This window comes from Danio rerio, chromosome 2, assembly GCF_049306965.1.
Source record: "Danio rerio strain Tuebingen ecotype United States chromosome 2, GRCz12tu, whole genome shotgun sequence".
NCBI lineage: Eukaryota > Metazoa > Chordata > Actinopteri > Cypriniformes > Danionidae > Danio > Danio rerio.
This window is the reverse complement of record NC_133177.1, coordinates 46086478-46374835: the sequence shown is the minus strand read 5'-3', so window position 1 is coordinate 46374835 and position 288358 is coordinate 46086478. Positions and strand designations below refer to the sequence as shown.

At 36.1% G+C, this 288358-nt stretch overlaps 9 protein-coding genes and 1 long non-coding RNA gene across 33 annotated transcripts in view; 8 read left to right on the top strand and 2 right to left on the bottom strand.

Annotated features, from left to right (window-relative positions):
* pard3ab (par-3 family cell polarity regulator alpha, b) overlaps positions 1 to 23150 on the bottom strand; it is a gene marked incomplete at its 3' end in the record, with an annotated part of 183199 nt that extends 160049 nt beyond the window's left edge. For both annotated transcript variants that reach the window (NM_001423693.1, NM_205735.2), the window contains 1 exon segment: positions 22813 to 23150. In NM_001423693.1, coding sequence (NP_001410622.1) covers positions 22813 to 22932 — 120 coding nt within the window. In that variant the 5' untranslated portion in view covers positions 22933 to 23150.
* An 8362-nt stretch (positions 23151 to 31512) lies between these two features.
* Positions 31513 to 72689, top strand: crema (cAMP responsive element modulator a). Of its 10 annotated transcripts, none has more exons than XM_068214533.2 (9): positions 31513 to 31596; positions 35479 to 35560; positions 36667 to 36736; positions 41216 to 41332; positions 45497 to 45582; positions 46554 to 46702; positions 48252 to 48440; positions 64164 to 64320; positions 68309 to 72689. In XM_068214533.2, the coding sequence occupies exons 3-9, from the start codon at positions 36677 to 36679 to the stop codon at positions 68451 to 68453; spliced, it is 903 nt and encodes a 300-aa protein (XP_068070634.1). In that variant the 5' UTR covers positions 31513 to 31596; positions 35479 to 35560; positions 36667 to 36676; the 3' UTR covers positions 68454 to 72689. The 10 variants fall into 10 exon arrangements, with proteins under 10 accessions (XP_068070634.1, XP_073785349.1, XP_683024.3 ...); XM_073929248.1 differs by having other exon boundaries at positions 36535 to 36736; XM_677932.11 differs by lacking the exon at positions 35479 to 35560.
* Positions 72690 to 76132: 3443 nt separating this feature from the next.
* Positions 76133 to 83788, top strand: ftr15 (finTRIM family, member 15). Of its 3 annotated transcripts, XM_073929239.1 has the most exons (8): positions 76133 to 76217; positions 76517 to 76607; positions 76843 to 77433; positions 77527 to 77622; positions 77837 to 78070; positions 78180 to 78333; positions 82459 to 82518; positions 82969 to 83788. In XM_073929239.1, exons 3-8 carry the CDS (start codon positions 76846 to 76848, stop codon positions 83520 to 83522), a joined length of 1686 nt encoding a protein of 561 aa, XP_073785340.1. In that variant the 5' UTR covers positions 76133 to 76217; positions 76517 to 76607; positions 76843 to 76845; the 3' UTR covers positions 83523 to 83788. The 3 variants fall into 3 exon arrangements, with proteins under 3 accessions (XP_073785340.1, XP_073785334.1, XP_017207658.1); XM_073929233.1 differs by lacking the exon at positions 76133 to 76217 and having other exon boundaries at positions 76337 to 76607; XM_017352169.3 differs by lacking the exons at positions 76133 to 76217; positions 76517 to 76607 and having other exon boundaries at positions 76836 to 77433.
* Positions 83789 to 87543: 3755 nt separating this feature from the next.
* Positions 87544 to 89841, bottom strand: LOC137487483 (uncharacterized). The gene is made up of 6 exons (XR_011006088.2): positions 89803 to 89841; positions 89610 to 89657; positions 88772 to 88886; positions 88315 to 88447; positions 87983 to 88209; positions 87544 to 87760 (listed from the first exon to the last, which is right to left on the bottom strand). It is a non-coding gene; the product is annotated as an uncharacterized lncRNA (long non-coding RNA).
* A 2661-nt stretch (positions 89842 to 92502) lies between these two features.
* Positions 92503 to 97056, top strand: ftr14 (finTRIM family, member 14). 2 transcript variants are annotated; one of them, NM_001045270.2, is made up of 6 exons: positions 92503 to 93211; positions 93305 to 93400; positions 93832 to 94065; positions 94179 to 94338; positions 94869 to 94928; positions 95826 to 97056. In NM_001045270.2, the coding sequence occupies exons 1-6, from the start codon at positions 92621 to 92623 to the stop codon at positions 96380 to 96382; spliced, it is 1698 nt and encodes a 565-aa protein (NP_001038735.2). In that variant the 5' UTR covers positions 92503 to 92620; the 3' UTR covers positions 96383 to 97056. The 2 variants fall into 2 exon arrangements, with proteins under 2 accessions (NP_001038735.2, XP_068081043.1); XM_068224942.1 differs by having other exon boundaries at positions 92551 to 93211; positions 94179 to 94332.
* Positions 97057 to 97302: 246 nt separating this feature from the next.
* On the top strand, positions 97303 to 101864 carry ftr13 (finTRIM family, member 13). The gene is made up of 6 exons (XM_695031.10): positions 97303 to 97981; positions 98080 to 98175; positions 98381 to 98614; positions 98724 to 98883; positions 98999 to 99061; positions 99366 to 101864. Exons 1-6 carry the CDS (start codon positions 97391 to 97393, stop codon positions 99893 to 99895), a joined length of 1674 nt encoding a protein of 557 aa, XP_700123.5. The 5' UTR covers positions 97303 to 97390; the 3' UTR covers positions 99896 to 101864.
* Positions 101865 to 104167: 2303 nt separating this feature from the next.
* On the top strand, positions 104168 to 131213 carry dnaaf11 (dynein axonemal assembly factor 11). 4 transcript variants are annotated; one of them, XR_012386722.1, is made up of 14 exons: positions 104168 to 104296; positions 104367 to 104434; positions 104579 to 104746; positions 104833 to 104910; positions 107617 to 107789; positions 108496 to 108650; positions 110612 to 110791; positions 111740 to 111814; positions 114205 to 114267; positions 114400 to 114469; positions 114770 to 114865; positions 116396 to 116478; positions 129524 to 130417; positions 130809 to 131213. XR_012386722.1 is itself a non-coding variant. In NM_001002311.1 (14 exon segments), coding segments are annotated over 12 exon segments (1323 nt in total). In that variant the 5' UTR covers positions 104254 to 104296; positions 104367 to 104424; the 3' UTR covers positions 129696 to 129706; positions 129745 to 130059.
* A 13361-nt stretch (positions 131214 to 144574) lies between these two features.
* On the top strand, positions 144575 to 230357 carry kcnq3 (potassium voltage-gated channel, KQT-like subfamily, member 3). Of its 6 annotated transcripts, none has more exons than XR_012393706.1 (17): positions 144575 to 144624; positions 145716 to 146164; positions 196408 to 196498; positions 196573 to 196699; positions 200285 to 200457; positions 200751 to 200927; positions 204437 to 204547; positions 210119 to 210214; positions 210954 to 211048; positions 211296 to 211335; positions 212804 to 212830; positions 218005 to 218240; positions 220620 to 220725; positions 222407 to 222538; positions 223075 to 223170; positions 224063 to 224147; positions 226449 to 230357. XR_012393706.1 is itself a non-coding variant. In XM_021467847.3 (16 exons), exons 2-16 carry the CDS (start codon positions 145860 to 145862, stop codon positions 226977 to 226979), a joined length of 2388 nt encoding a protein of 795 aa, XP_021323522.1. In that variant the 5' UTR covers positions 144575 to 144624; positions 145716 to 145859; the 3' UTR covers positions 226980 to 230357. The 6 variants fall into 6 exon arrangements, 2 of the variants coding, with proteins under 2 accessions (XP_021323522.1, XP_021323530.1); XR_012393707.1 differs by having other exon boundaries at positions 211296 to 211347; positions 226449 to 227547; XR_012393708.1 differs by having other exon boundaries at positions 211296 to 211411; positions 226449 to 227547.
* Positions 230358 to 237183: 6826 nt separating this feature from the next.
* Positions 237184 to 265453, top strand: hhla1 (HHLA1 neighbor of OC90). Of its 2 annotated transcripts, none has more exons than XM_009298742.5 (15): positions 237184 to 237544; positions 241554 to 241701; positions 241788 to 241844; positions 245564 to 245644; positions 247093 to 247176; positions 247307 to 247390; positions 247955 to 248038; positions 248160 to 248216; positions 249961 to 250041; positions 250123 to 250152; positions 250286 to 250384; positions 251093 to 251419; positions 258184 to 258379; positions 260493 to 260575; positions 265248 to 265453. In XM_009298742.5, the coding sequence occupies exons 2-15, from the start codon at positions 241608 to 241610 to the stop codon at positions 265289 to 265291; spliced, it is 1401 nt and encodes a 466-aa protein (XP_009297017.1). In that variant the 5' UTR covers positions 237184 to 237544; positions 241554 to 241607; the 3' UTR covers positions 265292 to 265453. The 2 variants fall into 2 exon arrangements, 1 of the variants encoding a protein (XP_009297017.1); XR_012393702.1 differs by having other exon boundaries at positions 237190 to 237544; positions 249965 to 250041.
* A 2729-nt stretch (positions 265454 to 268182) lies between these two features.
* oc90 (otoconin 90) lies at positions 268183 to 286035 on the top strand. Of its 2 annotated transcripts, NM_001080192.2 has the most exon segments (15): positions 268183 to 268348; positions 269804 to 269866; positions 270001 to 270190; positions 271331 to 271437; positions 272271 to 272393; positions 272530 to 272595; positions 272794 to 272844; positions 275159 to 275275; positions 275413 to 275529; positions 278652 to 278750; positions 278837 to 279916; positions 282517 to 282615; positions 283616 to 283787; positions 285151 to 285257; positions 285344 to 286035. In NM_001080192.2, coding segments are annotated over 15 exon segments (2820 nt in total). In that variant the 5' UTR covers positions 268183 to 268305; the 3' UTR covers positions 285730 to 286035.
* The last annotated feature ends 2323 nt before the right edge of the window (positions 286036 to 288358 follow it).

Sequence of the window (288358 nt, the reverse complement as noted above, 5' to 3'; positions counted from 1 at the left end):
GCCTTTTACAAATCCAGCATATTACCCCAGATTTAGGAATGAATAACAGCATGAGCTGCTTCATGTTGTTTACTTCACTATAAGCAGTCTAAAAACAAAAAAAGAACATCCCAGTGGTTCTTTTTTTTTCTTGATAATTTGAAACTGAAACTCTTGATTCCCTCAGGCTCTTGCACACCAGAAGTCTTTTTTTTTTTTTTTAAACGTGGCGTACGCACAAAACAGGGCTACAAATATGTGAAATTCATGTGATAAAAGATCACATTTTGTTTTTTATGTAAAATACCTTTTTTTTTTCAAAAGAGTATATAAGAATAGTTTTTTAATGAGAATAGTTTAATGTGAATAGCTTTTTTTTTTGCAAAAATAATCAAATATTTCATTGCCAAAAGTGGGGAAAAAAAAAAATCGGCATCTCTTGCAAGCAAAACTAAAGCATCAGTGGATTAAATATTTTTTTTATTATTGAGGCATTATTGACGTATTATTGAAGCAGATTGGTTCGCTCTACTTGCAACGCGCTTGGGGCATTTGGAAAAGTTTATATGTTTTCAACTAGGTGCGGCTGGAAAATGCGAACGCGTCATGTGTATTTGTGCGCTGCTTGCACAACATCTGCATGTTACTCCAATGTGCGTGTCTTGCAAGTCACGCACCTCCATTGGAAATGACAAACTTACACCCTAAGCTTATTGGCATTGCTTCCAAGGCGTGCGCTCAGCAGGCACATTTTCATAAAACTGTAGCTTTCATACCAAAACTTCATACCGAACCTTATTTTCAATTGATATTGACAATGGTGTTTGGTCAATAAATATCAATACTAGGGATGCTCATTTCGGTTAATTTTGCTAACCGACAACCGCCGCTCATTAATCGGTTATTAACGGTTAACTGGTCAGATTACTATTAATTTTATATTAAACAAATTGACGTGTCTATTTTGTGTCTGACACATTAAATATTGCATTTTAAAATACTGATTTATTTTTTATATGCTAGCATATTAATAATAGAACAATACAACAGAGCATTTTCACGCACCTGCAGTGTTTAGCACAGAAGAACAGAATAAAATAAATAAAATGAATAAAATAAATAGGACTGTCCTAAATTATTTTCACCTTAATAATTAATTTATTTTACAAAACGAAAATACTGACTGATTCTTTTTAATAACTGAATGTTTTGAATGGGTATTGTAGCTGTGAAGGGATGCATTTTTGTTTCCGCCATGGAAGAATGAATGTAGCGGAAACCAAGCTCTTTAAAAGTTCTCTGTAGTTGTCTTGACAACACAAACAGCTGCTCTGGGATGAGCCGCGTGCAAAAGATGCCCCTCTTAACGCAAACGCGCATTCAATCGGCCCCTTATGCAGTCAAACTAAAAATATATAAAATAATAATTTTAATCGTTTAACTAATAGCATTAATCGGTCACAAACGCACCCTTTCGGTTAGCGGTTAATCGATTATTTTGAGCAACCCTAATCGATACAGATTTTATCGCCCAGCCCTAATTTAAATTCATGCAAAATATTGAAAAAAAAAAAAAACATACAACGTTTTAACAAATTTGTATATATTTTTTGTTTATCTTGATTTTTGCTATTTTTGAAAACTCTATTTAATATTATTCCTTAACATATAAATTTAAGCTACTCATTTTTCAACCATTCTCTTAAGTTATTTTGTAAGATTAGCTCCAGATTTGGCTTCAGTACTGACTAAACTAATGTATATGCAAAAATACAATATTGTACAGCATCCTATAAAATATTAATTTAAATGAGAGATTTATGTGGGGTGCACTCGTATATGTTGAACACTTTAGATAAAAACCAAAGACACAACAATGGCGGAGTACATAGTAAAATTGTTGTTGCTCAAATTTTTTAAACGCTGCAACCAACACATCCTTAACACCACTAATTCTACATACAAACCAGCAGCAAAATTGCTTTGAAAATACTGTTGTGTAAATGTAAAACTGCTTTAAATTCTATAATAAATTAAAACAATAAACCCTTATTTAGGTGCTTTCCTCAACAAATTAATCAAGCTCTTCAAATAATTATTTAAATTAATTTGCTAAACGAGTAATTAACTTCCCACCAAGGCTTAAATCATCCTGAAAATCTCTCCACTAAAATTTCCTGCACCTTTGGCCCACTCTCCCTTTCATAAGCATATCTGTACACAAGCACAGAAGAGCAAATCCCAAAGCACAGCTGCACCCTTACATAACACACACAATGCTGTGTGACGTTTTCAGATATCTGTATTTTACTCTTTCATTCTGTCTGTCTTTGTCCAGTGATTCAGAGCAGACCACACTGAACCCGTAAACTCACTCTCAGTCTCCATCCGAGTGGCTCTTCCCCAAACGCACAGTCAAAGTCATTTCAGCGAGACTCAATTAAGATACATCCATTAATGCCTGGTGTAAGAGTTAAAAATAGAACGGCCATTAAAACTCATCTGTCATCAACTGGATCTGCAGGCAGAAAGGACAGAGTCCCGAAACGACTGCAAACCTCAAAGAACCAGTCACAGGTTCAACACAGAAACACTAGTCTAGCGTAAATGCAATGCATTTAAGGGTTCCCCAAAACTGTGAATCATTAACATCAGTGAACAATAAAAAAAGATAAAAACATCTAACGAGTATAATTTTAGGAACAACAAATAACAACTTGACTTCTAGTTGATCATTTGGCATCAGAAGTGGCTTATATGAAAGGTAAAGGACTTAGACTTAGACTTAGACTTAGAAAACTTTATTTATCCCGCAGGAAATTGCTTATGTAATGACTGCCATAACACACAGAACACAGAAACACAAAACCACAAGACAAAATAAATAAATTAAGTAAGTGAAATAAGTCACATAAATCCAACCAATCTATAAAAGGAAACAGCCACAATACATAAGTATACAAACTATTATATAAGATATTACACTTAAAAGAATCAGTGGTAACTAATACTAATAAGTATTAGGGCTAAGTATTAAAATATAAGTATTAAAGTATAAGTATTAAAGTATAAGTATTAAAATAAGGGCTCTAGATTACGCTTATTTTACCAAAATAAAATATGATCATGCCTTGATTTTTTAATTATTTAATTAGGACAGTAAGGCCTGACTTTGCTTAGACAAAAGTCTTGTCACTTAACAGAAATAATGTACAGTATTGAATATAAAGTCATTGTGCAGTGGAAAAAGATTTAATATAGTGTATGACTTCCATGAGCTTGGAGGACTGCATTCATACATCTCTGCAATGACTTAAATCACTTATTAATAAAGTCATCTGGAATGGCAAAGAAAGTGTTCTTGCCAGACTCCCAGAGTTCATCAAGAATCTTTGAATTCATCGTCAATGCCTCCACCTCCATCTTTCCTCAGACATGCTCAATAATGTTCATGTCTGGTGACTGGGCTGTTCAATCCTAGAACACCTTGAACTTCTTTGCTTTCAGTAACTTTGATGTGGAGGCAGAAGTATGAGAAGGAGCGCTATCCTGCTGAAGAATGTACCCTCTACTGTGGTTTATAATGTAATGGGCAGCACAAATGTCAGGCTAGAGATCTGTGCGGGACTAAATTTTGAATCCCACTCCCGCCCGCACCCGCCAGGTCCAAACCCAACCGCTCCCACTTATGATCAGCATTTGGTGTCCCGCTGCCCGACCTGCTCTGTTTTCTACCCACCGCGCCCATTCTCGCTAATGGGCAAAGGAGGAGAATAAAACTGAAAACCACCCAGCAATACAGAGTCCAGACAGCCTATAACACACTGTCTGTATAAACAAGCAAGTGACACACACACACAGAGACAGCAACATCGAGCTTTCTCTCACTCATACACACACACACACACACACACACACACACACACACACACACACACACACACACACACACACACACACACACACACACACACACACACACCACAAAGCAACAAACAAGCTAAAAGCAACCTCACGCTGTCTCATTCACACACATACATACGCGTGCTCGCTCGCTCACTCGGGAGCGATATTGTTATTGATATTGCCGCGGAAATGCAGACCTCTATCTCAGGCTGTTGATGTTGCCATCATCTGCAGATCTCTTGCATGTCCCCATACTGAATGCAACACTAAACCATGATATTTCTTTCACCAAACTTGACTGATTTCTGTGAAAATCTTGAGTCCATGCAGGTTCCAATAGGTCTTCTGCAGTATTTGTGATGATTGGAATGCAGTTCAGTAGGTGATTTATCAGAAAAATCTACATTCTGCCACTTTTCCAAATGATCAACTAGAACTAAAGTTATTATTTGTTGCTCTTACAACTGGGATTGACGACAAGACTTTTGTCAGATAGAGTATGGGAGCCTGGACTACCAAACCAAATAGATTTTTTTTTAAATGTTTCTTTTTGCACCATACAAAAGCTGAACAAGATCACTTGCAGCGTTATGGATGTAACATTTGCAGTAAAATATCAAAATATAAATTCATATTAAAAAGTATGTTAACATTATATTTAAACATTTGCTTATATTTTCCAAAACAACAAACTACAAAGCTATGGGATCAGAAAAACATCAATCTGTAAACATTTTTTAGATTTTAATGAGGAAATAAACATGTCATGAAAGTGAACAAAAAGGTTATTGAGTATACTTTGTATACAATATACTATGTAGAAATTCTATGAATTAAACTACACAACCCAAAAGAAACGATGCTAATCAAACGAATAAACTTTGCCTCTATAGAACAAAAATATGTGATTTTATTTTATTAGATTTTTTTGCATTTATGAGGAAAAGCTTGGTTATGGATGTGACATCTCTCTGTTGTGGATGTGACAGATGTGAAATTAGCACTTGTGTGACTTTGGAAAATCAAGTATAATAGTTTGAAAACAATAACATAGACGTTTTGAGTATTTTTAATATACTGTAAATTACTTGCTGACACGAAGTATTTTCGCTATTTTTAAATTTGCTATTAAAACTTTTTTTATGGCAAGGCTGACTTTTGCATGAAATTGCTTATAAATAAGCTGTCTATATGGTTTGTTATAATATAATAATATTTTGGCAAAGATATGGCCATTTCAAAATGTTTTTGCATAAAAGAAAAACTTCCTGGTTTTGTGATTTAGGCAGGGACACATTTGGCCATCGTGTAAATATTTAGACTTTTGTGTGTGTGTGTGTGTGTGTGTGTGTGTGTGTGTGTGTGTGTGTGTGTGTGCGCGTGTGTGTGTAATGCATAAAAAAGATATTTTCAATAATATACAATACATAATTTATATATAAATACATTATTAAAAATAAATAAAGTGCTCTACATATTAGTAAAAATGGAGTGGAAAATAACAAATAAAAGGCAGAAAGCAAATAAGACTTTCACTGAAAGATTCACTTTCAAATTGTACTTTTTGTTCAGATTATATTTTTTACTATAAATTTTAACATCTGAAATAAAAGAAAAAGACTGCACTGAAAATACAATTCTGGTAAAAAATCTATAAAATAATAAAATAAAATAAATCAATTGCCGGCAGCTAGCTGTCTGCAGCTAACACATGGTCGACCACTGAAACGAAGCAGGACTGTGCCTGGTCAGTACCTGGATGGGAGACCACATGGGAAAGCTAGGTTGCTGCCCGCAGTGGTGTAAAGCCTGATTTATACTTCTGCGTCAGGTGACCGGCGTAACCCACGGCGCAGGCAACGCGTGTAGCTGTGCATTTATACTTCTGCGCGCTGTCTCTGTCGGTCTGCATTAACACTTCCGAAATGCTAGTTGGCAGTGAGGTGTAAATGTTTCTCTGTGTCGAGTTTCTTCTCTGCTTTTTTGCTTTACCTGAACACTTCCGGGAAGTACAAGTGGCTCAAACTCACTCATTTTGAGGCAGGAACCGGCGGACGTGCAACAACTTTAACTATGAGGTACTATGAGGTAACCCTAACCCTAACGCCATTCGCGCGGCTCTCGGTCCCGCCCAGACTCGTCAGCGCTACCAAGCCGACCAATCACAGAGCTTGCGCTACGAGTCGTTGCGACGTGTAGTTACATTTTTTGAGAGGTGCACGTCAGTGACGGCGACGGCCACGGCGAAGGGCTATGCGTCAGCGACGTAGCATACGCCGGCGTTTGACGCAGAAGTATAAATCAGCCTTTAGTGAGACCAGCAGGGAGCACTCAAACTGCACTCTGTGTGGGTCCTAATGCCCCAGTAGTGATAGGGACTCTATACTGCTCAGTGAGCGCCGTCTTTTGGATGGACATTAAAGCCAGGTTCTGTGGTCTTTAAAAAATCCCAGGATGCCTAAGAAAAAGAATAGGGGTTTAGCCCTGGTATCTTCCCCAAGTTTGCCCACTGGCCTCTGTCCATCTTGGCCTGGTGTGTGGTCTGGCGCAATATGGCTCCCGTTGCATCATCCAGGTGGATGCTGCATACTGGTGGTAGATGAGGAGATTCCACTCCACACCCAAATGTGTAAAATAGCTTTTTAAAATGGATTGTCTAGAAAAGGGCTATATAAATGTAAGGAATTATTATAATATTATTATTATTAAAAACTAAAACTGAACTAAATAAAAAAATAAATGACTTAAAAAACATTTTACTGTAAAATGAGAAATTGTATTAGAATTTACAGCTACATTTACCACTGTTGTATAAATTGTCTGTGCTGAATAACTTCAAGTAAGAAGTAAATGTCAGAAAAGGTCATCAAAACGTCAAAGGAAATTTATGCACCTTTTTAAAATCTACAATTACCAACTGCACAAATACAGTGGAAATAAATGAAGTCAAGGCAAACGTTTTCATCTGACCTTCATATAACAAAAAGACAAAAGTTAAAATCTGACAAAAACTCTTGAGACATAAAAGCGCCTCCAGCTAAAGAAACAGTGTTATATAGACTGAATCCTGTATGTTTATACACACACACACTCACAGCTGCCTGTAGCAGAAAGCTGCCGTCTTTGACTATTGCGCTGACATTAATGCTGATGTTTTAAACATTGCGACAAAGATCTTACAGACACGACCATATAAAGACACAATCCCTGCATCTCTCCATCACACACACATCAAGAGATTCACACAAATGCAAAAAGCATGCAGCTAAAAGCAGTCGCTGGAGAAATAAGTCCTTCATGCTGCCTGAAATACCCCTCTGTGGATCTCATGCTATTCAGAATAGCTTGGCAGCCAGATAAACAACGTGCACAAACACTGCACTGACTGACCCACAGACAAACACTCACACACTGTGTTCACTTGTATGGGCAGGTTTGCTACCCTTTTGGGGAAAATGTTTTCCAACATGTACCAAAAATATAGCAAAACCTGTTTATACTAGAAATACGACACTCGTAAAAGCATTACATTTACATAATGGATTTTTAGTCTATACCCCTAAAGATGTGATTAATACCATATAATATTTGGTATAAACGGTTCTGGTAGGCTATATAATCAATTTTAATATGATTCTAGAATGATTATCATATTGGTAGCATGAATTAGCATGTTAAGTTAAGTTTACTCTGCTAGCATTACTAAACACATTTATAGCATTAGCAGCATATTAGTAGCATATTGCTAATATGTTTCTATTACATGAATTAACCCAATACTAGCATTTTGTTAGCATGAAACCCTCAGTTTATATATATAATGAGAGAGATATTTTTGTATATTTTTATATTTATCAGATTATTATGCCTCTGAAAAAGCTCAGATGATGGTGTCAGGGTTTTGGAAGTTTCTGATTGGCTAATTGACAGCATTTGAGTTAATAGGAGGAACAACTGTAGAATAGTATTTAAGGAAAACCTCAAACACACTGCTTCCCCTTGTGTGACAACAGGGGAAAATCAACAAGCCAGAATCAACAAAAAAGCCAGATTACAATTTGCTAAATTACACTGGGAAAAAGACACATTTTTGGAGACATGTCCTGTGTGTCTGATGGAACTAAGATTGAGTTGTTTGGCCACAATGACCAGTGTTACATTTGGAGAAGAAAGGGGAAACCTTACAAGCCTAGGAACACCATCCCAAGTGTAAAGTATGGATGGCAGCATCATGTTGTGAGACAGTTTTATTGCAGGAGGGACTGGTCCACTTCACAGCATAGATGGCATCATGAAGAAAGAACATTATGTAGAAATACTGAAGCAACATCTCAAGACATCAGCCAGGAAATTAAAACTTGGTTGCAAATGGTTCTTCCAAACAGACCATGACCCTAAGCATACTGCCAAATTAGTTAAAATGTGCTTTAAGGACTACAGAGTGAATGTTTTGTAATGGCCATCACAAAGCCCTGACCTCAATCCTATAAAATATTTGTGGGCAGAGTTGAAAAAGCTTGTGCGAGCAAAACAGCCAACAAACTGACTAGTTATACCAATTCTGTCAGAAGAAATGGGCCAAAATTCCCTCAAACTATTGTGAGAAGCTTGTGGAAGGATACCCAAAACATTTTACCAAAGTTATACAGTTTATAAGCAAAGCTAAAAAAAATAGCAAGAAAATGTATTTTCTTTTGAACTTTTGACTGTCTAGAAATCAATAAAAATTCTAAAAAAAAATAAATAAATAAATCTCTCCTTATTTTGGCATTTAGCCAATGTAAATAATTTAGGTAATCCTAACGGACCTAAAATAGTAAACATTTAGTATGATTTACTGTCAGACATTTTTTTAAAAATGGTTATGTTCCTTTTTTTAGTTTATGTAAACTTTTGGTTTCAACTGTAGCACAGAAAGTTGGCATTTTGAAGGTCTGACCAGAGTTTTGGTTGCAGTATACCTTTAAGAGGACAGAAATCTTATAAAAACTTTAAAGGGTAAGTTCACTCAAAACATGAAAATTACCTCAGAATTGATTTTCCCTCATGCGATTTTAAATGTTTATGAGTTTCTTTCTTCTGTTGAAAACAAAATATGTTTTAAGAATACTGGTTGCTGGCAGTCATCGACTTCCATAGTATTTTATTCCAACTATAGAAGTCAATGTGTGTCAGACGTTTCTTCAAAATATTTTCTTTTGTTCAACAGAATAAACTCAAATTGGTTTTGAATAAGTGAAGGATAAGCAAATGATGGCAGAATTTTCACTTTTTAGGCAAAACAATACTTTAAACAGGACTTCAGTAGGCCATCAAGACTGATGTAAATGGAAAGTACCAACAAGAACAAACAAATGTGTGAGCCTTAAACAGAAAGTGCCGGGGCATTCTGACATTCACACTCAAGCTCGCACTTAATGATGACATGTTTGGTAACAGTAAATCGCGTGGGTCTATATGGCTATCTAAATGAGATACTGTCGCTTTAAGAAGTTCTGAACCAATGAACTCAGACGTGTACATGACCCACAGTACTAAGAACTTTCCAAACAACTGTGTCCACACTGCTGTCTTACACACATTACTGTGTTTATGACATACAGTAGAGTTTCCCTTTGAGTCATATAAGGATTAAAGCTAGGCCTGTCAAAATATCTATTTTTTGTTGTACAATATATTGCACCAAAATATATTGCGATAATCGATATTACTGTCATTTTAAGGCCATTTTATGCCACTCATTATATAATGTCGGAATGACAATATAACATCACCACAAAGCAGGTACACTCTTCCAAAGAACACATAATATTTTATTTATGAGAATATTTAATTTAATCATAGTCATTTAATAATGAGGCATTGGAACACAGGGTTTGACATCTGCTAATTTAAGAAATGTATAGAAAATACTATATTATTTTTAACCATAATGACACTCCCAATAGAGGTAAATATGTTGCACAATCAGCTGAAATGTTGCTAGAATTGTTTTTTTTATATATAAGCAATATATATTGCATCAACAAAAATAACTGGGGTCAGGTCAATGTGTGGTGCGATAAGTCTAATAATTCCGACAGGCCAAATAAAAGCCCATACATTGGTGTCAGTGGAGTTTTGTGTAGTAACTACTTTCTACTGCAACAACGGGGCTAACTTGCAATATCAAAAATGTCCTCAAGTACAGAAGCCGCACTGATGGCCTCAAACATTATACAGTTTAAGTCAGAATTATTAGCCCCCTTTTGATTTTTTTTTCTTTTTTAAATATTTCCCAAATGATTTTTAACAGAGCAAGGAAATTTTCACAGTATGTCTGATAATATTTTTTCTTCTGGAGAAAGTCTTATTTGTTTTATTTCGTCTAGAATAAAAGCAGTTATTAATATTTTTAAAAACATTTTTGGGACAAAATTATTAGCCCCTTTAAGCTATATTTTTTCGATAGTCTACAGAACAAACCATTGATATATAATAACTTGCCTAATTACCCTAACCTGCCTAGTTCACCTTATTAACCTAGTTAAGCCTTTAAATGTCACTTTAAGCTGTATAGAAGTGTCTTGAAAAATATCTAGTAAAATATTATTTACTGTCATCATGGCAAAGATAAAATAAATCAGTTATTAGAAATGAGTTATTAAAACTATTATGCTTAGAAATATGCTGAAACAATCTGCCCTCCATTAAACAGAAATTGGGGGAAAAAATAAACAGGGGTGCTAATAATTAAGGGGGGCTAATAATTCTGACTTTAACTGTACATAAGAAAAATGCAAAAAAGAACTAAATAAGTCAAACCCAAAACAAATAGGCACAATAATGTTTAAGAATACATCAGTTAAAAATGCACAAACATGTCTATCTACAAATTCTCTCAATTATCGATATCAGAGTTGACGCCAGTGGTGTAGTGGTTAGTGCATCGATACATGCACACTGATGCTCACAGCGACCCAAGTTCGATTCCGCCTCACGCTTCTTTGCCTATCCTTCCCTACTCTCTGCTCCCAATGCTTTCCTGTCAATTCGCTATAATTTTCTAATCATAAAAAGTTGAAAGCCCCGAAAAAAAATTTATAAATAAATAAATAAATTAACCATATCAGATATATTCATAAAATATATTTACGTTAACTAATTTATCTTAAGATAAAAAATACACTTTTCTTACTTGTTTGCAAAACTTCATAAACATAGATAGCTAGCTACTTGAGCTTTCATCTTTTTTACTACTCAACTGTTGTTGCTGAAATAATTAATGAAAAATATATAATGATTGCTCCTTTAATCATGCAAATGAATATTAATTCACTTTATTATTTTGAACAATGAGTCACAGATGCATACAAGATTAAGAATTACACTCAACAGTGGAAGCTAAAATGCTGTTTTTAGCTTAGCATGGAGACATGGAAACAATGTCTAATCATTTATGAAAATGAAAACACAAAGCTACTGTGTCAACTGAGGTTTGGTCTGAAATAATGTCCTTCTGTGAACTGGTGCAGCTTCTAGTCACAGAATAAGACAGAAATGATATTGTTTTACAGTATTTTATGTAGTGATAAAGAATGATGATTAGCACAGCGTTAAAGGGTCACGAAACACCAAAACACATTTTTTGAGCTGTTGACAGTCGTATATGTGTCCCACACTGCTAAAAACACTATTAGGACACCTATATTTCACTATAAAGTGTAAATTGGTTGTTTTTGCGTTATTTCAAGCAAATTCGTACTTCCGGTTTGAAACTAATTTTTGAAGCTGCGTCACGGTCATGACATAATAGTGTTGTATTCCAGCGTGCAGACTGGGCGTCTGTGCCAGAGTGTGTCTTATTACGTCTTACAGTGTGTTGCATTAATGCATGAGTAAAGCTTGGTTCAAACCAATCAGCGCGCTCTATTGTGCAACTTCATTAATTTTCATTACTGTCAGAGTGTAGACGGCAGAGACGCCACGTTGTATTGGCAAAACAAGCGTGAAGTGTTGCTGCAGTTAAGTTTTGTTTTCATTTTCTCTCTGTGAGAGCGCAGCTGGCGTCACGTGTGGATTAACAGTGTACGCGACACGCGACAACAATAACTTACGTGTCTAAGGAGGAACATTGTTTACCTGAGAGCTGTTCTCATCTGCAAACGCTGAGATCTGGATTCGCTTGTAGTCTCCTCTAAATAAAGACGCGGCTCTAGTTGCTGTGGATTGTCCTGTCTCTACAGATTTGGTAAGTGAGCGACCATTGCTCTTTGTTTATTCAGTTCGTATTTTATTCATATCAAACAAACTATTGCACCGAGTGTAAACAAGTTAGCACTAACAGTTACAACCAAACTATAACCTCGTGTTGGATTTTGTGACCGGAATAACACACGCGGCTTTCTGACACTACCTGCCGTGTGCATCTAAGTTTACGGGAAATGCTGAGTTTTTTTTCTCTCATTCGCCGTGCAGTATCAAACATTGCATGAAAAATAAACGCTTAGAGCAGTTCCTCGAATCAAATATCACGTTTGTCGGGAGGGACATGAATGAATTCCCTGAATGAAAGAGCCAAACTGCAGTTAAAGTCCACCATTTAATAATTTGGCAAATAATTCGACTACAGATGTCCATGTAAACAGTCACATTGTCCGCTGTGGTTTTGTGTTTTGACTCTGAAATTCAGCGTGCCCAAATAGACACTCCCACACCAAACCTCTTTACTTTCTCCGACACTCCCCCTTAAACAGAGCTGGACACGCCCACTTTTATGACTTTTTCCCAAAGTAGAGGTGTGAAAACACCCTGCTGAAACGAGGGGGTTTCATGGCCCTTTAAGGTACAATGGGGCTAAGGTCACACTTTAAAGAGAACCCTGGGTGCTGAGACTTTTATGTCTTAATCCGCTTGTTAAGTGTGAGGTCACACGAAACTGCTTCTGCATCCAAGCGCTCTATCAAACTGTATGGGGAGACTTATCAAATGGTAATAATAAACGTTTACAAAGCGATGTCATACATTATGTATATATGTATGTATGTATGTATGTATGTATGTGTGTATGTATGTATGTATATATCCATGCCTAATATCCGATGGTCAGAAAGTGATTAATCTTTTAGAAATTGTTACAATTTTGGTATTTGTGATGAAGCAAGTCCAGAGACTGTTGTGTACACCATAACTTTATATAAAATTTACTTAAATGTTTGATATGACTAAAAAGTGGCCATAATTGAATATTTTTTTCAATTCAAATGAGTAGCAGCTTAGACCCGAAAACAATATTCCATACATCATTCCATTAACAAGTGGACACAATGTAAATATGCCTCTTTGTGAAATATGTAGAAAAAAAATCATGACATGTTTACATTATTCCTAAAAATCCACATTTACATTGAATCATGGGTGACGCCATTGTTTTAGATGGCGTATTTAGGGAGCTCCATCCACTCCTATTGTAAAAGCAGTACAAATGTCAAAACAAAATAAGGATATCGTCACATTGTGCAGCTTTTGATGTCATTTACAGACGAACAACACTTAAAAAAGACATGATATATGTATTCACTGCTTTCCCAGAGAAATCTGCACTAAAAGTGACTGGATTTGACCATGCCAGGTACAGCATTTGTCAGTCACACAAGTCGAAGTTCAGCTCATTGACAGAGAGAGCCGTTGATTAACTAGTTTTACAGCGATCAGTAAGTGAAGTGTTTAATATGAACAAATGCACGGTGACTTCAGCATCTGACAGGAATAAACCCCAGTTAAACAAATTGAATTAGCTTTTTTTCTCGACATTTGTGCTGCATTTACAGTAGAAGTGGATGAAACTCTGGAGGAGGCCATCGAAAACAATGGTGCTGAAAAAACAAACATGTATTATTTTTTATACATATTTCCAAGAACAGTAGAAAGAACTGAGTGAAATTAATACGTTCTTCATCAATAAAATGTCCCTGTATTTATTAGTAGTGAACAAAAAAACAAAAGTTGTCGTCAAACTGTCGTCAAAAAAGCATTCATTTGACCTAAAAACTGCAGTCAAACGTATGATGAAGAATGTTTTTGCAGCTTCATGAAAATGTACACTGAAGCACATATTTCCAAAGAGCCCATGTTTTATAAAAATAAAATACATATTCTGTCATTAGAAAACTATTATATTATGAGATTTGAATCATGCTTTTTGCCACTCACTGGACAAAAGTGTTGTGAAATGTAAAAGTGGTATTACGGAGAAAAAGAAGATGTATTATTTGATGACGTAGAAGGTGTATTATTAAGTATTATGTTGTATTATTTTACAGAAAAGTCACTAAAGGAATGTTTTTAATTATGCTCGAGTATCTAAACCGGAGTGTTTCTCCAATGAAAGTTCAGCAGGAGGCTGTGTCTCCACAGGGAATGTACTAACACTGTTTTTCAAAATATCTAGTACACCAACATACTGTGTTTTCCAATATAATCTAGTCCACTAACAGATTCATTCCCTGTGGAGGAATCTAAGATTCAGTAGAAATTGAGGGAATTTGAAATGATTAAAGTAGAAGCAGAGCACAATTCAATATCAAGACTACCTATAGCACAAAACATCACACATATTACTAATACAACACACACTGAAATGCTTTCAAAGCACGCTTAATTCTACAGTGAATTATACAGCTGTACGGCAAGACAAAATCTCTGGTGGCCTGGCTGGAGCACATGTTGTCAAGACTGGGAATTACCCAGAATCCCATGATAATAGTACTTGGGCTGCCTACCTGATATAAAGATATACCAATTATAGAGATTTATTGTGATGTATTGTTGTTGGCTATAGTTATTTATTTGTCGTTATAAAGACTGAACAACAAAAAAAATAATTATTCCACAGCAAATTCACTTATAACTTTAAATATACCAGTATTTAATAAATACTTAAGACATGTTACAGTGTGCTCAGCCTGCTGGTTTGTCCATTTACACACATTTTCATTATCATATGATCATGATCTTTTTTAATGTACATACTGTAATTTGTTCAGTAAAAGTGTTTCCATAGTAGTTTATGCGCACATTTTCTATCGAATAAAAGTTTATCCTACTCAGTTATGCGCGTTTTTTATGCATATTTTAAAAAGTTATGTGCATCATGACGTTTCTATCAATCATTTTTATGCACGTATCCAAAATGAGCATTAAAATAGGTGGGTGGAAACGTAAGGCTAAGGTGAGAAATACCGCTTCATCTTTAAAAAAGGGGAGGAGACCGACAGAAACTCTGAGTTTAGAGAATAAAACCTGCTTTTGACCAGGTTAGATTCACAGAGTAAGTTTCCACAGTAACTGACTCTGAGTTAAAGTTACCTTTCTTTCAGAAACATGCTTGACTTACCCTGCTTTCTAGAGTTTAACAAACCTGCCATTTTGAAACGGAAAACCCAGAGTTTCTCTCATTTCAGGGTAAAAATACTCTAAGTTTTCAGTTAACCTCCTTTCTGAAACAGGCCCCAGGTCTTTCACCAGACTTTTTCAAAACAGGCATGTCTGACAGCTTTCTGTTTTTTGAATGCAGTTCCTTATTGGATCCGTATCGGACACAATGCTTCATTTTAAGGCTTCTGCTTTCGAAACAATTCAATGGCTTGTGTAACTATTTATCCGTGTCAGTGTGACAGCTGAGCCCTTCACCTATTCAATCACATCACACTGAGAGATTACAGGCGCGCGCACGCACACACACACCCACCCTCAGTGAAAGAGTCAAGTTCATTTACAGATTATAAAGTCATCTGATCAAAGAAAACATACTCCGTCAGCTCAGCAGTGATTATAACAATCACTGGGTGTTTTCCTACACTAACATGAACTCGTTTATGAATCACAGAATGAGGAAAATATCAACTCTTCCTTTTTTCTTAATGAACAGAATTTTCATATCTGTAATGTTTAATCATTTAAACTTTCTACGGGTTTCTAACATTCTTCAAACTGTCTTAAATTGTGTGCACTAGAAAAAGGAAATCCAAAATTATGATAGAATTCTAATTTTTTCGGTGAATATTCTGAAAACAACTAGTTTTATTTTTTTATCAGTGATGGACCATTATAGTTTTTAAAGGGGACTGATACTGATTTCACAAAAAAAATTTCATGTTTCATTCAATTCTAATATCGATATTACACTGTATTAATTTTCCGTAGACAAGCAGTTTTGCATATTTTGTGATTTATGTTTTTATTATTTACCCCGTTTATCTATGCTTTTGAATTGCATTATGGGATCTTGATCTTTCTTCCAAAACTTTTAACCTTGAAAAGTTTGAGAAAGTGACTTTTATTAACTTTTTTATTAGTGTGAAGTGATATATTGTCTGGATCGGTGTTGTATATTACAGTACAAAAACCTAAATAAACTGGCAGTACATTTTCTGTTATTTTACAGACTTAATTCTCAATATGTTATTTGTTATACATTATATTATTTCAAACTACTGAAACGTCAAAAAAGTCCCTTTGTTAAACTGTAGTTGAATTTTCAACATCAAAAGTCGACAGAACAGAGATCAAGATCATAATACATTTCACAACCGTAAATAAATAAAAAGCACTTGTGAATCAAAAAATACAGAAATTCTTAATTTACAGTTTTTTTTTTTTTTTTACAGTGTAGTAAATTGCAATTTTTTTACAACTATATTTTTCTCTATTAAATTATTTTAATGAATATATAATATATCAAGAAAGGTACATGTTAAACACTCAAACTGCGATTTTTGCTATTCAATATTTCTTTTACAACACTAACTATTATTTGATGTATAATAGAACATATTTAATAAACTTAACAGATAACACCAGTGCTATCACTATTTGTTAAAAATTATACATTTTCCTCCTCTAGAAAAATATTAATTTACTAAAGTGCTATGCTGACAGTTTATTTTATGGTCCAAGATGTATAAGACTGAACTAATCAATGGTATTTTTGCAATGGGTTTGCTCAGAGAACAAAACTGAGGTAAATCAAAACGTGAATCTCATTACCTCCATGTAATTAATCTTTAGTATCTAATTTATCACATTATTGCTGATAGCTTTAAATATATATTGGTTAATAAATATGGGTGGTCAATATATCGGTGCATCCCTTATTGTCGTAATCTAAAAAAGCCACTGTTTAAAACATACAGCTTCTATAGCTTAAAGGCACATTTTATATTTTTAAGATTTTTGCAGATTGCTTTAAATGAATCCAATATCAGCTGATAAATATCGGTGGCCAATATATCGGTGCATCCCTTTTTGTTGTTATCAAAAAAAAACAGTTTAAAAGCTACAGTTTCTACAGCTTAAAAAGGTTTCAGATTTTTGCCGATAGCTTTAAATGAATGCAATATCGGCTGATAAATATCAACAGCCAGTATATTGGTGCATACCTATTTGTCATTATCTGAGAAAAACACTGTTGAAAACCTACAGCTTCTACAGCTTAAAGGTAGTTTGAAGATTTGAAATTATTGCAATGGCTTTAAAAAAATCTAATATCGGCTGATAAATATCAGTGGCCAATATATCGGTGCATCCCTATTTGTCATTATGTAAAAAAAAAAAACACTGTTTAAAAACCTACAGTTTCTACGACCTAAAGGTCGTTTAAAAGTTTTAAATTATTGTGATAGCTTTAAATAAATCCAATATTAGCTGATGAATATCGCTGGCCAATATATCAGTGCATCCCTATTTGTCATTACCTGACAAAAAAAAAACACTATCCTTAAAACTTCAATATCTGCATATAAAATTCAAAGAAATAAAAATGACATTTATTGCGACGACACTCAGTGTTCAGCGATATGAAGTCGTTGACCTTCTCTGTTATAATGCATTTATTTCTCTCATTTTAAAATAAATTGTCATGCAAAAACAAAGCAAACAGCACAACTACTAAAAACATGCAAGCACCATGACACAAAATAGTCAGTCAGAATCCAGTTCTAGGCGCAGCATTGTTGTGCAACAGGCTACAGAGGAGCGATCAGCTGAGATAGCTCAATTTCACATCGAAGATCACATTAAACATCAGTATTTCAGTTTAATGCCTTTCCATATGTTTTTGTCAATCTGTTGTCATATTTCTCTTCACTGTGATCCAACAAGGATTATAGGAGCCCTTCAATATAACGAACACACACACATACATGGACTAATAACCCATAAAACTCGCAGAGATTACACACTCGGACAGGAATAATGTATGCCGGTGCTCTGATGGATAATAATCTCAGCACTAAAAACCTGAAGTCCAGAGTCTCACACAGAACACCTCTGTTTGTGTGTTTGGTTTGTAAAGCAGTTGAAAGCCTAGAGCACAGACAGGGACATGAAAGAAAGAAAGAAGCCAAAGCTGAATGCAGTTAAAGAGTAGCGGAGGCATTTGGGGACAGAGAGGAGAGCAAACTGAATGGGTGACAATGTAGCAAACCCAAGGACACTGCAGATCACACATTTGCAAGCACTTTCTCTCCCAGAGCACAGTCAATGTGCTTTATTGTTCACATGACTCTATTTCCTGAGATACAAACTACTGCTGGACATCAGCATATCAGCTACATCACACAAACACGCCACTTCTGTGTTATAAAAGCAACGTCACAACAGAAACATAGTCTCGTTGATACTCCAAACCATCAGTATATCTACTAAACCATCATCAACATCATCAAAACGAGCTAACTCTCACTGAGCTTAACAACTCAGTTCCAGAAACAACATATAAAAGGTGCTGTGTGAAGTTTTTGACTCTTCTAAAGCATAAAAATACCATAATATGTTTGCAGATATTTAAGAAACATGCTAGGAGAAAAAAAATATCTGAAAAACAGTGCTGAATTCAGATATTCTGCTTTAATAATGTCTGTTACGTGCCGGAACGCTGTCTTTGGTTTATATTTCAGCAACCCGGGTTGCCTCATTGGAAAACGCATTTCATTCGATCTTTCATTCAGAAAGCTCTCAAAGCATGCACCCATGACCGAAATGCGACCTCCAGTGAGCGGTAGCAGACTCCAAAATGAGATGCAGATTCAGAGTTCCACATGAGATTATTAATTAGCAAACAATATAAATATTAAAAACATAAACATTGGGTGAGAAGGTTATGGCCCGTTTCCACTGAGAGGTACGGTACGGCTCAGTATATTTTATGACCGTTTCCACTGTCAAAATGTACCAAAAAATTAACCGTTCCGTACCACTTTTTGGGTAGCCTTTCAAACGGGTACTAAAAGTCGGAGCTAGATGCACAGCTGAATGCTATTGGTTTACATAGATACGTCACTAGCTCGCACACAGGCCAGGGGAATGAAAACAAAGGACACGGCAATTTTAAATACACAGCCGAGACATTACAGCGTAATAATATATACATATAATAACGAGCCATGGTGAACCCAAACTTTAACATACCCTGTCGACGTCTTGATGAACAGCCACAAAGCAGAGCAGAATCTACCCAGTGCCCTGTTGTTGTTTACAAGGTCGTCTAAAGTGTGAGTGATTTCACTTTCTCGAGAGAGCTCACCGCGCAACTATATTTGAAAAACAAACTTCTTGAGCTGAAGATAATAACATTTAATCCTTTCAGAAACAGAACGTGAGAATGAAGTGTAAAAAAACAAAGAAGCCAGAAAAAAACTAAGGAGCAAATGTTCTTTCAGCAACCTAAAACATGCGATGTTTAACTATTATCCAAAAGTATCAAGTTCAGTGCCAATCGTTACTGAAACTTTTAAAACATCCATTTCTATACACATGCAGTGATTTTTCATTTTCAGCTTTCACTGACAGAACTGATGCCATTTCAACAAATAATTGAATACATCCTGCCAGTAAACTAAAGTTGGTGACAATTAACTCCACAACAATATTCAATACAGACCTGAAAAGCTATTGTTTATGTTTGCAAGGCATAATAATTTACAGCTGGCTCAAAACTTTCACACGTCAGGCTATCCTTAATTGTCGTAAAATTAAATTTGCCATAACAAGAACCCTAGATGAGAATATAATAACTGCTCAGCCAAAATGAAACTATATATTCTCATGATAAACCTCTACAACTTCATAATAACAACTGTCATCACAGCCATATACAACAGCAGCTGTTCTGTTTAAGAGAAAGCAAAGTGGCAATAAGCTTTTTATTTAACACTGGCTCACCACACACGCACCACACACTCACAGGTGGCCAGCACTGAAACACACATAAACAATTATCCGCATGCACTACTAAAAGACAAAATAATTTATTCATGTGAACAAACAAGCTTTTGTCATGCTCGCTCCAGCTCGTCCTTCATATTGCTCTGAAATCTCTGGGCCGCAGATCATTTAACTGTAAAAGCCGTGTATTGAACGCTATTACTCTAAGTGCTGATCATGAAGGCTGATTTCTCAGGCGCAAACCAGACGTTAAGCTATTCTGGGAGATCTGTTGGTGCAAACAGTGGTCAAAACACAAGCCCAAATTGTTTCTCCATCTCACACAACAAACATCCATGGGCATTTTGGATTTAGTTGTATTGACTTTTATTTTTTTGATCTGATTTGATTATGCTGGTACACTTACACTCACCGGCCAATTTATTAGGTACACCTGTCCAACTGCTCTTTAATGCAAATTTCTAATTAGCCAATCACATGGCAGCAACTGAATGCATTTAGGCATGTTGACATGGCCAAGACAATCTGCAGCAGTTCAAACTGAGCATCAGAATGGGTAAGAAAAGTGATTTAAGTGACTTTGAACGTGGCATGGTTGTTGGTGCCATTTCACAAGAGAAATGGATGTTTTTACAAATTTCAGTACTGATTGGTATCGAATCCTAGTACCGTGACAACACTAGTCTTCGATAAATATTGCGATATGAATAAAATTTCACCAGATGACTCTATTTGGAAAGAATTTATCATTTTAGATTGATTGGGATGATTCTGTTGGGGAGGGCATCTGCATAAAAAAATCTAATAATCAAATTAAAAGCATACATAAATACAAAAAAGAAAAAACATACAATTGAAATAATGATGTATCGTTTTTTTCATGTCTAATAGTATTCAAGTACAGTAATTATTAACAAAAATAATTCAATAAAATTAATCATTATTAAAGTTACTGATGGTATAACTTCTTATGCCTGAATGCTTTTATAATTCTCATACAGTCACAGGCCTCAAAAACACTAGCAAATGATAAATTACAAACTCCTCAACAAATCGTGCAACGTGACTATTGCGAATGATCACATTACAATATCGATGCTGAAACGACATGTTGCAAAGCCCTACTTTGGTCTTGGTAAAGCGTTCAATTTAATAATCAAAAGATGGAGAAAAAAATGCTGACAATACTGGAAACATAAAGATAAAATACTAAAAGCCAGGTTTCAAAATTATGTTTAAAAAAATAGAATTACCAATGTATTTGACTAAAACAGTATTACAAACATTCATTAATCGGCAGTACACTCACATTCCAGTTGGGCGAATGTTTGTATGTTTGCCAATGAATAGCATGTACATTTAATTCTTTCTGACAGCAAAACATTTTAAATTAAACTTGTAATCATAATTTCCTCAGTGTAAATTCAATTTTTGACAGCATGCTGCAGAATAGACAATAAATAATGCTGAAGCAACGAGTTAGTCATTACTTTCTATTGAATTATCTGTCATAAATAATTTTTACAATCCTCTAAGCTTTTATTTACAGTAAAAACAAGCTTAGGGTGGGGATGCTTGCGTTTTGTGTGTCATCTGCACACCATGTCCTGAAGCAACTGAAGTAAACACATGTTGGATGTTGGAGGTTAACGATTAATTGATAAATTAATCATTTATTCAAACAATGACTGATCGTGGGAATTTGTGAAAACTCGCATTCCTCGCCGATACCAATAGACAAATGAAATCAAATGAGTCGCGTGAGGCGGAGTTTGCTCTTGGAAAAAAAGAAAAATCAAACGATGACAACATGGTAGCCCCCGTGAGAGGTCGACCCGCTATGAACAACAATAAGGGCATTTTCTATTAGTATGACATGTTTAAAGTTTTGTAATGATATTTAAGCCCTAATCTGTTTTTATCGTATAAAAATGTTCAAATTATCACAATAACACTAGGCTGATGTTAATTACATCCTCAGCGCCCCATAACTGCTAACGACGCGTCGAGCTGAGCGTCTGCTGGAGTTCTCGCGCTCAACCGACCGCTTGTTGATTCCTGACCGACAGCGTCCCTGTTTTGGCGCCTCGCTCTCTTGAAGTATATCTGCGTTTTAACTTCCAAACAACGGGTTACATGTATAAACCGTGTAAAAGACATCTGAGTTATGACTGTTAGCCTAGCAGCAGCCTCATTGAAACAAAGCCTAGGACTCACTCTCTCACACACACGCACGCACGCACGCACACACACACAAATACAAGACAAAAGTTCAAGACATTTTGTTCATCAAACAGCATAACGTTAATGATGCGTCAGCTGTAGCAACCAGCCGTGCACACCAAAACTCAATATACATAATATTGCCTTCTATTAAATGCTGTCATTTCTAAATAGAGATAATAATAACATGGAGAAAACTTCGTCCTTTACAACATTACTTCGTATTGCCCTACTTCCCAGTGGATTTCAGAGCACCATTGTGGACATAAAGAACAAAGAAGGCGGATTGGAACACTGTAGCAGGATAAAAACACACAGCGCTTTATTTAATGGGGAATAAAGGCGTTCTTTGAAGTGTTGAGCAGAGTTAAAGTGTCCGGACGGTCCTGATCCCTTCCCCCGCTCACTCACTCCGTCTCCACACCGCCATATTTGCAGCCCTCACCGGCGCAACTATGTTTCCAAAGCACAATCAGATGATACAGTGAAACAGCATCTCACCTTGGCGATCGCTCTCCGGTACCGCATCGCGGCCTGCTGGACGAGCGACTGCACTTTAATGTTTCCGTCTCCGCACGGAACCACGACCCGAGTTCTCCCAAAACACACCGTCACTTTCATAGTTCCAACACTCCTTCCCGAATCCAAGGGAAACTCGGGATCAAAGGCTCCCGTGCTCTGGTGTCAAGATCATCAATAATCTTTGGTTCAGCACCTTGGCGGATCGGTGTGACTTTACGGTCGGTACCCGTTCCGTTTCATCGCGGCGGACGCTGTGCCGCGGTGTATGACCACCTGTTTAGTGTTTGGGGTCTGTGTACGGGAACCGCGCCGTGTTCAATCGGTTTGGGAGCAACGACAATGGGTTTTGTGCGCCCTCTGGCGGTGAAGCCGAACTGCCGTATCGGTAATGCTTGAAATTGGCACATATTATGAAATATATATGTGACACTATTTGTTCAAAAATTAACGCCTTAACTTTTTTTTTAAATAATAGTAAAATGTGTGTTTATTAACATTCGAAGGATTTATTATCTTTAGGAGTCTTATGGATGAATTAATGAAATCTCAGTGTCTTAAAGGGCCAGCTACCTAAAATAAACATTGTGTTAAAGGGATAGTTCTTCCAAACGACCTTCACTTGTCACCAGGGGCAGATTGTGGGATTTTGGGGACATAAGCAATTCCAACCAAAGGGCCCAAAATTTATTTTGCTGTTTTTTTTTTTTTTTTTTTTTGTAAAATATATTTCCATCTCGTTTTCTACATTTTATTTTTATGCAAATTAATAATGACATGTAAAGCACCTTGTAAAACTTTTGAAACTATTTGTTTTCTTAAGTTGAATTCACAACTAAACATAATAATTGAACGATTTCGTTTTTAAAACTAAATCTTTACTGATTTGACTGCTGGACTGGTCCATGATTGAAGGTGGGGAACACATTTGCACAGATGTAATAATTACCTTAAAATTAACATTTTTAGACCCTCACTGTATACAAAATATAATAGAAAACAATGTTATGTATAATTTATAGTATCATTTAGACTTCTAGGTATTTATTTGGGGTCCCTCAGATTTCATGGGGCCCTAAGTGGCCGCTTACCTTGCTTATTGGTTAAATCTGCCCCTGCTTGTCACAAACCTGTTTGAGTGTGTTTGTTTAATTTAACATAAAATGAGTTATTTTGGAAAATGTTTTGGAAATCTGTAATTATTGTTTACCACAGTACAGCAGTCAACATTTGAAGTGGATCCAAGTTTTGTTGAAAAGTTTCACAATTGTCTTAAGACAAGAGTGGCTTTTGTTGAATAGTTTTATGACAACTTTGATGAAAGGTTTCCAAACACTCCAAATGTTGACTTCTATATTTGTTTTTCCCATATGATAGTCAATATTTACATGTTTTTTAGTATATCATCTTTAGTGAACAGAAAAAAGAAAATTTTGGAACCACTTGGGAAAAAGTATATTTCATTTTTGTGTGAGCTATCTCTTTAATTTACTCACTCTCCCAAGATGCAGATGAATTTTATTTTTTGTATAATATTTATGATGACTTTAAGCCATAACCGTGAATAAAAACGTAATAAAATCCAAGTCAATGGACTAAAGGAATAGTTCACCCAACAATGAAAATTTCCTCACTGTTTACTCACACTCAAAGTGTTATAAACTTTTATGAAATTCCTTTTTTTTCTGTTGAACACAATATACGTATACAAATTCAACACATGTGACACTCTGTCCAAGTAGAGATCGTGTCAGACATCCACTCTGATCAAGGAATCACACTAACCTTCCCCCGTTAGAATGCATCAGCAAAAGAAAGGATTATCCAACCATTTTGCCATTATGGATTAAAGTTAACGAATATTTAAGATATTCTGATAGAGTTATAACGTGAAAAATAAACCACCAAAATAAAAGGGTTATATAAAAATAGCCTTTATGGTTCAATAAACCAGCTTTACTTTAACCCTTATGTACTGTTGGGGATGTTTTCATCCACTCATGGGGTGATTTTGTGTCTTGAATTGGCTATGACTTTTTCTTTGTTTCTGCTAGCAGAATGATTTTCAGTGACAAATCTTATTTGACGCATATTTTGACAAAATGCTTTGAAAATTAAACTGCTGTAAAATGCATTAGATAAATAATGTTTTCTTTTTTTTCTTGCATAAGTCTGTTAATCAACCTCAGTGCGGATTAAAACTACTACTTTGGTGGAAAAAACACACACAAAATGACGTATTTTCAATCTAAAAATAATAGGACTGGAATTTTTCAAAATCTTTTATCAAAATCTTGGACACGTGAAACAACATTGCCATTGATGCATTGTTTTTGATTTGTTTAATCCCTAATTTACTGTTGGTGGCTGTTTTTGCCTCACTGACTTCCATCATAACCACATTTTTCTGATTACAGCACCATGATACCATATAATCATGCATTTTTAATTGTTGGGGGTTCTCCCAGTTGGGAAGAGATAAAATTGGTCCTTTTTACTGTTGATCATCAGTTGGCACCAATAAAACTTTAGATAGGCCTGAGAAAAAAAAAAGAAAAAAGCTTAGTTTCTGGTTTTTACATGGAGTATAACAGCAAATTAAAGTGTGTGTATGTGTGTCTGTGAGTGTGAGAGTGACCTGTGCACACTTACCTTGATGTGTCTGAGAAAATCAAAATATGAATCTTGGAACTGGAGTAAGCAAAAACAAAGACTGTGTATTTGTACACCATCATATGTAGTGATAATGGAAGTCAATGGGGCAAAACAGCCACCAACAGTAAATTAGGGAGAAAAAAATTAAGTCTAGCAATGGGTTAAAGCCAATGTTGTTTCTAATCATTCACATGTCCAAAAAAAAAAAAAAACAGTCCACAACTACTTTTTATATTGAAGATACACCATTCTTTGTGATTTTTTTTCACCAAATCAGTGACATGTTTTGTAAATTTTATATACAATTTAGTAGTTTTCATGAATCAGTGACATGTTTTGTAAATTTACTGTACAATTTAGTAGTTTTAATCACGACTGAGGTTGAGTAACAGATTTATGCAAAAAAAAATTTGAAAAAATATTTATCTGATGCATTTTTACAGCAGTTTAATTCAGTGGATGTTTTTATCCCTAACATATCAAAAGAGTAGTCAATCTGAACAGTGCACATTTTTGTTGCATAAAATGTTAATTTAAATTCATAAACAAATCATGTTTTAAAAGGACAAATGAGATGAACAATATAAGATAACAAGTTGCCAATTACTTTCATTTTACACATTCCATCTCAATTTTTAATCTCAAACCCAGGGGTGTAGTGGACATTTTAAAAGTGACTTTAAAAGTGATCCTAACCCTAACCCTAACCCTAACAGCTGTATGAAATCCAAAAGTTTACATTCTTAATCACCTGTTTCTAAATAGTCTGTTTCTAAAACTAAGGAGGATGTATTCCACCCCCAATCTCCCGGGTTGCTAGGCCCCTTCTCAAACCCCATAACATAAATTAAATATATCTATTCATCTTTACGTTTTTTTTTTTTTTTTATTTATTTCATAAATTGCTAACTTATTACTTCTTCAAAAGAATGTTTTTAAATGTCACCTCCACACATCAAGGTGTGAATAATTCAGCTTTGGTTTCCAGGCATGTGGGCAATTGTGTGTGCATTTATGTATATACGTGTGTCACATTTAACTTTCTGCTAGTAGGGCAGAGCTGTACTAAAATAGAAACAGTGGGCAGGTGGTATTGGACAGTGATACGGTGCACACACGCCCAGGGCCTGATACAGATTAGTTCTGCAAGCCCAGTTGAGTGAAGCTTTAGTGGAACAGCTGTAGGATTACAGGAGCACACTTTGATCTACGTGAGGTACAATGACCAGATGCTCAAGAAGATCCATTGCTCATAAAGTCCAGCAGCAAACTTTACTACTAGCACCTCATGTCATGCTATAGTTAGATATCGGATCTGCGCCGTCTGTGTGTTAAAGGGACAGCTCATCCAAAAATACAAATTCTGCCATTATATTATGGAGTTCCATTTGTGCCAAAATTCCCATGCCTGCTTTCTGCTTTCTACTTCCCATTTGTCTTCGTCTACTCTCATTGCCCGCATGTTTAGGAAAATCAGCATAGTTGACGTACATGTTGTCTGTTGATGTTGTCTTACAGTTTTTTACAATAGCTATGACAGTTTTTCCAATACATTTAACAAGTTTGCTAAACTCTTAACGCAGCAACACACCTAAAACAAACAATTGACAAAACAGTTAATTTCATGCTCAAAATCACACATTGTAAACTAAACTTCTAAACTTCTTTTCAAAATACAATAATAAACACACTACACCATGTCTAACAAAACACTGCGAACATGTTTCAAAATGACATAATTGTTCAAAACACAAACACATGTTCTCTTCCAACAGAAACATTCAGTCAATCAGAAAACACTGACAATAAAAACACTATCATCAGCTAAAATTACAGAAACTGCATTAGTTTATGTGTCAGCTCTGCCCTTATATTTAAAGCCTCTTTACATTTTCATTTTGTTGGTTTAGAAAATGCAGGCATTTTCGTTCTTTTACTGCAAAGATTCAATACAAAAATAAAGAAAATAATTGCTTTATAAAATTTATAGTTGATTTTAAAAAATACAGACACAGAATTGCTGCAGTACAGACTTTATTTGCAAAAGGACATCACTGCTAGATATACAAACAGAAAAACCATCGCAATTATAATAAAAAAAACAAAGTAATTTTCTATTCTGCCTGGTCTTCTGCATTTGCCCGATTTCTTCTCTGGCCCGGCATGGTAACGATGGCCCTTTGGCCTATTATGTTTCTCCTACGGCGATGCCTTTTCGCCAAGTTGAAGCCAGTCTCGTCAACATAGATAATTTCATGTGGGACTTGATTGACCTCCAACTTCATGACTCTCTAAAATTAATTAGACACAGTGTAAATGGTTCACTGTACTATAGCTAATGTATGTACTAATGAATGCCAGGTTTATTGAGTCATTTACTGCAAAACAGACTGTGCATAAAGTAATCACTGTATTGCATAACCTTATCTGGACGTATTGGTGACGGAGTTTTGCAATGTGCTTACTGTTCCTTTCAAAAACCTTATGAGTCCTTTTTTAGAACATACATATGATCATGTGATTTGAAAAATCTCAACACATGAGTGTGCTTTCTAGATGGGAATCATGTTCATATGGGAGATGGGAGCTGTCATATACAGTATACACACGCACACACACACACACACACACACACACACACACACATACATGCATACATACATACATATATGCAGGGAGTATATTTGTGTTTCAATTGACACTATGAACAGCTGTTTACTTTGGCTTTAGCCTATATAGGTTCTGTTAAGAACATATCTGTTCTGACATACTGTGTGAAAGCATTGGTAAATTGGACTGTAAAATTACATTGTTTTGGTTTTGGTTGAGTTTGTGTGTAAAAGAAGTTCAAGCATTTTAAATTTGTGTTAACTGAATGCATTTTGTGTCAAAGCAACAAGAAATGTGTTAATTGTATAGCCCACGAAGATGGATGCTGTGCTAACCGTGTTAAGAGTTTAGGAAACTTGTTAAATGTATTGAAAAAAAGTGTCATAGCAATTGTAAAAAACTGTAATCCGTTGTCCTGTCGGTTTTAGGTTAACTTAATCGTTTTTACAATTTTAAGTGGATTGAACATTAAATAATTACGTTGCCCTCAAAAAACTAAATAATTGTGTTGTTTCAACACATTTTAAACAATTGAATTATGTTATTTAATTAATACATTTTATAAGTGCAAAAAGTTTTATTCTTCTGTTGAACACAAAAGAAGATGTTTTGAAGAATGCTGGAAACCTGTAAACTTTGACTTTAATAGTATTTGCTTTTCCTACTAAGTCAATGATTACAGGTTTCCAACATTATTTAGAATATTTCTTTTTGCATTCAACGAAAGAAAAAACAATGATTTGGAACAAGTCAAGGGAATAAATTATGACAGAATTCTCGCCTCACAGCAAGAAGGTCCCTGGTTCAAGTCCCGGCTGGGTCAGTTATCGTATCTGTGTGGAGCTTGCTTGTCCCGTGTTGGTATGGGTTTCCTCCGGGTGCTCCGGTTTCCCCCACAGTCCAAAGACATGCGCTATAGGTGAATTGGGTAAACTAAAATTTTCTGTAGTGTATGTGTGTGAATAAGTGTGTGTGGAAGGTTCCCACTTAAGGGTTGCAGCTGGAAGGGCATCCGCTGCTTGAAACATATGCTGGATAAGTTGGCGATTCATTCCACTGTGGCGAACCCTGATTAACAAAGGGACTAAGCCGAAAAGAAAATGAATGAATGAATAAATGAAATTGTCCGTAGTGTTTATTTGTGAATGAGTGTGTATGGATGTTTTCCTATACTGGGTTGCAGCTGGCAGGGCATCCACTGTGTAAAACATGTGCTGGTAAAGTTGGTGGTTTCAGATCTGCTGGCAGTGCATGTATTTATCTTCTCATAACCAGCCCAAATGGTGGGCTGAATCTGAATCCCATGCTGGAGTGAGTCTGCAGTGACTCATCATTTATAGATGAGCATCTGTTTTTGCTGACAGAGGCACTGAGCCCCTCCTGTTTTTCAGTTCATTCCACTACAACAAATCTGGCACATAGTTTCCAACCAAAGCAATCAACACTGACTTGAGAGTTCTTTGCACAATTATGTCATAAATGCTGCTGTAGCCTCAATGTTTTACAGTAGCAAGCTACAAAAACTCAGAATAGACCAGTGGTTCTCAAACTGTGGTACGTGTAACACTAGTGGTATGCTGAAGAATTGATAAATATTTAAAGTAAAAAACAAACACACTTTCAACCTTTTGACACACAACACCGATGTGATCAGTAAATTGATTTGAATAGGGTGAACCTTTTATTTTGTTTTTAATTTTGTAAAGTTTGTTATGTAATCAATCATTTGTAGCTATCTCATCCCCATATTGTAGATTGTTGGGGGCGTATACCATATTTTTATATGCCAGGTGGTTTAATTATAGTTTAATCAAAGGCTTTTCCGACACACAAAGCCTACTCCAATGCACAGTAAGCAGATCTAATATCTAATTAAAATATATGATCAAACTCATATATTTAGTATACAAGCTAATATTTAGATTTCATTACTTTTTTTTCATTGCTTAATTAGGCCTGCTACTCTATGTATTTTAATACTGGTCAATATGGTGGTACTTGGAGAGACCATTTTTTTCTGAGGTGGTACAGTACTTGTTGAAAAAAGTTTGAGAACCGCTGTTATAGACAGCTTTATATTCTTTCTTTCCTTTCTTCCTTCTTTTTTATTTTCTTGCTTCTTTCTTTATTTTATTCCAGTCTTTCTTTCTTTCTTTCTTTCTTTCTTTCTTTCCTTCTTTCTTTCCTTCCTTCTTTCCTTCTTTCTTTCCTTTCTTGCTTCTTTCTTTCTTTCCTTCCTTCTTTCTTTCCTTCTTTCTTTCCTTTCTTGCTTCTTTCTTTCTTTCTTTCTTTCTTTCTTTCTTTCTTTATTCCTTCCTTCCTTCCTTCCTTCCTTCCTTCCTCCCTTCTTTCTTTCTTTCTTTCTTTCTTTCTTTCTTTCTTTCTTTCTTTCTTTCTTTCTTTCTTTCTTTCTTTCTTTATTCCTTCCTTCCTTCCTCCCTTCTTTCTTTCTTTCTTTCTTTCTTCTTTCTTTCTTTCTTCCTTCCTTCTTTCTTTCTTTCGTTCTTTCTTCCTTCCTTCCTTCCTTCTTCCTTTCTTTCTTTCTTTCTTTCTTTCTTTCTTTTTTCCTTCCTTCCTTCCTTCTTTCTTTCTTTTCTTTCTTTCTTCCTTCTTTCTTTCTTTTTTCTTTTCTTTTCTTTTCTTTTTCTTTCTTTCTTTCTTACTTTCTTTCTTTCTTTCTTTCTTTTATTCCTTTCTTTTTTCTTTCTTTCTTTCTTTTATTTTTTTTCTTTCTTTGCTCCTTTCTTTCTTTCCTTCTTTCTTTATTTTCTTCCTTCCTTCCTTCCTTCCTTCCTTCATTCCTTCCTTCCTTCCTTCTTTCTTTCTTTCTTTCTTTCTTTATTTTCTTCCTTCTTTTTTTCTTTTCTTTTCTTTTCTTTTCTTTTCTTTCTTTCTTTCTTTCTTTCTTTCTTTCTTTCTTTCTTTCTTTCCTTATTTCAAAAATGTGGATTTGCATAAATGGGTTTGCAATCAAGCTATGACATCATCATTAATAGTGAGAACTGAGAAAGTATGTGAGAACTGAGAAAGTATGTTACTCTTTTGTCACTAGATGGCGCTGTTTCATCAAACTTCTTTTTATTAAACGTATTAAAACAAACTAAAATTTTAATATTTGTTTACTTGCTTGTATTTTTTATTTATTTATTTTGAGTAAAAGTTGTTTCTAAGCTAGTGTTTTTGTTACGTTTGTTTAAGGTCTGTTACACTTTTTATTATCAAATGCTTCTTCTTCTTCTTCTTCTTCTTCTTATTATTATTATTAAGTCTCAAATGTAGACATTGTTTTGAACTTTTTCAACCGGTATAGTTTAGGGCGAGTGACAGCCTATGCTCCACCCAGTGTGTTCTTGTGTATGTGTGTGTGCGTTGTCGGGGCCTCTGGCTGCATAGTCCACATCTCCCAGACGCATCATCAGAGCTGACGTGGGCTCTACGTGTGCAGCGAGTCGGGCTTCCACTCCACCCGTAACGAGTGACGAGACTCTACGTAAAACTCGGGTAAGTTATTGCTGGCACGATCCGCCACCAGACAGACAGAAAGGATCTGGAGATGAACGCAGGAAGATGAACATGTCGCCACTGTTCAGTTTGTTTTTACAAAATAAAGCGAAGCTGTCATGGACGCTGTTCCTGGTTCAACTAATGTTAGCGCCAAACTACCGTTGACAGGAAAATAAACCCGCGAATAACTGAAAGCGATAGATATATTAACTTAAAAGTTTGGAGTTGGTTATAATCAGACTAAAACGCGCACAAAAATAGTCTATACAATAAAGCGAAATGGTCAACTTACATTCATGCTTGGCGTTATTAAAAATGTATTGCATTTGTGGAGAATGACGTAACGGTTCGGGGACGTGCAGAAAATAGTGGGCTAACCTAAAAAATGTAAAACTTTCTAGTGTTGAAAAGCTTTCCTATATTTATTTGTGAGCTTGAATGTTACAATTGTGTACCCATGCATGTCAGATCCGCGTGCCACTGTTGCTGTTACATAAGCTCGAGCTGTTCAAAGTTTGCGCGCGCTTGTTCTGTCAGTCAGAAAACATTAAGTAAACTGAGTTCAGATAGAAGTCTGGAAAGAAGATCTATATGCTGAAAGTAACTGAGAAACGAAATATTTCGTCATGAGTAGTTTGAGTCTGCTGGAATGGTTTAGAAGTGTGTGCAGACTGTGCGCTGGTCTAGTAAACGAGGAAGTGCACGCGCCTGCAGCTTGCTCTTTCTCCCCCTCTCTCTCTGTGTGCGTGTGTGTGTGTGTGTGTGTGTGTGTTTGTGTGCCGTTTTAATCACCAAACTGCTGTTATTGCATTCATTCTGAACACCAGTCAGTCTGTTTGTTTTTCTGTTGCAGTCATGTAACATATGGGTCAGTCAAGAAAGAAATAATTTTCCTATTGTACAGTAAATCAGAATATGACCTTAGATTTTTTACCTAAAAAAAAAAACTCAAAATGTACATTTTGCTGTGATTAAAGAACACCTAAAGTCATTCAGTTTAGCAATGTTTAAATTTATTTCACTATTTAAAACAGTAATCATTTGATCCCACATTTAAAAAAATACTACAGTAATTTATAAAAACTATAGTGTTATATTACAGCATTTACTTTTGTTTAAACTATTTAGTATTAACTATAACAAACTGATGGACTGTAACAATACGATATGATACTTTCATTTTTATCACAGTATACTGGTGTAATTTAGTATATACAGTTGAAGTCAGAATGATTAAATCCCCTGAATTATTAGCTTCCCCGTTTATGTTTTCCTCAATTTCTGTTTAACGGAGAGAAGATTTCTTCAACACATTTCTAAACATAATAGTCTCATCTCTAAAAAATGATTTTTTTTATCTTTGCCATGATGACAGTAAATAATATTTGACTAGATATTTTTCAAGACACTTCTATACAGCTTAGTGACATTTAAAGGCTTAACAAGGCTAATTACGTTCTCCTGGGTTTTCTCCGGTTTCCCCCACAGTCCAAAAACATGTGGTACAGGTGAATTGGGTAGGATAAATTGTCTATTGTGTATGTGTGTGAATGGGAGTGTATGGGTGTTTCCCAGTGAAGGGTTGCAGCTGGAAGGGCATCCGCTGCATAAAACATATGCTGGATAAGTTGGTGGTTCATTTTGCTGTGGCGACCCCAGAGTAATAAAAGGACTAAGCCGAAAAGAAAATAAATGAATGAATGAATATGTTGCAATGCATAGTAGAACATTATTTCATCCATATTTGGAGCATTTTAAGCTGAAACATCATGTATATGATTCATATATAAAAGCACTTCTGTATATTTAATATCATGCAAACAACACTTTTGGACATCTCGTCTTTAACTTTTTTTTATGTCTGATGCATGGAGTAAAGTACAGCACAGAAATTAATTTGTTTGGTTTTTCTCATTGAGTTCTTCTGATTAGATACTGAAGCAGTGACTCGCTGTTTTGTCATAAATTCGTCAAGCACGTTTAATTTCTCATAAGATTACGAAATGTTTTGTTTCTGCCTTATAGTTTTATGTTAGGTACAGTATCTAAGACCCACACAAAGGCAAAACATCCACTAATCTCCTTACATTTTTACACTGTAAGGAGATTAGGCTTATTGACGGTATCAAATTTTCTTGTTGCCATTAATTGCTGAAGCTTATTTCACTGTATACAGTATTGTTACGATATTGACATAAACTGAAAAAAGTTTAATAGGTACAAAATGTATAACATAACAGAAAATGTTTATTTGCTTAATTGTTAAAGTCAGAATTATTAGCCCCCCTTTAAGTTATTATTTTTTTAAATATTTCCCAAAAAATGTTTAACAAAGCAAGAACATTTTCACAGTGTGTCTGATAATATTTTCTCTTCTGGAGAAAGTCTTATTTGTTTTATTTTGGCTAGAATAAAAGCAGTTTTTAATTTTTTAAACACCATTTTAAGGACAAAATTATTAGCCCCTTTAAGCTAGTTTCTTTTTCAATAATCTACAGAACAAACCATTTTTATACAATAACTTGCCTAATTACCCTAACCTGCCTAGTTAATCTATTTACCCTAGTTAAGCCTTTAAATGTCACTTTAAGCTGTATAGAAGTGTCTTGAAAAATATCTAGTCAAATATTATTTACTGTCATCATGGCAAAGATAAAATAAATCAGTTATTAGAAATTAGTTATTAGAACTATTATGTTTAGAAATGTGCTGAAAAATCTTCTGCTCCGGTTTCCCCCGCAGTCCAAAAACATAGGGTACAGGTGAATTGGGTGGGCTAAATTGTCCGTAGTGTATGAGTGTGTATGGATGTTTCCCAGAGATTGGGGTTGAGGGTTGCAGCTGGAAGGGCGTCCGCTGCGTAAAACATATGCTGGATAAGTTGGCGGTTCATTCCACTGTGGCGACCCCAGATTAATAAAAGGACTAAGCCGAAAAGAAAATGAATGAAAAACATATTTTTCAAGTCATAATTAATGGAGGAAGCACATTTTCACAGTAATTCCTATATTTTTATTCTAGAGAAAGTCTTATTTATTTGATTTATTTATTTCTATTTTTCATGTCTGTTTCTTTTTTAAACAATTTTAAGGTCAATATTGTTAGCCTCCTTGAGATTTCTTTTTTTCAATTGGTGAAAGAACAAACCACTGTTGTACATTTGATTGCTTAATTTTTTCCCCAAATATGATTATTGATTTTTTCCCCTCTCCCCTTATTAACTAGGCATACAATAACAATATAGCCTACAAAACAGCACACAGAATACACACCCTTTTTATATATGTACAGTATATTTACATATACATTAGTGGTGTAATGGATCTCACGGTTCAGATCACATTATGTTTTTTTAGTCATGGATCAGACCATGTTTTGGATCAGCCAAAAAGAGGAGGAGACAAATAAAATTTGCAGTCCTTTTATTACAAAAACAGTACTGCAAGACACTTTTGGTTTTACCAAACAGCACCTCCAATTTAATTAAAAACTAAACGAAGAAATAATCAGCTGCATAAAAATAAATAGTAAAATATTAAGTACTGTGAAAAATGCACTATTACTACTGTTGCTGATAATGCTAAATGTAAAAATCTAACATTATATTTTGTTCAACCCATATTTATTTTTAGGCTAATTTTCAATAAATGATTTCATTATTCACTTATAAAACGCCATGTTTCATTGCTAGATGGATCATTTTTTAAGGATTATTTAGTATATTTTTAATGTTCGACTTTCATTTTTGAGCATCTAGGTCAGGGGTCACCAAACTTGTTCCTGGGGGGGGCGGTGTCCTACAGATCTTAACTCCAACAATAATCAAACACAACTGAACAAGCTAATCAAGGTCTTACCAGGTATACTTGAAACATCCAGGCAGGTGTGTTGAAGCAAGTTGGAGCTAAACCCTGCATGGACACCGGCCCTCCAGGACCGAGATTGGTGACCCCTGACCTAGGTAAATGCATATGACTGTGATTATAATCTTTACCATAAACATCAGTGGTTATATTCAAACTCTAAACTGTTATTCCAGGACTTCTGTGTTATTTATTGCGTTTTTTCAAACACAGATTTGAATGCAGAGATTCAAAGGATTAATAAACGTAGGCAAATTACCATCATTTATAATTTATGTTGCGTGGGTGTTGAGATCCCGATCTTTATATGATTAATCGTGCAGCTTACACTGAATGCATTAATGCAGGCTAAACAAGTAAAGACAGAAAAGACCTAACAAACCCACTACATCCTGAATAACCTACCACAAGCCTAAATGCTTTCATCAATCACCCATCAACTTTGATCTGTTACACCCCAAATATACATACAATTCACACATTTAAATGACATAAAAAAAACTAAATAATAGTTAAATAAAAATAAGTAAATAATAATAATGAATGAAAATAATGAATTGAAACATTGAAAATAGGTAATGAAAAAATAACAAAAACAATACTGTAGAAAATAAAAATACATGTTTACAAACACTCAGTTTTCATAATATTCATATCTGGTTCCCAAAGATAGTCATAGTCCTTTTGTTTGTCTTTGATGATATAATTTAGTCTATCCAGTTCAATATATTATACAATAGCCCTTCTAGCTTGAAGAAAACCAATTAATCGCCTAATTAACCAAACTTGCCTAGTTAACCTGATTGACCTAGTTAAGGCTCTAAATTGCACTTTAAGCTGAACACTAGTATCTTGCAAAATAACTAGGAAAAAAGATGTACTGTCATCATGGCTAAGACAAAATAAATGAGTTATTAAAACTGTTATGTTTATCAGTGTGTTGAAAAAAATATTGTCTCTCATAAACAGCACTCTGGAAATATCTGAAAAAGAATGGACTTCAACTGTACGTTTCTCTAATCCATGAACATTTCACCACCAATTCAAACCTGTATTATTGCATGTCATGTAGGATCACCAGATTGGCAAGCGGTGTGCTTAAATGAAGGGTTATTGCATCAAATTCAGCAGGCTGCTAAAAAATCGGATGACGTTTGACTCCGCAGAGCGCTGAGTGTGCATTTCCTCTCTACTCTGTTGCTAGGCCGTTCGCCATGGAAACTGCAACCGTAGCGCAACAGGAAGCCAGTGCAACTGAGAAAGCAACAAGTCAGGTACAGTCTCACTCTGACTCACTCACACGCATATAAGACTTACACAAATGGATGACGCTGGTTTCGTTTTCTGTATAAAGCCCATGCTTTAAAACGTTATTTGTAGCTGAACATATGATGTAATGCACATTTGTGTGCCAAGACAGGGATTGTTTTAGATAATAACATTGGATGGTTGGATTATTGTATTTAGATACTGCTGTATTTAGGTGAATCTCTTTTTTGTCAAATAAGTTTTATTTGGTCATTGAATAGATACTATACTGTAGTATTACTTACTTACTCCCAGGGCTGTTTATACCGAAGTTGATATTTAGCCACTCCATGTTGGTGTTTCGTAACATCTAATTTTTAAAGAGAGGAAAGAGACTAAGCTGAAGGAAAATAAATTAATTCATGTCTGATATACAGTTAAAATTAGAATTATTTGCCAACCTTTAAATTTTTTTATGTTTTTCCAAATATTTCCCAAATGATGTTTAGCAGAGGAAGGAATTTTTTTTATTTAAGTTTTAATTTTTTTTGCCTCCTCGCATGGGATCAAAATACCATTCAAGGAGTTTTAAAAAATTTTATCTGGCAGACTGGCACAAATAAGTAGACACCTCCTTTCTCACAACGAGTTTCTGAGTTTTCTCACCTTTCCAACCGAGTTTGTTCTTTTGAGGTAATCTGCAAACACTTTAGTGCTGCTGCGAATAGCCTACCTTGTAAACGCCTTTGCTGCTTATTCAAAGTACCTGATTGATTAAATGAATTAAATTGTAATTTACCGAAGCAATGTATGATTTTGTTAATAACCATGTATACAGATAAATATACAGGCTTCTCTGAAACTTTGATTATTTCACTTTAATTTTATTTAGGCAAGATTATTATTTTATTTAACATACCAATTTGCATTTTGGCACTGAAGCATATAGCGGACTGGTTTTGAAGCACTTCACCTCAGATGGTATTCGTTATTCTTGTTTATCTAGTAGATAACTGACCAACAACAAATATATATTAAAATTAAGATAAGAATGATGCATTTTCATTTTCTCAGTCTCACTTGCAGCAAGTTCAGTTGAGGGAGTGTTCAAGCAAATCATACATTTAGATTTATATGTATATAGTTGAAGTTAGAATTATTAGCCCCCCTTTGAAATGTCACTTTAAGCTGTATAGAAGTGTCTTGAAAAATATCTAGTCAAATATTATTTCCTGTCATCATGGCAAAGATAAAATAAATCTGTAATTAAAAATTAGTTTTTAAAACTATTATGTTTAGAAATGTGTTGAAGAAATCTCTCCGTTAAACAGAAATTGGGAAAAAAATAAACGGGGGCTAATAATTCTGATTTTAACTGTACATAAACAGCCCAGCCTGTAAGTATACAATGCAGTGATAATTAAAACAAACTCAGAGCAAAGGGTCAACAACCTTTTTTTTTTAGAAGAGCCATTTAGGTTTTTTTGTTTTTGCCAAATGCATTTTTTTGCAGAGTCATCGGGGTGTGTATATTACTTTAAATAATACAGGTTTTACAGGCGCAACTCAAAAATAAACAAATATGAAGCATTACAAGTTGAGCAAGTCCATAAATGAAATAGCCACAATTTATTTAAATTCTTTTAAATAAACTCTTGTTTTTTTCTGAGTAGCAGCAGAATTTAAAATAAACAAACATTTTACTATTATTATAAAAAAAGTTACTTGAAACAAAAACGTTTTAATTTTGGCTTGTTTTAAATAACAAAAATCGTACTTTACTATTATTTTGAAAATAAAGGGCAAATTAACTGCACGCTTGGTGCCATATAAACGCAGGTTGTTTGCCCTTTATTGGTGTGGTGATTCTAGTTTATCCACAGCGCCACACCTTTGCACAACACAACAATTTTACGTTTTTTCAAACACAGATTTGAATGCAGAGATTCGAAGGATTAATAAACATATGCAAATCACCATCATTTATAATTTATGTTGTGTGGGTGTTGAGATCCTTATCTTTATATATATGATTAATCGTGCAGCTTACACTGAATGCATTAATGCAGGCTAAATAAGTAAAGACAGAAAATACCTAAGAAACCCACCACATCCTGAATAATCTACCACAACTTCTTCCGTCATCATTATATTTTACAGGAAAGCCTAAATGCTTTTATGCATGTGATTTTAATGAAGCGAGAGACAATCTATCTGATGATCATTACAAATTTATCATTATTCTACAAAAAGGTGTATTAATCTGCTGATCATGTGTGTTTCGAAACGTGGGTTGTGATTTGCACGAAACATCGTTCAACTGTGATCTGTTACACCCCTAATATACATACACATACACACATTCAAATTACATAAAAAACTAAACAAGTAAATAATAATAATAATTAATGAAAATAATGAATTGAAACATTCAACATACAAAATAACAAAAACAACAATACTGTAAAAAAAAAATACATTTTTACAAACACTCAATTAAACGCAGGTTGTTTGCTCTTTATTGGTGTCGCGATTCTAGTTTATCCACAGCCCCACACACATGCACTGATGTCCTTTTATTGTTAACTAAGTTTTTATTCATTTCTGTATTGAAAACTGACATTAAAACAGGAATTGTAATTATTTTTTCAATAGGAAACTGATTTCTAGTGACGGATATACATTTTTTAACTGTAAAGTATTATTAAAGGGAGACAACTATAGAGCCACATATTTTGTTCAAAGAGCCACATGTACATATATATATATATATATATATATATATATATATATATATATATATATATATATATATATATATATATTAGGTATGAAACAATACAGCTAGCCTACAGTTCAATAAATACATCGTTTTTTTAACACAGTGTTTGGTTTGATTCTCATGGCTTGACATGTGCTTTTTTTTATTCTATAGGCAATAGGAACAGTAAACGGTTAAGGAGAAAAAAATTTAAAAAATGTTTTTACTCAAAAGCCAAGAGAAGTACACTAGTTCCTAGTGTATTGTATAAAAAAAAAATAACAATGAAATCTCACAGCTGCTGGTAGCCCATGTACAAACTGGGGAACACATAAATTCCTACATTTTGAAAATAAACATACATGTGAAGTTAATAAAAATCAATTGGCCATATCAAATCAACATATTTATACTTAAGTAAACATAAATAAACCATCTTAATTATCTCGGTGCTGAAATAATGCGAGACTGTAGTTTGTAACGCGGATCGAGTGCTTTTATAAAAGCCCACATCTCTAATCATCGAAAACGGCTGCAAATCTTTAGCAGGAAACACCCTCACTGCCTTTGTTAGTTTTATGTGTCTCTCGGAACCAGTTGGGTAGATTCAGTGAGGGATTGTTTCTATTTGGAGGACTGTATTACCTTCTCTGCTATCCTGCCTTCAGACAGTGATATTGCTGGGTGATGGTGCTGCAGATGTGCAGTCATGGTTATACGTGTAAAACGTTATTTTTTGTTCACCGTTTTTTCTTTTATTGGCATTATACTTACCGGCAAAACAGAAATGTCCTCACACCGCAGATTAGAAAGACTTTCTCGTACTGTTGCCTCACTTCGCCGGCGCTTCCTTGTACTGTTGCCTCACTTCGCCGGCACTTCCTTGTAGTGTTGCCTCACTTCGCCGGCGCTTCCTCGTACTGTTGCCTCAGCCTCACTTAAAGTGTGGAATGATGGTCAAGCGCCCCCTAACTTTAGAGCATAGTGATTGGATATTTACTCCTCATCTCAGCTCATGGATTTAGAGGCACACACAGTCAATTCATGGAGATATAAAATGCACATAAATATTTAAACGCAAAACCGAGAAAACCGCAATTCACAAGCGCGTATTGAACCGTGTACGCTTCAATAATATATTGAGAACAGTGGCATCCCTGATATATATATATATATATATATATATATATATATATATATATATATATATATATATATATATATATATATATATATATATATATATATATATATATATATCAAATCTTGTGAATTTGTCCAATGTTGCCTCCAATGTTGTAGATATCAATGTTCACCACATGTGCGGATTTATTAGGCATTCACGCATTAAGCATCTTTGCACCTAAAAACACCAAACGCAGCGCTCAGGATTGGTTTAAAACAGTTGACATGTCAACTTGCTGCAGCATACAAAGCCTGCAATGCTTGTCCCGCATTCAAGCTTTTCCCATTGGCCCACTGCGCTAGAACAGAATGCGAATGGATTGGTTAATATCAGTGGTCAATCACTCAGCTCAATTTCAGTCAGTTTTGAGCCCTGCGTTGGGTTAAAAGTTTATTTTAAAATCTTTTAAAAATGAAACCCATTGAATGGATTCGTCCATTTTGGGCCCAAGATTGTATTATTAAAACTAGCCTTTTAAAGTGTAAATGATTAGTTAATAAAGTGTTGGTTAACATTTTAAGTAAACAAAAACAGTGTTTGTCTCTGTGCCTCTCGTAGGTAAATGAGGGAGTGTCTGTGGTTTCATTACCTAATGGACAGACACTACAGCTGCAAGGGGTCATTCAGACGACACAGCCCTCCGTCATACAATCGCCTCAAATACAAACTGTACAGGTAAACACATTTAGTTTTTCATACACTCGATACAGTTGAAGTAAGAATTATTAGCCCTCCAGACTTATCAGTCCCCCTGTTTATTTTTTACCCCAATTTCTGTTTAAAGGAAAAAAGACTTTTTTTTCAACACCTTTCTAAACCTAATAGTTTTAATAACTCATTTCTAATAACTGATTTCTTTGATCTTTGTCATGATGACTGTCACAACCAGCGATCGCTCTCCAGAGGATCGCTGGTTCTCACACGAACTCAGGACTTCATTTCCGCATTCCCCAGGACTACACATTCATACTTGCACTGCTCCCAAACACGCACGCCTGCTCACTCATGTATCCTGATTGCAAGCACCAGCTGAGCCTTGTTCACAGACTGATTACATCCCATTCATAAGCCACTCTTTCACGCTACCAGGGTGCCGAGTCTTGTTTCCCTGTATACATTACAACGCGTTTCCCTGTCTTGTTTCTCCGTGTATCGATCCTAGCCTAGTACCTTGTCTTCCTGTTTAGCTGCCTGCCTTTTGACCATTTGCCTGTTTAAACGTTTACGATTCTGGACTACCTTCATATACCTGTTTGCACCTGATGACCATTGCTTGCCTGACTGTTGAATAAACTGCATAGTGGATCTTACCTCCTGTGGTCTCCTGTCACTCCACCCCAGTCGTGGTAACAGAAGACTCGGCCAGAACATGGATCCAGCAGGTATTCAGTTCATGCGCCTCCGTCAGGATGCCCGGTCTATTGAAGAGTATGTGGAGGACTTTATTAATCTGGCCCACCGTACCACCCTGGATGAAGGATGTCTCAGAATATTTTTTCATGGAGGACTTTCTGAGCCATTGTACTCCATGATGCCACAACACAATCCCCGCTGGACACTGGTACAATTTATTGATTTGGCACTTCAAATGAGTGGATCCTCCCTCACCATAGGAGAGGCGGACGAAAGTCCAAATAATCTTTTGGGGGGGCGGCTGTAGAGAGCAAGACCCGCTGGCAACGGGGCTTGCGACCCAGTTTCCACAACCAGCTCACAAGATGGCTGCTCCCAGTCAGCCAGCTCACAAGATGGCTTCCAGTCCCAAGTCTGTTCCTGCCCCTGAAAGGCCATCTCCAGAGCTGCCAGAACGTCCAGTGCTGCCAGACCCTCCAGTGCTGCCAGACCGTCCAGTGCTGCCAGACCCTCCAGTGCTGCCAGACCGTCCAGTGTTGCCAGATCCTCCGGAGCTACCACCGCCAGAGCTGGCAACACCGCTGCAAGAACCGACGCCGAAGCCAGCGCCTCAGCCAGAGCCGACGCCGCAGGCAGAGCCGACGCAGCAGTCAGCGCCAGAGCCGACGTCGCAGCCAGCGCCTCGGCCAGAGCCGCCGCCGCCTGAGCTTCCAGAGTGGTCGCCGCCGCCGCCTGAGCTTCCCGAGTGGTCGCCACCGCCGCCTGAGCTTCCCGAGTGGTCGCCGCCGCCGCCTGAGCTTCCCGAGTGGTCGCCGCCGCCGCCTGAGCTTCCCGAGTGGTCGCCGCCGCCTGAGCTTCCCGAGTGTTCGCCACCTGGGCTTCCCGAACGACTACAGCTCCTCGCCCTGTCGGCGCCATCCAGACTCCTCGTCCTGTCGGCGCCATCCAGACAGCTCACCCAGCCGGCGTCATCCAGACTCCTCGCCCTGCCGGCTCCCTTCAAGCCTCCAGCCCTGCCGGTTCCTCGCAGGACTCCAGGTCCTTCGCTGCCACGTGATCCAGGACCACTGCAGCTCCACTCTCCGGGTCTTCCGCAGCTCCAGTCTCCAGGCCCTCCGCAGCTCCACGCCCCAGGTACGCCCCAGCTGCATGGTCCTGGCCCTCCATCCCTCCCCCTGTTCTGCCTCCGCTCCGCCTCCCGCCTGAACAGTAAGTGGAGTGTCTGGAATCCACTCCTAGAGGGGGGGCTATGTCACAACCAGCGATCGCTCTCCAGAGGATCGCTGGTTCTCACACGAACTCAGGACTTCATTTCCGCATTCCCCAGGACTACACATTCATACATGCACTGCTCCCAAACACGCACGCCTGCTCACTCATGTATCCTGATTGCAAGCACCAGCTGAGCCTTGTTCACAGACTGATTACATCCCATTCATAAGCCACTCTTTCACGCTACCAGGGTGCAGAGTCTTGTTTCCCTGTATACATTACAACGCGTTTCCATGTCTTGTTTCTCCGTGTATCGATCCTAGCCTAGTACCTTGTCTTCCTGTTTAGCTGCCTGCCTTTTGACCATTTGCCTGTTTAAACGTTTACGATTCTGGACTACCTTCATATACCTGTTTGCATGACCATTGCTTGCCTGACTGTTGAATAAACTGCATAGTGGATCTTACCTCCTGTGGTCTCCTGTCACTCCACCCCAGTCGTGGTAACAAAGACAGTACATTTTAATAGATATATTTTACAAGATACTAGTATTTAGCTTTAAGGGCAATTTAAAGGCTTAACTAGGCTAATTAGGCAAGTTATGGTAATTAGGCGAATAATTGTATAATGATAGTTTGTTCTGTAGAAAATAAAAAATATATATAGCTTAATGGGGCTAATAATGTTGACCTTAAAATGGTTTTAAAAAAATTTAAAACTGCTTTTATTTTAGCCAAAATAAAACAAATAAGACTCTCCAGAAGAAAAAAACATATAGGAAATACTGTGAACAATTCCTTGCTCTGTTAATTATTCATTTTCTTTGTGGCTCTGTTCCTTTATTAATCTGGGGTCGCCACAGCGGAATGAACCACCAACTTATCCAGCATATGTTTAATGCAGCGGATGCCCTTCCAGCGGCAACCCATCTCTGGGAAACATCCATACACACTCATTCACACTCCTACATTACAGACAACTTAGCCTACCCAATTCACCTGTACCACATATCTTTGGACTGTGGGGGAAACCGTAGCACCCGGAGGAAACCCACGCAAACACAGGGAGAACATGCAAACTCCACACAGAAATGCCAATTGACCCAGCCAAGGCTTGAACCAGTGACCTTCTTGCTGTGAGCCGACAGCACTACCTACTGCGCCACTGTGTAAACATTACCATAAGTTATCTACAGTCCACACATATTAAACCAAAACATGAACTCATCTGTTAGCCTCTTTTAAACAACAATCCTGTTATTCATTTACCTGTCCTTTCACCTGGAGAACTGACCAATTGCATTGCAGCCAGTTAAGGCTTCAGCCAATCACAGGGCACAGTTTGCTCATCCTGGGATCAGTGGGATGAAGGAGAAGCAGAATGACATAGTAACAAGAAGAGCGAGAGTGGCTTTGTGGAGCAGTAATGAGATTGGGGTTGTGTGAGAGTCTATACATCTGATCTTTTCCGTCACACACGCACACAAATCCCAAGTCGGACAAAATAAATCTGCTCAGGAGAAGAAAGAAAGTACTTATGGTCACATAGCATGGTTGTTTTTTTTATGAGCATTACTTATTTAAAGTAATGGTACAATCAAAAATAATAAAGTCATTATTGTGTTTTTTTCCAAATGGATTTGGCCTTTTTTGTTATCAAGCTCAAATTATTAATTTTTTACTCACTTTTTTATGTTTTTAAAGGTCCCATGAAGTAAAAAAGTAAAAAAAAGAAAGTCCCACAATAAAGTCCCACAATAATGTTTTTAAATGTTAGTATCATTATGTTAGTAATAGGGCTGGGCGATATTGCAAAAAAAATTGTTACTACATCATGTTTCAAATCATTTGATCTAGATAATTATTGAATATTTTTTAAACTATACATTTAGGTATATTAGGATTTTTGTTGTTTAACCACTTTATTTTAATTTACCAACAGTACAAAGTCAAATATTTTTAATAGTCAAAGACAAAAATATTCAAACAAAATATCTGATCTGATAAAATAAACATAAGTGTTAAAGAGGCTCTTAAATTTGATAAATAAAATGTTACAAAGTGTGTGCAATAGTACAGGTAGATCAACATCTGAACAATTTCAAAAGCACTTCACGGGACCTAAAATCTGTTTACAGTATATAGGCTATATGGTGGTAGTTACTAAAGCTTTGTTATTCACTGATGATAATGTTCCCTTGAAGAAATGTTTATTTTAAAGGTTCATTTGGCATTGAAATGTGTTTTTATGCGTATTATCTTTGTATGTTTTCAGGTAGCTGCTGATACTGCTGGTGCAGGAACAACACCATCAGATCCTCAAAAGAGGAGAGAGATTCTGTCCAGACGACCGTCGTATAGGTAAGATCCATTCTTGAGCAACGCAGTATTATACTAGCATTATTTATAAACTATTTTATTTTTTGCAAATATTAGGAGTAAGATTTTCTTTTAAAGGTGCTGTATGTACATTTTTGACTCTTCTAAAGCATAAAAATACTATAATATGTTTGCAGATATTTAAGAAACATGCCCTGTGAACATCTTGTTTATCTGAAAAACAATGCTGAAGTCAGATATTCTGCTTTTAAAATAGGCATTCCATGCTAGAACGTCTGTCTTTGTTTTGGTTCTTTTAACCTGCTCACTGCCAGTTTGGCCAATTATATTTCAGCTCCCCGGGTTGCCTTGGTGGAAAACCGCGTATTTCATTCATTAATTCAGAAAGGCTCTCAAAGCAAGCACCCATGAGCAAAATGTGACCTTCGGTGGACATAGCATACTATAAATAAGACACAGATTTAGAGTTCCACATGAGGTTAATTTGCAAATAATATAAATGTTACAAGCGTAAACATTGGGTGAGCAGGTTACACTGTAACCCCGCGTCTTAACACGCTACTTCATGAGATTTGCAGTGATAAGGAATTTTGCTGTTTGCACCAGACAAAACATGACAGAAATTTAAATACAGCCATTCAGAAGCACAGAATATGCACTCATTCACAAAATGGTAAGATTTATAATCTAATTAATACATATTAAACCTTTAAACAATATTAGATGCTGAATCACTGAGATATGTTGGTTTATAGTCACAGTTCTAAAGTTCAATTTGTTTTTTAACGTTTTATTTTATTTTCAAGATGAACTCTGAGGTGAACTATCTGCTGCTGCTTTCAGTAGTATGGCAATAAATGTCATGTAAAATGCCATTCAAACTCACACTGTTAGCATTTAACACTGAATAAAGCACATGAGGTGTACCTAAGGTGATCATTGTCAGTTTTCTGTTGTTTTTAGCTGAGGTTTGTTTTCATCCACATTTTTAGGAAAATCTTTAATGAGCTGTCGTCAGATGCACGGGTCGTGCCAAAGATTGACGAAGAGGAGAAAGTGGAGGAAGAAGCTCCGCCCACCTCCAGTGTTGCTATGGTGACGACTCCATCTTCAATCTACCAGACCAGCTCAGGACAGTACAGTACGTCCCACGCCTGAGATATTCATTGAAAACCAATGATGCTAATATGCAGTTGTTATTATGGTGTTAAGGGCAGAGCCAAACTCTGTGGCTCCAATGTGTCATCAAGTCAAACCTTAGCCGCGCCCCCAAAAATTTCTTAACGCAGAATTGGTGAAAAACACAGTTCTGTATTACATACTTTACCATGATTGTCCACAAGCCAACAGCAGAGAGCTTCTGTTTTTCACTTGTTGAGTTGATTAAAACAGCTGTTTCCAATCAATCAGGGTAATTAGGATGCTTTAGAACAGCTTGGACTATTTGGAATGGTATAAAACTTTAAATTTCCTATAGACTGTGACATAAATATGAACATGAGTACACACTAAAAAATGCTGGGTTCCTCACAATTCCTTCATGTTGTCCAAACAGAAATCGATAAGGTTAACAAATTTAAGTTGATTAAATATAAAATAATTAAGCTGTCCCAAAAAATCCTAAAGAATTGTGTTAACTTAAAGGAATTAAGTTAACTTATTAGGTTTTACAAATTTGAGTGGATTAAACATGAAAGAATTAAGTTGTCTCCACAAAAAATAACTGTGTTGTTTCAACTCATTTTAAATAAGAAGTTTGAGCAATTTTGGATAGGACATTTTTTTGTTCAAATGTAAATAAGAGCAAAAAAAAAAATTATTTCCACTATGATGCCTTTGTACATCGTCTTATTTTCTGAAGCCTGTGTTATTTCTGGAAAAAAAAAACCTGGCTGAGTAAAAGAAAGTAACATAGGCTCATTCTGAAAACATAGCCCTATATACGTTTCTGGAGATCGCAAATTATGTAGCCAGAGGTACGTATGGCTGCATTTCGTCTTTAAAATGAATGCTACGGGGTGGTCTGGCGGCGTTCCTTTTTTCACTTCCAAGCTGGCTGCTTACTTCCGTATGGACGGCTTACCCCTTGTTTCCAGATGGCCAGTAGCTCACCATGTACGTTGTCTGACTTGAAAGGCAGAAAGGAGTTGATCACGACGACAGGGTGCAAGTCCGGCAAAGTAGGGTTTCAGAAAGCGGGTAAGACTAAAACAGAAACCAAAAAAATAAAATAAACAAGTAAATAACAGCATAAGGATGTGATAAAATCTGAAAATATGGTAAAATATGGTATAATCAGAAGAGGGCTTGTTTTTCTGGATTGCTTTTTAAAACTGTCGGTTGGGTTTAGGTAAAGAGAAGGGTCGATCAGTCAATCAGTCAGTGAGTCAACAGCAGCTTCTGGTGGTTTTACGCAAATGGCACTTGCGAGAGAATTTTGAGATCTTAAAAAGCATACACAGCGGCCTCTGGTGGATTTGCGAAAACAAAAACTGCAAAAAAAGTAGCTTCTGGGATGTATTTGGTGCTCTCCAGAAATGTATATAGTGGTAAGTTTTTAGAATGAGCCTGGGTTGGTGACCTTACATCCAAATTTGTCAGGGGTATGAATAATTTCGGGCTTGACTTTATATTGTCATATTGCACAGCCCTAGGTTCAACACTGTACATCTTCTTGTTTGTCTGTGTAGTTGCAATCACTCAGGGTGGAGCAATCCAGCTGGCCGGCCCTGGAGGAGAGGCTTTACAAGGGGTTCAGGCTCTGACTCTCCCCAGCCCCGCCACACCTCAGCCCGGGGCCACCATCCTGCAATATGGAGCACAGCCTGGAGACCACGGCCAACAGCTGCTGCTCACAGCTGGACAGGTGCTTGTTCAGGGTAAGACATGGGAATACAACTACTCCAATAGAAAACCCCTTACTGTGTTTTGTACCACATTCCTCCTTTTTTATTTGAGAGAATAAGCTTACATGCACTGTAAAAATATGCATAAATTTGCATAAATTTTGTGATTCGTGTTTTTTTTTCACTTATTTATGCCATTGAATTGAGATCTTGGTCTTTCCTCTAAAAGTGTTTTTTGTTGAAAAGTTACTTTTTTTAATAGTTTGAAGTGATATATTGTCTGTGTTTGTGTTGTAAATGACAGTACAAAGACCTGGTAATGAGCTGCCAGTGCTTTTTTTTGTTATTTTACAAACTCTAAATTACTTCTTAAACAATATCTTCTCTCAAACTACAAAAATGCCTATATGAGTCACTTTGTTAATCTGCAATGTTAAATTTCAACATCAAAAGTCGACAGAGCAGAATTCAAAACTATGGAGACGGATTAGTATCTAAAGTAATTGACACAAAAGACACGGTGTACACATGCAAACATTTTTTTTTGTTTCTTGTTTAATAAAAAAGAAATAAATTTATTATAAGAGTCATTTTAAAATGCTTATATTTATATATTTATTACTGAATGATAGGGTCTATTTAACAACAGCCTGTTTACGTTCATCAGATATGATGGAAATGAAGGATCCTATTATACACCCGGTGCAATAAGGCGCAAGACGTGTTTGGGCGATTTGTTGATACTTTCAGACCAGCGCATTTTTAGGTTGTTTAAATAGCAAATCCATTTGAGCCACTTTGTGAACTCATGGATGTTCCGGTCTAGAAAGGAGGTGTGTTAGGGCGCATTGTTGGAGCGTTGTTATTTTGAGGAACTGAAATAGACTGCGCCAGTGACCAAGTAAAAGCTGGTCTTAAGTCCAGTACAGAGTGCGTTAGTTATGCGTCTATGCATGTTCAAACACTTATTGCACATAGGATCTACAGCAATACACAACTATCTTTAAAAATGGAAAAAAAAATAAAGGATTAAAATGTAAAAAAAAAGATTATTTTCTACATAAATTAAAAAACACTACCTCCATGCCTTCTTCATGTTGGCGGCTTTTTTCATTGTATTCTTGACAATTTGCATTTGTATAATGTTATTATTATTAGCACTATTATTAATTATATGCACATTTATATTTGTTTTAATAAAAACATGTTTAGATTTGTCCACCCGTTTTGGAGACGTCTGCATCACCATATGGGGCCTAAGAAAAGGATGTGAGTTTGGATATAACTTCGTTTTTTGACCACACTATGTTATTATTGTTCTTTTATTCGTTTGCTGGAAATTAGAACTGAATTTAGAAAGAGTTTTAAAGCAAATCTTTGCGTCTAACAAATGAAATGAAATATGTAGACTACATATGGATGTCTTCAGTGCAGTTCGTACAACACCGTTTCCCTATCCCTCAAAAGTAAAGCAGTAAAGTAAAGAAGAGGTTCGTTCTTTATCCTCGCGCTGCAGATGCTCTGTTTAACTGTTTTCTCATAGTGAGGCTTTCAGTTTTTCCACTTACAAAGTCCGCCATGTAAATAGCAAATGCACCATGACTCTTAAAGGGAATGGGAGACGAGACTCTGGTTTGATGCACATTATACTCAAAACACACCCATTACTCATTAAGAGAATAAGAACAACCCTGTTAGACCATGCGCAGCGGCACAAAACATATTTTTTCATCCCTAAAATAGCAAAAGTGGATGCGGACACGCCCTTAATGCTTTTGCGCTATGCGCTTTAGACTTTGCGCCTAGATCATCAAAATAGAGCCTTAAGTGTTTCGTCAGTGCAATTCAGCAAAAATAATAGTTATGGCTTGAAGCCTGGTTTGCCATGCTGGAGAGGATCAGACTGCATAAAAGCTGTGCAGAGTGAGTCACATCGAATACAGCTCTCATCTAATTGGCTGAAAGGTACAAATTACCGCATTTTCATTCAGGATGAACTCGCAAATTTTAAACATTAAAAAAATGTTCTACACTGTTATACATTTGCAAATGTGGTTTTACTGAAAATTACTGGACACACTGCTCACGTGTTGTCGTGCTGTGGATGTATTACCTGGGTTGAAAATTCGTAAACTAACACTTGCGATTGGTTCATGAAGATCAGCGAGTAGCGATCGAGTCGCGAAATGCAATGATCGGCAGAGACTGATCTTTGGCCCATCGATGGGAGCATCTATATATTTTATGAAATTATGTCAGTAATTTGTGCAAGTAAATTGTTTTTGTGAATACATATAGATATTTTGTGCACATGAATTTGGTTTCATGCATGTGAATTTGACTACACATGGGTACATTGTGTCTTTTGCATGAATCACTTTAGATTCTAATCTGGCTCCATAAAAACTCCCAACATTCAATTGACAACTGTGAATAAACAGAAAACACCATGCGAACCACAAAATACAGAACCTGTTCATTAACCAACATGTTTTACAGTGTGTCTTTTACAATATGTTGTATTTGTTGTCTTTTTAACAAAGTGGAAATTTAATAGTGTGAAAATGTTTGGGAATGAGCTTTGTTAGTGATATGAGGCCCTGATCTTGAAAGGACACTAAATATGTTGCATTGTGGGAAACTTGTTAGACTTGTTTTTATGTGCTGAACTTCCACATTTTGCAAGAGTAGGTTGTGCAGGAACCCAGAAAAAAAACAGGCTAAATATGTTGTGACATAATATTGGCAAACTATGGTGGAAGATTTTGATTTTGATGTATTGCAAACATACAGGCTTCAGCGTGTTTACTTTGTTGGCTGGGAATCTGACTTTGAATGGAAACTTTAATATCGCAAGAATATCGAATGTTCTCTGATAAGCTGGGTAGTTAGAAGTCTTTGTGCTGAACAATGCAAACAAGATTCGTAATCAGTATTTTGGTCTTGTTCTACAGTGAATTACGTAAAAGGTCCTTGAGATATTACAGAGGACTAAATCAATTTTATAAGGGTTTAAACAGTTGTGTGGCAACAGTCTGTCAATATAACCAGCTTCTACTGGTAAAAATGTTTTAATTAATTTTTTTATAATCACACTTCAGGCAACGTAGTGGCGCAGTAGGTAGTGCTGCCGCCTCACAACAAGAAGGTCGCTGGTTCGAGCCTTGGTTCAGTTGACGTTTCTGTGTGGAGTTTTCATGTTTTCCCTGCGTTCGCGTAGGTTTCCTCCGGGTGGTCCGGTTTCCCCCACAGTCCAAAGACATGCGGTACAGGTGAATTGAGTAGGCTAAATTGTCCATAGTGTATGAGTGTGTGTGTGTGAATGAGTGTGTGTGGATGGGTTGCAGCTGGAAGGGCATCCGCTGTGTAAAAACGTGCTGGATAAGTTGGCGGTTCATTCTGCTGTGGTGACCATGGATTAATAAACGGACTAAGCCGACAAGAAAACGAATGAATGAATAATCACACTTCATAAAAACAGTCTGCAGAAACACTTTGATTGACATTCTCCCTTTGTACATCTCATCAGAGGAGGAAAGCCCCACTCATTAGTGACATTCTCTCCCTCGTTAGCATAGAATGTTAGACTTGTTTTTAAATCTGCCACTATGCTGACACATAGGCATTTGTAGCTCTGCCCTCTTTTGAAAAGAGCACAATCTCATTTGAATTTAAAGCGACAGTTACCAAAATGACACAATTAGAATCAAAGTCTTAAAGGGGCAGTTTTAAAGAGTTATAAAGAATTATTTGTCCGCATGGGTTGAAACTCATACACATGTCTAGGGACTTATTTTACATCCTTACATCAGGGGCAGAAAAGGTCCCCTATAACTTTCTGAAAAATATATAAAATATTTGCTCACTTTTTTAAAGGTAAAATTCTTGCTTTAAACAAACAGTTTAGTAAACAACAAACTGTTTATAGGCCTATAAAATAATGTTTATTTTTTTATTGTATGATATATTGCACTAAAATATATTGCAATAAACAATATTATTGTCAATTTAGAACCATTTTTATGCCATATATTATATAATGCCAGAATGACAATATAATAGCAAGTACACTCATCCAATGAACACATCATAGTTTATTCTTAAGAATATAACAATAAGACGCGGTGGCGCAGTGGGTAGCACGTTTGCCTCACAGCAAGAAGGTGACTGGTTCGAGCCTCGGCTGGGTTAGTTGGCGTTTCTGTGTGGAGTTTGCATTTTCTCCCCGCGTTCACTTGGGTTTTCCCCGGGTGCTCTGGTTTCCCCCACAAGTTCAAGTTAATAAAGGGACTAAGCCGAAAAGAAAACAAATGAATAAATGTTAACAATTTAATTAGTAGACATTGAAATCAGAACATGAAAACTTATATACTACATTAATCAATAATAACAATGATAAATGTTAACAAAAAGTGCAAGGTAATAAAAAAAACTAGAAAAAAGTAACAGATCCCACATTCAAATATACCATAGTAATTTTTAGTAAATGCTATAGTGTTTTTGAACGATATTTTATCAGACATACTGTGAAAATTTCTTGCTCTGTTAAGCATCATTTTGGAAATATTTAAAAAAAGAAAAAACAAAAACAAAGGGGGGCTAATAATTCTGACTCCAACAGTATGTGTGTGTAGATATTGTTTAAATATCTTTTCACATGTTTACATAAGTACTGTCACCGACTCGGTCCCAGTCATTCCCCTCGCTGACCAGCAGAGGTCACCATCTCCGGACTTCTAACCATTACGTCATCCTTCTCACTCAGATCCCAGCACACCTGTTCTCCATCTCACTAATGACCCACGTACCACATATAAGCAGCTCACACACACACTTCATTGCGAAGTCTTGTTTAGCCCCGGCCAGCATTTCTGAGCGTTCTATCCTGCCTGATCTCCCGTTTACCACTTCAGCCCGTTCCTCGACTCTGCTCTGTCTTCTGCCTGCCCTTGACCTAAAGCCTGATTACACGGACTCTGATTCTCGCTGCCTGCCCCTGACTAAAGCCTGTATTACGGACTCTGAACCACGCTGCCTGCCCTTGACTCAAGCTTGGTAATCACTCTGCCTCTGTTATCTGCTAATCATCATTGAGTTGTATGTTGTATGTTCGCACAACAGTGCGAGGTGTTGATGTTTAAGTGTGACTTAATAAATACTGCAAAATGGATCCCTCCGTGTCAGTCTCCCCGTTACAGAAGACTTCGCCCAACACGGATCCCGCAGCCATCCAGGTTGTGTCTCACGAAGTCACCACACAAGCTCAGGTATTGTCAACACACCAACAACAACTAACACACCTAACTCAGTTAACAGATGAACTGGTGAAATCCCTCCAAAACCTGCAAGCTGCTGCCACTGCGCAACCCACCGCCAACTACCCTCCAAGTCCACTTGTTGTTGCACAACCCCCGATGACTTCCGGAGTTCGATTGGCTTTTCCTGACAAGTTCTCAGGTAACCCAGCAAAATGTAAAGGCTTTCTATTGCAATGCAAACTGTTTATCGCCCAACAACCCCATCTGTTTAAGGACGAGAACGGGAAAATTGCTTTTGTGTGCTCACTGCTCACTGGGAAAGCGCTAGACTGGGCTACTGCAGTTTGGCCAGACAGTACCCCGATATTTCCCTCGTTTAATGACTTTCTCAAACGTTTCTGCACTGTGTTCGATCATCTGGAGGGTGGTCGTAACGCTGGCGAGGAGCTATTGTGTATCCAACAGGGAGATCGCTCCGCAGCTGAGTTCGCCCTGCAGTTCCGCACCTTGGCAGCGCAAACTGGCTGGGCTGATGATCCGCTTGTCACGCTCTACAGAAGGGCTCTAAAGCCAGAATTGCAGCGAGAGATGGCATGTCGTGACGATGGGAAAACTCTGGATCAACTAATCGAGCTTTCCATAAGGTTAGACACTCTCCTCCGCACTCGCAATCCGCTCTGCTCAATTGCTTCCAGTCCTGTATCCCCTGAAACCTCCGCTGAACCCATGCAATTGGGTAGAACCCGTCTGAACCCAGAAGAGCGAGAACGACGGAGAAGAAATCACTTGTGCATTTACTGCGGACTTCCAGGTCATACGAAGGTTTTATGTCCCAACAAGCCTCTCCCTAAAACCCTCTTGGTGAGTGCAACCACTATGTTCACTACCACTAATAATGTTGTGAATCTGCCTGTCACTTTGAGAAATGATGGAAACGAGATTGAGACTATGGCCATGATCGATTCAGGAGCCGCTGGTAACTTTATCGATTACACGTTTGCCACCACTCACTCCATTCCTCTAACCTCCTGTGATTCCTCCATAGCCATCACTGCTGTAGATGGACGCCCTTTGGGAGAAGGACGTATAAAATTCCAAACCCTGCCAGTCTTGCTTCAAACAGGCTCTCTTCATGAAGAAGAAATTTCCCTTCTTGCCATCAACTCCCCTAAACACCCTGTGATTCTCGGGTTACCATGGCTACAACAGCATGACCCTCAAGTCTCTTGGAGAACTGGTGAGATCATGAAATGGAGCAAGCAATGCTTTACCCAATGTCTGCATCCTGTTTCCCCTATCCAGGTCAACACAATCAACAAGACCGAAGACTCTGAACTCCATCATGTTCCTGATGCTTATCACGATCTAATTGAAGCATTCAATAAGCAGAAGGCAACTAAGCTCCCTCCTCATCGTGATAATGACTGTGCCATTGAGCTGCTACCCGGCACCACGCCCCCTCGTGGTCGCATATTCCCTCTCTCACAACCTGAAACTGAGGCTATGAAGAAGTACATCTCTGAGGAGCTAGAAAAATAATTTATTCGACCATCTACTTCTCCCGCTTCAGCAGGGTTCTTCTTCGTCAAGAAGAAGGATGGCAGCTTACGCCCTTGCATCGATTACCGAGGCTTGAATGAGATCACGGTCAAATACCGCTACCCATTGCCATTGGTTCCTGCCGCCCTGGAACAACTCCGATCCGCCCAGTATTTCACTAAGTTGGACCTCCGTAGTGCATATAACCTCATCCGCATACGACAGGGAGACGAGTGGAAAACCGGGTTCTCTACAATTGACGGCCACTACGAATATCTCGTTATGCCCTTCGGCCTAGCAAACAGTCCTTCCGTGTTCCAGGCATTCGTAAATGAGATATTTAGAGACATGCTCAACAAATGGGTAATAGTATATATTGACGACATCTTGATCTATTCCAATTCGCTATCTGAGCATATCCAGCACGTTCGGGCAGTGCTCAAACGTCTCATTGAAAACCAGTTGTATGCGAAGAGCTCCAAGTGCGAATTCCACCAGACCTGCATCTCATTCCTTGGCTATATTATCAGTCCAGAAGGCGTGGCCATGGACCAACAAAAGGTTGACTCTGTGACACAATGGCCACAACCCGAAACCATCAGGCAACTACAACGATTCCTGGGCTTTGCTAACTTCTACAGACGCTTCATAAGGAATTTCAGTTCAGTCGCTGCCCCACTCACCGCCATGGTCAAAGCTAATAATGCTCGCCTTAAATGGAACCCCGACGCTGTCCGAGCATTTACCCAGTTAAAGACTCGATTCTCCAGTGCACCTATTCTGCGTCATCCTGATCCCGAACAACCCTTTGTCGTCGAAATTGACGCGTCAAACACTGGAATTGGAGCCATCCTGTCCCAGCGATCCCTAGTGAATAAGAAGCTCCATCCCTGTGCCTTCTATTCTCGCAAGCTTAACTCCGCTGAACGGAACTACGATGTGGGAAACCGAGAACTCCTCGCCATGAAAGCTGCGCTAGAGGAGTGGAGACACTGGCTTGAGGGCGCAAAACACCCTTTCATCGTCATCACGGATCACAAGAACCTAGAATACATCCGGTCTTGTAAACGTCTGAATCCTAGACAGGCAAGATGGGCGCTGTTTTTCACCCGATTTGACTTCCAAGTCACCTATATCCCTGGTTCGAAAAACATCAAAGCAGATGCTCTGTCCCGCCTCTCAGACGATGAGACCTCTGAAATCCCTGACGAGCCCATAATCAAAAGTCCTCTAATTGTCGCTCCCATCCAGTGGGATATAGATCAGGAGATCCTCCAAGCCGCCGAAAATAATCCTTCTCAGCAGCCCTGTCCGGAGAATAAAATCTTTGTTCCCCCGTCACTTCGAGAAAGACTCATCTCCGAGGTACATGACCACCCCAGTTCCGGTCACCCAGGCAGCACAGCCACTGTGCAAATGATTCAATCCCGCTACTGGTGGTCATCCATACACAAGGATGTAATCAACTTCATTAACAAATGCTCACCCTGTCAGATGTCCAAACACTCCCGTCACCGTCCAGCTGGATTACTCCAACCCCTGGAGGTGCCACATCGTCCTTGGTCACACATCGCTATAGATTTCATCACCGATTTACCCATATCTCAGGGCAAAACCACCATCCTCACAGTAGTGGACCGATTTTCGAAATCCTGCCGCCTTATTCCCATTTCCAAACTGCCCACAGCCATGGAAACGGCTGAGTTACTCTGCGAGTGTGTGTTTCGGTACTATGGTCTCCCCGAAGACATCGTATCGGATAGAGGTCCCCAGTTTACATCCCGACTCTGGTCAGCATTCTTCAAAAATCTCCAAATCAACGTTAGCCTAACATCCGGCTATCATCCCCAATCCAACAGGCAGACAGAGCGCTTGAACCAAGAGATCGGTCGATTCCTCCGCACGTATTGTCACTCGACCCAGAACGAATGGGCCAAATTTTTGATGTGGGCAGAATATGCTCAGAACTCCCTCAGAAAGGCATCTACTGGATTAACCCCATTTCAATGCGTGCTGGGCTTCCAACCTCCGCTCTTTCCCTGGTCCGGCGAGACCTCTGAACTCCCTGCGGTGGATACCTGGTTTAAAAACTGCGAAGAGGTCTGGAACGCAGCTCATACTCACCTCTCTCACGCCATAAGGCGTTTCAAGGAACAAGCCGATCGACACCGACGTCCTGGTCCCATGTATTCCCCAGGACAATGGGTATGGCTTTCCACCCGCGACTTACGCCTCAAGCTGCCCTGCAAGAAACTCAGTCCCAGGTACGTGGGTCCTTTCCAGATAGAAAGACAAATATCTCCTGTTTCGTTCAGACTGACACTCCCTAATCATTTTCGTATTTCCCCAACTTTCCATGTCTCTCTGCTCAAGCCTGCTGCTGGTCCAGCCGAGACGGATAGGGAGGTGGCAGCCGGTGAACAGGGTCCCCCGCCTCTCATGATCGATGGCGAAGAGGCTTACCAGATCCACGAGATCCTGAGATCCAGACGCCGGGGCGGTCAACTCCAATATCTCGTTGATTGGGAGGGGTACGGTCCGGAGGAGAGATCTTGGATTAACCGCAAGGACATCCTCGACACCACACTACTGGAAGAGTTCCACTCACAACATCCGGAGATGCCGGCCCCTCGCCCCCGTGGAAGACCCCGGCGTCGAGAATTGCCTCACTTCAGGAGCCGTTCGTTGGGGGGGGGGGCTCTGTCACCGACTCGGTCCCAGTCATTCCCCTCGCTGACCAGCAGAGGTCACCATCTCCGGACTTCTAACCATTACGTCATCCTTCTCACTCAGATCCCAGCACACCTGTTCTCCATCTCACTAATGACCCACGTACCACATATAAGCAGCTCACACACACACTTCATTGCGAAGTCTTGTTTAGCCCCGGCCAGCATTTCTGAGCGTTCTATCCTGCCTGATCTCCCGTTTACCACTTCAGCCCGTTCCTCGACTCTGCTCTGTCTTCTGCCTGCCCTTGACCTAAAGCCTGATTACACGGACTCTGATTCTCGCTGCCTGCCCCTGACTAAAGCCTGTATTACGGACTCTGAACCACGCTGCCTGCCCTTGACTCAAGCTTGGTAATCACTCTGCCTCTGTTATCTGCTAATCATCATTGAGTTGTATGTTGTATGTTCGCACAACCGTGCGAGGTGTTGATGTTTAAGTGTGACTTAATAAATACTGCAAAATGGATCCCTCCGTGTCAGTCTCCCCGTTACAAGTACTGTTGTTAACACTTTAGAATTATTCATTTACAAATTCATATAAAATTTTAATATACTAACTATATACATGTACACTACAGATCAAAAGGTTAGGGTCAGTAGGATTTTTAAATCTCATCAAGGCTGCATTTATTTCATCAAAATTACAAATTGTAAAAATGTCATTGTTAAATGTGATTGCACTATAAAATAACTGTTCAAATATAGTTTATAATTTAATTATTTATTCCAGTGATTTATAAGATGAATTTTCAGCTTCATTACAGAATCACATGATCTTTCAGAATTTACTCTTATATTAATTATTATTATCAATATTTATATTGTTAATGTAACAGTAATAGCAGCAATAATTACTGGATTAATCATTTCATTTGAAACTACATACAATAAGAAAGAAGTTATTTAAAATTTTAATAAATATTTAGCAACTTAATAGTTTTTTTTACATTTATTAATTGACACTTTGATGAACAATAATTTTCTTAAAAAAAACATGAAAAAAAAACTGATCACAAACTATTGAATGGTAGTGAATATAATATAGAGTATAATAATATATATGTAATATACTATACTATTACTACATTATATACTATATGATATAATGACCACATATATTCTCCATTTTTTACAGTACATTACTGAACAATTTTTTATAAACATATTATTTTAAATTTAATTTTCTACAAACAAACTGATAAAGACAATTCTATGATGTGTATATTTATTTACAATAACATCAAATATTAATTTATTACAAATTGCATAGACTTTGATGTGAATTGACTATTCTAATTTTGTGTGTTTTGGTTGAAGTTTGAGGTAAGGTAGCAAAAAAGATAGGTTTTCTACTTTTGTTTTGCGTACTGAGTAAAGGCTGGAAGAGTCAAACTACTCCAGCACTGAGCAGAACAGAAATTTGCCTGATTTCAGACCTGTTGAAGCAGATGTGATTAACAGATACAGCATGTTTGAAGATATTTGTCTATATAAACACTGTGATAAGACTGACGTGAGTGTGTGTATGAGTGTGTGTGTGTGTGTGAGTGTTATGGTGTTAAATGGACACAGTATCCTTTTGTTTGTGCTGAAATGCTTTTGCGTCATCATGATCTAAAAATACATCAAACTCAACAACTTTTTTTCTCTTCTCTTCTCTTCTCTTCTCTTCTCTTCTCTTCTCTTCTCTTCTCTTCTCTTCTCTTCTCTTCTCTTCTCTTCTGAGCTTAAATAAATAAATATGCAACTGCACTATTTTTTTAAGCAATGAATATAAGCTTGTATGTTAATATAAAATGAGTCCTGTTTCTCTCTCTCTTTCACACACACACACACACACACACACACACACATACATTCTCCAGAGACAGTGTGTTATTTCCCTGTGAGGCTGCTGTGATGTCATAGTGATGTCAATGCCCTTAATAGTAATCTGACTGAGCGAGAGAGAGAGGGAGGGAGGGAGGGAGAAAGAGAGATAGGGAAGGAGAGAGAGGGTTAAAGGGAAACAGTAAGTGTCACAACTCTAACAGAGAGTCAGTAGGAGCGCGTGAGAGAGAAACTCAGCCAGCGAAGAGCTGAAGGGAAGACAGAGCTTTAATAGGAAATCAAGAGGAAACACTATCCCAACTGGATTACTACAGTATAGAGATGGCAGTGACCGGGGAAGAAACCGAGTCAGGTCTGAGACACTGCCTGTGTGTGTGTGTGTGTGTGTGTGTGTGTGGCTGTAGAGCCTGTATATTGTGTGGAGTTTTGTGTTTTGATGTTTGATGAGCTAGAAACTGCTGAAAATGTTATTTTATAATGTTTATTGAGTAAATATGTGTTATTGACTTTGCATTTTGCTAGTCAAATTGTAATTTCAGATAATAGCAATAATAATAATAATAATAATAATTAAAAAACAAATACATACAGATAATAAAGATAATAATGATAATAATAAGTAATTAGTCTAATAATTAAGTATAGTATTTATTATTGTAGGTGGTCAAATAATAATTGTGCAGGGCCGTTTGTTTGTTTGTTTGTTTGTTTGTTTGTTTGTTTGTTTGTTTGTTTGTTTATGGTTAAGTATAAGCTTTTAGACTGCAAAAATTGTAAACAAGGTCAAAAAATTATTTATTAGAAGTATGATGATGGCAATAATAATATTTGTCAAAATAATTAAATGTTTTTAAAAATTATTATTAATTATTATTAATTATTTAATTATTATATATTATAGCTTCATGAAGACAGTTAATATCGATTCACGTAGTAATACCAATCATAATAACAACATTATTGCATCTTTTATAATTAATTAATTAATTTAAAATAAATAAATTATCCGTTAAAAATATGGTATAATCCTAAATGTAGTATTTATTATTAAAATTATTATTTATTTATTAAAGTAAAATAATACAATTATAATGAAATACTTATTTAAGTACAAGCAAAAACGATTTTGCTGCTTGTTAACTACGTAGTTAAAATGAGCTGAATCAACACAATTCTTAATTGTTTTACGTTCAAGCCACTTAAAAAAGTTCAATTGTGTTGGGACTACTTGAAGGAATTGTGTGGAACCCAGCATATTTGTTTACAGTCTATATGCTTATATAACTTAACACTCTTTTAAGTATTGTTGTGATTAATATAATAATAATCAGTATAATAATAAATGTGTTATTAATAGTGATAAGATAGTGAATACCACAATTAGTAAACACTATTAAACATCTGAAAGAAGTAAAAGTTTGCATACACTCTTTAAAAATCAACAAACACATTTACATGCACTCAAAAACATGTTTGTGTTTGTTCAAACTATTTTAAATAAGCTGAATAAACAATTTTGAAAGTTTTTTTGGGGGACAACTTAATTGTTTTATGTTCAATCAAAGTAAATGTGCACACAAACAATTAAGTTAATCGCTTTGTGTTTGGACAACATGAAGGAATTGTGTGCAACCCAGCATTTTTGTTTACTGTCTATAGGCTTAAACAACATATCAACCTGCTTATAATTGTTTTTGTTATTAATATAATAATAAACAGTAGTAATAATAAATAAATAAGGGTTATTAATAGTGATAATATAGTGAATAACACAATTAGTAAACACTATCAAGCATCTGAAAGAAGTAAAAGTTTGTAAACACTCAACAAACACATTTACATGCACTCAAAAACATGATGTTTGCTGTTTGTTGAAACTGCTTATTTAAAATTAGCTAAATCAATACAATTCGTGAAGTTTTTTTGGGGGGACAACTTCATTGTTTTATTTTAAATCCACCTAAATTTGCATAAAAACAACTAAATTAAATTGTGTTGGGACAACATGAAGGAATTGTGTGGAACCCAGCATTTTTGTTTACAGTCTATAGGCTTATATAACATAAACACTCTTACAAGCATTGTTTTTAATAATATACTAATAAACAGCATAATAATAAGTAAATAACTGTTATTAATCGTGATAATATAGTGAATATCACAATTAGTAAACTTTATCAAACATCTGAAAGAAGTAAATGTTTGTAAACACTCTTTGAAACTCAACAAACACATTTACATGCACTCAAAAACATGATGTTTGCTGTTTGTTCAAACTGCTTTTTTAAATTGAGCTGAAACAACATGATTCTTGAAGGGTTTGTTTGGACAACTTAATTGTTTTTTGTCCAATCCACTTAAATTTGTAAAAACAAATAAGCTAACTTAATTATTTCATGTTGTGTCAACACAAATATTTTTTAAAATATTTATTATTTATTAAAATATTTATTATTTTTTATTGTGTGGAAAGCAGCTTTTTTGTTTTTCTTTCTCGCTGTTTCCATTCATGCGGTTTTGAAATTTGTTACTCAGTCAAAAAAAAAAGCTCATTGACATGTTTCTGTTTCACGAAAATCAGCCTGCGGAATCAGCCCGTGTATTGACACACACACACACACACACACACACACACACATGAATCATTGAGAAAGAGAGCGAGACAAAAGCAGAGGGAGAATGAAGGGGGAGGAGGATCTTTTCTGTTTGACGTCAGTCTGTTTCCTGGAAGAGAGAGAGAGAGGGAGAGACGGGGAATCAGGGGGGGGTTTGGGCAACGACGCACACACTGACGTCAGCATTTTGTCACATTGTCTGATAGCAAACGCACACACACACACACACACACACACACACACACAACGTTGATTTTGCTGTGTTAAATCTGTCTGTGCTGTTCCTCTGACCTTGTGTAGCATTTGTTAGCATTTTGTTTGTGTAATATTGAGTATGTTTTTAATGCTGTTTGGGTAGATGTGAAGTTTTATTTTTTTATGTAACTCCTCATTGTTGTCCTTTTGGATTTATTACATAAGCTGAGGAGTTCAGTTTGACCTAGGCAGAGTTGTTTGGTTGGAGCCATTGTTCTGTGGCTTTTTATTGGTCAGATGAATTGGATCATTTTCAGGAAGTGTTCAAATCAGTTGCAGAAAATAATAGTTATTATTGCATTCTGTTTCTCAACTTCATTTATTTGCACAATTAGCTTTTTATGTTGGAAATAAGAAAATAAAAAGTAAAATAAGTTCATTTATTCTTAATTAAAATTATGTCAAATTAAAAGTAAAATTACAATAAAATAAATACTTCTGTTTTATTTTATCACAGAATATTATTGTTGTTGTTGTTGTTATTTTTAATAACAAAAGCAATATATACAGTAATATATTATATGAATACAATTAAGTATCTAATTATATGATTATAGTTATGTATTATACACTTCTTAAACATTTACCACAATTATGCACATTTATTTATTTCTGAGTCTTAGATCAAGTATATACAAGACTAAAAAATTATATATATATATATATATATATATATATATATATATATATATATACACACACACACACACACACACACACATATATATATATATAATTTAAATATAAGCATATAATTAAACACATAAATGTGTTCATATAATATATTATTGTATATGTTATTCTTATTATTATAATTAATAATAATAGTAAAAACAGTCATTATTATAAAAAAATCTGCGATAAAACATGAATATTTATTTTATTGAGACTTTTACATAATTTTAGTTTAAATTTTATAATTTCAGACAGACAGACAGACAGACAGACAGACTGACAGACAGACAGACAGACAGACAGACAGACAGACAGATAGATAGATAGATAGATAGATAGATAGATAGATAGATAGATAGATAGATAGATAGATAGATATGTGTTTCGACTAAGCCGAAAAAAAAATGAATGAATGAAATTGATTGTTTTATTATTCACATTATGTGAGATAATAAATGATAAACATTATTGTTATGTATACAATGCATATGAGTTTTAGATAGATTAAACCATACAAAATTTTAAAGCCATTATTTATTTATAATCTTTAACAACATTCCCACAGATGTCAACATAAATTAGCCATGGATAATCATTTACAGTTATAATTAGTTTTATTTCCCAATCTTCATTTATCAACATTATTCTTCTTAGTTTCTACACAAGTCATAAAAGTAGAAATCAATAATATCCACGATTAATATGCTGTAAAGTTCATATCAACATCCGCATGACATCGCCTGACTATACGTGTACCCAATCAAATGTAAAAAATGTGAACACCTTTTTATCTGTCAATTTATCATGTGTGTTTGTGTGTGTGTGTGTTTGCCTGTGTGTTTGTGCATGCAGCTGCCACAGGAGACATGCCAGCATATCAGATCCGCTCGCCGTCGTCAGGGCTGCCTCCAGGTGTTGTCATGGCATCGTCACCAGGGGCGATGCACAGCCCGCAACCCAACGCAGAGGAGGCCACGCGCAAGAGAGAAGTCCGTCTGATGAAGAACAGGTAAAACACACCTGAGCCTCAGTCATTCAGTCATGCACCAGTCTCCATTTATCATCACTGACTTTGTACAAGCCAATAGGTCCAAGTAAATAATGTAAAAAACATAATCACGCAACTTTTGGTTTGTGAAATTATGGTACAAAAGAACAGATCTGTACAATAATATACATAAATATCATGAATAAAACATTGTATTCACATTCTGCTTTAGGTTGAACTTTAAAAAATGCAGAAATTACAACATTTATTTATGTAAACCAAACAACTGTGCTTATATTTAATGTTAAACAGAGAAAGTAATACACTACTAGCTAAACTTTTCTGAAGACAGTGTGAATGTTACTCTGTGTGTAGTTCCAAATCCACAGCCAGATGTACCGTCAAGGTTTTCTGTGTATGAGGGAGAATATGCATTCTGCAGTTATTAAGGCAGGAATAGTTGCTATGGCTGTTTAAATAATAGTATATAATATAGTACTGTTTTTATTTTGTCATGTGAAAAAGGTTCTCTCCATCTTGTTTTCCACACATGCTCACGTCATCAACATATATAGCATAGTGATTAGCAAAGGCACAGGTTGATGTGGGAAATACAAGAATATCAGAAATTCAGGCTGTGAATAAAATATATGTGAGAAAAAATCTGAGGTGTAATTAGGCAAGTTTTATTTTTGTGAGAATTATATTATGCCTTACTGTTTGTTTGATGGACAGTTTGGACATTAACTACCAGCAAAAAAGCAGAGATGGAAAAATACAGTGATCAAAGCACACTTCTTGCTTAGACTCATCATCTTCTACAGGCTCCTTTGAAAAAGAAATTCAGTTAGAAGACATGCGGTTGAAGTCAGAATTATTAGCTCTCCTGAATTATTAGCCACCCTGTATATTTTTCCCCCAATTTCTGTTTTCAACTGAAAAAAATTTCAACACATTTCGAAACATTACAGTTTTAATAACTCATTTCTAATAATTGATTTATATTATCTTTGTCATGATGACAGTAAATAATATTTGACTAAATATGTTTAATATGTACTAGCATTCAGCTTAAAGTGCTTTTTAAAGGCTTAACTGGGTTAATTAGGCAAGTTAGGGTAATTAGGCAAGTCATTTTATAACAGTGGTTTGTTCTTTAGACAATCGAAAAAATATGTTGCTTAAAGGGGCTCATAATATTGACCTTAAATTGGTTTTACAAAATTAAAAAACTGCTTTTATTCTAAACGAAATAAAACAAAAAAGACTTTCTCTAAAAGACAAAATATTATAGAAAATACTGTGAAAATTGAAAACACCAATGTTAAAAACCTTGGAAAATATTTTAAAAATAAAACAAAAAAATTATTCAACAGATGCACAAGTTTAATCCATGTATGCCATATTAAGTAAAGTGTTTTTCTAGCTTTAGTTTGCTGTTTTTATATATGCAATGAACAAATCCTGCTATTTTTATTCAGATTTTATGAAATGTATAAAGCTACAAGCGAATTTAACCGCTCAAACATAAAAGTCTTATCCATACAATCTTTTAAATGAATGTTGAAAACATCATTCAATTTTGCAAGGATGAAGTAACCCAAGGTACATATTTGAAGAGTTCAGATGCAAATGTCTCTAAGCGTCATCTGAAAATCACTTTTAAAGGGCCATGAAACCCCCTCGTTTCAGCAGGGTGTTTTCACACCTCTACTTTGGAAAAAGTCAGAAAAGTGGGCGTGTCCAGCTCTGTTTAGGGGGGAGTGTTGTAGGAACTAAAGTGGGAGGGTGTGGGAGTGTCTATTTGGGCACGCGTGAGTTTCAGAGTCAAAATACTCACACACAGGAGAAAGTGATGGTGTTTAACCTACATGGACATCTGTAGTCGAATTATTTGCCAAATTATTAAATGGTGGACTTTAACTGCAGTTTGGCTCTTTCATTCAGGGAATTCATTCATGCCCCTCGCGACACACAAGATATTTGATTCGAGGAGCTGCTCTAAGTGTGTATTTTTCATGCAATGTTTGATACCGCACGGCGAAGGAGAGAAAAAAACCCTCCGCATTTCCCGGAAACTTAGATGCACACGGCAGGTAGTGTCAGAAAGCCGTGCGTGTTATTCCGGTCACAAAATGCGGTAAAAACCCTACACGAGGTTAAAGTTTGGTTGTGGTGCTAACATGTTTACAGTTGGTGCAATAGTTTGTTCGATACGAACAAACGGAATAAACAAAGAGCACTGGTCGCTCACTTACCAAATCTGTAGAGACAGGACAATCACCAGCAACTAGAGGCGCGTCTTTATAAAGAGAAGACTACAAACGAATCCAGATCTCAGCGTTTGCAGATGAGAACAGCTCTCAGGTAAACAATAATCCTCCTTAGACACATAAGTTATTGTTGTCGCGCGTCGCGTACACTGTTAATCCACACGTGAGTCTGAGCTCTCACAGAGAGAAAATGAAAACGAAACTTAACTGCAGCAAACTATAAAAGCAACACTTCACGCTTGTTTTGCCAACACAACGTGGCGTCTCTGTCCTGAAAACACGGTGATAGTAATGAATATTAATGAAGTTGCACAATAGAGCGCGCTGAATGGTTTGAACCAAGCTTTACTCATGCATTAATGCAGCAGCCTGTAAGACGTAATAAGACTCACTCTGGCACAGACGCCCAGTCTGCACGCTGGAATACACGCTATTATGTCATGACCGTGACGCAGCTTCAAAAATTAGTTTCAAACCGGAAGTACGAATTTGCTTGAAATAACGCAAAAACAACCATTTTACACTTTTTAGAGAAATATAGGTGTCCTAATTAAATTTTAGCAGTGTGGGACACATATACGACTGTCAACAGCTCAAAAAATGTGTTTTGGTGTTTCGTGACCCTTTAAAAAGGAATTTTTTCTTCAGTCATTTTATTTTTACTGGCCTATTATGCAAAATCAATTTTTTAAATGGTTTAAACACAGTCTGAGAATATAACCAGCTTCGAACATAAAAAAATTTGTGTTTTATTTTTTATAATCACACTTCATAAAAAGTGCAGAAACACTTTGATTAACATTCTCCATTTGTTCATGTCATCAGAGAGGGAAAGCCCCACCCGTTAGTGACAGTCTCTCTCTCTCTCTTTAGCATAAGACATTAGTCTTGTTTTCGAATCTGCCACTATGCTGACACAGACTGCATCCAAAACCGCATACTTCCATACTATATAGTACGCTAATATCAGTATGCAAGCCGAGTAGTATGTCCGAATTTATAGAATTTTAAAAACAGTATGCGAGAAGTACCTGGATGACCTACTACTTCCGGCGAGATTCTGAAGTGCGCATCCCATGCTTGCTGCACTATCCCATGATGCCCCGCGAGAGAGTAGTAGGCGGTTTCGGACGCAGCCATTGGCATTTGTAGCTCTGCCCTCTTTTTAAAAGAACACAATCTTATTTGAATTTAAAGTGACAGTCACCAAAACTACACAATTAGGATCAAAGCCTAAGAGAGGCAGTGTCAAATAATTATTTTGAAAACATCAATTGTATTAAACATTATTTGTAGGGTATTTTGAGTTGAAACTTCACTTGCACACTTTAGGGACATCAGAGACTTATTTTACATCTTGTAGGGTCATATTATGTCCCCTCTAAATTTGCTTGGAGCATTATATGTTTCAGAAAGTCTAAAATAAAACATGCAGGATATGTTCATTTCAGGCGGTTCATTCCCCTGTGGTAAGCCTTGATTAATAAAGGGACTAAGCCGAAAAGAAAATGAATGAATGTTAATTTTATTTAAGAACCCTTCTTTTATTAAATGTGCAGATTATCTTGATTTGTCATGGGTGTCTGTGCAGTATTTTAGTCTGCATCTATGCTCATCCTCCAGTAGACACCAGTTTGTGTTTTTATAGCCAGCAATATACAATATATAGTATAGACAGCAATATGCATCTCTATGTTTGTGCTAATTTCTGTTTCTCCTTTTTTCTTTTCGTATAGGGAGGCAGCGCGCGAGTGTCGCAGAAAAAAGAAAGAATACGTGAAGTGTTTGGAGAATCGGGTTGCCGTGCTGGAAAACCAGAACAAGACTCTCATAGAGGAGCTGAAAGCCCTTAAAGACATCTACTGCCACAAGCCTGAATAACCCTCACAAACACTGCTCAAGGACTGTGTGATTCACACAATACCCGTCTCCTCACTTCTACTGCTGCACCGCCTGGATTTTATCGCTTCGTTCGTTCGTTTGTTTGGCCAAATGTTTTTATAAGAAGATGCAAACGTTGCTTTGAGGATGCAGAGGTCTACTGCTACCTGCAATGTATCCTCACACACACAGAAATATGCATTTTAGGTTCATGTGTTCACAAAAGCGTTTCTCGCCAGCTAAAAATGCTCAGATTTGAGTGCTTGAATATGATTATAATATGAATATTAATTTTTACAATTTTTGACCGATACTGCAGCCAGCCACCAGAGGGTGCTTAAAATGATTTGATTTAACACTTAAATTTAACCCAGGCTCATTCTGATTACGTACCCCTATACACATTTCTGGAGAGCACAAAATACATCCCAGGAGCTACGTTTTTTTATAGTTTTTGCTTTCGCAAATTCACCAGAGGGCGCTGTGTACACTTTTTCAGATCTCAAATTTGCCTTTCGCACCTGCTGTCCTCAAGTAAATCCACCAGAGGTCGCTGTCAACTGATTGACCAACCGACTGATAACCCCACCCGCCCCCTTCACTAAAACCCACCGATAGTGTTTTAAAAAGCATCGATTGATCCACCTACTTCCCAAACCCAACCGAGAGTGTTTTCAAAAGCAATCCAGAAAAAGAAAAGCTCTTTCAGCCTGATTTTTACCACGTTTTCAGATTTTACCACATTCCCACCCTGTTATTTACTTGTTTATTTTATTTTTTGGATTTTGTTTTTGTCTTACCTGCTTTCTAAAACTGTCCTTCATCAGACTCGAACCCCATTGTTGCGGTCAACTCTGCTCTGTCTCAAGTCCGCCGACGTACATGTCAAGCTACCGTACAAAGTTACCGGTAAGCGAGAAAAGGATCAGCGTCATACCACTCCATAGCGTTCGTTTTAAAGACAAAATGCTGCCATACGTACTTCTGGCTACATAATTCGCAGTCACCAGAAATGTATATAGGGCTACGGTTTCAGAATGAGCCTTGCTTAGATTGGGCAGATAAACATTGGCTGGATGAATATTTTTAACTCTCAATGACCAGAAAAAAAATGTAAATAAACAAAGAAAGAAATCAGAAATCAAGCATTTATTTTAAAACATATGCCAGCATTGGAGGTAATAACGATTTGGTGGACGTATTTACGTATTATCGGCGTATATTATTGCTGTTGTCTGTCTGGTTTGTTTTTGTTAACTGGAACTCTATTAGTATTTGTGAAAGCAAGTCTGTTTTTCTATTTTAAACTGAAATCAGGAAAGGATAAAGTTATAATGACATAACTGGCCATGTTAACAGTACACTGCATGCATAAGCAGCATATCATTTCTGGCGTTCACAGAATTTCCTAATAAATATGGGGGAAAATATTATGTCAGTCCATTTAAAGCAGCTTAAAATAATGTAATGATATGCTCATCGATTGTTTGATGCAACTTGTATTTACAATGACCGTTTCTATTTAGCTACACATTCTATTTTGAATATGAAATAATGAATCCTCGAGTGCATTCAGTTTGAATCTAGTTGTAAATATAATGATCTGTTTAATGTACACCCAGAAACCGCTATATGTTTTCTGTATTGAGCTGCAGCTTCAGGTCGTGCAGCTTATGTATGCAGTGTGAAAGACCTAATTATTAAAACACAATATTTTTGTATAGTTGAGATAATGTGTTTGGATTAGATGGATTGAACTGTTTTAAGTTTATTAGCAGTCATAAAAGCTGAATGTATTTGTGACCCATAGCTTCATGAATCGTAATGTAAATTCTTAAAAGGCTAGCATTGGTATTTTGTACACTGTATGCATTTTTATTCCTGGCATTTAAAACAAAATTGTGATTTATTTTGGACCCCATTGACTTTAAGTATAAGAAACAAAACTGGTTCTTTAAATACAGTGCTCAGCATATATAAGTACACTTCTCATAAACCCATCTTTTAAATTTATATTGTTAATACGAAGCTATAGAATTTTATATTTGTGCATGCCATGTACATTAGATTAGTCAGTACTGAAGTCAAATCTAAAGCGTATCTAACAAAATAACTTACGATAACAGTCTTAAAACTAGTACACCCAAATTTAAATGTTATAGAAAAATATTAAATACAAATTTTAAAAAGAGAAAAAATTGAGAGAAGTAATAATCAAGTGAAATGTTGTCGGTTGTTATTTTATTTTTGCAATATTTTACTCAAATTTAATTTCATTATCTTTCTAAATATGTTTGGTGGCTAAAATTTTATTTTAATAAATATATCTGTTTAATAAATCTATTTTGTTTAAATGCACCAAAATACATTGCCTTTATTCACTGAGAAATGGGGTGTACTCCATTATGCCGAGCACTATACATATATATATATATATATATATAATTCCTCAGGAAGAATGTTATAGATTTAAAATGACTTAAAGCTGATTAATTGATGACAGAATGTTAATTTTTTAGGAACTATCCCCTAAGAACTGCTTTAAATTACTATTATATCACACAGACGTCCCTAAATTCACTCAGCATGCTTTTAAAAATGTACAAGTGAAAAAAATGCAAGCATTAGCACATCTTTTTGAATCACTTCCTGTCAAAGTTCCACGATAAGGTGTAATATTTGATTTTAAACGCTTTTTACTATGCTATCTTAATATGCATACCGCATTACTTGTAAAGCAACCCATTATGCAACATTAGTGCAACCCAATAGGCTGAGCTTGGGGCAGAGTCATCAGTTAATATCAATTCATAAAACTAAATTAATGATAATAATAATAATACAAATCAATTAACTAATTTAGACTTTAGTGCATACATGCAGAACACAGGAAATATATACTAAATATAATATAGCACACAATACACAGTCCAAACCTGAAAATATGTGCAGAAATATTTAACATTTTAAATTTAGTTGCAATCAGAATCATTAGCCCCAGTTTGAATTTATGTTCAAATATTTCCCAAAAGATGATTACCAGAGCAAGGAAATTTTCACAGTATTTCTGATAATATTTTTTCTTCTGGAGAAAGTCTTATTTGTTTTATTTCGGCTAGAATAAAAGCAGTTTTAAATTTTTTTTTAAAAACATTCTAAGCTCAAGATTACAGTATTATCCCCTTTAAGCTATATTTTTTCGATATTCTACAGGACAAACCATCGTTATTCAATAACTTGCCTAATTACCCTAACCTTTCTAGTTAACCTAAGTAACCTAGTTAAGCCTTTAAATGTCACTTTAAGCTGTATAGAAGTGTCCTGAAAAATATCAAGTCAAATATTACTTACTGTCATCATGGCAAAGATCAAATAAATCAGTTTTTAGAAATGAGTTATTAAAACTATTATGTTTAGAAATGTGCTGAGCAAATCTTCTCTCCGGAGGGCTAATAGTTCAGGGGGGCTAATAATTCTGACTTCAACTGTATAATGTATGAATGGGAACATATTTATTCTGGAGGCCCTAGTAATATTTTGCCCCAAGTTTAAAATAAATAGTTTGCATAAAAACACCCACAATTATCAAAATATTAACATGAAAAAGACAAAAATGCATGAACTCGTTTAACAAACTAGCACTTCTTTGGCGTTCAGCAGGATGTTGTCAAATAGTGCAAGTTAAAATATTCAAACTACTTCTTAACCAATGACAAGTCATTATTTTCATAGCGCTAATGGCAGACAAAACACACTTCAGCTTCGTCTGTGCTCAGATTAATCGAATGTGATGAGCAGTACACCGTCACAAACACTGCTTTTGATTTAATGTTGTATATTATTTCAAATCACTGTTATGAATTTGTCTTTAATCGTTAATTATAATACAAGAAGTGAAGTTTTAAAGTAAACAAGCCATTTGTGAGTAAAACGAATGCAGGTTCCTGAACTCAGGTGGCATTATCTTTTAACTGGTGTGTGTGTGTGATGTGTGTATCTTTTGTTTCTCAAGACTATGTTAGTCAGCTTCATCTTCACATAGAGCCAGTGACTTTCGATGATGTATTATTCTGTGTAGTTTGGGCAGAGGATTGACTTGGTTTAATATTTAAATAGCTTCTGTTTTCGAGTAATCTTCATGATTGATGTTAATGTAACTGATTGTACGCCCAGCCCTTCTTTCACACTGTACAGAGCGCTGACATCTATTTTTAATAAAATATTTTTGTAAATGTGTTTGATGTAGTTTGAGGAGCTGTATTAATCGCATGTGTGTGCCTTCACTGTAAAAAGTTAATTAAATTAATTACTTAAGTCATTTTACTTCAGCTTACTCCATAGGTCTCAAACTCAATTCCTGGAGGGCCGCGGCTCTCGCAGTTTTACTCCAACCATAATTAAACACAGCTGATCCAAATAATCGAGGTGTTCAAAAGAGTAAAGCTGCGGTCATACTGGACTTTTCTCCTTATAGACTTCCATTCATACACATGCGAATGCATCAGACTGGGAACGCATGCTCATCAACAAGTTTTGCCGTTCGCTGTGTTGGAAAGTTCAAGCTCGGTGAACTCTGACCAGCGAAATTGCATCATGTGATTGCGTGAGACCGATCAAAGATCAAGACATGACTTCTCTGGTTGAAATTTTAAATATAGCGCAATAGCTAGCTTTTTAAAAATGTCTTATTATCGTTCAATCCTGCTCCTTTTTGCAGTGCTGTACGATAGAATTTCGCAAGCACAAACTAATGTGACCGTGGCATTGTGAACACCTTGATTAGTTGGATCGGCTGTGTTTGAGCAAGGTTGGAGCAAAACTGCGGCCCTCCAGGAATTAAGTTTGAGACATATGGCTTACTCCCTTATTTATCAGCGGTCAACACAAATGAATGAACTGCCAATTATTCTGGCATATGTTTTACGCAAGGCGTGGCAGTGGTGCAGTAGGTAGTGCTGTCACCTCACAGCAAGAAGGTCACTGGGTCGCTGGTTCGAACCTCGGCTCAGTTGGTGTTTCTGTGTGGAGTTTGCATGTTCTCCCTGCCTTCGCGTGGGTTTCCTCCGGGTTTCCCCCACAGTCCAAAGACATGCAGTACCGGTGAATTGGGTAGGCTAAATTGTCCGTAGTTTGTGTGTGAATGTAAGTGTGGATGTTTCCCAGAGATGGGTTGCGGCTGGAAGGGCATCCACTGCATAAAAACTTGCTGAATAAGTTGGCGGTTCATTCCACTGTGGCGACCCCGGATTTATAAAGGGACTAAGCTGACAAGAAAATGAATGAATGAATGAATGTTTTATGCAGCGAATGCCCTTCTAGCCAAAACCCAGTATTGGGAAAGCAATTAATTACATTACTTTTTTTTAAGTTAGCAAAATCAATGCCTTAGAAGCAACAAGTTGACTAATTCATATTGTAACTTGGAATTAAGCTAATTTGACAACTTCATTTTTATAATTATGCACATATACTTCATTTGAAGGCAATGGGTTTACTTACTATTTTAACGTTGAGTCAACTTATCTCTTTAAACTACTCTAAAGTTGTACCCAAAAATGAGTTAACCTGACAAAATTTTCTTTTTAGCTTAGTCGCTTTAGTAGTCTCGGGTCGCCACAGCGGAATGAACCGCCAACTTATCCAGCATATGTTTTACACATTTGTTTTACACATTACACATTTTGCCCTTCCAGCTGCAACTCATCACTGGGAAACACCCACACACACTCATTCACACACATACACTACGGACAATTTAGCTCACCCAACTCACAGCGTATTTCTTTGGATGGTCAAAATTCTGTGGAAAAAAAGTATATATTATTGTTTTAGCTGCGTCTCAAATGGCACACTATGCACTCATGCACTATGTACCTATGCACTTACACACTCAACAGGATAGTATATGCATGTAGTGTCGTCCCAAATGGCACACTGTTTTTTTACTAAGCGATAATTCAAACTGTAAATGCCCAAACTATCTAATAATACCTGCCGTGAGTATAACTGCATTCACCATCGGGAGGCGCTATAATCACTCTCTTAGGAGAATTTTGCTTTTACCAACTAAAACAGGTAAAGTTATTCAACATGTGCGCCTGATAGCTCCGCCCCCTACCGCTGCCTGAGCAAAACTGCGGTCGTGGAGTGCGTGAAGTGTCCATCATTACACACTTCATTTTAGCGGCTGAATGAGTGCATTATCCGGGTAATTAAAGTGCGCTTATTATTTTTAGAGTTTTCAGTGTGAACGCACTATTTACACTATTTTACTACAAAATGGCGTAGAATAGTGCATAAGTATGTGATTTGGGACGCAGCTGTTGTTTTGTCAAAGATTTCTTTATCAGCATAATTATTTTTAAAAGTGGGTAAAAAGCTAGCTCTCTGCAACTCTCTCATGGTCGCCCACTGAAGCTAGCAGGGTTGTGCCTGGTCAGTACCTGGATGGAACACCACATGGGAAATTTAGGTTGCTCCCGGAGATGGTGTAAATGAGACCAGCAGGGGGTGCTTAACCTGCAGTCTGTGTGGGTCTTAATGCCCAAGTATAGTGAAGAGGAGTCTATACTGCTCAGTGAGTGTCATCTTTCGGATGAAACAAACTGAGGTCCCGACTCTCTGTGGTCATTAAAAATCCCAGGATGTCCTTCAAAAAAGAGCAGGGGTTTAAGCCTGGCATCCTGGCCAAATTTGCCCAATGGCTTCTGTCTGTCATGGCCTCCTAACCATCCCTATATCATAATTGGCTTCTTCACTCCTCTCCACCAATCAGCTGGTGTGTGTTCTGGGTCAATATGTCCTCACGTCATCCAGGTTGATGCTGCTCACTGGTGGTGGATGAGGAGATCCTGCCCCAAAATGTGTAAAGTGCTTTGAGTGTCCAAAAATGCGCTACATAAATGAATGGAATTTTTATTATTATTATTATTAAAAATTCAATCATGTTAAGAATTTGTACTTTTTAAAACAGTCTGATTTTGTTTTAAATAAAACTTGAATGTTTTCCATACTAAAGTTTATGCTGTTTATTATTATAATAACAGTCTCATGATAATATTAATGGTTGGAACCATTTTTTAAAGCAGTAAAATTGGTGAGGTTTCACAATAAAAAAAACTAATTTCTCTGTTACATAAAAACTAATTTTGAAATTAATCATTCATTCATTTTCTTTTCAGCTTAGTCCCTTTATTTATCTGGGGTTGCCACAGCGGAATGAACCCCAACTTACCCAGCATATATTTTACGCGGTGAATGCCATTCCAGCCGCAACCCATCACTGGGAAACATCCACACACACTCATTCACACACACACACACACACACACACACACACACACACACACACACACACACACACACACACACACACACACTACAGACAATTTAGCTTACCCAATTCACCTATACTGCATGTTTTTGGACTTGTGGTGGAAACTGGAGCACTCGGAGGAAAACCACGCAAACACAGGGAGAACATGCAAGCTCCACACAGAAATCCCAACTGACCCAGCCGGGGCTCAAACCAGCGACCTTCTTGCTGTGAGGCGGTTGTACTACCCAGCCATAATTATCAAAATATTTAACATGAAAAAGACAAAAATGCCCATAAAGGTAAAAAAAAAGTCTCATTTTTGGGTGAAAAACTGTCCCTTTAAGTAAACATTAATAGTTTCAATCAGGTCTGAATGAGTAACCAGCTTGAACTAATTTAGCAAACTAGCACTTAGTTGGTTTTCAGCAGGATGTTGCCACAATAATGCAAGTAAAAATACTACTTCTACTACTTCTAACTACTTCTTCCAATCCTTCAGTGTTACTGTAATGTAAATAAATGACTTAACATGTGCATGCCCATCTGTGTTTAGCTGTATCTAAGTGTTGAGTAGCATATATTGTAACATAAAGGGTGCTTTCAAGATGTTTTGAATTCTGTAATCAAAATGAAGTGTTATTTTGTGTAATGATCTTGCATGAGCCTGTTGAACAGCTCTGGTCTAGAATGTGCTGCATCATGTGTTTGGCACAAACTAAACAGACATGGAAAATTCCATAGCTAGTGAGAGGGCCCCCTGCCGGAGCACCGCGCCTTCACACCCCCGCGGACTGTGTTTCTGACCGACACCGCCATCTTGTGGACGCTGAACGACAGTAATAAAAAATGATGTTTTTGTCAATGCTTTTTATACTCTTTTTAAATCCTTAAAATATATCTAAATTGTTATCAACTTTTGTAGATTTTTTTTCTCTTGCACTATTATTTGCACGTATACAGCCTGCTGTTCAATAGTCACTGTTTGTATTTTTCTTACATGCAAAATCAGGAAAAACCAGTTTAGCTAAAATGAAAGTTAGCTAAGCTTTTGTTTTTTTCTCTTTGTGCAAGAAAATGGCAGAAGCTGGTATTTCGTGGTCTCAGAATCAGTTCAGCTGTTCAATCTGTCTGGATCTACTGAAGGGTCCAGTAACTATTCCCTGTGGACACAGTTACTGTATGCGCTGTATTTCCGGCTATTGGGATCAGGATAAGCAGAGGGGAGTCTACATCTGCCCTCAGTGCAGACAGACCTTCACTCCAAGACCTGCTTTAGGGAAAAACACCATGCTGGCTGAAGTGGTGGAGCAACTCAAGAAGACCAAACTACAAGCTGCTCGTCCTGCTCACTGTTACTCTGAATCTGCAGATGTGGAGTGTGATGTTTGTACCGGAGACAAAAACAAAGCCGTCAAATCCTGTCTGGTGTGTCTGAACTCTTACTGCCAAAATCATCTTGAACAACACGAGAGTTTCTTCAGAGGTAAAAGACACAATCTGATGGACGCCACTGGACGACTGCAGGAGATGATCTGCCCTCAACATGACAAACTACTGGAGGTTTTCTGCCGCACTGATCAGTGCTGTATTTGTTTGCTGTGTGTGGATGAACACAAAAACCATGAGATCGTATCAGCTACAGCAGAGAGGACTGACAAACAGGTATGATCCATATTACACTATACAAACTATTAAATAAATTTGTGACAAGTGTAGTAAATGTAATGTATTTACTGTATTCTATGATTTCTGCAGAGGCAGTTGGAGGAAACCCAGAGTAAACATAATCAGAGAATCCAGAGGAAACAGGAGGAGTGTGTGGAGCTGAGAGTGGCTATAGAGTCTCAGAAGGTGAGTTTTGAGCAGAAGATCAACTGCTGACTGCTGGAAGAGCTAATTGAGACTCAGTTAGCACTGTTCTGCAGTCAGTCAGTGAGGAGCCCAGTGCTGGAGCACTTTGAGTGCCACTGAAGCCCCTGTGGGGAACATGCTGTCTGTGTGAAGCAGCAGTAAGAGCTGAGTGAATGACTGATTCTGCTGCTTCTCTCTCGGTGTGTCCTAACAGTGCTCTGCACAGGCAGCAGTGGAGGACACTGAGAGGATCTTTACTGACCTCATCCGCTCCATTGAGAGAAGACGCTCTGAGGTGACGCAGCTGATCAGAGATCAGGAAAAGGCACAAGTGAGTGCAGCTGAAGGACGACTGGAGCGACTGAAGCAGGAGATTGATGATCTAAGGAGGAGAGACGCTGAGCTGGAGCAGCTTTCACACACAGACCATCACATCCATTTCCTCCAGGTAACACAGATCTGACAAACAGCACAGTGGAAGAGCATGTTGTGCAGAGATTGTGTTTCTGTCAGATGTGTGTGTGTCTTTAGCTGCTGTTTGTGTTGTGTCTGTATAGAGTTTCCAGTCTCTCTCTACTCCTCCTGGATCTACAGACTCATCCAGCATCACTGTCAGCTCTTCTCTCTCTTTTGATGATGTTGGTAAATCTGTGTCTCGTCTGAGAGAGAAACTGGAGGATTTCTGCAGAGAGGAGATAGAAAAGATATCAGGTATAAATTTACTTATTTGTGTAATTTACTGTAACATTAAAATGATTGTAGCTGTATCTAAAATCACATACTATTAGAGTTGGTACTACATTTGAATTAGAATTTACATCCCAACGGTTACAATTCTTTAGGGTCAGGAACTCCAACATTTTGTTGAACAATATCATGGGGAATTTTCAGGTGACTAATCATTCCGAAGAGTAAAGCTGCGGTCACACTGCACTTTTCCCCCATAGACTTCCATTCATACATACGCGAATGTGACAGACTTAAATGCAAGCTCGTGTGGTAAGTTTCGCAATTCGCTTAGTTCAAGCTTATTGAACTTTGGCCTGCGAAATCGCAGTTCCTGTCAGACTTTTGCTTCAGAGCCAACTTGCATTGAAGAAAGACACATTGCTATTGCTGAGACCGTTTTGAGAGCTCCAGTTTTGCATCCAGTGGGGTGACAGCACATTCAGTGGCAGTCGAGCTGCGCACTTCATGCCCTCAATATGAGGGTATGTTTGTTGCGCAGCTGAGATCGCGGCTCGTACTTGTAAATGTGCGAGCCACTCTTGTTGCTTCCCTGCAGCGCATAGCTGCTCCCACCCTCTGGGGTGCTTGCAGTACAGGACATAGAATTCGATATGATGTTTGTGCTTTCCCAGGCTACTTCTATAGTTGGGCTGGAGGTGTGATCACCCACCCTACTGCCAGATCGACTAGAGGGATGCTATGTAGGGTCCAAAAAGTAAGAAGGCAAACCCCCCAGGCCTTCATTCCCTTCTTCCCGAAAAAACATGGAGAGCTCACATAGGTATGGAGGGCGCCTTTCTCACCTCTCAAGCTTTCAGGTATCCACATTCTCAATTATCTTAATGATTGGCTTATTTTAGCTCAGTCTTGGGATCAATTGATTATGTACAGGGACAAGTTGCTTCGGCACCTCAACCATTTGGAGCTTCGAGTCTACTGAGATAAGAGCAAGCTCTCCCCTGTGATGAGTTGCCACATCTTCAGTCCCTGGACGAACTTTGCATTTCCATGAGCAGGGGTGCACCTTAGAACAGGTGTCCAGGCATGTTCCTTAGAACAGGTTTCCAGGCATGTTGTCATCTTGACAGATGCTTCCAGTACAGGCAAGGGACTGTGTGCACTGAACATGCAGCTGCAGGTTTGTGGAATGACACCATCAATTAATCTACGCCCTGAAGTGGAATCTATTCAGTGAGTGTTGCGTTTCTCATTGAGAAGACCCCTAAACATTCCAGATCAGCTTTGTGCTTTCCTTAAGCTTTCCTTGAGAAAAATCTGGAGCAGAGATTGTTACCCTTCACACTGTACAAATCCTAAACTGTGCCTAAATCCATTCTGTCGACCTCTTATGCCCTTTATGGATCTTTTTGTAGCGCTTTCGGGACTACAGAGAGATCCATTTAAACCACTTGAGTATCCCTGAATTCTGTCAATTGAGACAGCTCTGGTGGTCATGTTGGCTTCTATCAAAAGTGTTGGGAACCTGGGCAGCTCTTCATCTGTTATGGTGGTCGTTCTGTTATGTATGCTCTCACATACGCATGCCAAGGTGTCCCCTCAGGAGTGAGAGCACATTTATCTTGGAGTGATCCCTCCTCCTGGGCATTAGCACATGGCGCCTCACTAACAGACATCTGTAGTGCTGCTGGTTGGGCAACACCTAACACATTTGCAAGACTTTACAGATTTTTCCTCCCAATTGCTGGGTAATGTCAGCAAGTCAGGAGAAAGCCAGGCTAGTTGATAAAAACTCTTACTGTGCCATTCTCCCTAACCCAGAGATGTGTGCACTTATTCTTCTCTGCTAGTTAGTTGCCTATCAGGTGAACACTAGGAAGTTTCACCTGAGGCCCCCAACATCCGACTCAGTGGAGGATCTGTATGGCCCATTATGTTCACTGGTATGGTCAGCCTGCATTTTGGGGATCGATGCCTGCTATGTGCATCCTTGCTCGGTGATGCTATATGCTTAGTCAGCCACAGTGAAGTCACCTTAGAGGCTGGACCCGTGTCTTCCCCACCAGCTAAACATCTTGCTCATATGTAGTGCTCTTCCTAGGATAGGGCTAGCCCATATTTGCGTATTGTCACAATGTCTTCCCATTTGGACAGCACCCTCCCACTTAGGGACTGGGATGATGTCCTAATGTACTGTCATAATTAAAAAATCCTAACCTACAGTAGCTAGGTTAAAAACTCTTATGACCTCCCCCTTGAAATATTGTAGGATTCCCAGATTCTGGTAATAAAAGGGCCCGGGAACTTTGAAATGTTATGGTTTTGATGACGCTGTGTGCTCATGCATTTCGTTTGGCAAGCTCCTCACCAAATGCGAACCACATTTGGCCACTATGGTGCTTTCCATACATTTTCCCATAGTATTTTTCAATATAATGTAGGAGTTCCTGACCTGAAAGGAAACATCTTGGTTACTGATGTAACCCTCCTTCCCTGAAGTAGGGAAAGGAAACATTATAATCCATTGCCACAGTTGCTCAATCACCAGCAGGGCCGGCGCGTCCATAGAGGCGACCTAGGCGGCCGCCTAGGGCGGCAGAATAGAGAGGGCGGCATCCCCGAAACTAACCTCACTACCCGCGCCCTCATTCGCATCTAGGGTGGCAGAATAGAGAGAGCGGCGTCCCCGAAACTACCCTCGCCACCCGCACCCACAGTTATATCCGCGTCTAGGGCGGCAGAATTGTGAGGGCGGTGTCCCCTAAACTACCCTCGCCACCCGCGCCTCAGTTATATTCACGTCAAGGGCAGCAGAATAGAGAACCCCCCCATTTTCAATTTAGGTTTAAGGGCGGCGTGACCGTCCTTTGCCTAGAGCGGCAGTTCAGCTTGCTCCGGCCCTGATCACCAGCCAAATGCTAGTGTTTGGCTCCTCAGTGGTTAATGCCATCACACTAGAGTTTGATCATGCGAAATTCTGTCGTACAGCACTGCGAATAGGGGCGGGATTAAACAAGATGATTAGACATTTTAAATAGTCAGCGATTGCTCCATATTTTAAATTATAGACCAGAGAGATCATGTTTTGATTTACGATTGGTCTCATGCAATTACATGATGTGATTTCGCAGGTCAGAGTTCACTAAGCTTGAATTTTGCAAAGCAGCGAACTGCGAAACTTGTCGCATGAGCTTGCTTTTCCGGTCTGCCGCAACCGCATGCGTATGACTGGAAGTCTATTGGGAGAAAAGTCCAGTATAACCGCGGCTTTACTCTTCAGAGTTATTGGTCATCTGGTTGTTCATTATTGATTGTTCAACATAATGTGTCCACTCCCTCTTTCATGTCAATAATGGATGCGTTCTATATAGCATTATGAATTTAATTCAGATGTACTACATCTGCCATTTATCACATTACCGCCACCAATTCACTTCACTCCTAATTATACTTTCTCCTATGACTATATGGGAGAGTATAATGTCATTTGGATGTGCTCTTCAGAATCTCACCTGAAGTAGTACTGCAGGTCATCTGGGTCCTTCTTGCCTACTTTTTTCTATTTCTATAAATTTGGACAGGCGACACGGTGGCGCAGTAGGTAGTGCTGTCGCCTCACAGCAAGAAGGTCGCTGATTCGAACCTCAGCTCGGTCAATTGGCATTTTTGTGTGGAGTTTGTATGTTCTCCCCATGTTCGCATGGGTTTTCTCCGGGTGCTCCTGTTTCCCCCACAAGCCCAAAGACATGCGGTACAGGTGAATTGGGTAAGCTAAAATTGTCCGTAGTGTTTCTGTGTGAATGAGTGTTTATAGATGTTTCCCAGTGATGGGTTGCAGCTGGAAGGGCATCCGCTGCGTGAAACATATGCTGGATAAGTTGGCGGTTCATTCCGCTGTGGTGACCCTAGATTATTAAAGGGACTAAGCCGAAAAGAAAATAAATGAATGAATGAATGAAAGAATTTGGACATACTCTTGAGCTCACATACTGTTTTTCACATACTTTTTATTAGAACAAGTATACAATTTCAGACACATCAAATATAAATGGTTTTTAAAATATGTTTTTGTATTTTTGTAATTACTGTTAAAGTGTATGTTATATAATTGTGCAATATTTATTATCAAGTATCTGTTGATTTCCATAGTGAGAGGCATAACCAGCATTCAAAAACCTGAACTAAAGACCCGTGAGGACTTCCTCCAATGTAAGTCTCTATGATCATCATACTGTATATGCAGAGACAGACTTTAGTCCTTATTACACATCGTGGTAAAAACACTTTAATAATACTAACAAAATAATGAATAAATAAATAAATAGAAAAAAATTATAAAAAAGCTATAATATAAATTATATTTATATTTCTAATTTATATTATTATATATAAATTACATATAATATATATATATATATATATATATATATATATATATATATATATATATATATATATATATATATATATATACACATATAGCAGCTATATACCCCCCCCCCCCCCCCCCCCATCCACACACACACACACTAATTTGATGATGCTGTAATGTTGACAAGGGGAAGATGCTGAAATAATTTATCCTAAAATATCTTAATATAACTATAAATGTGTATATTTATTTTTCTAAACAGAAGTCATGTGTTTTATCTTTATCAGATTACCGTCCGCTCACTTTGGATCCAAACACAGTGAATAATTGCCTGGTGCTGTCTGAAGGGAACAGAGTGTTTGAACACACTTCTACAAACCAGCAGTATCCTGATCATCCAGACAGATTTGATTGTTTTCTTCAGGTGTTGTGTAGAGAGAATGTGTATGGACGCTGTTACTGGGAGGTGGAGTGGAGTGGTGATGTGGAAATATTAGTGGCTTATAAAAGCATCAGCAGGAAGGGACTGGGAGATGAGTGCGGGTTTGGACGTAATGATCAGTCCTGGGGTTTGTCCTGCTCTAGATCAAGATGTTCATTCTGCCACAATAAAAAACAGACCAAACTGCCAGTAATGTCCAACTCGTCTAGAATAGGAGTGTATGTGGATCACAGTGCAGGTACTCTGTCCTTCTACAGCATCTCTAACACAATGAGCCTCATTCACAGAGTCCACACCACATTCACTCAGCCACTCTACCCTGGGTTTGGGATTGATTCATTATATTCACTGTTTTCAGAAACCAAGCAAAAAATAAAACTGAGTGATCTGAAGATCTGATCTGATCTGAAGATCTGAAGACATTTTATAAGCAAATAAGAGTTTGTTAATTGACTTTGTTGACCAATATACAATGGCTGGACAAATGCTCTAATTTCTACAGCAACTCATATTTTCTTGATCAGCTTCAGTAAGAATATAGTCCTGTGTATTTTGTGTATTTTCACATTGTGAGTTTGTTTTTCTCCTTATGAATCCTGTTTTACCACAGAAAAAAGTGCAACATTGAGTTCAGTTCCTCAATAAACATCACTGACAGAACACGACTCTCAAGTCAACTGCATTATTTGTTTATTTATTTTTAATTGAATGTACTTTATTGCCATGAATGTCTTTAATTCTACTATCAGCAAAGCACAAAAACACAAATTATGAACAGAAGGTGTAAATAAATATAACACAAAAATAATTTAATGATAAACATGTATCATAATATGAACAGAATATTGTATTTGTGTAATCTTTGTTGAGAGATAAGTTTTGAAGCTGTGCAGCTGAGAAATTAAATTTGCTACATTTCATAAGTGACTACTTTATTAGTTAATACAGTATCTGTTTGTTTGATTTCTGTAAAACTAAAAAAAAGTGTGGCATAGGGTTTGAGAGTTTGTCGAAGGGACTTTATCTCACCTCTTTATAATTACCACAGTAAAATGTCTCTAGACTTTATCAGTGTCACATTAAACACAGACTGCTTCTTTCGGCAGCCAGACATCTGTCACATCTCTAATTCTTCACTTGAAGTTGAACTTTGGGTGATTTCTTTAGTCTTTTTAAAGCTGCTGGACCATGAAACAAATGTAATTATAACTTTAACTTCTCATGTAAATGTGACATTTTCATGTAGTGAGAGAGACACTTGACTTAATAAAGGCTTCATAACTGTGTCTAACAATTCCTATTTAGAATAAAGCAGTAAAACCAAGAGTCAGAATCAGTTCAAGTAAGTCAATGTTTCCACCAATCTTTAATTAAGACAAAAAAAAAACATCTTGCTGTTTTCAGACTCTCATTAATGCAACCCAAACCAGCAATATTATAAAGAAATATTTTATTTTGTCTTTAAAAGTAACTAAAGAAAGTGACTTGAATCATATAAGGACGATTAAAAGTGCACTGGCCCATTCCTCTTTATATTTAATTTTATTATTAGTAGTAGTACTACTTATTCATCTCAAGAATAGCAATATTCCATGTATATTCCAGTGTCAACTAATTATACAACTTATAGTAAAACTGCTTCGAAAAGATTGATGCACTGAGAACAGTTCTATACAACTAAATAACTTGTCTTGAATGAAGTGCAAGATGATTTACCATCAGAGCAGAGGAGTATAAAAAATAAAAAGGAAATTACTCAAATGTTCAGAAACAGTCCCGATTTGTTCTTCTATTTGTAGTGTGAGCACTTGCAATTCAATTACTCAAAGTATCTCTCCATCATACACAAACACAGTCAGGTCGTGTCACAGAAATTGGACTGAGACCAGAAAGGAGTAAATGTAACCGTTTATTGCAGACTGATGAATAACAGGATATGTGGCAAACATGTTAAGTCTTTTCTCTTGTAGATGATGAGCAGTGGACCAGGATGAAATGGACTGAGAGTGACAATAAACACATGATTTCAGGAAACGCACAACCAGGAGGGAACCGCATAGGTGGAGAGACGAAGACAATAGGTACACTGGAGCAGATGAGGTAAGTAATAGAATCATACTTGGTATGCCTGACCGTGAGAGTTTGTCCCTCTCGATGGGCCGGACCCTGAGCGAAGCGGCATGCAAGTAAGTTGTGAGGTGATGAGAGGAGAATGACGTACAGCAGGTACGCTGGTGATGATTAGTATTCGGATGGCAGGGACCTTGCTGATTGGAATGACTGTGAACACTGCACAGGGTGAATCTTGTGATTGGGAGTGGGAAGAACCTGGCCTGGCTGTGACAGGTTGTACTTTCAATTTCACTTGATGTCTAGTGTCTGTTGCTTTCACTTAAGAAATCAGAAAAAACTGGCGGTGAAAATGGCAATTGATGATACAGCAAGTGTTTACTACTTCATTCATTAAGTTTTCTTCGGCTTAGTCCCTTATTTTATCAGGGGTTGCCACAGCGGAATAAACCACCAACTATTTCAGCATATGTTTTATGCAGCAGATGCCCTTCCAGCTGCAACCCAGTACTGGGAAACACCAGTGTACTCTCACATTAAAGCACACACACTCGTACACTGTGGTCAATTTAGTTTATCCAATTCACCTATACCACATGTCTTTGGACTGTGGGAGCACCCAGAGGAAGCCCATACAAACACTAGGAGAACATGCAAACTCCACACAGAAAAGCCAACTGGCCCAGCCCAGCCGGCAATTGAATCAGCAATCTTTTTGCTATGAGGCGACAGTGCTAACCACTGAGCCACTGTGCCAGAAAATGGCAATGGCAAAATTTTGTAGATTCCACATTCAACAAAGCATTTTTTAGATGCCATAACAAGTTCTCATTCTGTAGTCTTTCGTTCTCTTAATGTACATTTGTATAAGGGACCCAGCCAGCAATGACATGTGGGGCCCAGACGGGTTAACTACGGGTTCCATGCTAACTGTGTGGGCATGGGCTTTGGCTGGGTGAAATCAGCAGGTCCCATGTAGGTTTTGTAGTATGAGTCCCACAAAAGAAGCCCATTTGAGCTGATTACATGGGCCCCATAAGGGACAGGCATGGGTTTGATCTGGGAACACATATATGAATCCTGCATGGCATATTTATGGGCCAGGTGGGCATGGGTTTGAATTGGGAATGCACATATGGGTCCTGCATAGAATTATTATGGGCCAAATGAGCATGGGTTTGAACTGGGAATGCATATATGGTCTGCTCTTGGGCCCGTAAGGCCCTGGGCTCCATGCCCTGCTTGTCCCAGGCGGCTGGCTGTGTGGCTGGCTGCGTGGCACGGTCGACAGTTACCAATCTCAGCCCGATGGGGCTTGTCCTCCGCAGCTGTGGGAGGCTTTATCTGCCAAGTGTTTTGTTTTATTTTTGAACTTCCTTTGCATTTCCACTTGCAACACTGAGACTGATAAGGATTGTGCTGTGGGCTCCATATTCCTGCTTTTGGCTATTTTATTCCATCCCATTTCCTAGGCAAAGATGCTGATGAATTGTACACTATACTGCCATTATATATTGCTGGTCTTAGCATTGTACAGTATATTATTTTCAATGATTGTGGACTTGCTCCCAAAAATACTGCTATAATTTGTCTGTTATTTATTTATTTATTTGTGTTGCATAATTTCCATCCATTTTGACTCCCTTCTTTAATATTAGTAAATTTTCTGGTCTGCTCTTAAGCTTAGGCAAATAACTGAGAAAGCAGCAATCGAAGGCCACATTTTTTACGATGTCATCATGTGGACTTTTTATAAAGTATTTTACAGCATTTTAAACAAAAAAATACAAGACACTAAAGTATTTTGATACAAAATATTAGGCCATTTTCATAAACCCCATCAAATACAAATTAGAATATACTATTTTGTATTTGAAATATGTATTTTAAATACTTGTATCATAAATACTGCCCATCCCTGCTTATAGTCCTAAATTATATATGAAACAGTTGTGTAAATGTGGATTATTGATTTTGTTTATGTTGCACGTGTTTATTTTTAGCAATAGCCGAAATATATTGCATGGGTCAAAATGTATTTTATGCCAACATTTTTTGTAAAGTTTCTATAAATAAAAGTGCAAATTTTCATAAGTAATGTGCATTACTGTGCGTTTTCATCAACTTTATTGGTTTAATTAGCTTTTTATTGGATTTACTTATCTTAGATTTCAGATTCCAGGCAAAAATTGTCTTATTCCAACAATACATCCATCAATGCAAAACTCATTTATTCAGCTTTAAATCTCAGTTAATTGTTTTTTTAAACTTAAATAAGTTTTGTGATCAGGTGTTACAAATATAAATGTAATTTAAGTTTAAGCACATCACCAATTAATGAGACAAACTTCACATTCATTGCTTGCTCTTAGGTTTAATATCTTTAAGAAGAAGAAACAATAAAATGTTACAAAAAATGTTAAGCTGCTACACCAACAACAACATCTTCAAGCTGCAGGTGCATGCTGATACATGAATTTGCTTCCTTTCAAGGAGCGCTTTCTTTTTTTTCCATTCACGATGGGAAGTATTACTTGACATACTAAACTTCCAAACAGGGTGCCATGCTAAAAAACATGAATAGTAGTATTAGAACAAAACATATACCAATAAATATTCTGATCATTTCTTTTATTCATACATTCATTCATCAATTATAATCCCCCTTAAAAAGCTACATCTATAGTTATGCCTTTAACCTAACCAGCTCCCTTATGGCCTACAGAGAGAGATTAACTTAATGTCTGATAACAACCCATTGTAAAGATCATACATTCTTTATAACTTACCTGATTGCACTGTTTAGAAGCTGCGCCATATCGTATATGTGTGGCAACATGTTCACAGGTGTTTGACCAAGACCATGTTCCACAGTTTCTATTCAGCTCATTAATAGTATTGATGATGGTTTGCTGATCATTGACCTGCTGGCGGTGGTCATCCAAGTAATTGTCCACTGTGAATGTTACTCTGTGTGTAGTTCCAAATCCACAGCCAGATGTGCCGTCAAGGTTTTCTGTGTATGGGGGAGAATATGCATTTTGCAGTTATTAATGCAGGAAAAGTGGCTATGGCTGTTTAAATAATAGTGCATAATATAGTTTTGTTTTGATTTTATTACTTGTCATGTGAAAAAGGTTCTCTCCGTCTTTTTTATCAGGCATTGTCACGTCATCAACATATATAGCGTAGTGACTAGCAAAAGCTACTCCACAGGTTGATGTGGGAAATACAAGAATATCTCCAAATTCAGGCTGTGAACAAAAAATATATGTGGGAAAATTCACTTATATGAGGTAATTCACTTATACTAATAATATGAGTTTATTCGTCTGAGAATTATAGTTAACGCTTTATTTTGCGTAAGACTGTCTGCTTAATATCTGTTGATACTTCTGCTAAACAGAAATTTAACTGACTATATGAAACTTTGCAAGTACATGTCAGCTTACATTAACTTCAACCTAATAGTCAACTTATAATCTAATGAGATTTAGTTGGCATGTAGATGCAATGTAACTTACATTCAACAAATGGACAATCAAAATAAAGTGTGACCGAATTGTATTATGCCTTACTGTGTTTGTTTGATGGGCAGTTTGAACATTAACTACCAGCAAAGAGAAGCAGAGATGGAAAAATAAGGTGATCAAAGAACACTTCTTGCTTAGACTCATTATCTTCTACAGGCTCCTTTGAAAAAAGAAATTCAGTTAGAAGACATTCAGTTAAAGTCAGAATTATTAGCCCTCCTGAATTAATAGCCCCCCTGTATAATTTCCCCCTAATTTCTGTTTAACGTTTTCTGTTTTTTTTTTTTTACACATTTATAAACATAATAGATTTAATAACTAATCTCTAATAACTGATTTCTTTAGTATTTACTAAAAGTACATAATATTTTACTAGATATTTTTCTAGATCAGCTTAAAGTGCAATTTAAAGGCTAAACTAGGTTAATTAAGCATGTTAGGGTAATTATGCAAGTCATGTATAAATGGTTTGTAGACAAAAAAAAATATTGCTAAAGGGTAGGCCCCTAAAATAATATTGACCTTAAAATGGCTTTTAAAAAGTTAAAAACTGCTTTTTATTCTAGCCGAAATAAAACAAAATAAATATTATATAAATTTAAAAAAATTATATATATTATAAATATATAAAAAATATTATAGGAAATACTGTGAAAAAGTCCTTGATTTGTTAAACATTGTTTCAGAATTATTTTAAAGAGAAAAGAATTTCAAAGGCTAATAATTTTGACTGTATGCCAGATTAGAAATTTACAGCACATCATGCATAGCTATAAGCACAAACCAAAGGTATGAAACATTACAGACATTCTGATTCACACTACTTTTTTAGTGATTTAAAAAAAAGATTAGCCTACAGCACAGCAGGGCACCGAATACATACCTTTCTGAGACCTCTGAAACTGGATTGTTCTTCCACACTGTTATACAACTGTAGTTATAATATAAAATGGTAATTAATAATTTTAACAAACAATAAAAAAGCTGAGTAGAGCAAGCCATTCTGAATCTAACTCATACAATTATAGACACATTGCTAAAGCATTAAAAAACATAATCTGCAATACTCTTCTTACCTGCAGGGGATGATGGTTGGGTAGCAAGGCTTGTACAGCAGAGACCCTTTGCTCATCTCCAGGTATTTAAATCATTCGGTTTGCATAGGATTTTCTTATGTGTATATGTGCAAAACGTTAGCAATAAGTAAGTGAGATAACCAACGAGATGCGGTCTCTTGCTTTGCAAGATCTCCTCCAATGTTTTAAAACCCTTTCTTGTTTTTTGTAAAACATAATAACTTTTAAACCAAGCATGTTACAGCTAGCCACAGTTTAGGTTGTTCCCATTCAATTTCTTCCCTTCTTTTTGCATGATGTGTCTTGTTTATTCATTTTTGTTTAATTTAATAAAGGCAAAAAATAAATAAAGTTATTACTAAAAACACTTAAATATATATACAGTTGAAGGCCCTCCTGAATTATTAGGCCCCCGTTTATTTTTCCCCAATTTCTGTTTAACGGAGAGAAGATTTTTTTAAAGCACATTACTAAACATAATAACTCATTTCTAATAACTGATTTGTTTTATCTTTGCCATGATGACAGTAAATAATATTAGACTAGATATTTTTCAAGGCACTTATACAGCTTAAAGTGACATTTAAAGGCTTAACTAGGTTAATTAGGTTAACTAGGCAAGTTAGGGTAATTAGGCAAGTTTTTTGTTCTGCAGACTATCGAAAAAAATAGATTAAAGGCGCTAATAATATTTACCTTAAATATTGCACATGGAAGGAGTCTGTTATGGAGTTATTGATGATTTTGCTAAGTTTTACAATATGGCAACCATTTCTTGATCACCTGGACCAATATAACGCAGATTCTGAGCAGCAGTGTAATGCTTAAAATGCTCACTACCTATTGACTGCTTCTTTGTGTTTTTATTTTCTTTATTGCGTATTCAGTTGAAGTCAGAATTATTAGCCCCCCTTTGAATTTCTTTTTCTTTTTAAAATATTTCCCAAATAATGTTGAATAGAGCAAGGACATTTTCACAGTATGTCTGATAATATTTTTTTCTTCTGGAGAAAGTCTTATTTGTTTTATTTCGGCAGGAATAAAAGCAGTTTAAAAAAAAAAAAAAAAAAAAAACATTTTGAGTGAGTAGTTAACCATGTCTTAAATCAAGGAATAGAATTTGATTTCCACAGTTTTAGAATAACACTCTTAATCATTCTAGAAGTGATGGTGCTTTGTATGGACACATTATAATCAATCACTAAATGAGAGTACCCAAATATAACAATTTCTGGGTGGGGTGTGAAGGTAACACCATGCATATTAGAAAACCAATTAAATATGTCACACTAGAAATCATAAAATTTTGGACTCATCCAAAAGAGATGGTTCAGGAAGCCTTCAGCAGACTTACACCGGTCACTTGTAGGGCAAATGGTAGAAAGAAATTCTGTGTAATTTTAGATTTTGAGTAGTGCAGTCTAGCTGGTAAAGTAGAAAGCTTTTTTGTTGAACACAAGAGAAGTTATTTTAAAGAAAACTGGAAACCTGTAACCACTGACTTCCATAGTAGAAAAAAAAACTACATATGTCAATAGTGACAGGTTTCAGGCTTTATTCAAAATATTGTCTTTTGTGTTGAACAGAACACAGATTTTCTATCTTTATGAGTTAATATCTGGTAAGGGAATGTTTACAGTTAAATAATTATTTCTGTAGTACTTTTTTATGTTGAGTGTATTTAGCAAATATCTAATCATTTCAGATGATTCAGACACCACTTAACTCAGCCTTCCAGTAAGACTATCCACACACACTTTTTTAATGTCTGGAGCCAGCTATCTAAACTGTCTGATCAGGATACAGCTAGACTGTTCTCTCGGCAGTTAACTGGAGTTGCAAAGCACTGCAATAACATTTTCATATCCATTATGTTTCTGAATAGATTAAACTCTTTCAAGTCCATCAGCATTTACGATTAAGCTCTTCGGTACAGGTGAATTGGGTAAGCTAAATTGTCCGTGAGTTAATAAAGGAACTAAGCCGAAAAGAAAATGAACTAATAATATCAAGTATCTGTTGATTTCCATAGTGAAGAGTTCCTCCAGTGTAAGTCTCTGGGCTCTATTTTGTACCAAATCATACAACCACTTGTTGACCTGTTGAACTCATTATTTAACCAATTTACTTGATTACTAGCCCTAAACTGCTCCTGTCCCAGCTTTTTTTGGTGTGTCGGAATGACAGGAAAAGATTTACAAATGAAATTAAGTTGACCAGACAAAACATGAAATATTTTGTGTTCATATTGTCTGCAATGAAATACAAGTCAAAGTCAATTCACTACTTTTTTATTTTGCGTTTTACATACTGTCCCAACTTATTCTGATTTAAGGTTGTAGTATTTATGTAGTACCATAGTCCTGTGTATTTTGTGTATTTTCACATTGTGAGTTTGTGTTTCTCCTGATGAATTCTGTTTTACCACAGACAAAAGTGTAACATTGAGTGCAGTTCCTCAATAAACATCACTGACAGAACACAACTCTCAGTTCAGTTATTATTATTTATTTGTTTTGTTTTGTTTTTAATTTAAAGTATTTTTTCCCATTTATTGTCAAAGTATCACACACACAAAAGTATTAAAATAAGGTGCTAACTAGTGATAAAGTAAATAACAGGGCAAATAAGCACAGATTTTAAGATAGTCTCTAATAATGAATATCTTCTGTACAACACTGTCATCTAGTGGTGTTTTTTATATGACTGGCTGATTCGTTTTTCACAAACAGGAAGTGATTCCTCTAAGAAAAATCGAAACTTAAGCTGTTGTCGAAATGTTGAGTATTCTCTTCTGTCTGTGAGTTTGTGCTGTAAAATGGCAGAATCCAGTATTTCAGTGGCTCAGGATCAGTTCAGCTGTTCAATCTGTCTGGATCTACTGAAGGGTCCAGTAACTATTCCCTGTGGACACAGTTACTGTATGAGCTGTATTTTAGACTGCTGGGATCAGGATGAGCAGAAGGGAGTCTACAGCTGCCCTCAGTGCAGACAGACCTTCACTCCAAGACCTGCTTTAGGGAAAAACACCATGCTGGCTGAAGTGGTGGAGAAACTCAAGAAGACCAAACTACAAGCTGCTCGTCCTGCTCAGTGTTACTCTGAATCTGCAGATGTGGAATGTGATGTTTGTACTGGAGACAAAAACAAAGCTATCAAATCCTGTCTGGTGTGTCTGAACTCTTACTGCCAAAATCATCTTGAACAACACGAGAGTTTCTTCAGAGGTAAAAAACACAATCTGATGGACGCCACTGGACGACTGCAGGAGATGATCTGCTCTCAACATGACAAACTACTGGAGATTTTCTGTCGTACTGATCAGTGCTGTATTTGTTATCTGTGTACAATGGATAAACACAAAAGCCACGACACTGTATCAGCTGCAGCAGAAAGGACTGACAAACAGGTATAAACTATTTGCTATTTAAAACCACTCTGTTGAATTCTCAAGTGTAATAAGTTTATTAATATGTTGCCTGCAATATTATAAATCCTATAGAGGCAGTTGGAGGAAACCCAGAGTAAACTCCATCAGAGAATCCAGAGGAAACTGAAGGAGTGTGAGGAGCTGAGAGCAGCTGTAGAGTCTCACAAGGTGAGTTTTAGCAGATGATCAACTGCTGACTGCTGGAAGAGCTGTTTGAGACTCAGTTAGGACTGTCCTGAAGTCAGTCAGTGAGGATCCCACTATGGGAAGGAAAGGGAAGAGTGGATGGTGGGGAGAATTTTGAGTCACGAGTATCGGTGCTGGGAGTTAGGGATCGGTGGGGCTTGGTTGGGGTGGGTGGGGGTTTAGGAGTGGTGTAATAGTAACTCTGGTGGTGTATTAGTAACTCTGGGGGCCCCAAAATGGCATGGGTCCTTAGAAACGTCCTAACTTCTCTGCCCCCTAGCTGCGCCCCTGGAGCCCAGTGCTGGAGCACTTTGAGTCCCACTGAAGCCCCTGTGGGGAACAGGCTATGAGGCAGCAGTAAGAGCTGAGTGAATGACTGATTCTGCTGCTTCTCTCTCGGTGTGTCCTAACAGCGCTCTGCACAGGCAGTAGTGGAGGACACTGAGAGGATCTTTACTGAGCTCATCTGCTCCATTGAGAAGAGCCGCTCTGAGGTGATGCAGTTGATCAGAGATCAGGAAAAGGCTGCAGTGAGTGGGGCTGAAGGACGACTGGAGCGACTGAAGCAGGAGATTGATGATCTGAGGAGGAGAGACGCTGAGCTGGAGCAGCTTTCACACACAGACCATCACATCCATTTCCTACAGGTAACACAGATCTGACAAACAGCACAGTGGAAGAGCATGTTGTGCAGAGATTGTGTTTCTGTCAGATGTGTGTGTGTGTGTCTTTAGCTGCTGTTTGTGTTGTGTCTGTGTAGAGTTTCCAGTCTCTCTCTACTCCTCCTGGATCCACAGACTCATCCAGCATCACTGTCAGCTCTCCTCTCTCTTTTGATGATGTTGGTAAATCTGTGTCTCGTCTGAGAGAGAAACTGGAGCATTTCTGCAGAGAGGAGATAAAAAAGATATCTGGTAAAGGTAAGCTTTATATTTATATATGTGTCATGTACTGTAACACAGAAATAATTATAGCTGTGTCCAAAATCACTATAGTTGGTACTACATTTGAATTTGAATTGATTTCACAACAATTAGAAAAGGTTGTTCAATATGGTATGAATTTGAGTATTATCAAGTGAATTCAGATGTACTACATCTGCCATTTGTCATCATCACATGACCACATCAGTTATGACGCTTCACTCTCATTAATATTTTCTCTCATGGCTTAATGGGATAGTACAGTGTCCATCGGATGTGCTCTTCAGAGCCTCACCTGAAGTAGTAGGTCATCTGGGTGCTTCATTTTTTTCAGTACTATAAATTCAGACTTACTACTCAGCTTGCAAACTTTTTCACATACTATATAGTATGGAATTATGCGATTTTGGATGCATCATATATTTAAATAAAATATCAATTATTTTATTATGATTTATAATTACAGCTACAGTGCATTCTGCATAATTGTGTAATATTTACTAACAAGTTTCTTTTGATTTCCACAGTGAGAGAGATAACCAGGATATCCAAACCTGAACCAAAGACCCGTGAGGACTTCCTCCAGTGTAAGTCTCTAATAAGATCATCATACTGTGCATACAGAGATAGACTTTAGTCCTTATCACACATCAAAACATATTATAGATCAGACTGAACTGTGCTGAACATTCATGTTCATGTCATAGTTAATATTCAAAAGATTCACTACTGAAACACCTGTGAATTGAAGGAAATAAACTATAACTACTCATGAATAATCAAATGATAACTGGCTTATGTTGGTGTTGTTCTGCTCAGAGACCTGTTGCATGAAGTTTAGATTTTACTTAGGCAAGTTCTCAAGAAAATAAGTTTAATGGTAATTTACACTAAAGCTAACCTGCTCTTTCTGGAGAGAGTTTTATTCTAGGGTTAGAGATCACAAACTAACACAGACTGATCAACTGAATAAAAAGTGGCACAAATATGATCCAGTAAAGCTTCTTTTGTTGCCAAATTACATTTTTATAAACTCATAGAATTAATTTTTAAGACAAAATTGGCTGTATATTGCCGCTATATGTGTTGTATTTGTATTATAACAGTTATGAGTATTTATACTTTGTTACATATTCATATAATTATTATATGAACTGGCAATTAATTTCTATCTATCTATCTATGTATCTATCTATCTATCTATCTATCTATCTATCTATCTATCTATATCTATCTATCTATCTATCTATCTATCTATCTATCTATCTATCTATCTATCTATTTATCTCTTTACAAATGACTAAGCATATGTCCTATTTGTGTTCTCGTTCTCTTGTTTTACTCTATGTGCCCATGTTAATGATTAAATTTAGCTTATTCATATGCATTGATAATCAAACCCAGAGATGACAAACTGTAAAAGAAATAAATAAATGTGGATTTTTATTTTTGTAAACAAAAGTCATGTGTTTTGTCTTCATCAGATTACGGTCCGCTTACTTTGGATCCAAACACAGTGAATAATTACCTGTTGCTGTCTGAAGGGAACAGAGTGTTTGAATACACTTCTAAAGACAATCAGTATCCTGATCATCCAGACAGGTTTGATTGTTGGCTTCAGGTGTTGTGTAGAGAGAGTGTGTGTGGACGCTGTTACTGGGAGGTGGAGTGGAGCGGCAGAGGAGTGTCCATATCAGTGGCGTATAAGAGCATCAACAGGAAAGGAGAGGGAACTGAGTGTGTAATTGGACGTAATGATCAGTCCTGGAGTTTGTCCTGCTCTGACTCCAGTTGTTCATTTTGGCACAATAACAAACACACCAAACTGCCAGTAATGTCCATCTCATCTAGAATAGGAGTGTATGTGGATCACAGTGCAGGAACTCTTTCCTTCTACAGCATCTCTGACACAATGAACCTCATTCACAGCATTCACACCACATTCACTCAGCCACTCTACCCTGGGTTTAGGATCAATTCTTTATATTTTCTATTATCAAAAAGCAAGCCAAAAATAAAACTAAGTGATGTGAAGATGTAGATGGTGATAAATCAGTAACTGTGAAACATTTTTGTTTTATTATCAATAAATCAAGACTAAATTCTCCACCAAATTAAGAAACAGAAATGCCAGCAAAGATATGAAATGTCAAATGATGAACGTTGTGCTTTTGTCACTTTGAACAGAATCATATCCTGCTGACTCTCACTGCATGTTTCTAGATTTCACACAGGCATGTTCTTGTTTATATGTGCTCTGATAAAAAAATTAAACTTTAATCTTAAAAGAATAGCAGAAATATATAATTATTCTCTCAGTGCTTTTATATCACAGCCATTGTGATCTTGCATTTATATTATTGTATTAATTTTTGATCTATTGGAACAGATTTATTTGTACTGAAAATTTGCTATTATTGCATCAGTTTTGAAAGACACATATATTGTCATTTATTAAGGCAAAAAAAATAGATCATTAGTTTATATTATTGACCAATATAAAATGCCAGAAGAATCCTTAGTAGTACTGCAAGATAAATGTATTTCTGTAGAATTTGTATTTTACTTTATCAGCCTCAGTAAGAATATAGTCCTCTGTATTTTGTGTATTTTCACATTGTGAGTTTGTTTCTCTCCTGATGAATTCTGTTTTACCACAGACAAAAGTGTAACCCCGAGTTCAGCTTCTAAATAAACATCACTGTCAAAACACGACTCTCTATTCAGTTATTATTTATTCATATTTTAAATTTAAAGTATTTTTCCCCATGATTGTCTTTAAATACAATTTATTGTCAACACTTCGCACACAAAAGTATTAAAATAAGGTGTTAAGTGACGAAAAAAAGACTAAATAAACATCACAGATTTTAAGATTGTCTCTAATAATGAATATCTTCTGTACAACACTGTCATCTAGTGGTGTTTTATATATGACTGGCTGATTCGTTTTTCACAAACAGGAAGTGATTCTTCTCAGAAAAATTGAAACTTAAGCTGTTGTCGAAGTGTTGAGTATTCTCTTCTGTCTGTGAGTTTGTGCTGTAAAATGGCAGAATGTAGTATTTCAGTGGCTCAGGATCAGTTTAGCTGTTCAATCTGTCTGGATCTACTGAAGGATCCAGTGGCCATTCCCTGTGGTCACAGTTACTGCATGAGCTGTATTTCAGACTGCTGGGATCAGGATGAGCAGAGGGGAGTCTACAGCTGCCCTCAGTGCAGACAGACCTTCACTCCAAGACCTGCTTTAGGGAAAAACACCATGCTGGCTGAAGTGGTGGGGAAACTCAAGAAGACCAAACTACAAGCTGCTCGTCCTGCTCAGTGTTACTCTGAGTCTGCAGATGTGGAGTGTGATGTTTGTACTGGAGACAAAAACAAAGCCGTCAAATCCTGTCTGATGTGTCTGAACTCTTACTGCCAAAATCATCTTGAGCAACACGCGAGTTTCTTCAGAAGTAAAAAACACAATCTCATGGACGCCACTGGACGACTGCAGGAGATGATCTGCCCTCAACATGACAAACTACTGGAGGTTTTCTGTCGTACTGATCAGTGCTGTATATGTTATCTGTGTACAATGGATGGACACAAAAACCACAACACTGTATCAGCTGCAGCAGAAAGGACTGACAAACATGTATGAACTATTTGCTATTCTTTGGAAACATTCTTTGTTGAATTCTCAAGTGTAATAAGTTTATTAATATGTTGCATGTAATATTATAAATCCTATAGAGGCAGTTGGAGGAAACCCAGAGTAAACTCCATCAAAGAATCCAGAGGAAACAGGTGGAGTTTGAGGAGCTGAGAGCAGCTGTAGAGTCTCACAAGGTGAGTTTTAGCAGAAGATCAACTGCTGACTGCTGGAAGAGCTATATGAGATTCAGGACTGTCCTGCAGTCTGTCAGTGAGGAGCCCAGTGCTGGAGCACTTTGAGTCCCACTGAAGCCCCTGTGGGGAAAAGGCTGTGTGAGGCAGCAGTAAGAGCTGAGTGAATGACTGATTCTGCTGCTTCTCTCTCTGTGTGTCCTAACAGTGCTCTGCACAGGCAGCAGTGGAAGACACTGAGAGGATCTTTACTGACCTCATCCGCTCCATTGAGAGAAGCCGCTCTGAGGTGACGCAGCTGATCAGAGATCAGGAAAAGGCTGCAGTAAGTGAAGCTGAAGGACGACTGGAGCGACTGGAGCAGGAGATTGATGATCTGAGGAGGAGAGACGCTGAGCTGGAGCAGCTTTCACACACAGACCATCACATCCATTTCCTCCAGGTAACACAGATCTGACAAACAGCACAGTGGAAGAGCATGTTGTGCAGAGATTGTGTTTCTGTCAGATGTGTGTGTGTCTTTAGCTGCTGTTTGTGTTGTGTCTGTGTAGAGTTTCCAGTCTCTCTCTACTCCTCCTGGATCTACAGACTCATCCAGCATCACTGTCAGCTCTTCTCTCTCTTTTGATGATGTTGGTAAATCTGTGTCTCGACTGAGAGAGAAACTGGAGCATTTCTGCAGAGAGGAGATAGAAAAGATAACTTGGAGAAGTGAGTTTTTATTACTGATATTCATTATGTATGAGGACGAAGCATATTTCAATAATTCCCACCAAAATTTCATAATTACAGTTTTTACTAAAAAACTATTTGTTGGTTTGCATAGTGAGAGACTATAAAGGCACCACTCCCACTCCTGAACCAAAGACTCATCAGGAGTTCCTTCAATGTAAGTTTCTATAAACATGTATGTACAGTAAACATAAAGAGACAGACTTTAGTTCTCATTAAATCAGACTGAATATATATGTAACACTTTTAGTCTTTAATATTTAAAGATCAGTATTAAAACAATGCATGCAAATTTATTATGTACAGTTAACGTTTTTACAGAAAAAATACATGACAACTATTTGATCTTACTAGATGTTTTCTTACTGGATGTTATTTATCTGATTAGTAAAATTTTTTGATGAAAACATTTGATAACAGTGAAACGTTGTGAATATTTAACATTGCGTTGTTTTCATCAGATACCTGTTGGCTCTTCTTGGATCTAAACACAATGAATAAAAATCTGGTGCTGTCTAAAGGGAACAGAGTGATTGAACTCAGTTCTACAGTCCAGCAGTATCCTGATCATCCAGACAGATTTGATTGTTGGCATCAGGTGTTGTGTAGAGAGAGTGTGTGTGGACGCTGTTACTGGGAAGTTGAGTGGAGTGGTTCGGTCGGTATATCAGTGGCGTATAAGAGCATAGGCTGGAAGGGACAGGGAACTGAGTTTGGATATAGTAATCAGTCTTGGTGTTTGTTCTGCTCTGGCTCCATTTGCACTTTTGTGCATAAATCAAAACACACCGTACTGCCATTAGTGTCCAGCTCATCTAGAATAGGAGTGTATGTGGATCACAGTGCAGGAACTCTGTCCTTCTACAGCGTCTCTGACACAATGAGTCTCATTCACAGAGTTCACACCACATTCACTCAGCCGCTCTACCCTGGGTTTGAGTTAGTTTCATACAATCCTTGTGGATCAAAATTGAAATTGTGTGAATTATAAATATGATCCGAAATATGATTTAAAAAAAATATTTTTAGAAATTCAAGCTTCTTGATAATTCAGCAGTTGACACATTTAATCCTTATATTTTTTTAATAAGTCCAAAGTAATGAAATAGCGATTTATTAGTATCTAAATTTAACTCTAGGCATTAATTTAAAATTTGATAGTCATGTTAAAAATTAAAGTAAGAAAGTTAAGCCAAGTCTAAACTGTTTTCGTTTTATAAGAAGGTTTTTAACATATCGCACTGCAAAATTATACATGCACACAATGATATTCTCTCACTTGACGTTTTGCATTACATCTTGGTCACAAGCTTTTTTAACTACATTGAAGCCTATTGACTCAATCTAAAAACAAGCAGTTAAAATTATGGACTTAAAGCCTATGCGATGGCATCATTGTGATGTTTTATTTAAACATAACCTGTTTAATTTTGATAGTTTTATTCAATTTAGTTATCTTAAATTGTTTTTTAAATGTTTAAATAATCATGTTCCAATCCTGTTTTCTAAGCTAATCAATCGGCATCAAACCTCCCACAGAGTTACACGGGCAACTGCTAACGGTGACTGTCTAGTGCCAAAGTGTAAGACCTCATTTGGTCAATCTGTCTTCTCTGTAAAGGGAGCCAAACTGTGGAATGATTTACCGGTTAGCTTAAAATCAGAAAGTAATCTAAATATTTTTAGTAGTGCTCTTAAAAAGTGGCTAAAAACAAAACAGCAGTGTTTGCACAAATAGTCTACTGTTAGTTGGTTGGATCATGTCGCCTTTGCTTTTGCCTGCAGTAATTTTATGTAAAGAATTGTAATGTTTTGTATGTTTTATTATGTTTCTATTTTGTCAATTTTAAGCCTCCTGTGGACTGGTGTTAAGAGTTAGCAAGTTTGCTAAAACACTTAAACAAATGCATTTGGTTGTCCAGTGTAATTGTGATGTCCATGTCAAATAAATAAATAAATAAAATAAAATAAAGCTCAAACAAAACTAAAGCTTACTGTTATACATAATTTGATCAATCAAAATAAGTAAAAAAATGCAGGAAACAAGAACACTGCACCAGTGTACAGTTAATGTTACAGTCTATGTAACAGTTAATATTTCTGTACCACAAAAACAGATATGTAATGCCAGTTTAGTTCAGGTTTATGTTTCATTAAGATAGCTGAGCTTTAATTGCTTTCTGAGACCATGGTAACTTATGCTGCACTAACCTCCTACAGGGCATGTAGGTTAAGTTCTGGATTAGAGATCACAATCCAAGATTCAGCCAATCAAAATTGTGTGATTTTAATGAAGATTATTTATTATAGTTAATTAAAATGTATAGTACTGTGTCCGTAACCCATTAAACATAAGCAGTAATCTGGTTTAATTGCCATTGTTTAGTTTAATTATATTTAAACTTACAGATATAAAACTGTAAGTTTAAAATTAAAATAAAATTAATATCTAAGACCTATGGGCTTAGATTTTTGAGTCTCTGTATATATACACATTGTACACTATACAAATTAATGTCGATTTCGCTTGCACTTAAAAAAGATGATTTCTTGTAGCTGTCATAAAAGAGGATCTTCTCTTTGATGTCGCTGCTTTAAATGTTTTAAAATTCCTCCTATTCGTTCAGTACAAAGTCAATAGCAGTGTCTTTATGTTTGATGGCATTTGTTTGGCTGTTTGCTACTTATGTCCCACCTTCATTTATAGTTAAAGTCTGAGTTAACTGAGTTTATGATCATCAACAAAGCCTGATTACACTGGTTTGGTAGTTTTACTCTAATTATGTAATCCTGAGTTTGTTCTGCCATTATTCAGTGTTTTACACATTTTGTTTTCCCTTGCTGTTTTTCAGTTGTCGAATATGTGTTTGGTTTGTGTTTCCAGCCCTATTTTTCCTGGTCTTGGTAATGACTTTGTTCTAGTTTTTCGAAATATAAACTAGTCTGATTTTGTGAGTAAATGTTTTTCCTGATGTGTTCCCTTTTTTCACTATGGTGCGTGTAAAGTACATTGCAAAATGCGAAATGTAAGCGTCCAAACAAAGTAATCAACTAATTGTTTACACATTTATTTATTTTTTGACTTTATATTACCAATAGAAAACAACAGAGCAATGACCACAGATTTTATAACCAAGAAATTTCTCAACATCACAGCATTATCACAGCACATAATAAAGATCATGTTTCTAATGAGATTATTAAACTAATAGTCATGATTCTCCTGTGTTTTGAATAAATTATTTTATTGCTTCATGCTTTAGTTTTGTACAAGTAAATTTGAACAGTGCACGAGTTATATTATTTGAACAAGTCATTTTGTACTTCGTTTGTTCATTGAACAGACTGAAGTGTGATGTAAAAATCCTTATTGAATTAGCTGTAGAAAATGACCTGTTCAAAAAAAATTTACCCCTTGTGCACTGTTCAAATTTACCACCGTGCATAAATACACAGTCTTTGTTTTTGTTTACTCTATGTAGTTCTGAGAGCTGATGTTCACATTTTGAAGGTAAGTGCGCAAAGGTCACTATCACACTCGCACACACTCACAGACACAAATACAAACACGTTATTTTCTGGTATACTCCAAATAACTCCATATAAAACCTAAAATGAATCTTTTTTTGCAAAGGCCTATCTAAAGTGTTAATGGTGCAAACTGATGATCAACAGTAAAAATTACGAATTTGATCTCTTTCCAACAGAAAAAAAACACCAACAATCAAAAATGCATGATCATATGCTGTCATGGTTTTGCAATCAAAAAATTTGGTTATAATGGAAGTCAATGGGGACTTAAAATATTAAATGAAAATATTATGCTGCACAAAAACTAACAATACATCAAAGGCAATGTTGTTACAAATCTTTCACGTTTAAGACTGTGACAAAAGGTTAAAACAGTACCAGTTCATAATTACATTTTGTATTGAAAATAAGTAATTTTGTGTTTTTTTCACAAAATCAGTGACGTCATTTATGAATTTGGCAAGTAAAGAGTTAAAATCCTGTAACTTCCTAAACTTGATTAAGATAGATGTATTGATTGACATATTTATGAAAAACAAAAATAGAAAAAAAATTTATCTGATGCATTTTTACAGCAGCTTCATTTAGTGGATGTTTTCATCCCGAACATAATGAAAGGGAACATTTGCTGAGTGTATTGTTGAGTTTATCTTTTTAAACTTTCAAAGCATTTACCCAAAATATGTGTGAAAATAAGATTTGTCACCAAAAATCATTCTGCTAGCTGAAAAAAAGAAAACGTTACGGCCAAATTAGGACTTAAAATCACCTCTAGAGTAGATGAAAACATCCCCAACAGCACATAAGGGTTAAAATCAGTCAAATAATATGAGACTTCTAACCTTGATTGTGATACTTGATGTTAATCTATATAGCATGACTTCTACATCTCTAGGTGCTTATAATAAAACAAAGAAAATAAAAAAATTCTGAAAAGATCTAGATGATAAAATAACATGCATCTGATCTACCAATTCGTTGGTTGATTTTACTTTCACATTAGTTGTAAGGTGAGATAACCATCAATATTAAAATTATGTAAGATAATTCATATAGAATGTCCTGTTTATTTAATTTAATCAAATTGAATGTGGATCTGCCATGTGAAATAATAAATCAAAGTATATATATACAGTTGAAGTCAGAGTTATCAGCCCACCTTTTAATTTTTTCTTAAATCTTAAATATTTCCAAATGATGTTGAACAGAGCAAAGAAATTTTCACAGTATGTCTGATAATATTTTTTTCTTTTGGAGAAAGCCTTATTTGTTTTATTTCGGCTAGAATAAAAGCAGTTATTAATTTTTTTAAGCACCATTTTAAGGACAAAATTGTTAGCCCTTTTAAGCTAATGTTTTTTTCTGACTATCTGCAGAACAAACCATCGTTATACAATAACTTGCCTAATCATTCTAACCTGCCTAGTTAAACTAATTAACCTAGTTAAGCCATTAAATGTCACTTTAAGCTCAATAGAAGTGTCTTGAAAAATATCTATAAAATATTCTGTACTGTCATCATGACAAAGATAAAATAAATCAGTTATTAGAGTTAAAACTATTATGTTTAGAAATGTGCAGAAAAAAATCTTCTCTCCATTAAACAGAAATTGGGGAAAAAATAAACGGGGAGTTTAATAATTCAGGTGGGCTAATAATTCTGACCTCAACTGTAAATATATATTTATGGTTGTATATCTATTGACTGCAGTTGTAATCTCTGACCGCTAAGGGGCGGGATTGCTACTTGAATGTAAACCGAACAACCACAATAAAACTTGCCTCTTTCCTTCATTAAAAGCGGTTAAAGTTGTTTTACAGATAGTTGCCAGGAATACATGACATTGGATGCGATTTTAAGGTAATTCCTGATGAAATTTATTCTAAGTGAATATTTCTTGTGTTTATTGCACCGCTGAAATTTTCAACAGGAGCGTCTGAAGTGAGTCTGTTTCTGTAGCAACGTCTAACAAACTAGACCAGCAAGTCATGGTCCGCAGTAAGTGCTTCATGTATTTTAAACATTATTTGCTTTAAGCTAAATGTTATTTTACAACATTGATCGTATTTTCCTCACCCGTAAACATTTGACCTTTCGCGGTTAAGCTGTTTGTAAACGAATCGCCCCTCTTCCTCCGTTCAGTCAGTGAGGATCTGATCCGCCGCAGAGCAGAGCACAATAACGGAGAGATCTTCTCCCTTGAGGAGCTTTCCCTTCATCAGCAGGACATCCAGAGAATCGAGCACATCCACAAGTGGTGCAGAGACCTCAAAATCCTTTATTTACAAAACAACCTCATCCCTAAAATAGGTAAATACTGGACAGTGGTATTGTGGTATTGCAGCAACTCAAACGCATGGCTGTTTATGTAAACTCTTGTAACTTTGTTTTTGCAGAAAATGTCGGCAGGCTAAAGAAGCTGGAATATTTAAATCTGGCACTGAACAACATTGAGGTCATTGAGAATTTGGAAGGTGACTTCATACAGTGTGTGTGTGTGTGTGTGTAACTGGGTCAAAAATAGATTGGTTTCTGCATCAAATTAAATGTAAAAAAAATAAATTAAATGCAAGTGTATGCTTTAGTGCTTTAAATGCAAAAACAAAATATCATAATATGGGTGAAATGATCCTCCAATCATTATTTAGCATAACAGATTTATTTATAAAAAAATGAAACTATATATATATATATATATATATATATATATATATATATATATATATATATATATATATATATATATATATATATATATAATAGGGATGCTCCGATCAGGATTTTTGCAGCCGATACCAAGTCATGGTGATCGGTCGATATCGATTCTGATGCTTCAAGCTTTATATTGCACATTAAGTAAAATACTTAAGTGGAGCTCTCTCCTTACCTAAGTGAATAAATGAAGGATGCTGCATGTAATCCCTTAAACATGTCTCTTATAACCATTTAGAGTGGACAGGTCATGGTCACACGCACCTTAATACAGTAAATAATAGAGAAAACAGATTTTAAAAATTGGTAAGAAAAACAATTAACAATGCGGAATAAGAAACATTGGAAATTATGGAAGAAGAACTCAACATGTCTCAATGATGAAAAAGTTTGGAGCACATATTTGATGCATAAGAAGTTAAAATGTAAACCTGTAAATACTTATTTGTTTATTGCAGTAAGTATATTACAGAAAGGTATATTTTTAAATATTCAAGTAAAAATTTTTTTTAATGTTTTTTATTTGCATAAAACATTTAGCCAGGTTTTAGTAAACTTGCAACATTGTTAACAACACAGAACTTTCAGTTTTTATATATGTAAAAAGGCCTGAACACATGCACAGCCATTCCAATATTTTTCTCTCCAACTAGCACGTCTGGTTCCTCTGTGTGTAAACTCCTAAACAAGTCCTGCGATCAGTTCATAGATTGGAGAGTACCGATCGAGTCATAAAATTTGATTATCTTTAGTCGATCGATCGGAGAATCCCTTATATATATATATATATATATATATATATATATATATATATATATATATATATATATATATATATATATATATATATATATATATCTCAGTATATATGCTACGTAAAAAAAATATATATTGCCGTTAATCTAATCTCAAAGTTAGGTTGGGAGCTGGGTCTACTCTACTGAAGCTATGATGACATTCACCTTGATATTTTATCTTAGATGTGTACCTAACCGGTGAGCCGTCAGACAAAAAAAATGCCCTTCTGAATCAAATCAGCTGGATGCCTGACTATTTAACTGCAGTTCGGCAGTTTCACTTTAACTCATGATCGTTTCATTCATGCCGTCGTGACAAACTGAAGTATTAGACGCACATACAGTAAGGAGTAAGCAATGGTGAGATTGTCATGGAATTTAATAACGCACGACAAATGGAAAGAAAAACATGTCAGCATTCTACGATGTGTGTGTATTTGTGAGTGTGTGCGTGTGTTAAGCAGGTCGCACACCAGAAGTGGCGTGCGCAGCGCCATGCATTTTAGAATTGTAAACAAAGGTTTCTATCAGGATACACACACTGGCCCGGCAAGTCGGCGGCTGTCGGCGGCGCCCAGCCACGGCTCAGGATGCAGTTCATTTTTCAACCGCGCCACAGAGCGCCATCTGATTAGTTTCATGTTAAATATCATTCGAATGTGCGCGTCTGGTGTGTAATACTTCAAACTGTCATGTGCGCGCCGTGTCGTGGCGCCGAGCGGCGCTTCTGGTGTGCGACCTGCTTTACTGACCTTACTGTTTGTGTGGATCTTGTCGGATAATATGGCGACATACCTACATGGCGGTAATAGTTTAATTGCGGTGTTTACTTCAATAATGCCACTAATATCTGCATACTCCACGTCCTAATTCCATTTCTGTTTGGTTCAGTTGTGACTTTAGTCAGATTAAGGTAATCAATAATCGCTGTTTCAAGCTTATGTAGGCCTACAGTTCAACATTCATGTTTAACTGAATAAACAGTTAGTAAACACAAGTACATCTTATTGAACATCATTTATTTTCATCACTAATTATCATAGTAGAACAGTTTCTCAAACAGTTTGTGATGCATTTTGGAAACAGGAGATGAGCCCCTGGTCTAATGCGCCACCTAGCTTGACAAACCCGTTCTCAAAGACTTATTATTTGGGTAGCACGCATATTCTGAATGCCTTTGGCAGAATTCAAATGACACATTTTAATCTAGATTAATCTAGTTTATTTCCAAGATTAATCTAGATAAAAAAAATAATGCCTACCTATAAAATATTTTAATATATATAGTAGAATAGAATGTTTTGGAATTTTTTGTTTGTTGCTTATGTTGTTATGATGTAAGAGATGTTAAAAGATGTGTAAAATCAGTGTTAATTTAGATTATTGAGTTATTAATCTCTTCATTAACATTTAGAATTTTGATATTTTTTATTTTCACTTAATAAGTAAAGTCTTAGCAATTTTGTTGTGATTTTTCATTTGAGTTTACATACCTTTATACCTAATATACCAACACACAATTTGGTTTTGTTACATTTTTATATAATTTTAAATATTAACAAAATCTTTTTTAAATGTTTTGCTTGAAAAGTGTGATGTGAAAGTCTATGTTTATTTATTTTTTACAATGACTGTAATTACAAACTCTAATATACGTTTGGTTGTGCGTAGGTTGCGAGAGCTTACAGAAACTAGACCTGACAGTGAATTTTGTGGGTAGGCTGAGCAGTGTGGAGACGCTGAAGCACAACCTTCATCTCAAAGAGCTCTATCTGGTGGGAAACCCCTGTGCTGAATACCACGGGTACAGACAGTATGTGGTGGCAACAGTGCCTCAACTACAGGTACAGCACTGATACACACACTCACTGAAGAGACACATTTAAGACCTGTTTATACCAAGAATAATAATTATAAAGATAACCATGATGATAACTACATTAGCATCCTCACCACACGTGGTATGTTTATTTATTATAAGCACTCTCTTCAGTTTTGTCATCTACTAGTTTAAATACTCACTTTTTTACCAGGATTTATTCTAACTGCATGTCAATGTTTTCATAGTTCATCAGCTGGAAAATAAATGTAGTTTGTTTTTCTGTTTATAATTTGTGGGCCGACACAGTGGCTCAGTGGTTAGCATTGTCGCCTGACAGCAAGTAGGTCACTGGTTTGAGCCCCGGCTGGGCCAGTTTGTGTGAAGTTTGCATGTTCTCCCCGTATTGGCGTGGGTTTCTTCCAGGTGCTCTGGTTTCCCCCAGACATGTGGTATAGGTGAATTAAATAAACTAAATTGGCCATAGTGAGTGCGTGTGTATGGATATTTCCCAGTACTGGGTTGCAGCTGGAAGGGCATCAGCTGTGGCGACCCCTGATGAATAAAGGCACCAAGCCAAAGGAAAATGAATGAATGAATGAATGTTTATAATTTGGCATAGTATGGATGATTTCTAAAGCTGTAATTTAATTGTTAGTGTTATAGGTATCATCCTTGATGTTTACTGTAGGTTTGCCCTATTTATGAATGATGCTTTTTGTTGTTTGCAGTCGTTGGATGGGAAAGAAATTAGCCGAGCTGAGCGTATCCAGGCCCTGCAGGAACTGGATGCAGTGAGGACACGTGTCTTACAGCAGGAAACAGAGTATTTAGAGGAAAGAGAGAAGCAGAAGAGCAATGCGAATGAGCATCCTGAAATAAACCAGTGAGTGTCTAAAGATAACTACAGTTTAGATGACTGTTTGTTTGGATAGGTGCACTAAAATATCATTTGGGCTGCATAAAGTGAATTTATAAGACAGAGAATTTTGGGCAAATTGAAATCACTATAATGATTTCTGCAGTTTCAATCAAATTTATTCAACTTCCAAAGACTGAGATTAGCTAAACTAACCACACATTTACAGTTATTCATTTAGTGGACGCTTTTAACCTAAGACTTACAAATGAGGATAAAAGAAGCACCTCGAATCACATAGAGGAGCAATATATTGATGCCATGACAAGTTTAAGATACACAGTCTAAGTTAGTTTATCAATTTTTATATACATTCATATGAATATACACACATAATTATGTACATATAAATGTACACTTAAACACATGCAAACAGAAAGGAAAGAGTATACTGTAGGTGCGTCCCCAAATCGCATACTTATGCACTGTTCGACGCCATTTTGTAGAATAAATAGACTAAGTAGTGCATTATAGTTGGCCCCGATAATTGCTGCTTGCAGCTATATTTTATTTTGGATTGTGAAAGCAAAATTATCCTCCCAAAGAGATTATGCCGCCTCCTGATATACTCATGGCAGGGATTATTTGGTAGTTTGGTCATTTATTTTACTAATTTGGTAACTGTCAAATGTCCTCAGGGAAATTGTTTGAATTTCAGCTTAGTAAAAAACCTATTAGTGTTCCATTTGGCACGACACTACATACATATAGTATACTGTAGGCTTGTCACGATACTGGAAATCGATACCAATTGGTTCTGAAATTTTAAAAACGTCCATTTCCCGTGAACATTTAAGCGATGTTGAGCACGTTCTTGAACACCGCTGATTTGCTAGTCAACAGAAATGACTGATTGGTCCTAAAAGTCATCTGGTTACCAAACTTTCTGAGTGTAACTACTGATACAGTGACACTGGAGCGCTTTACAGCTGCGATTTATCGCTTGTCAGTTTATAGACAAACCAGCTGATTGAGGTGACTTTGAAACGCTCCAGTGTCCCTATATATGCGGTTACACCCAGTAAACAGTGATTGATACCGAATTCCAGTATCGTAAAAACCCTAGTATGCTGTTAAGTCTGTAAGTGTACAGTGTATAGTGTGCCATTTGGGATGCGTATAATGACTTATGACTTCTACAGGTGGTTAGTCAAGCCCACTCATTTGCATGAAATACACTCAAAATTGTACAAAGTTTTTCAGAAAAATGGAGTGTTTATAAGGTGTCTGGTGCACATGGAGAGGAAAGTAATGTGTTTCCTACAGATGGTTTGTCAAGCCCACAAATGCTTGAAGTACCCTCAAAATTGCAGAATTTCCAGAAACATGTTTAAAACTAGAGACAACATAGGCTTTTTATACTGATTTGTCATTATGGATGGGCAGTATTTATGATACATGTATTTCAAATACGGATTTCAAATACAAAAATACTATTTTGTAATTTGTATATGATAGGGTGGATGTACTTTAGTGTCTTGTATTTTTGTAGTTTCCAATTACTGTAAAATACTTTGCAAGAAGTTTACTATTGGGTTACAATTCCAACTCACTAACCATTAGGCCACAACTTCCCCTATAGGTGAACAAAGTGGCAGAGAAAAGCTGTTGCTGTCAAACATTGTTTACTTAGTCAGCTTAATGGTGAAGGGATTGATCTAATGGACCTATAGATGGAGAGTTTGCAAATAAATTTTTTGGTCCCTTTAAAAAGTATTTTGCAGTATTTAAAAAAAGTAGTTTATTTTGATAAACTTAAAGTTAATGTATTTGTTATTTTACTTTAAAATACATTTCAATGTATTTTTGCCCATCCCTGTTTGTCATAAAGGAAACAGCTGAATTTCATTTTAGAGTATTTTCAGAGAACTTGTACCTGTGTTTTGGATGAACAAGTGAAGTTTATCTGCAGTAATGATTTCACACAGATCGCTCTCTGAGAGCCAAAATGGAACCCAACAGTATCCAGAATCAAGCTCCAAGACTCACACAGAGGCAGAGGACGAGGAGAGGGAATTCTGGGAGAAGCCGTGCCCATTCACACCAGAGTCCAGACTAGAGGCCCATCGCCATCTGGAGGAGAAGAGGAGAGCCAATGAGAAAGAGAAGTTTGTGCAAAATTGTAATGTTATCTGCAGTTTGCAATCTGTATTTAACCCTCTAAGACTGAACCAATCCACAAATGATGGAAGATTCAGACTTTCTTTTTGTTTTGTTTCTTTAATAGTTCGATGACATATTTTTGTCCCTAGTACTGTTCTACACTATAAAAAAGAGAGTAAACTTATTGCCTTATATTTATTATTACAAACTATGTGTGTAATTATAAAAGTTTAGTCAAGTCAATGGGTTCACTGCCTTTTTAAAGTAAAATCAACTTGTGGCTTTTAAGGCAACTGGTAAATTAACGAATCAGGGTTTTACAGTGTAGGGATTGTTACTAGTGCCGAAAAAAGAAATCATTACCAAATGAATAACTTTATGGATTCTTCATCTAAAGCCCATGTTGGCAACATGGACTCAAGTTTGAACTTGAGGATTTTTTTGACTTTACAGAAGGACAGTTAGCCAGATAATACAGGGAGTACTTCCTGAACATTATACCAACATAAAATACAAAAAAAAGAAGAAAAAAAAAGAAAAATTATTGGTATAATCTTGAAATTTATTTTTAAAGTCACAAACATTGACATTAAATAGTAAGTGCAATCCCTCTTTTTTACAAACAATCTATGAAATATTGGCAAACAAATCAATACGTATGTGTCTGGAGTGAAGTGATGCCATGCTGCTTTTTTAGTGTAGTGGATTTTCTTTTCAAATTACAACATGCCAAAGCTTACTGCCATTTAATTGGATGACAAACTTCCACTCACATGGACTGCAGCCTTTAAATTAGATGAAATGCTCAGAAACCACAAAAAAAAAAAAAAACTTGAGCTAACATGTGATGTCCATTGTAATGGACACAGGGTCCCTCCGAAGGGGTTAAGATTAAACTTTTGAATGTTTGTTAAACACCTTGACCGACAGCAATTAATTTTGTGTTTTTACAGAGAGAAGCCAAAAACCAAAACTCCAAGAACACTGATCACTCCAGACGGACGTGTGCTGAATGTCAACGAGCCTAAGTAGTACACACATAAAACTTCATGCACAGACAAAACCTTTCTGTAGCCATACATTTGATTGTGAGCCTTTTTAGTCTGGTTTACTTAGCGGATTATTCTGGCCATGTACTGACACTTTCACACAGTGCTTGCTTACATATGGGCAGTTTAGTTTAAATCAGGATGCGGTTATGTGCAGCCCACACTTCACATCATAGATTCCTGACAGCTTTCCACATTCATGAATAAATGATGTGTCGGATGCAAAACTCATAATGAATCCAATATAAAATGTCAAAAAGTTATGTGAAATACGAGATTAAGAATCAGTTCTAGGAGACAAAAGTCTAGTTATGTGAGCCCGGGGCTTGTAGGTTGTAAAAGCACAGGTGAAAACAGGAGTCTATTTATAGTGAGAAACTGGAAATACACAAGGGATATGGTATAGATCATAAATCTATATCAGCAACGCCCCAGTCCAGCTATAGATATGAATGAGGTCACACACTAACTCAAACATAAGGAAACCCACAGGATATTATATAACACCATTTTTTTGTGTAGTTCACAGTTTAGGCTTTTTATACTTACGGTTCAATGAAAAAAAGAATGTTGAAATATACATTAAGAAACAAAATATATCTTCTTAAAAAAAGAGACATAAACAGAAGCGCAAATTGGATAGAATTTTTTGTTTACATTTCACAACAATTTTGTTTATATCTCGCAACAATTCTGACTTTTTTTTCGCTCAGAAATCTTCTACATCTCAGAGTTCTAACCTTTTAAATTTGTTTGCACCTCACAATTTAGATTTTTGGTAAGATTTAGATTTTACATTTAATTTGTTTCATCTTTATTTCTAAAGCGCTTTTACAATGTAGATTGTGTCAAAGCAGCTTAACAAAGAAGCTCTAGCAAACGAAAACTACTTCAGTCCAGTTTTCAGAGTTGAAGTTCAGTTTAGTTCAGTGCAGTGGAATATGATTGTCACTGCTGAAGGCCAAAACACTGAAGAGAAAATCCAACAATGCGCAGCTCCGCAAATCCCAAACTAAGCAAACTAGTGGCGAGGAACAAACTTCACCAATTGACAAGTGAAGGATTATAAGAATTATGAGTTCACAGCACACAGTTCTGAATTATTTCTAAAAAATGTGTTTACACCTAACAATCTTGAATTATTTTTATAAGTTTATATCACACAATTCTAACATTTTGTCTAAGAAATTTGAGTTTACATCTTACATTTAGTTTTTTATAAGATTTATGAGTTTACTTTATTCAGTTCTGAATTGTTCCTAAGAAATTTGAGTTTACATCTTACAATTTTGACTTTTTTTATGAGAGTTATGAGTTTACCACACACAGGTCTAAAATATTTTGAAGAAATTTGAGTTGACACCTCAAAGTTTGGATTTTTAAAATAAGATTTATGAATTAACATCACACATTAGGGTATTTTTATTGAAGAAATTTGAGTTTGCATCCTACAATTTAGATTTTTCATATGAATTATGAGTTTACATCAGTTTTTTTAAAGAAATTTGAGTTTACGTTTCATAACTTTTACAATCTTTTTTATGAGATGTTTAAGTTTACATCACACAGTTTTAAAATATGTCTAAGAAATTTTGAGTTGAAATCTCATAATTCTGACTTTTTATAAGAATTATGAATTTACATCACACAGTTATGATTTTTTCTAAAAAATTTGAGTTTATATATCACAATTCTGAATTCTTTAAAAGAATTATGAGTTTATTTCACTCAGTTCTGAATGTTTCTAAGAATTTTCAGTTTACATCTCACATTTTTGACATTCTTTTCCTAAGAATTATGAGTTTACATCGCACAGTTCTGACTTTTTTATAAGAATTATGAATTTACATCACACAGTAGTGCATTTTTCTTAGAAATTTAAGCTAATTTATCACAATTCTGAATTCTTTCTAAGAATTATGACTTTACATCACACAGTTCTGAATATTTTCTAAGAAATTTCAGTTTACATCTCACAATTTTGACATTTTTTATAAGAATTATGACTTTGTATCACACAGTTCAGTTTACATCTTAATTTTCCTTTTTTATAATAATTATGAGGTTACATCAGACAGTTCTGAATTGTTTCTAAGAAATCTGAGTTTAAATCTCACAATTCAGGTTTTATTATAAGAATTATGAGGTTACATCACACAGTTCTGAATTTGTTCTTTGAAATTTAAGTTTTTCTTTTCTCAGACTTGAAATGAGACGTGAAAGGTCAAAGTCACAGGATATTGTGTCAGAATTGCATCTGTAGAGGCTAATTTATAATTACAAGTTTATTTACTACAATTAAAAAATATAAAAACACCTAAACAACTAGCACAAGTTTGAAAATATATATTTTTCCTGATCACATCAAGGTTGGACTTTAGTCTTTCTGAAGATGAAAACAACTGCCTGCTTCTGGATTTAAATGTTTACAGGTACACACTCACCACAAAACAATCCAACCATGACTCAGCAGTTCTACTTCTTTCTTTGAGTGCATTTCTCTGTCATTTAGTAACTCTCTCCTAACAGCATTGGCTCTCACATCGCTCTCTTCTGTGCTGTAGGCATATGGACTCTTCGCTGCTGGATGTGGATGTTCAGCCAATGTATGTGAGAGTGACCGTCAAAGGAAAGGTAGGCTATCCATCTCTCCTCTCCCTCTCTCTCTCTCTCTCTTTTTCCATCCTTCTCTCTCTCACTCTTCGTCTCATCTGATGAGTTTGACCTTTAAAGCTGATTACCCGGCGGTAAATCTACACTCTTTATTCTACCTCATTTCCTCACAAATCTGCCGCAGACCAGCACACCTCACATGTGTGCGCATCTCAGTATTGATGGATATGAGTTTATGACTAGTGATACTGTAGATCACTTTTACAGTGGCAAGTGCTTGAAACCTCGCATTAATAAAAGCGTGTGTATGTGTGTGTTGAGGTGTTCCAGTTAGTTTTGCCTGCAGAAGTGAAACCTGACAGCAGCTCAGCACAGAGATCCCAAACCACCGGCCACCTGCTCCTCATCCTGCCTCTGGTACACTTCACTACACCTCAAACACAGCTCCAGAAACTCTTAGATTATGTCTTTCAACATCATTTCAATTCAAAGGTTACAGTTTATTCCCACAGTGACCACACATTTATCATTAAAAAAATCATTCATCAATAATCCCAGAACTGCCATAATATTGTTAACAGTTATGAAATGCTTGTTGAAAGTAGACTTGCTTCATCTGAATCTATTTTATTCAGCATTTTCTTATTTGATTTATTTAAATTGACCATTTTTTATTGCATTAAGATTTTATGATGCGATGTTAATGATAAGGAAATGCGTGTATTTAAAATTTACCATCATGCTGTCAGACCATTAAGATACAATAAAGAATTAAAATAATAAAAAAATAATAAATAATAAAAAATTTAGTGAAAAATTATGCAAAATGTAAGATATATTTTTAATTCTATATTATAGAATTACAGGTTATTTAAGTAATATTAGGCGGTTCATTCCAATGTGGCAACCCCTGAAAAATCAGGGACTAAGCCGAAGGAAAATTAATAAATGAGGAAATAATATTAAAAATGCAAAAAAAACTAATCTATGAAAAAGAAATTGTTTATTCCTTTACTGGCAATTTTCAGCAGTCATCACACTAGTTTTCAGTGTCACACAATACTTGATAAATCAGTATCTTGATTTGAAGCTAATATATTTGTCTATTCTGGAAAATGTTGTCTGTACTGACAACTGTTGGGCTGCTAAATATTTGTGTAAATATTCATTTTTATGGATTTATTGATGGACAAAAAATCCTCTGCTCATGGACATCGACTACTCACTTGAACAATTTATCTACTTCACAGTTGAAACTGTGTAAAACTAGACTTTGTCTGCAGACCTATATATATATATATATATATATATATATATATATATATATATATATATATATATATATTCCCCCTGAATTATTCGCACCCCTGTTTAATTTTTTCTCCAATTTCAGTTTAACAGAGAGAAGATTTTTCAACACATTTCTAAACATTATAGTTTTAAAAACGCATTCCTAATAACTGATTTATTTTATCTTTGCCATGATGACAGTAAATAATATTTGACTAGATATTTTCAAGACACTTCTATACAGCTTAAAGTGACATTTAAAGGCTTAACTACGTTAATTAGGTTAACTAGGCAGGTTAGGGTAATTAGGCAAGTTATTGTATAATGATGGTTTGTTCTGTAGACAATTGAAAAAAAATAGCTTAAAGGGGCTAATAATTTTGTCCTTAAAATGGTGTTTAAAAAATTAATAACTGCTTTTATTCTAGACAAAATATAAAACATAAGACTTTCTCCAGAAGAAAAAATATTATCAGACATACTGTAAATGTCCTTGCTCTGTTAAACATAATTTGGGAAATATTTAAAAAAGAAAAAAATCAAAGAGGGGCTAATAATTCAGACTTCAACTGAGTATATATAAATAATATATAATAGAAAATAATAAATATATATTATATAATAAATATATATATATTTTTTTTTTCGTTTTTTAAGGCAAATGAAGATGTAAAACCAAAGAAACGCTCCATAAGGCCGACCAGTGTTACCAGTAACCAGAATAACAAGAAGGACACCAGGTAAACTCTGCTGCAGTACGGTCTATGTGAATGACTGCTCATACAAAATATAAAATAAGCTTTGTCATCTTCGTAACAAGAAATTTGTCTTGGAATTTGTTATTGCATTTGCATTAGTTTTTATTTTAATACTATTTAAAAATTTGCTTTACATTCATTTTATCAATAGTTTTGTGAACTTTAGTTTTTATTTTGCAAATACATTTCTAGTTTCTTTTTATTAAATGTTTAGTTTTAGTTTTAATACAACACCTCTATTGTTAACCAGAGCAAAGCTTATTTAAAATAAGATTGCATGTCCACCAAAACATTTTTTTGTCAAGCTGAGCGTTTGTTTTCTGTTGTTGTCAATGGTTGTGTTGTGCTTTTTGAGTGCCTACAGCATAGTGAGGCATTGAGTCTGTGTTTTATAGTCAGTGCTTAGAGTTTACCGTTTTTTCAGCCATTGCAAATTGAGTGTCACTTTTGAGCTGTCCAATCACAGTGGAGGACGGGCGGGGCAATAGTAACTTGGCAGTGGGAATACCCTCATAGCAGCCAACTGAAAACAACACTGTGCTTCAAAAATGTGAGCGTTGTAAGATCAGTGCTCGCGTTTCTGCAGCGTAAAAACGTTTCATTGGACACACAGCCTAAAATTATTGTTTGAGTCCAAAACCATACAAATGGTCATAATGTACATGGATATGTAGTAAACATGCCTAGTTTTTACTTTTATAAAAAGCAGAAAATATAGAACGGATTTCATGTTTATGAGCATTTTTTGTATGTAATTATGTGCTTGTTTGTCTGTTAAAGCGCAGCTACAGGTATTTTTTTAAACAGTCACAGATCACATTTTTCCACTACAATGTGAGTTCTTATGAATTCTGAAATTTTTATTTATTTTTTTGCTTATTTTTATTTTATAACAGTTTTTTTTTTTTCAGTGACTCTTGTTAGTTTTGTTTTAGTTTTTTGTTTGTTGTGAATTTTTTTAGTGGGTCACACTTTATTTTGATGGTCCATATGTTGAATTTAGTTACATTGCATCCAGATGCCAGCTACTTCTCATTAGATTAAAAGTATACTGTTAGGTTGGGGTTAGGGTTAGGCTTAGTGTAAGTTGACATGCATTTACAAAGTTTCTTATAGTCAGTTAAATGTATGTTGAAGGAGCAGTATCAACAGATATTAAACAGACAGTCTACTAATACTCACCATCAAAATAAAGTGTTACCTTTTATTGTATTTCAGTTTACAAAAAGGTGTTTTGGCTAATAGTTTTAGTTTGTCTTATTTTTAATTTTCGTTTACTAAAATAACCTTGGATTCAAGGTCTATTTACATCGACAACACTTCGGACCCATGAACAATAAACATACCAATACATAACACTACAAAAAAAAATTATACCCTATGTATTATTAATGTAATTTTAATTTGTTATTTACTATTTTATAAATATGTATATAACTATAAAGGATTCTCACCAAAAATTATGAACATCTTCCATATTTACATGCAGTGGGTCAGCTAAAATGTTGTGTGCTTCCTTAAGAATCGACTGTTAACTCAATAACTCATATTACTAAGAACTGATATTCTGTTTTTTGTGTAGTCTGCAATTTTTCCAAGGCATGCAGGCTCAGACTTTGATAAAACTGCCAGGTTACCAAACCATACCATAATTCCATATCTAATTATCCTTTCAATAACCAACTGACAAAATAAATGGGTAATTTTCTGGTCCACTCCATAAATCCTATACCTGCACTGGAAATACAATGCTGTGCACACAAACAAATCATGCCAATATATCTTTTTTTTTACTCTAGATCACGTACAATAAATATAAACTTGGTCCATGTATGTTTTTATGTATTTTTTTTATTATTTATTTATTTTTACAATATAACAACCATCACAATTGACAAAAGAATATTCAGCATTAATTAGCATCTGAGCATACAAATATAAAAACATGCATATCAACTTATACAGGTTATGTTACTAGAATATAACTGGAATCAGATTACAGCGTCAGAGTGATAACAATAGGTATTATGTAGGCACAGGTCAAAGGGTTCATAAAAATATTTCAGGTTTCTAAAAATATGCATGTTTTGTTTTTTGAGCTAAATGTTAAATATTCCAAATGCAGGGTCTCATTTATATTTTTAAATAATTCAAAAGCTGGAGGGAGTTTGTATTTCCAATTTAACAGAATACGTTTCCTAGATACAAAAGAAATTAGACCTAGAAAAATATATATTAAAGGTGTCTTGTGATATTTCTTTCCCAGGACCATCACAGAAAACTCATGTATAAATCCCAAAACTCTTTTAGTTTTTTACAGTTCCATAAAAAATGCATAATGGTAACCTAATGTTTATTACATTGGCAGTGATGGGGAGGTTACTTTGGAAATGTAATAGATTACAGATTACAAATTACCCATTAAAAAGGTAATAAGTATTGTACCTTTTCAATTACTTTATAAAAGTAAAGTAGCTGATTACATCTGATTACTTTTTGATTATTTTTTAAGTTTCTAATGGATAATCATTTTCAAGCATCCACGCGCTGTTTACTGTTAGAATTTCAAAATCTTTCATCACTTGAAATAAGTTTATATTAATTTAATTTTAAACTGTAGCCACCAGAAAACCAGACCTTTATAACCTTTATAATTAAAGTTTACTGTTGTTACAAAATCAAAATTTTAGTTAGTTGTGCAGGGCAATTTTTGTGGCACTTGCAATAAAAATACAATAAAAAAAAGAATTTTTGCCATTTTAATTTTTAAATCAAAGCAACTTAAATCCAAGTCAATCATATCTTAGAGATCAATAAACCTGTCAATGAAACATACTGTATGAGGCATGATTGTTCAGTTCAGTTATTTACTGTAAATAATATGCTGTACAAAACAGAAACAAGTTAGTATATAACAGCAGAAACAAAAAATCCAATAAAACCAAGTGTTACACATTTAAAATACTATAGTCATTTGTATTTAAGGGAAATATTTAGGAACAAGCATTATATTGTATTTATATTTACAACTCTTCATTAATGAATTACACTACATAATGTAATAACATTAGTAACTATCATGAACGAATAGTAATTATCATAGTATACTTTAGCCATATATATATATATATATATATATATATATATATATATATATATATATATATATATATATATATATAGTAGACCTCCTCTCCCTCAGTCATCTTTCCATCAAGGAAATTTCTCATGTTAGCCTAATTGGTTGGTGACGTTACCGACCAGAGCAAGAGGTGGCAGTAACGCACTAAAAGTTTGTTGTTGACCACCGAAAAACAGAAAGTAGAAATCAAAATTCTCGCCATTATAAGGATTTACTTTCATTGGCTAGACACTGGCCTCAAAGCTCTGTGAATGTCGATGGCATCACTTATTGATCTGCGATCGGTAAATGTAGCTTGTGTTGGCGCTACTGCGCTACTTGACTAATAAAATAGCTTTGCTGAAAAGCTTTTTGGTTTATAAAGTAGCAACGCTACCGCCATGCTACTGAGAAATGCTAAGCTAGTAGCGTCACTACTTGAAGTGTCACTACTTGCAGCTCTCAGACTGGTTGTAGCAGCCTAGTGCTTTCAGTGGCAGAGAGGATTAACGTAACTGGTAGACGTGGTGCGCCGCAATTAAATCGGAAAACCAATTAAAAGCATCAGAAAAGCACCGCTTTAATAAATGTCCTTAGTAGAGAGCATTGTGCATATCAAAAACAGGCAAAGCAACAGATTAATATTATTCAACATATTTAGATGTAACCCCATTTGTAATCTTTAACATTTTTATAAGCAACTGTAATTTAATTACACATTTTTTCTCAGTAACTGTAACGAATTACTGTTACGTTTATATTGTGATTAAATTACGTAATGGTGTTACATGTAACTAGTTACTCCCCAACACTGTACATCGGTTACATAAAGGCGATGCAACAGGATATCCATGTATGTTTTTAATTGCGTTTCATCATTCTTGAAACAAAAAAATGTTGTATAACACCTACTAAAGAAAAATCTGCCATTCATATTTCATAAGGCTGAGAAGCATGGTGACAGTATTTTAATTTCTGCATGAACTCGATGAAGAATCGAAGTTGTGTCCTTGAGCAAAACACTCAAGCGCAGGTCACAGCAAGGTCGCCGAGCTTGTTATTAGGCAAGTGGCTTTAAAGCTAAGTTTGCTAAAAGACTCAATTGCGATTTATACACACATGCAAGCTTATAGCTGATCTCTCTTTGTAGACCTTTCTTTAGCTTTCCCTCTGCAGTTCACAGAAGGAGGTCTTGCGCGGTCACTTTCACCCTGAACAATATCCCTTGTGTGTGTAAACGCACGTCTAATGGGTCTTAATGCATGTTTGCATTAACCCCCGTGACTGCAGAATTAGCTGGTTGACTTTAAGGTTTTGTTCCATCGTTCGATCGTGTGTGTCCTTGATTCGGTTTACCAGCACAGTAAGTGAACATCAGAGTCGGCCATTAAAGACCTCATAAAAATGCAAACAAGATGCAAATAATCCAGTTACTGCCATGCTGCTGGCAAACACACATTCTTCTGCTGTGACTCGGTCCTGATGGATGACATCATCTGAACCTGATTACTTCTGACCTCCTAACACACTTTGAGGTCAGATGCTCTCGCTGTCACACACACACACACACACACACACACACACACACACACACACACACACACACACACACACACACACACACACACACAAACACGCATGCTTGTGTTATTATTTACTGTGGCCCTCAGGTCAAACACACACACACACACACACACACACACACACACACACATACAAGTGCACCTGTGTTTGTGTACCTGTCCCTAAGGAAATCAAAGCACTTTCCGTAAATCATCTGTATGTGTGTGTGCATGTGTGTGTGCGTGTGTGCGTGTGCGTGTGTGTGTGTGTGTGTGTGTGTGTGTGTGTGTGTGTGTGTGTGTGTGTGTGTGTGTGTGTGTGTGTGTGTGTGTGTGTGTGTGATAATGTACCCGCTCTGGCACTGATTGGCTCGGAAAGTAAACCATAATTGCACACTATCAGTAATTCAGAGTCCAATCAGGTTTCAGCTGCAGCACTAATTACATTTTTAGTGATTCATTTCTAAAGGATGAGAGAGAGATGGAAGCGGAGATAAAAAAGGAGGAACTGTAATACTGTACTATAAATAATACACTGTTTTTTTTTTTTTTGTAGGAGGTGTGTACAATATTGACAAAGAAAATCATTTTTTTGTAATTGTTATTTAATAAGATTTTCATTTATTAATTTTTCCTTCAGCTTTTTCCGTTATTTATCAAGGGTTCCCACAGCGGAATGAACCGTCAACTATTCCAGCATATGCTTCACGCAGCGGAAGCCCTTTCAAGTGCAACCTAGTATTGGGAAACACCCATACACTCTTACATTCACACACACACTCAAATCCAGTTCCTGGAGGGCCGCAGCTCTGCACAGTTTAGTTCCAACTCTGCTTCAACACACTTACCTATAGGCTCAAACAAGCCTGAAGGACTTAATTAGTTTGATCAGGTGTGTTTAATTATGGTTAAAGCTAAACTGTGCAGAGCTGCAGCCCTCCAGGAACTGGATTTGACACCTGTGCACTACGACCAATTTAGTTTATTTAATCCCAGCTGGGACTCAAACCAGCAACCTTGCTGTGAGGTGACATTCCTAACCACTAAGCCACTGTGCCGCCTAAATTAAATTTTGTAAAGTGAATTCTTTGGCTGAATGACTTATTTAATTATTCATTCAATTGATTCAAACAAAATACTGATTTACAGACAAACCAAGTTACTGTCTTTGAATCAGTGGCACACTTGATTCATTCAAAAACAGATTCGTCCATTCATTCTTTTTCTTTTCGGCTTCGGTCTCTTTATTAATCTGGGGTTGCCACAGCAGAATGAACCTCCAACTTATCCAGCATATGCTTTTTTACGCATTGGATACCCTTCCAGCCGCATATGCTATGGTCAATTTAGCTTACCCAATTCACCTATAGTGCATGTCTTTGGAATACCCACGTGAACACGGGGAGAACATGCAACAAAGGGTGAACATGCAACGCAGGGAGAATATGCAAACTCCACACAGAAATGCCAACTGACCCAGCTGTGGCAGGAACCACCAACCATCTTGCTGTGAGGCGATTGTGCTACCCACTACGCCACCGTAATGCCCAAAACAGATTCATTCAGGAACAATACACCATAGTGTTGTCAGAGATGCGCACATTTTTTTGCAACTTTGTTTCGAATCATTTTCATTGAGGAAACAATAAAAAACACACACAGGGGGGAAGTTTATTGCTTTCATAACTTGAAACAACTGAAAACAATCTGCAGACTCTCAAAAGACACAACCAAATAAAATTACAAGCAATTTACTGTGAAAAAAATAGCCAAGCGTTTCGGTCAAAGCTTGACTATGGTCATTGCCAAGCTAATAGTGTTATAACTGGGAACCGTATTTATTTTAAAGATTCCTTCGGCTCAGTCTCTGATTTATCAAAGGTCACCACAGCGGATTGAACCACCAATTCAAGCCCTTCCAGCTGCAACCCAGTACCGGAAACATCCCTACACTCTGACTTGCACACACATACACTACAGACATTTTAGTTTATTTAATTCACAAAATCAGATTTTGTAGAGTAAATTCTTTGGCTGAGCGACTCATTTGATCATTCATTCAAATGATTTTTACAAAATTCTGTTTCATTTACAAACAAACCAAGTTAGTGCCTTTGAATCAGTGGAACGCTTGATTCATTCATAAACAGATCTGAAATAATACACCACAGGGTTACTACATATGCACAATTTTTTGCAACTTTTTTCAAATCATTTTGATTGAGGAAACAATAAAACACACACACACAAACAGCTGAAAACATTCTGCTCACTCTCAAAAGACACAATCAGACGAAATTTACTGGAAAAAAAAAATAGGCAAGTGTTTTGGTCATAGCTTGACCATTGTCAATGCCAAGGTAACAGTGTTAGAACTGGGAGCCATCTTTATTTAAAGCCTGCGTAAATTTAAAACTCATTAATTTTCCTTCAGCTTAGTCTCGGATTAAGTCTTAGTCTTCTTGCTGTGACAAGAAGTGCTACACAGTGCTAACAATTGAGCCACTGCGCTACCCTGAAATCAAGATTGGCAATGTTTATTTTTCTAGCAAACATTATTACTCTAAAGGTGGATAACTAATCTGTGCAAGTTAATTCACTGAAAACAACTGTTTGTTTCGGTAATCTTAAATGACTGTTTACTATGAGGGAATAATGCAAAGAGAAAATAAATGTATAGTGTATAAATTAAACACTGTAACAATCTTTTGCTAGAATCACCACATCTTCTTGAACAAGTTAATATCGAAATATCCAAAAATAGCACTAAGTTTATGGTCAGCATTAACAAAATGTCAGGCCACAGGAGAATAAATGGTCATCCTTCGTTGACACATGCCTTCAGCTGTCGATTGGATTTGCCAATATATTGCAGATCTCATGGGCATAAAATAAGATAAATGCTAATGTATTGTAAACTACATGGGCATGAAATAACTTGAATTATACTGGGTTATTCTATCTGATTAGCTCAAAAACTAAATACTAAATAATTGCACCCTATCAGCTGTCCAATCAGGGTTCAGCTGACGCAGTAATTGCATATATGGTGATTGATTCTCATGAGATAGAAACGCAATCGGAGAATAAAAGTGACTAATAATAAAATGTGTGTTATTATTATTATGTTGTAGGAGGAGTGTGTAATATAGACAAAACAATATATAGCTTGATATTTTTTGGGAGTGTTGACAAGGATTAATAACTTAAATTTTGCTAAGTGTATTTTTGTGCTTTCAGCTTGGCAGGTTTGGGTCTCGTCACTGTCATTGGCCTTTTATCAAACTCTAGTTTTTGACATACTTGAAAATATTTCACACCCCTATTGTGTAGATTCAGTCAAAAATAGTCAGAAATCCTCCCAACAAACAGTCCTGCTGTGTATTGAAGTCTTTCAGTTTGAGTCTACAAGATGCCAGGCTTGATTTATCTGCTATATCTTGATGGGATTTGTGTTTCTTTGCAAGAAGCAGAAAGCTTTTCTGTTGGTAAGAGCTGCAGTACAACATGATGTTGTCATGCTGGACAGCAGGAGTGGATTAATGGACATTTATTAGCTCACCTCGCTGCTTCCTAAGCAATGGCTGAACATCGTTTCTGTTAGCTTTTTTTTAACCTTCTAAATCCATAATGATCCACTAAATTAGTTCATTATTTTTAGCTGAGTACAGTTAGACGTTTGGGATTACGGGACATATGCTCTGTCAAGTAATTTCCACTGTCCACTGCAATCTTCAGAGGCCACGTATTTAATAATTACAAAAACTATTACTAAACGATATATATATATATATATATATATATATATATATATATATATATATATATATATATATATATATATATATATATATATATATATATATATATATATCAGTTAAAGTCAGAATTATTAGCCCTCCTTAGAGCAAGGAAATTTTCAAAATATTGTTTATTTGGGAAGGTATTCAGACAACTAAATATTTGGCTAAAAAGGAGAAACTGCTGCTTAAATTTAAGGGGAAACACATTTATCATTTGGGTAAGATTAGCAAATGAATATATTCTATTTATTCCACAGAAAGAGCTTTTTTGGTCATAAATTTAGATGATAAATTTAGACGCTGTGTTCTAAGGAAAAATTATGCAATAATAACCTCTAAACTAGTTGACTATTGTTTTATTTTTTATTGCTTTTTTAGTATGTCATCTGTAACACTCTGCCATGTATTTCTTCTTAAATAATCAATTAATTTACAATCAAATCAATATTTCATACCCTCTTTATTAATTTATTCGGCACTCTCATAAATAAAGGTACAAAATCGTGTCACTGGGGCATATCTTTATTTAGGTACATTTTTGTTCCTAAAATGTATATATTAGCAGCATGTTGGTGCAGTGGGTAGCACAATTGCCTCACAGCAGGATGATCACTGAACCCTAGCTGGGTCAGTTGGCAATTCTGTATGGAGTTAGCAAGTTCTCCCATGTTCTCTTTGGGCACAAAATTGTACCCTAAATGGACTAATGTTCACCTGTATGGTACAAAAGTGTACCACCCCAATGGCAGATGTAGTACCTTTATTTCTGAGAGTGTGAGGACAAAATATTTGCACTGGGGTCCTGGTCACATTCTGCATGCTACATTTTGTGATAATGAACAGCTGACTGTAAAATACCCATATATTATTATTAATTTGTCCAAGCCTAGAACTAGAACATTTAATCAAAAAGTAAGTGGGTCAAATGTAGGATCTGAGCTTGTGGCAAAAATTATGCCAAAATGAACAAAAGTGTCTCAAAATCAAGATAAAGTGAAAAAAAAGATAATTGACTGAATGACAGAACATTCATTGCATTACAGTCTGTTCAAGATGCATCAGATTTCCTTTAATTCTTTTTTTTTTTTTGCAGTAATGAACCTTATAATTAATCATGTTTCTGAGTTTATGAATGCAATAGCCAAAGCATTGTGATTAGTCACTGATGAAAAACAGGTTTTGTTGAGGGATTTTTGGTTTGACTGAATTCTTTGTGTTAATTTTTAGAAACAATAAAGTATATAATGAAAGTAGTAGACTAATTACAAATAAAAAAGGCACATTTCAAGGCATTTCATGGGACCATTAAAGTCCATGGAAATTCAACATTTACAATGTTTATTTTGCTAGGTCACATTATTATTTAATCTGTGCAGGTTAATTCACTTGAAAAAAACATTTGTTTTTAAATTTTAAATCAAAATCTGACCATTTGATCTGCATTTGGAGTGACTGTCCTTCTCTGTTAATGTCAGTTTGATGTCTTCAGCCACAATATTCTTAACCACGCCCCTCTTACCATTTGCTAAGAGGGAATAATGCACAAAAAGAAAGCCCCGCCCCCTACTCAATACTCTATTTTCATCAACACACTGAAATAAAAGCCTCAGCAAGTTCTAATTTACGCAGACTTTAAGGAGAGTTTTCTTGCAATAATTGGCAAAAATATTAGCAGCCCTGCCCTGAGTTCCTTTTTTGAAAATATCAGATACAGTTTTAAACAGTTTGTTGTAATTGATAACAATTTATATGGTCACACTTTACAATAAGGTTCATTAGTTAATACAATAAGGTTCATTAGTTAATGTTACTTAATGCATTTACTAACATGAACAAACAATGAACAATACATTTACCTACAGTATTTGTTCATGTTAGTTAACATTAGTTAATGAAAATACAGTTGTTCATTGCGAGTTCGTTAACTCACGGTGCATTAACTAATGTTAACAAGCATGAGTTTGGATGTTAATAATGCATTAGTAAATGTTCAATTATGATTAATAAATGCTGAACAAGTGTTGTTCATGATTAGTTCATGTTAGAAAATGCATTACCTAATGAACCTTATTGTAAAGTGTTACCATTTATATTAAGTGGTTAATTGTAAGTATTTGACATAAAAGAAAACAGAAATACAATTAATGAAGTGATTATATATTACAAGTGGTTTTGACTGGAATAATTTATTTTCTTCTTTTAGATCCATTAAGACATTTAGGGCTCTATTTTAACAATCTAGGCGCAAAGTCTAAAGCTCATGGTGCAAAAGAATTAAGGGTGTGTTCGAATCCACTTTTGCTATTTTAAGGATGGAAAATACATTCTGCGTCCTGGCACATGGCCTAATGGTTGTGCTTATTCTCTTAATGAGTTATGGGTGTTTTTTGAGCATAACGTGCATTAAACCAATCAGAGTCTCATCGCCCATTCCCTTTAAGTGTCAGGTGTGTCACGCCATGGCACATTTGCTGTTTACATGGCGGACTTTGTAAGTGGAAAAACTGAACGCTTGACTAGAGAGAAAACAGCTAAATAGACCATCTGCAGCAAGGATAAAGAACGAGCCTCCTTCATTCGGCTGCTTTACTTTTTCTTTAAGTAAGAAAACGGTGTTGTACACACTCCACTGAAGACATCCATTAGCCTACATATTTAATTTCGTTTAAGCACAAAGACTTGTTTCAAATACACAAATAAATGAACAATAATAACAAAGTGTGGTCAAAAATATAAATATGTTTATCCAAACACACGTCCTATACCCATATGCTGACGCATACCAAAACCCAACAGGTGGAAAAATCTAAAGTTGTTTTTATTAAAACAAATATAAATATGCATATAATAAATAATACTGATAATAATAATAACATACTAATGCAAATTGTCATAAATAAACTGAAAAAAAGCAACAATATGAAGAAGGCATGGAGGCAGTGGTTTTTATATGTATGTAGAAAATTATAATTTTTTAAACTTTTTAATCCTTTTCATATTTAAAGATATTTGTGTATTGCTGTACATTCTGTGTGTATAAAGTAAAGTGTACGTGTTTTGGACCTGCATATGCGCATAACTAACGCAGACTTTAGACCAGCTTTTTAGTTGGTCAATGGCGCAATCTATTTCAGTTCCTCAAAATAGCAACGCAACAATGCGCCTCAATACACCTCCTTTTTAGACCAGCATAGAGTCCACAAAAAGGTGCAAATGGATTTTCTATTTAAACAATGTTGCGCAAACTGTGAAAATTTGAGTTTTGCTGGTCTGAAAATAACAACACAACACACCAAACACGTCTTGCTCCTTATTGCTCTGTGTGTATGATAGGGCCCATTGTCTTTTCAGGACTAATTTATTTTCTTTTTTGGAAACCCCTTTTTGGTTAAATGTTTAAAGTACAAACATATAAATTGTTTGTACTTTTGGACTATATGTTTTTGTTTGCTTAAGCTATAGATTGTTGGAGGTGGTTCAGGTGAAGTTTGCTTGTATGTTTTGTTTAGCCGTCTGTTTGTTTAGATTTGTTGTACTATGTTTTGATTTATGTACTAATGCCCCGTTTAGACTGCATGATTTTCAAAGTAGTTGCATCACAATTGTTTACACGCTGCATGACTATCTAGGGTAGCGTTTCGTCGCTGCTGTGTTTACAGGGGGTTTCACATTGTATGACTTTACAATAGGGGAATCGCTGACAACTACTTCTCATAACCAAACATACGCGAGAAGTTACATGGTACAACGTGAGGTAACATAGTATATTTAATGTAAAAGAAGCCTTTGGTGTGTTATAAAATGTATTTATTTTGCTCACCTCGGTTTTTGAAGGGAATTAGCAACTTCTCCTCTACTTTTTTCTTTTCGAGCCGGTTGTGGTCTTGTTCAGATGACACGTCAAACAGACATGGATGCTCCTGCCACATTTCCACTAGTCTTTCCTCCATTTCTTGGGTCTAAATAGACTGAAAAGAAGCCTTCAACCTCCCGCTGACTTGCAGATAGCCATTCTAGTGGATGCTGCTTCTCTCATTTGCTGTAGGTAATCGCTGATGTTATTTTGAATCAGAACTCATTTCACACGGCATGATGTTGAATCGCAGACAACTCCAGATGTTTAGCATGCCAAATATCTCTTGGGTGTTGGCGACACCCAATAATAGTTCACTTACTCACATGACATGCACTATTTTGCCTGTGATTTCAGGCATTTATCTGCGATTTCTCAAAACCTGTCGCTGAGTCAAAATAATGGCTAAAATCATGTAGTCTGAACTCGGCATTAGGAACACCCTCAAAAAGGGGCTATCCCATTTTATAAATTCAAATTCATAAAAAAAATTCCTTATGAAAGAGCACACTTTTTTTTTTTTGAGTGTGTATTTGTGATTAATGTGTTTTAGCATAGAGCAGGTGGTGGAAATGGAGTTTGATTTCACAGGGATTGTGCTGACTGAACAGTTTGACAAGAGTCATTGGCTAATAAATTCTTAAAATGCAACAAAACGGCAATCTCACTCCGATCCGTCTCTTCGCAGGGCAGCGCCGAGGCGTGAATTATTGGAGGTGGATCCTGGTTTGGCTGGGAGTCTGGCCAACATTGTTCCCAAAGGACAGGAGTCTTCCCACAATCCCCAGCGCTGTGGCTTGGAGGAAAGGCCTGTGTCGAAGGACTTTGTGGACGATCCAGAAGTGCCTCCACTTGTGTGAGCGAAACACACAGAGAAAGAGAGAGAGAGAGAGAGAGAGAGAGAGAGAGAGAGAGAGAGAGAGAGAGAGAGAGAGAGAATATGCTTGATATGACACAGCAAGAGAGCATAAGCATAATCACACTCTCTGCTGAGCTTGTGGAAGTGTGTGTGTGTGCGCAATGAAATAATGCAAGATATATTTAGCTGTCTTGGTTAGACGTATAGTTGAGCTGATGAGTAATTGAAAGGCTCATTAAAGCTGGCTGATGAATATTTCACCGCTGTAGATCCTTCACTTTCAATGTTCTCTGTCACACACACAGACATTCATTTATTGATAAACAGTCATGTCTGTTTGTTTTAATGGTTTAATGTCAGATGTTGGCGTTAAACTAAAATGTTAATATTGTAATCAGTGAAGCTTTTTGGAATGGAAATGCCAGTTTTGTGTTTTGTTTCTGACAGATTTCCTTTTATTTTTGATGTGCTCTATGAATAAACACCAAAACCATGATAAAACACAAATAAATGACATACATTTTTATTTCTTTTAACTGGCTAAGAAAAAAAAACCTCATGTTAATTTTTTATCATTTTAACCTAAGGTATTAAAATAATTTCAACTAAATAAATAAATAAAAAACAACATTTTCAGCCATATTTGAATATTTTAAAACTTATTATGGTGGCACGGTTGCACAGCTGGTAGCGATGTCACCTCACAGCAAGAAGGAAGCCTCAGCTGGGTCAGTTGGCATTTCTGTGTGGAGTTTGCAATGTTCTCCCCATGTTAGTGTGGGTTTTCTCTCGGTTTCCCCTATAAGTCCAAAGACATGTGCTATAGGTGAAATGGGTAAGCTAAATTGTCTGTATGTGTGTAGTACATAGGAGTATATGGGTGTTTCCCAGTGACGGGTTGTGGCTGGAAAGGCATCTGCTGCGTAAAACATATGCTGGATAAGTTGGCGGTTCATTACATTGTGGTGACCCCAGATTAATAAAGAGACTAAGCCGAAAAGAAAATAAATGAATGACAATTCACCTATAGTACATGTCTTTGGACTGTGGGGGAAACCGGTGCATTTAGAGAAAACCCACATCAACACGGGGAGAACATGCAAACTCCAGACAGAAACGCCAACTGACCAGCCGGTACTCGAACCAGGCACCTTCCTGCTGTGAGGTGACAGTGCTAACCATTGAGCCAGCGTTAATAAATTATAAAAAAAAATATTATTATTAGAGCAGTGTGATTAGTCACTGATGAAAGCATCTTTACTTGCATTTAATATGCTTTTTATGTACATGAAATCACTTCTTTCTTTTTTTTACTTTTTTTATGGGAACACCACAATGGGACATATTTGTTGCATTTATTTGATCTTTGATCTACAGGCATAAAAAAAAAAAACTCCTAAAACTAATAAAAATGACAAAAGATCAAAATTAAAAAATATTTAATTCAAATTAAAGTGAAAAAGTACAATTTAAAATATTAACAAAAACTATAGCAGTAAAGTACTAGTAATACTAAAATATACTATCAGAAAAGAACCTATAAAAAAACTAATAAAAATGACAAAACCACAAAATTACAAAATATTTTATTATAATTAAAGTAAATTCTTTTAGCAAAAAAATGAACAAAAACTAAATCAGTAATGCTAAAATATTACAGCACTATCAGAAAATATCTTATGAAAATATTGTGTGAATCATGCTGATTATTGCTGTTTATTACATTTGTTATATATTCTAATTTTGAGGCAGTTTTTGATGTTTCTAACCTTCAACCTATGCATTTAAATATTCATTTCTTTTCAACTACAAATAGTCATAGAAACAGTAGAACTATGAGTAAAATGCTTTCTCTTTTTTAAAACCGGTCCTGCAAAGTGAACTTTTCTACCAATGTATTTCCATCTGAAAATAAACTGCTGGCGAGGATTGTACTGTGGCTTGTAATCTTTTAAAATAGAGCTTCAACAACTCTACTGTGAACAAGCTCACATTAGCCCCTTTCACACATACAGACTTTTCCAAAAAATTAACGGCAATTTTCCGGAAAGGTCTGTATGTGTGAAGGGGCCCTTTTTGATAATACCGGTAAATTCGTTATGGCAATTTCCCGGAAAGAGTTGTAACGTTACCGGTAATTTGCCAGAATGCTGCGCTTTGAGAACGCAGAAGGAAGATTGCTGGAAAGAGCACGGTCACTCTTAGAACACGCTGACATGAGGCGTGTACTCCAGCCAATCAGAACATTCAGACACATTCACATCCGCGCTGTTTATGAAGATAAACATGAGAACATGAGTGGAGAACATGAGACTGATTCCAGTGATGCTCCAGGGACAAACGAGTCTTCGCTGAGGCCAGCATCCAGCCTCAGCCACTGAGACTGCAGCTCTGCACAAGACGTTTGGCCAGCTGAGAAATTAAAATGGTCGTGCCCAACTGAGTCTGGTTTCTCTCAAGGTTTTTTTTCTTCACTCGCCAATCGGTGAAGTTTTTTTTCCCTCTCCGCTGTCGCCTCTAGCTTGCATTGCATTGGGATCGGTAGAGCTACCCATCGATGAATTTGCTCTTCAGTGTTTGGACTCTCAGTAATGATTTTAAATCACACTGAACTAAGCTGAACTGAACTGAACTTAAACACTAAAAACTGAACTACTCTGTTCCAATTTACTATGACCGTTTATGTGAAGCTGCTTTGACACAATCTACATTGTAAAAGCGCTATACAAATAAAGCTGAATTGAATTGAAGATAAAACCCTTTGAATATTTTTCCAGACACATTTAGCTGCTAGATGATAGTCAGATAATGTTTCTATGTTCCTTCTTAATGTCAACTGTGTAAAAATTATCAATAAAATGCTTATGATAAGCTGTTGTTTGTTTAACTTCAAGCTCTGCTTGCTTCAGTTGCTTGACGCATGTGCACGCGAAGCAGCCGGTGAGGGCCAGCACACACATAAATTATGTATCTCTACATGCAAAGGTGTTCCCCCATATGTTTTTTTTTTTATCAAAGTTGTTCATAATACTTATCCATTCACAGAGTTTGTAGTGTAGTCAAATGTTTACAAATAAAAGTGCAGCCTTTTAGAGGTCAATTCTGATTAATGATGTCAGAATTTACTGGTATTTTGGAATGGATGTGTAAATGGTCTTTTCCGGAAAAATTCCATAGCATCCTTGCCTCTGTGAATGGTACTTTTTTAATATACCGGTAAAGTCGTTCTGGTAATTTTCAGGGTATTTACCGGTATCACTGTGTGAAAGGGGCTATTGTGTTGTTGTGGTTTGTCTGGTTGACTCCTTTAGACTTTGTGGGTGGATGACATAGTTACACTTTTTTTTTTAGAAAATAAAAATTATAATAAAATCGAGACAGCCACAAACTGCTTTTAAATATTTAATATCAGTCATTGCATCCTCCAGCTTTAGAGTGAGTAGATACATTATTTATTCAGCTTATTTCGTTAACTCAGGTGAATGGCTCAAAAGTTGATTACCAATGAGATCTTTATCTGTGTTACATACAGTACATTAGGGTCTCTGCCAGGTGCTAAAAAAAAGGTATTAAAAGTTGATAAATCAATGTAGAATAAATTCAAGGCCCTAAATAGTATTAAATGCTATTTTACAAGATATTAAATTTTGTATAATTTTGATAATATAGTGTTTAGCTGTATGCTAAAATTATCTGGAATTTAATCTGCCAATATTAGAATGCTGTATATTTTATGACATCCATAAATTTCTGCTAGATTTGACATCATGCTGGTTTGTTTACTGCAGTAACCTAAGCATCATCATCATTCCTGCTGTACTAGCAAACTCCCTTTAAGGCTAGTCATTTCACTCGGTGGCCATCTTTGAAGCGCCTCTCGGGCCGTATGCTTGGGCGCCCTTTATGTAATTTCTAATCCTAAGCTTAGACTCAGATGCTTTGTTCAGGTGTTTAAATTGTTTTTCTGTTTTTCTTCTATGTTTCTTTATGTGTTGGAGGAATATGTGGAAATGTGTTGGAGATTTTAGTGCATGAAGGTAAATACTCTGTATTGTGTCTGTGTGTGTGTGTGTGTGTGTGTGTGTGTGTGTGTGTGTGTGTGTGTGTGTGTGTGTGTGTGTGTGTGTGTGTGTGTGTGTGTGTGTGTGTGTGTGTGCAGAAGAGGTCAGATGTGCACATAACTGCCAACAGATGAGCTCATTTCTCTGCGGTATTTCTATTTTCAGGGAACTAAGAAGAAATACTCACCCTATAGTTTACACTCCTTACAGCTCTCTCTCTCTCTCTCTCTCTCTCTCTCTCTCACACACACACACACACACACTCACACCACAGGTCAAACACACATCGCAGAACACACACACACACACACACACACACACACACACACACACAATGGTCAAACAAACATCACAGTATACACACATACACAAACATCTTTACAGCTCAGGGTCAGCAGGTACTGCAGCTTTCCTCAGTATTTCAGTGTTATTCTTCAGCGTTGTGTTTGTGTCCTTTGCCTGGTGTTTTATGTGTGCACCGGTGAATTATCGATATGTGCAGATGGGCTATGCTGGTTTAATTTCCACTTTTATTAAAACACCTGTCAGAACATGAGTAATTTACCTTGATGCTGACATTTAAACAGCCCCATGCTGCACTGGACTAAATCTTATGAAAGGCATATTAGGGATGCTCTAGAAAGGAGTAACATTATTACATCTAAAAGAGCATCACTTAGAGATGATTTGAATTACTTTCAGGCTAAAAAGTTTTTAAAAATTATCAGGTGGTTTCAACATTTTCTAAAATATGTAGTACATTATTGTATAATGAAAAACTGTACGAAAACACGCACATCCCTCTTAACTGGATGCTCAGCCAAAAAACTCAAAAAGTGCTAATTACATATTCAGAAAAGGTGGCAACACCAAAGCGAAAAATGCTAATTTATTGAATTAAAAAGGCTGACATAAAGCGTGTAACATTTCGAGCCAGTATTGTATAATAATATTTAATTCATTTGCAAATTCAATTGTAAGTATAGCAATTCTAAAAGTTAATAAATGTCTCGTTAAAGTAAATTACAAGAATGTCTAGTGATTATTTTCCTCCTTACACTGGCTGCCTGTTAAGTTCTGTATTGATTATAAAGTATTGCTTCTTACCTACAAAGTTTTAAATAATCTAACTCCTGTTTATCTAACCAGCCTTCTGTCTCACTACAATCCAACCCGCTCTTTAAGATTTCAAAACTCAGGGCCCCTGGTGGTACCTAGAATAAAAGTCGATTAAATGAGGTTGAGCCTTCTCATTTATGGCTCCTTTGGAAACTTTGAAATAGCCTTCCTAATAATTTTCGAGGCTCAGACACACTCTGTACATAATATATATATATTTTATACATAATATATATATATAAATTGTTAGTTCCACTGTGGCCATTCTTCATAAATCAGACAGGCCCTAAGCCAAATCTAATTGAGTGATTGAGTATTTTTGTAATATATTAATACAACTAAAGACAGTATTTAAGAAAAAATTTACAATTTTAACAGTACTTTCTCATAATATTACAATAATTTTAGTATTTAATGATTTCTAGCTTCTAGTTATGGCTACTGAATATTCTGCTAAGCAATCACATAAATAAACAAAAAAAAAAGTGTCTCCCTGTTTTTTTCAACCCAGGCTTATTCTAATTACGTACCCCTATATACATTTTTGGAGAGAGCAAAATACATCCTAGGAGCTATGTTTTTGTTTTTCGCGAATCCACACGAATCACTGTGTATGCTTTTTCAGATTTCAAATTTCTCTTGCAGGTGCCATTCAGACCCGCTCTTCTTATGTAAATCCACCAGAGGCTTGCTTTAGACTGACTGTCTACAGACTGAATGACCTGCCCACCCTCTTCCCTAAACCTAACCAATAGTGTTGGATTGCCCCCCTCCCCCCTCCCCATTTCCCTAAACCCAATGGCAGTGTTTTCAAATGCAATCCAGAAAAGAAAAGCTCCCTTTTACCACATTTTCAGATTTTTCCACATTCTCACCCAGTTGTTTACTTGTTGTTTAGCTTTAGTTTTTGTCTTACTCGCTACCTGGAACCATTCTTCACTGGACTTGAACCCCGTTGTCACGGTCAACTCCTCACTGTGTCTCAAGTCCGCAGATGTACATGTCGAGCTACTGGTAACAGCAGAAAAGGTGTCCATATGAAAAAAAGCAGTCAGCTGGTAAGCAAGAAAAGGAACGACGTTCATTTAATAGATGAAATACAGCCATACGTACTTCTGGCTACATAATTCATGATCTCAAGAAATATAAAAGGGGCTGCATGTTCCGAATGAGCCTATGTTGGTTTTTTGGCTTTCCCTCTATTTTGTTTATTTCTCAGCCCAAACTTTTTAAAAAGCACTGTAACATTTTAGTCAGTGATTTAAAATGTACCGTTCACATTACCAGTTGCGAACCAAAAGGGAATTCTGCTCCAGATGTGTGTTCACATTACATTCCAATGTATCCAGTCAGAATTTTAGCTTTTGTGAATGAATTAAACATGGCTATTTAACCCAGCAGCTGGACAGAAACTGAATAATTCAACCCCTGTCACCCTGACAAAGATGCTCTCTCTTTTTCTTTCCCTCCTTGCTGTCTCTCCAACTCCCCCGGCTCTGCTGTTCCTCCAATCTCTGACAAGGAGAAGAAGACGCTGTCGGCTCTGCCTTTTCGAGCGCCTAACTCCACAGGCAGGTCATTTCTGATGTAACTTCACTTTTATTGATCGGTTTGTCTTTTTCATCTTTGCTTTGCTCGGCCGCACTCTCTCTCTCTCTCTCTCTCTCTCTCTCTCTCTTCTACATTTTTTTCTATAGCCGTAGGATCCTGCTGTCCCGAGGGATGCGTATGTCAGGATCTCGGAGCTGAACTACGGCCGCTCTGTTCCCTTCTGAGGTTAACGGCATCTTGACGTCATAAGCACTTGAATTTATGGCTTATGAATCATAAAGATTGATAGCTGTAATTTAAGCCTAGAGTTCATAGAAAGAGGAATTAAGGAGGCCTGCATGTACTTTAGGCGCTTCATCTCGAAAGAGAACTGGGACTGGATTCGAACCCTGACACGGTTGACTGGATAAGCAGAGCAGATAAAGAGATTCATGATTGCACTTTGATTTACAGGTATGTTCCCATAAGGCATTGCGGTACTGAGGTCACCTTATGGTGTTCCATAAAGCATCGTATTTAAACAGTGCCTTTCAGTTTGTTGGGTTTAACAATGTGAATTTACGCCTTAGCAGATGGAAGCATTTTAGAGCTCTGGTGTGTGTGTGTGTGTGTGTGTGTGTGTGTGTGTGTGTGTGTGTGTGTGTGTGTGTGTGTCACTGGTTTTGTTGGTATAACGTATTATGACATGGGTATGACCTAGGTATTACAATGTTGAGGTGGTTTATGAGGACATGCCTTGTGTCCTCATAATTCAAAACTGTTAAAAATCATACTAAATGTGGTCTTTTTACATTCAATATTTATCACAGGTTTCCTCTGAGGGCTTGATTTACGGGTAGGGATAGGGTAAGGCTATAATAAGTGTTCTTATAGTGTACAATACATCACGCCTATGGAATGTCCTCGTATTTGCTCAGTTTGACCATGTTTGTGCAGAAACAAGCAGAATGACCACTGAAATTGCCAATTATGTATACGTACCCTTATATACATTTTTGGAGAGTGCGAAATACATCACAGGAGGTATGTTTTTTGCAGTTTTTGTTTTCTTGAATCCACCAGAGGCCGCTGTGTAGGCTTTTTCAGATGTCACATTTCTTCCGCGATTGCCATTCGTGCCTGCTCTTTTCACATACATCCACCAGAGCCCGCTGTCGACTGACAGACAGACCGATACCTCCAAACATTTTTTGCCTTTTGTTTTACCTGCTTTCTGGAACCATTATTCGCCATCGTTGTCGTGGTCAACTTTGCTCTGTAGCCCCTTTCACACAGTGACACCGGTAAATATCCGGAAAATTTCCGGAACGACTTTACCGGTATATTCAAAAAAGCGCTGTTCACACAGGCGAGGACGTTACGGAAATTTTCCGGAAAAGAGCATTCACACATCCATTCCAAAATACCGGTAAATTCTGACATCATTAACCACAAATGAGCTTTAAACGGCTGCGCTTGTATTTGTAAACATTTGACTAAATTACAAACTCTGTGGATGATCAATATTGTGAACAACTTTCGCAGGATCACTTTCTCATGTCGAGATGTTCATCTCATCGATGATTATTTACACAGTTGGCATTAAGAAGAACATATAAATGTGATCTGACTAACTTCTAGCAGCTTAATGTGTCTGGAAAAATATTCAAAGGTTTTTATTCTCACAAACCGCGCGGACGTAAATGCGTCTGACCGTTGTGATTGGCTAAAGCAGACGTCTCACGTCAGCACGTTCTAGACGTGCACACGCTTATTACGGTAATCTTCCTTCTGCATTCACATAGCGCAGCATTCCGGCAAATTGCCGGTAATGTTACAACTTCTCTTTCCGGAAAATAGCCAGAACGAATTTACCGGTATTTTCAAAAAGGACCTGTTCACACATACAACCTTTCCGGAAAATTGAAAGGTCTGTATGTGTGAAAGGGGCTTGTGTCTCAAGTCCCGCGACGTATGCGGCGAGCTACTGGGCAAACTGGTAACAGCAGAAAAGCCGTCCACGCAGAGGTAAGCGGTCAGAAGCGCAAAAAAAAACAGAAGCCTTCAGCGGTGTCATACCACCCCGTAGCGTTTGTTTTAAAGCCAAAATGCTGTCATACATGGCTCTGGCTACATAATTCACGCTGTCCAGAAATGTATACGGGTGTACATAATCACAATGAGCCTGTATTGGAAATCACAATTGCATATATTGTATTGAAATATGATTGTTAGAGGCTGTATTTGTATTGGTGTGTTAGAATATACATATATAAACATCAGATATCATGTTTATTTGTGAGGGATATTGTAGATTTTAATGGCATGTAATATCAGCTTCCACAAAAATTTCCACCTCAACACCTCAAGAAGTATTCAAAGTTACCATTTAACTGTCATATTTGGATGTTTTTTTTCTTTATAGTCTTTTGATCTCAATCACCTTCCATATTTTTTAGTTTCTTTAACCATGTGTACAATGTAGGCCTACCCACAACTCATGAAAGGCCATTGTAATGTTTTGCACTACTTAGTTTGTCCACAATTATCAACACGAAACAAGAGTAATGTTGTTTTATAGTCGGAAAAGAAATGGAGGGGAGAAAACAAAAAACTACAACAAACTACTGAAGAAGACAAAAACAAGAAAGCATTTGTGACTGAATTTAATGATAGCCAAAAATCTATTGTAAATAAGTGCAAATACATTTTTATCTCTCATAACTTTTGGAGCAAAAAAGCACAGACATTTGATGGAGTGCACATTTTTCTTGTGTGCATGTGTTCATTATTAAACTGAGTATTATCTACTATTATTATGTTCCCTTTAAATATGAAAACACAACGTGTGATATAGTTGAATAGCCATTTTCACTTGCCCTGAAATCTAGCCCTAGCATCTGTATCCAGCAGAGTATTCAGATACTCCCACTGCAGTAGAGAGATTCAAAACACCAACAAAGAGATAAAAAAGTCTGGCCTAAAAAATCTCACAGCCATCCTCATACATGCATGCATAGGAAAACAGTCAACCTTAGATAAGACAGCACTGTACTGTAAAAACCCTTGTGTCTGCAGAATGTTGTCATCCGCTCTGATGTGAGATTTGAAACCCAAGAAACTTTATTCTCCGAGAGAGTGTAAATCTCATTAATGATAAATGAAATCCTGAGAACTGCTTCACTGTGGGATTCTCGGTTTCAGTTTCACTTTAGAGTGCTTTATTGCAGTGTTTCCCAACCCTCTTGCTCTTTTGTACCTACACATCTATCTATCTATCTGTCTGTCTGTCTGTCTGTCTGTCTGTCTGTGTCTATATATTTGTTTTTCTGTCTGTTTATGGTTTTTTCGGTGTATGTCTGTTTATATATATTTGTATGTTTGTCTTTCCAAATATTTGTGTCTCTTTCTGCTATTTTTTGTCTGTGTTGTGTCTGTCTATATATCTGTCTGTCTGTCTGTCTGTCTGTCTTTCTGTCTGTCTATATATTTGTCTTTCTCTATACCTGTTTATATATTTGTCTGCCTGCATGTCTGTCCGTCTTTCTATATATTTGCCTATGTATGTATGTCTATATATTTTTGTCTGTCTCTGTCTATATATTTTTGTCTGTGTGTCTGTCTATATATTTTTCTCTCTGTATGTCTATTTATTTGTCTGTATGTCTATCTATATATTTGTCTGTCTATATACAGACAATGTGTGTGTGTGTGTATTTATGTGTTTGTATGTGTGTCTCTATATATTTGTCTTGTCTGTCTATGCATTTGTCTGTTTGTCTGTCTGTCTGTCTGTTTTTATATTTGTTTGTCTGTCTGTCTATATATTTGTCTGTCTGGCTATTTATATATTTGTCTGTATGTCTTTCTGTGTATTTATCTTTTTGTCAGTCTATATTTTTGTCTGTTTGGGTGTCTATTTGTCTGTCTGTCTGTCTATTTGTCTATATTACTATCTGTCTATATGTTTTTCTGTCTATATATTTGTCTGTCTGTATATTTGTCTGTCTTTCTGTCTGTCTATATATTTGTCTGTTCGTCTGTCTGTCTGTATATTTGTCTGTTTGTCTATCTACACTGTATAATTGTCTGTTTGTCTGTCTGTATATTTGTCTGTTTGTTTGTCTATATGTCTGTATATTTGTCTGTCTATATATTTGTCTGTCTGTATATTTGTTTGTCTATATATTTGTCTGTTTGGGTGTCTATTTGTCTGTCTGTCTGTCTATATGTCTGTCTGTCTGTATATTTGTCTGTCAGTCTGTCTATATATTTGTTTGTCTGTCTGTCTGTCTGTCTGTCTGTAAATTTGTCTGTTTGTCTATCTACACAGTAAAATTTGTTTGTTTGTCTGTCTATATATGTGTCCGTTTGTCTGTCTGTCTGTATATTTGTCTGTATGTGTTTGTCTTTCTGTCCATCCGTCCATAAAAAGATAAAAAGACACAAGAGCAAGCAGATTATCTCTTTTTTACATAGTGTGCTGGCAGGTAATCAAGTGAAGACATGTTTCTTTTGTAAATTTGAACTAATTAATTTCTCCCTATTATTCTTCATGCACACAAATAGAAGGCGACTGCTGATTCTGGTCTGTCAGTATGAAACAGATTGAGCAGAAATTAGAGAGGTGCATCTGGGACAGGAGATGCAGCGTGAGAGAAGCATTTTAAACAGCAAAGCAAAGAGAATAACAGGAGGAAGAGATACGTTTAACTGTAGCCTCCTATGCTTGTACTTGTGTTCAGTTCTCGATTACTGTAGTTAGTCTATGTCATTTCATACCAACTAGACCTACAGCAGATGCTATTTTGTAATAACAGATAAACCTTTAAAGCAGGTCACTTTTATTCTTATTTTAACATTTTGTTTTGGTATATTTTATAGCATTATGTATTTGGTATATGTGTTTATACTAAATTTAAAATGCATCTTTCAACACTGACAGTGCAATAAAACAAAGATTGTTAGTTTATTTTCTTCTTTATATGTGGTTTAACTTTGCAACTCATTTGTGTCATTTGAAATGTGATCTCAGTTGTTTTTTTTAATTTGTTTGCTTTCAGGTTATTTAAAAAGATTTGAATAAAAACAGCTCTCAGATGAGAGGACATAAAGGCATAAGGTGTAACAATTTGTTATATCTGATGGCTTTTCGGGTCTCATATGATATACTGAAGCACAGTGTCTGCCGGTGAGTCTCAGCGGATGCAGTAAGTCATCTGGGTATTGTTTGCCTGCTGTTTCATGAATAATGCATATTCGTACACTCTTTGGACGTTCTGCTTTTTCACCCTATAATACTGTATAGAAAAATCCATATTTGATTTTGGGAAATACCCCAAAACTGTGATTAGTTGTATTTTGTCTCTTATGTAACTGACCTTATTTACATCTTTTGTTTAGAAATCTGATATATTGCAATATATGCAAATTGCATAAATGACATACAAGTCCAATTATGTTTATAAATGGCAAAAATGGCCGCTTTAATTGTTAGCAATTGGATTTACAAATATGTGCATATATGTTCAAATATATTAGCTATTTGAGCAATATTACACGAGTAGCAGTGCGATATGGCTGTATATCAGCACTGGTTGGAGGAGTGCATTGTGTGTCCCACCAGGGATGATATACAGCTACATCGCACTGCTACGAGTGTGATACTGCGTTTATATAACAGTTCGACGGCATATTTGTGTGTAGGGAAAAGAAAATCAAACACAGAGACTCTAAAAACCCTTTTGTTAGAGGAACTACTTTCTTCCGCAGTTCCCTCACATTTGCAGCCGACGTCAGAACAGCAGAAACTGTTGCTACTTCACCAATGTCACTTTCAAGAGTTCACACTTAGCTGATGATTTACAAAGCTTATTTGGCATGCTGTCCCGGGAGAGAGCCCCGAGCTCAAGGGCTCCTCGAGCCCGGGGCTTCCTCCCGTTGGCAGAGCAAGAAGGGAGCCTGAGCTCGGTTGATCTCAGAACTCCCCTGCCGCTGTAGCTAAGGGAACGTAAGGAATTAGACCAGCTTGATTGTTAAGTATGTTGAATGTCTTTGGATGGTGGGAGGAAACCGGAGAGCCCGGGGAAAACCCACGCGGACACGGGAAGGACATACAAACTCCCCACAGAAACACTCACCGGTCCTATCGAACTAGGACCGGCAGTATTCTTGCTGTGTGGTTCACAGTGCTAACCACTGGACCGCCGTGCCGCCCAATTACAGGTAAAGGAGGAGAATAGGGGAGGAGGGGGGTTTCTTCCAAACGAAGATAAAGTGAACTGAAAACTTAGACTATTTATGGTGCCTTAGGGCTCATATGATTGGAAGATTAGTGATTAGCAAATGCGAGACTGGACGTGATAAATCATAAGCACGTGATCCTCTCGAAATTAGTTTATGAATAAACTTCACTTAGAGCTAGCATTTGAGTGATTCTCTAGCATAATGTCTAAAGTGATTACAAAAGAGGTGATTTTGCTGACATTTTAAGATTATTTGATTAAACACTTCCAGAGTACTGTTGTGTTTGTAAAAACGCTAAATACATGCGCGCATTTCTTCATTCTCTCTTTTTACAGATCTAGTAGTCTGCAGTAACGAAAACAGGAGACTCATTAGAAACAAACAGATGGACAACTAAAAAGTCTCAGTGAGTCCCATCTCACACTCAACACACTACAGTTCTATGTTATAAATACAGCACTACAACATACAAAACAGAGAGATCGACTAGAATGTCACTTACCTGTTTAATAATGATTTGATCAGCTGTAGTTAAAATTACACTGTTTTTCTCCTCTAAGCACTTATTATGCAGTCTCTGTCGCCATTTTGTTGATGGACGACGTCAAGTGTTCATGCTCTGCTTAGTGACAAGCTAATGGCTGCCGATGTACTGTCTCTCAGAAATTACACAAATTTACAATTGACACTGTCCTTATAAATAAACTGCATAAATGAAAACTAAACAACTACATTCTCACCTAAAAAAGCCTCAGAAGTACATTATGTCGTCCAACAGCTGCAATATTTGTCAAACTATAGAGTGTCCTCTGCTTGTTGCTGTATTTGGGCAGAGTAATACACAAGGAGACTGAACGAGTGCTGTTATTTACAGAATATCGCTCGGCTATCAGCTTCAAAAACCAGACAGAACTGTTGTATAAAATGTTAAATATGTGTTCATATACAGTGTATTAGTCAGCATTTAAAGTGGATAATTGTTCTAAAGCTATTGAACAACATCTATTTCTGTCTTGGAATAATTCTAAATATTTTTTGGATCACCTTAAATTTTGTCTATATATAGTACACACATATATCGTAATACAGTATATATAGTAACACTTTAGTTTAAGAAATACCATTTAGTGACTGATTTACACCATTTACTACTAGCTTATTACTTGCCAATTATTAAAATATGAATTGTTTATTAACAATTATAAAGTATTTTTATTTTACATTCCTACCTTAGTATCTAACAAATAACTATATTTATTGAGCTAAAAGTCTTAGTTTGTTAAGTTTTTATTAGTGCGAAATTTATATTAAAATAAAGTGTGAACATATATATATATATATATATATATATATATATATATATATATATATATATATATATATATATATATATATATATATATATATATATATATAATTAAATTAACGTGTTTGAAATTCTAATGGTTGAAACACAATATATAAAAATCATACTTTTTTTTGCAATATTTTAAAATACATATTTCATAAATGACATTTTATATCGCATATGTAAAATTCAAATATGAACTTCTATGTCATATTTGTTGTTTGCATATTTCCATGTATCAGATTTCTAAATGATGCTTCAAGACCTGACCTGGCAGTACCAAATAAGATGGCCATCCAAAACATGGATCTCCAGGGTTGAAAGTCTGATTCTTTGATGTGCACTTTTGTGACTCTGTTTACGACCAGCAATCCACCTGGGAGGAACGCGGTGCGTAATTTTCCGCTTTGTGATTCATATGAAAGCATTTTTGTGGTTTTGGATTGCGATGGCATGCACAATATTGCGTTGACCAGGCGCAGAGATGCCATGTCAGTAGTGTGTGTCACGTGAACAAGCTCTCTGTCTCGCGCCTCCGTCTGAACCTCCTCCCTCATCATCACAACCAGCGACGGCAGACCGAGTACGATCCGCATCAGCAATCATGCGGTCGCGCGGAGAACACGGTAAGGCAGATCTGCTTGCGCGTGTGAGTGTTTGTGTGTGTGTGTGTGTGTGTTTATGCGTGTCTACGGCTGACAGCAGAAGCGCGGTTGTATTTATGCTTTTAGACATCGTGTGCGTTGCTCATCTCGGTGGAGGCTGAAGGCGCAAGGCGATGCAATTGTTGCTCGGCGTTGTTGCGGATGAAGGTACCAGAAGCTCTTTGTCAGCAGCGCTGCTGAGCTCATCGACATCTCTCTGACCGCACATCATTTCCATTTAATCAGGCATTTGCGATAATGGGATTCGTGATTACTAATTCAGCGATTCCTGTTAAGACTCCACGAACGTTCGTTTTAGTGGGTTTGTATTCAAATATGTAGAAAAGTGAATTGTTATTGGAATATTACTGTCTTAAATTGGAAAAAATATTTAAAACAGAAAATATTATAGCCTAACAAATTATAAATGTTGACGATTAAGTGACTTTTTCACTTTTCAGACTTTGTTTTCTCAGTATTAGACTAAATAAAATAGGCAAATGATGCTGTCTGATGTTATGTGATTCATTCACTAGCCGCTTTATATCTATTTCTTAAGTGGCGTTTATAGCATATCCATGTGTGAGTCGCTTATGAAGTCCGTGTGTAATTGTTGGGAGGAGTAAAGCATGTTAAAATAAGTTACAACCATTAATAAACAGTTACATACTTTTATTAAAGTTTTAAATTATTAAATAAGATTTTAAAAAGATAAATAAATGTGCAAAGTAGCCTAGTGTTCAGCAAATGAGTCTTATTCGGCAATCATCAATATGTATTTTGTATTCACTAAAAAGAATCGACTCAAAAGAGTCATACGTTGGGGAATCGAATAGCACTCTTCGCGCTTAATCCCATAGGTTCACAGAAAAGAACTGGTTCGAGAATCAGACTTCACTCGTAGCATGTTTTCACTAGTGGTGGTGTTGCGTTGGTCAGTTGTAGAGGAAACATAATGGGGAGTTGTAGGATGCTGCTCCGTTCACATCGTCGGAACCCGAACATTCGAGCGTAATGTTTGAGAGCGTGCGTGCGTTTGACAGACTTGAGTGTGTTTTTTTTCCAATCTACAGCCCTTCCTCGCGCCTCCCTCTCTGAACGAGGTCCTTAAATGACCCACGACCACTAAGAAGCTCGTGCTTTCCCTGTCCGGATCATGGCATGCGCCCCATCCCGGACTTCCACACGCGCGGCGCCGAGGCTCGAGAGCAGTGAACATGGGGATCAGGTCCAGAAATGCCGCTAACAGCGCCGAGGACTCGCGCGAGCGTAAAAGCGCGCTGGCCGGAGACCTGGAGCAGTGCGCGGGGCAGGAACGGGACGGCGCGCTGCTGCTCGTCGGCTCGGGGAGGGAAGTGGACTTCAAAAGGGGCTCGCAGAACATCGGGCTGCTCGCCAAGACGCCCCTGGGATACACGCGCCCCGTGAAGAGGAATAATATCAGGAAGCGACGGATCCAGAACCTCATTTACGACGCGCTCGAGAGACCACGAGGATGGGCGCTGCTCTACCACGCGTTTGTGTAAGTGGACCAGATGCATTTCACACCCAAGCGCGCCCACACACAGAGGGAACAGCCCCTTTAATTATAAATTACAACAATTCAGTTCAATCCAATTTGTTTGCGCGGCCCTTTTCATTGTTCCATGGCAGCAACCTGACAGAGAATGTAATCCATAAGGGCAGGAGGAACTGGATAAGATTAATTGTAAAAGATAAATGAAGTGGAGTGAGATTAGAAGTAATGAAATGCAGATACATGCAAATCTTGGTATCTGTTGTGCACAAAGATGTTTACTCTAGGGGAGCAAACTGTAAACATTTAAAGAGAAACCTACAGCAATCTGAATAGTGAGCTTATTCTTTGTTATGATTATTTTGCCTCTGATTATTCATATTTACAGTGATGTATTGTGATATGACTTGATTTATTAAAGGGAATGTTCACCCTGAAGCAAGCATTTGCTGTTAATTTTCTCATTCAGTACCATCCAAGATGTAGGTGTCATTGACAGTCCAAAAACAACATGTATTCATTCAAAATTAAAGCCCATGGCTCCTAACGAATTGAAGTCTGTGGAAGCAAAACAATCAGCCAGTGCAAGAAACTGAACATGATGTATAACCTTTAATTCACAGCCTCTTTAACTGGTATTAAGCATTCACTTTGTTTTACTTCATTAGACCCCAGAAGCAACAAAATAAATGAGTTTTACCTGTGTATATGTACAAGTGCTAGTCTGACCTGCATTTTTTCATAAATCACAAACGAAGCACCACAGTTTCAGCAAAAGAAAAAAAATCTTTTATATCCTACTGAATAAAAAGCATCTTGCATGGCCTGAGGATGAGTAAATTAGCAGCGAATTTTCTATTTCGGGTGAACTATTCCTTTTAATTAGCAGCAAAGCTGTTGTTTTGTGCTTTTGCTGTGAGCACTTTGAATTGTATAATGTGTGCCCATTTGCGCTGGAGCTCTCCATGGTGCTGAAACAGAGCACAACCTCCAGCTGCTAGTGACCAGAAATCAAAGCACTTATAGCTGTCGAGCTGCCGTCTGTTCTAGTATAACAGCAGCGTACGCTCGCAGAAGAGCCTGAGATACTGTCTGTGATCATACCACTATGAGATAAGGACTTTGTGCTGCTGTGACACTGAAGTAAAGAGCTCCAGCCTTAACGAAGTGCACTGGAGCTTTCCGTGGTGCTGATATCAGTGTTGGGTGTAGCGATTATACAGCGGTAACAATGCATAAGTGACCCTTGTCTTTGAGAGACACGGATATATGTTAATGCTGGTTAAGTGGGAATTGTTCTTTGTCAGGCATTAGAGTGCAGATGAACAACTTCCCTGAAGCCCCAAGCCGACCTCTATAGCTCTCACACACACAGACACACACTCTTACTTGTATATGTGATTTACGAGGACTTTTCATAGGCGTAATGCAGCGTTGAGCAAGCTTCTTGAAAAATGTAGTGAGCTAAGTTATTAGTAGGGCTAGACAGAATCTGCGGACATTTTTAGCTATTTCTGCAGGTAATTTTGTAAGAGATCTCCGGATTCATGCAGAATTATTTTGGGAGTATCTTAACTAGAAAAAAGAATTAATACCTTTTTAACTTTTATTTATTGTTTACAATGCAAATACTTCTATATCCACGTATTTGGTAAACAAAGCAAATCTATTATGTAATATACCTGCTAAAATAATATATTACTTTACAAACAGTTTTTAAAAAATCAAATGAACACTTTCATATTTGTCAATAATATTACTAAAATTACTGTAAAAACTGAATAAATTTAAACACATTTACACAAGTAAATATATAGACTCTATAATGGGCACAGATTCTGTGTGGGCTTAGCTATACTCTACTTAAAATGTAGCTTAACTACGCTAAATATTACCCTTTGGGAAATGTTGCAAGCTGAGCTAAAAGCTACTTGGCAAAAGTACCTTAGCTACATGTAAGCTATTTTTGCCATTTTAATTTCTAATTGAATCAACTTAAATTCAAATCAATCATATCTTCAATAATAAAAAAAAACTGTCAATGAAACATACAAGGCATACTTGCTCAGTTCAATTATTTACTGTTAATAATATGCTGTACTAAACAGAAACAAATTACATTTACATTTACATTCAGTCATTTAGCAGACGCTTTTATCCAAAGCGACTTACAAATGAGGACAAGGAAGCAATTTACACAACTATAAGACGACAATGAATTAGTGCTATAGGCAAGTTTCAGGTCTGTAAAGTCTAACAAGGAAAGTATTTGTAAATTTCTTTTTTTTTTTTTTTTTTTGGGTACAGTTAGTGGTATATCCAGAGAGGCAATGGCAGATTAGGAAGTGAAGTGGAGACTAAATAGTTGAGTTTTTAATCGTTTCTTGAAAACAGCGAGTGACTCTGCCGTTATGATGCAGTTAGGGAGTTCATTCCACCAACTGGGCAGATTCGAGCGTTCGGGAAAGTGATTTCTTCCCTCTTTGGGATGGAACCACGAGGCGACGTTCATTCACAGAACGCAAGTTTCTGGAGGGCACATAGATCTGCAGAAGTGAGAGCAGATAAGAAAGAGCAAAGCCAGAAGTCGCTTTGTAGCGATATAATATATAACAAGAAATTTGATTATAATATATAACAGCAAAAACTAAAAATCCAATAAAACCAGGCCACACATTTAAAATGTTTAGGAATAAGTATTATATTGTACTGTATATTTACAACTCTTTATTAATGAATTACACTACATAAAGTAGTATCATTAGTAACTATCGTGACCTAATAGTAATTACCATAGTATACTTTAGCCTTTACTACAGTAAACTATGTATATATACCTCCTCTCCCTCAGTCATCTTTACATCAAGGAAATTTCTTGTTAGCCTAATCAGTTCGCGATGTCACCCACTGGAGCGAGAGGTGGCAGTAACGCATCAAAAAGTTTGTTGTCGACCACTGTAAAACAGAAAAAAGAAAAAATCGTCATTCTCGACAGCATATGGATTTACTTTCATCGGCTAGGCACCGTCCTCCCAGATGCGTGAATGCCAGTGCTGTCACTTATTGATCAGCAATCAGTAAATGTAGCTTGTGTAGATGCTACTGTGCTTTTTGACCAAAAAAAGAAATTTGCTACTGAAAAGGTATTTGATTTAGAAAGTAGCGATGCTACCGCCACGCTACTGGGAAATGTAGTTATGCTATAGCGTCAAAACTTGTAGCGACTGGGGATAAAACTGGTAGAATGTATTTTGTACTGTAAAACATTTATTTTATGGCATTACCAAGCCTCTACCCCTAAACCCAACCCTTACAGGAAACTATGGAACATTGTAATTGTTAAACGACCTTGTTAAGTATGATTTTTAAGTGTATTGAATTACAAGGAAATGATACATGTCCTCATAAACCACCTTAATAATGTAATACCTAGGTCATAGCCATGTTGTTATACAAATCTGTGTCCTCATACTTGTATATCTGATTTACGACGACTCTCCATAGGCAAAATGTATTTTGTACTGTAAAAACATTTATTATATGGCATTACCATGCCTCTACCCCTATACTCAACCTTGCATTTTGGCAATTTTATTGTCAAATGACCCTGTTAATAATTTTTACGCATTTTGAATTACGAGGACACAACACATGTCCTTGTAAACCACCTTAAAGTAATACCTAGGTCATACTTATGTCATTATACACATCTGTGACCTCATAAATCACACACACACACACGCACACGCACACGCACACACACACACACATGTTTTGTTTTTGTGAAAAGTGGGGACATTACATAGGTTTCCATTCATTTTATACTGTCCAAACCGTATATTGTATTGCCCTCACCACACCCTACCTCAAAACCCAACCATCACAGGAGACAGTGTGCAGCTTTACTCTTTGATTAAACTCATCCTGTAGGATTTATTTGCATTTTGAGAAATGAGGATGTCACCAATGTCCTCATATTTCACCTCCTTTTTGTAATACCTGTGTCATACCCATGTCATTATACAGATTTGTGTCCTGATACGTCACAAAAACACGTACACAGTTATCTTTATAGGGACTTCCCATAGACATATTGAATTTTGTACTGTACATGCTGTATATTTTATCCCCTACCTTTAAATTCAGCCTTTACATTTTCAAAATACTTAATTCTCTAATATTTTCAAGGTATTTTCCTCATGGGGACCAAAAAATGTCCCCACAAGGTCAGAATTTACTGATATTGCTATACTTATGGGGACATTTGGTATGTACAAGGTACACACACACACATGCAGACACACACACATTCATTCATGGCCCATTTTCTGTGCACTACCCTTAATACCTTATGCAGGATATGGATCATACAGGATCTGCAACTCAGCACAGCATTCCCAAGTGTGTGTGTGTGTGTGTGTATGTGTGTGTGGTTTCTTCAATTGCATGAAGGCTTTTAACCAGGCCCTTTGTATCATGTGGGGTTAGTCCCACCATATTAATGTGAATAATTAATTTTAAAAACTCTCTGTGCCGAAATGTGTTGTGTCATGTAAGTGTGGTTTGTGCAAATGGAATTGTGTGTGCGGGAATGATTTGCAGAGTTAAATAATTCAGCTGGCCTCCACCCTAGCCTTCCAGTGTATCCAGAGGAAGGGATTAAATTAAGATGTTAAAAAGGGTGGGGCTTTTTTTCTTCTCCTTTTGTTTAGCCGATGCCTTTTTTTTTTGTTGGTTCCAGTATTGGTGATGTAGTCTACATAAAACATCTGCAGTAACAATAAAACCAATATATTGCAAAATAGGACTATATCAATGTAAATAGACAAAACATTTATAATAACACATATGTAAAAAGATGTATATGTAATAATAAAATAGAAAGAATTGTCAAAAAAAATCAGTCCAAGGCATTTGGACTGATTTTTGTTGTTGTTTTATTGAATCCCTTACACAAAGAGCAACAACAAAACATTTGAGCAACCGCTGAGCGCTTTTTGTTGCTTTTAGAAAAAAATAGTTATTTAAGCCCTTCAGAGCCAAATTATGTTTCAAGTTTCTGAAAAATGTAAAAGTATGTTTTTACAGTTCTTGAGGCTCCTATAAATGTGACCAAATAATAATAATTAAAAAAAAATAATAATAAAAAAAAAAAATATATATATAATCAGGTCAGAACGGTTGTACTTCCTTACATTTATACCAACATAAAATACAAAAAACATACACAATTACTGGCATAATCTTGAAGTTTATTTTCAAAATCACAAACATTAACATTGTAAGATTTTTACTTTAAATTTGAGGGTTTTTTGTTTCTTGTTTATAACAAACTTTCTCTTCATCTTCCTCATCACTCCACATATTGTGCACATCTGAGATGATTCCATCTGCTATATGCTCAGGAACTTCAAGGTCTGTATATTCTGCATATAAAATTGTTTGAGCTATGGATTAGTACATCGATATAGTTTTTTTAAAATATAAATCAGGCTAATCAGCATAACTGGAGATTTAATTTTAGTGACCGATTTTGAACCCGTTGTACATTGTACTGACATATTTGAAAAAATCCTGATCTGATCTTGACAAAAGACTTTAAACTTTAATTAGTAGTAATCTTTTATTTTTTACATATTATTTATGAATCAATAGACATATCAATTTGGTCACACTTTACAATAAAATTCCATTAAGTTTATTTTTTAGTTATTTTTGTATTTCTTTTCGTATTTCTTTTCATTCAACAAAAACAACAACAAATGTATCTACCTGTATATATGTATGTATATACCTGCTTTGCACATACAGTACACAAGACACAAGTATGCCCATACATATAAAAGCTATACAATCAAATAAATTAAATAGAATACAAAAGAAAGAAAATAAGTAGAGGCAATTCGAGTGTTATTTTCGTCCTCTAAAAATACATAAAAGGGTTTCAAGCCTCTTCAAAAACCTTACATCTGTCTTTCAGTTGATGTATTTATTTACCAACATGAACTAACAATGATCAACTTATTTTCATTTACTAATGTTAACAAAAATGTGTAAATACTGTAAAAACTGAATTGTTTGTTGTTTAGTCATGTTAATAAATACATCTAAAATAATCTAAAATCAAAAGATCTATATTTAAACAATAACTCCTTACATTTATATATCACTTTTCTGGACACTCAAATCGCTTTACAAATATTTTGTACAAATACTCTTTTTGTTCGAAGGACATCCTGGGATTTTTAATGACCACAGAGAGGCGGGATCTCAGTTTAATGTCTCATTCAAAAGACGGAGTTCACTGAGCAATATAGAGTCCTCATCAATATACTGGGGCGTCAGGGTGTTAGCTAGTAACCTAGCTTTCCTATGTGGTCTCCTATCTAGTTACTGACCGGGCACAGCCCTGCTTAGCTTCAGTGGGCAACCACATGAGAGTTGCAGAGAGCTAGCTGCCGGCAACTTTCTTTCTGTTACTTTATACATATGAAATGACAGCAATATCTATATTTTTCTATTTCTTTTTACATTTACATCTTTACTGTGTACATGTACATGTTTACTTTTTTATAAGTGGATGTTTAGATAATTAAACTCAGGCTGCTCCTCCAGAGACGTAATTAGCTAGATTGCAGGGTGGGTGAGCCAACTATTGGTAACTTTCCCTAGTCGATTGCCTCAGATAATCCCATAGCAATGAGTGCTTGTGCATTATAGGCTGATTTAAGGGGAAAAAAGAAAGATCAGTACAATTTTGACATCCCTGTGTCACATCTGTAAATTGTAAACATCTTAGGCGAGTTACCTCAAGCTGGATTTAAACAAAAAAGAATAAATAAAGGAATAAAGGGAATGGGATAGGAGCTCCTTGTCAATAGATGGAAATATGGTGGTGGTTGTGTGGGATGATGCCTGCTTAGCTCAGTAAAAAAGAGAGGGTTTGTGTTTCATACATCCATTATACTTGCTCTTTAAAATTTGACAGGAAGCGTCTGACTATGAGCATCGAGTTCTCACTCTGCCTTTGGCTATCGATTAGTGACCACCACACACTATGGGGAATCGCAGAGCATTTCTCAGAACGCAGGATTTCTTTGCTCTGTATCTCAAGAAGCCACGTCCAGTATTTCTTGAACGCAGATGCTCCTGCGTCAGGCTGAAGCTGATTTACCCTGAAGATTAAGAAGGTGACGTTAGCGTTGTGAAGAGCTGCTCTCTTAATTAAACTTTCCATGTGCTTCATTAAATGAGTTGTGGAAAGGTGTCAGGCCATGTATGAATAATGGTTGAAGCAGACTACACAGGTCAGGGTGGTGATGATTAAATTAAACCCCGTGCACTCTGATGTTACCTTGGATGTATGAGGGCTGATCAGTGCCTGTGGGAAACTGAGGCCAAGGCCATTGGCTGCGCTCCTGGACAGAAACTCCAAGTGGAATCTGATACTGGGCAGCTGAATCACACTAACACGGAGATAACAGCAAATACATAATGTGAGAATTTATGGAGGTTGAATATGACAAGCAGCTGCGTGCGGGAATGGGGTGGTGGTGGAAGCCGTATAGTTAAAGATCGGAGCTAGTAATCTGAAGGTTAAGCCAGTGATTCATGAAGTGGAGAGATACCGCAATTTCGCCCTTGAGCGAAGCACTTAACTGCGGGTTCCTCTGTGCGGGCTGTCCCAGCCATAAATATACTTTTAAGAGGTCATGAAATGAGAAATCAAAATTCGCTTGATCTTTTGACATATGAGAGGGTGTTGTATTATAAAAAAATTCTGTAAGTTTGGAGTTAGTGTAAGAGCAGCTTATGTTGATTGAATGTGACACTTTATTATGTAATGGTGTGGCTAAACTCCGCCTTCGAAAAAGATGATCAATGGCTGCTACGACATCACTGCTTGGTTAGCTCCACCCACCAATTTGTGCATTCAGTAGGTAAAAAATGAAGTAGGCAATGACAACAATGACACTGTGCATTGCCACAATCATTGCATTGCCTTACTAATTTCAACAAAAAAGGCTCATTCTGAAAACGTAGCCCTATATACATTTCTGGAGATTGCAAATTATGTAGCCAGAAGTACTGCGAAGTACTATGAAGTACAGAAGTACTATGGCTGCATTTCGTCTTTAAAACGAACACTACGGGGCGGTATGACACCATTTCTTTTCGCGCTTACCAACTGACCACTTTATCTCCATATGGACGGCTTTCCCGCTGTTACCAGTTTGTTTAGTAGCTTACCATGTACATTGGCGGACTTGAGAAGCAGAGAGGAGTTCAACAGGGTTCGAGCCCAGCGAAAAACAGCTTTAGAAAGGGGGTAAGACAAAAACAGAAGCCAAAAAATAAAATAAAGACGTGAATAACAGGGTGAGAAGGTGGTAAAATCTAAAAAAAACTTGGTAAAAAATCAGGCTAGGGCTTTTCTTTTTCTGGATTGCTTTTTAAAATTGTCGGTTGGATTTAGGGTAGTGGGTGGGCGGTCAACCGATGCTTATGAAAAGACTATTGGTTGGGTTTAGACAGGGCTTAATTTGTGCCGGCACACGCCGGATCTGGCACCTCTGAAATCTGATCTGGCACCTCATTTCAGCAATCCCCCTCCTCAACTGCCCTAATCCCCCGTTCACAGTTTACTTTCACTTTCTTCCGCTACTCCCCAACCCTCTTCAGTTTTATCCACAACACCCTGTACCCATACAACAAACCGCTCGGGTCACATGCCGGATTCGTTTCCCCGATCTGTTCCGGGACCTCGCAGTTCACAAATTAAGCATTGGGTTTAGGCAAGGAGGAGGTGGGTCAGTCGATTGATCAGTCAGTCAGTCATTCAGTTAGTTAGTCAGTCAGTTGATGGTGGCCTCTGGTGGATTCACGCAAGAAGAGCAGGCGTGAATAGCACTCACGAGAGTGTACACAGCAGCCTCTAGTGGATTTGCAAAAACAAAAACTGCATAAAAAAACATATCTCCTGGGACACATTCGGCACTCTCCAGACATCTTTATAGTGGTACGTTTTCAGAATGAGCCTATTTCAACATTAGGAAAGAGTGGATGTTTATTTCTAATGTTAAAACAAAATTTCAGACCATGTCATTATTAACTTGGTCTTTTAAGGCCCAGTATACTTCAACAGAGTTCTTTTTTTCTTCTTCATTTGAAGGCAAAAATAAGAAATTGCACATCATAGAAGGTGAAATTTCAGAACACACCCACCTATTAGCTCAAAGTTGTTTAGGAACCAAAACAAACTACAAAAAGTTTGCTTTGTTGAGCTGTTTTGAACTGCCAAAATAAACATTTGTTTAAAATGTTTTCAAAATGACGTTATTTCAATTTCTTCTTTGATTTATATTAGAAATATTTTCCACTTCACCACCACACAAGTGTAACTGTTTTTATGATGTACTACTAATACTACTGCTTTGTCTTTTAGATTGTTTCATTTGTATGGTGTATTTTTGCATTTTAGTTCATCTGTGTAGGATGTAGGCTGTCAAACACACATGCCGAAGTTCACATCAGTGTCCTGTCAAATATCTAATCAAGCAAAGCATTGAAATTTTGTAAATATGCAAAACTGTCAATCATGATAGTAGGTATTTAGAAGCCGTTCATACAGAACTCGTTTTTCCTTTTTCAATGCACTACTTTTGTATCGTAAACATGCACTTGATGGATGTGTGTGACCGTTATGCTCACGTCTCGCATCTTTTGAAGTGTCACGCGTGTGAGCACCATGTTTCTTAGACAGTGTGTCAAGCTAAAAAGATTAAAAAACCCTAAATTTTAACTTAAATTATAAGGAGTTTAAAAGAATTTTTTTCATCATTGTCAGTTCCACAGCAGTGGACCAACCAAAAGAGCTCAGGGGCGGGGCAACCATTACAAGTTTCTCTTTGCGTTTGTACCCTATTTGTGTCCAGATATCCTCATACTTTATGCTGCGCTTTTTTTTAAACATTCCGATTTGTTTGCGTTTCTCTTATTTTTAGAACCAAAAACAAGTTTGGTGTGAATGAGCCCATATTCAAAAAATGTTTTTTTTTGTTTTTTCATTACGATGATCAAAACAGAACAGAAAACTGTCTGTTACTCCAAAATTTTAATGTTTTTGATCTAAAAATATTGATACCATTATAAGTACACCTCATAGAATGGTACAAAACAAAAGAGCCAATGAGGAGCAAGTTGCAGTAAACCAATCCTAGTTGAAGTAAGTCTGTAGGAGTGGGTTTTTGCCGCAATGATATAATATCTGAAGGTCAGATGGACGTCTAGGACGGTGCCCAGGGATTGTGCTCACCTGGTAGTGGTGACTGTGTGACCTTCATGTGGGGGAGGTTGGGACGGGTTCATAGTGTCTTTTCAGCTTCACCGCTGATTAATTACGATTCACAGCTCCTAACTGCGAACAGAACATTCTCTCCTATTCCACACAAAGGTGATCCCACCTAATCCATTCTCTCCATTGATCCAGCTATTATCCATAATTAGAACAAATGTGTGCTTAAAGGAATAGCCTCCACATTAATATTAATACAACGAACCCTAATGTCTGAATGTGTCATTTCATTAGATATGTGGGTCAAATCTAAAACGCTTTCAAACACATATGAAAACACACTGCACTTTAAATCTTCTATAAAGGCTATCATACATTTTTACATTTACACTGGAACATTTTTAGAGTAACTTTATCAAACCATTAGCTCAAGTTCAGTCCTAATGTTTCTTTGGTATTTTTGCTGGTTAGGCTTTATTATGGTCTTTTTCACTGCATGTGAGTTGTTTGTTGGGTATGTTGGTTGCTAACGTGTACTAACTAGTTGTTGTTGTTACTATAGGTTATTATTTTACTGGCTAATAGATTTTGGAGTCGTTATATTGTACATAGTTGATTAGGCATTATTATAGAATTATTACTGGCTACTAGTTGTTTCATGGGTATTTTGGGTGGTTGTTAGTGTGTTCTAGCTAGTTGCTTCAGACATTACTGTGTCTTTTTTATGGCTAGATGTTTCTTGGGTATGCCACAGTAGCTGGTTGTTAGCAAGTTTTAGGTATTTACTAGACAATATTAGGGTATTTTTACTGACTACTAGATGTTCATAAGCAGCTGGTTTTAGCATGCTTTAGTTAGTTGCAAGACATTGCTAGAGTATTTTACTGACTACTAGATTTTGTTTGAGTATGCTGGCTGGTTGTTAACAAGTTTTAGTTCATTGTTAAACATTGTTAGGGTATTTTTAACAAGCTACTAGATGTGTCTTGGCTATTCTAGCTGGTTGTTAGAGTTTGTTAGTTAGATTCTAGACATTGCTAGTGTATTTGTACTGACTCCTAGATGTTTCATGGGTATTTGGGTGGGTTGATAGTTCTAGTCAGTTGCTGGACATAACTAGGGTGTTTTTGCTGGCTATATGTTTTATTGGATATGCTAGCTGGTTGTTAGCATGTTGTAGTTAGTTGCTAGACATTGCCAGAGTGTTTTTACTTACTACTAGATGTTCTAGGGTATGCAAGCTGGTTGTTAACATGTTTTAGTTAGTTGTAAAACATTGCTTGGGTATTTTACTGACTACTAGATGTTTCTTGGGAATGCTAGCTGGTTGTTAACATGTTTTAGTTAATTGTTAGACATTGCTAGGGTAGTTTTACGGACTGCTAGATGTTTCATGGTTATTTTTGTCCTGGTTGTTAGAGTGTTCTAATTAGTAGACACCACAATGGTCTTTTTGATGGCTATATTTCTTGGCAATGCTAGCTGGTTGTTAGCATGTCGTAGTTAGACATGTAGTGTGCTAGACATTGCTGGGTTATTTTTACTGACTACTAGATGTTTTTGGGGTATGCTAGCTGGTTTTAACATGTTTTAGTTAGGTGCTAGAAATTGTTAGACATTAAGCCCAGCCAAAACCAGCTATGACCGGGCTGGTCAAGTTGGTTTTAGCTGGTCATTTTCCTGCCTGACCAGCTAAGACCAGGCTGTAAATGGCTAGAAATCAGCCTGGAAATGGTATTTTTACTGACTACTAGATGTTTTTTGGATACGCTAGCTGGTTTTAGCATGTTTTATATAGCTGTTAGACATTGTTAGAGTATTTTTACTGACTACTATGTATTTTAGGTATGCTAGCTGGTTGTTGGAGTGTGTTAGTTAAATGCTAGACATTGCTAGTGTATTTGTACTGACTGCTAAATGATTCTTGGGTATTTTGGCTGGTTGTTAACATGTTTTGTTTAGTTGCTAGACATTAGCCTACCAGTGTATATTTACTGACTACTAGATGTTTCATGGTTATTTTTTTTTCTGGTTGTTAAAGTGTTTTAGTTAGTTGCAAGACATCTCTAGGCTCTTTTTGCTGGGTATGCTTGCTCATTGTTAGCAGGTTTTAGTTCATTGCTAGTCATTGCTAGGGTATTTTACGGACAACTATGTTTCTTGGGTATGCAAGCTGGTTGTTAGAGTTTTACTTGGTTATTGCTAAGGTATTTTTTTTACTGACTTCAAGATGTTTCTTGGCTATTTTAGCTGGTGGTTAACGTGTGTTAGTTAGTTGATAGACTTTACTATAGTCTTTTTACTCACGACTAGATATTTCTTGGCTATTTTAGCTGGTTGTTAAAGTGTGTTAGCTAGTTGCTAGACTTTACTATAGTCTTTTTACTAACTACTAGATGTTTCTTGGGTATTCTAGCTGGTTGATAAATTGCTTTAGTAAGTTGGTTGATGTTATTAGAAATGTTTGTCTGAATGTTTGTTGGTATCTTGGTTGCCTGTTAAAGTGTTCTAGCTAGTCGCCAGGCATTATTAGGGTCTTTTTCTTTCCATTGCTTTCCTTTCGCTTAAGCAGCAGTTTAGCAGTAGGCCAAAATAAGAGACACTGCTGTATCACCTCACACATTTGCAGTAGGTGCAAAGTCTCCTCATCCCAAAACTGCATTACCCAGCATTCTGAGGCCACATGGTGATTCCTCACCTCTAGCTGGCCTCCTCTGCAAATGTGTGTGTGCTTCTGTGTGTGCGTGTGACCTTCTCAGTCAGATAAAAGGTTAAAAGATTTGTTTTTTCAGAGTGAGAAGAAAATCCATTTATGTCATGTATGTACAGCTCTAGGCCAGGGTACATTGTGTCTATCTCAAATGCACACAAACACATACGCACACACATTTTGAATGGTGGGGGTGCAAAAAATGTTAGTGTGAGTGTGCGTGTGGTGTGTGTGTGCGTGCTCTCTGCGGTTCTGTAATTCACAGATCATTTTATCACGGCAGGTTGTTGTGTTACTGAGTGAGAATGGAAATGGCATGCTGTCAGAGTGGGAAATCCCTCTGTATGAGTGTGTGTGTTCAGCTGTGTGTCAAAATAATGATGTTTTCTTCAATTTGCCTGATAAATGTGCGTGGCAATCTGAATTAAAGGTGCTGGAGCCCTGGTGTTCTTGTTGGCACACTTTCCTTGCCATCATTTTCTCTCTATTATCTCTAAATAAAGTGACAAGAATGCTGCAGAAGCTTATACTGTTAGCATAATTCTTTGCAATGACAGAACAGACTCCAGTTGTAATAATGCATTTTGCATTTCCAAACGTCGCTGTGCTATAGGCTACTGAAGGAGCACTTACCATACAATCTAGTTGTAGAAAACTATGAAAACACCTCTTTAAAAATTCTGTTGTTTTATTCTAAAAACTACTTCAGAGACTTCTTTCATATGTGTTTCCTACCAGTCTTACTGCACCCAACCCGGTATAAGCTGGGATGAACCGGCGATTCTTTGCATGGGAGGGAGTTGCTCCAACAAGGAGGCTAAAGTCGATGGCCTCCAACGTCTGTCATTAGAGCAGCTAGCTAGCTGGCCACTGCTACACTCACCCCCCTAATCCTCACTCCCATCCGGGTCAATGTGCAGCGCCACCTACATGTATTAAATTGAAGCATGTTTTGCAGTTCAGTTTTATACTGCGAGAGAAAGAGAAACCAACTTCAAACAGTCTGTCACACTACAGTCATGTATATAATTTGATAATTTGATAATTTTACATTCTGACAGTGTGTAAAGGTGGTATATTTCTATATTTGTTTATTTTTTATTGCAAGTCCTTGACTTATATTCGGGTCATTTTGCTTTCTTCTGGTTGTGCATATATTGCACATTTTTGTATTTTATTTACATTCTGTTTTTTCCCAATCTTTACATTTCTATTCTAATTAAATTCAGTTTTATTATTTACAGAGTTCATTTCTGCTCATTTATTCAAACTTGGGGAAGACTTATATTAGCGATCCACTGATCTCGATACTTGGATCAAATATCGGTTCGATTCTGCATGTTTTTGCTGGATTGGTCATCGGCCAGCTGGTACCGATCCAAATCCGATCTTGCACGTGCGCTATATTCTGTGTAATTAATAAGCCAACAAAAGCCTATTATAAGGCACTAGAAAGTTGTCATGTATGCCTACTATATCCCAAATGTTCTGAAGCTATTCTACAGTTTAATGTAAAGTATACAGATGAATATTCAAGTGGTTAAATTTATGTTTAGTTCAGCGCTTACTGCTGCTGCGTCTGTCAATTATTCTCTATTCATTCACAAATCAAGCTGCGTGTTGCATTCATCAAAAGACGAAAAACTTTCTCCAAGACTATTTGTTCCTGTTAATATAAATATTCAATGAAGAAATGCATTTAGTTTTGCATTAAAAGGGTTCATTTTGACCTACAATAAGGAATTCATTGCTGTTTCCAAATCATGTTGCACTGTGTCTGTTAGATCAGCAGATCGCATTCACAACACTGTGTGTGAAGGGCAGGTAATAACCCTCTCTTCTCCAAAGTAGATCTACCTGAAATTTTAAATGACAAAAGGCTCAATAATATATTGGACAGATCCTCAACGCACTGATTTCTTCCCTTTGAGCTGCTATTTTGAAAGTGTCCGCAGACACCGCAGGGGTGCGCGCTGTGTCTCAGTGATGCATTGATCGCTTCATTCACGCACCGGATGCACAAACATGACGTGCGTCGCTCCGCAAAATTATTCTCACAATGAGTTTCTGTTCTCTCATTCTTCCGACTGAGTTTATTCTTCTGAGGAGAATACTTTGAGTGCTGCAAATAGTTTACAAAGCCTGGTGCATTGTGATCAAAGTAGTTGAGTAAATTAATAAAAGTGAAACTGATGGGCGCAATATGAATTGTCATTAACAGAAAAATTATTTAGCCTAACGTAGGCTATTTTGAAGCTGTAAATATTTCACTTTAATTTTATTTATATCAATAGTTTATTTAATAGACCAGTTTGTGTTTTACCGCTAAGCATATAAGCGGACCTTGTTTTAAACTTTCTTTCACTCTCTGTGATTTGGCAATGGATTTTTTTGTAAAACTGGCCTCAGACAGTTTAGTTTAGTCTAAGTCAAACCTGCAGGAAAATATCAGGCTTTACTAAAAGGCTGATTATTTTACCAACGATTAGGATCAATAGTGGTAGCCTATTACAGATTTCAAAGAACAATCTTAATATTAAAAAAAGAGATAAGCTGGACCACAACAGATCAATGTCAGAACAAATGCTCAAATAATGTAGCCTAGTTTACAGCAAGCATCATGTTTTTAGTTAGATTTTGCCATCTCTCATGTATAATAGGCCTATAGGTCTGTTATTATTACTCAATATATTTTAATTGAGTTTAGCACCAGAGCTATAGAAACAGTATTATGCTTAGAAAAAAACAACAACCAAAAACTGGCACTGTATCGGGATTGGATCTGTATCGATTGATACTCAGAATTTTAGTATCGAGATCAGATCGGTTCCAAAAAAATGGTATCGTTGCATCCCTAATTTATATTCTAATTTACCTAATTTTAATAGAGAATTATATCATTAAATTATATCAGAGGGGCCTATCTTCAACATCTCTGTAGGAATTTTATTGAACCTGGCGCTCTATTTTAATCTTAATACACGTAGGTGGCGCTACATATGTACAATAAAATTAAATTTTTTGGCATAATTCATTTTTAGACAGCACAATTCCAGTGTTTTACCTTCAGATGGTTAAGAATTCTATTGTGAAATAACCTTGATGTTCAATCACAGCAAAGAACTTTTTTTTTCGAGGGAGAAAAAGTTCTAAATGGCAATATTTTTATTTGAAACTTGGAGCAAATCTTATGGGAGCATTATAAAATAAAACCAATATCAACATTTTACTCAAACCCATATCCATTAAACAGTAAATCAGTAGAAGCTCGGAATATTTAAGTAATATGTTGTTAGTTTAATTAGCTGAACATCTCTAATTTGAGGTGAATGTTTCATTTTTATAAATCAAGGTGCATTTTTTGTTGTGTTTCATCACATATTTCAATCCCGATGTCATGTAATGACTACAGTCTGTTTTTCTTGGTCAGACATATACAGTAAAAGATGCCAAGAATTACATGGCAATAAAATGGCACTCTGCCATGACAGCCTTTAGCCAAATATGGTGAGTGTATTGTCAATGTTTATTGCAAAATAATTAAATGAGTAGTGTTCATTGTGCAGTTCTAGCAGTTGAGTTTGAATTGATGCACATTTGAAATGAAATGGAATGCAATTCATGTATATTTCACATACTGTATACTAACATTTGTGCACACTCACATACACGATATTTGATGCATACAAAAGATAGTTTACCCCTCCCTAAATCGTTCTGTCGTCATCCTTATGTCTTTCCAAACCTAAGATGACTTTCTTTTTTTCTGCTAAACAGAAATTATATTTTTGATAAATAGTCATGTTTAGCTATATTTACATGCAAGCAGAAAATGTACAAACTTATGCAGTCCACTTATTTAGTCCAGTTATTCAATCACGATTGGTGATTGAAAAAAATCACATGACTTTTTGATGTACATCTTGGAATTGATTTAGTAAATGTGTTTTGAAAATAAGAAAATCCATTTATAGTGTTTATATAAACAATTATCTTTATGATGATATAGCAAATTGTGGTTATGTGTATATGACATTACGAATAACAAATGTAGCAGGACATTAAATTACTTACTCTTTATTTTGTTGCACTCATTGCACGACTTTGTAAACTATAAAATCATGGGTCTCACGGTCTGTCTCATTTTGTGAGCCGACTGACAGTTGTTCGCTGCCCTCTTTTTCCCCTGCTTTGCCACTCCTCCCTCTGCTCGCAGAGCCCCACACCCATCACGAAGCCTTTTTTGAAAAAAATTCTGAGGTAGACTTGAACCAAAAGAGGTAGGTTTCATAGCCCTTTAAATTAATAGTTCCCAGCATTCTTTGCAACTTTAAATTAATAAATCCCAGCATTCTTTGCAACTAGGAGACTTCTGACAGGGACTCGCAAGTACGAGCACATATCCCCAGTTCTTTCCTTTCTGGGCTGGCTGCCTGTTAGGTCACGGAATGGTTTTAAACTATTAATCCTTAAACGATCTGGCACCACCTTACTTATCAGACATCCTACATGTATATAATCCTGGTAGGTCACTGAGTCTTCTGATCAATTTATTCTTTCTGTACCAAGGTCCCGGTGTAAGCGAAGTGGGGATCGCGCTTTTGCTGTTATCGCCCCAAAACTCTGGAACGGGCTTCCACCCCACATCAGACATGCTCCAACTCTATCTGTTTTTAAAAAGCGTTTGAAACTCCATCTTTGTTCCTTAGTATTTGAACCTTTTTAATGTCAAGGGGTTTGTCTTGTGTTTTAATTGTTTATATGTGATGTAGATTTTATTTTTAGTATTGATTGTGTTCAGCACTTTGGGTAACGTTGTGTTGTAAAAAATGTGCTATAAAAATAAACTAACTAACTAACTAACTAACTAACTAACTAACTAACTAACTAACTAATACTTTAAAATATCTTCATGTTTAATAGAAATAACTCAAATCGGTTCAAAACAAGTGGAGGGTGTGTAAATTAAAAAAGGCTTTTCATGTCAGGGTTGAAGCTTGCCGTACATTTAATTCAAATGAATTCATGTAGAGTAAAGGGACACTTTTAAAAGTGCGTTATTAGAGTAAGTAGTTGCTCTTTATACAGGTGAATGTAACCTGCTGAATACAGAATTACCTTGATGCATTTGAAGGGAAGCATAAAATGATCTGCCGCTGATTGATCTTCCTGAGTTTAATGAGGCCACGAGTGCCACACACACACAAACTCACACACACACACACACACACAGCCTGAGTCAGGTCTGTCTGAGTAAAAGAGTACTGGACAAGCAACCAGGTCCGATTCCCTCATGCTGGAAATCTTTGCAAACTCTTTCAGAATGACTTGCAATAAGCCTAAACTGCTGCTTGTCATGTGAATGAAGTGGTCATTCAGCAGACCTTTTCATCTAAAGCAGCTTACGGTACACGTATTACAGCGACTATCTCCCCGGTGCCTTGCCTAAAAGCACAACGGTGAGTCATTTCACTTTCTGGCTCAAAGTTTTATGCCGCGTCACCTTTCTAAAGAAGTTCTGCTGCTGTAGATTCCTGGTGAGGCACAGTAAAAAGTGCGCGGCTTAATGTAAGGCCATCTGGGTCTTCCTTCCTGTTTGTGGCTCTAAATTAGATCTCTTCTGCATTGAATCTGTTCATTTCTTACATATATTTAAGCTAAAAGCCCTGACAAATTCTATTATATAGCTTTGCTTCTGGACACAGATTCTGCATTGGACATCTGTGGCAAGAAACACAAGGATACAACACATTAGTTTATTAAGTTTCTAATATAATATTGCACAGCATATTTTGTTAGGTCATTGATACATTTTTTTATCTGGAGAACAGATGCTTGTATAGAGCTTTCATAAATGGATTTTCTAGATGGTTGCTGATGGTTGAAACCATCTTTGGGTGGTTTCTAGATGTTTCTTAAGATATCAGGGTAGTCTACCTACAGTTGCTAGAGTCTTTTAGTTGAACATATACATGTATTATTATTTGGTTAAAGGTGCAGTATATAAGTTTGACACCCAGTGGTTAAACTTGGCATTGCATTCCTGGATCAAAACAAACACAAGCGCAGGTTGCCAGATTGAGAACCAAAAGGAGCCTAAAGGCTGATTTTAATTGTGTATACGGTAGAAGGAATGTACTCCATATTAATTAGTTTTTGTTCTAACCAACACCTCAAATTGATATTTTAGAAACAGCTTCTATTTCTTGCAGTTGAACAACAAAAAACGGACAATGATCATCTCGGGTACATTTCATGTGCTTTATTCAGTGTTAAATGCTAACAATGTGAGTTTGAAAGCCATTTTACGAACTTTAGAACTGTGACTCAAAACCAACACATATCAGTGATTTAGCATGTGCATTTAATAAAGTTAAAGAGGTCTAACCTCCTAAACTCTGCATACCAGGTACCAGTCCATTATGTCATTCGCATTCTTTAAATTTTAAAGGTCTGTACTGGCCCAATACCCCCATACGTGGTTCCAATTTCTCATCAGTTGGAGTAGAATAACTTTCGCATAGATTATGATAGAGACATTTTTCTTTCCCATGATTACTGACATGTGCAGGAACCACCAAAATTAATTACAGCAACCTAGATCACACACAGAACCTAAAAAGTACATGTTTAAATTTAAGTTTGCAAAAAAAAAAAAAAAGCGCCTCTTTTTTGGAGGGTTTTATTATAACACAGATATCATATACAATTATTTTATGCACTTTCAACATTGTTATGTGAAAATTCAAAGAGTTTTATTTAAAATGATACCAAACTTTTTCGTTTAAACCTCTGCATGTGGATTTGGGAAGCTTTTAAATTTGGGGTAAGCAAAATCCATGTGGAAACCCCAAAATAGCACTTGACTTTAAAAAGCTACTATGTATTAATTAGATTATTAATTTTACCATCTCGTGAATGAGCGCATATTCTTTGCTTCCAAATGGCTGTATTTAAATTTCAGGTGTGATTCGTCTTGTGCAAACAGCCAATGTGCTTATGACTGCGTATCTCATCATGTAACATGTTGTTAATACACGGGATTAGAATGTATCCTTCTCACCTAATGTTTACGTTCGTAATATTTATATTATTTGCTAACTAATAAGCTCATGTGGAACTCTGAATCTGTGTCCCTTTTTGGAGTCTGCTACTGCCAACCGGAGGTCGCATTTCGATCACGAGTGCATGATTTGAGAGGCTTTCTAAATGAATGAATGAAATATGCGGTTTTCCACCAAGGCAACCGGCGTGCTGAAATCTAATTGGCCAAACTGGTTTTGGGGGTTAAAAGAACCTAAACAAAGACAGACGTTTTGGTGTATAACACATTTTCAAAGCAAAATATTTGACTTTAGCATTGTTTTTCACATAAACCAGAATGTTCACTTAGCGTGTTTCTTAAACATCTGCAAACATATTATGGTATTTTTCCGCTTTTAAAGAGTCAAAAACTTACATACGGCACCTTTAATAACTTATTCACATCATTGATAGGTGTGGGGTGGACTGCATGTTTGCTTTCAGAACTGCTTTAATTCTTTGTAGCATTATCTGGCTTTCCATGACCTTGTGCTAATTTGGATTTTGAACTATCGCATGAGAATTAAGTGATGAAAACGCCAAATGTCTAATAAAGTCCCCTAATTTGCATAAAAAATGTATGCTGACTTGAATTGTTTTTGGACTTGTGTAAAAAATGGTTAATTCAAATAATGGGAGTTGAAATAAACTTTGACGCAGCTAACATTACACCCACATAACTAATCAGCTATCTCCATTATGCTTGCATTGTCTACTGTTGGTTACTACGTTACTAATACTACAGTCTGCCACTCTAAAAACTTGATGGAAATGCACCTAATTTGTATATGAAATTATTATTAACATTTATTTAATCATTTTGTTCAAAATTTCAAAAGATTTACTTCACATTAGAAAGGAAACCCAGCTATACACTCACATTATACACTATTCCTTACATATTTAAGTTCATGTTGACACGACAGCATTATGCATTTAATACAGAATTGTTGGCCAAACAACCATGTTGCAATTCTCCTGTTCCATTACATCCCAAAAACCCTCTGTTAGATTTAGATCTACGGGGATTAAAGTATAGTGAACTCAATGCAATGTTCAAGGAAAAAACTATTGGTTTTGTCACATAGCATGTAATCCTGCAGGAAGTAGCCATGTTTCATCATAAAGGGATGATCATGGTCAGTAACAACACTCAGGTAGGCTGCAGGGATGGAAAGAGTACTAAAATGTCATACTCAAGTAAAAGTACTATTACCTGCAATAAAATGTAGTGCACGTAAAGTAAAACGATCTATTGTAAACATTACTTAAACCATGAGTAAAAAGTAGATAAAAAAACCTCATGAGTAGTGAGTATTATGCTGTGAAATTGGATGCATTTACATGTGGAGTAAAATTTGTGTAACCTATATGGTAATAGTCTCTCCACGGCACTGATAGAACACATGCAATTTGTGCAGGTATTTGAAAACGTAACATTCTGTAGGGCATTTAGTTATTTTCTTAGTTACTTTCATTTGCCGATTTTAGTCATCATACAGTAGGCATCCTAAAGTACAGTTCCTACACAGTATTTTGAGTAGCTGTGATATATAGCTGTAGGTAGGCTGTGATATATAGACGATGCTCAATTAGTACTAAGTGGCTCAAAATGTGCCATAAAAATCTCCTCGACACCATTAGACCACCACCATCAACCTGAAGCATAGATACAAAACAAAGATGGATCTGTGTGTTTATGGAGCTAAAAATATGCTGAAACAATCTGAATTTGAATAGAGTATATGTGGACGGGTTAAGCGCTTCCTGTAAACTGTTTGCCCATATAAAATTGGTTCGTTTAAGGTCTGTTTTCTTTGAAAATGTCCATTGGCTGAGTGATATCTGATATAAAGTGAGTCTCAGATTATACAAAAAGCACTGCATTAAATTGCATTTTCCCCCGCCATGTCTTTATAATATGAACATTTATTTTACCACAATATTTTCAATGGAGCTTCTGCACTAGCCTGCTGATCCTGACGGGCGTGTGCGAGTAAACAGCTTTTTGTCTTTTATGCATGAGCAACTAAATGAATCCCTAAGTCTATTTAACTGATTGTATTTTAATTACATTACAAGATCGATGCTGTAAAAGGAACTGTTTAAAATGGAAAAAAAGTTCAACTGTTTAACAGAGGTTTATTAATATGGGAAGGAATGCTAGCTTTGCATATACTCTATTGTGTTAGATCTGACGCTTAGCATAATGTCTTTGGACGGCGGGGAGGGACTGTGATTCAAAGCCACACCTCTTGAAATCGCGAACATGCGCATTTCGTCACAACAGCAGACAGAAAACCCACTAGTTCATGTCATTCGCCAGTTAGTTAGTGATTGGCCGGCGGCATGCAGGATTTACATTTTTTACTAAGCCATACTTACATGCTATTTTAGAGCGAATATTCAGAGTAGCATGATAAACAGTATAGGAAGGCTGTAATTGTTCAAAAATGACCCAATGTGAATATAAAAGCAACTTCAGCTCAGTAAAGCAGGTTAGGCGGAATAACGCTATTTACTGATGTTTTGTTGTTAAACTAAACATAAATCTACATTATCAACGCTGTAAAAGGTCCCTTATAAAACTGAAAATAGTCACATCAATCTTTCCCTGGGAGATTTTATTGGCTGAACAACACGTCTGTGCATATAATCGGTTCATAACACAACACTATCTAACATAAGCTTAGCCTGACTAAATTAGTTTTAAAACAGAACATTACCTGTCTAACAGTAAACTTTTGCCATGGCGTCGTCCTTCCTCCAGCGTGAAAAAGTAACTCCAATATTGATTCAGGATTTTCAAGTTTCAATTCAGCATTTGATTTCACCATGTCTGTGGCACTCATGCAGGCGGGCACTCGTGAATGGCGGATCTATGTGAACAGATGTGCAGAATTCCAAATCTACATTTGCTGACAGACAGTTTAAGTTACTTATCAGAATTTAATATAATACAATATTTAATTGGATGAACATTTTTTAAAATACATATTAATACATTTAGATCATTTACTTTAATCAGTACTATTGGACTGTGAAGAGACTTGAAACCAGCACAACAAAAATTGTTTCTGAAGACAATCACCTACTGCACCTTTAACATCATATGTCATTACAAAATGTTTTTGAAACTTTGTATATTGAACATCTGAAATTTAAAACAAATGAATTTTTCAAAGGGCACCTAGGTTACCCCTTTTTTCAGATTTAATATAAGTGTATTGCGTCTCCAGAGTGTGTATGTAAAGTTTCAGCTCAAAACACCCATCAGATTTTTCATTATACTTTTTACTAGATCCTGCTTTATACATCTTTCCACCAGGGGGTTGTTTTGTCGTACTGCGCCTTTAAGGCGAGTCCTCCCCGCCTACATTTTCTATGTGTCTTTCTGCGTGCCTTAATCTCCGCCCTTGGCTGCGTCAGACAACAAACAGACTTAAAGGAAGACGATCTCACGTGGCGTTTGTGAGAAATACAGTAAAAATATTTACCAATGAGTATTTGTTGTGCAGTTGCATTGATTATTCACACACAATATCATTACAAAATTCACGCGCGCACATACACAGATACACACGCACACACATACCGCAGCAGACACACAGACACACACACACACACACTGACAGACAGAGCGCTTTTAGGTTCTCCGCTGCTGTATGGGTATCTGTTATGTTTATGTACAAAATAAACCTCATTTAACGTCCACAAACCGGGATTGAAGCGTCTTTATTTATAATTGTCCTTACACGCGGCTGTGCTGATGAAGTAAAGCTGAAGTAAATCGCTGTAATTAATTACACACATGCACTGTTTTAAAACATTTTAAACATGTGAAACTTGCTCTTGATTACATTTGATGACTGATGATGCTAGCGAACTGAACAGAGCTTTTATTTCCGGTTGCTTTTCGCACGTCTGGTCTTGTTGACATGATTATACACGTGACTACCGGTACATGTTAATGCAACAGCTGTCAATCAATTCGGTGGGCGGGGGGACCGCACTCCTTTTGCGGTCGGTCTGAAAACCGCTCCAATTGGTCCACCGTTTTTATGTTGTTAAATTGAAAAAAAAGGACTGCGTGTGTTTATATCACCCCAATATGACGTTCTATACACTATATATACACACATGTCTGTCCAAACAGCTTCAAAAGTAGATTTTTTACCATAGGTGCCCTTGAAATCAGATTTCAAACTTCACATTTTTGGTTCTGAATTCATAGTCTGGTTTGTAAAAATACAGTTTTAAGTTTTAACGATGAATACATTTGTAGCAACAAATTCAATATTCTAAATCAAGTGAATTGTTTTTGTGAATATATATAAATAAATATTTTGTGCATGTGGATTTGGTTTTATGCATGTGAGTTTGGCTATGCATGTGTACATAATATTTTTTGTGTGGTGTGAATTATTATTGAGACAAATTGAGCTCCATAGCCAACTGCTTTGCTAACTGTGCACTTGATATTGTTAGTTATGGTTACATTATACTGTACATTCCATTATTTACTCTTACCATTTTTTAAAGTTTAGTAGTGAAGTTTAATGTCTGTCCACTGCTATTCTTAATCCATTTTCCCTTAAAAAACAGAGGCACTTGTTTTGTGGTGTAGAAAATGAATATCGCTTGATGTAAAAATAGCATCTTCCGGTGCACCTCTGTCTTTTTCCCTTTTCTCTATTTGCTATGGCCGCTTTACTGCCTCCTCAAGCACACAGTCATGTGACGTGTTGCCAAGGTAACATCTCCTTGTGCAGTGGAGGAGTGCTGCTCAACTGTCTGACATGAACATACACATTTCCAGCAGATTTACACCACTCGCCCTCCTCAGCACACAGGCGCAACCTCACACACACCTCAAACATAAATAAGGAAGTGAGTGTGTGTGTGAGCGTGCATGCTAGTGTGTAGTTTGTGTGTGATCACGATGTGTTTTATTTTCTATGCATGACACAGGGATGTTCTCGGCAGCTTCTGTTGCTCAGCAACTGTCCCAAATTAGAGCCTCAGCTAAAACTGAACAAATAGATTGTGCCTTCACAGGGAGAGTGTGTGCGGCTTTGACTTACATGACACCTTATGCACATGTAAATGTGTAAATCTATACATTGCCTTAGGCAAAATTCCGGTGCTTTAGGCCAGATCGGACCACACAAAAAGTGCAATATTTGTTGGAAGACTTTTGTTTTGTACTTTGTTCATACAGTATACTCACTAATAAAAAAAAAACATTATCTTGACATTTAATTTTAGAATGCAAAAATTTAATTAAAGTAGCAGTCAAATAAAATTAAAAGCTTTTTTGTTTTAGAATGACATTTATTTTAATAGAGTATATGCAAAAGGACTTTTAATTTTCAGTAACCCAGTTCAAATGCTTACAATAGCCGCATTTCCACTGTCGGGCCAGTGCGAACCTGGGTTTTTATCGGGCTGGGCTGGGCCAATCGCCCGTGAGGTTGTGTAGTGAGGCTGAAATCATGTCACGTTTCCACTGTCGCCCTAGTAGCTCGCAGTGCGTCACACAAACCTCATCCCCAGAACATCCCCAAAATCAAACGTCACACAACCCACCCACTTCAGCGGGAATCAGACAGATAAAGCACACCATCACATCATCAACACATTTTGTATTTGCAGTTTTCCCCAATGCGTTTGTAAAGCGGCGCTGCTCTGGGTGACAGAAAAGAAGGGTTTCTACTTTCACTCACCCCAAAAATGCTCTGTTTGCACGATTTTATTAATATCATCGTATCTAAATACTTTATAAATAATATTTTAAATCTCCTCCGGTGTTTATTGTTTTTAGAAAATATCAGAAATCCTTTTTCAGATAGACATTTTGTAAAATGTTAATGGCTTAAAAATGGTTTAGTTTATGTATTGTATATACCTACATTGTTAAATCTTTTGTTCATTTTATATTGGTTTATTTATTTAATGTGATTTTATTATATCCGGTATCCGGTAGGCTATTTTATTGAGATATGACACTATTGTGTTGAGCCTACAAAAGTGGACACGTAATTTGTAAAGTTTTATGTCTTACTGTTGTATTCATATTTTGTATTATCTCCTAAATAAATAACAAAAAGAAGAAGCTGCTCGCGGCATCAACGAAGCTGTCAAGCCAGCGCTCTTTTGCCCGGTCTCACATTTACATACAGGCCTCACAACGCGCACGTATCACGCACAAACATACCTTTTTTTAAAACTTGACAAAACTCTCGTCAACCTTTACTGGCGGCTGTGTCTTTAATATGGTGTAAAGATTATAATGCGTAACTGAAATATCAAGGAGGACGCAGCAAAGAATGTCACTTATAAATTAAAACTATATTATTTTATGCAACAGCCTTACATTACAAAGGGCTATAAGGTGTTTTATGGAATAGCGTATCTTAAACCGACCAGCTATATGTTTTCTTTCTCTTATTTATTTATTTATTTATTTGTTTGCCGCATGTACTCGTGTGCGATCGGAAAACTAGTGTAATGACGGCATGCCATCTTTACCTTGGGCAAAGTTAGCCTCTCCTTTCACTCCGCCCCAAAGCCCCAGCTGGCCCTCTTTGGCCCAAGGTATTCGGCGGGCTAAAAAAGGACAACTGCTGACCCCGAGAAAGCCCCGCTTTGGCCCAATCAGGCCTCGGAAGTGACAGTGGAAACGCAACTGGCCTTGGCTCACCCTGGCTCTCTCGCTTTAGGTGTGACAGTGGAAACGTAGCTAGTGAACTGCTGTCTGTTTTCTTTAAAAAATCAATGATCATCACTGCATTAAAATATGATAAAGTGGGTCTCAAAATGTACAAGAAGCACTGCATTAAATGTAATTGTTTTGTGACTTTAAACTATAGAAATTTATTTTACCCCAGTATTTTCTATAGAGTTTGAGCCTGCTGCTCCTGATGGCACTTGCGTTTAAACAGTCTTTCATTTCGTTTTAGACTGGAACAAATAGATGAATGCTTAAGTCTATTTAACTGATTTAACTGAAAGGAACCGTATGAATTTGAAAATAGTCACATTAACCAATCACCGAACGTTTATCCGTAGGGGAAAAAACACAAAAATCCCCATTACAGTAATTAAAACTACTTTAAAAATCTAGTGAATATAGGTTAATCGTAATACAGATTGACAAGTATTGAACCAACACTGATAATTAATGTGTATGTTCATAATAACAGATGGCCAGAGTTAGCATTTCATATTTTGCTTTTGTTTTTGATTGCATAATGCATGCTAATTAAAATTACTATTACTATTGTCACGTGAGGGAGCGAGTAGAGGGACAACAAAGGTAAAGATCCAAGTTCGAGTTTAATAAGAATAGTTGTGCAAAAGGGCAATGGTCAATACAGGAGTTGCTGGTACAAATAGACAACCCAAATCGTAGTCATGAAACAGGCATGAGGTCAAAATAGGCGGCGATATAGAATTAGAGGTGGCTGACGTGAAACTGATGTTTTAACACAGTGTTGAGATCCCGAAGCGTAAGTGTTTCGAAACACTGCACCGAAGCATGATCCGAAACACCCAGGTCACATGACTAAGGTGATTTGAAACATCCAGGTCACGTGACTAAAGTGTTTTGAAACACTAGGTCATGTGACTGAAGTGATTCAAAGCATTGTTCATTTCAGAAGCCTGGCGATTTTGCATTTAACTTACAGGGTAAAAAAAATATGTATCTCATGTAGTTTATGGGACCATGCGTGTACACAGAGTTACTGTGCTGCAAATGGCCTGGGTTTGAATCCCGACTTGTACAAATACACATAAATTATGACTTGATGTATTTTAATAATGTTACTTTTTATGACCAAAACAAGACATATTTATTCACAAAGTGTTCATTCGGATGTCAGACCAATGTTAAAACAAAACACGTCACAAGAACAGAGCATTTGAAAACTATAGCTGCATCACACTGGATTCGAACCCTTAATTATCTCTGCAGGCTAGTTTGGAACTCCTATTACTTCACTAAATAACTTGAAGGAGCAATACATAAAAATGACCACTAGGTGTAGAGAAGGATTTCAAAACGTTTCAAAGCTCCGACACATTTGCTTCGACTGTTTCAGTGTTTAATAAAGCCTTGCTTTGCCCATCACTATATAGAATATAACAATAAACAAAGCTTTGATTAACGCCTCCTGACTAAATAACTAATGCCAATTTGATCATGCACACCAACGGGCTAAAGGTGTAAAAGCGTCATTTTTTAAGAAACGCCTTTTACTAATTTTTTAATTTTGCCGCGCTGCGTCAAAACCCACTCCACCAATCAGATTATCACTTTTGTTCACACGCACAGAGCTGCTGAAGTTACAGTAAACAGCACTTGGAGGCGCTCAACCGCAAAACTGTCATTGAAGAAGATGACCGTTCTTCATGAACATGGAGCTATTGCATTGGTGAACAATAATAATTTCTTCACTGCTAGAGCTGGAGCTGCTACTTGAACCATCCATGCGTGTTCGAATTGCCAGTATCTTTAACAACGAGAATGTCACCTTTCTGTCTTCCTTTGTGTTACAAGTAAGTGTCAGAAGCTTAAAGTTGTGTAGTGCCATCTAACGTCATGGAGTGATTTTCGCATACTCTTCTGCTCGACGCCAGTAAAAATCGCTTGGGATTGAACTAGGAAAACTGTCTAAAAAAAACGCTGACGATAAACACAAACAAAAAGCGCCCCGGTGTGTACGAGCCTTAATAAACAGCAAACAAAGACTCAGCTATGAACTGGTGTATCAGTGGTGTATAAGTTGTCTGAATGATCAGCAAGTTTCATCTATGTGTGTGTCATCAGTGGTGATCGGCAACTGGTGTGTGTGAAATGGCATGATGGGATTTGTAGTTCGTAATGCGACGTGTAGTTCACCAGCGATCTGCCAGGAGTATATCACCGGTGATCGTGACTACTTTTATTAATTAAAACTAGGCAAATATTAGTTAGCAGTAATACAAAATAACAATAATTAAATTTATTCAGATTATTTGGATGTGTATGTGCCTAAAAACAGATATGCTGATCCAATATTTAGCAACAGCAGCAACAACAGCAATATTAGTGACAGGTAAATTAAATCTAAAGCCTTATGCTTTCAAATCGACAACATAAGAAACAGGAAAGACTATTCACTTTACAAATGAACAGATTCAAATGTTTATGCACTGTTTAGTAGACTAGGGAGTAAAGAAAAATACTTTGCTTTAGATAACAAACGGAACAGTGAATTTATCTCTGTAATCAAGGCCAGCCTGTATTAACTGGCATGTTATCATAATTATTAATAACGCTTTTGTCAGTTTAGATTACGAAATACCTGCTGACAGGGTTTTTTTTTTGTCCATGCGCTTACACAGAACTCAAAGTGTGATCTCTCGCTGAGATAATAAATAATTACTTTCCACAGAGCTGCAGTTATTTACATGAATATAATTGAGATGAAGGTGATATAGTAAGTGTTAATATAATTAGGGCAGTTTTAGCAAACGTATCTTGTTCAAAGCTGGGTATGTAAGCCGTGCTGCTGAATCATCTGAGCATTAACCCGGAAAAGAGAATACAAGAATAATGATCAACAGGATTTTACCAGATTAATGTTGAGCAGAGACAAAAGACAGAGAATTAAATAAAGCTGTCTGATTTCCAACATCATTCTAGGCTGTTTGGTTTAATTAATGTAAAGTTATTTCTTTGGGGCATGACGTAATGGATTACGCAACTCTATGAGTTCATTTCTGTTTCTAAGTGCCGAGCATTATAACAACACTATGCATTGATGTTTAAAATGTTTCTTTAGCTAAAGCAGATCATGTTGGTGTACCCGTGAACAGAGATAAGCGTTTTTTTTTTCTACACAGATGCAGTTTTTTTTCTGTGCAGTTCTCACAATGGCCACAAGTCGGACAATTTTTGGGGAATTCAATACTACCAAATCAATAACTGATTCCTAAAAAATACTTGAAACGTAAAAAGTTGAAATGAAATGAAACTTGTTTTTTTCTTTTTCTGAATTGAGGAAAAAACAATCTAGGGCAGGACAATTTTTTCCTAAATAGCATACAAATGTGGACCACTTTAGGCAGTTATGGTCTTCCTTTGGTCCAGACAAAATGAATGAGAGCCTGAAGTGGCCCACCTGTACAAAAATGGGCCAAAGATTCCAATTTATACATTGGCTATTTAAGGCAAAATGTAATCTAAATATGAACCTAATGTGGCCCATGTGGAAGATAGTATTTTGGCCCAACTAATAGAGGACAAATGTAGGCCACAGTTGGCAAAAATGTGGAATAGTCATTAAAGGGTAATCTGGGTCTAAACCCGAAGTGGCTCACATGTGTAGGTGCAAACGTGGCCCAGTTATTATAAAACAAAATGTGTGCTACATTTGGCAAATATTTGGCACAGTAAGCTCTGACTATTGTAGCTGTGAGCCTGAAGTGGCCCAGATGCAGGGCTGGACTGGGGCAAAAAATCGGCCCTGGCATTTTGGGCCAGAGCGGCCCACTAAATTCAATCAAAATGCTATCTATCTACACGTCTAATATTTTTATCAACTCATATTCTATAAAACACAAAAGCCATATATATGAAATAAATAAATAAATACAAACTTCAATCTCAATTTAATTTCTGTATACTGTCCATAAATATATTTGTTGAGTTCTAAAAAATACACTATTCATTCATTTATTTTTCTTCGCATAAGTCCTTTATTTATCAGGGGTTGCCGCAGTGGAATGAACTGCCAACTATTCCAGCATGTTTAATGCAGCAGATGCCTTTCCAGCCACAACCCAATATTGGAAATCACTTATACACACTCATTCACACACACTCATACACTACAGCCGATTTAGCTTATTCAATACACTATTCACTCAGCCTATAGTTCAATAATAAACATAACAAAAACTGCCTGCTAATGCATGGGTAAATCTTCAAAGGGAACAGTGTACTTTATAACCTCTTTCACTTCATCCTGCTTTCTGTTTCACTATCTAAACAATGAAAACATAATATAAGTCAAATTTGTTTCATTTTGATATTATGATTAACAGACACCAAACAGCCTCGTGTAGCTGCATATTTATATGAGCATTATCTTCACTCTGCATATTTATAACAAAACAGGGCTTAAATATAACCGTCTCCTTTCATTTTCATTGAAAAGAATGAACTTTACCCTGTCTCTTTTGCAGAACATCAGTTTTAATAATCAATAATGGCCATTATAACAGTATAACGTACATTAAATTTAAACGATAAAGGTAAGCAATCAGTCAATGTGCAGAATCAGTGTATGTGGTTACATAAATTAATATATTAGCTTATCTTTGCACTCAGCCAAAACAGTTAACTGAGAACAAGTGATTCAAAAGACATAAGAGTTGTTAGATAGAGACAACAAGATGAAATCAATATCACGTTTAACAACTACAGTATAGTGAGATGAGATCAGATCTAGCAGATTAACTGTCTGACATGCACTATACTCTCACCTGGGGTTTATGCTCACCCGCTGAACTACTGGCTGAAGGTCTTGGCACAGAGTGTGTGGTCACGTGATTTGCGCTTTTAGCCGTGTACTAGAATGAACAGAGAACTTTTTAGAATCGCTAAATGAAACGCCGGTGTATTTCCCGCGATTTCTCTGCGCCTCACTTGCGTTTCTTCTCTCTGGCTCTCGACTATTTTGAAAAATACACACAGACGACGCACGCCCACACGGAGTCCAAAATAAAAGTTTGTGATTGGGCCAGCCCAATGTCAGTAAAGAAAAGAACCAATGGGCTGCAGAGTGTCACATGGGCCGGCCCGGTCTGTCTGTCCGGGAAAAAAAGCATCTACTTTCAGATAGTCACAGATCACAGGAGCGTCAATTAATAAGGCAGAAAAAAACGATAGGCTGCAAAGCCTTTTATGGGCCAATCAGATCATAAGACGATGATCAGGCCGGCCCGAAAAGTACGTCGGCCCACCAGGAAAGTGCCAGTTTGCCAGATGGCCAGTCCGCCCCTGCCCAGATGTGATATGACAAATGTGGCCCAGTTATCCTAAAACATATGTGGGCCACTTTTGGCAAATATTTGGCACTGTAAGCTCTAGCTAATGTGGCTCTGAGCATAAAGTGGGCCAGATGTGATATGACAAACGTGGCCCAGTTATCTTAAGACAAATGTGGGCCACTTTTGGCAAATATTTGGCAAAGTAAGCTTTGGTTAATCTGGCTATAAGCCTAAACTGGCCCAGATTTAAAATGACTAACGTGGCCCAGTAATCCTAAAACATATGTGGGCCACTTTTGGCAAATATTTGTCAAAGTAAGCTCTAGCTAATGCAGCTGTGAGCATAAACTGGCCCAGATGTGATATGACAAACGTGGCCCAGTTATCTTAAAACATATGTGGGCCACTTTTGACAAATGTTTAGTAAAGTAAACTCTGGCAATGTGGGTCGGAATGTAAGTGTCTGGTGTGGGCCGTATAAGCCCGAAATAAAAGCAAGCTGTGGCCAAGAACAGGGTCAGTTCTGGTTCATTTGGTTGAATTCTGACTGATATGAGGTATTGCCGTGGCTTAATTGTGGCCCAATTCTGGCAAACAGGAGCGTACCGCCCAAGTGCCATCATTCCATGCTGTATGTAGGCCGGATGTAAGTGTTTGGTGTGGGCTGCATTTGAGCCACATGAATTTTGCTATCTGTGTTCTGAAAAAATAGTCTGTGTAATACAGGCTTTGTTAAATCAGATTTATGTATATATTTAAATTGCATCTAATTTATTAATAAAATGTATTTAAGCTTTCAATGTTTTGTGGGAAGTTTAGTGTATTCCGACCTTCATTATTCTCTGTTTAGCTACTTCAGATATTACTGTAGGTCAAACTAACTATTAACTATTTTCTAACTACTAACTATTTGCATCTAATTTGACTTTACTTTTAGGATATGAAGAAACAAACCTATTTTATGAGAAAACAGTCTAGTTGTTATGGGTGCTGTAGATCTGCCGGTTTCGGACTGATGAATGAATGTTTTCTCGTATAGACTGGTGCGATTATGCATTCACAATGGTATGAACCGGTTTATTGGTGGTCAAGTCTATTGGTAACTGTCATTTTAATTATTAACATTATTATTATTTAAAATACAGATCAGAGCACAGTATTTCTCAGTTTTATAGGGTTGGACCCGTCCCCCCCAAACCCCCCCACACACGTCTTGCTTTGACGTCCTTCCGGGGGATCAAGCATTAATTGGGGGGTCAGACAGGGTTGACTGTTGTGCATTTAGTATGTTTATGCTTTTTGTTGACACGATCAGTTTTTGTTGCTGCTAGTTCTTTGATATGGCTTGATGTGTTCCTGGCTTTACAGTGTACTACTGCAAACATGTTTTATACTTATTTTTAGCCCTCAACAAAGAATAGAATTTAGGTGTGAGCATATTTTGGCTTTAAGAATAAAAGTTTAGATGTATTTGAAAGGGTCCATTTCTTGTCCTCTGTTGAACCACAGCACAAGTCATTCAACTTTAAATGCAGTTGTGGTGAATATCAAGTGGTTGACCGGACTAAATTTGTTCAAGAACACATAGCAGCACCTCATCCAGGAAGTCTAAAACAAAAAATCCCAACACAACAGAAGGTTCCTCAAGCTTAGTTCAGTGTTCTGGACACAAACCATCAGGCTAAAGACTGAAAAGAAACCAAATTAACGTTTTAGAGTGGCCTAGTTAAAGTTTTCAGTTGAATCCTATAGAGGAAGGTTGAGGTTGTGAAAAGAGTTCATACCCAAAAAGCCTAGTGTGTCGATGTTAAAAGAGAGGAGAATGAGCTGGGATTCCTCGACAGATTAAAGCAGAGCTCAGTTGAGTTGTAGTTATAGCAGTGCAGTGTTGTCTATACAGATATTAGCTGTAGTTTTAAGATATTTATTATGTTTTACTGAGGTAATATGGCTGCATTTTAACAATCAAATTTAGTTCTAAAAGGACAAAATAATCATCGTCTTTATTCAGTTTTCGTGTGAAACATTTTGTTGTGTTTTAAATGCAAGCGCTTAGTTTCATTGAACAATCACGAAGGGGGAATATACCTTGCGGCAGTGTATGTGAATGTGCTTGATGAATCATTTCTGAGTCATGAGACACAACACATTTTTAGTTCATTTCACTTAAATATCATCAATAACCCTCCAGCATAAATACTGCCTAATGGTTTCATATTTTATGCTTGTGAAGACCTTCAGCAGATCTTTAAAACATAAAGGCTTTTTATTTGTTTTTTTAATGCTTCTAATTTTATTTTATATATATGATATTTTTATTTTTGATCTTTAATGTCTTGTTTTGATACTGTTTTGCATTTTAATTAATTCATTTATTTATTTAATTTAATTTATTATATTACCCCTACTTTTTACAAGTTAGACATATAGTCCATTTTTTATCTTTGCTTTTTTATCTTTAATGAGGCTTATTACTATTATGATTATTTTTTTTTTAATTATTATTTTCACTTTTTTTTTCATTTATTCATTTTCTTTTCGGCTCAGTCCCTTAATTAATCAGGGGTCACCACAGCAGAATTGACTACAAACTTATCCAGCATATGTTTACGCAGCGGATGTTCTTCCAGCTGCAACCCATCACTGGGAAACATCCATACACACTCATTCACACACATACACTACGGACAATTTCAGCTTACCCAATTCACCTACACCACATGTTTTTGCACTTGTGGGGGAAACCGGAGCACCCGGAGGAAACCCACACATATGCGGGGAGAACATGCAAACTCTGGATGTGAAAGAAACACTCTAGATTGACAGAAAACTGACCCAGCAGGAGCTCGAACCAGCTACCTTCTTGCTGTGAGGCAAACGTGCTACCCACTTATTTATTTATTTATTTATTTATTTATTTATTTATTTATATTTAAACATTTTATTATTTTTTACATTTATTTTGTATTTTTATTTCAGTTTTTAATATTTTCCCCACTTTTTACTGGCTAGACTTATAGCCCATTTTAAATTTTTGCTTTTTTTTATCTTTGTTGAGGCTTATTTTATTTTGTTTATTTATTGATTTTTTTAATTATTTATTTATTTATTTTATTTATTTTTTTAATTTTTTTTTTTAATTTAATTTAATTTAATTTAATTTAATTTAATTTAATTTTATTTTATTTTATTTTATTTTATTTTATTTTATTTTATTTTATTAGTGCTTGGCAAAAATTAATCACAATTAATCGCATCCAAAATAAATGTTTGTTTTGACATAATTTAAATGTGTGTATTTATTTTAGTGCGTTTATTTTGGATGCAATTAATTTCGATAAATCTTTGCCCTGCACTACCTTTTTATATTCTCTGCATTCTATATATTTATTGCTTGTTTAAATCTTGATTTTGGTCATGTTTATTTTGTATGACTATTTTTATATTTTATTACAAAATATATTTGATAAAAAACTAATTTATTTAATTCGTCCCCATGCTTTTGTTAAGGAACAGACCTGCAACACATTTTTCTTTTATGAATTACTTGTCTAGACACACACCTTGATGCACAAGTTTCACTTTGTGTGTTCTGGTCTCCAGTGAGAGCTGTAATCTGCTGTTCCCTGAAACCAGCAGAGAAATACTGGACTTTCTACATCCACCTCACTAATAACCTCTAATGGGGCTACATGTCTCTCTCTCTCGCTCTCTCTCTGGCTCCTTCTTCACTCCAGAACAGTTGACTGTAGTACTCAACATACTCCGATGTTTGTGTGTGTGTGTGTGTGTGTGTGTGTGTGTGTGTGTGTGTGTGTGTGTGTGTGTGTGTGTGTGTGTGTGTGTGTGTGTGTGTGTGTGTGTGTGCTTGCGTTTGTATGTGTGTGTTTTATTATAAAGGCTGATGTGTCCTGTTATGACTCACCTCATATATTGATGCTCCTATTACAGCCAATGTGCCCTCATTATTGATCAGCCAGGTTACACACACATTACTCTGAAAGCTTTAACAAGACACAGCACAGGCATATGGAAACTTCCATGACAGACATGCACAGTGTTACTGGTTTTATACTATATCAGAATTTGCAAAAACAGACAACTCCCTATTTACACATTTGCATAAACTCTTTTTCTTACCAGCTCCATTCTCTTTTCTATTGAACTTTATGATATATTTTAGATGTGTCTTTTAAAGTGGTTTCACATACATTCATTCATTCATTTTCTTTTCAGCTTAATCACTTCATTAATCAAGTCACCACAGCAGAATGAACCACCAACTTATCCAGCATATGTATTACGCAGTGGATGCAAGTTCAGCCACAACCCAACACTGGGAAACACTCATACACTTTTGCAATCACACACATACACTGATCTAGCTTATTCAATTCACCTTTAGCGGATATCTTTGGACTGTGGGAGAAACTCCACACAGAAAGGCCAACTGACCCAGCCGGGGCTTGAACCATGAACCTTCTTGCTGTATGGCGATTGTGCTACCCACTGTGCCACCGTGACACCCAGTTTTACATACAGAAACATTAAATGCATTAAATTACTTAAAATAAAATGCCAAATGGCTGAAATCATCCGAAGGCCGACACATAAGAACAGGGCAATAAAATGTCGGTCGATACATTAAAGGGATAGTGTACCTGCTGTCAATTACTCGTCCTCCACTTGTTTCAAGCCTATTTGAGTTTCTTTCTTTTGTTCAACGCAAAGGAAGATATACTGAAGAAAGTTGGGAACATAAAACCATTGACATCCTTAGTAGGAACAAAAAATTAAAAATGCTATGACAAATGTAGCATTCAGCTTTCATGAAATTCTTTGTACTTGATCCGTCTTTCCACTAACCGTTCAGAAACATTCTGGTTCAGTCGAAGTTATAACCTCTTCTGCTCCAGTCATTGGCCGACTCCAGTTTAAACATGCTAAGTTCACAGTAAACAATTTGCCAGCTGCAAAATATCTTCACATATGAAAACGATTAAAGTGTTAAACATTTAAAATGTTACAAAATTATTATTTTCTACATAAATATAAAAACCTCTACCACCATGCCTTCTTCATGTCGGGCGGCTTTTTCAGTTTATTCATGACAATTTGTATTTGTATAATGAAATTAATATTATCATTAGTATTATTTATTAGATGCATATTTATATTTGTTTTAATAAAAACAAGTTTAGATTTGTCCACATGTCTGGTTTTGGAGACCTCTGCATCACTATATGGGGCATAAGAATAGGACGTGTGTTTGGATATTACTCAGGTTTTTGATCACACTATGTTATTATTATTCTTTTGTTCATTTGATAGAAATCAGAACTGAATTTAGAAATAGTTTTGAAACAAATCTTTGTGCTTAACAAACTAAATTAAATATGTAGGCTAATTGATGTCTTCTGTGTTGTGCCAAAGAGCTTATGCTGCGTTCACACCAGACGCGGAACGCGCGTCAAGCGCGAGTGATTTACATGTTAAGTCAATGCAAACGCGCGAATAGAAATCCTGCAGCGCGATATGCGCGAATGGCGCGGCGCGAATGACGCAAATGGCACGGGGCGAACTGAGCGTTTTGCGCGTTTGACGCGCTTAACAAGCGTTTCGCGCGAATCTCTCAAATTTAAAAATCTGAACTTCAGCGTTCATTCGCGCCGCGTTAACCAATCAGAAGCTTGCTCTTGTGGGGGCGTGATTGTGACATAGAACCTGTTGTCGGTGTTCCGAGGGAAATTCTCCAGCCTTCACCGACAACAGTTCATTAAACTCGGCTTGGCTCAGTCAGAAGCACCGCTGAAAGCCTCCGTCATCCAGGTTAAGTTTCTGGAGGAGTTTATGAGCTCACAGAGCTAGATGCACCTCTGAAAGGATGTAGTGGACTCAGACACGAACCTAAACATATCGATGCTGTTTTTCAGTCTTCATAAAGCACATAAACACTGTTATTTTCTTCATAAAATCCATGTTAGCCATTTAGCTATGAAGTTAGAGTCTTCGGGCAGACAGAAGCCCTGCCCATCACGCGAATCTGCGTCTGTTGCGAAGTGAATTTGACACGCGATTGAAGCGGATTTGACGAGCGATTGAAGCGGGGGTTGACGCGCGAATGAAGCGAGTAAACTCAAATGTTCACGTGGCTATTTACGCGTGAATAGTGCGATTTATCCGCGCGTTCCGCGTCTGTTGTGAACACAGCATTAGAATGACCAAGAGGCGACACTCTAGTGTAATTTGGAAAACAGCCACTAGAGGGCGCGGCGGCCATTATGGAATGAAAACTCTAATAGAACAACAGCATATTATAAGTCTGTAAAATAAACTATTAAAAGTGCTGATGATTATGATAACAAATGTTGTATTGTCGTCTTTCAGGTTGTCTCTCGGCTTTAATGCGCTTTCTAAATAAATAAATAAAAAACAAAGCAGCTGCTTGCCATCGCGACAGTAATGAGACCCTATGGACGGCCGATCACTTTTACTCCAAAATGGCGGAATCCGGGGCTGTTGCTGGGCGCTGCTGTTGCAATGGAACGTTTTATTGAGTGTCGCCTCTTGGTCATTCTAAGCTCTTTGGTAGTGCCAAAGACTCTAGGATACACAAGACATGTCACTCGTGCCTTTTTGAATGGGGAAAAGTGTAACTGTCAGTATGGTGAATAAAGCCCCGCCTACTAGTACAGGAGCCAATCATCGATCCTTATATGCTGAAAAAAAGCCCACTTTCTAGTACAGGAGCCAATCATCGATCACTATAGATGGATGATTCTCTGGGTGAGGGGCTTGGACCAGCCGTGAGCTTCGGCAGATTTTGTGTGATTTGGATGTTTAGAAATGAAAGTAAAGAGGCTGTTGTTGCTTCATTTTATTGGTGATTCCTAATATGGATTTCAATTGTAAGCTTGGCAAGCCATTTTTTAGAATTTGATGTTTCCCCATTCAAACAGGAGTTTCAAAGATGGCAAGTAAAATGTAAAATGACTTGCCTTTTAGGGAATTTGGTAGTGCACACAACACCGTTTCCTTGATATGGAAACCTTCATTTGATTTAAAGCCAGGCATCATCGCCCTTAATATTCATCCTCCAAATCAGTCAATTTGTTTTTAATGTGTGGGATTTATGTGTGTTCAAACAAACAAATAATCATAATAAAATGTAAACATGTCCGTTTTCCCATGCTTTGTGTAAAATGAGCATACATATGAGCATTGTATTAAATGAGCATGCCTCACACTGGTGAGAGGGTTTGACAAACCACCTGTAGAGACACTGTTCTCACTTACTAAGGCCCCGTTTAAACTGGTGCGTTTTAGTTTTAAAACAGCGTATTAGAATGAAAACGATCCGCGTCCACACTAGCGTTTCACCCAGTGTTTCTGAACAGCTCTCCGTCCACACCAAAACACTGAAAATGCACATCACGTGACCACACACACACACACACACACACACACACTCTGGCATGCACTGCAGCAAATCTACCTAGATGAGAGCTGTGCTCGGAGTGTTCATCAATTGATAACAAAATGCAATAAAGATGACGCTCATATTTGCAGCACAACGCCTTAACATTTCTGCTGGCTGTTAAGTTGTTAACATCAAAATGAAAACAGCAGTTCTTTCTATCATGTTTTCATTTTATTATTAAGATATAGTGAATCAACGTAGCCAGGATGATGTAAATAAGGTTATAAAGTACACTTTTCCCTTTGAAGATTTACCTAACATGTCCTCGGAAGTCTGTTTGCCATATGAAACTTGTGAAGTTTGAAATTACAAGGAGAGGATGCAGGACTGAACTGTGTGTGTAGGCTACTTTATGTTGAGGAAAAGCCCCAAACAGAAAGGTGAATGTCGGCAGCCCCGCCTCCGTGTTCAGATGTCTCCATTTTCCCACATCCACACTGAGACGGAGCAGCAGCATTTTAGAATGAAAACGGCCTCTTCAGTATTTCAAAAATGCTCCGTTTTTGGCGCTCGAAAACTCCGGCATAGTGTGGACGGATGGTGTAACCGTAGCAAAACTTATGTGTTTTCAAATTAAAACGCATTAGTGTAAACGGGGCCTAAAACTCCTCCTTACTCTAGCACTTCATTCTCTGAGCACAAACAGTTCCTTTGTATAATTAGCACTTCTTGTGTGTATTGCCTCTTTTTGTTGAATCTCTAAATGCCTTTTTAATTTTAAGTCGCTTTGGACAAAACCGTCTGCTAAATGACTAAATGTAAACAGTTGCGAATGCTTGTTCTTGCTGGCTTTTCTGACATTAAGGACGTTTTGGCTGTGAGATTCAGTTGTTTTGTTTCCAAAGTGTCAGAATAATGTATATAGGCTCCACCCTCTTCTGTACAAGCAGCAACTCATTTGCATTTAAAGAGACATGTACATGTTTTTGCTCAAACCCCAAAAATGGGGCAAATCTCACAAGCTGTAATAAAAGATCTTGAATGAAAATGAATTGAACTTATTTTAAAGCTTTTGAAAAGAGGCATAATATGTTGCTGTCAAAACTTTGCAGAGCTTTTTACATTCACATACAGCTAGATTACACACGTCTACACACTGCACAGTTGTCTCCATTGAGTGGACTATAAAATGATCCCAGATTTTCCTCTTACCAGCTGAATCACTATTGATTGTTGTGAATAGCTCTCGCCAAGCTCTGTAGTCAACAAACTTCTCTAACAAATGTGTAGCTCTTTGTAAACAGCCTTGAAGGGGTCATTTTACCAGCAATCAAATTGTCCTTGATTCTGTTAGATATGAAGAGCTTGATATGCTGTGGCAACATACTTTAACTATTGCATTCCCTGTAGTCAAAAAAGAGCTTTTATTGAAACTAAACTGAAACAAATGACTTGTTATAAATGTCTGCAACTTTCTGATGTCAGATAATGTTAACGCATAATTGTCAACAGTTACATAACAGTGACGCTTGCTCAGATGCTTGTTCTGTGCTTCATTGCTGGAATGCAGGCATCTGATTTGATTATGAAATAAGACACCACCATCATTTTCTGCCTTTCATATTCTACTCGAATACACCCGACTAGATGTGCTGTTCGTTTTACACTGTATATTGTAAAGACGGTACAAAACATGAATATCAGAGAAAGATGGAAAAAGGTAGACTGAAATATGCTAAAAGTACAGTAATGCAATATTTTACTTAATGAATAGTAATAATAGTTTGTATTAATGAATTAGTATTAATGAAATAAAACTATAATAATATGAATTAATCACATTTAAATATGATTGTGAATATATGGCGACGCAGTGGCACGGTAGGTAGTGCTTTCCCCTCACAGCGAGAAGGTTGCTGGTTCGAGCCACGGCTGGGTCAGTTGGCATTTCTGTGTGGAGTTTGCATGTTCTCCCTGCGTTCGCATGGGTTTCCTCCGGGTGCTCCGGTTTCTCCACAGTTTAAAGACATGCGGTACAGGTGAATTGGGTTGCCTAAATTGTCTGTAGTGTATGAGTGTGTGTGGATGTTTCCCAGAGATGGGTTGCGGCTGGAAGGGCATCTGCTGCGAAAAAACGTGCTAGATAAGCAATTACAGCCTCAAGTCTTTTTGAATATGATCCCACAAGCTTGGCACACCCGTCTTTGGGAATTTTTGCCTATTCCTCTTTGCAGTATAAGCTCTCTCAGGTTGGATGGGAAGTGACAGTGTACAGTTGTTTTCAGATCTCTCCAGAGATGTTCAATAGGATTTAGATCTGGGCTCTGGCTGGGCCACTCTAGGACATTCACAGAGTTGTTGTGAAGTCACTCGACTGATATTTTGGCAGTATGCTTTAGGTCATTGTCCTGCTGGACGATGAACCAACGCCCTAGTCTGAGGTCAAGAGCACTCTGAAGCAGGTTTTCATTTAGGATGTCGCTGTACATTGCTGCATTCATCTCTACCTCTATCCTGACTAGTCTTTCAGTTCCTGCTGCTGAAAAACATCCCCACAGCAAGATGCTGCCACCACCATGCTTCACTGTAGGGATAGTATTAGCCTGGTGAGAAGCGGTGACTGGTTTTCTCCAAATGTAATGCCTGGCATTCACTCCAAACTGTTAAATTTTAGTCTCATCAGACCAGAGAATTTTGTTTCTTATGGTCTGAGAGTCCTTCAGATGCCTTATGGAAAATTCCAGGTGGAGAGTGTCTTCCATCTGGCCATTCTACCTCACAGGCCTGATTGGTGGATTGCTGTACCAATGGTTGTCTTTCTTTAAGATTCTCCTCACTCCACAGAAGAACGCTGGAGCTCAGAAAGAGTGACCATCAGGTTATTGATCACCTCCCTGACTAAGTTCCTTCTCCACGATCACTCAGCTTAGATGGCCGGCCAGCTCTAGGAAGAGTCCTGGTGGTTCCAATCATCTTCCACTTATGTATGATGGAGGCCCCTGTGCTCATTGGAGCTTTCAGAGCAGCAGAAATTTTTCTGTAACCTTCCCCAGCCTTGTGCCTCGAGACAATCCTCTCTCAGAGGTCTACAGGCAATTCCTTTGTCTTCATGCTTGGTTTGTGCTTTGACATGCACTATCAACACTGGGACCTTATATAGACAGGTGTATGCCTTTTCAAATCATGTCCAATCAACTGAATTTACCACAGGTGAACTCCAATTAAGCTGCTGAAACATCTCAAGAATGATCAGTGGAAACAAAATGAACCTGAGCTCTATTTAGAGCTTCACGGCAAAGGCTGTGAATACTGATGTACATGTGATTTTTCAGGTTTTTTATTTTGAATAAATTTGCAACAATTTCAAAAAAGCTTTTTTCACATTGTCATTATGTGGTATTGTGTGTAGAATTTTTAGAAAATAAATTAATTTAATCTATTTTGGAATAAGACTATAACATAAAAATGTGGAAAAAGTGAAGCAGTATGAATACTTTCCGGATGCACTGTATATAATTTATTTATATTTAATTCACCAAAATTACGCTGTATTTAGATTCAAATATTTTTTGCTGCTTGTTCAAACTACTCATTTAACATGAGCTGAAATACAACATGACAACATGAATGAACTGTGTGGAACCCTGCGCCTTTTTACAGTGTATATTGAAGAAACTAAGTATTAATAAGAAATATGTAAATCAAAATGTTAAAAGTTGAAAATGAGAAATATTGCTTATGCAAAAATCATATTCATATTTTTTTGCTCTGTTCATGTTGAAATGAAGCTAAGCAGGATTGCGTTCGGTCAGTACCTGGATGGGAGACCACATGGGAAAGCTAGGTTGCTGCCAGAAGTGGTGTTAGTGAGGCCAGTAGGGGGTATGTGTGGGTCCTAACGCCCCAGTATATCAATGGAGACTCTATACTGCTCATGCAGATGGGACGTTAAACCAAGGTCCTGACTCTCTGTGGTCGTTAAAAATTTCAGGATGTCCTTTGAAAGAGAGTAGGGGTTTAAGCCCAGCATCCTGGCTAAATTTGCCATCTGGCTTCTGTCCATCAAGGCCATCCCCTTATCATAATTTGCTTCATCACCCTGTCTCCTCACCACCAATCAGCTGGTGTGTGGTCTTGTGTCATCCAGGTTGATGCTGCACACTGGTGGTGAATGAGGAGATTTCCCCCATAAATATGTAAAGCGCTTTGAGTGTCTATAAAAAAGCTATATAAATGTAGGGAACTATTATTATTATTATTAGTAGTAGTAGTAGTAGTACTTTTTAGGTTTAAGCTGAAATGCCAAAGTAATAATCTAAAACATTCATAATTGTAGTGTGGAAATGCACATCTGAAGTATTATACTAAGACACAAATACATGGATATTATACATGTCCTAGTTGTTTCATAATTAACTCACATGACAAGCTGTTGTCTGTTCCCATTCATTACCAGCATAATCATAAGTAATAAGTAATGCTTCCGAATGGACATCCTGAGTGTCATGGCATTCCATCATTCTGTGTTGAGGAGAAACGCAACTCTTCAAGAAAATCCGACAAGGCCAAGAGAGAGAGTGAGAGTGAAAGAGAGAAAGAGAAAGAGAGAGTAAGAGAGAGAGAGAAAGAGAGGTTCGACCATTAAAGGTTATTAGTGAGCCGATGCTAAAAGCTTTCACTAAGCCTGAACCTGTGTGTGTGCATATGTATGTTTGTGTGTGTGTGTGTGTGTGCGCGCGTGTGTGTGTGTGTGTGTGTGTGTGTGTGTGTGTGTGTGTGTGTGTGTGTGTGTGTGTGTGTGTGTGTATGTGTTGTCATGGAAACAGCACAGATATAACCTACAAATGTGGAACCATAGTAACTGCCAACAGGTCAACTGACGGATGGAGTGAGGATGATAAAGATGAGATTTGTGTGTTTGTGTGTGTCACACAATACAGCTCATTCCCAAACACAACAGCAGAAAAAGCTTGCAGAGGACAGCAATGTAATCATATAAACATTAACTGTAGCTCTTTTTGCAGTGCAGTCAAACACACATATAAGAGAAGTAAACAAAATGGTTGTGTGTTCATGTGTGTAAGTACAGTATGTATAATTTCATTGTCTACGCATTATATAGAGTTTTATAGATACACTATATGTACTACATTGTATTGTATTTTTTATAAATATTCGACATTGCAATGATTCGAAATGTTTTTTTTTTTTTGTTATTTTGTGATTGTTGAATTAATTTGTTTGGTTTTGTCATTTTTAATATTTTAAAAAATATTTTTTGTTTAATTTATTATAATAGTATAAATTATATTTGTTATATATATATATATATATATATATATATATATATATATATATATATATATATATACTATCTACATATATTTGTTTTATTTAGCTTCTTTTTTTTTTTTTGGCTTTGTTTACAAAATTTAAATTCTATTTTTTGTCAGTATTCTGCAATTCTGTATTGATTTTCTGTCACAGAAAACGGAGCGGATGATTTGCAGCTGCGCTTGCTCCGACATGTGCTACAGAGATCACACAGTGCATAAATTTTTTCATACCAAAAGTGTAAAGATGCTTTTCAGACTAAAAGAGAAAGTTGTTATGTTACAGAACTAGGTAATATATTATTTTACCCTCGTCATTTCCAAAATTATATAATTAGTCATTTTATAATCAGTTATTTTTTGCCAGTCTCCTGTCCTGGAGAAGAGGGCCTATTGACCACCTATGTACACACTGCTCTGTGCTCTCTGATTTAGGAAAGGCAGCAGGGGACATTGTAAATGTACAAATATTTCAGCTTATAAAAAACATAGATGTGCTGATATTTCTTTTTGAAAATTTAAAATCCCTGCACAGTCACAGTTTTAGTTTGTTCATATAAATGAGTCTTCTTCAGTTTGTATTCTTTTTTATTTTTTAAATAGCAATTTGGTTAAGGCAGAAAATATATTATTTTGCAAAAATAAATAAATAAATAAAAATTGCAGCATTTAAGAAAAAAATGAAAGGGCTCTTCACCTTAAATTTGTGTCTAATAGTTTTGTTTAAAAATTGTTTTTAAATCATATTGTGAGATTAGTATCGTTAATCGTGGCGAGTAAGTGGAATCGTTGCATCCCTAGTTTCAAATTTAATTGGATTGAACATGAAACAATCAAGTTGTCCCCCGAAAAAACTCAAGAATTGTGTTGATTCAGCTCATTTTGTAAAAGTAGTTTGAACAGATACAAAAAAAAGATATTTTGAAGAAAGTAGGAAACATGTAACCATTGACTTCCAATGTTTTGTTTACTTTCTACTATGGAAGTCAATGGCTATGGTTTTTTTTTTTTTTTTTTTTTTTCAAAATTGTTCAGAACAACACAGCCTATCTAGTACTGAAATTAACAAAATACAGTCTGAAATATAATAATAACCAATGCTTTTTTTTTTTAGTGCTGTTATTCAATACAACCCCTACTTATAGTTGGTCCCAAGTATCCAGGAAACAAGCACAGCATGCGTCATTGTTTGGGTTTGAAATTCAGTAAGGGAATTTAATGAGAGCCCTATACAGTGTACAGTAGGTTTCTGATTACCTGTCGTGAAAAAATAACGCTTGTACTGTAAATCTTGCAAGCTCAGCATTTGAAAGGAAGATTGTTGTGCAAGTGTCATTCTCTTGCTGAATGCAGTTCATGCACAGCCCCCTCTGCTGGTAAAATCATATGATAATCATCCATATCTAAAGGTAGCAGGTCTTTCTGGGAAAAAAAAAGAAAACATTTTACAATGACTCAGCTGAGGTATCCATAGCAACTGAAAAGATCTTCATCTCTGATTCTCAGAAAGATATGTTTATATATTGAATATGTTTGAGAGATTGTACCTGCTTTGTTAATAGTGACAACAAACAGTGTGTGCACTTTTAAAGGATAAAGGTTCTTTATTGGCCCCTTAAAGGGGACCTATTATGCCTCTTTTTTACAAGATCTAAAATAAGTCTCTGATGTCTAGAACATGTACCTAGAGAAGTTTCAGCTCAAAATACACCACAAATATACAGGGTATATATTTTTATTTTTAATCTGCCTCTTCTAGGCTTTGATTCTAATTGTGCCATTTTAAATTTATTTGAGATTGTGCTTTTTTCAAAAGAGGGCGGAACAACAAGTGCCTTTGTGTCAACATAGTGGCAGATTCAAAAACAAGACTAACGTCCTATGCAAATAAGGCAGAGATCATCACTAATGGGCGGAGCCTATCCCCACTGATGACACGTACAAAGGGAGAATGTCAATCAAAGTGTTTCTGCAGACTGTTTTTATGAGGTGTGATTATAAAAAGCTAAATTAATACATTTTTTACCATTAGAAGCTGTTTATATTCACAGACTGTTACCACACAACTGTTTAAACCCCTTATAAAAGTGCTTTTTGCAAAATAGGTTTCCTTTAATGTAACATCCTTTTAATTTCACAAATATTTTTTTTATAATGGATTGAGGTGGTTTAGAATATAAAATAGTTTTTCATGTTATGAAGAACATATACTTTTCATTAAAGTTCTCCTGTGGCATCGCTGTGTGCCCTTTTTGGTTCTTTCTGAAACCTTTATTTTTAAGATTGTGTATTCAGGGTTGAGCATTGAAATGAAATGTATTTTAAAATAAAATACCACATGGCAGATCATTCTGTTGTGCCGACCCCTGATGAATAAAAAATGAATGAAAATACCAAATACTTTAAAGCTGCTGTATGTAAGTTTTTAACTCTTCTAAAGCATAAATAAACCATGATATGTTTGCAGATATTTAAAAAACATGCCAAGTGAACATTCGTGTTTATCTAAAAAACAATGCTAAAGTCAGATATTCTGCTTTGAAAATATCTGTTACATGCTGGAACGTCTGTCTTTGTTTTGTTTCTTTTAACCCACCCGCTGCCACTTCAGTCAGTTATATTTCAGCACCATGGGTTACCTTGTTGGAAAACCGCATATTTCATTCATTCAGCCTGGAAGGCTGTCAAAGCATGTGTTACCACGTCGGCCCTACACCACCAAACCCGCTTTGAGCTGGGATCGAACCGGCAACTCTTCGCATGGGAGTCGGTTGCTCTTACAATGAGGCTAAAGACCATGGTTTCTAGCATCTGTTACTAGAGCACTTTTTTTTTAGAGGTCACTGAGATTTACCTGCATAGCACTTCGCTAGCTGGCCTCCATTACACTCCCTAAACCTGACTCCCATGTGGGTTACGGCAACAAAAGAAACTCTTTCGGTCCTACACCACCCAACCCGCTTGAAGCTGGATTGGAATCGGTTACTCTCTGCATGGGAGTCAGTTGCTCTGACAAGGAGGCCAAAGACCATTTACCTGCACAGCACTTCACTAGCTGGCCTCCGTTACATATGCATCTGTGACTGAAGTGTGACCTCCGGTGGACATTGCAGACTCCGAATTGAAAAGCAGATTCCACATGATTAATTAGCAAATAATAGAAATATTCCTAACGTAAACATTAATTGAGCAGGAATTTGCAGTGTTAAGCAATATAGCTGTTTGCACCAGACAAAACTTAAATACAGCCATTCAGAGGCACAGAATATGCACTCATTCACTGAATGGTACGCTTTATAATCTAATTAAAACATACTAAACCTCTTTAACATTATGCTGAATCACTGATATATGTTATTTTTAACTAAGTCACAGTTCTAAAGTTTAACTGCAAACGGTTTATTTTCAAGATCTGAGGTGAACTATTTGCTGCTGCTTTCAGTTGTATGGCAATAAATGTCATGTAAAATGGCATTCAAACTCACATTGTTAGCATTTAACACTGAATAAAGCACATTAGGTGTACCTGAAGTAATCATTGACAGTTCTCTGTTGTTCAGCAGGAGATAGAAACCGTTTCTAATATATTAATTCCATATTAGGTTAGAACAAAAACTGCTTTTAATATGGAGAATATTCCTTCAGGCTGCCCTTTTATATAGAACACAATTTAAATCAGCCTTAAATCAGATCTTTAGGCTCGAAAGTCAGACTCGCTCCTGCCCCTGGTCCTAAATCTGGCAACCTGTATTTGCGTTTGTTTTGATTCAGGAATACAATAACTAGTACTGCACCTTTAATTTTATGTTTATCAACATAAACATTCAATAGCCACACCATGCATCCAAATAAATACTGTATTTTTGCATTTCATATAGTATAAATACTAAATATTAAAAAATACTTTAAAAACTTTTCTTTTATTTTGCCGATCCAGGCGCAAAGCTTAGGGTGCAAAACCATTAAGGGTGTGTCCGAATCCACTTTTTGCTATTTTAAGGACGGAAAAACCGCTTTGCGCTGTGGCGCATTGTCTAACAGGGTTGAGCTTATTCTCTTAATGAGTTTTAGGTGTGCTTTGAGAATAAACCAATCAGAGTCTCATCTCCCATTTCCTTTAAGAGCCAGTTGCGTAGCGCCATGGCACATTTGCTATTTACATGGCGAACTTTGTAAGTGGAAAAACTGAATGCTTCACTAGAGAGAAAGCAGTTAAGCAGAGCATCTACAGCAGGGGTGCTCAACCCTGTTCCTGGAGATCTACTTTCCTGCAGATTTCAGTTGCTACCCATTTCAAACACACCTGCCTTTAATTATCAAGTGCTGTTCAGGTCCTAATTAATTGGTTCAGGTGTGTTTGAACAGGGTGAAAGCTGCGTTTTGCAGGAAGGTAGATCTCCAGGAACGGGATTGAGCAGCCCTGATCTACAGCGTGAGAATGAGGGAAAGAGCCTTCTCATTCTTTACTTTCAATTTCACTCTCGTGGATAGGGAAACGTGTTATACGCACAGACATCCATTAGCCTATAAATAATTAATTTTGTTTATTAAATGCAAAGATGTGTTTCAAAATTATTTCTAAATTCATTTCTGATTTCCAGCAAACAAATAAATGAACAACAATAACGAAGTGTGTTCAAAAATCTGAGTTATATCCTAACACATATGGTCTAAAACCTGACAGGTGGGCAAATCTAAGCTTGTTTTTAATAAAACAGGTATAAATATGCATATAGTAAATACTACTACTACTAATAATAATAACTTTACAAAAGCAAATTATCATAAATAAACTAAAAAAGCCCCCACAAGATGAAGAAGGCATGGAGGCAGTGGTTTTTAAATTTATTTAGGCTAGAAAATAATAATTTTTGTAATATTTTAATTCTTTAATTATTTTTTATTGGTAAAGATATTTGCAAATTGTACATCCTGTGTGCATTAAGCAATGTTTAAGCAAGGCGCACAACTAATGCGCTCTGCGCTGGACTTTATTCTAGTCTATTATAGCTCCTCAAAATAGCAACGCGCCTTAACCCACCTCCTTTTTTAGACTAGAACGCCTATTGGGTGCACATATGAGCGCAAATGCATTTGCTCTTTAAACAGCGTGGTGCAACACGTCAAAACGATTCTTGCATCGAGCTGAAACTAGCAAACAACAATTGCGTTGCGTCTTGCGCCGCAATGCGCCAGGTGTATGACAGGGCCCTATATCTAAAAATGACTAAAAATGGAGTTATCTGTGATTGCAAAAATCCATTTTATATATATCATGCTTCTGTATAATCTTTGTCGGAAGTGTATTAGGATATTAAGATATGAGTATTTGGTCAAAGATCACAATCCCTGTTTGTTATTCTCTAGGTTTCTGATTGTTTTGGGATGTCTGATTCTGTCGATATTAACAACATTCAAAGAGCACGAGAAGGATTCGGCTCACTGGCTGGTGATTCTGGTGAGTGTATGTGTATTCTGTACTTGTGTATGTGTGTTGAGAAGAAAATGACTGACTGTTTCTCTCACCTGTAGGAGACGTTTACCATCTTTATTTTTGGAGGTGAGTTTGCGTTGAGGATATGGGCCGCCGGCTGCTGCTGTCGATATAAAGGCTGGAGAGGACGGCTCAAATTCGCCCGCAAACCGCTGTGTGTCCTGGGTGAGTTCAACACACCGACCCAAACAAACACACACTCTCACTTAAACACAAACACACATATGCATATACTGTCACAGTGTCTTTAATTAAACATCAGCAAGGAGCAAATCAGGACACACACTAACAGAAGATATGGACTTACAAGCAATAGAAGCAAGCAGGCATTATGCTGTAAAAATATTTTGTGATTCATGGTTCTTTTCGGTTTATTTGCACTTTTGATTTGCATTATGAGACCTTTGACTGGATGCAGTTTACACTAACCTACTTGCTTACTGTTTAGTCAGAAGATGGCAGCAAAAAGTTAAGAGCAGTGGCTTGACCCTCCTAAATTATTAGCCCCCCTGTATATTTTTCCAAAATGTTAGTTTAACGGAAAGAAGATTTTTTTCATCACTAATTACTAATATTTGTTTTTTATTATTGCCATGATGAGAGTGCATCATATTTTATTAGATATTTTTCAAGATATTACACTGGAACTTTTCTTACTTATGTTTTTTTGTCTTGTTTCAAGTCCAAATACCTAAAAATTCTTAAATAAAGAATAAATATTTAGACAAGCAAAACATAATGTCTTGTTTTAAAAAATAATGGGCCAAAATGAAGCAAGTTTTTCCTTAAAACAAGCAAAATAATCTGCCAATGGGGTAAGAAAAATAATCTTATGTCAAAAGCAAAAGCAAGATTATTTTGCTTGTTTTTAAGGAAAAACTCACTTGATATTGCCATACTATTTCAAAAAAGAAAAGACTTTATCTTTTGTTTGCCTAGAAAATGCTTCTTAATATAACAATTTTTAGATATTTGGATTAAAGACAAGACAAAAAAATCTACGTAAGCATTTTTTTTTGCAGTGTAGTAATCAGCTTAAAGTGCAATTTAAAGGTTAATTAGGCAAGTTAGGGTTATTAGGCAAAACTAAACAACAATGGTTTGTTCTGTAGACAATAAAATAAAAATATTGCTTAGGAACGATATCAGTATTCACCTTAAAATGTGTTTTTTTTTATTAAAAACTGCTTTTATTTTATTCTAGCTGAAATAAAACAAATAAGACTTTCTCCAGAAGAAAAAATATTATTGGAAATAATGTGAAAATTTCCTTGCTTTGTTAAACATTATTTCGGAAATATTTGAAAAAGAAAAACAATTCAAAGTAGGGCTAATAGTTTGACGTCAACTGCGTATATAGCCTGTATAAATATATTAACAGTCAAGATGATTCAATTATGGAATCTCATGATTGACCAGAATCAAGTATTCCAGAAATTCATGTAATAGGGCTTTAAAATAAATACAAGAACACTTTATTGATGCTTAATTAAAAAATTTCCGATTTTAGGGGCCGATATATACAGGTGAATCTCAATAAATTAGAACGTCATCGTTTTAAAAAACAGCTTTAGTAAACAAAATTATTTGAAACAATCTCTTCTTTAGTTTGCTCTTTGCCCTCACACTACAAGCATAACGCACCGAAGCCCAACCGTATCAAGCTCTGGCACACCTCTTCCAACCGGCCAACTGAATTAAGCCCGAGCCTGATTTGGAGCACTGAAACTTGTCAAACGAACTGGGAAATGGGCACAGGCACAGTTTGGATAGCATAGTGTGAGTAAGCCCTAAGTGAAATGAATCACCTTTTCTATGACATTCTAATTTAATGAGATGCATCGGTACTGTATAAGATTTTTTTTGTGTGTTAATTGCTTTTTAACATAGTGTTTTAGCAAAAGCTGATCTCGTCATGAACATCTTGTCAGAAAAGCACTGCTCTGTGATCAGTAGTAAATCTCCTCCAAAGGCCAGAGGGTGCTCTCGCACAGAAACTGCACAGCAAATAAGGCCGTAATCACACTATGTAAAGTTGCCTTGTACTGGGCCAAAACACGCTTGTTCCCTCTCTCGTCTCCCCCGACGCCCCTGAAAGGGCTCTATTTTGACGATCTATGCGCAAAGTGCAAAGCAATTAGGGCATGTCGGAATCCACTTTTGCTAATTTAAGGATGGAAAAATCCGCTTTTTAAAAAAAAAAATCCGGCTTTTATATTTATTTAGGCTAGAAAATAATATGTTTTGGAATATTTTAATCCTTTATATTTATATCCTATAGGCTATATATCCTTATTATATCCTATATATATCCTTAATATTTTGATTATTTTTCATTTGTAAAGATATTTGCGTATTGCTGTACATCCTGTCTGTATTAAGCAATGTGTAAGCCAGGCACACAACTAACGCGCTCTGCACTGGACAATAGACCAGCTTTGATCTGATCTATTTGAACCTTCTATTTAAGTTCCTCAAAATAGCAACGCACCAGCAATACGCCTTCTTTTTTAGACCAGAACGCCTATGGGCGCACATATGAGCGCAAATGCATTTGCTATTTAAACAGCAAAACGTCAAAACGACTCTTGCGCCTAGCTAAAACTAGCAAACAACTTTTGCGTTGCGCCACATTGCGCCGGGTGTATGAGAGGGCCCAAAAACTATTTTTGTAAAGTGTCAAAAACATTATGCTATATCGATGTGCGTATGCCCAAGTATCTGCAGCTATATCTCTTCTAGATTTAACTACCAGATTTAACTACATTCATTGATTCAGTGTGACTATTAATCACACGACTACAGAATTCACATGACTACAGAATCACCTCACAGAAGGATTTATTTTAAACATTTGGCTGAAGTTCTGAATAGAATTTGAAGTAAGCCCATGCTATTAAATGTTTAATGTTGGGGATGTTTTCATCCACTCTGGGGAGTCTTAACATAGCCACAACTTTCTCTGTGTTTCAGCAAATGGAAGGATTTTGGTGACTTATCTTATTTTGACATATACTTTGGGAAAATGCTTTGAAAATATAAAAAAATTCAATAATACACTGTGGGCAAATTCGCTACTCTTTTATTATGTTAGTCACTGTTTTTGCCCTATTGACTTCCATTATGAGGACTTTTTTTGACTGCAATGCCATGACACTATATATAATTATGCATTCTTTATTGTTGCTGGTTTTCCCTGTTGGGAAGAGGTAATATTTTACACTTTTACCGTTGATCATCAGTTGCAATGCAAAAAAGTGTGTGCATGTGTGAGTGTGTGATAGTGTAAGAGAGACCTTTGCACACTTACCTTGATATGTCTTAGAAAATCAAAATAAGTAGCTCAGCTTTTAGAACATAGTAAACATATTAAGTGTATTTAAGCACACACACTATAATTTATTATTTATATAAAAATTGGAAACATTTTCACAAGCTCGGGTTAATGGTGCCAATTGATAATAAACAGTAAAAATGATCTCTTCCCAACATGGAAAACGCCCAACAATCAAAAAATGTCTTTATAATGGAAGTCAATGGAGCAAAATCAGCCACCAACATAACAAAAGGGTAGTAAATTTGAACTACCCAAGGTTAAATTCAAATGTTTACAAATGTTGTGTAGCTTGATAGTGAACTGCGGCTTTGTTTAGTCTTTCCTTTAGTAACTAAACATACTTGTAATCATATTTAATTATAGTTTTAACTTTATTGTTTATTGCCGTTTGTGCTTATTTTGTATGTTCTCAGATATTTTTGTTCTGATCGCTTCGGTGCCGGTGGTTGCCGTACGTAATCAGGGAAATGTGTTGGCCACGTCGCTGCGCAGTCTGCGTTTCCTGCAGATCCTCCGGATGCTGCGAATGGACAGACGCGGAGGAACCTGGAAACTGCTGGGATCTGCAATATACACACACAGCAAGGTATCCGAATGTGATGTGATGTACACAAACAGTCCGTAGCCCCCGATCAACATCGGAACGATTGTCCTGTTTGTTTGAATCATGTCATAGAAACTGATGGGGTCGGCAGTATACAAACAGTAAACAACGTAAACACACACTCACATCTTTTAAATCTGCTATAAACACACACACACATACACACACACACATACAGGGGAAAGTACATACGCAAGCACAAACAATCCTGTATCAGTGTCTGGTGATGTTTGATCTCCTGGCTGCAGACAAACTCAACTGTGTGCGTTTTTTAGGAGCTGATCACAGCGTGGTACATCGGCTTCCTGTCATTGATCCTGGCTTCTTTCCTGGTGTATCTGGTCGAGAAGGACGATGAGACCACAGAGCTCCACAGAGACACTGATGGCCCTTCACCGACACCGGCCCCGCAGGACTTTGACACCTATGCAGACGCCCTCTGGTGGGGACTGGTGAGAATCACACACAGCACTCTTAGGCATTCAGAATATTTTTTAAAGGCTGCCTATTATGCAAAAATCACTTTTATAATGGATTTAAATGCAGTTGTGTGGCAACAGTGTGTGAATATAGCCAGCCTCTAATGGTAAAAAATGTATGAATTAGATTTTTTTATAATCACACTTCATATAGAAACACTTTGATTGGCATTCTCCCTTTGTACATGTCATCAGAGTGGGAAAGCCCCATTCATTAGTGATGATCTCTCTCTCATTAGCATAGACAGCCCTAGGTGAGAAGCAGCAATCTGCCATTTGATTTTTCACACCGTACCTGCTGAAAATAATGGCAGCGACGAAGACCCTGTTTACACTGCCAGTTGAATGTGACCCAATTTAGATTTTTTGCTCATATGTGACAGATCGGATCTGTTCTATGTAAACACAAAATAAAAAAAAGCACACATAGGGATTTTCAGAAATCATTTTGAGGCCAGATATGTGACATTGGGACTATCATGTAAACAGGCAGATCGGATTTGTTGGGGCATTCCGTTTTGTACGTCATTAAACTTGTGACAATGTGATACGTCTCTGCGGTTTAATGACGTAGAAGGAAGAGCTTGTGTGGAGACGTCGACGTGGTAAACAACAACAACAGAGGAAACATAGAGAAGGAAAGTGGTCAGTGGTCGGCGACAGAAGTTACCTCCCTTCTTTTCCTGTGGGAAAATGAGTCAGTGACACCCTATATAAACCATAGGCGCAAGCTGTGATGATGGCCCTTTCCCTCCTCCTCCGCCTCAAAATCATCTTAAAGTTGGGTGAACTTCGCAGTTATAAAACATTGAAAATCCTAAATCAAACAAAAGGGGTAGCTTAAATAATGTGTCGGTGCTCTTTGGGTAAGGGATTCATCAGAATAAACAGCAAAAATCAGTCCAAGGCACTCGAAAAATGTGGAAAAAATTTGAGTGGTACACACAGAGTGGTATTTTGAGCTGAAACTTCACATACACACGCTAGGGGCATCATTGATTTCTTATAAAAATGGGGCATAATAGGTCCCCTTTCAATTGAATTGAGAAAAACACTTAGTACACAAATATGTCCTGAATAATGTTTGCTATTTATGTTTTTACCAAGTAGCTTGTGTGCTTTTAATTGGAAAAGTGTAGAAGCTCATGAAAACTTTATAAATAGCATTGTAAATGTAGCTTACAGAGTCCTTTACAAGCCAAAAATAAACTTTCAAAATGATAAAATTGATATGTACAGTTGAAGTCAGAATTATTAGCCCCACAGAATTATTAGCCCCCCTGTTAATTTTCCCCCCAACTTCTGTTTAATGGAGAGAAGATTTTTTAACACATTTCTAAACATAATAGTTTTAATAACTCGTTTCTAATTTAACCTAATCTGATTTATTTTATCTTTGTCATGATGACAGTACATAATATTTGACTAGATATTTTTCAAGACACTTCTCTACAGCATAAAGTGACATTTTAAGGCTTTACTAGGTTAATTAGGTTAACTAGGCAGGTTAGGGTAATTAGGCAAGTTATTGTATAATGATGGTTTGTTCTGTAGACAGTCAAAAAATAGCTTAAAGGGTAAATTATTTAATCTTAAAACAGTTCATAAAAATTTTTTAACTGCTTTTATTCTAGCCGAAATAAAACAAATAAGACTTTTTCGAAAAGAAAAAAAAATATGATCTGACATACTGTGAAAATTGCCTTGCTCTGTTAAACACCATTTGGGAAATATTTAAAAATAAATAAATAAATCAAAGGAGGGCTAATAATTCTGACTTCAACTGTATATGACCTTATATAGTAACCATGAAATAAAAACTAACTGTTCATGTATATTTTATGAAATATTGCAGTATTTTATCAGTGATTTATCTGTGCACAATGTTGTTCATTAGTTTTTAAATATTGTATTAATTGATGATCAAAATAACCTCCTCTTGAAACAATGCAAGTTTTGGTAAAACTGTCATTTACATTTGATTGTCAGTTCGTAATAGATTATTGGAATTTTCATTTCTTGCTAACTTTTATGTTAATAGATTTTGAAGTGTGCACACATCTGTTTGAAGAGTAAAATTTTTACACTACCTGACAAAAGTCTTGTCGTTGATCCCAGTTGTAAGAGGAACAAATAATAGCTTGACTTCTAGTTGATCATTAGGAAAAGTGGCAGAATGTAGATTTTTCAGATGAATTATCTGTTGAACTGCATTCTAATTATCACAAATACTGCAGAAGACCTATTGGAACCTGCATGGACTCAAGATTCTCACAGAAGTCAGTCAATTTTGGTGAAGGGAAAATCATGGTTTGGGGTTACATTCAGTATGGGGGCGTGTGAGAGATCTGCCTCCACATCAAAGTTCATAAAAGCAAAGAAGGTCAAGATGCTTCGGGATTGGCCATGCCATTCACAAGATACAAACATTATTGAGCATGTCTGGGATAAGATGAAGGAGAATGCATTGAAGATGAATTCAAAGAATCTTGATGAACTCTGAGAGTCCTGCAGGAACGCTTTCTTTGCTAGTCTAGATGACTTTATTAATAAGTTATGTGAGTCATTGCAGAGATGTATAGATGCATAGATTATATTCTATACTGTACATTATTTATGTAAAGTGACAAGACTTTTGTCTCAGCAAAGTCAGACCTTACTGTCCAAATTAAATAATTAACAATCAAGGCACGATCATATTTTATTTTGGTAAAATAAGCGTAATCTAGAGGCCTTTCATATAAGCCACTTCTGATACCAAATGATCAACTAGAAGTCAAGTTATTATTTGCTGTTCCTAAAGCTTGGATTTTTGTCAGGCAGTGTACACTGTTAATTAGGAAGTAATAATAAAATAATAATAATAAATATTAAATAGTAATAATAAAATCAAATTTGATGGATATAAACAGATTTTTTTTAATTCATGCCATGCTTGCTTTTAAATTAATGGACATTTAAAGTTTGTACCAAACCTGCATTATTATAAAAACACATATATACAAGAGAAAATGTATGAAAACAGCTTTACAAATACACCAAATAAATAGCAGGGACAAAAAATAAATAAATAAAATGCTTGCTGTCTCTCTTTCTCTCTTGACCTTTTTATGCACCTTTTCAATAAATTTGAGCATTTCTGTGCTGCTGTGGTGAACATGCATAAAAGCTTTCCTCCGTGTAGAGATCCAATCAAATCTAAAACATTGTGTTACAAGGTCAAGAGTGATTTTTAAAATGTGAGGCAGCTCCTTTTACAGCATCTCCATTACCACCTCCATTCGTGACAGATTTACATTAGTTCCATCAGTACAGATAGTGATGGTTTAATAGCAGCTCCATTTAAACCTCCTTTCGTGACGTTAACGGCCGCTCCATTAATACTACCTTTCTAACGGTTTTACAGCTCAAGTACTTTGATAGGCTCTTAGTCGTGCTCGCTTTAATCCTGCTGATGACATATGATTTCCCTTTTGTGTCAGATCACTTTGACCACCATCGGTTACGGTGACAAGACCCCAAAGACATGGGCAGGGCGTCTTCTGGCCGGGACCTTCGCTCTTATTGGCGTATCATTCTTTGCACTTCCAGCCGTAAGTACAGCTTGTTTTTTTACAGAACTTACATTTACGCTATTTCATGTTACAGTATATGTGTAAAAGGCACTATGATGCTTTTTCAAAATTGTTTTTATTACTGAATATATAAAATAGGATAAGTAAGGAATGCAAACAAGCTCTTGGAACAGTTTAGTTTTCAGGCAACATGGTGGCTCAGTGGTTAGTACTGTCACCTCACAGCAAGAAGGTTGCTGGTTCGAGTCCTGGAAAGGTCAGTTTGCATTCTGTGTGGAGTTTGCATGTTCTCCCCGTGTTCACGTGGGTTTCCTTTGGGTGTTCTGGTTTCCCCCACAGTCCAAAGACATGCGGCATAGGTGAATTAAATAATTGTGTGTTTGTGTGTGTATGAATGTGTGTTTGTGTTTGTGTGAATGAGTGTGTAAGGATGTTTCCCAGTACTGGGTTGCAGCTGGAAGGTCATTTGCTGCGTAAAACATATGCTGGATAAGTTGGCAGTTCATTCTGCTGTGGCAACCTCAGATTAATAAAGAGACTAAGCCGAAAAGAAAATGAATGAATAAATATTGCAAGATTATTCATGGTTTAACTGGCTGACTTTTATTCAGTTTAATTCATAATTGGAATCAAATCGAGGTGCATTATTCCACTTAGACAAATTAAGTCAAGCTATTTTTTTTCTTTTAAAGGATCACAATAGTGAAATGTAAATCAACAATGTATTAGAGAATGTGTATCGTTTGATTCATTTAAGTATAATTTTCAGAAATGGCTTCTTAATCATCAACATTGTGACAATAAGTTTTTATATAACTTCTAACTGCTGCTCATTTGTATATTTGAGTTTTGTTTATAATTACAATTTCTATTTCCGTTGGTTTTTAGGCTTATAACATTTATCAAAAGAGTCTGTCAATGAATGCCAACTTTTAGGTTAATTTGGGGACATTTACATTCTTGAGGAATGTTGATTAATGTCAATTGTGGAAAGAGTACTGAAATATTATACTTGTGCAAAATTACTATTACTTGTCCAAAAATATAGTGCAAGTATAGAGTAAAAGTATCTGTTATAAATAATACTAGTAAAGTAAAAAGTAGACCTTTCAAAAGTACTCAAGACTTGTGAGTAGTGAGTATTACGCTGTAAAAAGCTGATGATTTACATGTAATTTGTGGATGTGTGTAAACGTAACATTCTGTAGTGCATTTAGTTATTGCCCAGCAGGCACACAATGTCATAAGAAGTTAACATTAGGTTAAATTTAGGTTGTGATGTCAGGTGACCAAAATTAAATGTCTAGTCAGCGTTTAAAGACGTCAAATGACGTTGATTTTAAGTTGTGTTAAAAAGTGACTAAAATCCAATGTCGAGCTAATATCTTAAACCAACGTCATATTGACGTCAAATACTGACATTTATTCATCAAGTATGGCAACATCTGATAGACGTCATAGTGGTAACGTCCACACAACGTCAAGCTGTACCATTAGATGTTGATTTTTGGTTGATTTTAGGTTGGACATTGACGTCAGCCTGACTTTGGGTTCTGATGTCAACCCGATTTTCATTTCCAAACAAAATGCAATACCCCCACGATGTTGGTACAACTTTAATCTGACGTCATGTTGACGTCTGGTGCCTGCTGGGTGTTTAAGGCCATTTCGGTCATCATACAGTAAATATCCATCATCTTCTCATCAGTGACATGCATCTAAACAGTCTCTGGGTCAATGCTTGTAAAGATTTTGGACATCTACTTGGACACTTTTAATTCTTCCAAACAGTTTGCTGCAATTATTAATCACCCATGTGTTGAAGTACTTCATTATACAGGAATCACAGGACTGAAGAAAAAATAAAGTAGTGACTGCATGTTGAAGGATAGTAAAAGTACCGATACAGCACTAAAAATGGACTGAAGGGAAAGTAAAAATACACATTTTTCAAACTACTTAGTAATTACTCAATTGCAGTAGTTTGAGTATTTGTAATTTGTTACTTTACACCACTGATAAATGTACGCTGTCTTTTTTGTGAAAATAAATAAATAAAATTCTTAGCACGCCTAAAGACACTATTCAGATGTTGTATTTCAAGACATTTGGGAGTGTTTTGTTTTCAGACCCACCTTGTGTGCAGGAAGAGTTTTATATGCGCATGTCATCCAAATCCTTTTGTTTTGATTTAATTATTTGCTGTTTTAGACTGTACAATGACAGTAGAAATAGTTATATGGAACTTGAATGTGATCAGGATCTACCTGGAAATACTTTATTTATCAGCCAATCAGTCTAAAGACATGTGTTATAGATGAATTAAATGAAGTAAGTTGGCCATAGTGTATGAGTGTGTGGGAATGAGTGTGTATGGATGTTTCCCAGTACCTGGTTGCGGCTGGAAGGGCATCCACTGCTTAAAACATATGCTGGAATGGTTGGTGGTTCATTCCGCTGTGGCAATTCCTGATAAATAAGGGACTAAGCTGAAGGAAAATGATTGAATGAATGTGTGTTGAAGCCCAATGTTTAATTTGGTTTGAATCTGGGATCAGTTTATCATACGAAGCGCGTTAATCAGTCAGCGCTTATACATGCATTCACTGATTCAGAAGTTGCATATGAAGGGCAATGATCATTGCACATCTTTAATGGAAAGAAAGTGAAAGCAGACATCTTTATATTAGTTTCAGCGTGCTTTAAAGATTAAAAATATATCAGAAATAATGGAAAATACTTAATGAATGTGTACAACAGGGTCCACATATAGTGTGTTAGATGCAAACTTAGTTTCCAGATGGCTGGTTTTTGTACCCACACATACGCACGTGCTTTGAATTGTTTTTGCACTACTTAGTTTGTCCACAAGGTGTCAACATTCAACCAGGGCGGTTCTTTCACAGAAGAAACAGATGGTACAAGAACAAAAAACTGCTGAAGATGGTAAAAACATGTACAGTATGTGTGAAGATATTAAAATGTATCCACAATTATACTTTAAATGACTACTAAGACACTCTTATCAATCATGATTTTCTCAGCTTCAGCTGAATGTTTTAGAGTGGTAAATTTATATTTTACAACTCTCCATGATGTGAACAACACTACCTTTAAAGGTCACTTAAAGCAATTAGTTCACCCAAAATGAAAATGTTAAGTGGTTACAAACATAAATGAGTTTATTTCTTATGTTGAAATGGAAAATCTGTAACCATCGACTTCAAACAAATACTAAGGAAGTCAATGGTTCAGCTTTCTTCAAAATATCTTCTTTAGTGTTCAACAGGAGAAAGAAAGTCATCCAGGTTTGGAACAAGTGAAGGGTGAGGATATTATGATTTCGGGTAAACTATTGTACTATCGCCATATTTTCTTATCCATTTGTGCTTCAAGCTATGATTTAGGTGTTTGTGGAAGTAATACAGTATCTGGACTTGGGACTGTTATGAGAGCTTTGTGTTGTACATGCATAAACGTGTATACATTACACAAAAAAGTTGAAGTAAAAAGTTACAACGCATCAAACAAGATGTAAACACATATATTGAAATGTCAGTTGTACTTTTGCATGCAGTCACAGGTCCATTAAACATTGTAATAGTGCAGCAATGAAGCATTGACAACACTTTAAAATCAAGCAGCGTAGAGGGTTAGTTCACCCAAATATGAAGATTCCGACCTCATTTACTCACCTTTCAAAATATGTAAGAGATGTTTATTTATGTTCATCACAAAAGAGGATACTTTTGAAAAATGTTGTAATCCAGTAGCCACTGACATAATACATAGTATGGCTCATGAAGAGTGAATAAATTTACATTTTTTGGTCAACTATCACTTAAGGAGGCACAAACACAGCCCTGTGATATAGTTGGTCATTCTTTTTTTTGGTTGTCAAATACTTGCGCATACCTAAAAACTGAACATGATGAGTACAAAGTTGTGTCTTATCAAAGACAATAACAGTCAAAAATCTGCACTTTCATATGGAGAACCAGAAGAGATGTGATGGTGGGGGGGAAAAAACTGGGTGGGAGAAAAAAACAGAGTGATAGGAAAACTTTTTTTTTTTTTTTTGCAAAGATGTTTTGCCTTATCTCGCAAATATGTTTTGTGAAGGAATGCAAAGATGTTTTGCAATGGAATGCAAAGATGTTTTGCGAAGGTATGGAAAGATGTTTTGCGTTCCCTCGCAAAACCGTTTTTCCACAAACACTTTCTGTTTCCTTCATACATGTCAACCCTCCCGTTTTTACTGGGATTCTCTCGTATTTTACCATTCTATCCTGCTATCATCCTATCATTAAGTATTTTCCCATATTTCTTATATATTTTAATCTTGAAAGCACGCTGAAATTAATATAAAAATGTCTGCATTCACTTTCTTTCCATTAAAGCTGTGCCTCGTTCATCGCCCTTCATATGCAACCTTTAAATCATTGAATACATGTACAAGCACTGGCTGACTGACGGATGCACTCCATATGATAAACTGATCCCAGATCAGCTTCTGTACACCCCATTTAAAAGGGAAGCAAAAGTGCTGGACACTTTGGGATTCGGGTGTGTGTATAAACCACAGACCAGGGGTGGCCAACCCTGTTCCTGGAGAGCCACCTTCCTGCAGATTTCAGTTGCTACCAGGCAGTTGTGTTTGATATGGGTTGCAACTAAAATCTACAGAAAGGTGGCTCTCGAGGAACTGGGTTGGCCACCCCTGCCATAGACTGTAAAAGATACATTTAAACAGACAAATACACTTAATAATTTGTAAACATGTCCGTCCTGCTTGTTTTTTTTAAACTAATTGCTAATTTTTTCTAAATGAACACAGACAGTTCCTGAAGTAATTGAATGCTTTCATTATAGATCTCTGCATTCTTACAGTGACACCTCTGCCATCAAACAAAACAAAATGAGAAATTCATTTGCTGCTCTTCACTTGTTTGATAACAGAGGTGTCACTTTAAATGGGGTGTACTGAAGCTGATCTGGGATCAGTTTATCATACGGAACGCTTTCGACAGTCACTGCTTATACATGTATTCACTGATATAGAGGTTGCATATAAAGGGCGATGATCGATGTACAGCTTTAATGGAAAGAAAGTGAATGCAGACATTTTTATATTAGTTTCAGCATGCTTTAAAGATTAAAAATATATCAGAAATATGGGAAAATACTTAATGATAGGATGATAGCTGGATAGAATGGTAAAATACGGGAGAATCCTCACAAAAATAAATAAATAAAAAATCCTGGGTTGACATGTATGAAGTGAACAGGAAATGTTTGTTTTGCATCTTTGCATTCCCTTACAAAACATCTTTGCTAGATAAGGCAAACATCTGTGCAAGTGAACGCAAAAACTTAAAAAAACAAAAAGTTTTCCTATCACTCTCATCCAGTTTTTTATCGTCCACCTATTTTTTCCCCCACCATCACGTCCCTTTCTGGTCTCTGTACTTTCAAACCAATTTCAAAAGTGCACATTTACTGGTTGCCAATAAAAGGTGTCATATACAGTAAATGAAAGGCCAAAATGCATAAAAGGTTTGTTGAAAATATAATCTCTTATGTTTGTAGGGCATTCTTGGTTCAGGTCTGGCTCTGAAAGTTCAGGAACAGCACAGACAGAAACACTTTGAGAAACGCAGACATCCCGCAGCTTCATTAATACAGGTAACCAGACACATTGCAACTATTCTGGTCTATAAACTTACATCAGCAGTAAATTTACCCCATTTTCAGCTCACTCCTCAACAGCACATTTGCTTAAAGGAACACTCCACTTTTAAAAGAAAGCTCATTTTACATTTCTCATAGAGTTAAACAGTTTAGTTTTACCATTTTTGAATCTATTCAGCCAATCTCTGGGTCTAGCAGGAGCACTTTTAGCTTAGCTTAGCATAGATTAATGAATCGGATTAAACCATTAGCATCTTGCTCAAACTTTTAAAAAAGAGTTTCGATATTTATCTTGTTTAAAGCTTGACTATTCTGTTATATCATGCATGAATGGAAATAAAAAGTTGCTATTTTGTAATTATAAAAGTTCTTTAAATATTACACCAGAATGAGAATATAGTAGCCATATCGACCTAAAAAATAGCAACTTTTCAATTACAATCACTCTTATTTACGATTGTATGATTCATTGTATGATTAATAATATTTAGATTGTATGATGTAACTACAGAGCTACAGAAAATTCGATTTTTTTTTTAGCGAGATGCTAATGGTCTAATCTGATTCAACAGTTTATGCTAAGCTAGGCTGAAAGTGCTCCCGCCAGACCCAGAGATCAGCTGAATGAATTAAAAAATAGTGAAACTCAGCTTTTAAACTCTGATGTTGAGCTGTAAAAGCAGATAATTGAAATAGTGTTCCTTTAATGTTCAGTTTTGAATATTGATTTCAGGCTGCATGGAGATATTACTCCACCAACCCCGTCAGAGAAGATCTCATCGCCACATGGAGATTCTATGAGACTGTGATCTCTCTGCCATGCTTCAGGTATCATACACATACATTCTGTGCACATCTCATTAAAAATCATTTCAGTGGCTGAGTGTTTATACTTTGTTTTAGTTTATTTACTTTCATGTTTGTTATCATCATGATTTTTTGTTACCACTGGGTTGTTTTATCATTTCAGTGTTGCTCATGACAGCTTTTACTTGTGTTGTTGTCTTGATTTCTCTGCATCTTTTAATGTTGATTTGTCTTGTTTATATCCATATGTGTGTTTGTCTGCATGCAGAGACAGCATCATCTAGAGGTCTGCTAGATGTTACAGTGAGGTATTCACACTTGTGCGTGGACGATATATTACAATGAAAAATAGTAATGAAAAAACTCAGTTTAACTTGACGACAGGTATAAAATATATCACTCTGTATAAAAAGATCTTTTGAAGATGTTTTTTTTCTAATGTCCCTTAAAAATGTGAAAATAAAATATAGTAATAATGGACACATTCTTGAATCATTCAATAGTAATATCAGACATGAACAAATATATGACAGTTTAATGCTTTTATGAGCTCTCTCAAAAAATTGGTTGGTTGTAAAATTGCTGTTGTAATTATGTAAAATATTTGCAATTTATATTTGATTCCTGAAAACGGAAGTTTTTTAACTGACTGACAATGTAAAAGATATATTTATATAGTGTAGTTACAATATCTGCCAGCAGGGGCTAATATGGTCAGGTTAGTTAGTAATGCCTTAAGCCAGAGACAATGTAACACTGAATTATTTATTTATTTATTTATTTATTTATTTATACAAAAATCATGATTAAAAACACACATTTAAGTATTTATAAAAATGAAACAAAATTAAAATGCAATAAAATATAATTTCATAAGCTAAATCAAAACATTTTTTACTAATAGAGTATATTATTTAATACTAAAATATAACTACATAAACACTGAAATAAATTAAACAAACTCTTAAGTTGTAATATTAAAAAGGGTAAATAAAACAATCACAACAAATTTAGCTCAAATCAAATTATAAAATAAAACAGAATAAAGTAGAATAAATAAGCTTATCAAAAATAGTATTAAGGAAAAATTGTATATAAATAATACTAACATAACAATAGAAATGCCTGTTTGTTTTTAGTTATTTTGTATAATAACATAATGCATTGCATTGTAATGTAAGTTTGCATGTTTATATAATTACTTTTGCAGTTCCATTAGTTGCAACTAGGGCTGATAAAACTGGCACAATTTATCTTAAAACAGAATATATATATATATATATATATATATATATATATATATATATATATATATATATATATATACACACACACACACACACACACACACACACACATTTTATTTAGCCTTTATTCATACCCCTCCACTGGTATTTATATACTGACACTGGCTCTGTCATTTAATTTCAGAAACTTCTATACAAATATATATACAGTGTATTATATATATGTATGTTTGTATGTGTATATATATATATATATATATATATATATATATATATATATATATATATATATATATATATATATATATATATATATATATATATATATATATATATAGCACTATTCCTTCAATATTTATTATCATAACTTCATACAGTAGGTTTTCATCAATATTACCAAATTATATCAGTATGTGTACAGTACTTGTGTAACTGAATATTCAAACAGAGTCATTCGTTGTTAATTGGAATTTTATCATTGTCATAATTATGAACTAAATGTGTGTGTTGTTACTGTCATCTCCTGCAGGAAGGATCCTCTTGAAGTTATGGCCAGGTAAGTCTCTCTCTCTTGTTTTTCTCTCTCTCTCTCTCTCATTGCCTCTCTCTTTCTCTCTTGTTTTTCTCTCTCTCGTTGCCTCTCTCTTTCTCTCTTGTTTTTCTCTCTCTCATTGCCTCTCTCTTTCTCAGTCACTGTTTTTAAAGACCTCCAGCATCTCAGTGAAGTGTGAGATTAATGAATCTGTGAAATGTGTTTCCTTAAATAACTCCTAATAACCAGCACCTCCATTAATTCAGTGCCAGAGGCGTAATGACCAGCGGTGCGTTACTGTGTGTGTGTGTGTGTGTGTGTGTGTGTGTGTGTGTGTGTGTGTGTGTGTGTGTGTGTGTGTGTGTGAGCTCGTTTCTCAGTTCGGGGACATGCGGACAGTACTTTTATATGTGATATTACAGAGTCCATTAGAAAAGAGTGAATTATGGATCACTGATAGATGTGGGTGTCAGTACAGAGCCGAGGGAGAGTTTTAATGGACGGCTGGATGTGTGTGACGTCCGTGTCACTGTCAGGAAAATGATGGGAACTGTTATTAGCGATTTGAGCGTGACGAGCTTTGACAAAGATGGACTGCGTTTATAATAATCGCGAGTATCGGTTGTCCTTGACCTGGACACTGGCCTGACAGTCCATTTATTAAAAGATGAAAGATTTACAGATAGAAACAGAAGGAGAGCCGGATTGAGAGCGGGGCTTGTTTAGACCACCTGACCCGAGACCTGTAATCCATGTTCAGTCCAGATGGGAGATCAGATTACATGCTAATACTGCTAATACACTGCTGCAGGCCACACACCTACGCAAACATACGCAAGGCTAGTTGGCTGGGAAACTTGCAGCCTGACATTATCACTGTTGTGACACACTAAACTACCTCAATTGCCTCAGTTACTCCTCAAGTACTCCTTTAGGTGATTGTAGCTGCTAGCATGCATGCTAACCAGTGTAAACATTACCTGTTGATGCTTCGGTGACAGTTTGCTGCAGAGGATCATGTGGGGTGGCTCATCTCCCATAACAACTTTAAATATACCTTACAGTGTGTGATATTAGCTAAAAAACAGATTTGATGCATTACCTACAAGATATATTAACCCTTTAACTGGCTTTGTAATTGTTCGGCTGATGTTTTGACTATAGTTTATTATTAACATAAAACAAAAAGCCCCTCAAAATTAACTGGACTTCTATTAACAAAATATTAGCAAATAAATGTGTTTTTTTTTTTTCTTTAAGTAGTTGATTAGGATTCATTTTTGTTATGGAATGAAACGAGACGACTAAGAATGCTAAAACATTTTAGCATTTGTAACATTACTGCAGACTTCTTGGAAAATCATTGTGCCTTTAATATTTGAAGCAACAGGAAATAATGTAGCAATGATTTCTAATTTAAGTGGTGCGGGTGGATCACTGATAAATACTTACAAACTCTAAGGAACCTTTTTTAATATAGGCCCGTCATTTTAATTCATTGCTTACAATGAACAGAGAAGTTGTCTGCAGCAAAATCATGCTTCTCCTATATTTGAGATGTGACTTTGACAGTTTCACTGTAAATATACAGGAAATAATTGGCAGTGAGACAGTGAGTAGGTGTGTTCAACTTAAAGTGCCACTACTTGTGAGATTGTAAATTGCTCCTGCTCCACTGCAAATGTCATACACTCAATAAATGACATTTGCTGTTTGTTCAAACTACTTATTAAAATTGAGCTGAAACAACACAGTTATTTAGTTTTTTTTTTTTCTTAATTGTTTCATTTAGGTGGCATGGTGGCTAAATGTGTAGCGCTATCACTTTTTCAAGTCCAGGCTGGGCCAGTTGGCATTTCTGTGTGAAAATTGTATGTTCAAAGACATGCGCTATAGGTGAATTGAGTAGGCTAAATTGTTCGTAGTGTATGTGTGAATGAGTGTGTGTGGATGTTTCCCATTGATGGGTTGCAGCTGGAAGGGCACCCGCCGCATAAAACATATGCTGGATAAGTTGGTGGTTCATTCCGCTGTGGTGACCCCTGATTAATAAAAGGACTAAGTCGAAAAGAAAATGAATGAGTGAATGTATTTCATTAATCTTACTTTTTAAAACTGGTGTTCTCTTGCAAAATAATTTTTGACTAATTTTTGAGAAGTTTTGAATTCTCTAACAAGTTGTGTTGTCTACTCAGAAGACTTGCATAATATATTTGTTTCATATTTAAATGCAAAGTTTTAGTTTGTTATTTTTCCAAAGGAACACTTTTAGATGAAAATATTATCTAGAGCAAAGGGTGATTTCAGGTCTTTCTATCCATTTGTAGACATTTTGTCCCAACAATGTAAGCAATACCTGACCACTACAAACACACACACACACACACGCACACACACACACACACACACACACACACACACACACACAAGACAAAGCCAAATGTCTGGGAAACCTGCAGCCTGACATTATCAATGACCTACTAAAACAAGCTTGAAATGGAGAAACTGGAGCATACACACACTACTGAGTAGCTCATGATATTGTGCTCCATTCATGTGAAATCTATGCGTTGATTCTCTTCCTGTCCGTTCTCACGTTTTCACTGCTTTCCTGTATGTCCGATGAGCTCCTGTCTGCAGCACGCACACACACACACACACACACACACACACACACACGAGTACTCACAGAGTCACTTTTCAATCATTAAAAACCCTCTCAGACAACCTGAATGATCTGCAGACAGATTTTGCGGTATATGTGTGTATGTGTGTGTGTGGGAAAGTGTTGTATCAGTAACTGGTTGGTAATCAGCTGTAATTGTGGAGCATTTTGAGATGTTTCAGTCCCTCTCACCACTTCAATCTTCTTCTTTTCACTGTACTCAAGAGATGCTGTGTGTGCGGCAGTGCATAGTCTGTCTGTGTGTGTGTGTGTGTGTGTGTTCATCCTTAGGGACACTTCACAGTAGAAAGCCCTGCGTTGTTTCTTGGGAAGGGATTAGTTTCTCCTGCAGGACGAGTGCGTGTTTATGTGTGTGTGTGTACTGTATATGTGTGTGCAGGGCCACATTAAGATCAACAGGCGCTCCAGGGCTTTGGCTCTTATGGAATGACCTGCACAATAGACACAGACCTACTGCCTACACACATGCTTATAATAAACTTGATAAAGTGAACAAAGGAAAGTTTTGTCGAGATAAACAATCATCTCCACAGCCTGGGTGGAAAGTTAGAAACAGTTTAGAAAAGTTTAAAGATTATAGTTTGGACATTATTTGTACAGTTCAAGCAAGAGTTCTAAATCGCGCACACAAGCATATACAATCACTGGCCACTTTTTTAGGTACACCTTACTCGAGTCGGACCCCCTTTTGTCTTGAAAACTGCCTTAATCCATCGTGACATAGATTCAACAAGGTACAGGAAATATTCTTCAGAGATTTTGGTCCATATTGACTTGATAGCTTCACGCAGTTGCTGCAGATTTGTTTGCTGCACATCCATGAGGCAAACCTCCTGTTCCACCACATCCCAATGGTGCTTGGATTGTGATTGGATTGATGTCTGGTGACTGTGGAGGCCATTTGAGTACAGTGAACCCATTGTCATGTTCAAGAAACCAGTCTGAGATGATTTGCACTTTGGCATGGCATGTTATCCTGCTGAACGTAGCCATCAGAAGATTGGTACACTGTGGTCATAAATAGATGGACATGGTCAGCAACAATACTCAGGTAAGCTGTGGCATTGACACGATGCTTAATTGGTACTAATGGATCCAAAGTGTGCCAAGAAAATATCCCCCACACCATTACACCACCACCACCAGCCTGAACCGTTGATACAAGGCAGGATGGATCCATGTTTTCTTGTTGTTGATGCCAAATTTTGACCCTACCATCTGAATCACACAGCAGAAATCGAGACTCATCAGACCAGGCAAATTTTTCCAATCTTCTTTTGTCCAATTTTGGTGAGCCTGTGTGAACTGTTGCCTCAGTTTCCTGTTCTTAGCTCACAGGAATGGCAGTCAGTGTGGTCTTCTGCTGCTGTAGCCCATCCGCCTCAAGGTTGGACATTCAGAGATGTTCAGAGATGCTCTTCTGCATACCTCGGTTGTAACTAGTGGTTATTTGAGTTACTGTTGCCTTTCTATCAGCTGGAACCTGTCTGGCCATTCTCCTGTGACCTCTGTCATCAACAAGGCATTTGTTCCCACAGGGCTGCCGCTCACTAGATTTTTTGTTTTTTTCAGACGATTTTCTGTAAACCCTAGAGATGGTTGTGTGTGAAAATCCCAGTAGATCAGCAGTTTCTGAAATACTCAGACCAGCCTGTCTGGCACCAACAACCATGCCACATTTAAAGACATTTAAAGCACCTTTCTTTCCCATTCTGATGCTGTCTGTTTTATAAAAAAACGTTCTGTTTTACCTTATCTGGAAGGGTCGTGAATATTAAGGAGCTCTGCTCTGATGCTCAAGGCAGTGGCTGATGCTCACACAGCGTTATGTACTATGAAATACACACAAGCTGAACAATCATTCTTTCAATTGTCAACAAATGTTTAAACAAAATCAGTAGATGTCTTTCAAATGACAAACTGAAGCAGAATTATTAGATTGAATTCGTCTCTTTTTCTAGTTTGCTAATTTCCCATGACTGTTTGGGATTGTCCCCAATAATTGAATATTTTAATCTTGCATTTTAAAACTCCCTCTTAAACACATTTGTGACACTCATTTATCTAATGTTAAAGGGATAGTTCACTCAAAAATGAAAATGTACTCATCCTCAATAGGTTTCAAACCTGTGTGCCTGTCTTTTTTCAGTTTTTTCAGTTGTTTTTAATGTCAGAAACCTGTAACCAGAAATGACTTCCATAGTAGGAACAACAAATGCAATAGAAGTCATTGGTTACAGATTTTTATAATTTTTCAAAATATCTTCTTTTGGGTTCAACAGAAGAAAGAAACTTAAACAGGTTTGAGACATGTGAATGATGAGTAAATGATCACTAAATTTTCATTTTTAGGGTAAACTATCTCTTTAATAGTAGCGTTTGAACAATAACCCAGTGTTACTGTCAGTGCAGTGTGAAAAGACCTGATAAGAATAACGAAATGATAAATAATAATAAAATAAAGTGTTAGCAGCTCTGAGATTAAACAGTTCTTTCATTCTGTTTTCTTCAGTCAGAAGTTGAGTTTGCTGGATCGTGTTCGTCTGTCGACTCCGAGGCCATCCACAGTGAGAGCCCGCGTCATGATGCCTGCTGCCAATCCTGAAAGTGTGCCAGGGAACTGTGGGCCGGCGGAGGCCATTGAAGAGAGTCCATCAAAAGAGGGCAAACCAGCGGGATTCAGTAACAGAGAGAGATTTAGAACTGCTTTCAGAATGAAGGCCTACGCCCTGAGACAGAGCTCTGAGGGTACGACACACTTCCAAACACACACATCTCCTTTTATACCATTAAGGGTCTAATGGCTTCTTATTCTGTGCTAATCATATTTCATGTCCCTACCTGTAAACATAAACCTCACAGTAAACCTTCTGTGCCTTTACATTTTCATAAAAGCTTCAGTTAGGATGATTTATAAGCTGTTTTCATTGTGGTGCCAGACTAAGTGGCCCCATAATGTCAAAAATACCAAGTATTACTGTCTTTTTTGGGATATGTTATGCTTTTAGTGTAGGTTTGTCTAACACACACGCACACACACACACATTGAGAGAGAACATGTGCCTCAATTGAAATAAACAACGAATGCTAATTCCTCTAACATTTCGTTTCAAACCTTTGAATACTGTTATTATATACCATTATTAAAATCAACCACATATGGTGCATCCGGAAAGTATTCAAAGCGCTTCACTTTCTCCAAGATTTTTAAGTAACAGCTTTATTCCAAAATGGATTAAATTCATTTATTTCCCCAAAATTCTACACAAAATACCCCATAATGACAATGTAAAAAAAGATTTTTAAAATTGTTGCAAATTTATTATAAATAAAACACCAAAAAAAATCACATGTACATAAGTATTCTCAGCCTTTGCTCAATACTTTGTTGATGCACCTTTGGCAGCAATTACAGCCTCAAGTCTTTTAGAATGTGAAGCCACAAGCTTGGCACACTTATCTTGGGGAATTTTTACCCATTCCTCTTTGCAGTAGCTCTCAAGCTCTCTCAGGTTGGATAGGAAGCGACGGTGCACACCCATTTTCAGATCTCTCCAGAGATGTTCAATAGGATTTAGGTCAGGGCTCTGGTTGGGCTACTCAAGGAAATTCAACGAGTTGTTGTGAAGCCATATTTTGATGGTGTGCTTTGGGTAATTCTGCTGCTGGAAGATAAACCGTCACCCCAGACTGAGGTCAAGAGCTCTCTGACGCAGGTTTTAATTCAGGATGTCGCTGTACATTGCTGTATTCATTTTTCCCTCTATCCTGACTAGTGTTCCAGTTCCTGCTGCTAAAAAACATCCCCACAACACCATCCCAAATATCATCCCAAATCTTCACTGTAGGGATTGTATTAGCCTGGTGATGAGCTGTGCCTGGTTTCTCCAACCGTAATGCCTGGCATTCACTCCTAGGAGTTCTGCTTTACTCTCATTAGACCACAGAGTTTTATTTTTTATAGTCTGAGACTCCTTTAGATGCCTTTTGGCAAATTCCAGGCAGGGAGTGGCTTCTGACTGGCCACGCAACCATACAGGCCTGATTGGTGGATTGCTGCACAGATGGTTGTTGTTCTGTAAGTTTCTCCTCACTCCACAGAAGAACACTGGAGCTCAGATGGAGTGACCGTCAGGTTATTGATCACCTCCCTGACTAAGGCCCTTCTCCCCCGATCACTCAGCTTAGATGGCCGGCCAGCTCTTGGAAGAGTCCTGGGGGTTCCAAACATCTTACACGTACGGATGATTGTGGCCCCTGTGCTCATTAGAACTTTCAGAGCAGCAGAAATTTTTCTGTAACCTTCCCCAACCTTGTGCCTCGAGACAATCCTCTCTCAGAGGTCTACAGACAATTCCTTTGTCTTTATGCTTGGTTTGTGCTTTGACATGCACTGTCAATCCTGGGATCTTCTATAAACAGATGCATGTAGGCCTTTTCAAATCATGTCCAATCAACTGATTTTACCACAGGTGAACTCCAATTAAGCTGCTGAAACATCCTAAGAATGGTCAGTGGAAACAGAATGAACCTGAGCTCTATTTAGAGCTTCACGGCAAGTGCTGTGAATACTGATGTACATGTGATTTTTCAGGTTTTTTATTTTAAATAATTTTGCAACAATTTCAAAAAATATTTTTTTACATTGTCATTATGTGGTATTGTGTGTAGAATTTTGAGGAAATAAATGAATTTAATCCATTTAGGAATAAGGCTGTAACATAAAGAAATGTGGAAAAAGTGAAGCGCTAAGAATACTTTCTGGATGCACCATATGTCATTATGCAAATAGCTTTTACAATAGTAAAATAAAAACTTCTAAATCAAATATTGCTTCCTTATAGAAAACTTTATTTTCAACTCTTCTGAAGCAATTATTTTGAGAACTAATGTTAAAACTAATGCACACTTGTAAAATAATAGTACCAACTGACATGTGGACTCTACAGTCCATTTGCATAAACAATATACATAAACATACACACTTTTAGTAATAAACAATATTATAGTAATAGACACTATAATTATAAGCATAATATTAGAGGCAATATACTCCTTCATAAACAACTATAGTAGACAGTCATAAAAATGAAGTTAACCTAACCTTGTTTTGTTGCTTAATTGCAGATACTGGTGGTCTTCCTGATCCCACCCCTGAGGAGAAGGGCTTCCCGCCTGATATACTGCTGGAGGAGATGATTCCCACTCTCAAACTAGTGATACGAGCACTGCGGTACACAAATACCAAAACATGCATCATTAAAAACTCTTTATCTTAATTAATTTCAAATGTGACTTTATTCGTTTCATTTAATTTAATTTTTATTTTTACACATAAACATGATACACTATCACTTAAAAGTTTGCGTATATTAAAGAGTTTAGTATTTTTTTCAGCAGTGATGCATTAAATTGGTCAAAAGTGACAGAAAACATACATTTGAAGTCAGAATTATTAGCCCCCCTGAATTATTAGCCCTGCCATTAAGTTTTTTCCCCAATTTCTGTTTAACGAAGAGATTTTTTCAACTCATTTCTAAACATAATAGTTTTAATAATTCATTTCTTATAACTGATTTATTTTATCTTTGCCATGATGACAGTAAATAATATTTTACTAGATATTTTTCAAGACACTTCTATACAGCTTAAAGTGACATTTAATAGGTTAATTAGGTTAACTAGGCATGATAGAGTAATTAGGTCATTGTATAATGATGGTTTGTTCTGTAGACGATCAGAAATAAATATAGCTTAAAGGGGCTAATAATTTTGACCTTAAAATAGGTTTTTAACAATTTAAAACTGCTTTTATTTGAGCCTAAATAAAACAAATAAGACTTTCTCCAGAAGAAAAAATATTATCAGACATACTGTGAAAATTTCCTTTCTTTGTTAACCATTATTTGGGAATTGTTTTTAAAAAGAAAATAGAAATCAAAGGGGTGCTAATAATTCTGACTTTAACTGTATATTTAAAATAAATGCTGTTCTTTTGGATTATCTGTTCTTAAAAAATCTTGAACAAATGCATCATATTAAGGTATTTATACACTGTTTCCACAAAAATATGCAGCAGTATAACTGTTTTCAATATTAATAATAATAAGAAGAAATATTTCTTAAGCACACAATTTGCTTGTTAGTGTTACTTCTGAAAGATTATAACTAATTAATAATTAATAGTTAGTGCTGTGAAATAATTATTCACATCCAAGATTGTATTTAAATAATATATACATGTGTACTGTGTATATGTATGTATATATGTATAAATACGCACAAACACATACACTCACCGGCCATTTTATTAGGTACACCTTTCTAATGCCGGGTTGGGCCCCTTTATGCCTTCAAAACTGCCTTAATCCCTTGTGACAGATTCAACAAGGTGTTTGAAATATTCCTCAGAGATTTTGGTTTATATTGACATAATAGCATCACACAGTTGCTGCAGTGGCTGCACATCCATGATGTGAATCTCTCTTTCCACCACATCCCAAAGGTGCTCTATTGGATTGATATGTGGTGACTGTGGATGCCGTTTGAGTTCAGTGAATTCATTGTCATGTTCAAGAAACCAGTCTGAGATGATTCGCGCTTAATGGCGTGATGTGTTAACGCACTAATAAAAATAGAAAAAAATAAATAAAAAAATAAAATATATAGATATATATATATATATATATATATATATATATATTTTACATTGTAATAACTCTGCACAGAATTATTGTTTACAGTTACAGTATACTGTATAATATGCAAATAAAAGATAAGATCACTTTTCAAAAACACGCTTACAGACCCCAAACTTTGGAATGGTAGTGTACATCTACAAACACTTTTACAGAAATAACAGATCTTTGAAAAATGTCTATCATTTGGACTGTGGAATCATTTGTGTGTTGAAGGATTATAATGTTCCTGCTGAATAAGAAGCGTTTTAAGGAGACTCTGAGGCCATATGATGTGAAGGATGTGATTGAACAGTATTCTGCTGGACACCTCGACATGCTCACCAGAATCAAATATCTGCAGACACGGTACCCCACACACATACTCAAAATGCAAAATTGGTTCATATGATATTGCTGGAAACTAACATTATTTTGTGTATTTGGTGTAATGCAATGTGTAATGCATATTCCATATATTATTGTTGCTTGCCTCTGGCCCACCTTTCTTTGTAGTGTGCTCTGATGGGCCAGCCATCCTGTGCATTGTGATTGGAAAATACAGATGACCAAGCTAATTGATTTTAGTAGTTTTGCTTGTACAATGAAACACACAGAGTCTCCATGACCTGGCATCAACCACTACATCGTTTACATATGGGTGGAGTTATAGGTTTTTTGGAGTGTGCTTGAATGAATATTATGAACCCGTAGATGAGTCTTAACTTTAATAAAGAATATCTCTTATGTTGAGACAGTCAATCTTATAATATATATCAACACTTCAAAGACTAAAAAAAAACATGAAATCATGTCATGTGACCCTTTTAAGATGCAATTTATTTGTGATGATTTATTCAGTTGGTTCTTTAAAAATGTAATATCTGGCTTTGCTTCATCTTCAGGTTAGATCTGATTCTGACTCCTGGACCAACTCTGACTCCAAAACACAAGAAGCCCCAGAAAACTCCATTTCCGTACCCATCCCAGCAGTCTCCTAGGTAAAAACTGAAATCATTCATAATAAAGGATATTTACTTTCATTTCTATTTACTTGTACATGTGCATATTTTATTGAGATGCAAATGAACCTCAGACATGCTTCTTTCAGTAAGATAAACAGTTTTGTGGATTCATGTCACATCCAAGTCCAGAAGACCTTTAACTTGTATTAGATTTTAGATTTCTTGATTTAAACTTGCAATTTGATTTGAGCCCACACATTTTTAATTATGCAAAAATGTATATAAAATCTAAAATGATAATAACTTGCATATACATATGTAGGAAATAGATTAAGAGACCACTTGAAAATGTTCTGGTTTTAAAATGTATACTTATGTATTTGAGTAAAACTTTTTTTTTCTGTACATACTTATGATATTTCTTACAAATTAAAAATTTTTTTTTGTCCTTTAGAGCTTTTTTTAATAATAAAATAGCAAATATATATATATATATATATATATATATATATATATATATATATATATATATATATATATATATATATATATATATATATATATATATATATATATATATATATTTATTTATTTATATGCATTTTTGACTTCGGAACATCAACGATTTCACTTCACATAAGTGAAAAAATATTCCATGGTTTTCGCTAAACACTTTTGCTATTCGGGGCAGCTGTCGTTTTTATGAAAAGAAGCTCTAAATAACAATGTTTATTTGAAAATTGAGAAGGATTTTATTTTATTTTATAAGACCTTTATAATAAAACAAAACATTTAAATCACAAATCACGTTCAATAATTCTGATTAATAAACTAAGAGCCAGCTTTAGAATTTGCTCAAATTAGGTAAGTGCAACAGTTCTAACAAAGTTTTATTCATTATTTAATTTTCTTTCCTGCTTTCTCCCAGACAGGAGTCATACCTTGCCAAAACAAGCCTGCCAGATCCCGAAGACCAAAGCATGATGGGTAGATTTGTGCGGGTGGAGAGACAGGTACTCAAACCCTCTGACATAATCTCACCTTTTAATTCAGAGGTTTATAACCTTTATTCCAGATTGACCTATTTTAACATTCAATATTCTAAACAATCCTTCACCCGCCCTCTTCACCAAGCAGACAAAAGTTCAACAATCAGTTTTTCGATTTTTATACTGTAACAACTGCCTAACAATTAAAGTAATAATAATAACGCAGTTTTATGCGCAATATGCTTATTTTCACTTAACAGAAATGCTCAGTTTAACTTTCACATTAGTCGTCGGCGCAATAGCCTAGTGGTTAGTGCGCCGACATATGGTGCAATAGCACGTCAGGGCGTTGCGAGTTTGAATCCTGGCTCGATGACATTTCCCTACCCCCTCTCTCTCTCCCACTTCGCTTCCTGTCTCAATACTGTCCTATGTAATAAAGGCAAAAAAAAAAAGCCAAAAATAAATCTTACAAAAAAAAAAAAAAACTTTTACATTAGTCTGAATAGATCTATTATAAGAAATTTACTGGCAAGTTCTTCTTCCTGTTCACAAGTAATACATTAAGATGTGAAGACTGAAATTGAATTAAGTCAGACAAAGTTTGTCTTTTAATTGCTTTAATTCTCTGGAGATTGAACAGCCTTTGTTAGCAAAAGAATCCCTAGATTGGATTCACAGGCATTTTTAAAGACAATGTTACAATGTTTTAGATAAGAACTTTTGTACAGCTTCTTAACTCTTAAACAACCAATAGATTACATATGTCTGTAATAGCCCAATGATTATAATGCATTTGATTTTTACTTTAGCATAACCTTAATCAATTTATAATTAGGGATGTCCCGATCAGTTTTTTTCCCCTCAAGTCCGAGTGATTTGATTTTGAGTATCTACTGATACTGTAAGGCGATCCGATACTTCTATAAGACATAAAAAAGAATAAAGAAGAGCAAAGAAACAAATCCAGGATTTTACTTATTTCTTTTTTTAATTCACCTTATATTAACTAACATTCAACAACTCTGTTAACAAAGATGTCTAATTCTGTGCCACCGCATAACCATAGATGTGTTAAGTATGATATATGTATATATGCATGTATATATATATAGAAATATATATTCAAGTCCTGATCAGGTGATCGGATCTGGACATCCCTATTTATAATATTGATATATAATTGTCAGTCATCAACATATGATCATCAATATTAAAAAATTCCATCACAAAACAAAAACAGCAGACAGTCTAAATGAAAATGTATGTCCATATTTTTATGCAGCATTTTGCTCGATGCTGATTTTTTTTATTGTTGTAATTAAATACACTATTAGTAATTATTTTGTGAATAAATATTTTTGCCCATTACTCAATAAATACAGCCAATAATCCTTGGTGCATTAAACAAAACGGTTTTATTAAGCAGTTATATTCATTAAAATAAGAGTTTGATCACCTAACACCTTTAGAAATAGAAAGACAATACATTTAAATTTAAACGAGTTATTACAAAAGAAAATTACAACTTTTTTTTTTAAAAGAAATTACAAATAGTTTTTAGGTTTCTCTGGATTTTTCCTGTTAATTAAAATTGTATTGCATTTTTTTCCTTGCATATTAATTTTGGTGTACTAGTTTGTTTACTGTGATATTATGTTTTTCGTTAGATTTAGTTCCAGCTTCATCTTTGGTACTGATTAATCTAATTTATATGCACAAATATATTATTGGAAAGGGTGGCACAGTGGCTCAGTGGTTAGCAAAGTCGTCCACAGCAAGAAGGTTTGAACTCTGGCTGGGCCTAGTTAGCATTTCTGCGTAGGTTTCCCTTCGGGTGCTCCAGTTTCCCTCACAGACCAAAGACATGCGCTATACTGTAGGTGAATTGATTAAGCTAAATTAGTCGTAGTGTATGAGTGTCGGTGTGTGTAAATATGAGATTGTATGGGTGTTTCCCAGTACTGGGTTGTGGCTGGAAGGGCATCTGCTGCGTAAAACATATGCCGGAATAGTTCATTCCGCTGTGGCGACCTCTGATAAATAAGAGACTAAGCCAAAGAAGATGAATGAATGCATGAATATTATTGTGAAGCGTCCTATAAAAAACATTCATTTAAAAGAGAGATCTCTGAGGGCCTAAGCAATGTACATGGTTTATCAAACAGGTTACAATTTCTTTTGTGATTGACGAGTTTTGTTTTTATTTATTTTCAAGTTTAGTGACCCCTCATAAATCTTTGGTAACCCCTACTAGAGACCCCAGCTTAAAAACCACTTTCCTTATTCAAAGCAGCACATCTAAACTCTGCCACCATCCCACAGGTGGAAGACATGGAGAAGAAACTGGACTTCCTGGTGGACATGCATATGCAACATGACTTCACAGGCCCGGGTCACATGACCATGGAGCGCTGCGACCCCACATTAACCGTTAGCGTAGCGGGCGACCGCGTTTACTGCAGCTACGGCCCCCCGCTACACAACACCCCATACTACACACATCCGCCGAGACCGACCGTCCTGCCAATTAGCCCACTGCCAAGCCACTCGCCATCCTCCAACGTCAGCCAAACTGGTGGCCATCGGGTCGGGACACCACTCTCGCTCCTGTCGGTCACTCACGAGGAGCTGGAGCGGTCACCCAGCGGATTTAGCATCTCAGCGGAGAAAGAAGAGGTCACGGGGAAGGCCTCGGGGTTAACAGCAGGGTCGAGTTGGGGCCGTGACCGCCGATATTTAGCCGAGGGAGAGACGGATACAGACACTGATCCCTTTACACCCAGCGGACCTGTTCCTCCATCCTCCACCGGAGATGGCTTTCAGTCGGACGGAGCGTGGGGTACACCACCCTAAAACCCCCACACACACTCTCTTTATAAAGACTTGTACAGCACAAAACATGACGACACGTCAAGACACAGACATAATACTCGTCATATCTAAATATGTATCCACGTCACGCTTTACCCCTGCAAAGTAGGGCTGCACGATGTGTGTATAGAAATTAAACGAATATTGCGATATGGTTTACTGCAAATTGGCAATCTGCGGTTATAATTTTTCATTAATTATATGCGCTCAGGGCTCTAGACTCACTGGTGTGATTTGTACGCACTGGCTTACAGTTTTACTACTAGATTTGAGTTGTGCCATTGTACACTTAAATAGTGATGGGTCGGTCTTGAACGATTCGTTTATTTTGAATGAATGTTTTTTGTGACTTGAGAACGATGAGTCCACTCGGGTATTGATTCGTTCATTTGCGGATGCGCACATTTGTGTAGGTGGAGGAGAAAATTAGTTCATTTTTCGAGTCTTCTATGTTCAAGTTCAAATTCAAGTTCGATTTATCTACATAGCACGTTTCCAAACGACTTCAAGGCAGCAAAAACTGCTTTACAGAGAAGATACAAACAAGCAGTACAGAAATAATAAACAAAACAGCAATAACATGATGTAAAAGAGAACATAAAATATGTCAAATAGATTATACAAAAACAGTTTAGTTTCAATGTCTAAAACAAGTAATTGCCCCTTTAAATAATTCTTCCTAGTTAGAAGATGCTACCACAGTTGACCACACTAAACAGGGTTAAAAACAAGACCGTTGGCTCCCCTGAGGAAGGGACTTATGCTTTAAATGACCTAGAAAATAGATGTCTTTAATTCAGACTTGAAAATTTGCAGTGACAAAGCCATTTTTAATTCTATCGGCAGCGCGTTCCGAAGGCGAGGACCGGCTATAGTAGTAGTAGTAGTAGGAGTAAAAATATAGCGAATGCACGTTCACCCCTGCTTTTGAGGCGGGCCTTTGGATCTTTTAATAGAAACTGATCAATGGAAAGCAAGAGTCTTGAATGAGTGTAGGCCATAATCAGTTGAGATAAATAATGAGAGCCCGGGCCATGTACGGTTTTATACACAAGTATTTTAAATTCAGTTCTTTGTCTCACTGGTAGCCAATGGAGAGACCTCAAAATGGGAGTGACGTGCATGTGTCGAGCTCTTTGTTAAAAATCATTTATGTTAAAAGTCTTCTATGGGGTTTGAGTCGTTAGTTCATCGCGTTAAAGACAGAAGCCAATCATATGCACTCAGAGCCCGAAAAAGATTTGATCCTTTCATTTCTTGGGTCTTTGGTTTCGAGTTATCTCTTTACATAGTCACGTGATGAACGAATGACTCAAAAAAACGAAGCCTCAAATGGTGAACTAATCATAGGTGTTTCCGGCTCAGACTGTATGCATTAGTTAAGCTGATATGGGACTGTCAGTGTCGAATGACTGAAATTTGAAGACATGCCAGAAGAGGGGAGCAAAGCTAATCATAGGTAAAACACCAGGTAAACAATGGAGGATTATTTTCTCTTTCTTCGTAGCATTGCTTTGTACAATAATATTACAGTTACGACTTGTTTGTAGAGTGATCAACGTTTGGGCTAGTTGTAGATGTGTTTGGAAGCATCTCGTAACATTTTATTGTTATTTTGGCAAATTGAACAAATTGAACAAAATTACTCAAAAAAAAGATTCATTCATCTTGATGACCGAGACTCAAAGAGTCAGTAAAATGATCCAAACGTCCCATCACTACACTCAAACCTACAGCGCATATATACTGTCATTTCCATAATTTCCAAACCTGTTATTGCTTTCTTCTCTACAACACAATAGAAGATATTTTGCATTGACTTCCGTTGTATTCTTATGGATGTCAATGGCCGCTGATGTTTTAGCATTTGTCTAAATATCTTCTTTTGTGTTCAGAAGGTTTGGAATCACTTAGTAGGTAGATTATCAGTTTTAGATACCTTGAAACTATACCTTTTGTAAATAAAGAAATAAGATGCAAATCTTATGCTGTGTTCACACCAAACACAGGGCCCTGCATCACTTGCTCTAGATTACTCATAGGATGTTTTTCACCTCAAGCTAATTTTAGGTTGGTTTTTTTTTTGCTTAAATTGAATATCTTGCATAGAAAACTAATTCCACATCATTCACGCCTATATTTGTGCACTTGCATTAACTTTGTATGTAATCTACCCATGTGAATAATAACAATAATTACAATTCCTTACATTTATAGAGTGCTTTTGTGGACACTCAAAGTGCTTTATACATATTTGGGGGGATCTCATCGTCCACCACCAGTGTGCAGCATCCACCTGGATGACGCAACAGCAGCCATATTGTGCCAGACTGCACACCAGCTGATTGGTGGAGAGGAGACAGGGTGATGAAGTCAATTATGATATGAGAATGGTTAGGAGGCCATGATAGACAGAGGCCAGTTTGTAAATTTGTATGCCAGGGTTAAACCCCTACTTCTTTTTTGAAGGACATCCTGGGATTTTTAACGACCACAGAACATTCACTATAATGAAGCATTAGGACCCACACAGACTACAGGTTAAGCGCCCCCTGCTGGCCTCACTAACACCACTTCTAGCACCAACCTAGCTTTCCTATATGGTCTCCCATCCAGGAACTGACTAGGCACAGCCCTGCATAGATTCAGTGGGCGACCATATGAGAGTTGCAGAGAGCTAGCTGCCGCAATAGTTCATTATTATTTTTTTGGTGTGAACCCAGTGTTGGTAGTGTAGTTGTACTATAAAATTAAATTATTTTTGTGAGAAACTTTTATTTAAATATTAAAAATAAATAAAGTTCACTTTATGGTTAATGAAAGATATTTTTTGGAGGTTGTAATTACTTATAATTTGAATAATATATATTTTTTGAATCCCCAAATCATTCAGCACTAAAAGGATGGCTTGCACTAGTTAAAATATTTTTATTTTGTATTTCAAAACAAAATCTCCTTGCACTTTCAGTATTATTTTTTAATTCTTTCAAGAACATCCCAGAGTTCCTTCATACCGCAGAAGATAAATATGGCCATATCCGTTTGTTTTCCAGTATCGTGCAGCCCTACAGCAAAGCAAAGAGCACTGCATGGAATGCATGCGTTTTATCTCTAGTGGTAGACACTGCACTTGGCAGATCCAGACTGTGTGCTTATATATTTGACTGGGAACTTTTAAAGGAGGAGAACACAACAGATGCTATGCCATTTTTGTAAGCATTTATTTTTCTATTTACACATCTTTTCATATGCATGGAACGCATGATTCATCCACGGAGCAGCTAAATGTATGAACGTCTCCTCCGGTTTGCACTTGCTTTTGGTTTTGGAGTAGTACGGTTTTTTGAGGAGAAATCACGCAAGCTTCTTCTTCGGCACATCTCGAGCTCGTTTTCAGTTCATTTCGCAAGATTGTACAAAATCTTTTTACTCTGGTCAGCATGATCTGCACTCTGGAACATCACGGTTGTTTTTTTTTTCACAGAATAAACGCCGCCACTAGCTGTTGAAGGACCAAAAGCAGAAAATCAGTTAATAATCCCTCAAGTGTCTGGCCTTAATTCAACAATGAGCACATCCTTTCTGAGAGCGGCACATTCATCTGCCAGCTCAAAGAACACAAAAATCACAGTTCTTTACGGTATAACTGTGCATCAGTCACAAACATCATTCCAGGGTGATAGAGAGCTTAGTGTTGCTCAGTTGTCAAAGTCAGAAACTTAACAAATCTTCATTTAGACAGCAGAATTTATTTATTCATTTTTACTCTGATCAGTTTATCTATTAAATCCCAGCAAGTAATAGTCATAATTACAGAATCTTTGAATTTAAAATAAATACTAAGGTCTTCCAAACATTTCACCTTGAACAAGTTCTGCACAAATTAATACTTTTGTTAATATTTTGGTATATTTTAAATATTATTATATTTTTACCTGTTTTTAATTTGTACTATTGTTTTTTTATTGAATTTAAATTGAGTGAATTTTAGTTTTTGTTATTTTGGTACATAAAACTTCTTTCTTTTTCATTTGGTTGACCTTTTAGAATAAATTTTCTAGCAGTTTTAGCTTTAGGGTGTCCTTACACAAGGTACAGTTGCCTTGAATTGAACCCAGGGGGGCTTGTCCCCCCTCCCCTCTCCCCCTCGGCCTACACTCACACTGTATTTTCCCCTTCGGGGCCCAAGCACGCTTACGTCATTGATGATGTGACTGTTCAGAGAGAGGCACTCTTGCTCAGTACAATGCCGATTGCTTTAGTTTTATCGTTTTGTATTATTTTAAGTCATTTTTGATGCACATTTAAATCTTTTGCTAAACAAATTCACCACTTTTGACTCTCATAAACTTTCATAAAGTCATTGTGCTGCACATATTAGAAGGTTTGCTGAGGATATCAGCTGATGTGCAGCGTGAGGTATGCATTTTAATAAACTATGACAGTTTGCGTTCATAGAAAAGTAAGAATGATTAATAAATTCATACAAAACAGTCCCTTAAGTGACGACGGGTCTTCAGTTTTGTGCTTAGGTTTGCTTTGCACTCACACTACAAGTGTACCGTGCCTGAATCCAACTGAACCGTGCTCTGCACACCTATTCCAATTGGGCCAAGGCCAGCCAACCAAACCAAGCCTAGGCGCACTCACACTTGTCAAACAAACTGGGGAATAGGGGTCAAACGCACCCTGGCATGGTTTGGATAGCCTAGTGTGAGTACACCCTTAGTTTATACTGCATTATTCTGGCCTATTTTATAGGATCTATGTATTTAATTCCCTTTAATAACTAATTTATTTATTTTTATAATATTAATTAAATTTATTTTGCATTAAGCAAGAAAAATCATTGTCTAAATTTAATATTTCTAGCATTTTAGTCTCCTGTTGATGCTGAAGCGTATCTAGATTCTGAACCCTCATTAATCTGAGGCTCTGATCATTTTTTTAATGAATGAAGCGTAGAGTCGCATGTTCATCTGCATCATTTTAATCACCTGAACATGAAATTGTAACACAAGGGACTTGATGCTCAGTAAATCTTGAATTGCAGAAATGTGCAATAACATATGCAATTTAAGGTTTTAATAGATAATTATTGCATAGATATCAGTAGTGGCTGTAAATCTGTTACTATCAAGACTACCAATTCAGAAAACTAAAGCCATAATATGACAATTAGCAGTTAGTTTTAATGGTATTTGCTATGGATTTAACTTCTTTGTTATTGTTTTTTCTATGTATCAATCCATAAGCTTGGGGTTGTGATGAAGTCAAGGCAGTAATATGAGGATTTGTATGCATAAAGTGATAGTTCAACTAATGGAAATGTGACTGACTTTCTTCTGTGGACATAAAATGAAATATTTTGCCTTATAGAATATTTGTTGTCCATACAGTGAAAATCAGTGGGGTCCAAAAACACAAAGGCATTTGTCAGAATATCTGATTTCATGTTCTGCAGAAGATAGAAAGTGAAAGATGATAGCTGAGTTAATTGTATAATGAAATAATTTTTGGATAAACTATCCGTTTAACTCAGGGGTGGGAAAATGCAGGGGTGTCCTGCATAGTTTAGCTCCAATACTATCCAACATGCCAATCAGTGGCTATGTTTACATGGACATCAGCAATTGAATTATTTGTCTTAAAGTGAATAAGACAATAATGAAGTTAAGGTGTTTACATGAGTTGCTTGTAAATGTTCTTTCCGTTTTACATGTTATAGCATGCTACACACGTTATAACACGCTATCCACATTTCCTCCGAAGTTTTGTGTAATTTTGGTTGTTTCATTTTGAATTTGTTGACTCAAACTGCAGTTTGGCACTTTCACTTTTATTCAGGAGCATTTCATGCATGCCCCCCATGACAACCGAGATATTGGATTGAACTATGAGTATGAACTGCTGGGGAAAAAACCTCCACATTTCACCATGCAGGTCTCTGTGATCCTTCACTGACTGAGAATAGTGTCAAACAGCTGTGTACAGACTATCCTAGCGCAAAATGTGCCAAAAATCCTACTGGTCGGTAATAGTTTAGTTGCGGTGTATACATGTCTGTACTGCACTTCAATAATGCGACTAATATTAGCATACTCCACATGTCTTAATTTGATTTCTGTTTGATTAAATCAATTCTCGTGATGATTGATTTAATCGGAATAAATTAGTCAATAAATTAGGAAATTATCAGAAATAAATTAGTTAGACTCTTAGTCAAAGTACTGTCTTAATCATATTAAAATCGGATTATTGGTGTCCATGTAAACGTACTTTGTGTCAAGATCACTAGAAATCTATAAGCAAGTGTGTTTGATTACAGTTCGAGCTAAACTGTGCAGGACACCGACCCTCCAGGACCGAGTTTGCCCACTCCTGCTTTAGCTATTTAAAAATGTTTGGGTCAGATCTTGTGACTAATCACTGCCATGACTAATCATTTTCTTAATGAATTTACGCAACACCATTTTCAACTAAAAACAGACTTTTTCTGAAGATGTTTAAAAGATGTTCTGAAGATGTTTTGTCATGTTATAACATAAGGGATAGATCACAATATATTGGCTGCCATTTATTTTTATTTCTAGGGTTAACAGGCTGATAAGAAAATTATTGGCTGGATGTATTAAATACAAGACATTGGCAGTGTGGGCATTTTTCACCTTAAAAAAAGAAGACATTATAGTTGTAGTTTGTAAATTTGCAGAAAGAATGTTTTTGTTTATCTACCGATATATCGGTTATCTCTTTTCAAATATAAAGAGTTATTGGTTATCTGCACTATCGTTTTCAATACCTTTGAATCTTTTTCTCTCTTTTAATAATGCTATTGTCATGTAAATGAAGGGCACAAGCTTCATTGAAAAGACTGCGACACAGTGGCTCAGTGGTTTGAACTGTTGCCTCAAAGCAAGAAGGTCGCTGGTTCGAGCCCTGGCTGGGTCCATTGGCATTTCTGTGTGGAGTGTGCATGTTTTCCCTGTGTTGGCGTGGGTTTCCTCTGGGTGCTCTGGTTTCCCCCACAGTCCAAATACATGTGCGCTAGGAAAATTGAATAAGCTAAATTGGCCGAAGTGTATGTGTGAGAATGCGAAAGTGTATGGGTGTTTCCCAGTGTTGGGTTGCGGCTGGAAGGGCATCCGTAAAACATATCCTGGAATAATTAGCGGTTCATTCACTGTGGCAACCCCTAATAAATAAAGGAACTAAGCCGAAGAAAATGAATGAATGAATGAATGAATGAATGAATATTGTGAATAGAAAGATCTACTGTAGATGATTCCTTGCAGTTTCCATTTGAGATTTAAATTTTTTTTGTCCTTTACATCGGTTATCGGCTTTCATAGATCCTTTTTAGTACAGTACAAAAATGTTGAATGACATTTTTTTTTAAACTCAGATTTGATCAATTATTTTGTGGAAAAAAAAGAACTAGATGTTTCATTGCAATGCTTATATAAATATCGGTTATTGGATTCTATAAAGAGTTATCGTTATTTGCCAAAATTTCAATATTGGTGCATTCTTTATATCATTTTTAAAAATGATATTGTTTTAAAAACATTTTCAGGTACCAAGAATAAATGAATAACACAATTCTTTTTTTTAAAAACAAGATTTATACATATATCGGCCTTTAAAGCGGTCAATGGCTCACACATATGGAGTTATTGGTGCATTCCTAGTACATTCTTGCTTCTTTTACTTTGAAATTTGCATTTGCAGGTCCCCAAATGCCACTCTGAAGTAAATGAATGGCTCAAATGCTGTTTTATATTGAAAATGGTGTGAAGTAAATATACTCTAATTCAATTTACTGCGAATCAAGTTTATTTGTATAGCACTTTTGATAGTAATTATTGTTCCAAAGCAGCTTCACAAAAAGTGCATGTTTTATTACATAAGTCAAATTAGAATCACTGTGATCTTTCTTATTTCTAGTTACCAAACAATGTTAACTCAGTCTAAATACTGTTTCCATTACAAAACAAAATTAAAACTATCCTGTCACTTACTCAAATTGATTACCTCGTATCTCAGATTAAAAAGGGTCAGATTTTTATCTCAGAGTTGACCATAACAGCTGTCTGTAAAGTAAGGATTGTGGTCTGATTTCTGCTGTCAGACTGCCGATGTGCACAGATACACTGCTGTTTATTATTTGTGCCTTGGCCTTTTAGAGCACCAGTCCCTCTCTGCCGCTCTTCATCACTAATCAAACATCATTTTGCTTTTTAGGCCATCCATTATCATTCAGCTCTCGATGGTTATCATCAGTGAAGCATCTGTTCATTTAACTAGGACCTATTCGGTTGTGTATTTTCCTTTGAAAGACCCAACAAATGATCGTTCTCTCTTCTTTTTTTTTTTCGGTTTCAGATGAAATGATTTCACACTAGTGGCCTTCTAAGCTCTTATATTCATTCCAGTTTTTTGAATAATAACCTTTATTTACAATCTGGTCTAGGCCAGTTTTAATCGTTTGATTTTGATGAGATAATATGCAAATGTTATGACGAACTTGATTTTTTATGTTGAATCTTCAAATTGCACCAGTTAGTAATAAAGATATATTAAAATAAGCATTGTGCTTGGTTGTTGTTCAATTTATGACTTTGATCGGTTTTCTCTTCATGTCCTCGTTCAGGTAAGTACTATAGTAGCCTAATATCAATAAGTGAAGTTTCACAAACTGACTTCAAGAGGAGCATGTGATATGATTGATAAGTTGGTCTCTCATCTGTAATTATTAGTAAGCCAATCGGATCATTCCAAACTCACTATAAATAGCCCGACTAGCATTACTCCCTCATCTTTGTTTTTTGAAGAATCTCCCCATCTCAACCTTTCCTCCTTTACCAGAGGTAGCTTTTGAGAACTAATTGATCTCACACCCCCTTACATGCTCATTGACCAGGTGGGAACCCTGGGCTCAATTATCTCTGAGCTTAGGGTTCTCTCCTGAGACAGCATTAAAAGTGAACTGTTTAATAAAAGCCATACAATTATTGTTCATAATTAGTTAGTAAATACAAAATAATTTAAGGACAGGAAAATCCGCTTTGCGCCGTGGCGCATGGTCTAAAAGGGTTTATTTTCTTAATGAGTTATTGGTGTGTTTTGAGAATAAACCAATTAGAGTCTCATCTCCCATTACCGTCGCGCCATAAGCGCATTCGCTATTTACAGGACGTAAAGTAAGTCTAAGTGGAAAAAATGAGCATTTCACTGGCAAACAGTTATTTGTTTCAAAACTATTTCTAAATTCAGGTCTAATTTCCAGCAAACAAATAAATGAACTATAATAACGAAGTGTGGTCAAAAACCTGAGTTATATCCTAAAACACATGCTGTGCCCCATATGGTCTAAAACCTGCAGGTGGGCAAATCTAAGCTTGTTTTAATAAAACAAATATAATTATGGATATAATAAATACTACTGCTAATAATAATAACATTATACTAAAGCAAATTGTTATGAATGAACTGAAAAAGCCTCCCGAGATGAAGAAGACATAAAAGTGTTGGATTTTTCATATTTATGTAGGCTAGAAAATAATATGTTTTGTAGTATTTTAATCCTTTATATTTATATCCTATATCTATTCTTATTATATCTCATATATATCCTTAATATTGAATTTTTTTCATATGTAAAGATATTTGCCTATTGCTCTCTTGTGCGTATTAAGCAGTGTGTAAGCGAGGCGTAACTCTGCGCCGGAGTTTAGACCGGGTTTGTTTTGGTCTAATGAAAAATCTATTATAGATTCTCAAAATAGCAACGCGCCAGTAGTGCGCCTCAGAACGCCTTCCTTTTTAGACCAGAACGCCTATGGGCGCACAAATGAGCGCTAATGCATTTGCTATTTAAACAGAGCAACGCCTCAAAACGACTCTTGCGCCAAGCTGAAACCAGCAAAAGACTATTGCGCCACATTGCGCCGGGTGTATGATAGGGCCCTATATGTTTCCACCAGTATTTGTAAAAAAAAAAAATCAGTAATTTCTTGAACGCAGAGCTCAGAAAAATGTCCAAATGTCCTCACAGATGCCGTTTAAATTCACTTTTGTATAAAACTCTGACAGTGAAAGCAGCAAGAGCGAAAGATTTTATATCTGAGAGAGTTTCTTTGTTTATGAGGGAGAATGAGAATAATTCTACTGTATATCTGTGAGAGGATCTGTGTGTGTCTCTCTCTGTGCATTTGTGTATCTGTGTGTGTGTGTCTGTCTGTTTGTCGTTCTCTGTGTGTACAGTATATGTTTCTCTCTCTCTTTCTCTCCCTCTCTGTGTGTGTGTGTGTGTGTGTGTGTGTGTGTGTGTGTGTGTGTGTGTGTGTGTGTGTGTGTGAGAGGGAGAGAGCAGGTCCTCTGTGTTTGCCAGCGGGGCTCAGGTGACACACTGGAGGGCTGTTAGGGCCCATTGGCATCTCGGGGGACGCTGATGCCCTGTTGGTTCAGTGTGTGTGTGTGAGAGACAGTGGACAGCGAGCAGACGGTGATCTGTGTTCTGCCGTTCCTCCTTCTCTCCTCTTTAGGTGAGTGTTTTGGGTGTTTTTTTTTTTTTTTTCTGGTTCACGCTTTTCCTTACACTCTGATTCACACACACATTATGTAAAGCAGAAATTGTTAATGCAAGTCTTTTTACTTGAAGCTTTATAAATTTTTATGAAGGATTTAGTTTTTATAAGCGATATTTCAGTCTCAAATTGTTTTAGGATTTTTGGTAACACTTTAGTTCACCAGTCACGTTATTAACTACTGGCTTATTACCTGCCTATTTTTAAGATAGTAACTGTTCATTGTGTGTTATAAAGTATAATCCTATTTTGCATCCCTTATGATACTCAAAACCTAAACCCAACTTCTACCTTACTAACTAACAATAAACAAGCTTATTAGTAGTTTATTAAGCTAGTAGTGTTACTCAATGGCATGTTAATACCATGAGTTGTGACCTAAACTAAAGTTTTAATGGATTTGTATTATTTTTAATGGTAACACTTTACAATAAGGTTGTATTAATTTATATTATTTAATGGATTTATTAACATGATCAAACTGTTAACATTACATTTATTACAGTTTTTGTTCATGTTATTTAATAAAAATACATTTGTTCATTGTTAGTTCATTAGTTAACCCATGGTGCATTTAAACAGCAATTTGGATGTTTATAACACATTAGTAAATGATGAACTGTTTAATAAAATAATTATTAATTTTTTTATGTTGAATCAATTTGTTTTAATTGTAAATAAATACTCTGATTATTTATGGTATCTATGTATGTATGTATGTATGTGTGTTTGTATAAAAATTGTTCTGTATTTTTATGAAATATTAACACAGTTGAAATTCAAAGAATTGATTTCACTAAGTGCTTTTAAAAAGACTATAAAAGATTTAGAAGTTTGTAGATGGTTTGAATAGTTAGTCATTGTGATTCATGTTAACTGATAATTGTTTTTTGTTTGTTGTCTGTTAGACCCATGTGACATGTATACTGTCTAAACTTGGCCAGGGCGCTCTTGTAAAAGACATTTTTAATCTCAATGTGTCTTTTCTGGTAAAATAAAGGTTATAATAATGATAATAATAATAATAATAATAATAATAATAATAATAAGGTTTTAATAAATAACTTATAAATATAAATAATAATAACAATAATCTTTAGCATTTTTAAATAACTTTATTATTTATTTATTAATTTTAATATATATATATATATACAGTTGAAGTCAGAATTACTAGCCCCCTTTTGATTTTCTTTCTTTTTTAAATATTTCCCAAATTATGTTTAACAGAACAAGGACATTTTCACAGTATGTCTGATAATATGTTTACTTCTGGAGAAAGTCTTATTTGTTTTATTTTGGTTAGAATAAAAAGCAGTTTAAAAAAAATTTTAAAACCATTTTAAGGTCAAAATTATTAGCTTTAATTATTTCGATAGCCTACAGAACAAACCATCATTATACAATAACTTGCCTAATTACCCTAACCTGCTTAGAGAACCTAATTAACCTAGTTAAGGCTTTAAATGTCATTTTAAGCTGTATTTAAGTGTCTTGAAAAATATCTAGTCAAATATTATTTACTGTCATCATGACAAAGATAAAATAAATCAGTTATTAGAAATGAGTTATTAAAACTATTATGATTAAAAATGTGTTGAGAAAATCTTCTCTCCGTTAAACAGAAATTGGGGATATATATATATATATATATATATATATATATATATATATATATATATATATATATATATATATATATATTTATATATATATGTGTATGTATGTATGTATGTATGTACTGTATGTATGTATGTGTGTGTGTTATATATATTTATATAAACAACATTTAATAGACAAAATCTACCAGAGTGTCTAAAGCATTAAACATCCAGTAACTTTTCCATAGCAGCATTAAGAGGGTTTTTGTACTAAATGTCTCTGGAGGATTGAGCTGGCGCTGTTGTGTCGTTACTAATGAAGTCTTTGATCGTTAATGATATTTGCTGTGCAGTGAACGACTGATCTGAATGTGTGCTCATGATGATCTGTGTACTGTGCGCTGATTGAGAATAATTGAGTTTGCAGTGACTGAACCGCTCTCTGTGGAAATTAATGTGAAGTTTACTGTCTTGTTACACATACATTACATTACATATACAGGCATGTCTATAGGAGTCAGAAATAAACTATAAATTCTGTTTTATAAATTTACAAAACAAATATATTTATATAAAATATATATATTTTAAGTATTTAATTATTTTATTATACAAATGTCATTTTTATTTTTATATTTGGCAACCGCTGTTTAAAAATTTTCAAAACTCCACTTTTTTTATAAGTTTAAAGATATAGATAGAATAATAAAAAAAGTATATAATTATTATTTTACATGTAATTTTTATTGGAAACATTTTTTTAAGGTGAAATATATATATATATATATATATATATATATATATATATATATATATATATATATATATATATATATATATATATATATATATATATATATATATATGTAATAATAAAAACCGATATAATTATTTTAATATATATTAAGTATAATTTTATAGATATAGATGAAATAATTTATATAATACAATTGAAATTAGAATTATTAGCCCCCCTGAATTATTAGCCCCGTTTTTTTTGTTTTTTTTTTTTGTCCCCAAATTTCTGTTTAACGGAGAGATTTTCTCAACACGTTTCTAAACAATAGTTTGTTCTGTAGACTATCGAATAAAAATATAGTTCAAAGGGGCTAATAATTTTGTCCTTAAAATGGTGTTTAAAAATTAAAAGCTGCTTTTATTTCAACTGAAAAAAAAAAAAACAAATAAGACTTTCTCCTGAAGAAAAAATATCATTAGACATACTTTGAAAATGTCCTTGCTCGTTTTAACTTAATTTGGGAAATCTAAAAAAATTCAAAGGGAGGCTAATAATTCTGACTTCAACTGTATACATAGTGTCAATTTTATTTTTATATCTGGCAACCACTGTTTTATACATTTTTATTACTTAAAAGATAAATATAAGCATAATTTAACATATCTATTATTATATATTATATATTTTTCAAGCAAAGGTCAGAATAAGTGTTTTACATAATTTTTTCTCTTAGGCTGGATAACGATGAAACATTATTTCACTTGTATTTTTGACTTTTTAATTCACACAAGTTTATTAATTTTTTCTTATTAACACTTCATAAAATGCAAATACTAAGTTGTGACATTTTGCCTTTGAAATGTTTTGTCATTAACACATTTTCCAATTTATTGTCTCATCAAAAGTTTTAGAATTTTATTTATACTTTGTGATGTTTGATGTTTTTATTATTAACAAAATGATTTATTATCTTTATTATTAATATAGTGAATAATTAAAAATAATATTAATAAATAAATATTTTAGTAAACAATTAAAACAACCATTATTCATTTATGCAATTCATCATCTATTTATTTGTCTGTTTTATTGTTATAATTTTTTTAAACTTTTTTTTTTAAATTTAATTATTTTTTACCCTTTCTTACCGCTATAGAATATTATGATTATGTGGTTTCAATGGAATATTTGTTTCCATTTCAAGGATTTAAATGTCTATGGACAATGTTGTGAAGCTGTAACCTTACTATATTTATGGTCATTGTCTGAGCAATGAAACATACAAAACTAAGATTAATATTATTTTTATCATTATCATCATTACTCTACTCTTTTTCTGACTTTTCTCTGTCAACATATTTACTAGTTTGTCTTCTATAGATTTGCTGAATTTTGGTATTAGACAACGCTAAGTGCTGGTTCTTTAAATACCAAACAAAGCAGATTCAATTATTTCTGAAAGTGACAATATGTTCATGCATTTAAAAAAAGCATGTTTTTATTAACTATAGATAAAAATGGACCACAAGATAGCCGACGTGTACTGTACTGTAGAGGGCAGTGCAATGCCAGCTCCGCATTTATGTTTTCATTACTCCCTAATCTACTGTATATGTCATTTCTTCAGGTGCAAAGAACAGCTGCTGATGGTGTTCATCCTATGAATGTTTTGTTGTGATAAATGGGCATAGTTCACAGAATGGCTGAACTCAATCACTGGATTAGCATCAGAATCTGCGCTGTCACTTTATCTCTGTTTCTTATTCATACACAAGGTTGGTCACTGAAGAATTCAAAAAGACAAAGTTTGCATTATTGTAACAGCTAGTCGAAAGCTGAACAATGCTGCTTTTTTTTTCAGTTCCAAGACAAGGCCAGTCGATGCAAACCGAGAAACGAGAGCTCCTGGTGTCCACAGGTAACCAATCAGAGAAAACTAATCATCAACCAAACACACACCGTGCTAAAAGTGATTAGTTGGCTTTACATTAAAAAGTTGTTAAACTCGTCTGAAAATAATTAAGTAAATGAACTTAACAGTTACAAGTTACGCTGTCAAAAATGCAGGGTTCCACATAATTCCTTAATGTAGTCCCAACACAAATTGATTAAGTTGATTGCTTTTACAAATTTTGGTACATTAAACAAAAAAGAAAATTTGGTCACTAGTGTTGGGGATACTTCAAAAAAAGTCAATAATTAATAATTACATCACTAAAATTTAATTACTTTAAATTACTTTGTAATTATTGTGACTGAACTGAATTACAGTTCAGTTTCACAAGCTAATCTTGAGAGGAGCATGTGATATGATTGATCGTGGCTGGTCTCTCATCTGTAATCATTAGTATATGGATTATTCCAAACTCACTAAAAATAGCATTACTCCCTTACTTTGTTTTTTTTTTAACCCCATTCACCCCATCTCCCGCTTTCTTCCTTTACCGGGGGAGTTCTCGAGAACTACCTGATCTCGTACCCCCTTACATGCTCATTGACCAGGCGGGATTAATTATCTATGGGCTTAATTATCTCTGAGCTCAGGGTTCTCTCCCGGCACAGCATACCAAACCTGCTAATATATCAAGCAATATGGAACTGTGAACTCTTGAAATTTTAAATGTATAAGTTAAAATTTTCAATGAATACAATTTTTCATTTTTTTTAATAATAATTTTTTGGGTGGGGGGTTTACCTTTACTGGATAGGACAGTAGAGATTGTTGACAGTAAAGCAAGGGGAGCATAGAGAAGGGAAGGATCGGCAAAGGACCATAAGGTGGGAATTGAACTCGGGTCGCTATGAGCACCAAAGTGCATGTGTCAACGCACTAACCACTACACCACTGGCGCTGACAAAAAAAAAAAAGTTAAATTTAATGACACCAAATTTCAAATAGACCATACATAAAATTGTAAAACATTTAATTGTTTCTAAGTTATGCACAAATCTAACCTTCTTTAGTTGAAAAAGTGTGTTATTCTGCTAAATATCTGAATAACAAAACAAAACAAAACAAAAAAAGGACACAATTACTCTGCTTCTCTGAATTTACACCTACTTTGGACTCATTTCTTAATTCACTTTTTTCTTAAGCATATGCAGCATGATAAACATAGGCATATGCCTTGATACATGCAATCTTGTTTCTGCAAAATATACAAAAATAACAACAATTACTCGGCTTTTTAAAATTGATTTATACAGAACTGTTCAATCTATAGTATTTAAGTCAAGTATATTATAAAGTATCTAAGTACACTGTAAAAAATGCAGGGTTCCACACAATTGATTTGTGTTGGGACAACATGAAGGAATTCACTTATTAGGTTTAACAAATTTAAGTGGATTGAACATAAAAAAAATAAGTTGTCCCTTAAAAAACCTCAAGAATTATGTTGTTTCAACTGATTTTAAATAAGTAGTTTGAACAAGCAGCAAACATTTTTGAAAGTTAATTACCTAAAAATAAAAGTAATCCCAATTGACTTGTTCAGCAGAAATGTAATAACTGTAACTAATTACTTTGAAACTAAGTGAAGTTTCACAAACTAATTTCGAGAGGAGCACATGATATCCTCCTGAGACCCGGCCCATTGACTTGTGTCGGACATTGCGTTTTCATGAATTTTCTTTGAATTTTTTGAGCTACTCTGTCAAGTCCTGTTGATAGGACATCCTGGGCTTTCTAGTGATATGTCAGTTGATTGGCTGGCATGCTAGAAACCACTTCTTACACTGCATCCAAAATGGCCGACATACAAAAAAAGGGGAACGAGAGAGGCATGTAAAATTTAGGTTTTTAAATGTTTTTTTTACTTTTATTATTACATATATTTGTTTATTAAAGTGTCAGGGACAATACATTTAGCTTTCAAAGCTTTTAACTCGTTTGTGTTTAATTTGTGTTTAATACATCCTTTTTTTGAAATGTTCACTATAGTGGACACCAGGACCATCTTAATGTAATTAATGACTACATGTTGTAGGGGGCAGAACTGAAGCAGAGAGGATTCTTTATAAGATATTTAAGGGAGACTCTGATTTAGAGTCTGACTATCAGATAATTAGAGAATTAGAGACAAATCGCTTTTATGTTACATTTGTTTTGGATTATCATCAATTCTTTTTTTTTTTTTTTTTTGTAGTTTGGCTTTCTTTAGACTAAAACGGTTTTAGGAATTTCAATACAAAAAGAAAAAAAAAGGCTTTTGTTTTGATTTTGTTACATAAATATTGCATTAATATCCCTTTACAGCCATATCCTGTAGTTTTGTTGTCTGAGTGGCAGTCGTTTGGAGCTAAAATGGTCCTGTGGTCCATTACAGTGAACATGCTGTAAAATAAAATTAAAAATAAAAACAAAATGTAAAAAATCAAAATTGTAGATTTTTTTTTAACCCAAAGGATGTAGGAAATCACTGAAAAAAGAAAAAAAATTATTTGGGTCTCAGGAGGATATGATTGACTGCAGCTGGTCTCTCATCTACAATCATTAGTTAGCCAATCAGATTAATCCAAACTCACTATAAGTAGCCTAGCAAAAAACTACTCCCTTATCTTCGTTTTCCAAAGAAACCCCCCATCTACTTCTTCTCCCCCTTTCTTCCTTTACCACGGGGAGCTCTCGAAAACTACCTGATCTCATACTCCCCTTACTTGCTCAATCGACCAGGCTCAATTATCTCTGAGCTCAGGGTTCTCTCCCGGGACAGTATGCCAAACCTGCTAACATTTGTCAAACAATATCTAAGTGTGAACTTTTGAGGCCAGCACTGAATGTCACTTCAAGAGTTCACACTTAGCTGAGGATTGATTATAAGCAAGTTTGGCATGCTGTCCCAGGTGAGAGCCCTGGGCTCCCTTCCGTTTGCAGGGCGAGAGGGGAGCCTTGGGCTCAGGTAGATCTCGATAACTCCCCCCTTGATAAGAGCTGATGATGACTAAAATGAATGCTATGAAGAGGTATGCTGCACGATGAGAGATTGACTGTAGTGCTAAATTTAGATTGATCAATTCACTTGTTGTACATGTTTTTGGAATGTGGGAGGAAACCGGACGACCTGGGGAAAACCCAAGCGAGCACGGGAAGAACATGCAAACTATGCACAGAAACGACCGCTGGCCAGTTAAAGGACTAGAACCGGTGACGTTCTTGCTGTGAGGCAACAGTGCTAACCACTGGGCCACCGTGCCACCCTATGGAGGGAAAGGTGAAGAGGTAGGGGTGGAAGGGGGGATTCTTCAAATCGAAGATGACTGTAGTGAAAAACCCTGGCTCTTTATAGTGGGTTAGGAATGGCCTGGTTAGTGGATCATACATGCTAATGCAACCATAATCATGTGATTCTCTCGAAATTAGTTTATGAATAAACTTCACTAATTGCTTTTAAGTGTGTGGGATGTTTTTACGAATCACTTCATGTATTTGAAAGGCTTTTAGATCCTCAGGCGTTTAGTCCTAATGATCAGGTGAATGTGAAATGAAGAAACCGATTGTAGTGATGAGGTTTACTGTATCTCTACAGACTCAGCCTCTGTGTATGTGATTTAGGAATGTTTTACAGGGATGTAAAGAATGGTTTTGCAGATCGATAGCTGGAATGTATAGATGAGTGTAATCTTCAATTTACCCAGAGATCCCAGCAGAGCACATCGACCCTGCTTCCATAGATCTTACTGGACTCGTCAACACACTCATCAACGCTTCACAACCAGGTATTACACACACTCACACACTTGTACAGATATCTTTACAGGGACTTTCCATAGACGTAATGATATATTTTTTTTAAAGCTGTAAATAATATGCCCCTTCTCCAACACTCACAGGAAACAATCTGCATATTTACAGCTTAAAAAGACTTAATTGATTTATGAACCGTTTTCCTCATGGGGAACAAAATAATTCAGTTAATGGTAATACAATAATTATAATTCAGTTCAGTTCAGTTCAGTTTAGCTCAGTTCAGTGTAGTTCAATATTCAATACTGAGAGTCCAAACACTGACAAGCAAATCTATCGATGCCGCATGCGCATCTCTACGGGTCCCAAACCATGCAAGCCAGTCGCAACAGCGGCAAGGAAAAAACTTCAACAATTGGCGAAAGTGAAGTATTAAAAAACCTTGAGAGAAACCACGCTCAGCTGGGCATGACAACTTCTCCTATGGCCAAACGTCTTGTGCAGAGCTGCAGTCTAGGCGCTGAAGGCTGAAGAACACTGGGCGTCAGTGAGGACTCGTCTGTCCCTGAAGCGTCACAGGAATCAGTCACATGCTCTCAAGCTCCTACAAGACCTTCCAGCCACTTTGGCTGTTTGAAAACCATTTTAAAGTTGTAGTTTTTTAAAAGCAAGGTTCGACAATAAAAACGACCCAAACACAACTGGTGGGATCGGTTCTCCTTTAAATAGACTGGAAAAAAAGTTATGCAACCACAGTCTTGCTGCTTTCAAGAGCTCCAGATTTGTGTTTTTGTAAGCAGCACTGGTTGCTTTCGCTTTGACCGTTCTTTGAACAGATTATTAATTGGCCGACGGGTTAACCGTGTGCGTGTGATCAACCTTTCATTGTCACTTACAGTATGTTTTTCACTTGGTTTCTCTAGCTTGCAGTTATTTTTGTTAATATGGTTTAATTATCATTTTTTACAATACCATTGCTTTAATGGGATTAACTCCCCATTTATGTATAGTTAACTAGTGATCTGGAACCTTTAGCCAGGACCGGTTACTGTGCATACTTCAGATACATGATAATAATTATTTTTTAAAGGTCAATTAATTAATTTTTTTATTTTTTAAAGATTGTTAAAAAAAAGTATAGTGTACGACACGACACACACAAAAAGTGAAATGAATGAGGAGGCAAGTGGACATAACCCAAAATCTAAATCAAGTCATTTTAGCTTGTCAAAGTCAAATTTATGCATTTAAAATTTATTTTCCAACAATAAAATTGTGGCTAAGGAAAATGCAGAGAGGCTGGTGATAAAAAAAAAGTTAATGTCAAGCCCTTATTATAGAAAATACTGTGAAATTGTCCTTTCTCTGTTAAACATCATTTGAAAAATATTTGAAAAAAGAAAAAAATAATCACAGGAGGGCTAATAATTCTGACTTCAACTGTATATTAACTAACTAACTGTTTACGTGTGTGTTTCAGGTTCCCAGCATCTTTTCTCGTTACTCAGTGTGACGTCTCACAGTTCCCTCTCTCTCCAAAAGCTCACGCTTCTGGTCTACAACAGTAACTATGCTCATCCACACAGCCAAATCACATCGTAACTACAGCAACAATATAGCACAAATATGATGTAATTCTGTGTGTGTTTGCATGTGTGTATCTGTGCGTCATGTACACATGTTTGGCTGTGTAGTCTCAAACGTACAGGAGATTGAGAGCAGTTTATTTTCATTGAGATACTGTTACTGTCTGACAAACAGGACCAATGACCTAACAGGTGAAATACCTCATTTTATACTTTTTGATTCAAATGATTGTCTGTCTGCCTGCCTGCCTGCCTTCCTATCTATCTATCTACCTATCTATCTATCTATCTATCTATCTATCTATCTATCTATCTATCTATCTATCTATCTATCTATCTATCTATCTATCTATCTATCTATCTATCTATCTATCTATCTATCTATCTATCTATCTATCTATCTATCTATCTATGATCTATTAATAGCGGTGTACCTCAGGGCTCAGTATCAGGCCCTTTTCTGTTTCATATTTATATTTTGTCTTTCAGTTGTTTTAATGTATTTGTTTATTTATTTAAATATTATTCGAATAAATGTTCAGTATCAGTTGGCTCCAATGGCCTTGTGTTTAGTGAATCGACACATACATGCAGCACTACGATTTCTAGTCCTTTGGTTATCCTTTCCCCCTCTCTTTCTATGTTTCCAAAAAAAATTGTTAATACTCTCCACTGTCCTGTCCTATCAAATGTGAACACCTCTAAATAATAATTCAATATCAAATTCTAATCCAGCATCGCTATGGTGTTTTGTAGATTTCACTGCTATTCTGCTGGATGTGATGGGAAATTCCACCAGTTACCTGCAAGAACTATTTAAATCCAGCTCCATCCTCTCGGGTACTCAGTAGTGTCATGTGAAACCCTAGCATTAATGTACTGTAATGGTCTACTGGTCACTCTTCATATATCATATCAGTGTCATGTTGTCTATGTGTTTGTGCTATTATAATTATTTCAGTCAGTCAGAAGAACAGCTCTGACTGCATCTATATCTGTGTCATGGCTGGAAAGACAGGTGAGTGACAGTATTCATTTATAAACTGCTTTTTTTTTTCAATCGAATCCATTTTTTTTTTTACTTCATTAAGTCAAAAATGGCACAGTATAGATATGAACTCACTCAAGACAAGTTTTTTTTTTTAAATGAGCGCACTGCATAAATGTATTACAGTTTTTCTCAGTCGCTTTGGTACATTTTCCAGATCAGAATTGTAATTTGCAAAGCAGTAAGTGCATTTCTCAAAACAAAACGTACACATAGCAAAACACCACAGATTACCTGCAAAACCCAGTCTCTTGCTCAAAATCATTAGCTCATCTCTCAAAACAAACTTTCTGTGTCAATGAACATGTCAGTATAGCGTCAAAATTAGAATTCATTGTCTCATTGTGTGTGGATAAGACAAATTTCTTAGGCATGTTGTCAATTTAACAGTGATCTCTGAAGGGCTGCTCTGATGTAATGATAGATTTTTTTGTGCTGTTTGTACTGTAATTTGTTGACAGATCATGTCATTGTGATACAAAAAAGAAAAGACAGCAATGCATAGCACAAAGAAAAAATAACACAAAAGTAGAAATGTGAACACAAATGGCTGTGCAAATAGTATAAAGTGCTGTCTTGAGCACTTCGAGAAAGTGTCACTAAAATCAGACTTTTTTGCATTGGAAAAAATTAACAGAGTAACTGTCATATTGAAAACATGACAAAGACATCTGATTATTCTGTTCATAAACAATGATGTCAGGACTTTTCATCTTGATGACACTGACACTTTCATTGACATCAGCACTTGATTTTGAGGAATGAGCTGTCCATTTTGAGCAAGTGACACGCTTTTGCAGGTTATCAGCTAGGTATTCAGTTTGTACTAATTGATAATGAATGAGAATTGATAATGTAGAAAACAGAAGGGAATTGCACATAATCATATATATGGATTTGCAACTTGTGAAGATCGAACAGGTAGTTTTGAGAATTTCAATTCTGATCTAACAAATGGACCAAAGTGACTGAGAAAAACTGTAACTATGATTAGCAATGCTCTACACCAGTGGTTCTCAAACTGTGGTACTTGTACCACTAGTGGTACGCGGGCTGCCTTTTAGTGGTATGCAGAGTGATCCATTATGTCATATGTACATGCAACATATTTAAAAATGTATCAAAAATGGTTTATATATGAATATGATAACATATAGCCTTTATTTATGAGGTCCAAGCAATATTTCCAGGTTTTGATGAACATGATACTTTAGGTCAACACTTTACATTTAGGTACTGGAGATTTTTTTTTACCTTTTAAGAACAGTAGCCTACTATTTTAATGATTTTTTAAAAGCACATTTCAATTTAAACGTTGACATTTTATTTTGATTGTTTTTTTTGTTTGTTTTTTACATATAAGCACAGCAGTGTTAATGTTTAAACCATTTAAAAGGTTTAAAGTGGCTGCTGATAATAATAAATATTCTTAATCATAGTAATTAATCTTCCACATTTTTAAACTGTGCAGAGCTGTAGCTGCCTAATTAGGCCTATTACACTACTGTATTTCAACACTGGTCATATGGTGGTACTTGGAGTGACAATTTTTTTGTGAGATGTTACTTGATGAAAAAAGTTTGAGAACCGCTGCTTTACACTATCTTTTATTTGAAAATAATTGATTAAAATAATCAAAATACGCTAATTACTGTGTATGCAATTAAAAGCAGTAAGAAAAACAAGACAAACTAATATAAGGACCTGTGTTCAGACAGTGATCTGTCAAAGCTGTGGGAGATGGACTCTGTTACACCTCTGTTTAACCAGACCATCACAGAGGAAATCGCCAGAGGTATATATTTATTTCTCTAACACTTTTCTCTTTTGAAGAATAAGACTGGTCAAATGTAATTTTTCTCATGATTTCTTTTAGGTAATATGACATTTCCACTCCTGCCCTTTGGTAAGTGGAAGTATTTATTAGTGTCTGTTTTTCAGCTAAGACACTATAAGCTATCTTGTCATTTTTTTATAAAAATTGTGTATAAATGTATCGTGAGAATGAGAATATACCAATCAGATTCCTACTTTACTAGTGTGGCATGACCTTTCAAACAACAGTGATTTGGTGCAATGGCCTAAAGCCAGTACAGACTCCCACAGGACTGCCAGTACAGATGCCCACAGGAGCACAGGTATCTTAACTACAAGTTTTACGCTTATCTGAACATTTCTACTATTCATATTGATTTATAGTACTGATCCTTTCTAACTGATCTGACTGACACAATATTTCAGCTTTCAATGTTCAAATTATTTGATTTCATGGACTACTTTCACAAAGAGTGGAATAAAAACATATCTTAACTAATGTAGAAGAATCCACCTCTTTGTAGAGATAAACATCAGAGGAAGTGTCAAAGTAAGAGAACTCCAAACATTTTTTGTGAACTTTTTTTCTGTATTGAAGCAGGAACAGAGCTTTGATTAAGTGGCATTGATCTGGTTCATGCTAATTCATGCTAGGAAAATGCTAACAGCATACCAATGCTTAGTAGCAACATGCTATTTATGGCAAAAACATGATAGCATGTTAAGAAAGTGTATGCACACATTCAAGAAACTTGTATTGTTGGTCTGACAGAGACCTTTCGTTCATAACATTGTGATTTTAATAAATTGTTCTCTGTCAGTGGGCTAATTTTTTTATTGTCAAAAACACAATTGCAACATGCTAATTCATGCTAAAAATAAGCTAATTTTAGATTTTTTTTCAATTACAAAAATGTGCATGGATAAATTGTTTTTATCCAGGTGGGGTAAAAAGTCATTTAAATCCATGGTTAATTAAATTTGAATGCCAAAAAGGTTCAAATTGCTTGTTTTTTTAAATTATTTTACAGTATCAACTAGCAACTTACCATTGACAACCACTGATGCAACAGTGACATCATCAACCCCTATAGCAGCTCTTCCAACTAGTGCCACTGTAAAAACCACTACAACGACTCCTATGCCAACCACACCCACTAGTGATCTTACAACAGCTGGGACGAGCCAACCAACACCCGATTTTATAACATCAACAAAGTCCAGACCCAGGACTGAAGCCACTGTAACCACACACACCATCACTTCCAGGGTGACCATGACATTTCCACAGCCAACTTTGAGAAGAACCACGACAAGCATCCAGCAGCTCACTAAAGCATCCCATACTGAAAAACCAGGCAAGACTCACTATCATCATCAACATACACAAACACAAACACACACACTCACAAACTAGGGATGAGGCCTTAATATAAAAGGTGGACAAAAATAAAGCAAATAATAAAACAATGTGATAAACGAAACAAATATTAAGATGCTCTTACTATTTTCTGTTATGTATAATGAAAGTTTTAGGGGGAAAGCAGGTTGGAATTATTTTGAACTATACATGTAAATATTTACAGTAAGTAAGCTTCAGTTTGTTAACATTAGTTAAGAACATTAGTGAACAACATGAACTAATTATTCAATATTCTGAAGCATTGATTTATAATAGTTGCAGTATCTTTGAAGTAGTGTTTTTATTAATTGATGTAATAAAGAAAAAAAAACTTGAAGATAAAAATAGACCCATTTAAAAAGAAAACTATTGGAGTTATTTGAGACTTTGTGACTTTCCACTTTTAATTTAATGAGTTTTGGGGGTATACAAAGTATACAATGTACAATTTGTCACACATAAGAATTAATGGGAAATGGCACATTTTAGAAAATGTTCAAATAAGTAAACAGTATATCCGAATGCTAAGTTTGTTTATGTAGGGGAGAGCGGAAACGAAAGCAACGTGGGACGGAAGTAACAAATCCATTTTCTCAAAGCCCTGACCACATTTTCTTTTCAGACTCTGACAGCACATTCAGCATGATAGAGTTGCCAAATATAACCTGATTTCTTGACTGAGTCTCGCAGTTAGCTCCAAATTTCTGTTTTGAAGAGCAAAAAGTAAATTATTGTAAGTATTGTAGCGGTTCTTTTTTCCTTATTGCAAGTTGCGTTTCTCTTTTCCTGCAACACACTAATGATTTATCTATAGGGTATTTAGTGCAATAACACATCCTTAACTTTGCAGTGTCTAAGGTTTTCCATATAAATGTAAATCAAATTTAAATGGAAAGAGTTGATGAAAGTAACGCTGTCATGTATACCCCACTGCTAATAGCATACCTTAGTTTCACTTCCACATTAGAGTTTGCTGTGCTTTGATTCAGATGTTTTATAAAAAATAAATTATGCATAGTGCCAATATTAATAAAGTATTCAAAATGTTTCAAAATATTTAAAAATGTAAAAAAAAAAAAAAAAAACATTTTGTGTTGTTGAGTTGCTTTTGAAACGTTAAATTGAACTGAAATTTAATATGAAAATGCAGTTTAATTTTTTTTTGCAAAAATAAAGGACAAATATGTTTGCAGTGAATATTATCAAGGTCATAGTGAGATATATTTAAAATAAACCAAATGAAGCCAATACGTTTAGTTAATCATTTGTTTAAAGTGAAGTTAAATTGCAGTTGTTCAACATTGATACAAAATAACAGCTGATTTTGATAGACCACTGTTGTGAGTTAGTAACCACGGCAAAAAAAAATTGTTCTGCTAAATACATTATCTTTTAAAATTTATGAAAAATGTTATTTTCTTCCCTGCTCTCACCTATAGAATCTGCCTTTAGTTCCACAGGGCCCTCTAGTGGCAAAAAACAAACAATGCAGGTTTTTGTGATTTTTACATTACAGACACTACAGAGACCCAATTGCCTTCATTCTTGGGAACAAAAATGACAACCTTTTAGATAAAATCCGAGAGCTCTCTGACCCTCCATAGACAGCAATAGTTCCGAAATTCCACCTTGTGTAAAATGGACATCTGATGTCACTTTTAAACAATATATCCAGTAAGGAATGTGAAAAGAAAACAATCTGATGTATCAAAACAGTGATATAATTAAAAACGTTTACTAAATATATTAAGCTTCAACACAGTAAGAACAATATGCACTGTTATTTTTGTTGTTTAAATAATTGTTTTTGTGTTTTTTGTTTTGTTTTATTAATTACAAGAAACTGTATTATACAACTTAGAATACTGTAAAAGATGATAGTTATTTTACACAATAATTACATTAGAAACACAAGATAAAGAGGAAAACCTAAAAAAGCATAAAAAGTTAAGAGAAATAATGCAATAAATAATAAATAAATAAATAAATAAATAAATTTTGAATATTCAAGTAGCATGAAAGATCTCAACATATCTGCTCAAGAAAGAAGCACATTTCTTATTTTCAGTTAATCTAAGTGATTTAATTAAATGTTCTATTTCACATAGGAAGTCTATAAAGATTGGACTTTTTTTAAGGAACCTCAGTTTCTGAGAATAAAATTTCCCAGCAGGTATAAGAAAGTTTACAGTGGCTTCTAACGACTTCTTTTGGTTTTCAAAATAACAAATAATGTCCTTAATGTGCAAATAACCACCCATATAACCCTTGGAAAACCAATATGAACTTAAATCATCCCAAAACAATGATGATATATCGCATGAAAAAAACAAGTGACAAATATCTTCACTCATTCCTACAAAATGTGCAAATATCATATAACATCGCAAAATTTGGATAAGAGTGCATTACATGGGTAAATATTGTCGGGTCGGGTGGTTTGCAAGACCCACCCCTCACTTATACATGACATTGAGCTTATATGAGCTTATATGTCTTATTTTGATCATCATAGTGAAAATGACCCATCGAAAAGGCCTTAAGACTAAGCAGAATCCTCAGTTAGCTGTCGCTTCGGAGTCACTTCAGCTAATCAGTTTTGGCCAATGCAAACAATTATTTTACATGACTCCAACATCCAGCTGTGCAGGAAAACATACAATTTGAAGTATGAGAAGTCATATTTCGCAACTGTATTGTTTTTAAATGAAGAAACCATTTTTCAAGAAACTTTTATTGTAAATCTTGGCTCTTATTCAAACAAAAAATGACCAATAAAAAGGTGTGAAGCACCAAAAGTGCCCATATTAAAATTTATTTGAATACTATTTTGGCTAAAATATAAAAAAAGTGTGGTTATGATTGCCATTTGACAATCTAATTCAGAACAGTGCTTAAAATATCACTAAGATACAAGATTTAAATTTTATAATTAAATAGAAAATGAGGCGTATAATTGCAAGAAGGTCAATTTTTTGAGGAAAACAGAACCACCCCTTTCACCAGGCTGGCGTCTGTAAACTGTGCTATGTAGAATAAAAAAGAAATGAGCCAATTACTCAGAAAAGATAGCTATTGTTTTAGAGTAAAAAAAATTAAATGAACTGTGTGAAATCTGCCTTTGTAAGCATGCTACTAACTAACCCCCTGTCTGTTACAACATGCCCCGCAGGTGGGGTAAATAATAGCATTTTTACTCCTGGCACTTTTGGCAATACAGGAACCATAAGTCCGGTGATCATATTTTCAGTGCTCATTTGTAGGAGAGGCTTGTGTGTTATTGGTAAAAAAATAAATAAAATGTGGTTTGTCTAACCCCATTACTTTGTTCATTATTTGACCAATACCAAAAGGTGTTACTTTGTTCCCTGCTCTCCCCTATGTAAATGGGATACTTGGGGTATGAACTTATTATTGAAGTCTTTACTAAAAATAGATTTTCCTCCAAAGCTGTGACAATTGTTTGGAACGTGCTTTCTAACTAGACCTGCTTTCATCAGACATAGTAATCTGTATAGCCTTAATTGACTTAAATTCCATATAACGGACATGGAATTGATTAATATTTATAAAACTCTCGTAAGTTAAAAGATCCCCGTTGCTATTAAAAAGATCAGAAACAAAAATAATGTTCCGTTGTTTAAATAAAGATATCTATTCAAATGACTAGCTGACGCGCACACGCTGGAATGTGACATCTCGTGACCTTTTCTTCTGTTCAAGCGGCTGCGGCGGCACAGCGGTGCCCGGGCAGGGTTAATTTTATTGTTGCCATGCCAATGATTTGATTTGAATGGAGTCAGTACGGAGCTGCTGATAGTGTCCATAGCAACGCTCCATTATTTTCCCGGGAGATTGTTGTGATTTGGCGGGGTCAGGCAAGGTTAAAAGCACATTAAAAATCAATATATACACACTTGCGTCTGTCTCATCGAGTCAGACTCAGAACACAGCGGTCACCGCATAACGTTATATGAGAGCGAGAGAGAAAGAGAGAGAGAGACGTGAATCACACACATCTGAGAGGCTTTTACCTGCTGCCCATGTCAACAGCTCTCCATACAGGTGCCCTCATTCACAGCGGAAGACATGGAGAGACAATGAGAGCCCTCATCGACCCTCGAGTGGACATTTAATCTGACACATAAATACAGATTTAGCCACTAGATGGCACTACAAGCTAATGCAAATGAACATACACAGACGCAGCTATTATGATTCACCAGTCTCAATTTATGGTCTCAATTGACAAAATCATGATTTACATACAGTAACTGGATGTATCTGTCGTTATTTGAACTCAGTAGTACATGACATGTTTACTCTGTTCACATGCAGGTAAACTGAAAAAAGTTATTGTATTTACTCAATTTTTCTAAGGTAAGTGGTTGCAAACAATCTATATGGGCTGAATTTAAACAAATAAATGAAATTGAACATTACTCAGTTTAATCTGTTTAAATTATAACATATAAATTGTTTGTGCCGCTTACCTTAAAATGTATTTTCTGTCAATCCAATTAATTGTTTATTTCAGCCTATAGGAATATACTTTTCTTATATTATTGGATAGTTTTACTTGACATTTGTGAGATGTATGCTAATTTTAATGCTTTAAATAGGTTAAACAGTTGTTATTTTTTATTTTTTTTAACGCTATTTCATTAAACATTTCCACTGACAACTGATATGGCATCCCAAAAGAAAATCCCCCCAAATTATTTATATTCTTGTTTTAATATATATTTTTATAATTATTTTAGTATTGTAGAATTAATTTTATTCAAATGACGTATAAACTATTAAAAAAAATAATTTAGCAGTTTTTATGCCTTTTCTCTAAACTTTTTCATAGACATCATGATATGGCATCCCAAAAATCCCTAAAAATATTCATATTCTTGCTTTAATATGTATTTTTTATAATCATTCTTGTGTTATTATTATTTTATAATTATTTTAAAATTGCATCAATGTCATTATTTTATTATATTAAAATATGTATGAATTATTTAAAAAAGTATTAAAATTTTTTTTATTTCCCTCGACAGTTCCACTGACAACTGATTTGGCATCCCAAAAGAAAATCCCCCAAATTATTCATATTCTTGTGTTAATATATATTTCTATATAAATTATGATTATTTTATAATTGTAGAATTTGTTTTATTCAAATTATGTATCAATTATTATAATCTATTTTATTTAGCCTATTAAGTCTCTTTTCTAAACATTTCCACAGACATCTAATATGGCATCTTAAAAAAAAAAAAAAAACAATCCCCCAAATAATTTATATTATTGTGTTATTGTTATTATTATTATTATTATTATTATTATTAATATTATTATTATTATTATTATTATTATTATTATTATTATTATTATTATTATTATTATTATATAATTATTATAGAAAATCCGATTGTCATTATTGTATTTTATTACAATTATTTATGAATTATTCCAAAATTTATTTCATTTTTTTTATTTCTCCAAACCTTTTCACTGACATCTGATATGGCATCCCAAAAGAAATGAGCGTTTTATCATATATATTTTTATAGTCATAATTATTTTAGAATAAAATACAATTGAAAAGAAAAATCACCAAAATTATTTACATTCCTGTGTTATTATTAATTTAAAATTATTTTAGAATAGTATTTATGTCATTATTGTATTTTATCAAAATTATAAATGAATTATTTTTAAAAAATATTTACTGTTTTTATTTCTCCAAACGTTTCCACTAAGGTCTGATATGGCATCCCAAAAATGTTTCATTTACTTTCATTTCTTTCTTTCTTGTTTAATTTAAATTAAGTTTGTAAAATGAATTATTATGTAAAATGAATTAAGTATGAGTTAATTAAAAACAAAATAATTATTATGCCTTTTCTCTAAAAATTTCCACTGACGTCTGTAGAGGATTGCCTTTTATAATTATTTTAGAATTACACATGTCATTATCTTATTTTATTAAAAGGATGTATGATGTATTTAAAGATTTTTTCTCCAAACGTTTCCACTGAGGTCTAATATGGCATCCCAATAGAAAATTCCCTAAATTATTTATATTCTTTTGTTATTCTTATTTCATAATTATTTTAGAATAGTATTTCTGTTATTCTTTTTTTATTAAAATTATGCATGAATTATTAAAAGTTAATTTCATTTTTTTTCTCTAAACATTTATACTAACATCATCATATGGCAACCCAGAAGATAATTCTCCAAAATATTTATATTCTTGTGTCATTATTATTTTATATATTTATAAATAATTGTAATTAATTTTAATTATTCAAGTTGTATGAATTATTTAAAAAAATAACTTTTTTTTAACTGACATCATGATATGGCATCCTAAAAGAAAATTCTACAAAGAAAATTGATAGAATTGCAAAGCTCAAACAGTAGGAAGCGTTTTAAAAGCAGAGCAAGCTTTACTTTAATGGCATCTCTCTGGCGAGTCAGCAAATGGCTTACATTCTCTGCAAATAATGATGAATAAAATATTCACATAAAAAATCTAATTATCACATACAACCAGCAGAACAAGGACACACTTTCCTTTATCTATCAACATGCTGCAAAAATGTTCCTCTTCAAAAATACATGACATTCTTTCATCTTTCTGCGTTCTTTCATCTTTTGGTACTCGCAGCACTTTCTGTCCCTCAGTCTTTTTTGTGATGATATTATTTCTTGTGACAGGATGCCCATGGAGAAGAGAGCTGCTTCATCAAGAAAGTGAGAAAGAGGACCTAAAGGAGACCCCCGAAGAGGAGCTGTCGTGGGGCAGAGCGACCATCAGCTCGGTGAAGCTGCAGCCGTGTGTGTTTGAGCTGTGCAAGTTTTACTCTCAGTGTGTGTGCAGAGGATTCAGCCACCGAGCAGCAGCTTTACAGCGGTACGGCACTGCACCACAGCTGTTTACACCCCCAGCAGGACATACACAGCAGGCAGGAATAATGCACATGCATTTTACAGAAGACTCGCAAAGCTGTGTTGGGTATAATTAGTTACAAAGTAACTAGGTACTTTAATTAAATTACATTTCAGCTGAAAAGGTAAAGTAAGGGATTACTGTTCATTTTTAAGTCAGTTTCTTGGAATACACTTGCGTTAAATTCATTAAGTCATTCATTTTCCTTCGACTTAGTAACTTTATTCATCAGGGGTTGCCACAGGGGAATGAACCCACGAGAACACAGGGAGAACATGCAAACTCCAAACAGAAACGCCAACTGACCCAGCTAACTACTGAGCCACAGTGTCGCCCATGCCTTAAATATTCATTCATTCATTCATTTATTCATTCATTTTCTTTTCGGCTTAATCCCATTATTGATCTGGGATCACCACAGCAGAATGAACTGCCAACTGGCAGTGGGTAGCACTGTTGCCTCACAGCTAGAAGGTTGATGGTTCGAGCCTCGGCTGGGTCAGTTGGCATTTCTGTGCGGAGTTAGCATGTTCTCCCCATGTTTCCGTTGGTTTCCTCCAGGTGCTCCGATTTCCCCCCACAAATCCAATGCGGTGCAGGTGAATTGGAAATGATAAAATTGACCGTAGTGTATTGTGTGTGAATGAGTGTGAATGGATGTTTCCCGGTAATGGGTTGCAGCTGGAAGGCCATTCGCTGTAAAACATATGCTGGATAAGTTGGCAGTGACCCCAGATTAATAAAGGCACTAAGCCGAAAAGAGAATGGATGAATGAATAAATGAATGAATTTTCATTTATGGGTGGCGCGGTGGCGCAGTGGGTAGCCCTGTTGCCTCTCAGCAAGAAGGTCACTAGTTCGAGTCTCGGCTGGGTCAGTTGGCATTTCTGTGTGGAGTTTGCATGTTCTCCCCATGTTGGTGTGGGTTTCCTCCGGGTGCTCTGCTTTTCCCCACAGTTCCCCCACAGAATTGCAAAAGTATTATATAAATACTGTATATGGAAAACACCTGAGAATCACAAACTACAGAAAATGTTAATTGATGTATATTTTTACAGCGTATGTTAATTACCCAGGTTTGTTTATGAAATGAGTAGCTTGAGAGTGTTAGACTGTAATTGTGCACAGGGCTGTAGCCAGCCTGATAAAAGGGGTGGTTCTTTTTTCTCAAAAGTTAGACCTTTTTGCAGTTATACACCTCATTTTAATTATAACATTTAAATTTAGCATTTTATTGCCATTTTAGGCATTGTTTTTAGCTGAACTTGACAGATGGTAATCATAACCACACTTTTTGATGTAGGCTCTACCAAAATTTCCTAAAGATTTAGAATAAAGAAATATGACCAAATACTTATTTTTAAAGCACAATTTATTACATAACAAATCATAAAATAACACATTAATCTGTTAAAGGTTTAAATGAAAAACTGTAGCCTATTGTCATTTATTAGGCAAATAACAACCTGGCAGCACATTCAACTTTCAGAAATCAGAATTTGGCCATTTCAATAAAAAAGTAGTTAAAACATAATTATAATAATAATGTAGATCTTCACAGTTTTTCTAGCCTCCTCTCGTAAAAACAAAAAAAGTACATTTGAAAATTCCTGAATAACAACAATAGCCAAATAGCTGAAAATTAATTTTAATAATGGCTGCTTTTTGTGCTTTTTATTGGTCAAATTTTGTTTCAAAAATAAGATCCAAGATGAATGTTTTCTCTGTTTAAAAACAATACAGTGGTGAAAGATGACTTCTCTTACGTCAGGTTGTATGTTTTCTTGCACAGCTGCATGTTGAACTCATGAAAACAAATTGTTAGCATTTGGCAAAACTGATTAGCTGAAGCAACAGCTAACAGAGTGTTTCCCTTGGTCTTAAAGCCTTTTTCAATGGATTATTTTCACTATTTATAGTGACATTGCAGTCAAAATAGGACAAATGATCTCATGGAACAAATTCTGAACTTTTGTCAGTGAGGGACGGGTCTTCCGAACCACCCGAATCGCCCTGGCTACAGGCCTGCCTGCATTCAGTAGTATTGTATTAATAATGTTTTGTTTGTGTTCAATAGATACTGTGTGGACAGTCACCGATGGTATGAGAGACATACTGCAGAAGTCTGCGGTCGGATGAGGAGAATCACCTTTTCCAGAAGTGAGTTACACAACATCAACCAATCTAATACTGACAGGAAACAAATGATATAATAATGATTTAATAACCCTATTACATACATACAGTATAAAACATTCATCACATATACAGTACAAAACATTCATCTAACTCTAAAAGTCCATTCAAATCATTAGCAATAACAGAGAGAAGTTCCAATTATTGAAAGTCCTTTATGCTTAATTTAACCCTCAAAATGCATCCAAAACCAGCATGATAACTTAATATTTTTTTACATAAAACCATGAAAATTTTTGGATCCACAGCTAATCTTCTTATATGGAAAACGTTTTGAATGTTACCATGCTTTATTATTGTACATTTTAATTAAATAACAAACTGAGAAGTTGTTATGAAGGTTAACAGTTTTTTTTTTTTTTTTTCAAGCATACACTTTTGTTTCGGAACGTATCTCGTTTGCCCAGTTAGCCCGGTTCGTTTGGCATATGTGAACAGGGCAATCGCGCTCTGTTCCGCGCCAAAGTAATCGCTCCGAGATCGCTTGAATGAGGTGGTCTCGGCTCGATTGAAACAAACCCTGGAGCGGTTCGATTGCAGTGAGAAAGCGATCCGATCCGAGCGCGGTTATATCACTGTGTTTTATGGATATGTAATAGGTATACGGCCATATGAAGAGAGAATTATGAGTAGGGCGGGAAGTTTCGCGAGTCTCCGGATGCCCGCAAACGAGTGATGATCTCCCGGTAATCTCGCGTCTCCCTCCTGGTCCTCAAATAGGCACCGTCGCGCACCCTTCTCACCCCTCCCCACCGCATCTCTCCTCAGACACGTCGCGCGCGCACACCCTGTCAATCACCACCAAACCACCACCTATCCTGACAGCTCAGCGGGACGCTGCAAAATAAACCCTGACACTCTGACCAATGTGAGGAGAGTTTACTCGCACGTGACTTGTTTTAGCTCTTTTGGTCCGATTAGAAACTTTGCAGTGTGAAAGCGAACCGCTCCAAGAGCAAAGAGCAACAATGTAACAATTGTAATCTCTGTTTCGGAACAACTGAATCGATTCACAGGTGTGAAAGCACCCTTAAACTTAAATTAAAACTTAGAATAAAAAATAGAAAATATAGTTCACAATATTACTACAGACGATATATAGCATTAAACGATTAAAAAAAAGTTATTTATCTTTATTGATAATATCTTCATTCATTTCTTTCGGCTTAGTCACTTTATTCATCAGGGGTCACCACAGCGGAATCAACAGCCAACTTATCCACCATATGTTTTACACAGCGGATGCCCTTCCAGCTGCAACCCAGTACTGAGAAACATCCAAACACACTCATTTACACTCATGCACTACAGTCAATTCTTTCGTTTATTCAATTCACCTATAGCGCATGTCTTTGGACTGTGGCGGAAAGCGGAGCAATAAGAGGAAACCCATGCACACACTAGGAGAACATGCAAACTCCACACAGAAATGCCAACTAACCCAGCCTGGACTCTAACTCGCGACCTGCTCAGCGACTAGCTGTGAGGTGACAGTGCTAATCTCTGTGCCACGGTGTCACCCCTCTGAGGTGATTATTCTGGACTATTTAGAGTTATGTCAGTCTGCGGTTAAAAGCGTAAGATCCGCTTTATTATTCCATCTCAAACACACACACACACACACAGGTCAGCTCATTAAATGATCTGCATGCGTGTTTGTGTGTGTATACTTGTGTGTATGTGATCCCATTTAAACCCTCTTCCTACCAGACTAATGATGTCTAGGGTCAGTTTTAATGATGGTGAAGAGTGTGTTGTGTTGTGCTGGACAGAGACAGAAGATGAAACAGGTTGCAGACAGACACCTGATTAGAGCGTCTCCAGCGGTGAACTGAACCGTCTGAGACTGTTGATCGTGTTTGGTTAGTTCTTGAGAATCTCCAGTCATTTAAGGCCACATGCGGCTCCTTGTTTGCTGACCACACAAGCATCCTCAGCTATAATTGTGTGAAGTCGGACATGAGCTGATGAAGCAGAAAAGCACTGAAATGGCACAAGTTAGCCAAGAGCAGACATGAACTGAAATTGCAGGACTTTCTGATTATTGCATTAGGGCTCTTATAAGTGTGGCTTGAAAAGCATCTGCTGGATAAAACATATAATTGGCGGTTCATTCCACTGTTGTGATAAATCAGAGACTAAGCTGAAAGAAAGTAAGCGAGTTAGTGAGTGAGGGTTCATATTGGAAATGATGAAAGCTTGATTCTGTGACTGAATAACAATAATAATAATAATAATAATAAATATAGCTGCAAGCAGCAATAGCTGGGCCAAGCAATCCAGAGGCCATGAGCAGCAAGCTCTACAGAGAACACCATATCAAGTAACACAATGATTTTTGAATACATTTAAAGTTCATTTAACTGGTAATGTAAGCAAAAACATAAGCATGTCAAAAATTTATTGGTTTATAACTCTTGACCAGTAGGTGGTGCTGTTACTATATGTATGTGATGTGGTCAGTGTGAGGGGACAATTACATACATTAAGTTTTGTCAATATGTATAAACATTGTAGAGTTACAGCCTCAGATGCAGTTTGCCATTGTACCAGCATATTTGTTGTGCAGTAAACAATAACCGTATTGCCAAAACTGCTAACTCTTTGTCAACATCATCTGAATATCACGTGACTCAAATTTGGTGAAAATTGGACCAATGGCCTAGGAGGAGCTTTTGAACAAAATCAAAATGACGATCATCTTTGTGCCAAGATGATCTGGTTAAATATTGGTGACAATTGGACTAACCTTGTAGGATGAGTTCGAAAAAGTAGGTTTTACAAACTCTTAATTTTAGAAAAAAAACTTAACTATACATTTTTTTTTATTTGGTGTCAATTTGAATTGGCATAAGCCAACAAATCAAGGAAAAAAGAATTTTGATTTTGCCACCCATGGTTTAAAATTTATAAACATTTCAAAATTGCAACTTTGGACAAGTGGTGGCGCTAGAGAGTATGACTTACAGGGTCCAAATTTGGTCCATTTGAAGAATTACATGTCCTCTATCCATATGCCAAATTTCAAATCACGATGATGCCTTTGTACCTTCGGTGCTTGGCCCCTAATAAATAACAGCAATAATCACTTTCTTCTCAGAATTGCAAATTTATATCCCACTGTTGCTAGTAAGTAGCAGTCTAGCAGTTTTTTAGTTTAAGAGATTGTTTAGCAATTGTTTATGTCTAAAAAAAAATCTGAATTGTTATATGTAAACTTAGAATGGCAAGAAATTTGCAAGGTCCCATATAAACTCACAATTCTGACAGATGAATTTAATTAATAGTGGGAAACCTGACTTAACGTTAAGAGTTCAAAGTTTACTTCCATCTTAATTTTTTATTCTCCTTTTAATCCTTTAGGCATCTGTAAGATATTGGCTAATATTTATGATAATTTAACATATATTGGAAAAACACTTTGCTAGTGGACAGTTAAAGAGAGTCACCTAGAAAAATGTCCATGTTATAAAAAAAAATTTAATTAAAAAGAAAAACTGTATCATACTGAGAATCATTATAATGGTGTATGATTTACCAACAGAAATTATAAAATATTTATTTAAAATTCTAATATAATTCTTGTACACACTACAATTAAATAGTTATATTTAAATTTCAGAATATCCAGCAGGCTTGTGTTTAAAGTAAGGGAACAAATGTAATGTATTATAATGTACACTACCTGACAAAAGTCTTTTCGTTGATCGCAGTTGTAAGAGCAACCAATAATAACTTGACTTCTAGTTGATTATTTGGAAAAATGGCAGAAGGTAGATATTTCCGATGACCCATCTCCTGAACTGCATCCCAATCATTACAAATACTGCAGAAGGCATACTGGAGCCTGCATGAACTCAAGGTTCTCACAGAAATCAGTCAAGTTTGGTGAAGGAAAAATCATGGTTTAGGGTTTCATTCAATATGGGGGCATGCGAGAGATCTCAAGCGGGATGACAACATCAACAACCTGAGGTATCAAGATATTTGTACTGCCCATTACATTAGAAACCACAGGAGAGGGTAAATTCTTCAGCAGGATTGAGCTCCTTCTCATACTTCTGCCTCCACATCTAAGTTCATAAAAAGCAAAGAAGGTCAAGGTGCTCCAGGATTGGCCAGCCTATTCACCAGACATGAACATTATTAAGCATGTCTGGGGTAAGATAAAGGAGGAGGTATTGAAGATGAATTCAAAGAATCTTGATAAACTCAGGTAGTCCTGCAAAAACGATTTCGTTGCCATTAAATTCTTTGCAGTATTTTATTTTGGTAAAATAAGCATAATCTAGAGGTATTTTCCTTTCATTTAAGCCACTTCTGATCCCAAATGATCAAACTCAAGTTATTATTTGTATATATATATATATATGATCACATTGCATCTTTTAACTTCATACAGCATATGAAAATAAATCATTCTTTATTTACAAAATAATTAAACCTTTACACGAAACCTAATCGCGTCTCCATAGCAAAAGCATACTATACACCTATTTTACCAAAACATATTTTATATTCATATAATTATAGCCTATAATTAACATTTATGTATTCATACACGATATTTAATCACATTGCTGCCTGGTTAAGTTTCAGTTTGTTTTGAAGCCTTTTCTTTCTCTTTCTCTCTCAGATCTGAAGCAGAAATGTCTGGCAAGAATGTGTGTGAAGATGTAAGTCGAGGTGACAGACATCTGAACTGAAGAGCGTGTGTGTTTATGTATGTGTGAGAGAAACAGCTCTGTAAAACACCCCAGTGAATCTGAGCAGTGTGTAAATCTGTAGTGTCCAGATTTTACTTTCTCTATGAACATGAATAAAACCAAACATATTTACCTATGCCAGATTTTTCATTTGGAACTACACTACAAGCAATTAAATTATATAAAAAACTCAAGTCAAATCAATCAATCAGTCTATCTATCTATCTATCTATCTATCTATCTATCTATCTATCTATCTATCTATCTATCTATCTATCTATCTATCTATCTATCTATCTATCTATCTATCTATCTATCTATCCATCCATCCATCCATCCATCCATCCATCCATCCATCCATCCATCCATCCATCCATCCATCCATCCATCCATCCATCCATCCATCCATCCATCCATCCATCCTAGCAATCATGCTAGCAACATGCTGAAACAGTAGCAGCTCGATAAAACACGCTAGAAACTGAAGCTAGAAGCTTCACTGAACCTCAACACCAATATGCTAATATATGTAAACACTATCAACCTAATAAACATGGTAGCATTGTGGTAAAACATTAGCACTATGTTAAATCACATTACAAACATTCTACCCATCACACATGTATATAATATGCCTCTAAGATGTTTACGATTTAGAAGGCAAATAAAACAGTTTTATCTATCTTCATATCCATTTATCCTGCTATTTTTTTAAACACACAAGCAGCATGCTGAAACATAGTAGCAACTTCAAAAAACATTATAAAACCGTCTAAAGCTTCACTGAACCTTAACTCCAATGTGCTAATACATGTAAACAGAAAATACACATTTCAGACATACAGTACATGTTGAGCTGACAGCTAGCTCTGAGCCAGCAGCTAGCTCTCTGTAGCTCTCAAACTGTCGCCCACTGAGGCTAAGCAGGGCTGTGCCCGATATGTATCTGGATGGGAGACCACATGGTAAAGCTATAGGTTGCTGCTGGAAGTGGTGTTAGTGAGACCAGCAGGGGTGATTTCTTGGTGATTTCCAAAAATCAAATTCATTTTATTAAACTATTAAAGTTACCATTTTTTTTATTAATAAACTACAGACGAAATAACATTGAAGGTAATAAAAAACAGAATGCAAAAAAGAAGCCATAAACCGTTTGATTTATTTTTTTATTTTTTTGGGACTACTAGGGTGATAGACGTTATATTAACCTCATAAAAAATTGTGTTAGATGCAGCACATTGACATTATGGCACCAGGTTAAACTTTCTGGCATCTTTACGGCACTCAGGTTTAAATGATGAATAGACTTGGGCCTATTGTTTGCGCCATTGTGTGCAAGGTTTATATATTTATTACCATCTCAGAGGATATTGGGGGACACAAGTCACTAGCATTGTTATTTTTGGGGGTCGCGGGCTGAAAAGTTCAGGAACCCCTGCTGTATATGACATGGGCCTTTTGGTTAGAACGTTTCTGCAGTGGTTAGCATGTGTCAAATTGTAAAAGTAAAAAATAAAAAAATATATCCTACTTAATCATCATCATCATCATCATCATCATCATTAATATTATTAATATTATTATTAAAGTATAATTTTCTTCATTTCCTTATAATTAATAAATATTGCATTCCATATCTTAATAAATTGCCTCATTATTTACTTATTTAAATGATTTATATATAAGATTAGAATGTGTGTTAGCTTTTGTAAATGATTTTATGTTTTAGAATATGTAATGTTCTCAATAATATTTGTAAAGGAAATATTAGGCCCTATATGTGCTGTTTACATATATTTCAATTAATATGAAAAACGAGTGCATGTTTTTACTAAAACTGATATTGAAATTTTTTTTAAATGCGTGAGCGTGTAAAACAATATAGTTTACAGAAAGAAATGATGAGGTTCTTCTCTAAAGAAGTTGTTACTCCACCCCATTTAAAGCATCATTGTGGGTGTTTTATGTTATAACTAACATGGTTTAAACGATGGATCTGCGACAGAGAAGCTACACAGGTTGTTCTTTTACCTAATGGTGCATCGCACTAAGTTCAGGCGCAAATTACAACTTTAGACTCATCCTACGTTTAGGGTTGACCCTGCAGCCCTGTGTGAAATGAGCAATATTGGCTTTATCACTCTGACTTCTCTCCACCAATCAGCTAGTGTGTGGTGTGTTGTCTGGCACTATATGGCTGTCATCGCGTCATCTGATGCACACTGATGATGAATGAGGAGATTCACCCAATGTGTAAAGCGCTTTTAGTGTCCCGAAAAGCACTGTATAAATGTAAGGAATTATTATGTGCTTTATCTGGATCTATTTAGCTCTTTGTTTCAAATTTCAGGCTTTTACAATGTTTTTCTTAAAAAAATGTCAGGCCAGACTTTCTAAAACCAACCTCAAACTCCATCTTGACTCTTAACAAACTCTTTTATCTAGTCAGCATGAAAATGGTTCACCACTCCTAATATGTTTGAGTGTGGTTTGGGAATTTACTTTAAATCAGAATTGCGCCATAAGTGGAATGAACATTCTAGCTCTATAGAAACCCAGAGAACACAAAGAATCATTTACAACCCCCACTTTCTATCAGTTCCTGTCCACACACAAAGGTCAGTTGTTTGAGTAGGTAAATTACAAGAGGTCATGACCTTTACCCTGGATGAAAGACAGGCATAGGATGTGTGTGTGTGTGTAAGAGCCTACATCATCTCCACTTGTGTGACCTGATACAAACGTAAAGATTGTGTACCTCCTTCAGCTCTGTTACTATGACAGCCTTTTTGCCCTTTGACCATGTCCTAAATAGGCCTTTGTTCATTTTTGGGATTGTTTTCTCGTCTCCTGCACACTCCTGCATTAGAAGACATTGTGAAGTAGAGTTTGGATGTGTGGATGTCTGACCACTGAAAATCTTGATTCATTCACACTGTGCAAGACTCATTGTATGAAAACTGGATTGTACGACTGATTCTTTTAAAGATGAGGATGCTGTATCTTATTTTCCTCTTCGTACTACAGAAAGGTGAGATTATACAAGCATTCTTCTGCCAGGTGAGAGTGGATTCATTACCTTGAAGCTGAAATTTACATGAAAAACACCTTTTAAAATACTCTTTAGTTTCATCAGTGTGCTAGAACGATTTCTGAAAGATCAAAGTATGTTCACACTTTTTTAAATGGGGAATATGCAGAGCTAATGTTTGTCAGCCAATGACAAACTTCCAGTGAAAGCTTAATCTGACTATTTTAAATTTCATAAAGTTCTTTTTAGAGCATCAATGTTGTAATGTCATTAAAATACATTTAGTTAAATAGAGTTAAGCATTCATTTAGTTGTTCAAGCTTAAAACAAAATGAAAGACGTTATCTCCGTCAGTACCAGCAGGTGAGCGCAGAAACTCCATTGAATATACAGGGGTAAAATAAATTATCATACTTTAAAGCCATGGTGGGGGCAAATGGAATTTAATGCAGTGCTTCTTGTCTGGTCTGAGACCCAATTCGTATTGTATATCTTTCAGGCAGTGAAAATAACTGATTTTAAAAGAAATCAGACCTTAAACGTGACGATTTTATAATGGAAGGACAGTTCACTGGAAGCCATAGGGCTGGCTGGCTGAAAATGAAAAGTCTGTGTGCATATACCCCATGGCAGTAACAGTGTACTTTAGTAGAAAATGCAACAATTTAACATTTTTAAAACTGGGCATGTTATTTTTTTTTTAGCAGCTCATCAACCAATAATTCAATGCATGTGTTATTGTAAGTTTTCTTAGGTTTCTTGATATGCTACTTATTTATTGATTTTTATGATGTTTTATTGATTAATTGCTCTGTGCAGTTCCCACCACTGCTGTTTTCTGCCCAGAAACAAATGCCTTCAACTCTGACGAGCTAAATTTGCTATTATCTTTAAAACAATCTGCCAGAATTGTGACTATATCTCAAAATTGGCAGTTTATAGTTTTGATAGCTAATTAACCATTAATTCAATGCATGTGTTATACAGTAAATTTTATAGTAAATTATTTAAATTTTATTCCAAGAGGTTATTTACTTATCTATATTTTTGTTGCTTGACTCAAATATTTAGGTTGATTAGTAGTGAAATAATTTTTATATATTATTTGTATATAATTTACTAAATCAATAAAGAAAACAAATATATGTAGCAATAGCAAATCTTTAAACGTTGAAAGCTTGGTTTAAACTGCACCATTAAAAGAATAATGATTAAACTTTACAACATTCTTTTGTAATTTATGCATTTGTAAAAAATAATAATAATAAATAAATAGTATAGTAGCCTAATACTAAAAACATTACAGCAGTGTTTAGTAAAATATAGTAAAACATTTATAGTAATATTTAAACTTTTACAGTAAAATTTAGAACTAATGTTTAACCAGTGCAGGTTACTTGACATGTTATTTATTGATTTTTATGATTAATTTTATTGATTAATTTCTCCATGCAGTTCACAGCACTGCTGTTTTCTGCCCAGAAACAGATGACCTCAACTCTGACAAGCTTCTGATTGGTAAGTTCAATTAACATAACCAATTAACCACGACAATGTAAGTTAATCGTTAAATGTTTTATACAACTGATGTATAAAACCCCATTTCCCACTGACCGTGACCGTTAAAATACGTGTATATTTATGTCGTACAGGTTGTCTGGGTGTGCGGTTGACCTGGCTGTACGCGGTGTTTGAAGACCTGCGGTCAGTGCTAGAGTTTGCGGTCAGTCTGCGGTGTGAGACTGGACTTTGTCCTGCAGACATCCAGGATCACGGGCATTACTGCAGTAACGCAAACACGCGGGACCTCCAGCAGATACAGCCCGTAGACGCGCTCGACGGGTGAGATGAAGCGGATGAAATTAGACTCGGGAGGGGGTAGAAAGATTTTAAATGGATGTTTTAACTTCACAGTTGAGTCCACACACACCCGCGTGCTTTGACCACACTCATGTCTGTTAGCTGCTTCAGATTGGGTAACGGTAAATAAATTAAATAAAAACATTGCAGACCAAAACAAATAAACACTTTATGTTAATGTAGACGTATTATAAGGTGCACATAATTAGCCTTCAAATATCTTTTACCTTTTTATTTAGTGTACAAAATGCTAAATTTATGAATGACCACAAAACCAGACAAAAGTGTAATTTTTCTGTAACTGAGTAAATGTATACATCACATGAAAGGTAAACAAATTGATGTATGTTTTGTTAGGATTGGACAATATTTGCTCGAGAGGATTTAAACAATCTAAATATTGAGAAAACTGCATTTAAAAATGTCCAAATTAATCTAAATTAACATATTTATTTATAAAATAAACATGCCGGGCAGCTTGGTGGCACAGTGGGTAGCTCAGTCGCCTCCCAGCAAGAAGGTCGCTGGTTTGAACCCCGGCTGGGTCATTTGCCGTTTCTGTGTGGAGTTTGCATGTTGTCCCTGTGTTCGTGTGCGTTTCCTGTGGGTGCTCCGGTTTCCCCAACAAGGCCAAAAACATGCGGTATAGGTGAATTGGGTAAGCTTAAATTGTCTGTAGTGTATGAGTGTTTATGGAAGTTCCCTAGTGATGGGTTGCAGCCGGAAGGGCATCCGCCGTGTAAAACATGTGTTGGATAAGTTTGCGGTTCATTCCGCTGTGGTGACCACAGATTAATGAAGGGACTAAGCCGAAAAGAAAATGAATGAATGAACAATCTTTAGCCTACTTAATATTGTAATGATTTTTGGCATAAAAGAAAAACCTTTTATTTTGGCCCACAAAATTTATTTTTGTACACACACACACACACACACACACACACACACATATATATATATATATATATATATATATATATATATATATATATACATATATATATATACAGTATATATATATATATATATATATATATATATATATATATATATATATATATATATATATATATATATATATATATTGATATGGATGTTGAATTTTAATGTTATTGTGTTTAGGTGTTGTTTTACTCACTTGAGATGTTCACAAGAGCTAAAGGAGAGAAACTGCAGTCGCAGGGCACCATCAAACAACAACTACACCTGCAGCTACAACTCCAGCTGCGGTAAGTATATATTTTCAAAATTTAGATACAGTTTAAAGACTTTTCTTAAGAAAGCTTGTTTCTGATTCACACAAGCATTTTGTAATAGTTTTGTATCATATTTGACTTTGTATTTCAAAATAATGGATTTTTTCCTCTGTATTCTAAGTATATACAAAAAAGAGTACATTTTAACAGTATTTCTCACAATTCTGGCTTTACTTTTTCATATTGTTTAGTTTATATCTCATTATCGCAATTCTAAGAAGGTTAAATTGTGAACTTGTCGTATGAATTTGGTATTATCTTTAAAATAATCTGTCAGAATTGATTATATCTCAAAATTGGCAGTTTATAGTTTATATCTTTTAACTTTATTTTTGTTATTCTAAGAAATTTTACATGAATCTGTCACGTTTTTCCCAGATATAAACTTACATGTGCAATATAGAGAAAAAAGTGTAAATTGTGCAACAACATTCCTTGTTTTTTTATTCTGTTTGTATAAAGAAATGTGTTTGTATGATATTTAAATGTGGTCCAAAAGAACAATCCTATAAAAGTCTATTAAAGTCGTGTGAAAGTCCTATAATTTACATTTGTCCAGATGGACATCTTATACAATAAGATAAAAAATAAAACAAGTTATTACAACTCAATCTTTTCCTTTCCTTTTTTTATTTTGTAATGGAAACAAGCTTCCATTTAGCATGTGACATTACAGACAAGAAGCTAAAATATTTGTACTATAAGTTTAGTGTAAATAAGCATACAGTATGTATACAATATTATTAGGATTTGTTTTGTGGAGAATAAAGTACGCTGAACCAACTTCTGTGTCCAATCTTTTGCAGATATGTTGGATTTCTGTGATGAAGGATTCTGTCGGTGTGATCGAATGGTTATAGACTGCATCAGCTTCAACCGTCCAATCACAAAACAGGACAGAGATAACCAGCTTATCACATCACAGACAGGTAACACTAATAAATCGGAGCATCTTTCTCTTTCACAGGTGTGCACAGTTTTAACAAACAGTGGAAATATGTGGCATATAAAGATATAACATGATAAGATAAGAAAGTGTTTATCTCTCTTATGTGTTCCTTTTAGTTTCTCCCTTTGTGACGGATCTACTTGAAAATGACACCTACATTAGTGATGTGGTCAATGTAACAGGTAAGGCTGTTTAGACCCACAATGGGTCATTCTGTGTGTTGTTTTTATAATTGCTTTAGCTTTGTTGTGTTTTTAAATGTACTTTACTGTATAAATGAATAGATCATCGGCCCACTTGCTTGTCCCAATCCATTAAAAACTATTTGTCTTTAAGTGACATCACAGATTACCTAAATATTTGTGTGGTTTGTGTCTCAGAAAGTGTGGATCTTCCCCTGTCAGACATCGACATGGAGACCATGTTCTACGGTAATTAAAAGAAATGTGTTAATATAAAGCAGCATATTAATGTACATGAATAATTACTTTGTGAACTATTTGAAACATTTATACATTTATGTATAACACTATTAATGAATCTGACATTTGTAAAATGCTAACTACTATCTACTATCAAAATAGGCCGATAGGCAAGGGATAGTCTGCCTTAAGATAAAAACGTAGTTACTGTTTACTTACCCTCAAGTGATTTCAAACCTTTATGAGTTTCTTTATTTTATGAACACTGAAGATCTTTTGAACACAGTTAAAAACCTCTAACCATTGTCTTCCATGGTAGAAAAAATAAATACTATGGATGTCAATGGTTAAAGGTTTCCAGATTTCTTTAAAATATCGTCTTTTGTGCTCAACATACAGTATTTTGAAAAAAAAAGAAAAAAAAAAGCTAAAAATCTAGAACCAATGGCTTCCATAGTATTTGTTTTCCTACTATAGAAATCAATGGTTATAGGTTTTCAGCTTTCTTGAAAATATCTTTAGTGTTCAACAAATTACAAAACTTATATAGGTTTGAAAATGTAAAGGTTTAAATTTTAATACATTTATAGGTTTTTACCTTTATTATGATATAGGAGAGTGTAGATTTCAGACAGAAAAGCATTGGCATTATATTAATAAAACAAATAACAATTCATGAAATGGAAAAGCCAAAGTCTATCTATATCTATAACATATCCACGTAAATAGCAAGAACAAGAACTAAAGTAGATATATTGTTGTTAAAAACATTAACAATAATATTATTTATTGCAATAAATTAATACAATTTAGTGTTAATTGTGGGTAATGAGCTGGCACAGACTAGTATTTATTGAGCTTCGTTAACGTCAGTTAATTAAGATAAAGTTGTTCATTGTTAGTTCTTATTAACTCACAGTTCATTAAAGGGGTGGTGCAGAGTCTATTTTTAAGGCTTAACTGTGTTTACGAAGTGTGCTTGTGCTTCATTTGTAAAAAATCAAGCAATTTTTTTCCACGTATCTTACTTTCATTTTATGCTGGTACTCAGCTAACATGAAATTGACTATCATAATTCCTGGTTCCTCTGAAGGCCCACCCTCAACAAGCTCTGATTGGTCAGCTAACAAATGAACCTCAAGCCTTCAAACTCAGGTCGCTGTGAGCACTTCTGTGCTATATGTCGGTGCACAGAACCATTAGGCTATTGGCGCAGACTGTTTAAATTTTGATTTATGGGTAAACTATTTCTATATATTAAACTATATATTTGTTTGCAGCTTATGATTTGAGGACGTTTTTTTTTGTTTATGCTTTATGAATTAATTATGGGACTGATCTCTTCTCTGACAACATTTAATTTTGAAACAATATGGTGAGTAATTGAATATACATTTACATTAAGTAATTTTGTCCAAAGCGACTTACAATTGAGGAGGCATTCAGTGATTCAACAAGAGGCAACATTCACAAGAAGTGCTAATTATACAAATGAACTATTAAGTAATCAGAGAATTAAGTGCTAGAGTAAAATTTTTTTTTTTTGAGAGAGAGAGAGGAGTGTTTCAACAGGTGGATTGTCAAGCCCACTCACCTGTGTGAAGCACATGTCTTAAATGCACAATGCTTTTTTAGAAATATGGAGGGATTGTAAGGAAGAGTCTGGTGCAAAACCTGCAAAACTGGTTAAGTTTCGGTTAAAGTGTCTGAGAGATGAAAGAGTGTGTTTTCTACAGGTGGTTTGTCAAGCCCTCTCACCAGTGTGAGGCACACTCAGAATTGCATAATGTTTTGAGGTTGTCTTGTGGTGTGGTGGTTGGTGTAATGGGGGGGGATGAACTGCTAACCTGATTTCACCAAGTAGGACATATTCCTGGATAAACATCAATGTTGATCCTAGAACAACATTCCAATCAGCTAATCAGAATTAAGGTATGAGTTTACAGTTTATGTTAAAGTTAGGCTTAACGTTAGGTTTATACACTTCTACATGAGTGATATTCAACTCCAATCATATCAAACTATTGTTCCCCTCTGATTTTGGGAATATAAATATATAATGTTATAGTTAGGTTTAGGGGTGGGTAATAGGTGATGTTCCAGGATCAACATAGTTGTTAATCTAGGATCGCATCATACTTGGCAAATTCTTGACGTGCTGGAGTGTGTTGAATGATACTAGTGTATCAGCAGTCCATGTAGGAATAAGAAGATCAATACACAATATATTACAGAATATACAGACCCAAATCCTGAATATTTTTAGCTTTAAGGATTTAAAATAGCACACAATAAAAACTCCCTTTATTGCTGTATTTGTCAGAAGTAAATGGCACGCTGAATGAGACTATGAGCAACTTCACTAATGAGCTGGTGCCGGTCAACGACTCTCTGAGCAGCAATTTCCAGAGCACAGAGTATCCAGGGATATATCAGTCAGGTAAAGCACTTCACTGAACTTATATTTAGTTTTTTCCATAGCCTAAAGCGTGATTTCACCCCCCTCTTTTATCTCAAGTTCTGGAAACTCCAGTAATCTTAAAAACTTTACTGATCTAAGCTGAACTTCATCTTCAGGTCGAGAGGAGGAGGAGAATGAAGCCGGGGAGAAAGAGCTGGGCAGAAACCCAGACAGAGAAAGCACACTTGAAAGAGAGGAAGAGCCAGTGGAATATGAGGATGGGCTCTCCAATGGTAAGAGCTTTGGTCGGAGCCTTAGATGCAATGTTTTAGTTTGTGCATTTTGAATTTTGCAAGTCACAAACAAATTCATCCCAGCTTCAACATCAAAGTGTTCTGTGCATTTCCAGCACAGTTCAAAAAACTGCTTAATCATATATGATCAAATGTTTCTAAATGACGACCAGCCTTTAAGCTCCATCGCTTGAGTTCAGCTACAACTCTTTAGATTCATTTTTGTTGCTGCTGGCTTCTGAAAGAAAGAAAAGCTATGTATATTATTAATAAAACAATTAACAATTAATGAAATGGAGGAGCCAAAGTCTATCTGTATCTATAGAATATTTAAGTAAATTGAGCAAGAACTAAAGTACACATATTATTGTTAAAAACAATACTGTAAATAAAGGCCGATTTTCAAATTCAGTATGTTTCTACACTTTGAAATTGCAATTAATAAAAAAAAAATTTTTAATGTAATAAAATGTTTGAAAAGCAAAAAGGCTGCACTAATATTCTTGCATGGGGTTAGTTAAGAAGATGTTAATATTATATTAGGTAGCACTTTAAAATAATGGTCCATTAGTTAATGTTTGTTAATGTACAGTATTTATTAGTATTAGCAATATAGTATTTATTCATCTTTGCTAACGTTAGTTCACATTAATTTATTGTTAGGGGTGACACGGTGGCTCAGTGGTTAGCACTTTCACCTCACAGCAAGATGGTCGCTGGTTTGAGTCCCGGCTGGGTCAGTTGACATTTCTGTGTGGAGTTTGCATGTTCTCCCTTTGTTGGCATGGGTTTCCTCAGGGTGCTCTGGTTTCCCCCACAGTCCAAAGACATGCGTTATAAGTTAACTGAATAATCTAAATTGGCTGTTATGAATGAGTGTTTATGGATGTTTCCCAGTACTGGGTTGCAGCTGGAAGGGCATCTACTGTGTAAAGCATATGCTGGATAAGTTGGTGGTTCATTCCGCTGTGGTGACCCCTGATGAATAAAAAGACTAAGCCAAAGGAAAATGAATGAATGAATTAATGTTCAATGTTATTAGTTCATGTTAACTCACAGTTCATTAACTACTCTTAACAAGCGCAACTTTGGATTTTCATAATGGTTTAAGAAATGTTGAACTATACAATTTAAACCACACTGAACTGAACTTAAGCTCTGAAAACTGGACTGGAGTTTCAGTGTACTAGAACATCTGTTAAGCTGCTTTGACACAATCTACATTGTAAAAGTGCTATAGAAATAAACATGAATGATTCCTTCATACTATTTATAAATAAATATTGACTTTAACGTAATTAAAACTCATTTTACTCTTTGGGATTTAACACTATATGAAAGTCCTATGTCTGTTTTATTTATCCTTTGTTTTAAATAGTTCATCCTTGTACAGCACTTTGGTAAACACTCATTGCTTTTTAAAAGCGCTTTATAAATAAGTTTGAACTATTATTAATAAAATGCTCTACTATTATTGTTTATATCTAGTTCATGATAGTAAACACATTAATTAACATTATCAATGGACCATCACTTTAAAGTGTGACTATATATTTCAGTTGAGTTCCTCTATTCATTAGGATAAACCCCTTGAGATGTACCATCTCATTTTTAAGGAGGTCCCACAATCAATCATAATCACATAATACTAACACAAGAAAACAAAAGCAAAACATAAATTACATAACATCCAAAAAGCAACGACAAACAACAAAACAAACATTAACAAAAGGAGAAGTAGTATACATACATACATATACATAGTACAAAAGATGTACAGATCAGTGAATCAAATCACCACATAAACAACAACATCCTCAGGAAAAACAAGTACAGTCCAAAGTAAAATATGACAGCAAAGTTTGCTTAAACACCTTAAGTGATGCAATGGATCAAATGTTAGCAGGTAAATTATTACAATCTATTTGATCCCTAAACATAAAAGCTGTTTTACCAATAGATTTTTTTAAAACAAGGAACAAAAAAATAAGTCTGAACAGAATGTCTAACCTCGATAATTTAAGGAAAAAAACACAAAATATTGTTGTAAATAATTAGGGTACTTAAAATGAAAACAATTAAATGTAAATTGAAGCCTGTGAATATGTCGTCTTGTGTGCAAAGATGGCCATTGCAGTAGATCATACATTATACCAGGTGTCACCAATCTCGGTCCTGGAGGGCCGGTGTCCCTGCAGGGTTTAGCTCCAACTTGCCTCAACACACCTGCCTGGGTGTTTCAAGTATACCTAGTAAGACCTTGATTAGCTTGTTCAGGTGTGTTTGATTAGGGTTGGAGCGAAAATCTGCAGGACACCGGCCCTCCAGGAACAAGTTTGGTGACCCCTGCATTATACAATGATGTGTATAAAAAGAACAACCCAGGACAAATCTGCAAAGTCTATTATATGCTGTATTAAGAGGAGCAAGATCTAATTTCGATGCAGTCTGATAAACAATATAAAAAATTGAAAATATAAATTAAATATTATTTCATTTGGAACACTACATATAAAACAATGTCTAGACAGATGTAAGGTACTAATTCCAAATTTTACTTTTCTCACAATATAATTAATATGTGATTTAAAGGTTAAATAACATGTAATATATATATATATATATATATATATATATATATATATATATATATATATATATATATATATATATATATATATATATATATATATATATATATATATATATATATCAATCAATCATGGGAAAAGCTACTATAAGACATTAAACGGAATATTATTTTAAAATCCAGTCCGTTTTCAGAATTGCTAATGTTAACTGTGTAAATAAAGACAAATACAGCTATAATCATAATGTTGTTACATTTTGAGTTAAGTTTTGATCAACTGAAAAAAGTAAAACATTGAGTTATATTTTTAAGTGAGAAACTCTGTGAACATAAAAAAAATCTAGTTACAGAATTATTATAAACAGTTAAAGCTACTTGAAAGTTTTTACAGGGATTACAAAAAACTTTTAAAACTAACCTCAAGAAACTACAGGCCTATGAAAACCGGTGTTTTATGCATTTTTATTTGTATAACTTTTATAATTTTATGATCTTCAAGACCATCATGATACATATATTTTCTGTATGTTAGTTACTGCTGTGTTGACAACCGAAGAGCCTGCTGGAGACAATGTGGAAGCCCCTACTACCAACAATCCAGTGCAATGGAACAAACTGGACTGGACAAACAGTAAGCCTGTCATATACTAAAAACACAAACTCAAATAGCCTTAAAACATTTGACATTTCTGACTAACATATTTTGTTTTATGACAGATGAGCCGACTGTTAGCATGGCGCTAACAGAATCACAGAATGTCACAGACTTACCAGATAAGAACACACCCCACATGACCCCGCCAACAACATATGTACAAACTCACTCACAACCTGACCATCATCCATTTGACGAAGATGATTATGAGAGTGAAGAAGATAAACTTCAGTTATTCACAAGCAACACTTTAAAACCTACTACACACACTTTTGAACATACTACACTCACACAAACGCACACTACAACTAATTACACACATGGCATCACTAAACCACATGTCGACACACATGTTATAACAGAAGAAGAGAGTGAAGAATCAGGAGAGGAAGGAGAAAAGGAAGTACAATCTACACAGAGCCCTTATATGGTTTTGATGACCACACCCACTAAATTAACAACCAATCAAAGCTCGCATCACAAAACAACCTCGTCAGTGGTGACCAGTAAAAATACAGCAGCTTCTGTGCAGTTTCCCTCTATGAAAGAAAGTGAGGAGAAATACATATCAGATGAAAGTAAGCCAGAGAGCAAGGAAGATGAAGAGACAGAAAAAGAGAGGGATTTATTAGCAGACCCGCCAAACAAGAGTCTAGAAAGCAGCACAGAACAAAACTACAAATTAAGCACAACAAAACCAACAACTCCAACTCAAAAAATGGACAAGGAAGAGAGTAAGGAAGATTTACAAAGTCATGAAGAGGATGATAAATCAACCACAAGCCAAACCACCACCATCCCATATAGGGTGAGCCAGATTAGTCCGTTCAGTTGGGTCATTCCAGCACCGATCCCTAAACCTGTGGTTCATAGTGTATCACCAGCACCAACAGTGGTAAAACCAACTACGAACCACAAGAGCACAACTGTGGTTCCTCAAAAGCCCATCAGCACACGGACCACAACATCAGGACGAGCTACTGTTGAAACCATCAGTCATCCTCAGAAACCTCCCCATCCAATCACTGATCGGTCACCCTCATTGACCACTACGGAACGGCAGGAGTCTGCTGAGGAAGAGGAGGAGGAGGAGGAGGAAGAAAAAGAGCCCTCTGACAGCTCTCAGGAATCTAAGAAAATTGGTAAGAGTGATAAATCTGATACTCGTTCATGCATTTTCCTTTGGCTTAGTCCCTTATTTATTAGGGTTTGCCACTGCGGAATGCCCTTCCAGCTGCAACACATTACTGGGAAACACCCATACACTCTCACATTCACACACGTTCGTTTGCCAATTTAGTTAATCCAATTCACTTATAGCGCATGTCTTTGGACTGTGGGGGAAACACCTGGAGGAAACCCACACGAACACGGGGACAACATGCAAACTCCACACAGAAATGCCAACTGGCCCAGGCTGGGACTTAACCCAGCGACATTCTTGCTGTGATGTGACAGTGCTAATCACTGAGCCACCGTTAAATAATTTGATTTACCAGTGGTAAATTGGTATTGGGGGTTAAAGTTAAGACAATTCCATTTGCTTTGAGAGGGGAGTCCAGAGTTAATCAACCTGCCATGAAGGGCCAATATGGGCAATTCCTAATTTTGGATGGACAGTATCCTGCACACATTTTAACAAGTTAAAAGTAAAGGTCTTTATGGGACCATTTGACCACTGAGAAATTTCTCTTGCCGTAAATCTGGTTGATGAATATGGCGCGATATGCAGCATTACTGGCAAACTTTCGCTTATCAAGTTTGCTCACTGCATTTACAGCTCTGGTGTCGTGCTATTATGCATCACGTTTTAAATTTTAGGCAATTAGTTATATAAAAAAAGCCTAAATAATTTTAAGCCTTTAAATAATTTAATAATTTAAACACAGCAATTGAACAGAAATGCAGTAAAATTATTTTATTAGCCTGACAAAATAAACTTTATATTTCCATTTCAATTTAGTTTCAATATATGTTTTTACTAATAAATAAATTAAATAGTAATAGGCATATTGTCCAATCTAAATTGGTATTTATTTTAGTTAAAAGCTGATATTTTGCCAAACTGCTGATTTAACTTTCGGTTTTGGGATGAGAGCGTCAGTTTTAAAACACAGGTTGGCAAGAAAAAGACCACTCGAAACACATAATAAATTTATTTAACATTTCAACCCACAATGATGAAGGATAAAAAGTAAGGCGTAGCATTGGGAAAAAGTGAGCCACCAACCTGAGACCTGAGCAGGGTTGGGTCCAAAACTATGAGTGCCTCGGACATGGGTTGGGTTTAGTGATTGAGGGTTATTTAATTTAATTTAGACTATATGTTTATACTTGACATGACCTAAAATGTTTTAGATTAATTAAACGTCAAGCAAATTAAAGAGATACTTCACCGCAAACAGAAAAATCCTTTACTCACCCTTACTTACATTTACTTACCCATTACTTAACTTGTCACAAAACTCTTTTATTTATTTTTTTGTTAAACATAAATAATGCTGAAAACCTACAATCAGGGAGTTCAATAGTATTTTTTTCTTGCTATGGAAGTCAATGGTTACAGGTTTCTTACATTTTTTTAAATATCTTTTATGCTCAGCAGCAAAGGGAAATTCATTAAGGCTTGTAAATCTTAATTTTGCAGTAAACTACAGTATCTCTTGCATGTTCATGCAGGTCATTTCTTTTTTGTGTGCAACAGAGATGAGGTAACAAAACAACACTTTTGAATCCATGATTTATTAACCTATAAATTAAAATTTTGGGCATCACAGTGGCGAAGTGGGTGGCACGATTGCCTCACAGCAAGACGGTCACTGGTTTGAGCCTCAGCCGGGTCAGTTGGCATTTCTGTGTAGAGTTTGCATTAAACAACAGTTATGTAAAACATATGCTGGATAAGTTGACAGTTTATTCGGCTGTGGCGACCCCTTATTAATAAAGGGACTAAGACGAAAAAAAAATTATGAATGAATGAAAATGTAACTTTTATCTAGCTAGCGCCGATAGTGGTCACAGTTAAAAAGCAAATTCAGAAATAGTTTAGTCAGGCAGGCAATAATCAAATGTTATAATAAAGGATTAAACTAAACGAATAAATGGAACAATGTGAGCAGTGACTATATCAGTCAGCCTGACCACAGAAATCTTTTTATTTATTTATTTATTTTTACTGACTTCAGGCTTTGCACGCGTCAATGCATTTACATTCAGATACAAGTAGAATTTGAAAACAAAAAAAAACAACAACAGACTATCAGGTTGGCTTGCATTTGGGCCTAATTTTATTATGTCTGTCTCAGGTCAAGACTTACTTTATAAAAATTCAGGTATGCATGTGTTCATGTTCAGGTATAGGAAGTGATTTGGATTGATTTGGTTGGAAAGACCTCTAGTCAGAAGACCTCGATTAGCTTTTTTAATCTGTATATATGAATTAAGGTTGGATCTCAGCTGTGCAGGACAGTGACACTCCAGGAGCAGGTCTGGACAAATTTTGCCAAAAAGAACACTACTGGGATCAGCCAAACTTGTTCATAACCTACGCATAGAATCAAAGACAAAACATTGGTTGATGATAATTCTGATCTGAATATCTAATTGGCTGATTGATATGGTAATGCTGTACTAGGATGTTTTTCCAAGGACATGTCCTGCTTGAGTAAATTGCATTAAGCTATTCTCCAAACACGTCTAGACTCCAGAGACAACAGTCTGTGTGTTTGTGTGTGTTTTCCAGAGTCTCTTCGGGTCCGGGGACGAGCGCTGCCGTTTTTTACTTTGTCTCTGTTGGAAGCAGCTGGACTCACAGATTTGCAGCAGCAAAAAGACTCTGAGGGTGAGTTATTTAGAGAGAGAAATGAAATGCACATATGTTGACAAAAAAATGCCCTTAAAACGATAGTTCACCTAAAACTGAGAATTCTGTTAATGTTAACTTATCCTTCACTTGTCACAAACCTGTTTGAGTTTCTTTCCTCTGTTGAACACAAAGGATGATATCTTGAAGAAAGCAGGAAACCTGTAACCACTGACCTTCATAGAATGTGTTTTTTCTACTATGTAAGCCAACAGGGCTACAGGTTTTCATTTTTCTTCAAAAATGTCTTCTTTTAGAAAAAAATGAAACTCATAATGGCTTGGAACCAAGTGTGTGGGTAAATAGAGTAAATATATATATTTTTTGTTGGCTGAACTATTGCCTTAAAAGGCGGTCTGAAATCAAAATCTACAATGTTTATTTCGCTTGCGCACATTGTTGTTCTTCAGGTGAACAATTAATCTGTGCAAGTTAATCCACTAAAACTGAAATAATGTGCAAAAGAAAGCTCCGCCCCTACTCAATATTAAATACTTTTTAAATAATAAATTTAAATACTTTTAAAATACCATGACATAAATACATGACATAAAGCATAAATGATGGAGTGTCTAAAATTGCATATATAAAATGTAAGAAACAGTATGCGAGATGAGTAGTGTCTATTCATAGTATCAGAAAAACAGAGAGGTGTTTGAATGACCTCTGTAGTGCGCATCCAATGGACACTACTATCCCATGAGATAATTTATGGGAATGGGAGTCAAGCAAATGGCAAATTCCATTCATTCTACTTACATTTATACTATATACGTGGAATGTAGTTTTCTGACAGTTTCAAATTTAGCATCTACATGAGAAGTATGAGATTTTTGACAATTTTGAGTATTGAAGGATTAAATAAAAAACTTATTTACAAAACCATACCTATAATGCACTAATCTGAATTAAGTTACATGTATGAATTGTAGGTCTTTTATTTCAATGTCTCAAAAAACAAATGTGTGTGTGTTTGTAGAGTGTAGCATGTCTTTCCTCCAGTACAGCGCATCTGGACGGGTGTGGAGGGATATGTCTGCTCTAGGAGAAATGTTACACTGTCTGACCGGACGATGCCCTCATGAGTATCAACACTACGGTTGCTACTGTGGTCAGCAGGGGACAGGACAACCAGTGGACCGACTGGACCGGTCAGAACACACAAAATTTACTCACAAAACTGCTAATAGTTTAACTTAAAGTACACTTGGATTTTTTTATTTTTTTTTTACTTATAATTCATCCTAAAGGGTCGGTTTACAGTGTCAATGATGCAAAAAATAAATAAATAAATAAAATACAAAGAGTACCTCTCAAGCTCTATCAGGTTGGATGGGAAGCAACGATGTACAGCCAGTTTCAGATCTCTCCAGAGATGTTCAATAGAATTTAGTTCTGGGCTCTGGCTGGGCCACTCAAGGACATTCACTAAATTGTTGTGAAGCCACTCCATTGACATTTTGGCAGTGTGCTTTGGGTCATTGGGTCAAACGCACTCTGAAGCAGGTTTTCATTAAGGATGTCTCTGTACATTGCTGCATTCATCTCTACCTCTATCCTGACTAGTCTTCTTGTTCCTGCTGCTGAAAAACATCCCCAACAGCATGATGTTTCCACCACCATGCTTCTCTGTAGGGATGGTATTAGCCTGCTGATGAGCGGTGCCTGTTTTCTCCAAACGTAACGCCCGGCATTCACTCCAAAGAGTTCAATATTAGTCTCATCAGACCAGAGAATTTTGTTTCTTATGGTCTAAGAATCCTTCAGATCCTTTTAGAAAATTCCTGGCAGGGAGTGGCTTCTGTCTGGACACTACCATACAGGCCTGATTGGTGGATTGCTGCACAGATGGTAGTCCTTCTGTAAGGTTCTCCTCTCTTCACAGAAGAACGCTGGAGCTTAGACAGAGTGACCATCGGGTAATTGATCACCTTCCTGACTAAGGCCCTTCTTCCCCGATCACTTAGCTTAGATGTCCGGCCAGCCCTAGGAATCCCGGTGGTTTCAAACATCTTCCACTTACAGATGATGGAGGCCACTGTGTTTATTGGGATTTTCAGAGCAGCAGAAATTTTTCTGTAACCTTCCCCAGCCTTGATGCAATCCTGTCTCAGAGGTCTACAGGCAATTCCTTTGTCTTCATGCTTGGTTTGTGCTTTGACATGCACTGTCAACCCTGGGACCTTATATAAACCTTATACTGTAAATGTACCTATAAAGTACCAACGTGCACTGGTAAAATGCAAAAGTATACCTTTAAAGTACCAATGTGCATATGTACATTACAAAAGTGTTCCTTTTGAAAAGGTACCACACCAATGGCAGGTTTTGTACCTTTATTTGTATAGTGTATAATATTTAATTTTCCTGGTATTTACTATTTTATTTGATGTTTTTTTCAAAAGCATTTTAGAATATTTCCAATTTAACCTGGCTTGTGACTAGTCTAATGTGTGAATGCAGTGCTGGGTGTGTTTGTGTCCTGACTGTCCTTGGCGTTTATCTCTGTATCAGGTGTTGTTTTCTGCAGCAGTGCTGTCTGGAGCAGCTCAGTGTGTTTGGCTGCAGGACAAACAGAAAACTCAACGCTCACATCAGCTGCCACAAAGCAAAACCTCAATGTATGACACACACACACACACAAAAGAGCATTCATGCACAACACCACTTGTCTGGCATGTTGCTAATTGAGTTATTGATTCTGCAGGTTTCGGAGTGAGTGTGTGTGACCGGCTGCAGTGTGTTTGTGATCGCTCCACTGCTGAATGCATGGCGGCGTCACACTTTAACAGCTCCGCCAGCTCCTCATGCTCCGGGCCCCGCCCACTGTGTCTCCGCACGGCTCATTCGTCAGCACAGTCGACCAATCAGGAGTCCAGCGAGGAGAGCGATGAAATAAGCCAATCACAGCCTCAGATCAACACACAATCAGACACAGTTGACAGAAAACCCACACAAAGCAAACCACAACAGGACGTCAGAGAAGAAGAGGAAGACGAAGAAGGAAAGGAGAAAGAGGAAGAAGAAGAGGAGGAAAAGGAACAAGAGGAAGAAGAGGAGGAAAAGGAACAAGAGGAAGAAGAGGAGCAGTAGAAGGAGGTGTTTTTGTCATTTTGCTATTTTCAGGCAGCTCTTGATGATGTTATACACATTTAATGAAAAGTTTAGTATTCAGTGAAGATCTGCTGGTTTTTGACCTACTGAAAGACCTTTTATATTCGGCTGTTTAATTAAAGAATAAAGGCATTTATTGTTCAGATAAAATGATAGAATGTTGATAAAATATGTTGATTTCTGTAAAGAGAAATGTTGAATATATATTAGTAAATTGAACTTTTATGCTTTTACATTTTTATATTAATATTTCGGTTTTATTATCAGTAAATTTAGTACCTCAAATGAAGCCTATTACATTTGGTTGTCAAGACACTACTTTCAAATAAAAATTTTTTGTTTAGTATATTTTCACAACCAAGGGTCAGTGTACACTAACAACACTCCCCATGAATGTAAATGTGGCCAAATTAACCCAAAGGCTAGATTTCATTAGTAGCCATTTTATATAGGCCTTAAAACAACAAAATTACAGATGAAAATAAACAAATGTATATATGTGTATATATGTACACATTATATATATATATATATATATATATATATATATATATATATATATATATATATATATATATATATATTTATATACAGTTGAAGTCTAAGTGCCTTAGTGTCCCACCAGTGACAATATAAAGCCATATCGCACTGCTACGAGTGTGATATTGCGTTTATACAACAGTTATCGGCATAAACGTGTATATAAAAACAATAGTTTTTCTCAGTCTTTGTTGCATTTCTCACAACACTACTTACATTTGCACAACAGTTAATGCATTTCTTAAAACAATTAGTCATTTGTGTACATCCCAGTAGCAGTTTCTCATTCTTCTCAACAAATAGCAAATGCTTTCGGACATGCATCAATTGCTTTCATACAACTGTCTGCTATTTAGAACATTATCATTTGCTTATGTCATGTCAGTCAAAATGAACTAAACTTGTAAATGCTGAATAGTCATTCCATATAACTTCCATATAACTTCCGGAAAGGAAGAGTAGCCAATAGCGTTAGAGATAACAAGTAAACCAAGTCCCGCCCCAGGACTGACAAAAATCCGAAATGTTTCGCGCGAGCAGAGAGAAAAACCAGCGAGCGAGCGGAGAGAACTGATCGCGCGCGCGCGCTGTAGGCATGACCTCGCTCGCGAGAGCGTACATCGTGCGCACAGATGATGATGTGCGCGTGCGGGACTTGTTTTCTCACGCTGGATTAGTTGAGCGCGCGCGTGAAGATCCCCTGTGCGCTCGTGAGCTGTAGTTTTCTCGCGTGTAGACCTGTAATCTGCTCACGGTTCACTTCTCCTCGCGCGCAAACATCACCGCTGTGCGCGATTAATATTGGCATTGATATGCCGCCATAATTTGCAAGCTAGAGAAAACAAGAAGGCAACCAATTTATTCGCTCTTACTTACACTTGTGAAATGGAGGAAGAAACTGATCCACGGTGCACTGATCCATGTACTGACATAGTCCCCAACATCAGTAGTCTTTTCTGATCCTTACTTCATCAAACAGTCAACGAATGCCCCGTTGTAAGCGTGTAGACTCCACAAGCACTCAAACTGCACAAGGCTGGGGCTATAATGCCTGGGTAATTTTGCAAAAATAAACCTCAACCACCGACTCTTCACAGTTTCATCTTTGGGTCCCTCACACTTCCAATAATATCCTGCTGAGCACAGCGTTGAATCAACTGGCGTCTGCTACAGTGCGTGTCTAGCCTCTTTTTCTTTGCTACTGTGCTAGTGGGCGGGCCGCAGATTCCAATTTTCCTGGCCTTGCACGTGCAACAACTGGGCAGGGCTTAAGTTTTGTATCCACGTCACACCAAAACGGCTAGACTCGTTATCAAGATGATTCATTTGAACTACTAGGAGTCGACTCTTTTATGAATGAATCAATAGTTTTAAACACTGTCCACTTTCAGATTTAAGCCTTAGCTGGATATTTCACTTCACTTGGAGCTGTTACATGGCAGGTCATTCTCAAAAACCCATAATAAGGGCTCTTTAAATATTTCATGACTCTCAGCCAATCAGATTTGAGAACCAGACTGAAATGTTGTATATGTATATATATGTATATATATATATATATATATATATATATATATATATATATATATATATATATATATATATATATATGTGTATATATGTATATATATATATATATATATATATATATATATATATATATATATATGTATATATATATATATATATATATATATATATATATATATATATATTTATATATATATATATATATATATAATACTTGCATACATGTAAGTATTAATAACTTAATATTTAATAATTAATACTTTAAATTAATTTCCCAGTGCTGGGTTGTGCCTGAAGGGCATCCACTGCATAAAACATACCAGAATAGCTGGCATTTTATTCCACTGTGGCGACCCCTGATAAATCAGGGACTAAGCTGAAAAATGTATGTATTTCATTCATTCATTTGGTGTATTTCATTCACCAAAATGACCAATGTGGTTAATTAAACATTCAAGTGCATTGTAGATGTATACATGCTTCATTTTAATGTGTTAAATTTGATTTCTACTTATATTAATTTCTAATAAATTAATTT

Excerpts from the sequence above, each read along its gene's own strand:
- crema (XM_677932.11), top strand. The coding sequence starts at position 36,677 with ATGGAAACTGCAACCGTAGCGCAACAGGAAGCCAGTGCAACTGAGAAA. Across the intron at positions 46,703-48,251 it reads GACCAGCTCAGGACAGTACA|TTGCAATCACTCAGGGTGGA; the intron begins GTACGTCCCACG and ends TTGTCTGTGTAG. Across the intron at positions 48,441-64,163 it reads TGGACAGGTGCTTGTTCAGG|CTGCCACAGGAGACATGCCA; the intron begins GTAAGACATGGG and ends TTGTGCATGCAG.
- ftr15 (XM_073929239.1), top strand. The coding sequence starts at position 76,846 with ATGGCAGAAGCTGGTATTTCGTGGTCTCAGAATCAGTTCAGCTGTTCA. Across the intron at positions 77,434-77,526 it reads CAGAGAGGACTGACAAACAG|AGGCAGTTGGAGGAAACCCA; the intron begins GTATGATCCATA and ends TGATTTCTGCAG. Across the intron at positions 82,519-82,968 it reads CCGTGAGGACTTCCTCCAAT|ATTACCGTCCGCTCACTTTG; the intron begins GTAAGTCTCTAT and ends TATCTTTATCAG.
- ftr14 (NM_001045270.2), top strand. The coding sequence starts at position 92,621 with ATGGCAGAATCCAGTATTTCAGTGGCTCAGGATCAGTTCAGCTGTTCA. Across the intron at positions 93,401-93,831 it reads CAGCTGTAGAGTCTCACAAG|CGCTCTGCACAGGCAGTAGT; the intron begins GTGAGTTTTAGC and ends GTGTCCTAACAG. Across the intron at positions 94,066-94,178 it reads ATCACATCCATTTCCTACAG|AGTTTCCAGTCTCTCTCTAC; the intron begins GTAACACAGATC and ends GTGTCTGTGTAG.
- ftr13 (XM_695031.10), top strand. The coding sequence starts at position 97,391 with ATGGCAGAATGTAGTATTTCAGTGGCTCAGGATCAGTTTAGCTGTTCA. Across the intron at positions 97,982-98,079 it reads CAGAAAGGACTGACAAACAT|AGGCAGTTGGAGGAAACCCA; the intron begins GTATGAACTATT and ends TAAATCCTATAG. Across the intron at positions 98,176-98,380 it reads CAGCTGTAGAGTCTCACAAG|TGCTCTGCACAGGCAGCAGT; the intron begins GTGAGTTTTAGC and ends GTGTCCTAACAG.
- dnaaf11 (XM_005171374.6), top strand. Across the intron at positions 104,747-104,832 it reads CAACCTCATCCCTAAAATAG|AAAATGTCGGCAGGCTAAAG; the intron begins GTAAATACTGGA and ends TTGTTTTTGCAG. Across the intron at positions 114,268-114,399 it reads CTGGATTTAAATGTTTACAG|GCATATGGACTCTTCGCTGC; the intron begins GTACACACTCAC and ends TCTGTGCTGTAG.
- kcnq3 (XM_021467847.3), top strand. The coding sequence starts at position 145,860 with ATGGGGATCAGGTCCAGAAATGCCGCTAACAGCGCCGAGGACTCGCGC. Across the intron at positions 146,165-196,407 it reads CTGCTCTACCACGCGTTTGT|GTTTCTGATTGTTTTGGGAT; the intron begins GTAAGTGGACCA and ends GTTATTCTCTAG. Across the intron at positions 200,458-200,750 it reads CAATATACACACACAGCAAG|GAGCTGATCACAGCGTGGTA; the intron begins GTATCCGAATGT and ends TGCGTTTTTTAG.
- hhla1 (XM_009298742.5), top strand. The coding sequence starts at position 241,608 with ATGGGCATAGTTCACAGAATGGCTGAACTCAATCACTGGATTAGCATC. Across the intron at positions 248,217-249,960 it reads TGTCATGGCTGGAAAGACAG|ACAGTGATCTGTCAAAGCTG; the intron begins GTGAGTGACAGT and ends ACCTGTGTTCAG. Across the intron at positions 250,385-251,092 it reads AGATGCCCACAGGAGCACAG|TATCAACTAGCAACTTACCA; the intron begins GTATCTTAACTA and ends ATTATTTTACAG.
- oc90 (XM_073920162.1), top strand. The coding sequence starts at position 270,518 with ATGTATACATCACATGAAAG. Across the intron at positions 271,438-272,270 it reads CAGCTACAACTCCAGCTGCG|ATATGTTGGATTTCTGTGAT; the intron begins GTAAGTATATAT and ends AATCTTTTGCAG. Across the intron at positions 275,276-275,412 it reads TCCAGGGATATATCAGTCAG|GTCGAGAGGAGGAGGAGAAT; the intron begins GTAAAGCACTTC and ends CTTCATCTTCAG.